General features: G+C 39.4%; 4 protein-coding genes across 4 annotated transcripts; 3 read left to right on the top strand and 1 right to left on the bottom strand.

Moving 5' to 3' along the window:
* Positions 1–10,757: 10,757 nt before the first annotated feature.
* Positions 10,758–146,572, top strand: LOC139708503 (uncharacterized). The gene is made up of 12 exons (XM_071620453.1): positions 10,758–10,874; positions 45,252–46,921; positions 106,973–107,225; positions 127,807–128,559; positions 129,881–131,112; positions 131,944–131,995; positions 135,717–135,763; positions 137,695–137,790; positions 140,700–140,803; positions 141,387–141,465; positions 143,139–143,227; positions 146,232–146,572. The coding sequence occupies exons 2-12, from the start codon at positions 45,262–45,264 to the stop codon at positions 146,469–146,471; spliced, it is 4,605 nt and encodes a 1,534-aa protein (XP_071476554.1). The 5' UTR covers positions 10,758–10,874; positions 45,252–45,261; the 3' UTR covers positions 146,472–146,572.
* Positions 146,573–150,123: 3,551 nt separating this feature from the next.
* On the top strand, positions 150,124–151,398 carry LOC139708270 (uncharacterized; the record flags this gene model as incomplete). The annotated part of the gene is made up of 2 exons (XM_071620244.1): positions 150,124–150,450; positions 151,036–151,398. Coding segments are annotated over 2 exons (690 nt in total), but the record flags the coding sequence as incomplete, so codon positions are not given.
* An 8,363-nt stretch (positions 151,399–159,761) lies between these two features.
* LOC139745247 (dynein axonemal light chain 1-like) lies at positions 159,762–176,133 on the bottom strand. The gene is made up of 9 exons (XM_071655652.1): positions 176,033–176,133; positions 170,222–170,263; positions 166,290–166,426; positions 165,649–165,704; positions 164,927–164,982; positions 164,280–164,369; positions 163,536–163,626; positions 161,041–161,127; positions 159,762–160,278 (listed from the first exon to the last, which is right to left on the bottom strand). Exons 1-9 carry the CDS (start codon positions 176,033–176,035, stop codon positions 160,235–160,237), a joined length of 606 nt encoding a protein of 201 aa, XP_071511753.1. The 5' UTR covers positions 176,036–176,133; the 3' UTR covers positions 159,762–160,234.
* Positions 176,134–176,373: 240 nt separating this feature from the next.
* LOC139708261 (small ribosomal subunit protein uS10m-like) lies at positions 176,374–184,159 on the top strand. Its single transcript, XM_071620236.1, has 8 exons — positions 176,374–176,448; positions 179,479–179,534; positions 180,142–180,194; positions 180,472–180,572; positions 181,152–181,291; positions 181,930–182,038; positions 183,048–183,137; positions 183,783–184,159. Exons 1-8 carry the CDS (start codon positions 176,374–176,376, stop codon positions 183,906–183,908), a joined length of 750 nt encoding a protein of 249 aa, XP_071476337.1. The 3' UTR covers positions 183,909–184,159.
* The last annotated feature ends 17,805 nt before the right edge of the window (positions 184,160–201,964 follow it).

The raw sequence follows: 201,964 nt of genomic DNA, 5'->3' as shown, positions 1-201,964 counted from the left end.
TGTTCATTACATACGTACAGAGGAGGCAAAGATCGAGCAAATTCTTCTCGTCCATGAATAATATAAGCCGTTTTTAGTATGCATTACAATTCATGGATATGCTTATCTTCAAGTCACATACAAAAACAGGCAATCTTGTGATCTAGTTTTCAAAACTGATTTACTTCATCTGCAGGTTACTCATATATACAGATTGCGGTGTTGTTGTTTGTGCAAGCTCCAGTTTGGAAGAAAAACATGCTTGCAATATGTTTTTATATCTACACATCTAAATAGAAAACAAAAATGGTTAGCCTTCTCTTTCTCCGTCAACGAGCTGATTATTCCATGATAATAACCGCTTCATTTTGGAAAGCCTATGATTTATATCTAGAAATATAATGATGCTCTAGAAAATATCATGGAATTATATTTAGAAAGGACTTGATGTGCAAAACACTTCCTAGACATTCATGACCTCATTCGGTCTTGACTGACGGATAACTTGTTCGAATGGACGAGCACACAAACACACACCAAAGAAAAAAAAACACTTTAAAAATGGTATGTTCTTATTTCCATTCAAATAATATATGGACAGTGATCTAAACTGTTATTTCTGTACACAATAATAAAAAAAGAATACTTGCAAAATTTGGATACATTTTCCTTCCTGTGCACTATTTTTTGTTTAGCGTGCAGAAGTAAAATTAAAGGTTGATAATAAAAACACGGAGCATATCTCATTTGAAAATGAAAATGCAGTTTTACAGCAAAAATAGAATGGAATCACATTACCGCACACACACGCGCGCGCGTAAGTAACAGGCATATGGAAGGAAAAAGTATAATGCCCCACATCGGAGAATGAACATGCAATAGGACAAAACTTTACGGACGTTCATAGATCACTGTCCACAAAATCATGTCATGGCATATACCTAAACTTTGAATCTAGCACTAATGTTTACATCTTTACTAAATCGTTTGTCAGTACCGTGTGATATCGTGGGAAGAAGCAAGTGTTTTATAATGCAACAAGAAGAGTCCTGGGTTGTCATCAGTGGATTGTGTGCTTTCAAAATGTCTGCCACCGGATCAGTCAGTCACTCTAGTGTACACTCTAAATGAAATGGTAAATCAACATTTTAAATGATGTCACTCCTCCAACATTTTGCTAAATTTAGCACTCGAAATGTTGAACTACCATTTCAGAAAAGGTAAATCCAATATTTTGAGTGTTAATTTTAACATGTTCAGAACGATCGGAGGAGGAGACAATTTTAATGTTGATTTATCATTTCATTTTTGAGCGTAGTGACTGATCTAATGGACATCCCTGCAGACTATTAAAGGGATAGTACAGTTTTGGTGGAGATGAGAATTGGGTTTTTAACTTTTTGCGAGATACCAAGAAAACACTTATGATAGAGTACAGAACATACCATTTTAAGAGGAATTCAAAGTTTATTTGACGAAGATCGGGCTTGGAATGACTGAAACATCAAAAAACAAAGTAAAACAAAGCGATCGTAATAAAGTGTGGGTCCCACACTTTATTAGAATCGCTCTTTTTTGATATCTCAGCCATTTCAAAACCAATTTTCATCAAATAAACGTTGAATTCCTCATAGAATTACATGCTCTTTCACATTTTATAAGAGGTTTCTCATTATCTCACCAAAAATTGTTAGAAACCTGAAATTAGGTCTCAACCATAACTGTACAATCCCTTTAACCAAAGATTACCCCCAGAACAAAACAAAACAAAAGCAAAACAAACTAAGAAACAAGCGTAAGAACATTTCACATATTACTACCTCTATAACAAAATAATAATCTCCAAAATGTCTCAAAAAGTCAGATATCTTAACTAATATTGCAATTAACACTCTGAGCTGGGGATTCGATTAATAAGATGAATAATTTTACACCCAAAAGGTGAAGAAATATGTGTACGTGGATTCGGAGTCATTGAGAAATAAACATGTAACTGACCCCATGGAGGCTGGTATATTAATGTGTGCTGTAGGACAATTCGCGAAGTTATGAATATCGCAAAACATTTCTGCACTTATAACTGTAGTCGTAAAGAAAAAAAGGAAATCATAAGATTGAATTCATGAAATGAATTTCCTTGATCAGGCTCTCCTTGATTGAAATGAATATTATGCTTTATAATCACGTCCCATTGCGTGTTACATTTTTATGCTGCAGGATTGGCCTTTAATCCAAGTTTTTGTCTTGTTTTGATATGTTTGTTTTTTTTTTATGACTGCGTCATATCCAATAACACAAGTGAGTGAATGCAGCATTATAGAACACATTCGTGAAAGTTTGAGGAAAATTGAATAATCCGTTCAAAAGTTATGAGTTTACAAAGTTTTAGTGCCGCCATTGCTGGATGAAACGATTTCAACAGCCATGTAAGTCACTGCGGGACAGCGATAAATAGAAAATGTAGACAGAATTCAACATGTTTTTACATTTATAGCAAAATGAAAGAGCACTGGACTTATATCTTTCAGAAAGTAGGAAGAGTAACAAGTCGAGGAAATGTGTCGTTTAAAAGAAAATATTTTGTGGAATTCCCATTTTGCTTTATGTATAAATTCATAATCTTGAACGGATTGTCCGATTTTCTTCAAACTTTCACTGATGTGTTCCAACTAATATTGCTGCGTCTACCCAGTCCATACAAATATTTTGGTAAACGTGCCTTTTCAAGGGATTAGTTTGGGTTGAGATGGGGATTCAGGTTTTACCTTTTTGCGAGAAACCCTTTACATGAAACATTTAAGAGTATACAAGAAAATCGGTTTGAAATGGCCGAGATATACAATAAGCAAAGTGGTCCTACGATGAAAGGTGGGTCTCGATCACGACTACTTTATTTTTGGATATCTCGGCCATTTCAAAACTGATTTTCATCAAATAAACTTTTAATTTATCTTAAAATTGTATGCACTTCAACTTAATATTTCATGTAATTGGTTTTAAATGATCTCGCAATAAGTTAGAAGGATAGTACAGTTTCGGTAGCGACAAGGTTTGAGGTTTCCAACGTTTTTTGATGATGATTTTTGAGATAATGAGAAACCTCTTGTGAAATATGAAAAAAAACAAACATGTAATTGTAATATGACTTCAAAGTTTATTTGATGAAAATTGGTTTTAAACGGGCCGAGATATCCAAAAAAAAAAGCAATCCTAATAAAAGGTTATAAAAAATAATATAATAAAAATAAAAGGTTTTTTTTTTGATATCTCAGCCATTTCAAAACCGATTTTTATCAAATAAACTTTGAATTCCTCTAATAATTGTAGACCTGTTAGAATTTCATCAAATGGTTTCTAAATATCTCACAAAAAAATATAAACTGAATTCTCACCTAAACCAATTCTATATCCCCATCTCAACCAAAACTATATCTCACCTTTAAGATTTGCGAGGTGACAACGTCATCACTGGCCAGGGGGACCTGGGAGGTAGATCCCACTTCCCTGGGCGTACGTCATCTATGCATAGTGATATGATGGGAAGTGGATGTTGTTCAGACCTGATTATCTACAGGTCCGCCAGTATCATCTATATAGCTTCATTTTTTTTCTTCCTGATGCTTCGTGCTGTTCTGTTTGCATCTCGCGTCCGATTTCAGCGTTGGGAGGCTCTCTCTCTCTTGTGCTATCTGAGAAGGACCATGTCTGACATGATGATTTATAATACACCTTATGGTCTTCGCAAATACTGGTCGTTGATTGGTCATAATGCAACCACGTGACTAAAACAGCCGGGATTGAAATCGTTATATTGAGAGCAGTGACGTCACGTCCAGTCAGGAAATACATTTTCAGACTTTGACCGGCTACAGATGGGGCTAAAATGAATGAAGCAAGTGTATTCATGTAGACCATTATCATATAACAAATATTGCCTTTATTATTGTTGTGGTATATAATATATATCACTTGATTGACAGTCCCTTGAGAATTTTATTTTGCTGTTGAGACATGACTTCTGCGGGGATGTCAGGTGTTCTGTAACACACATCTAAAAGGGCAATATTTGTATAATGTTGATATTTATAGGATTGGCGGAAGGTAATACTGTTGTTGTTGTTGTTTTATAGAAAGAAAGAAGAGAGAGAAAAGGTAATAATGGCAGGTAAATATTTCTCTACATTTGATAGTAGAGTGAGTGACATGGGGATATATAGCAACGGGATAATTTTGAAGAATGGGGCAAGATCCCTTTGGGCGAGATGGCATGGATGATTGCACTTGCTTATCAGCATGCAGCGCGATTCAATGTTTATTGTTATTTTCATTTCAGTCTATATTATCATTATTATTTTATTATTATTATTATTATTATTATTATTATTATTATTATATTGTCATTATGCCCCATTTGAGGCTTAACTTTGACTTTGATGTGTGTTTCAGATGGGGGAAGTTCAATAGAAAATTAGATGATAATATTAAAAAAAAAAAATCTTTTCTCAGGGTCATCCCCATTGTCACCATCAACGCCGTAACAAGATGATAGGGAATGCCAGAAATATGGAAACGAGCATTATCCTATTCCTCCCTGGCGTATATCCCTGATGTAACCGGACAAGCTTTGATAGTTCAGACTTGATGGAATGGTGATAAAAATTATTACGGTTGCATGTTATTTTGATCAGCCACAACGCATAATCGTTATTACCGTTAAAAAGTATGATGTTACTGGTACTATTATCATCGTTATTATCATCGTACTACTACTACCACTACTACTACTCGTACTACTACTACTACTACTACTACTATAGCTCTCTAAAAAAAATCGAGTGAAAATATTCACTCTTAAAGGAGTGAATACAAAAAAAGAGTGAATTTAGAGTGAAATTGGAGTGAATTTTGAGTGAAAATGTTCATTTTCACTCATTTTGGAGTGACCTCAGGGATCACTCGAAGATTTAGGAGTGATCTCTGAGGTCACTCCAAAATGAGTGAAAATGAACATTTTCACTAAAAATTCACTCCAATTATACTCTAAATTCGCTCTTTTTTGTATTCGCTCCTTTAAGAGTGAATATTTTCACTCGAATTTTTTAGAGAGTACTACACTGCAAAAAGTCCGGTGTTAAATAGTGAACACCGAGCTGGTGTTAAATTTTCGGTGCTCATTTATGGTGTTAAATTAACACCTCCGGGTGTCATTTCCAAATTTTAAACTGTTTTTTGAAGAGTTTCTTAGTAACTGCACTGCTTGTTGATTTTTAATTTAAACAAGACGATCAAGAATTTTACATTGAAATACTAGATTTTTGAAAAAATGTGAAAATAAATTTACGCCAAAGTAACACCAGCTGGTGTGGTCTCTTATTGAAGCTGCACGGGTGTTAAACCATTGATATTAACACCAACAAATATCAAATCAACACCATGTGGTGTCATTTTTGAATTAACACCAGTACAGTGTCAAAATAACACCAGGTACAGTGTCAAATTAACACCACGAAGTGTCAGGTGAACACTTTTCAACACCATCACAGTGCATTTTTAACACCTGTGGGCGTGGTCCTTTATTGAAGTTTGATCGGTGTTAGATTTAACACCCGTGGTGTTAAATCTAACACCGATGTTTTTACAGTGTACTACTACTACTATTATTACTACTACTCATACTACTACTACTACTACTACTACTACTTCTACTATCACCATTATTATTAGCATTACTATACTACTTTACTACTATGCCACCACTACTGTATACTAATGCTATCATCATTATCATTAGTAGTAGCATATAGTTATTATGTAACATTTTTATCAACTTTCATTATTGGTGACAACCGCCGATAAGTGAATATAATGTAATGAAATATCAGGCCAAATTTCGCAACATTCCATTAAACATGCCCTCTGCGCTCTGGTTGTTGGCCGATAATGGTCGTCGGTATTCTGTTGATGTCATCTGTATGGGGTTGTGGGTCTGTCATCATAATGACCTTATGGGCAGAAACCTCTACAAAAACAAAACAAGACAATAAAGCACCCGCTTTTTTATACATTATAGTTCCCGAGCCAGTGACAGCACCATTTCTGGAATTTGAACTGTTTCGAGCAAGTGTGAACATTATTTGCACAAAGGACTTTCCGAAGTCAACGAGCTCAGCTATTGTTAAAACATGACTTAGCTGGGTGAAGCGGTTCCTTTGCGAAAGGAGCTTTATGTTTGAAGTGAGTGCAAAGTTCGTGGCGGTGTGTCATGGGGAGCCCCATTTGCATGTCCGCTTTTTCCTGTTTGTCGATCCGTTTCACTTCCGGCTCCGGTGCATGCAGCGCATCACAGGAGAAGGATTCGTGGTCACGGACTGTGAAGTTTGACCCGGAGAGGCAAATAATAAGCGATGTGATCATTGTGTGCTAGTGTCGAAGATTGCACATCGGCCACGCATGCAGGTGAGAGAGATAGCTGTATATGTGATAGAAGGAAAATTGACACATGGCGTCAGAACCAAATTCGAAAGGATTACGCCTCTTGTACAGTCAGAAGGAGACATCACGCTTTCCATTCATTTTCTTGCGCAACCATCCTCATACTGTCTTCTTCCCGGAAACACTGGACTTTAATAGGATACCTATTTATTAGGACCCTATATCTATTTTAAAAAAAAAGAAGAAGAATTATAAATCAGATAGAAGAATGAAAAAAAAAACACAACAACAACACAGCAGCAGCAACAACTTTTGACCAATAGAACCTACTCCCGTTTTCACGGTCCGTGTGCTTTCGGGTTCTACAAAGTGTATCTACTATATTTCCCTTAATATGTGTAATCCTACATTATGGTTTCCTGTCGTCTTGTAGTCACTTGTAAAGTTTGAAAGGTTTATCGTTGGCATGGTGTGGAAATATGTCATTCATCTATTTACCTGCACATATATCTTTCATACATGCGGTATTACCCTCGTCACTAAAATCATATACCCATACGAACATAAGGAATGCCATTTTGTTGACAATCACCTATGAAATGCAGATATAACGAGCAACAAATATTTTCTTTGATTTTTTACATATTAGTAGCTGCTTCACCTCTGTGACTGACACCACGGTGTTTCAGTAATCTCGCGTATGCCGATGGCTGTCATCTTGCCAGCCAGATTTCAGTCAGACCACGGGCGGAGCCAAGTTTTGTTGAACCATTTCCAGGAATATTGAAGGACCAACGTCCAAATCTATGTACTCCGTCAAAAACCCAACAACAAACAAACAAACAAACAAACAAACAAATAGGCCTACACGTACCAAAACAGTGCGTTAAAGCAGTGTCCTGATTCATGAACTTGTATAAGAACAGTGCCTGAAACTGTCATGGCAACAGTAGCAAAAATAGTGGGCGTGGCGTTGGCAGTTGCAATCAAATTGTGAAGATGCAACCATTGCAGAGTTAACTGGCTCGAGGCAGACCGTGTTCCTATATACTGACACTATGACTATGTACGACTGATGAATAAAATATATTTTCCTTATTTTTTTTCTTTTTTCTTGGATACATCTTTGGAGCAGGTATAAATCCAAGGATAAAAGGTGTCACGCTGAGACACTATAGACCTGTCCAGTGCCCATGTCTTCATTATTCAGTGCATTTGATAAAGATTCGTTGCGGACTTTTGGTTTATAAGATATGCATGGGCAGTGTGTATTCAACTGCTCTATGCACCTCTTATCGGCTGGAAAAAACATCTTCATTTTTTTTTTGACGTAGATTGACCATGGACGATAGACAATGGACAATTTGTTTTTAATTTTGTAATACACCTTCCCCTTGATTTGTAAGATATACCGAGCTTAACTAGCGTGTTTCTTGAATGTCTTTATAAAAATCATATTTGCATGGAGACACAATGTAAGTTATGCTCAATCTAGGGTTAGGTGCAATACAATATCTTTTGCTAATCATGTCATTATATAGCAGTGAATCAAAAGATGATGTCACTGGTAGAATACTGGTTTGGAAGGATTTTTCTCATTTGTGGGCGTATCCAAGTAATCTGAAGAATAGTGAAAAAATATTACAGAATATATATATATATATATATATATATATATATATATATATATATGACAACTATAAGAGGCCTAATTTATGATATTCATTTTGGCCACATAGGGGATGTTGGTATCATGAATCAACACAGGTCAACACGCATTTGCATTACATATTTATCCCGTAATGCTGACTGTGGATATATCTTAAAACGCACACTGTCTGTTAATCATACATTTTCATGAGAGTCAGTTCGCGTAATGTGAGAAGAGTTATTTCATTATATAAGTAACAGCACGCTATTGCGCCACAGCCGATAACAGCACATAAAAATACATTGAAGTTCGCTTGTATACTTCAAAACAACTATATAGGCCCTGCACCGTATAGACCTACCATGATATAGATAGTGGAATTTAGCTTTCGATTTAAGATACGGACATTTAGCTCAATCCCACCAAAAATTGAACTTTGAATTGACGACGGAAGGGAAGTTTGAAAGAAACAAGAGCTAGGAAAGACGGGGGGGGGGGGGAGGAGGCGGGACAGTGCACTTATATATATATACAGATGATATCGAAAGGCTGCTCATGATTGTTTTTAATTCCCTTTAAAAAATGTATGAGCTGTCTCTTTCTTCTCTCCTAATACGAAATAGATTTATCGTGATTGCCGTCACTGTAATTAGCAAGTTTTATCTCATCAATTTATAGTGAAGAGCTTATATTTACGTTATTTCTCTTTCATGATTTTTCCCTATATCATTATAAAGTAGAACGCGACAGACAATGACAGGCAACTATGTATAAGTGAATGTACATGTTGACTGTATGTGAAGAACACAAAAGAGATAGCGGAAATTTCATTCACTTAGGGTAAAAAAAGCTAGTTTTTAAATGTATGAATTGATGAAATTTCACCTTTTCTTTCCAGGCAGTCACAACTGAATCGTTTTGTAAATAAGTGTACAGCGACAGGGCTGTCATAGTTAGTAAATTATAGATGCGATATTATTGTTGCTGTTTAAACGAAGCCCTGCCTCGGTGGATAATTTGCAACAAAAACAAAACAAAAACAAAACAAAACAAAAACAAAAACAAAAACAAAAACAAAAACTGTATATAATAGATCAAGATATCACACATAAAACAAACAAGGAAAAATATTCCATGAAAGATAAACTTCATTTTTGTAGTTGTCTTAGTTGGTTGTATCTTAACAGTACAAAAACCATATAAACTTACTATTCATTGAAATCTAATTAGAGTAGTGTTTAGGAAAGGAGTATAGGCCTATTAGGGAACAAAATGGGAATTCATGAATACATCACCTGCCTATAATATACTCCTATACCACTTCCTTCACCTCCCTGCTTAAAATATACCGAATATCGTCAAAAAAAGAAAAGAGGATGAGGACTGAAGATTGAAGAAAGTATATGAGGACTATAGAAAGTGTCACGCCTCACATTCTCTGCCAGATTATCCTACAGTCGCCGTATGAATGACGATCGAGATAGGGCCTAAGTGATTTCGTATTTCATGTTGAAAAACAAAAAAAGCAACGGGGAAGTTATGACACCATCACATTACTGCCTTGTCATTGCCTCGACCAATAGGCCCTATGTGATTGAAAAAAAAAATCCATAACTTTATTATTATTATTATTTTCGTCGTATTTAGAGAAACTGTTATTGTTCTGTCGTTGCTTTCACTCAGCTGATTGAATTCAGTTTCAACATGAGTGGAATTTTCCGTCAATATTTTTACCGGAGTTAACAGGCTTATATGATATCGATAAGTGGATGTTGTTTTTCGCGTTCAAATCAGCAGACATTTAATTGTATTTCGCGAACGCCTGCTACCCAAAACATCAGCGGAGGTTCTTGCCCACGTGCGATCGCATGAATGAAAGCAAGCAATGCGTGGGTGGTTTGGAGGCAACAGCGCCAATTCAAAGGCTCGACTTCTGCATGTGCACCGCGGGGTAAGATTGTATTCACAGAGGACATATCGGTATTTACTTCCCGGAAAATCGGAAGTACGGCGCAATGCCTTTATTACTTTCGGGGAATTTAACGAACGACCCTCTCCAAGACCTCGCGATTAGAACATTCAGCAGAAATAACTCCAGTCTCGGTAACCGGAAGATCCGTCGATGTTTACTCTGTTCCCGTTAACTCCGTCTTCCGGGAACAAACATGCTACGACTGCTAGAACTTTTGTATTTCAATATAACTGTGATGACCACTAGTAGTGACGGTGAGATGTTCCACCCGACAGACATATTTGATCAGTTCCGCATTTATATGGTTTGTCGAACGATGGGATGTATGTTTGTTAGACGCCTGTTTGTGATGCAATAATATCATCCAGAATTTTTATCTCGAATTTTTATAGAAAACGCATGTTGTACATCATAAGCATAATCAATCATGACGTCATATCACTATCAGCAATTTGCATACAGCGAGCGGGCCTCACGGAGTTAACAGGCTCGGACGCATCACAGCTTTCTAATTGCATATCAGATCGAATGTGGCTGAAAGGATAATAGATTCACTTCACATTTGTAGAATCACCTACAATAAATGGCATATCTTATACAGCTGACATAGGATTTACCACCAGTTAGTTTATTTACGCTTCGAATGTAGAGACTATAGAACTATTTTACTCCACTCACACGAGTCGCGGAAGGATATATGTTTAGCATATCGAAAGGCCATTTGTTGCATAGTAATGAGTTGAGCCACACGCATGAAAAACACACGGTACGTCTGATTTCCGTGCTTTAGATGCATGACGAAGTCTTTGAAAAGGCGAGGAATTTCACATAGTAGCATCGGTAAGCATTGTCATTTCAGCTGTGTGCATAGTGCATATGAATCTTAGAAATTTATGCTATTATTTTTGAGATTTTTGCAGGGTGTCATTGCTGTCTAGGCGTCAAAACGAGGAAGTGGTTGTTAGTGGACATGCGATTCCGTACTCCGTTCGGTTTCACGATTTGTACATCGGCCATGTATTGAGTGAGTGTGTGTGTGTGTATGTGTGTTGTGTGTGTGTGTGTGTGTGAATGTGATAAAGCAACGTGTGTAATGGATTGGCCTTTTACAGAAACCCAGGCTTGCTAGCAGCTGTAAACGCGCACACGCGTGTGTAGCTAGCTGAGCGTGCCTGTGCAGGGAGGGAGGAGGAGGGGCAATCGTCAAGTTCTGTGCTCAGTTCTGTTGTCTGTATTTTCTATGACTATGTGTGCATGTTGTTCGTAACAACAGGGGACCGGACCTGAGGGTCGAATTTTACGCTAGCTAGACTAATTACTGAAATTGAGGTAAATGTTAGATTGTCCTTTCACACATTTTGGCACATTTGTGTGGCAGTAAGTCATCAATTCCCTGGCCATTTTTCTGTGTCAGATTTAAATTCAAAACCTCTGTGGCAGTTGTATAAGCTGAGTTTATGATAAAGGCTGCCTTTCTGATGCGGATGGATTATAAACATCACTCCAAGCCAGAATTTTACTTAACGTTAGGAGATAACTAACGTTAGGATAGACTTTTCTAACGTTAGACCTGTACAAGAAGGGTGCCACAAGAAGGTCTGGACATCTATGTGCTAACTAGACTGTTCAAGCAAGCTTGACATCTAGATTTATCAGACACTTTTTTTTTAATTCCATGGCATGCCATGTGGATGCATTGGAGTGATACAGAAAGAGAACTAAGTTTGGTACGATACATGGGCCCCAATGTGGGCATTCGAGTTACGAGTCATCGATGTTTTACACTTTATCAAAAAGAAGATGGAATTCTATTTTTATCAGCAGTGGAAAATTTCCTTTTTGGAGCAGAGCACTCATAATTATATTGTTATTAGGCCAACCAGGATCTAACGGTTAAAATGAGAAAGTAATTTCTGATCCTCACATGCATCTGATTTTAGTGTTCCATTACAAATACAATTGATTTTTTTTTTTAATACTAAAACTAAACCAGATCTAATGTTAGATCCATTTGTCTACTGTTTTTGAAAATGGTGATTGATTCCATTGAAATATCTAAAACTTTTGTTCCTAGAAATGTAGAATTAAGTCCTTGCCCTCTATCAAATTGCCACAACTTTTTTTTTTTTTTTTTTTTTTTTTTTTTTTGATAGAAAGCTGATCAAGGCTATTCTGGGGCGGCCAAAAAAAAAAGCATTGGAAATTCACATACTGTACTGATCGTGATGTCATGCGCACATTGCATGCCATGAGAATACAGAGCTACCAAGTCTCACGCATTCTGCGTGAGACTCGAGCATTTAGGGGCGATCTCACGCATGATACCCATTTTTCTCACGCATCGGGCGAAGTCTGCTACTTGGGCCTATAATAATGAGCGTAGCTCAAAAGATTAAAGCGATAGTTGCAATGAAAGGTATATTTCCCTTTTGTCTTTCTAAATAAGTAAAAAAATAGTCACTTAAGTATGCACCTGATCGCACCATTAAGAGCTAAAAATTGAAAAAGCTCCCTACTGTGGGAGTCCACAGGGGGGAAAAAAACCCCTCCCACACCCTCGCTCGCGCGCACATTCGCATGCCGAGTCATGAAAATCTCACTCATAAAATTTTTTTGAACTTGGCATCCCTCAGAATATCCCCCAGCAATATTGATAAAGCGCATATAATCCACTACCCAGTACCTCACTAGGTTCTAGGCGAAGAATGATCTACAAACCAACCACCATTTACGGGTCTGCGTGCAGCATGCTATCAAGAAATCATCACAGCATGTGTATGTTTGTACATCGTGAATGCACATGTCTTCATTTGCACATTGTGTATGCTTAACATATAATGAACCGGGCTTGATTTCAAAGGTTACGTATGCACTCGTGCCCGCTATACCGGGCTAGCTAAAATGCTAGTGCAGTCTCATACCACCTCATAAATAATTTTCAAACATGTATAAATTCATTGTAAATATTTCAAACTCTAACATTTTTCCTGCTGAGTCTTTTATAAAGTCTGGTAGAAGACAGGTACACTTTGGTACATTTTGGAATAACTTGATCGCTTGGAATGCTCTGTGCTGTACTCGATCTTCGCAAGCAGTTGGTAGCGCGCAGCTGTCGGTATGATACATACACAGCAGTGCTGTGAAATGTGCAAGAGTGCCAGAATTAATAGCAAATATTTAACCTGAGTGTCTACTGTAAAAGCGGAAATTATTGCACATTTCGCACAACCAGAAACTAAAGTGCAAAAATGAATGCGCATGAATTTTTTTGAAAATTTTTTTAATGTAACTCTATTCAATGTTTTGATTCCATAGAATTAAAACATGCAAAATTCATCTTACCCTGCCGAGAGCAAAAAGATACCCAGGCTGCAAAAATGTCCACTGTTTCAGTAGTTTTTGCATGATCCAAGCAAAGGTTTGTGATAATGCATGACATGTAAAGTAATACACTATGTTGTGCTGTTCAACAGCATGCAGCATCACTGTTTGTTGTACACACAAGTCATGCTTCTGTGAGGAATAGGAAATACCATAATTGTTTGTTGGGTTTTGCTCATGCAGAGTTTAGAATTCTCCCCATCGCATATAAATGTAAACATTTTGTCAGTAACAGTTGGGTATGTATGCTGACTATACGCTGTGTGCGATGAATTCAATTACGCATCCGCGCGCAACACCTGGAGGTCAAGAGAGGTCACACTTTTGGGGTTCACTTGTGCGCTTTGGTTGTAAATGCAGAATTATTGTGCAGCAGGCATGGGCAGAGCTTATACGGTAATCACATATGGGCATTTCCACAGTAAAAGGGTACATTTTAGGGATTTCACTTTATTTTCTGTTTCCAGTGTGAATTACCCCCCCCCCCCCATACATTACCATCTTTTAGAATACTATATGAGAGATTAACTGCCCCAAAATAGACACAATCTATTAGAATTTTTGCCAAAATGAAACATCTTGGGGTAATGCATGCAACGATGGAAAAACATCTACAGATCAAATTGTTTTTCAACTGAATGGCCTAATATTGATCAGAGAAGATAATAATAGCTCAAAAAATTCTATTGAACATTATGTTTTATACTCTAGACGTAGTGTATATCGTATGCAAGATCGACAAAACTGTTGCTTTATTTAAACTGGCACAAAAATAGAAGCACACAAGTATTTTACTTGTTGGAATACTTGTTCATATTTTGATTCTGCGGAATCCATAACATGCGGAATTATCTTACCCGATCGAGGGTGAAAATTACATGTAAATTTCCACTTTTACAGTACATTATATGTTTTTTATTCCATTTCTGTAGTGCTTTCTTGCTTTTTTTTAATGAAATTTCAGAGGACAAGTAAAACAACTGAGGTCGTTTCATGCAGAGCAATAACAATTACAGGTCTGTTAAACTTTCACCATTTGAATTGTCAACTGGATTTACTGTAAAATGGTGGTGTGTTTTGTTCAATAACCCTCACCACAGTGCCTTTAATAGGCATAAATCATAAACATTGCTGTTCGTATAAAGCCCATTATGGTTTATGGAGGCCCTCCTTTGCATTGGCTCCATCCTCAAGAAGCCCCTAACCTTAGCTGAACAACAAGACTCGAGCAGAAATGAATCACACAAGATATTTTTAAGTTGGGAGCTTTGTTTTGTTAGCACACAAACTACAGTTGTACACCGCAGTATCAGCTGAGATGTCATTTACCTAAAACATCTCATTGCAGTGTGAATACGGGAATCAAAGCTTAGCCGTTGAAGGCAGAATGACAACCACTTTGCTACTTCACTAAAGTATGATGTCTAGCTCATCAATTTGTGATATTTTTCTATTGTGAACCATAATGGGTATGGGGATTGCTAACAGTATTCTAGTGCAATTGACTTGTGGAAATGGTATTGATGTAACACCATACATGGTATACAGGTAGAAAGAAAGCTTGCTTCAGGCTTCACTTTTTTGTTTGTGAATCAACCAAGGAATTCTAAGTGACACCAACAAGTGGTCCTGAAAGAACAATCTGTTAAGATTGAATAGCGAATGCATATAATGCCATTCCAGTAATGATATTCATATGAAATTATGCCTTTAACTTGAAAATAAAGCTTTGTCAAGCAAAATTTAACAAAACAGAAAAAAGGTTTTTTTTGACAATGATAATAAAGGCTGTTCGCTCTGTAACAGAAAAAAATTGTGACATTATAAGAATGTGGAATTACGATGAAAGTTGCTAGGCCCATAGTAATAATAACAATATTGACAATGCATATATAGCACATAACACATAGGGATAATGTTCCAATGCACTCAAAAAATGGAGAGATTATACAAAATGTGCCAAAAACCACCAGAGTATAGCCAGAAAATTGTACAAGGTGGGATATTTATTTTCCAGATTTGCATGAATTTTGCTGTCGTGAATTGTGGTATAAACCCTCACTGTAGAAACCTGTGATTTTTGTCATTTGTCATTTGTTTCTGATGCTTGGATTACTCCCTGTGGCCACACACAAAATATGCCAAGAGGTAGTCAAGCTGTTGCGCACGTCATAGCCGTAAGTTGCGTGTAGCAGATTGCTGAGTCAATCATGCATGTGCACTACTGTGGCAAAAACCCAGAAATTTTTCATTGCAGTGTGAATGGCAAGGTCAGGCATCACAAAATTCTAATGCTAACGTATTTCCAAATGATAATACATCTGAGAATAAGCAAACTTGATAGTCAAAGAGAAGCAACAAGATAATGCTATCAACAGGTAAAATCATAATTAGATTACAAAAATAGATAGTGATTTCACAAAACTTAGTTGTCATGGAGAATGCATACTGGTACTTCTCTATTTCATTATTAAAGTAAAATAACTTCAGATTATGAATTACATCATAGAAAGTGGTATGGGGAGTAACATTTGATATTCAGTTTTGGTACGTGAGCAATTATATTGAAAGTGTAGATGGTGTTCACATTAAAAATGGATGAAAATGCATAAAATCCATTTTAATATTTTTCAAATAAAAGTGAATGCTTGAAATCCTAATTACTCCCCCCCCCCCCCCCCCCCCCCCCATTAACTGTGAATGGAGTGTGGACATATTGCACCTGGGTGTTCAAATGATGTGTAGAAAGTTGCTGGCATTAATTTGTTACTGATGGGTGGCACTTGTTTTCAAAATATTTCAATAGAAATTTAACTCTCAAATAAAAGCAAAATATAAATTTTGGAAAATCCTTTTGGGATTTTATTGGATTGACTAGATTGTCATGTGATATCATTCAGGAATGTGTAGACAGGCGAGTATATTTAAAGCAGCCTTTTCTGCAGTGCCTTTGCTGTGTAAGGTTTTAATTGACATTCCCATTTCATCTTTTACTTTAATAGACTAAAATGTGGTTGGTACTTTTTAGACTCCTGAGTCAGTGTGATACGTTGAGAATAGTTGCATTGGTTTTGTTGTTGCTGTTGAGGGATTTCCTCTTCCATGACTGTAGACACATGTTTGTACATATATGAGAAACACATCCAATCTGTAATATACAACTGTACCTATGTACAGTTGTATATATATCTATATCTATTGTTGTGTGAAAATAAAGACAATGTGAGAGAATCAGAGGGCGAACATCCCGCATTATCCTGCCTAGCCACCTGGGTAATGCACATCTATACATGTAGTACCTGTAGTACATGTGTGTAAAATACTCAGAGGAGGAGTGTCCAGAGTACCGGTATGTTCTTCAACTACATTGTGAATATAGCTCAAATGGTTGGATTGGGGGGGGGGGGGGGGGGGGGGGAATTAACTTCGTGACATGGAAGAGCATTCTTATAACTTGCCTTGCTGGAGGCAAATGAATTATGAGTTTAGATCATGAAACAGAGGTGAGGCATTGGATATTTGTTCAAACATCAAACACTGTTCTGTCGCTCGGACTATGAACTGGCTTCAGCTCAGTGGTACTGCCACTGCCTGGTAATCCATAAGCAGTGTAGATAGATGATGTGGGTTCAAATCCCAGGCCAGTTTTTCTTTCTTTCTTTCTTTTATGTGGGGTTCATGATAATACAGATGTAGGATACAATCTTATTCACAGAGGGTAACAGCAATAGAAAAGAAAACCTTTTGGAAGGGTATCAATCTAATACTTTTTTTCTGAAAATATGAGATCGTGAAGCTCTTCATGAATACAAATAATGCTGCCTAATACTTTCCTACACATTTATTACACAACTTCGAAACTTTGTAAAATGGCGTAGACGCACTAACTATGTGATGCTCAATCAAATAAGTATACTGCATACATTACCCTTATGCCTTGCATATACTATACTTCAGAATCTGAAGGGACATCGAAAACCCTGTTTTATTTATTACACACATAAAGCGTACACAATCCTTGGTACTGAGACAAGATGCAATGTATGAAGGTGTGTGGTACGTAGCAGGTTACAATAATTATTTTACTGCTACAGTGAGTGGACACACACAAGGAAAACATGTGCACTGGAGAAGGGAATTTACAGAGTTAATTGTAGGAATGAACTCCGTATTATTAATTAAAGCTCCAGGTACATTGTATAAGATTAATTCCTGTAAATTATAGTGGAAATTGACACGCAGTGAAGAGCATACTTAGAGTACCTCTGAGGTGCTCTTCCATGTCACAAAGTTAATTTTTCAGGGTATTGAAAGCTCTGAGGAAATGAGAGACATTATGTTCTATGGTGCAGTAGTTGCATTTATCTAATTTGTGTGCAGACTGTGGTGTATAAAAGACTAATGTGCTGAGAGTCCACTGGGAGACAGCAGTGACTGTAAAGTGGCAGGTGCTAATCATAGCTCATTTGCACCTTTCATCTAGAATTAGGGATCAGTGGTACTATGTAGCTAGCGCTCTTGAAGCACTAACCATACAAGTAACAAAAATGTGGTTGTTTCAGTGGTTGCTCCTGACTGCAGTGAGAGCTTGATAAATCTTATCGAGTTCATCACTCGTGTAGTCAGTTTGTGCTGTGAATTCTCATAATGGCAGTAGAATTTACTTGCCTACTGTATTTCATTTTTTTTTTTCTTGGGGGGGGGGGGGTCAGCATCTAAACAAATATAATTGTAGTTTTGCTTGGAATGAAGCTTAATGTGTGGCAATATACATGTATGTGGTAAGACACTGATAGGCATACAATAGGACCTGTAAAGACTTTGTAGAATATGTTTAAAAAGAATAAGAGCTACAGACTTGTGTTGTGATAGACTGTGACCCTGACATCAGTCAATTAAGAATTAACTGATAACAGTTTGATGTTAATCCTCATATTCTGGGTTTTCCTGAATGGGGCATTAGCAGTGACTGGGAAAGCTGCATGCAGCCAGAAGCAATGGGTAACCCTATTCAAAAGACTGTTTTGTGAGGGGGTGACTTGGGTCTGTGGTTAGCACCCAGCGGGGCTTTTGTTACCTTATCCAGGAAGACCTGGCGTGCCCTGTCAAGAGCCATTCAAACTGTATTGAAATCTGACACAGATTTTGCTGGCTTCTGTATGACAATTTTGCCATTGCAGGTTATTCTAAAGAAAAGGAGGAAAATACTTTTTTTTTTGGTCTGTTCTAGTTATGATTTATTAGAGGTTTATAATCACGGTGTGTTGGATCTTGGATCAGCTTAGAAATGCAGCTGTTAGAATGATAGGTTTGGGCAAGGATTTTTTTTTTTTTTTTTTTTTGCGTTTGATTGCAGTCTCACATGCAGTATGAAGGTTTGTGTACATCACATTCAAATATGTTTTTGAATTGAAGTTTTGTTAAATTTCACAGGTATAATTACATGCTTTAAACCCCCACAAGATCTGTACATTTGTCTTGGAAGTATACTACATTGTATTACTGAGAAGATGATTGACAGTAGTTGATAAACTAGGAAAAGAACATTGTTGAGTTGGTGTGTAGTGCGTGTAGCCACAAAATGAAAGGGATGTTGCTCACTTATATCTAGCTGTATGTCACTATTTAATGGGGAACTTAGTCATCAAATTAACTCCAAGTTCCCCTCCCCCCACCCCTCACCAATTGACCTGTAGCTTCCTGCCAACTCCTGATGATAGGGTTGTAAGATATATGCACGCACACACACACACACACACACACATAGAGACACGCATATTAAACACCACCTGTATTTTGCAAGTTTTTGACAGAATTGAGGCAGAGTACTGCTCAGCATCTATGAGATGAAAAGTAGCCTCCATATGAATCATTTTTTTCCCCACAACTTAACGAGGTGTAGTCCTATCTTGAATTGTCTCCCTCATCAAAATTGTCACTCCCCTTTCTCCAATTTGATACTGCCAGTAGAGTTATCATACCTAGAGTATGAATTGATGCTGTGATGTTGACGGTCTGCATGCTACCTATACAAAAAGGGAAAAAATGAAATTAGGCGAGAGATGAATTGAAATTCAATGTGCTTATAAAGTTTAAAAGAAAGAGAAAGAGAGAAACAGAATCAGAGTCCTCGTGAAACTTCGCGGGAGCAAGTGCCTTTCACTGAAGCTCTATTCAAATTTGCCATAAGTGCACCAAAATGCAGTAGAGCTGTTAAATGTGCCTCGCAAGCCACACTCATTTTGGGAAAGTGATTTTTTGAAATGCAATGCGAAAACCGTTCATTCTTGTGTGTAGACACAACAAAATGGTTACCGATAAATATCGTATTCCGCATCCTGATACGAAAATTAGTCCCGCATGTCAGTTTGAACATAAATATTGCAATAATTTGCCCTGCACGATATCATTTTTTTTTTAAATCCCATGATGCAACTTGCCACAGTTGGTCCACACACTCGGATGCCCAGGGTCACATTTCGGTCACTGATGATTCTTTTTTTAATCTAATTCTCATGATATTTTGTCCTGCGCAGCATGTGTGAAAGGTGCCAAAATTAAGTCAATTTCTGCATTGCAATGCAGAAACTGATAACTCCTGTGTGTGAATGCAGCTTTAGCTTCTGCACAATTTCATGTGAATGTTCTACTTCAGATCAGGGTAGCACAGGGTGTCAAATTTCAGCTCAAAAACCCCTACTGACAGGTTCGGTGGCTGTGGATGAAAGTCTAGAATTTCCCATCATTTTTCCTAATACAATAGCTGGCTCTGATTAGCTTCAAGTTGCCCAGGGAGTAGTCTATGCTACATGTACATGTAGGTTTTCATACCATTTAGTTTCTCAGTTATCGAGCTTTAATTGGTTGATTTCTGTCGGAAACTCCCTGCCATGATGATTTACAAGTGAAGGGCACTTCCCTGAAGATGATGCACCGTATAGTTTGCTGTCATGTAGCCATCTTTGTATATTATTGTTTTTTGTTTGATTTTTTTTGGGTAGATGCTCTAATGTGGCAGTGCAAGCATAGATTTAAAAAAAAAAAGAGAGAAAAGATAAGATATATTTAAAATCTCTCTTGCAGTAAAGATATTTTCTCCCTTTTTTAAAAAAAAAAGTCCAATTTGATCTGGTAGAAAAGCAAAGACCATTTGTATAACAGTATTGACGACCAAGGCAGGCTGTATTTTTACAGAAGACCTGGAAAAGCAAAACAGTTACAATTTGTCACTAGGGTATACTGTAAAAGTGGTTTCTTTCGCGGTGGTTTTATTTCCGCGCTTTTCAATTCTCGCTTTGAGGTTGAACCACGAATTTAACATCACGCGAAAATGTTTTGAAAAGTCGCGCGAAATTAACCACGCAAGGAAATGTGTTGAACTCGCCGCTTGTTACAACGCTAATGCGCACATGCACGCACGAAGATTCTGCGCATTGAGTGTGTTGATGGTCAACACACACACAGCGATACCGTGCAATGTAGGTACAAGCATGTTACAAAGTACTCAAGAGACGGGATTTCAGGTAAGCCTGCATTTAATTTTAATTTCTATTTAATAGATAAAAGAATAATTGGATTATAGTTTGGGTTTTCATGTGCAAATCTAAAAACAGTTTTTGCCGACAGTGAATTCACAGATTTTGCCGACCGCGAATTTAGACACACACGAGAAAGTCGGCACCGATGGTAACCGCGAAAGTATCTGTACGCGAAAGAAACCACTTTCACAGTTACTTATTTCCAGGAAAGTGACTTGAATGCAGCCGCAGTCTATCATCTGAATGTGCACATGTATCTTTAGCAACTGCAGTGTGTTAAAATTTTCCCAGCAGTTTAGCTAGTAAAAGTCTGTTCATCATGGGCTACACAGGGTGCTCTGCGTAAAGTTGAGTGGGGTATCAGCTCGACTAGACAGCCAGTGTGCAAGCAAGCAAAGTGCGTAGCCCAGATTTTCCGTCAGGCAGGTGGACGCTTACCATCACTCACATTAACTAATGTACATTTTGTAGGTGTGGGACTGTATGATGCATGCTGTAACACACTGACTAATGTGGTGTGGATGCACCCACAAGTAATTTTAAGGTCACTATGAGGTACACATTACTTGGCACCGCAAAACCCCAAGCCCTGCACGGCATCACTGGGCTCTACACCAGGAGCCACAGGGAGCTCGTGCGATTTTTATATTCTCTAATTGATGAGTATACACAGAGACCTTGCATGCTCTATTGAGGTCCTTTGGCAAAATTGCAGTGATGGCAGCTGAGGAACTTTTCTGACGATTAAAGCTTGAAAGCCAAATATTGTTCTATCAAAGGCCCATCACGCAGTCGAATCTGATCAGCGGAACTGAAGTAACATGTGGAGAAGTGTGGCGGGAGGCGAAGGCTTCTTTGAATGCTGACACTGTCCATCCATGTGGAAACCTGAGGATGTATACATCATTATGCTGGTGTCGTTCATATTGAACGATGGTTGATGTGCACATGACTAGTGTGAGGTGATACCATTTCATTGTGACTTTTGCGTGTGCAGGTGTATTATCATTGCCAAGTATTGCTGTGGGATTGTTTTTTTTTTTTAATTCCTACACAGGGATGTTTGCACGCACCTTTGTAAGTATGTGCTTGTTACACACACGTCATGTTAGTTTTACAGAATTGTCTGTTTTGCTTCAGATATCACAGGCAGATATGACTGTATACGTAATGGTACAGGTCAAAGTATTTCCCTTTGCAGCGTGGATTAATTTCATTTCTACAGTACTAATAATGCTTTTGGCCAAATGGATCATTGTGTGATTCCTTTGCGTCTGACACTTGGTTTGAAAGAAAAAGATCGCCAGGTAAAACTAATATCCATGGTTAACTATTTGTGTTGACACAAATTTGACGATGTTAGGCATTATGTATGAAATCATTTGATACCGTAGTATGACTGAGAGCCCTTTTAGACCCCCAAAAGAATAAAACTGACTGTACACATGAGATAGCAATCTGTTTCATGTTGATGGACCTTTTTCCATTTAATGTGAGAGAGCAAACTGAAATTATGTTTTTGTAATCTTGTCTCTGAAATCACCCCTTACCAGTCATTGTCTGGAGGTGTTTTCCAGTTATTTTAAGGTGTATGCCAGCAAAATGCCAATATAATTATCCTGTGAATGGTTTGATATTGAATACATGATTTGACCTTATTCATGTTCACTTCTGCAGGAAGCTACATGCTCTTTGGATATAACAAATATGTATGATGCATGTATGCTCATATCATGCAGGGGCATATCCAGGAATTCCGTAAAGAGGGGGCGGCTTTACAAAAATTAAAGGTGGGGCTCATGCCCCCCCCCCCATTTTGCCTTTTTTGTCCTTTTGTTTTTACAAAAATTAAAGAGGGGGCGCGTGCCTGGTGCGCTCCTGCCTGGATCCACCACTGTCATGGGTACTTGTGCAGGCATACCTACTGGTATTTAGAGCTGCATGTTTGATTGCAACACAGCTATTGTATAGAATGTCATTTGTGGTTTGTAATCTGCCAATATAGTACAGTGTAGTTTAACAAACCGTGCCTGTGATCATGATTTGGAACATGGTTTGAGGTATTCCTACAAATGAGCTACTAGTATTTGGGTTTTTTTTTTTTGCAGTTGGAAGTATTTTGTGCGTGTGTGTGTGTGTGTGAGTGTGGACATTGTTATACTGTAAAAGCTGTTATTTTCCCGAATTTTGCCAATCACAGGTGGACCGCAAATTTAGCAACACATGAAAATGTCATCACGCACTAATATAATAGTGCGCTTATGAAGGCCTCTGTGTAAATTCGCAAAATCAACATCTCGCGAAAATGCCTGTGACCTCCTCATTTACGAAAATATCTGTATGCAAAAATAGCAGCATATACAGTACTTAATGGCTGCTAAGTAAGTGCATAATTTCTGTCAAAACTTGTAATTTGCGAGGGTATACAGTGTATGCTGTGTTTATTGGTTGAGACAAACTCTGACTACAAGTAACTCTTGATGAATACATAAGTGCCAAATGAGGTGATATAAAGCCTGTTAGGGATGTGGGATATTCTATACATGATTCCTAAATGTGATCACAAAGTAGATGACAAACAAGATCTCTCTCCTGTCTGAACACCATCAAAGTTGGAGCCACAGAATAACTTGGTAGGATTAGAGCTCCTAGACTCTTTTAACCTGTTGAGGACAAGCTGATTTTGATTCAACACGCATTTCCCATAGACACTTGCCCGAGTATACTTGAAACTTGTCCTCAATGGGTAAGGTGGTATGCTCTTGCATTTTTCTTTTTCTGTGAGGTCAATAGACAGGACAAATGTACACCCTACATGTACTTGTAGGTCATAGAACATCGCATAGAAATCAGATTTCCAGGAGAAAAAGCTGCCTCTCAGCAATGGTCAAGATGCATGAATAGCACCACAAAGATAATCAGGCCATGGGTTAAAAATATGTAGGAGGTTTTACTATAGGTTTAGCTATATACTCTTTATCATAATCAAGCAATTTCTATTCCCACAACCCATGTGTATGTGCTTGTACAAAGTATCCTGAAATGTGACGCTCAGGTGATATTCAAATTCACAAAAATGAAAGTTATCAGAGTTTCAGTTTCACTTGGCCTGTAAAGGGTAAATTCAAAGGGAAAAACCAGGCTCAGGGCATGTGTGGTCAAGACAATGTCTGGTTTCATTCAGCCATGTTGTGATCATATAACGCAACCTGATGTGGTTTCAGTCGAAGAGATAGTATTTGAATATAGTTCATCTGAATGTGTGATATTAGTGTGCAGTATACTGTTCTTTGGATTTGGCATGACAAATAAAATACAATACTGTAGTTTGAATAGTGGCGTAAAATGGGTGTCGTCACCTTCAGCTTAAAGTACCATGTAGAAGAGCAGTCTGCAGTGGTAGCATATTTTTATACATTGTATTTACATATTTTTATTAGTTTTTTAGGTGCTAGAGGGTGTTGCATTTGGCTTATTGGTACATTTTCCTTATTTAGAGAGAAATGTTATTTTTAGAAGACTGATGAAAAAAGGTGTGTACAGTTAATTTAAATGAAATGAGATACTTAAGTAACCAGTACGAAGTTCAGGTCATTCACATTCATGAATTGCCTTAACGCGTGCAGTGTGTGGTTCTAGCTAGAGCAATAATTTCTGGTGTCCCATTCAATGTCATTCAACACAATACAATATTATTCATGGGGTGTTGCAGTGCAGCAGATGAGATCATGTGTGCACATGTAGGTTGACGAGGGTATACAAGCGAGGGGGATGGGTGGGTACGGAGAGTACCGAGAGTTGATAAACTTTGTGAAAGGCAGTGGACTGTATGAAATTAACTGTGCATAGGCATAGAATCAAGCATAGCTACAAGGTATGAGTATGAGCCATTGCTTTACCGGCCGGATGTGGAGTATTGATCATTGTGTGCATAAATCTTCGGCAAACGGTAAAGAATGTGGGTAAAAGTCTCACAGAGTAGTGTTCAATTCCCAGTCCTGTATGGTCTCTGTGTAGACATCATGTTCTGCATGCATTCTTTTGAATACCTACAACCTGTACTTCTTCATTGTCATCTTATTTGACACTTTATTAATTGCACGTCCTACTGATTGTGCCACAGCTATTCATTCAGGCTTCAAGATCTTATCATTAATATCACAAGTAAGCAATTTGTGGGTTCTGAATGGTATCACTGTATACAGGGCCTAGTTCATGCATTTATTAATCACTACACTGTTCAGAGAAGCCTAAACATATCCTAAAATCCATGAGCTAGGCAGCCAAACATAAATCTTAAAGCATTATTAAATATTGACAAAGATTGTATTGATATATATTTTTTGTGATAGCATGTTAGCACCTTATTCTTGTCATTATAACACTGTAAATGCTCAATTGCATCTGCTGGTTAGATTAAATAGAAGTTTGTAAAACGGCTTAGACCTAGGGTATTGGGTGGCTGTTGGTCAGGCAATCTCTAATATTTCTACAGGAGGCATGCTGTTGATGCGGGGCTTAAGTGGTCTCTGGTTATATTACCCAGTTTAGATATTATCACTATGAGTCATTGGGGAATTTCTAGGACATATCATATCAAAAGCCTTTTCCCCTGTGGGTGACCGTTGAAGGAGAAACATCGAAACAAACACATTCTTGGAAAGGAAATACAACACCTCACCTAATAGCAAATCCAGGACAGTACCTGTGACCATCATGAGTGCTGTAAGATTATAGCTGCATTCACACACTGTTACAAGAGTTATCATTTTTTGTATCACAAATGTGAAAATCAGTTTTATTTGCCACCATTGACACATGATAAATACCCCCCCCTCCCCCCCCCCCAAAAAAAAATAATAATGATAATAATTCTTGACTACAAATGAAGCATTTGGAATCTCCAGACTGTGCATTCCAAAACATTGTCTGTGACCCTTAACGCAAGTATACAGACCTAGTGAGATGAGTTGTATGCGATTTTTAAAAAAAAAAAGTAAAAAAAAAATTTAAACAAACAGTGGTTTCCTGGCATGTTGTTCACACATACCATACAGGGCAAATTATTGCTAGGTGCTATCTAACTTTAAAAAAAAAAAAAAAAAAAAAATCAGTGTGGAACAATTTTCACATTATACCACAAAGAGAGAACAAAATTGTGTCCACACACATTACAAAGAGAGATGTAAAAAAAAATTGTTAACTTTAAATACATGGGCCAGTATGCAGTAGTGCAACTACTATGTTACAGTCAGCCTTTCTTTTGTAAGTGGATTTCATTGGATCACACCATATGTTGAGATATACTTATGAATATATACATTACCTGAATCTTGAATTTTGCCAGAGTTTGTCTGTTTGTAAGGGGAAAATAAAGGATGCCATGGGACCTTTTGAAAGCTTAACGTCCACAGATATTGATCTGTTACTTCATAACTTATAGGGAAATTGATGTTGACCAGAATTCATGCTCAAGAATAATTGAAGTCAAGTTTTCTGCAAAGCAGATGGATTTTAGAATTTTTTTTATTTTTTAGTATGATGAATGGCAGTCTGACTGACTTAAACAAGATTCTTGTTGTTTTTGTGTATTTTGTTTTGTCTCACAGTTCAAGGAGAATGAGCAACCAAGCAAATGTTGATGTTTGGGCTAGGAATGAAAATACTGTCGATCTGAAGGATGATTATGGCATCTAGGGGTGCTTGGACTTACCTGGGTAGTGTAGATGGGATGAGTGTGCATGAGTATAAAAGTGAAATATCACCATTCTTTGATACTAAACAGTAGTCTATTGACCCATGACCTGTGAAAGTGGCATGAAGATATTTGCAGACTGAGGAAAGAAGTTAGCCAGTGGGGGTGGGGGGCGGGGGGGGGGGGGGCGTGGGATGGATCAGAGAAGTCAAGATTTGTGGTCTTGAACTATTTTTTTATGTGAACAGTTTTTTTAAGCTGATGAAATGAACTTAAAAAAAAAATGCCTGTCTATTGTAAATTGAATTATTAAAAAAAAAAATGATATCTACAGAGTGAATTTAGATAGGTATCATTATTCCATAAAAAGCCTATAGCTTAATCCTCATTAGTGAGAAATGAAGGCATGCTCCATTTTAATATGTGGTAATCCCACCTCCTGTGTCAACATTGTGAATGAGGTTTGCAACATCGGGCTCTACCAAACAGTTGTCGAGATTGCTTCTCTTTTTTTTAAATTTCACAATAGCAAGCCTCTGCCTACCAACGGAGAAAGCTTTGAGTGCTGCAGTTCTTATATCAAACACACACATTACCAATGTAAAGTGATGACTTGCTGCTTCATCTGTTTGGTTTGATATTCAAATTTCAAATCCACCTTCTCTTTTCATGCGGTGGGGGCCCCGGGAAGCAAACTTGATCGAGATCGCCTCCTGACAAACTCATAAATGCTGTTTGCAGATTACATTGTTGTGGGATAAGTGGAAGGGCCTGCAAAAACAAATGCTCAGTACATGTCCATGTTGCCTAACAACCTGTCATAGTAGTCCCAATGGGAGTTATAATCTATCTTTCCATGGGTATTGAAAAGCAGTGAAGGTTATTCACCCTTGCTGCTGAAGTAAAGGCTCATGCATGCCAGTTCAGTCGTAGCATGGTCCCTGTGCTACTGTTAAAATGTTAATTGTCGTCTTTTGGGTGTGGTTGTAATGTATGATGCTCTCTGGACTTGCATTTCATATGTTCTGGCTATGAGTGCTACAAAGAAAAATTTATGCTGCTTTTTTTTTTTTTTTTATTATTATTTTTGGCCATCACAAGAAAATTCACTCCTGAGGGAGGAACAAGTTACCGGGTATCTGCAGTCAGTCAGCAGGCATCTGGAGAGGGCTGGCACAATATCTCACCATCTGTTGTCCATCATGCAATATGTATTACTCTGTATTCAAAGGTGAATTCCACAACAGGTCTGAATTGCCTCTGATGAAATCAGATAAGCAGGAATGGAGCATGTTTATCAAATTTCGACAAAGAGTAAGAAAGGTAGAATTCTTACGTGTCCAGTGTATACCAGTTTGTGATTTTGGTCACAATCACACTTGCAAATTAACTCGTGGTGATGGTGTCATCAATTCACGATTCCCAAAAAACATCATACAGATGATTTGTTGTTGCTAATAATTTTGCAATTACAACAATTTTCCTCAGGAGTCATTACAAAGTTATTGCAATACAACAATAACAACAGCAAAATTATGTGAAGGACACAAGTTTTTTCCAATGATTTCATGTTGAAGAAGCGTAGGAAATTTAGTTGAAGAAGCGTAGGAAATTTAGTTGAAGATTTGTGTGTGGGAGATCATCTGAGAGGCTATGAAATCACATCTTACATTTACGTATCGTTATGTAGATTGCCAAAAATATCACTATGTCTTGAGAAAATGTTAAACTATGACAGTCCATCAACTTGCTTATTTGATGTCTGGTTTTTAATGAAATTTCTGCCATTTTGTACACATTTTACTTCTTAAAACAATCGTGAACAAGGTGTTGAATTACATTTCAAACTTTTTTTTTCGTATTTGTTGTCTTCTTGAAAATGCAGCTGTGGATTTAGCCTGATTCTATCTGAAAATTTGTTTGGAATTATCTGTCAGGGAGGGGAATCTGAAGTAGCGCAGTCGGGACAGTGGTCCCCGTGGACACCCTGGACAAAATGGGATAGACGTGAGACAACACGATGGGACGGGATAGGCAAACATGACAGTCCTGGATTGCTGTGGATGCCCTGTCAGAATTTCAAACTGTCAAAAAAATTACCATGGCAGTCCCGGTGCTAATGAGAGACCTTGTAGGCCATAATAAAACGAGGTGAATACAACAAAACATGACAACATGTAATAGATGGTAACAAAACTTGGAGGTGGTCCATAGTGGGATGCGACGGAAAATATTATGTAGTCTAGCCTGATCAGACGCTGTGAGAACATCATCTGATAGCCATATGTTCACCTGAGCGAGGACTGGAATACGAAGGGGGGATAAACAAGAGAATGTCCCATCTATCCCTGGCGCACTACGTTTCGGGCAAATGGCCGCCGAGAACATGGTGTAAACGTAGCATTATGTTTAGATAGAACCACTCCAAACACTAACAAGCACAAATAATGTAGAACCTGGAATGAGCTTGCAGGCAGTAGTTGTGTGTTTCAAGAAGCATGTACAGCCAGCTTGAATAGCCAACATGTATTGTCAGATGGGATTTTCAGATCAGCCAGAAATCTTCTTACCATATTAGACAGCATTACCAAGGAGATCTATGAGCTCTAGGCACTTGAAAGAAGTGTATTAAAACTGTTGAGTATAGAACCATGTCATGAGCTCTGAAATGTTTGTTTCATGAAGGCTTGAGCTTAAGTTGTCTAGCACGCCCTAGATTTAAGAAGCAAAACATGAAGTAGAAGTAAATGCTTCCCAACGATAAAGCTGATCAGATGAAAGCAGTTGTAAAGGTGCCACAGGGAAAATGAATGCAAAATTGCACAAACAGAAAGTTTTGGGCATATGAAATTCTGTTTTCTGTGTAAGAAATGGTTGTTCCATGAATCTGTTGTATGGGACCAAATTTTCCTTTGCTTGTTTGCTTTGAGGAAACACCAACAACAAAGGTAATATTTTCTTGAATTTGCATGATACCACAAACCCCCTTGCTTAATCTTGGGACTGGAAAGCCAATATCTTGAGTCATGGAAAAGTTGTTTTCATTGCCGGTAGATAAAAGTGACAGCAGTGTTGCAAGCATGAGACATTGTATGATACGTGTACATGTAAGTTCTTTGATGTCGAGGTCTAAAGTCTCAGAGCTTCCAAAATGTTGTACTTTGAGATGCTTCTACATTGTAGGATATCATGTTTGTTGATGTGATGATGTTCACAATAGAGTTTTTATGACTTGTTTGCTTGACTTTTGCTGAACATATTCCTTCAACTTTCTTCTTGTGGTATCTCTTGCAAGCTATAAAGTGATTTATATCCAGATGACTCTAAGGCCGTGTTTATGCTTCCCCTTTTCGGGCCAGAATCAGCGTTTTGAAACGTGATTAGTGCAAAACGCTGTTGCGTTCATGCTCACTTCGATAGAAACGCTGATTCAAAATGCCAATCAAAAATGCACAAAAAGGTGCGTTTACGATCGGCTGACTAATCACGTTTGACGGGGAAGCATAAACACAACAGCGTTTCTAAACGCGTTTAGAGTGACGTCATCTAAACGCCTTTCTGGTTCACGTGAAAAAACGCGCGCCCGGCCAGCCAGCTACCCTGGCCTGTGCAATTTTCCCATGTACTGTGTATACGCATGTCTTTCCCAGCTGCTCTCCCAGGCCAGGCTACCAATCGCAGCGCGCGCCCCAATTTGACCTGCCTCTGCTGTGGTCAGCGAAGCAATCGCAAACGCTCTTTCCAAGGCTCGAAGAAAGTGAGCATAAACAGTACTCCCATGAACGGCGTTTTGAATCAGCGTTTTGAATCAGCGTTTGAAAACGCTGATTCTGCCTTCGCAAATTGAGCATAAACACACCCTAAGTTATTTTCTCATACGTGTTATTGCCCATTCAGTGATACTGCTATAGGTTGGGCTGGAGCTAGTAATGCTATTATGCCTCTGAAGAGAAAAGGCACCTACACAACTGTCGTATCACAATTCAAGGAGATCTCAAATGTTTTTTACACGAAATCTGTTTATTTGATCGTAGACTAGGTAAAATAACACCTGCCACATGCCCTCTATTGTAAACTGCTGGGTATCAGTTGTGAAAGATTGATATATACAATATATATGTGAGCTACAACGTAATCAATACACAGCATTTGCTAGAAACATAGCCCAATACTAGTCTACTGTTGGACAGTTCTTCTTAATCTGTTAAATTCAATTCTCCCTATCCAGGGCTGCACATTTACCCATTTTTCTGCTGGTCCGGCCTGTCTGTTGGGCCAGTAGGTACCCAGTTTGTCAATTTTTTTACTGGGCCATTCCTGAAAAAGTTACTTGTCCTACAGTGATTTTTGCTGGTCCTGGACCGTCCGACCTGTGCCAGTGTGCAGCGTTGCCCTATAGCATACCGGTATATATATAAATTTGTTAAAATTTCATCACTAGCAGTCAGGTCTGTGCGCTGGCTGTACCCTGCATGCAAATAATGAGATGATCTGATGCATCCTTGCTCAACACATAGAGGTCAAGTGGGGTCACATTTTCAGTGATTACATGTGCAGTTTTGGTACATGTAAATGCGGAGTTACCGTGCAGCAGGCACGTGCAGAGAGTATCCGTACATTGTATGCCGTAAATGCATCTAATTTTTCCCTTTTTATCATGGCTAAAGCATTTTCACTTTACCATGAAAATGCATTTTCAGAGCTTGCAGTTGATATTTCTTTTCCCAATACGTAACAGAACTGCTGAGAATATGCACCAAACTAAGGTAGTTTCGAGATAGACATAGCGCTCTATGCTTTTTGTGTGCGACCAAATAGAGCTTGCGCTGTGCACTGGGACAGCATTGTCAGCATGCCGATGTTGACGCCACCGCTATTTTTTTTTTCCACATAAGATATATGTGAGCTCTAGTGAGAATTGTGTAGCTTCATCTGAGTTTGATGAACATGCTGCTCATGACAGGAAATGTTATTGATAATTAAAGACATTGTTTATGCATAGAGCTTGTAATCTGTGACTTCCTAGTGCCATCGAACTATGACGATATTGACAGTACATAAGTGTACACTTGGTATCACTTTTTTTTTTTTAATACTCTCAGTGACAGAGAGTCATGAAAAGATAGTTGGCAAGATTTCAGGATGCACTAAGTAGTGGCACATACATGTATACACATTGATTTGTATGCGTATTACCTCCACCAAGGAAGGGAGGTTAAATATTTTCATCAGAGTTTGTTTGTTTATTTTGTCTGTGTGCAAAATAATTCAAAAAGTTGTTAACGGATTTAGATGAAACTTGCAGGAAAGGTTGAGAATGACACAAAGACATGATTAAAGTTTGGTAGTGATCGTGGAATTTTTATGGATTTTATGAAGGATTTTTTATATTTTGGCAGGTAGGGTCAATAAACTTGCAAGTTCAAGCTACGCATTTTTTCAGGTTTGCATATACGCACACTAAAGTGTGTGCTTTGCTCGGGGGAGGCGCCACACAGCTGGAAGTTGATGACATGACAAAAGGCTTCTATATTCGGATATCAGGCGATTTTCAGCATGCATGTGTATGAGTGGAAATCACTGATCTTAATGGAGGAACGAGATCAGTGGTGAAAATGAGCTGCTTGGCAGAGGTCTGCGCTCTCAGAATGCTTCTCTGGTTGGATGTTATGATGATATTCTTATTCCAATTTCAACATGAAAATGGCATTGACAATCTAACATTGATCCTGATGCTGGATTCAGTTCAAGATCCAACGTTTATATGTTCTGCTACAAAAGTACATCTTGATCATGGGGGCCCTGCAGTAGATTCAGTGAAGACTACAATGTTGGTGATCATACACGATGAAATGGTTTGCTGTTATAGTATACAGGTACAGATGTAGGATATCAAAAGTATAATGCCTATAGATGCCCCCAGCTGTTGACCACTTTGCAATTCTGGGCAGAAATTTTGAATGTTGGAGGGAAGAAATACTATTGTGTGTTGATGACAAAAGATGTATTAAAACGACGCATACTAAATTGTAGAGAGCGGACTACGCTGTACATCATCTCACAATGCCATGATGGAAAATGGGACATCAATACCGAGATAGACAACTGACCCCACAATCTGAACCAGGTCATTGAGAAGATATTGTACAAATTTAAACACCAATGTCAGCAGAGAGTGAACTTGTACATCTTGTGTCAAAACAGTAAACACGACAACTTTGTGCATGGTGTTTCATTGCTCTAACAGGTTGCTTTTGTTTTGTAACGGTAATAAATCGAGCAGAAAATTGAGGCAGGCTCTTGCATCACTAGCACAGCTTCAAAGAGGGTATTTGAATATTTACCAGAATAATAATGTAATGGCAGACCACTTTGAATGCATGCACAGTACCTGTGTGGGAGTGTGTTATGGGTTATCTCTTCTTGTTGGTTCTTGTATTTTGCTATAGTGATGGACATAAGGTGCATTTACATTAGAATTGCTGTGATGTTAAATACCACAGTAATTTACTTGTCACCATTCTCATTGGCAAAATACCACAGTAATGGATACCGTAGTACTTCAGTTGGTACCATTCTCATTCAGAAAGTACCATGGTATTTTTGGTCTGAAAGCTCACCTCTCTAAGATAAGTACTGCGCATACGCATCCACAATTGTATCTCATACGAGGAGAAGATGGCAGGGGCTGCCGGGGGGGGGGGGGGGGGGGGGGGCTGCAGCCCCCCACACTTTTGGCTTGTACAAAATGAAATAAAAAAGAAATAAAAATTTGGGGGAAAAATATCACAAGATTCCGCACTCGGATTCTTCCTGTCTAAGCGGAGGGGGGTCTTGACCTTGACACCCCCTCCGGTCCCGCAGCCCCCCCCCTCCCCCCCCCCCCCCCCCACTGAAAAACGTTTCGTGGCCCCTGGACAGGAAGTGTGTCAGGTCACGTGAGAAATACACTGCACTGCAGTGCGGTGAGTGGTATTTCATAACATGATTCACGCTCAAAGCTGGCATGCAAATTTCTAGCATTGCTTGAATTACCACCCTAGATTTCATGGTATCTGGCGGGGTATTTCGCGATATGTTTGCATTCACATTGGAAAATACTGTGCGAAATACTGCACTAGTATTGCACGGTAAGTGTGAATGGGCGTAGAGAAAGATAGATGATCATGTAAAACCAGAAACATTCACGGCATGAAACTTTCGCTATTGGAAATTGACTGCCTTTTTTGTGGCATATTAAATTTTTTGCATATTGGCAGTGGCATTCGATGCATGGGTGATTTCAAGTTCGGTGCTAGTGCTAGTTCATGTGCTATCTCAGCACTAGCACCAGTGATAAAACCGAACTTCAAGTCATGTCGGTGCTAGGAGGTTGACCTCAACATTATGACGTAGTTCCGGTAGTTGATGTTGGGCCCGGTGTTGAATGATGTCTGCTGAACCGAGCTCTGCCGTTTGTGTTGGCAATTTACGCACTTTTTCCCCATTGGCTAACACTAGCCCCTGAGGATTATCATCTTCTGTCATTTCAAGTTCGTTGCTGGTGTTAGCATTGCTGTGAGAGACCCACATTCAGGACCATAAGTATAGATGCAGATGTGCAAAGTCTATGCAACTGCAAATGCAATGGTTGCCCATGTATGGTACAAAAACACTCTAGACATTGCTAGTAATGCTACATAAATCTGAGCCTGGGAGCAAAATTAAGATCGTTGTATTTTGGTGAAGGGAGGAAATTTGTGACATTTTAATCTGTCTTCATCATTACGTAGGTAAATCTAAGCAGTTATGGCTACATCTTTTGATATTTGACTTTAACCATCACCATCACCATCACCATCACCTTTTTCGTCGAGCAATTCCCGCAGACTTTGTGGTGGTTTGTGCCTACACCTAGCGTTGGGATTGATGACTGTGATCAGTATCGTTGTGTTAATATGACTGTCGGTGTTGGAGCTCGATTAAAGGCAGTTGTTTGGGAAATAGCTCTAGCATTAGCACTGAACTTGAAATCACTCATTGTGTAGACAAAACTTTTGCGTGCATATACTACTTTTGTGTGCATATACTACTTTTGTGAATCTTAAAACCCATTTTTCCTCTCTGAGGTGAAGTATTCCAAGTCCCCTGAGACCTTTTGTGTGTGTGTGTGTGTGTGTGTGTGTGTGTGTGTGTGTGTGTGTGTGTGGTCTTTTTGTGATATATAGTATAATACCAAGATAAATTTTTATTTTGTGATGTATCAATGATGATGAATATTGATTGTGTAAACAAGTCCAGAAAGTTGCGGGAAAGTGATTTCAGACAAAATTTTGCTACTTAAACTATAAAGCTCCCCCCCCCCCCCCAAAAAAAAAAGGCACTGAAAAAAAAAAACAGCTTCTTCAATCCCACATCCTTATTTATGTATTTACGAAGTCATAAGTACAGCTTGTATGTCTGGTTTTCAGCACAGTTCGCAAAATTTCTGTATCTACGCACGTCCACACAATCCAAACAATCCAGACTGTGAGTATTCTTCATATTATCAACCCGTTGTAGCTCAAGTGGCTGATTTCTCTCAAAATATTTGTTGAACTTTCCTGTGAAAACCGAGCTAGAGAGTGTTGAGAGGAAATGGATGTTGCTTTTGCAGCCACTATTGATTAAAAAAACACCAGATTTCCAAACTTTTAACAAATAATAGCATGACATGGTACATAGCAGCACAAATATCCCTGCCTCTGGCAGTGAGAAGTATGAATGTGAATAATTTCTCCTTGTTTTTATGGGGGGGGGGGGAGGGAAATATATATTATGATATCTCCTGTCATCACAGGGTCCCTTGATAGTTTTATTTTACATACTATTATAGTGTACACATGCCACGTCGTAGCCATGAGCTAAATTAGGAGGTTTTAGCATTCTTGTACAATATAGCTCTCCATCTCAAGTTCTAAAGAGCACATGTCTTGTGGATAAGCCTTTTGTTTTCTTGCAGTGGTTTCTACCTTCAAAGATAAGCACATTACCAGTAGCATTTTACCATGTTTGAGCATTTTATAGCTATCTTAATCCGTTCCGTACGGGGACCTGGTGGCCTGCGTATTAAGTCTATGGGCATTTCAGAATTAAGTATGGAATGGGTTCAACTGTAAAGTACAGTGTAGCTCGATATACAGTGTAGAGCAATCGATGGTTGGGAATACTAGTACATGAATGCACAATAGTTACACATTTGACATGAAAGTTTTGATCTTGTGATATTGGTAAATAAATCATCTGTACTACCTGGACAACTTGTGGCATTGGTCTTGGCAAACTGAAATTCCTTCGTTAGATCTTCTGTAATTATACCCCCGCCAAACGAAGTTTGAAGGGGGTATATAGGAATCAGCGGACGGTCGGTCGGGCGGTCGGTCGGGCGGTCGGGCGGTCGGGCGGTCGGGCGGTCGGTCGGGCGGTCGGTCGGGCGGTCGGTCCGTTGCAAATCTTGCGTCGCGAACTACTTCCTCAGTTTTCAACCGATTCCCATAAAACTTGGCACAGATGTGTGCCTTGGGTTGTAGATGTGCAAGACGTATTTTTTGACAGTACCCAAAAGTACGTTGCCATGGTAACGGCATATTATGGGCAAAAATGGGTACAAATCTTGCGTCGCGAACTACTTCCTCAGTTTTCAACCGATTCCCATAAAACTTGGCACAGATGTGTGCCTTGGGTTGTAGATGTGCAAGACGTATTTTTTGACAGTACCCAAAAGTATGTTGCCATGGTAACGGCATATTATGGGCAAAAATGGGTACAAATCTTGCGTCGCGAACTCCTCCCACAGTTTTTGATCTATTTTTATGAAATTAGGTACAGATGTTCATCCGAATATGTTAATGTGCAAGACACATATTTCCGCAGTGGCAAAAAGTGCGTTGCCATGGTAACGGCATGTTATTGGTAAAATATAGGGCAAAATGCTTCATGGCAAAACTGCTTCATCAGTGTTCTTCCAATTCTCATGGAATTCATATTGAATGTTTGTCTTAGGATATAGGTCAGCATGACACATTTCTTGACAGTGACAAAAAGTATGTTGCCATGGTAACAGCTCACATATTATGAGCCAAAATGATGGAAAATTTTGTGTTGCAAACTACTTCCTCAGTTTTTGCCCAATTTCCATGAAACTTGGTACAGACGTGTGCCTTTGGTTGTAGATGTGCAAGACGCATTTTTCGACAGTACCCAAAAGTACGTTGCCATGGTAACGGCATATTATGGGCAAAAATGGGTACAAATCTTGCGTCGCGAACTCCTCCCACAGTTTTTGATCAATTTTTATGAAATTAGGTACAGATGTTCATCCGAATATGTTAATGTGCAAGACACATATTTCCACAGTGGCAAAAAGTGCGTTGCCATGGTAACGGCATGTTATTGGTAAAATATAGGGCAAAATGCTTCATGGCAAAACTGCTTCATCAGTGTTCTTCCAATTCTCATGGAATTCATATTGAATGTTTGTCTTAGGATATAGGTCAGCATGACACATTTCTTGACAGTGACAAAAAGTATGTTGCCATGGTAACAGCTCACATATTATGAGCCAAAATGATGGAAAATTTTGTGTTGCAAACTACTTCCTCAGTTTTTGCCCAATTTCCATGAAACTTGGTACAGACATGTGCCTTTGGTTGTAGATGTGCAAGACGCATTTTTCGACAGTACCCGAAAGTACGTTGCCATGGTAACGGCATATTAATGGCAGAAGATCAAGGAAAGATCTTGCGGATTTAACTACTTCCTCAGTTTTTTGACCAAAGCTTATCAAATGTTGTTTTGACCAAAGCTTATGAAATGTTGTTTGACGGGGGTATAACCAGTCGCTGTAGCGACATTTCTAGTTTGTTTGTTTGTTTGTTTTTGTCAGACATTCCTGCCTTGCTTCTTCAAAGCTGTATATATTTGTAATTGCTCTCCTGAAGCCATGACCAAGCAAATGTGTAACAATGCTTCCTCCAAGCCAGTGGTAATAAATTTCTTTTACAAATGTGAAGGAAAATTGATATTTACGAGTCTCTTTGAGTACAAAACAAGTTTGGTGCCTACACAAGAAGACTACATTGTATGACAGCCGTTCCAAAGGACAAACAACATATAATTGAGATAGTAATTGCAAGGTTATAGTCATGTGTATGCTTGACAACCCATTTTCACCAATCTAAAATGTTTGCTTATGAACAGTGATCATACAATTGTAGTACTACCGGAAGCAGAGAGCATTTGGCGTTTTTGGCCGTGGTTTTAGTATGAGATACTGTTTTTCGTGGTCGATTACTGTCAATACAGTGCTCTTTATACTGCATCTGTGATGTCCATTATTTTTGGCTTGTCTGGAGTTATGAAAAGAGTAGCATCTCAACGTGCTTGAATACTGTATACGCTGTTATTTTCGCGTACAGATATTTTCGCGAATGAGGAGGTCACTGACATTTTTGCGAGATGTTGTTTTTGCGAATTGACACAGACGCATCGTTAAGCGCACTACTACCTTAGCATATGGTGACATTTTCGCGAGTTGTTAAATTTCGCGGTCTAAGTGTGATTCGCGAAATTTGCGAAAATTAAACCCTCGTGAAAATAACAGCTTATACAGTAGTTCGAAATGCTTTTCTGCTCTTGTAGTATGAGGCCATCTTCATTTCCCTTACCCTGTTCATTACACTACATTATTCTGTCCTAATTATTGCATCCCCTGCTTCATTGGATATCCACAGGACTCTCGTACTGTACATTAGGAACATGGCCTACATTTTTTATACGGAGGTGTATTACTTGCCGTAGATAAACAGATTATTCAGTTTGAAATGTCGCAAAACAAAAACAAATTATACAAAACAGCAGTAATGATGGGGAGGGGGCTGGAGAGTTAAGTGAACTTCTCAATTATGGCATTGACTCTTTCAAATGATTTCTTATCAAATGTATTTGTTAGATGTATTCTTTGTACATACAATGTATAAGAGTTGAATTGTAAATGTATGAACTTATCCAATCTTTTGGCTCATGTATGTCTATGAGATGTGTGCAAATTATTATTCAGGCATTTTAACTGTTACCATGATTGTCCTGCAGGAGAGAACAAGAGCTTACAAGGCGTACAATCTACCCAGTTGTTATTCTGTTTGTAGTGCTGCTCTTGACATTGTATCGGCTGTTACAGTAAAATAAAGCATTGGGGGTATTTTTATGGATGACAACTATGATTGTTCTCACCCGTACCGATAGTGTGTAATTTGAAACACTATTGTGGTGGCGATGCATTACAAGAATCATGATTCAAATTACACATTTTTGCCGTGTGCATGCAAACTGGAATCGCGGAGGGCGATTTGAATCGTAATTTCAATCGTGATTCAAATGATGGTCCAGAGGTGTTTTCCCATCTCAATTTGCCAGAATTATGGAACGAAACAAATTACGCATTTTTGCCATGTGTATTGTAACTGGAATCGTGGAGGGTGATTTGAATTATGATTACAATCGTGATTCAAATTATATTCCAGAGGTGTTTTACCATCACAATTCGGCAGAATTACAGGATGAAACAGTTGGGTGTATGGGAAGACCTCCAAATAGTGGGCAGACCTTACAGTGACCTTTCAACCACTTCCACAGAAAAACCGCGCTTCTCGTATGCTCATGCTGCAGTCAAATGGTGAGCTACCTACTATTCAAGAGTGGTTGATGGGAACTTGGAAAGAAACAGCAACTCATCTCCTCGCTCTGAAATTCAAAATTGCAGAATTCATGAAGCCTTCTCTCGGTCATGTGTGCGGACGATAATTTGAATCGTAATTGCAATTGTAATTGTAATTCAGCCCTGTAATTATGCTTCTCGACCGATGTGAAAATGTCACTATGTAGACTAGCCCAATTTTACATAGGATTATATCTAGAAGCAATTTTTTTCTTAATATGCTTTTATTTTTTCAGTGTGAACATGCCCCTATTGTATATATAAAATTTTAACTCTATCTTAAGGCAATTATATTATTATCTCCACAGTATTACGCAAAGGTTTGTGTGTGTGTGTGGGGGGGGGGGGGGGGGGAGTGAGAAGGGGGTTACACAAAGGGATGATAAGTTTTACATAATGATCCTGACACTGGCCTACCTGTGTATAACCATGCAACCTTGTAGTAATAACTGAAGGCTAGTGGAGGTACGTAGAGAAAGAGAGTATACACAGAGAAAGAGAGATAGGCAGAGAGGTTGTCTTGTCTGATGGACTTGATGATCGTGATTCATTGCTTGTAATCAGTAACAAACGTGAAGGGCTGTAGCCAAGCATCAGGGCATTCGCCACCGCTGATGTGTGTGCATCTGACGCGTACCAGTATGTGTGTCACTCCACAGCCTGGGCTGGCAGCTTCCGTGGCAGGAAATCCCACCAGTTTTAGCTAAGGCCACAAAAGTTCATTTTTTTCCCTCCCCCTTGCTCCTGTTGCTCTCGCTATGTTTAAGAAAGCATTCTTTCCCCCACATATTGTTTTCCAGGACCTGCTGACCTCCGGCAATGATTATTCCGTAGATTTAGAATTAATTCAACGCAGTACCGGGAGTCTTCACTCCTAAGATTTGCCCCAATTACCTGACCATGATGTCCTGATAATCTTTATCTGTAGATTAGATTTTCCATGAGACTATCCGGAATTTACCCTCTTTTATATGAAGGTGTTACGAAGGAAATTGCAGAATCCAGAGCACAACCATAGTGTAAACTGAGTCTGAGCTAAGTAAAGACAATTGAATTACTGTATACACCATTATTAGTGAGTCTAATTTTTTGCGAATCAGGACTTCCGGACAATTATGCGTGTAGTTGAATTTGCAGTTGTGGAGTACAGTGGAACATATGCACGTTGCATTCATGTCGAGACCAGAATTAATATTTTCACCTGTTTTAAACTTCACAAATAGCACCCGAGTTGCGAAATTTGCAATAATGAAAAAAAAACCAGCAACTGGGAAGCACATGCTGTGTATTGTACATAAAGGGATCGTATAACTTTGGTTGAGACCTAACTTCAGGTGTCTAACAGTTTTGGGTGAGATAATGAGAAACCTTCTATGAGTATGAAATATGAAAGATCATGTAATTCCAAGAGGCATTGAACGTTTATTTGATGAAAATTGGTTTTGAAATAGCTGAGATACCCAAAACAGAGTAACTTAATAAAAGGTGGGACCCAGCTTTTATTACGATCACTTTATTTTACCTTGTTTTTGGATGTCTCAGCCATTCCAAAAGCGATTTTCATCGAATAAACTTTGAACTTGTCTTAGAATGGTGTGCTCTGCACTATTTCGTAAGTGGTTTCTTGGTGTCTCGCAAAAAGTTACAAGCCCAATCCTTGCCTCCACCAATGCTGTACAATCCCTTAAAAGTTGAACAGATCTGCATGAAAGAAAAAAGCTATCATAGCGCAAATAATGATGTTTTTGTTTTTGTTTTTTATTTTCTGTATCGAAAAGCTGCAATTTCATCTTCAGTATCATTTCAAGGTAAAATGTCATCTGAACAAAAGGTATTTATTACTTAATATTTGTTTATAGGGGAGTCAATTATAGTCCCTTGAGGTGATGACATGTTATACTTTGATCTAATCTGTATGTGTGGTTACACCTTCTACCAGTACTTCCTGAAAAGAAATAAAGCTGAGAAATTCCATGAATTTGATTTTCTTGTTCATCCCGCTTCAGTGATAGTTTGAACTGAATATGTAGGGCCCTGAATTGGAGCATCATTGGGCCGGATGCATAAACGCTAGCAATTGCTTGTGCTAGCCTTTTACTCGAATCCGTATGCATAAAAACAAGAAATTGCTTGTGAGCAGAAGCTTTTGCTAACAAGCACAAGCAATTGCTTGCTGCCCGCAAGAAATTGCTTAGAGACCAAGCATTTGCTTAAAAACGCATGCATAAAACATACTTTTTGCTAGTTCTTGCTAGCAATTGCTTACGATTTTCCAAGCTCTGTAAAATGAGCTTGAGCTTTTGCTTATCTGGGACGTTCCCTTTTAAGTATCATTTTCATATTCATGGAAGAAAGACCACACTTGTGAAGGAGTGGTATAAATCTACAAGAAATTACTCATAAGTAGAGTAAGAAATTTTTCATTTCAACAACGGGAATGTCCAGTGGTTGGCACGCAAAATGTGATGAAAAACAGGTAGGATGTCTGACTTCGGTGGAGAGCAAGGAGACATCTCTGTCCATGCACTCATAAACATTCATTATTTGTATACTATTTCGCTCTCTCTAAGTAATCACCTGTAGTCTCTGGTATAGCTAAAAACTTTGAAACTTTTGAAATAGTATACCTCTATAATGGGCATTTTCTGGCAGATAGCTTCTAACTTTGTGCTTGTAAGTACTAATAGTTCATTAGATGTGGGCCCCGTTTCATAACACTAGTTACTGATAACAAGTTATGATAGTTGTTGTAAGCTACTGAAATCTTTGCTTCTTGGCTGAGAGCAAATTTGTCGTGGAAATGTGGCAGTTGTTACTGATAACAAGTTTTATGAAATGGGACCCTTGTAGCTCAGTTCTTGAGAGTTTCTTGAAGCTACAGTGTATCAATACTCTTTATGAAAATTGGTGGGACATGCTCCATGCAGAGCAGTTGACTATTTTGTGGCTGCTTCTTTGCCTCGCCTATTTTGCATGGAGATGACTTTCATAGTAGATCTTTTTACCCTGCATCAGTATGGTTACAAGTGTGAATGACTGTCACTTGTCTGTCATATCATGATGCCCTGTCACCATGGAATTATCCTACATGCAATGTACATTTTTAGATATCCACAGAGCGAGCCTACGTAATACGCCTGGAATGCCTGGATTTTCAGATTCACAGGTTTCCTTGTATAATGCAGGTGGATGATGTACTGTGTACAGCAATTTGGTGTCCTCGTATACGTATGCTACAGTGTACATTATGTGTTGACCTGAGCACCGTTTCATGAAAGTTGTCAGCGCTAACAATGTGTCAGTCTCTGACAATTTCAGTAAAGTCCTTCATTATACCCCCGCCAAACGAAGTTTGAAGGGGGTATATAGGAATCGGCGGACGGTCGGGCGGTCGGTCGGGCGGTCGGTCCGTTGCAAATCTTGCGTCGCGAACTACTTCCTCAGTTTTCGACCGATTCCCATAAAACTTGGCACAGATGTGTGCCTTGGGTTGTAGATGTGCAAGACGTATTTTTTGACAGTACCCAAAAGTACATTGCCATGGTAACGGCATATTATGGGCAAAAATGGGTACAAATCTTGCGTCGCGAACTCCTCCCACAGTTTTTGATCAATTCTTATGAAATTAGGTACAGATGTTCATCTGAATATGTTAATGTTTAAGACACATATTTCCGCAGTGGCAAAAAGTGCATTGCCATGGTAACGGCATGTTATTGGTAAAATATAGGGCAAAATGCTTCATGGCAAAACTGCTTCATCAGTGTTCTTCCAATTCTCATGGAATTCATATTGAATGTTTGTCTTAGGATATAGGTCAGCATGACACATTTCTTGACAGTGACAAAAAGTATGTTGCCATGGTAACAGCTCACATATTATGAGCCAAAATGATGGAAAATTTTGTGTTGCAAACTACTTCCTCAGTTTTTGCCCAATTTCCATGAAACTTGGTACAGATGTGTGCCTTTGGTTGTAGATGTGCAAGACGCATTTTTCGACAGTACCCGAAAGTACGTTGCCATGGTAACGGCATATTAATGGCAGAAGATCAAGGAAAGATCTTGCGGATTTAACTACTTCCTCAGTTTTTTGACCAAAGCTTATGAAATGTTGTTTTGACCAAAGCTTATGAAATGTTGTTTGGCGGGGGTATAACCAGTCGCTGTAGCGACATTTCTAGTTTTGATTGGCTGAGAAGCTCTGGACACTGACTATTACTATGGCAATTGTCAGAGACTGACAACTTGGGTAAAAAGACATGGTGTGTATTGTTATTTAGAATCTGGCAGAGCTTTCAGGTCCCTGTATTGTCTTGGATTCTGAAACTTTATGAACCATTTATTAGCTGTTTATCAATATAAAGCAGCTAGTGCAGTGGCGGATCCAGAGTGGGGTGCACCAGTCGCACGCCCCCTCTTTGTTTGTTGTTAATACAAAAGAAATGAAAAGAAAAAATGAGATGAAACCCAGAAGTAGCACCAGATATAATTTGTTTGCCCCCCCCCCCCCCCCCCCCTTTACGGAATTCCTGGATCCGCCCCTGTAGTGTGTTGTTTTGTCTCAGTGATATAGTTAGGAACTGGTGATTCTACATGTATGCTCAGGATGGTTTCATGAAGTCAAAGACAACATATTGCAGGAGCTTATTTATATCAACCATTTAGCTGTTTAGAAAGTAATTTAAAGCAGCTTTTCGATACAAACATTATACAGAAAGGAAGGCATGTTGCTTGCCTAGTTTAGATTAAAAAAAGAAAATGATGGAAGATTAGAGACCTTGCACTCCAATTTCTAAAGCAATATTCATTTCTCTTCTAGTTAATGGAGATTGATTGCACTGTATTCCAGTAAGCATAGCCTTGCTGGTACTTTGCCCTGTACATGGTCTGCATTGCGTTGATGGTAGATGCAACTCACTTCAGGCATAGAATTTAGATTTCCAAACATTTCTCAGGGAGATTTTGGCAGATAATAAACACAAAGCTGTTTTGGTTATATAGTTAGAAGCGCCCTTTTGAAACACCAAAAATAGTGCGATTGCAAACGCATTTGAGCCAAAAGCGTGTTTCTGTGGAGATGATAAATGCGGAGTTGTTGTGGAACGCGTTTGTAGCTCAGACCTGCCTACGCCAACCACTTCCACCTTGGGTCAAACTGCGCAATGGAGCTGTGCAGTGACAAGGCCTCCTTCTCAACTCACAATGGAGATGATAAATGCAGCAACGTGAGAATTGCAATTCGAAGGCCTTTACAAACTTGTTTGATAGTGGGTATTGAAACATGTTTCAAACATGGGAAAGATGACAAATGCAGCCCATGACATTTCATATTTGCTGGCCCTGGTGATCTATATTAGGATATGGGTATTCATGTTCATGTGGTTGAGCACTGATTCTATAGTGTTTGAATATTTTGATAACTTTTATTAAAAAACAAAACAAAAAACAGACAACTATGTAACAACTTTGTAACCAAATCTAAATCAGGCTGTTAGCATTATACAATACAAGTCTGTGATGTATTTCACTTACTGGTAATTCAATTCAAACCTAAGATTGTGCTGTGCAGCTACATTTTCTTTCAACAGTATGAATCATTATTGATACTCTCCAGCTTTTTGTATATTCTTGGGCAGGTAAGTTGGTGTTTAATCCTTTTGTGCGGTATAAATTGGAGACATGCCAACAGTATACTGGAGAAGATGTGTCTACAGATACTGTTTTGTCTATATTTGGTGGTTTACTATACTTTTTAATGATTTGTGTTGTTGAAACACATGACATGTTTACTTGGCATGATCAGTGCATGATGAACATATTAGTCCTTTGTGAATGCTTAATACATTTTTGTTCTTTTCTTTCTTGCAGTGGTGTCACGATGGCAACAGGCAGCCACCTTGCAGTTAATCTGCAAGAGTTGGAAATGCTGAAACGTGAGATACCCCACCAAATGCCAGCAGGTGTCCAGCGTAGCACATCCCTGGATAGTATGCCTCCACCTGCACAGCCCGCACCTGTGGCTAATAACACTGCCAACAATGACCGCCTTCAGCAGCAGCAACAGCAGCAGCAGTCTATGGTTGGCATGGCTGACATGCACAACTCCCTGTCCTCACCCCCACAGGCTTGTCCCGTACAGCGAAGCCGCAGCCTTCCTCTCCTGGATGCCAATCAGGACATACCACCAGAGATCCTGGCCCAGCTGACAGAGAGGGACAATGATCAGATCATGGTAGCCAGTGTGGGACAACACTCCCTACAACAGCAGCCGCAGGAGCCTCAAGAGCAACCACCGCCCCAGCAGCAACAGCAGCAGCAACACAACAACATCAGTGACAGCATCAGTTCAGTCAATTCGATTAGCATTAGTAATGTAGTGTCCAACACTAGTAGTATCAATAATTTCCCGTACACAGAATATGCATCATCAACTCAGCACAGGCTTCTCACTCAGCCTCAACTCCAGCAAGCAACTCCCCTTTCAGACAGTGCACAGCCGTTGAATCTCAGTCAGACTGCTGAAGTTCGGCAGATCCTAAGCCAGAGCTTTGGCCCGCAGCACATCCAGCGAGCCACCAACTTTGCTGGCCGACAAGTCCCCGTTCCCAGGGATTACCTCACACAGGGATTTGACTGGGCCAACATCCCGCAAGCAAGATATGCCATCCGCCCTACCGAACCCCGCCTAGGGTTTCCATCCATGTTGCCTCATGGTATTGGCCAGATGCCACCTGGGTTCAACACAGCAAACTTTGGGGGCAGAGCCATCGACACTTATGGTGTAGGAGCAACTGCAGAAGGTGTAAGGTATAGTATGCCTGGTGCAATGAACTCCAATTTACAAAAGCACCATATGCCCCTGTCCATGATAGCCCAGCGCCATGCCTTCATCAAGGAAGAAGGTGGTCGCCAGTCCCCCAAAGACATTTCACGTGTACTTAATGTTCCAATGGATCAAGCTGACAACAACAACGACAAGTCATCACCAAACATTCAGGCCTTGTCAAATAGCACAGGGAGTAGCATAGCTGAAAAGAATATGATGCCTCTCTCTGTCAGTGTCTCTGTTGCCTTCTCGGAGCCAAGCCAGGACAGCCCTTCTTTCTCACAGCAGAGCAACAGCCCTGCACTGTGCAAACCAGCAGCTGATCAAACCCTGAGCATGATCAATTACCATGAGGACCACCTCCTGTCAGACAGTGGGCTCATGTCCAATAGTCCGGTGCCGAGCACCCTGGACGAGACCTTCCTCAACAGCACCATGATCATCAACTCCACTTCTGGAGCCCGGCTCGGCGACGCAGCCAACCTGACCGGGTTGGACTCGAACCCACCCAGCGTGAAAATGGAGGGCTTTGACCTCTTTGAAGGGAGTGGAGATGTGGATGAGCAGAACTACATTACAGACTCCATCTCTCCCCAGTCCCTGAGTATGGATGCAGCAGATTCCAATCATGGCTTGCCCAATGCCATTCAGGCAGGTCAAGGCAATCCTCGACCTCTGGCCCATGCTGGGGTGTCTCCTGCGCACCAGAGAGGTAAGAATAGACTCTATTTCACTCTTTCCTTTTGTATGGACTGTAGATTTTGATGTGAAATTCTTTGTTCAATCTGTAACTGTTCTCTATTTTCTAGTGCCTCTCCTACCCTTAAAGTATGTGATGTTAGGAAATAAAGTTATAGTCATTCATACCCCAAAAGGTGCTTTTTAACTGTTTGTCAGCAATTTCATTAGAATTCAATCATATCTATGCAGTATGGACCTGAATGGATAAATGCTCTGTAGGATAACTTCTTGTCATTCATAAAGTGGACTCTAGCCACACACTGGCAAACATAGCTTGAAATGTAAGCACAGGTAAGACAACAGTGTGCCAGCCCAGATGGTGATAATGATTGCACTATGTACCCTGTAGTGTTTGATGACAGGATTTATTCTGACCTATCCCATGGATGTGTCAAGGTCCAGTGGATGGCTCATTGTGCTTCCTGCAAGACTGTTGAGGGTCTGAACTGCATGATGATCCTGGCGCCCTACAGCAAGGCCATTTGTCCACAGCTATCCTCTGTACTCAGACATTACCAATATTTTTGTAGATGGAATTCGTACATTATTTTTATTTAGATTTTTTTTCCACATGTCTGTTAGGAAGCATTGAATGCTTATAAGCAAGCAACCACGGGACCACAGCTTGGAGTCCACTCCAAAGGACTAGGCAATGAGGATAAATTGGCGTGTGTGTTGTTCTAAATTGCTTTGTTTGTATTACTGTGAGTGGATTTAGCATACAGTATGTGTTCCCGAATGGGTTACATGACAATTAATGCTGCCGATGGGAGTGGAGAGAACACACCGTTGATGTGGGTCTGATTCCAGTCACTGGGGTGATAATGTTGCAAAGTGCTTTGAGCGCTGTACTGCGGTGGAAGTGCACGAGATAGAACAAACATTTTACAATTTGTGTTAAATACCCAGTAGCATGGGGAGACTGTACATTGCAAAGGTTTGGTCGACTCGGATATATTCAGGAATCCCCATAACAAATTGTTTTCTACCACTTTAAGTGCAGCACACACACACACACACACACACAGCCAAAGAATCTGACTAGAGTAGAATGTTACTGATACTTGGATGCTTTAGTGCACATATTTGCTGACAGGCCAACTCTGTCCTAGCAGGCCTCCACTAGTCGGGTTTTTCGAATGTACCCTGTTGGGTAGCGAATGAAGATTGATTCAATTGGGCCAACCTTCCTATTACATAGTCTCCAAATGCTACCGGGTTTTTACGACACATGAGTCCTCATAAAAGTTTGTTGCATTATCGCATGTATTCTTTGCACAATAAACATTGTCTTGCCCTTCATTAGCGTGGTGTACCTGTAGGTGTAGTAGCTGTTGGGCTCAGATGACTCAGAATCAAAGTTTATACTCTGAACATAGGGGTATGTTATTGGAGGAGGACAAGATACCGTTGGTGGCCCAAATGCAACAATTTGCAGTCGTGAATCCTGTAATATTGATTTAATGCTCAAGCACTGATCACGAGGATTAACACATTGTAAATTGATCAGTGTTGTATATAGTGAGATGAGCCTGACTCTACATGTACATGAAGTTTAGTGCATCATGGATAAAATCAAAGGATCTCCACTGTAATGGAATATTGATGTTGGTTTATAACAACTCACATCCAAAAAAAAAATGTCAACAAAGAACAACACCTCATCTGCTCCCCCCCCCCCCCCCCCCCCATTGCTGTGAAACCATTGGAAATATCATGGATATAGTTTTGTCATGGAGTTTTCTGAGAAAAATCAAATGCATAAATGTTTCAAAGGAGATTTGGTGTCATGCATGGAGCATTGCAGTGCAGAAGTAGCTGTTTTATGTTTATTTAATGCTACATAACATTATACTTCTATGTGATTCAGACTTAACATCATTTTTGGAAGCAAGTTGTAAAATAGCATAGCAGTGTGAATGCAGATAAGCATTGATTTCATTCGTAAACCTAGCATCAGATAGATGTGTGTGTGTGTGTGTGTGTGTGTGTGTGTGTGTGTGTGTGTGTGTAGGTTTGTAGCATTGAGCAGCTGTAAAAGCCTGGACAACAGGTGTTAGACTCATGCTGAGGTACACTTAAAACTACCACCCCTCTTACAAAATTTGTACACTCACACATACACACATGCACATTGTATACAAACCCTCACAGGCAGGACAGATGTGCTATATGATCATCCTACAGATTCAATGCCTGAATAGTAACATGTTTCAGATTTTAACCACACTGTGTCATTGAATTAGTTCAAGCCCTTGCATTATGTTCATCAATCAAGAATCAAGTTTGTGTTTTGCAATGATGAATAATTTTCATGCAAACTAGACATCCTTGTGTAATCAGCACATTTACAACTTTGCATACTAATGGAACTCTGCGCTGTATACATAATCAACAAAAGTGACTTGTTAGTAGATTGAGACATTGCTCTTCACCTCCCCCACCTTGTCTTTGTGTACTACGTGCTACAGTGTGTGTCTGTGAAATTATCACATATTAAAAGAGTATGAGGTTTTGCAGTCCTGGGCTGGATCCCAGAGGAAATATCCTGAGGCTGATGAGACAGCACTATAAATGCATGTTTCAGTATCACTGCAAAACTCTTATTAGTGTTCTCTGTCTTTGTCTCTCTCTCTCTCTCTTGATGGACAGGAAGGATATGATGCTAGTACTTATAAATGCAAGAGTAATTATGTGTGTGTGTGTGTGTGTGTGTTGTGTGTGTGTGTTTGTTTGGAGTGATGAAATAGCTCTGCCAAACTAGGGATGAAATACAGTGCACTCTCGTTATAACAAACACGGTTATAACGAAATTCCGGTTACAACAAAGTTAAAATCAAGGCCATAACATTAGACGCTCTATGTATTTTTATTGTTTATTTGTTCGGTTAGAACGAAATTTCGATATTACAAAAGAAAACAGCCGGTCCTGGGAACTTCATTATAACGGGAGGCCACTGTATTGGGTCAGCCCATCTCTTTCAGGGATGGAGGTTGGGAGGGGGAAATGTTTGTATCAGGTAAAATATATTCCGGGATCTCAACTGATTATGTCATGCAGCGCACGTTAGCTCACAAAAATTGGAAGGTGTGCAACTCCAGCGATGTTTGACGTTTCCACCAGTTTAGTCGTAGTTGAAAGATCGCTTGTGGGGGGCCACTCTGCTGAGCATGGGATGGGGCATTGAGCATAATGAGTTGATTGGAGGAGCAAGTGTGTGTGTGTGTGTGTGTGTGTGTGTGTGTGTGTGTGTGTGTTGTGTGTATGTGTGTATGTGCAGGAGCGGAAGGCTGCATTTGAATGTACTTGCAATGAACTTGCGAGTAGTGGCCGAGTTACAGTACTCCTGCAATCCTGTGGGCTCTTGAGAAGTCCAGGGCAGTATTGATCCGAAGCGGGAAGAGGGAGGGTGGGGGAGAGAGGGTAGGGGTGGGAAAGGAGGGGGATGGAAGAGTGGGACTGAGGGAGCGATGAAAAGTGAGAGGAGGAGAGATAGCTGCCGATGCAGTCTCACGGATAGAGGTGATGTAATTCATACCCAGTGGCAGTGCGTGCAGTTAGAGGTCTTCATGTTGTTTGGCATTGAGGTTAGGGATAATTTGTGACCGAGTTCAGAGGGGTTTGGGAGGGAATACAGTGGAGACTGTCATCGTCTGGGAACGGAAAAAAAAAAGTGAGATGTGATAATTCAGGGGTAGATAGATTAACAAGTGGACTACCTGAAGAAACAGCAGCAGCAATGGTTAAGATGCATCTCAAACCTGTTCTCAACTTGCAACAACAGTTTAATATGGTATGACACTGAGAACACGTCTTATCCTTATAGCAAGGAATTTTAAATCAACAACACTGAAAATACAGATCTTTAGATGCAGATTTATAGTAAGGCATTTTTAATTTGAAACTTGCTTTGTATTTCCTGAGATTAAAGCCTGTGAAGGCAGTCCAGCTACAGTGTATGGTTGTACCATGCACATTCCCTTCTGCTTCTTGGTGGATTGTGGACAACTTTCTGGCTTTCAAAGTTATTTCATAGCATTGACAGAAAGCTTGCTTGAAGCTTGCCAGATATAGCATTACAATCTAAATGCATTGGGAACTGCATTCCAAGATGAAACATTGTCCTGTCATATCTTGCAGTTTGAACAAATTGAATGTCTTAATTCTTATAATTGTCCTTTGGGAATGTTCTATAACATAGAAATAAATATCAGAGTTGACTGGCCTGTTATATGTTTAGATGCCACTTATAGTATGTATCTAGTAAATACATCACATCTTTCCTTTTGAGAATAGTCCTTGTAATACTGTGAAATGTGTTTGCCTTCGGTGGGGGGGGGGGGGGGGGAGGGGGAATCTGCAGCATATTGCTGAGTGGGACATGATTTGAGTGTCAAATTAATTTCATCTGCAACCAAGGACATTTCCACTGGAAATGTGATATTGCAAACAATTGCATGTTATTTGTAGATGAGGAAGAAAGAGCTCTTTGTAAGAATTTAAAGGTCAGAACTTCTGCTGAAAATTCTTCCAGGCTGCAGTGTATCTGTAATGCCCATGTGGCTGACATGTCATGGCACAAAATACACAGCTGTGACTAATCCTGAGCGGATCTTTAAAAATAGCGTCTGCCTGGTAAATGTGCTTGTACAAGAAGGGTAGTAAACACACAAACAGGAAGCAAATGTAGAATAGGGTTGCAGTTTTCCATTGTACACCGCCCAACCCTCTGCATTTAGTATACGGTAGCAATGTCATCCGGATGAAATTGTACCAAAGATTATGTCATTGGAAGTGCAGTATTTATCTGCAACAGAATTACTTACGTCATTGCTCTTGATGTAGAATGATTTCCAGTCAAATACCCTACAAGCCACAAATTTGCGAGCATGACATTTCACAAATAAGGACTTGTGAGAAGATTTTGTAAGTCATTGAATTTGAGAAAGGGAACTGCATTGGTGGAATAACAAATCAGTATTTTCCCTCAATTAGAAGTAAAGTTAGCAATATTACATCTTTGAGGTGGTATAACTTACATGTGTACAGTTAAGTGTTATCATTGAAAATAATATTTTGACGTATAGTTTACTCTGAGGCACTGTCAACTCCCAAAATTTGCAAAGTCAAACTAGAGCAAAATGTTCAAGAGAAACAATAACAGATGTCTATGGATAGAGCATGCAAAGTATAGCATATCTTATGGAATCTATTATGTACATGTAATATGTATCTTGCCTTTTGATATAATAATCCACTCTATGTTCAAGTAACCTTAACCCATTGAGGGCTAGTCTCGAGTGAATACTTTGGGCAGTTGTCTATGGGAAATGTGTGTTATACCAATATCAGCTCATCCTCCATGGATTTTAGAGTAATAGTAAGACAAACAACTGCAGACAGTTCCACTGAAATTACACTGTAGATGTGAAATGAGAAAGCTGCAAAATTTAATTGTATCGCAAAGGGGAAAACTAGGTATGTAATGATGGTTGAATTGTGACACTATGTCAACCTGCAGTATCATCTGGGCATGTCATAATTGTGTTGTCAGTAACATAATCACTAATGTTGTCAGAGTAAAACCCCTTTTGGACCAACTTTACTTGCTGGATAACGGTGAACTCCCAGTGGTCTAATGCATAGAATGCCAATTGTTATCACTAGGTGTGTCTTTATCAAACTGAAGTTCAAACTAGCATGCTATTTTGTGGTTTAGGAAAATAACCCGACATTACGAATGTGCATCTTCATCAACTAAAAAACAGTTCACTTGGGAAATTAGCCTGAAGTTGATGCATTATACGCACGGTTCGAATGATGGGATCGAAAAAATTTTGGGCCGATGGAGATGCAACCCAAATTCACAAATTAGCGTGTTATTTCACAAACTTAACCAAGATTTTTTGGAAAATTTTTGTAACTTTTATATATGCTGGTCATTACAGTACTTCAGGGAACTTCCTCCAATGTTTTTAGTTTTTCTCTGAATACTCATTCAGTACAATTGCTCCATGATGATTAGAGTTCCCGTACTTGCATCTAAGCCTTGAATCATTGGGTGAATGGCACTTTTTGTAACTTTTATATATGCTGGTCATTACAGTACTTCAGGGAACTTCCTCCAATGTTTTTAGTTTTTCTCTGAATACTCATTCAGTACAATTGCTCCATGATGATTAGAGTTCCCCTACTTGCATCTAAGCCTTGAATCATTGGGTGAATGGCACTTGACATTCTTTCATGCCATTTGTGAATACTCTCAGCAGGTGTTGAATACTCACTCACTGATGAATGGACAATTCTGTCCGTCTTAGTGACAATGTTGCCTCAGGCACAGACCTATCTGCATTACCCTTTGCAACAAATGATACAGATGATTGATATTAATTTGCATTGCCCATCTGTCCTGGGCTGTCAACATTCACAAGCATACACTTGCACTTCAGATTAATACATCACAGGTGTCCCGTAGGTAGGGTGTAGAAGTTTGTTGTCAGTATTGCAAGACATTGATAAAAAGGTGGGCATACTGTAGAAATATTTATTCAAATTCATGGATTTTTTCCCCCTTGAGGACCTAGTGTAGAGATATTCAGCTCTCCAATTTCTGATCCAAATGCCAAGATTTTTTTTGCTCCCGTTCAGATGAACAGAAATATCCTTCTAATTGCAGATGATGATGATTTATTGACCAAACTGCGGATGCGTGAAATCCAGCGAAATGATGACCCTTGCTCCTGTGTTCATGCACTGTTCTGAATGATGGGATAGAAAATCTTGAGATTATTTACTCTAGCATTTGGACACTTGACGCAGTGCAAATTATCACAGCATTTTTCAAATAAAGATTTCTTGGGATTTGGATCACAATGCAGATCGTGCTATTTAGTGAAACAGTTATGTTGACACTGGCAAAAATCTTAAGGTGCGAATCCCACTTTAATTCATGTCAATGTGGATGCCACTCTTGAGATTAAACTTTTGTTTAGTTTATAGATAATTTTGTAAACGTCAATATTTTCGTGTGATTAATTTTTCATGCTTTGTGGCTCAAAAACATATACGTGGGTTCTTGAATTCACACTGCAATTGCTTTATTGTAAACAAGGAATGTTCGCATGCATTTTAATTTCACGAATTTCGCGAGCGCCGAGATTCGCGAAATTAAAATGCACACGAAAGTTCTTGTCTACACTATATGCATTGAATGCCAGTGGCAGTTCGCGAAAATTTCATGCTGCAAAAAGGTCCGTCGGCTCCAATTTGCTACACGCTACAAATTCATGCCGCGAATATATCATGTTTTACAGTATACTGGTATGTTTTCATCCAGTTCATAGAAAATGCATGAAAATTGAATGCTGTGGCCTGCACAGAAACTAAGTACGTAGACACATACTGTGCTCAAATGAATACTACTGATAGTACCAGCTTGGGGGTGTTTCATAAAGCTGCTCGTAAAGTTACGAACAACTTACGAGTGACTGGTGATCAGTTCTTGTGCTGAATTATGGAAATTCTGATAAGTATAGCACATCAGAACTGATCCCCAGTCGCTAGGAAGTTGTTCGTAACTTTACGGACAGCTTTATGAAACACCCCACAGGGCACACATACACATGCACACTCATACCAGAGAGGCATCACTGACAAAGTGCACCATTCAACCCGTTCAAATTGTGCAGAGAAAATTGTCAAAGATATATTCGCAGGTTGTAGAATTGCTTGCCAGAATAGCTTGAAATATGCGAAAATTGATGTATCGCAAATATCTCTGCGTTTACAGTAGCTTGTGCAGGACTGCTTGATTGCAAGCCAGAAGGAATGGAATCTGTTAACAGAGGTAACTTTCAGCACGACAAGTGTGACAGCTTTTGGTGAGCAATTCACACATCTTTGGTGTTTCAACGTATACACGTCTCTGCATACTGCTACGGCATTTCCTGTCATTGTGAGACAGGTGTGGCATACACTTCAAAGTTTCTGAGGAAAGTGTATGTGTTTGTCTGTTTGGCTGTGTGTGAGTGCGTTTGTGTGCTCCTTTCCTCTGTGCTCTGTCTGCTCTGAAGAGTTTTGGCAGGCATAAATATTCGAAAGTAAGTTACCATTTTGAGAATGATTCAGAGTTTCATTAACATTGTACAGTGGTCACCGCTTAATCGGGAGTGGTCTAGAGACAAGATGTTCTCCCGTTTAAGCGATGACTGGCATTAGCCTGTGCAAACCACACAAAATGAAGCCCAACATGTGGGCATTATAAACCATGCACAGGTACTAAACCCATTGATAACCACAGAAGCAAGTACACACGTTATGGCATTCAAACACAAACGGCCAAAAAAAAAAAAAAAGTCCCAGCAGTTTCATAATTTTGGCAAATGCATCATCAGAACAAACCTTCATTTGATCCACAAAATATCCTCACAATGCTTACCACTCAGTCAATGCAGAGAAAGAGGCAGCACTGCTTAAACTTTAATGTGTTAACAACATGCACATTACGACAACATTGATTGCAATGAACACATCTTTTTTTCATATTCATGCCTCCTTGTTACGTGTCTGTCACACACACACACACTACACACATTCTGTGCGCAGGCAGGGAGAGTACGGGAAGATGACTCTCTGTATCGCACTGAAAGGGTGGTGAGTGCATGAGAAGAAGCTGACGATGCTCAATATGACCGCTTACACTACGTCCTACTGTATAACGGCAAATGCTTAGACTGTGCAATCAGCATAATCTATCTGGAAATTGTTAGAAAATAACCTTTCTGGCAAGGAAATGAAATACCTGCAATTATTTCTATGAATTTCCTTCTCATTTTTAGACATTAAAGATGGACAATGGAAGTGTTACAGCCAGAATTTGTCCCAATAAAGCAGTTGGATGGAAATAACACATGCTGGAGTGAGATAATGCACAGTCCTCAGCTAAGATGTCACAGATAGGAAACTTAATTTTCTGGCTCTTGTTTCATATTTAAAGATACAATGATTCAAATCAACGGAAACATCAGAAGTAAGGAAAATCTAAACTGAGGTACTTCATCAGGGAAACAATAAAGCTAGTAATAATAATCAAAACACAAGATTTTTTTCATGGAAATCCACATTGTTTATAAATTCACATTACAACTCTTAGTAGTTTAACATTATATTCCATGTTCCAAGCATGAGCTGGACATCTTTTCTGTGTATTGAGCAGGTATAATGTGTGAGGGATCCATATTTACAGTACTGTCGTGTGTTTGGGAAATTCCCCCTTATCATCAGTTTCGAGATAAGGCATGCAGCGTACTGTATACGCTATATATTTCGCGTGGGTTTTAAATTTCGCGAGTCGGGAGCTATTCGCGAAAAACAACACGCGAAAATATTACCTTCCAAAATGAATCCCTTGCCTTGATGATACGAACATTTCAGTACTAGTATACCATGTCAGGGCTTACCGAACAGACCATACTGGCTCAGCTTGTTTACGTTTACGCACGTCCACGTCTACTTACGAATACTGTAGAGAGCCAATCCATTATCGCAAGGGGACCACTCGTCAGAAATCTAGCGCGATGGACTTAACCACTTCAAAAATGTTGAATTCTAACTTACTAGTTCGCAGAGCTTGGTAAGTTTTTTCATGCAGTGTATAACTAGTATCATTCTTATTTGCTAGTAAGTTGAAAATTCACACTTTCTTTGCCACTTCATATTTTCTCTGGTCCCCCAATCGCGAATTTAACCACTCGCGAAAGTGTGTGACAGCGGCAATTCGCGAAAATTTATGTACGCGAAAATTATAGCGTATACAGTAGCTTGTGAAAGCTGTGAAAAATAACCAAGTTTTGTTTCAACTCACTAGTAGGATTAGGACAAAGTACCGTATTTGAACATTGGGATGTGAAATGGAGACCGACATGAGACATCCAAAACTCTTTTGCCTGAATAGTCACATTACCATGTACTGTCAGATTTTGTAGGTCTCTGATAAGCTTTCACTGAATATTATAAACATAGTTGGGCAAATTAAAAGCCACTGTCAAAACTAGAATCTTACTTGATGACAGTTGGTCTGTTTTTGCAAGTACACTGTACTAACCAGAGGACAGTGTCACAGTCAACCATACAGTTGAAGTTTAAGTAATTCAACCTGCTCCATCTTAAAGCAAAATGTCATACATTTACCCTTTTTTTGCAAAATATGTTTTTCTAATTTTTGTGTAGTACAATTCATATGTAATTCTTTTGAAGAGCCCACATTACTGAGAATCTCCTAAGATAAAAAGATTATTTTTCTTTATCATGACCACAATGCCGTAATCTTCATATTCCACAAATAGACCAATTCCAAAGTACATGTTTTCCTGAATGCTTATGACAACAAACTCTGAAATATCACCGTTAGAATGCTGCTGGATTTGTTTCAGTCAGACTGTGTGATGGTGTTTCATCGGCGTGGTCACTGAGCCGTTAAGTGACTGGCTCCCATGTCCAATATGACAACATCATCTGCGGCAGTGATTATAATTACAGATTGTGTTTCATCGAGGGTTGCGTAGAATCGTGTGTGTAGTAACAGATGCTCGGCCACTTGCCACGATTGGGATATCAAGTGACTCGGCTCTTCCATATTAATGCCAATTATGTGCGCAAAGCAGGTGATCACATAGTTGGGGGTAATTCCATATGATTTAGAGGCAGGAACAGTGGAGCAATGCCATTACCTGAGTGCAAATCCTGGTTCCCATGTCGACATGATGTGTCATGTTTTTCCAGGTAACTGCGTCAACGTGAGTTACGGATTGAATAACTTGCCGTGACTGTCTGCAATTACAGGCATGCATCATGCAGTAACGACTCTTCATTGTATTATAATGCAGACCTGATTATGATGATCCGGAAGAGTGGTAAAATGTAAAGGCATAGTTTATATGATAAAGATTTCATTAATTTTTTTTTTTTTTTTTAGAGTAGGCTTTTTGCCATTTCTTTGAATTCCTCATCTGACTGCCCTGAGTAACAAGTGGTGATTCAGCAGAGTATTTGTTTGTCCACAGTGTATTAGTTTGCTGTTGTTTTTTCAATGTCACACTGACATTTCTTTTTTTTAAAAAGACAGCTCTGGAGTGAACTTCAGCCATTCTGTATATTCTAATTTTAATCTTTTTCTTCTTTTTTTTTTCAAGTTAACTTGAACAAGTAGTGACATTGCACTTAAAGACCTGGCAGCATGGGGATGACATGGATGGCCCGATTCGTTGGTTGCCCACCGGGGCACCCTCGAAAGCCATGAATAGCACTGGTTAGCGAATATGTGCATTGAAGTGTATCCTCATCAGTAACGTTCAAGTCCAGTTGAGATTCTTTGGTTATCAGTGGTAAAGCTGTATACACACAATTTATTAGAGTGATTCTAGAGTACTTCTGAGCCGGGCCAGTTTTCTCACTCTGTGATATGTCCCTACAGTACTGGGTCTTTCATTTTGTACTGAGTTTGGTTGGTATCTTTATCAGCTGAGTTAGGCAGTACCCATGATTGAAACAGAATCATCAAAATATGGACAACTTGCGCACATATCTTTCAGATGTCTTTTGATTCTGAACCATAGAGATATAGCGATTGTACTCTCCCCCCCCCCCCCTCCCTCCATTTTTAGGGGAATTTTTGCTTGAAGAATAGAGCTTGACCATAGTGTACAAATGGTTTATTGTCCCCGCCGAACGAGTTCGAGCAGGGGACTATGAAACGGGCTCCGTACGTGTGTGTGTCCGTGTGTCCGTCCGTCCGTCTGTCCGTCCGTCCGTCCGTGTGTCCGTGTGTCCGTGTGTGCGTCTATGTGTGATCAAAATCTTCAATTTGCTACTTCTCTGTCATTTATGAGCCAATTTTGATTCTGTTTGCTTTATATGATAGCACTACATGGGAGCTTTGAAACTTCTACACAGAATTTCAGTCGTGACCTTTGACCTTGACCTTTGACCTATATTGTACATTTTGCTACAAAATGCTACTCCTTCGCCATTTCTAACCCGATTTCGATTCCGTTTGCTTTATGTGATGGCACTAGGTGAGGGCTTCAAAACTTCTACACAGAATTTTGACCTTTGACTTCTTTGACCTTTGACCTTGATTTTTTGACCTATATTGTACATTTTGCTACAAAATGCTACTCCTTCGCCATTTCTAACCCGATTTCGATTCCGTTTGCTTTATGTGATGGCACTAGGTGAGGGCTTCAAAACTTCTACACAGAATTTTGACCTTTGACTTCTTTGACCTTTGACCTTGATTTTTTACCTATATTGTACATTTTGCTACGAAATGCTACTCCTTCGCCATTTTTAACCCGATTTCGATTCCATTTGCTTTATATGATGGCACTAGTTGAGGGCTTCAAAACTTCTACACAGAATTTTGACCTTTGACTTCTTTGACCTTTGACCTTGATTTTTGACCTATATTGTGCATTTTGCTACAGAATGCTACTCCTGCGCCATTTCTAACCCGATTTCGATTCCGTTTGCTTTATGTGATAGCACTAGGTGAGGGCTTCAAAACTTCTACACAGAATTTTGACCTTTGTCTTCTTTGACCTTTGACCTTGATTTTTGACCTATATTGTACATTGGCTACAAAATGCTACTCCTTCGCCATTTCTAACCCAATTTCGATTCCATTTGCTTTATGTGATGGCACTAGGTGAGGGCTTCAAAACTTCTACACAGAATTTTGACCTTTGACTTCTTTGACCTTTGACCTTGATTTTTTACCTATATTGCACATTTTGTTACAAAATGCTACTTCCGGCGGGGACATATGTTACGCACCGCGTAATTTCTACTTTTCCTTGTTTGATGGGAAATGGTTGCTAGGGAAGTAGACTTTCTGGGGCACTGTTTTTCTTTTCATTTGACAAGAGGGGCATTCCAGAGGTGTGCAAAGCGTGTTGTCTTTCCTGGCATGGCTCAGCATTACAAGTCAACACAGGAATTTATCTTCTATCACAACTGTTTCCAGCAGATTTGGTAAATTGCACTCTGTAACTAATGAAAAAAAAAGAAGAAAAAAATTACGGGCCCTGTTGTATGTTTTCCAGAAATTTGTATCAGTTGGCACAGTCACTCCCAGTTTTTTCATATAATTTTTTTCTTTTTTCCACACGAGCATTCTATGAGTACCAGGATGTCAAACTGCAACTAGGAGGAAATCTACATGTAGGATAGCAATTACAGTACTGTAGTACATTGTAGTTTCACACTTTTAATGCTGCCATTTCAAGCTAACTTTCGGATACTGGAAGATCTTATGGTCTTGTAGAACAATATGCAATAAAAGACCAGCAGCGTTATTTGTCACTGCAAACTCATGACAGTATTGTGTGAAAATCCAGTAGCTCTTATCAGAACAATAATTTGTGGATACAGAGAAACCTGTTAGGTCGAAAGACTGATGGACGTGTATGTGGGCCCTTTCTCCTCATGATGTTCTTTCCATTTGATGTAGATGTAACAGCAAAAATATGAACACAAAAAACGAAGAGAAAATATCACATTTCAGGGAGAAAGAAATTTGCTGGCAAATGTGATCAGCAGTGATTCGGCCTGTCTTCATCAGACCGAAGTTTCAAAGTAGCATGCTATTTTGTGGTTAGAAAACTAGCCCAATTTCAAATTAACCTGCTATTTGACTGGCTTTTTCCTCAGAAATCTTGGTCTGGTTTGTGAAATAGTGCACTGATTTTTTAATTAGCCGAAAATGTTCTTGATCCCATCACTCAAACCGCACACTGAGCCCATAGAACTCTTGGCTGAGCGAGTAGAGCAATCGCGAGCCGAGTAATGTTGCAAAGTACACGTGCCTCAACTTTGGGCTAATTTTCCAGGCGGGCTGTTTTTGAGCTGGTGAAGACGCACATTCGTAATATGTATTGGTCTATATATTTTCCTTAACCGCAAACTGGCCCGCTAGTTTGAATTTCGGTCTGATTCAGACAGGCCTATTGACCAACTATCACTGAAATAACTTAATCCTTCCCAAGCTAAATGCAACTAATTGTTATCCACTAAGTGCTGAGGAGAGAATATAGCCATTGTTGCCTGGAACAGGCATTAAATCACAATAAAATGGGTTTGCCCAGATGGGGAAATACATTGTACTTGATGAAATCTCTGCACATGTTGAATAGCTGTTTTGAGAGTGTATGATAGGCACTTGTCATTGGTTTGCAGTTTTTAGGGTTCACTGTGATCTTGTTTCCGTAGTCAGCTTGATGGCTTCTGCTTGACAGGCTGTATGAAGCGAGATAAAGTCAATATTGTTCAGTTGTGTACAGTGCAGGGTCACAACAATCGCGATCTCTTATACGCTGCCGATCGTGTTGTCACCAAGTATCAAGTGACATGCATGATTGAGTGTATGGAGAAATGATGCATGTGTACGTTAGTTGCGGGCCCCTCTCCTCACCAGTGACATTAATGTGCTTGTTGCAACGTAGCCGTGTGCTGGAAACCCAGAGTCGGGCAGCAGTCCAAAGGTTACTGCCGTGTGTGATTTCACCATCCTAAGTCTGAGAGGCAACGTAATTAGGTGTCCCTATTTATCAACTAAGATCCTTATCATGTAGCAGCTTGACAAGAAGGCTTGCACGATGACCACTGGACATGTACAGTTTCGTTGGCAATGTGTTGTAGTATACATCATCATGTTAGTTCTGTATACCAGGAGAACCGGCATGACTGCTGTATGCGCCATATTTTTAGCAAGTCTAATTTTCGGCGCATCAGGACTTGCCAACAATTACGCAAGTGATTAGGTTCATTATTGTGGAGTGCATTAATGAACAGAAACATGAACATAATATGTGCACAATGCGTTCATTTTAGGATCAGATTCAATATTCTTGTATGTTAAATTCACAAATAGCATGTGACTTGAGAGGGAAATTCACAAAAATAAAAACCTTGCAACATGTATGGTGTAAATGGTATGTGACTTCAGGTATGGACTTAGGCCTCATAGAGAGTTTCATTTTTAGTATCATGTGCTGAAAGGAACATTATTTTTATCTTCCATCTTTGAGGACAGTTTCAGATATACTGGTAGTAGTAGCTAAATTGGATTTTGATTAATTATTAACGAAAATAAAAGGTTGTGATAAACTAATAGCATGGTAACTAGAATAGATTTCATTGAAAAAAAGAAAGATTGTGATATGTGACTCCTGTTATAGCAAAGTCCTCAAGATGGGCAGTTTTCTATCACTTTATCAAAGTTTGACCACATTCTATTGCGCAGACTCATCTGCCAGGACCACTATAAATTTGTACAGCAGCGTGCTCGGTGCAAATTGCTTTTCAAGTCGAGAATGCATCTTCTCAGAAGCCAGGAATGAGAAATCTCCCTGTATAAAGGATGTTCTCTGATAATCATGTTTTCATGCTATCAGCTTTATTTTACTCTGGAGATGATAGAAAAATAAATATTCAGTCTAGAAAATCAGAATTGATACTTGCTAAACTTACAATACTGCAGCTCTTCCATAGACTCACACATAACTTACGTTACACTCGCGAACTACAGCGAGTTGGGGCTTGCAGTGAATTTGAGTGGAAGGAGAGTTTTGTTGACCGAATGAGATCTTCCTGTATAAAAGATGTTCTCTGATAATCATATTTTCACGCTATCAGCTTATTCTACTTAGGAGACGATAGAAAAATATATATTCAGAATTGATACAACCTAACCTTACGATACTGCAGCGCTCCCATTGATTCACACGTATCGCGAATTTAGCGAGTCGGGTGCTATTTGCGGATCTAAAAACACGCAAAAATATTGGATAAGACTTGCACACAGTTTGGTTCTACACTCTGCGCGCGCTGTATTTCACAATCGCAAATTTAACCACTCCCAAAATTGTCGTGAAGTCAGACTCGCTAAATACACTACGCTACACTTGTGAAGCAGTGATGTTGTGTTTTGAGAACTTGTGGAGAGCTTTATTGAAAATTTTCTCAAGAATTTTCAATGGTACTCCCCATCATAACGTGGATGCAGCGAACTAGCGAATGGTGAACTTTCACTGCGCAAGGGCAGCATACAGAGCTTTTATTCACCATCAAAGACAGGCGTGTATTTCGGCGAGGTATTCGCCGTTGGGCTAGAATGTGGCGCGGAGCCCGGCAAGTTAACTCGCCATTGGTCGCGATAGGGTTAACTGAAGGAAATTTTGCACCACGTATGGTACTGTAATGCTTGATAATTTGGGGACCTGAAATTTTATTTTGATGGAGAGAAATGTCATTATATAACCATGCTCATTTCACCAGGAACATCCTGTACTAGTAGAATGGTATGAACTGAAAGAGATTTCACCCCCCCCCCCAAAAAAAAAAAAGATTATGACTAACTTATAAGCCCACAGCATTACTGTAAATGCCATATATATATTTTACAAGGTTTTATTTTTCTATTATATATTTTTTACATGAATGCTTACCAAGTTGGACACAAGATGAAAAACGTGGAAAGCAAAACGCTGTGAACGAAAACGGAAGGAATGATTACGAATGCCTACAAACAAGAAATTGACCAACACGGATGTGACCATGTAGCCTTTAATCAAGTCTATCTAGTCAGTGCTACATGAACACAGTATTGTCATAGTGTGCAGACACGCATTGTTTACCTTCTGGTTTACCAAAGCAAATTTGCTGTCATCTTCATCGATGCTCTGATGCTAAAAGATGAAAGGGGATGCACTGTGCCCAGCATGATGATATTTTTTGGGGTTCCAAGCATTATGGATAGCAGATGATGTAATCGATCACAAGGTAGGGAAAACTTTCATTCCAGAAGAATCAGTGCTTCTACGTCTAATCAAGCATGACTTCAATTGTTTCCAGTGTTCGCTCAGTCTTTTCTCAACAAAAATACTCGCAAGCACAACAAAGCTTGCTTTCATCCAAAAACAACACCATTATTTGAAAGTCATACTTTTCTCATATGATACTCACCATCAAAGGGGTCTTTAAAGAGGAAATCCACACTAAAAATGAATTAACTTCAAAAGAAAGAGAAAAATATTCCCTGCAGAATGATACCAAGTTGACAAAAATCAGATGAGAAATCAGGAAGATATGACATTTTAAAATTTCAACTTTTTTCGGAAAACAATTCTTGACCAGTCCTTATGAATATTCAAATGAGTGCATTGATGATGTCATATCCTCACAATTTTCCATGTATGTTTATATATGAAATTTGGAAAATGTTTGTTTTTAGCTAATACAAGTAAAAGCATGTTCCCATACGAAGATATAACAACAGAGTTAACATTTGTTCTTTTTTATTGTGGGTGGTTTTAAGGCAAGTTTTGGTTTTATAAGGCTGAAATATGAGATTTTTGTCATTTCTGTGTACGAGATGAATAAGAAATTGTGAGAGTATGACATCGTCAACCCGCTGATGTGAATATTTGTACTGGTCAAGAAATGTTTTCTGGAAAAATTGAAATGTCAAATTATCATAGCTTCCTTATTTCATATCTGATTTTTGTCATTTTTTATCGTTCTGCAGGGAATATTTTCATCTTTCTTTTGAAGTTAATCGATTTTTGGGGTGGATTTCCTCTTTAAGTTTTTTATTCTTTAAAATAATATAGAGTAAGTGATCACTCAATGAGCTACTAAGTACCTAATCTGAAAAGCTCATCAGGTTCATTCAGGTGTGAAATATGTTACATACAGAAAAACCAAAGATGTAGATATAGATACATTTAAGGCTGATCTCTCAAAACAGAGCTGGGTGGAAGTTGAAGAGGAGGATTGTATCAATAAATGTACTGGAAAATTTGAAGAGTTATTATTTGAAGTTGTTAAAAAGCTTATGCCCGTAAAAACTAAGAGAGTTTGGAAAACTCAATCACCGTGGTTAAATCAAACAATTTTTAAACTAATGAAGGAAAGAGATTTATTAAAAAGGAAAGCTATAAAAACTAAAGATGAGAGTATTTGGAAAGAATATCGTATATCAAAAAACAAAGTAACATCTTTATTATGAAGTCTAAACACAAATATTTCATTGAACAATTAACTAAATATCAAAGCCATAATAATTCATGGAAAACATTACCATTAGTATTACCCAAGAAATGTTCTTCCTCTCAGCCTCCACCCAGTCAGTGTCAAAGCATGGCAAACGAATTTAATCACCATTTTGCCAATGTTGCAACCAGTTTGATTTCTGATTCAGCTGATAACTGTAGTAGAACCTGTAGACAGAATCTGTACAGATGCTGCCACATGCGAACCATGTGTTCAATATCCATTAACCTTTTCTACTGTAAGTGAAAGTGAAGTTTTAAAGGAAATACAGCAATTAAAAAATAAGAAGTCAGTCGGATTAGATGGAATATCAGTAAAGATCCTAAAAATGTCAAAGGATGTAATTGTTCGACCAATAACTTTTTTGATTAATAAATCTGTAACCCAAGGAAAAGTTCAAAATAAATGGAAAATAGCAAAAATCATTCCACTGCATAAAAAGGGTGATAGATTTATTTCAAATAATTACAGACTAATTTCTATTTTATCGTGTTTATCAGAAATTCTTGAAAAGATTATACAAAAACAATTAGTTCAACATTTAAGTAGAAATGATATACTTAAAATAGAACAATCCGGATTTTGGCCAAAACATTCAACCTCCATGGCACTGATTAAAATTTCCAATGAATGGTTGAAGTCTTTGGATAATGGATTATACACAGGTGCAGTCTTTGTAGATTTGCAAAAAGCTTTTGATATGGTCAACCCTAAATGCCTGCTGCATAAACTTTTTACAATAGGTATTAACGGTCCCACCCTCAAATGGTTTGATAATTATCTATTTGACCGAAAAATAGTAGCTAGTATAGGTAATTGTACCTCTGAAGAACTGGATATTAAGCTCGGTGTGCCACAGGGATTGATATTGGGTCCATTGTTGTTTATTATGTTTATCAACAACTTACCTTCCATATTTAATTCATGTAAAGTGCATTTATATATATATGCGGATGACTCCATTTATTTTTCTCACAAAAAGTACTAACAACTTTGAATAAGGAATTATTTGTCTTAGATAGTTGGATGTGTAAGAACAGACTGAGAGTTAATTATGACAAAACTGTGAGTATGCTTATTGGTAATAGACATGAGTTGAAAAGAGACAACAGATTGGATTTGAGTATAAAAGGTCACAAAATTAATCAGGTGAAAAGTGGATATTTTCGTGCGACTAATTTTTCACGCTTGGCCGGGTAAGAAGAGTTTCGCCTGTTTTTAATTCCGCGGAATCAAGACAGCAACTAGTGGAACATATGGCACGCAAAAATATTTACATGCTTTTATTTTCGTGCTAGCTTCTGGTTGCGCGAAATGCGCGAAAATTTCAACATGGCGAAAATTTCCACTTTTACAGTACCAGTACCTAGGACTGTACATAGATGACGAACTCAGATGGGACGTTCATGTAAATCATCTGTGTGAAAAAGTAGGCGGTATGATTTCCTTCCTTCGTCGTTTGAAACATTTCGTAAACAGGAATTCTTTGAAATTGATATACCGCAATGTTATTCTTCCTCATTGAGATTATGCAGATGTGATTTGGGAGTCCTCGTGTGAAAAACATATAAATCAACTGCAAAACCTCGGACAAACTTTTGCAAACGTGCATTTTCCTACAGGGGAGCCAAACTATATAACAGCCTTCCGCATGCTGTCCGTGACTGCATGTCACTGAAGGATTTTAAATGGTCCCTTTTTGAATTGGTTTAATCTAATCTTTGTAAATCCGTCTATATTTTTTTTTTTCTGATGCACAAGAAATGTATCTACACATCTCAAGAAAGTGTATTTTGCCTTGAGATTTTGTATAATATTGCAATATAAAACAATATTTCATGAGACTATTATAATTTTGTATTAATTTGTATAATATGTAATCTTCTACTCTTTTTTCTTTCTTACCTCTTTATAACTGGTCCCCATGGAAGACCAGCGGCACCAGAAAAGTGCAGCTGATTATGGGCTATCCAGCTGTTATCTTTCTCTAATCCTACATTCTATTCTTTTTCATATATCGTTGATGCGTCGCACTATTCATTTGCTATGTGATGTTTCATTTTATGCATGATGTATCATTTTCCTTGTACCTTATGTTGTCTTTTTTATCTGTATGTATGTTTATGACGGAAAACAAACAAACAAACAAACAAACAAACAAACCAAACACTTCCTGACATCATACATCTTTTTTTTTTCCCCATGAAAATGGCCTCCAGCATGTTTGCACTACAAATCACCTTTGTGGCCTTCGGTATATTAAATGTTATGCATTACTTGTTTGATACAGCTGTAGCTCTGAACTCTTGGTCAAGTTTAGGATTGACAGTTTCTGAGATCTATGCACAGTCAAATAAATGGTAGAGTCCTGTATGTTACTCAAGCTTTGTGTGCGCTCAGATTACTTGCATATTGTATTGTTCCTGTGTAGGTTATGCTTTATACTGTAGAAATGGCTGGAGGCAGCCTCTCATTAGTGCCTATTGTCATGCTACTCATTAATGTTTGTAAGTGGTTACATACCCTGGTAGTTTGAATCATCTTTAAAAGAGCTTGTGGATGTCCTAAAGTCAACATGCACATTGCCATAGAGCAAAAAACAAAAACAAAAACAAAACAAAACAAAACACACACACACACACACACACAAAACAAAACAAAATCAGATTGCGTACTAACATTTCATCTTCCAACAAAGTAGAAGTCATTTTTATTACTGTTATTTGTTTGTGTTTCATCCTGACTATACTCATCGTTGATGGGATTTATATGGGTCCCCTATACCCATGATATATCATAAATTACAAGGTAGAACTAACGGTAGAATTATAAAATGTCATCACAGAATTTTTGTTTCCTCAGCATTGAGTTTTTAATCCAATGAACTTTCATTTTAACATATTACAGCCAAATGTAGATTAGAGCAGTTAAATAATCACAGAAGTCACATTTCCCTGGCATCAAGTTTTACAATGTTGAATTTTGTGAAATAACAGCCAAATGAAGATTAGAGCTGTTAAATAATCACAGAAGTTACATTACATTTCCTTGGCATCAAATGTTTTGTACAATGTTGAATTTTACAAAATAACAACCAAAAGAATATTGGAGCTGTTGAATAATCACAGATGTCTTTTCATACAATATTGAAGGTTATGAAATAACAGCAAATGAAGATTGTGGCAGTTTAAATAATCACATTGCTCATTACCTTGGCATTAAGTTTTTCATCCAGTGTTGCATTTTAAGGAATAACAGCCAAATGAAGATTGGAGCAGTTAGATAAAATGTCTTATTTCCTTGGCATCAAGTTTTTTTTCATACAATGTCGCATTTTACGAAATAAGAGCCAAATGAAGATTGTGGCAATTAGGTAATGACAAAAGTCTCTCCGTGGCGTCGCTTGTTTCATACAATGTCTCCTTTTGAGAAATTGACAGCCAAAGTCAATCTGCACAGATACATTGACAGAGTGCATGGGGGCTGCCAACATTCTTCTCACCTGCCAGTGTCCCCATCTATCTAATGATGTGGCTGCCACGTTAGCGAGCATTTACAATGTACAGTCAAGAGCAGCAGCATTTTTATTTTAAACCGACAATTTTCCCCCCAAGTGATGTACGTACTCTAAAGCTCAGTGCATTGCGACGGCTGTCTTAATGATGCAGAATTATGTATCAACATAGAGCCTGCACTTAACAGTAGTTTTTGTTTGGTATTTGAGTTTGTTTTTGAAGGATGTGCATGGGTGTATTCATGTTAATATTGAACGGGCAACTGTGTTCCATTCAGTGTAGAAGCATAGACCTGCTTGACAGTTCCCAGAGGTTGATTTGCATCACTGAATGCTGGCCCCACATTATTAATGAGCAAGGTCTCTCCATGTTAAAGTTCTCCTCAGTGTATCAAGTAAATTGAAACAAGCAGGAAGACAATGAAAGTTTTATGGAAATGGCAAAATGTCAGTTTAGGTTACATGAAGGAGATGAAATTATCAGCTCTTGTTATACCTCTCTGTAATTGTTGATGTAAAAGTCTTTTAAATATTTGCTGGGGGTGGGGATGGGGGGATGGTAATGGGCAACCATTGGAAATGTGTCTCTCCCATTTAAAAGCCATAAAAACTAGATAGTTGGAGCTGGTAATTTGGTACCAGGAATATTATTTCTTCTCATAGAATTAAAAAGAAATGCATGATATTGAGTAAATGTTCATGTGCAGGCTAGTGACAATTTGCTTGATGTGACTAGTGATGCTTGGTAACATCAAACACTGTTTTTTGGCCTGCCCTTTTCTATCTCTTCCATGTTCACTGAACTTAAACAACGTAGAGCTTTATGTTGGCATCTTTGTACAGAGAAAGTGTTGTAAAGTAGGTGCTTTGCTTTGTATCTCAAAGCGCTTTGAGACTGTATAGAAAAAGTGCTATAAATATTGGTTATTATCAATCGGTTTACCAGTGTCCCGGAGAATGCCTTTGTAAACCTCCTGCTTGATTTTAGTGCTTACAGCTTAGGGTTTTAATTTCATAGCTTTGATGGAATAGGAACATGTGTAGTTGTGCATGTACTGACAGCTTGAATGAGCACTAGGTTCTGCAATAGTAGTCAAAGTTGTCTGTGTTTGATTTGATGTGTGTGTGTGCGTGTGTATGCTTAATGCAGCTGGGATGTACCGTATGTGTTTTGCCAACTGCAAATGTAACGAGGTCATTCGGCTACCAGGAAGGAAATCAATGAGCGTCACCGCACTGCAGAAATACTCTTGTCTTTTTGAATAGCGTGAATATTTCAAACCAGCCCCAATCCTGTTGTTTGTGAGCCAGGTTTACTGCTCAAATTTAATATTACCGTTAGTAGCGTCAGGATAGATTTGTGGCGGGCGTGTCTGAATAGTAGGCTGGTATTGCTCTGATATATGCATTATCCAGGGGCGACCAGAGAAAATAGCCACGCTGAGACGCTTTGTTCTGGGCTATCCACTGGAGAGGCGGTGTTCTCTTAATAGATATTTTCAACCTGTTGCTTCTGCAGTCCTTACTTTTCAAGTTTGGATGATGATGATATGATGCCAGGGCATGCCATGATTTAGTTCATAACACACAATGAGGATGATTGGAAAAGGGGGGAATAATATCAGAAATGCTTGATGGTGTGGTGAAGCCTTAGAGGGATTACAGAGGGAGGGAAGGAAGGAAAGATAGGTAAAGAGAGGGAGAGGGAAGGGGAGAGAGGGGATGGAGGAAGGGAGAAAGGGGAAGAGAGAGAATTAGCTGTGTAAAGTGTTTACTAGAGTATGCTACTGATTTCTGGATCAAAATGACCCTGGGGACAGTCTCCAATGAACTGCTGTGTGAAGTGTGTCATATCTAGGGCTCCATTTCCAGGGTTACGTGGGGACAAAAGTACACTGTACATTTCACTCTTAATCATATTTTTAGTATGCATGTAGAACTTCTTATTCCTGTGGATAATCAAAACAACCCCATTGTAGTGATCTTAAAATTTTCATAGATGATCGACCTAAGGGAAGAAAGTCACTTAAAATTCAACTAGCACTGCAAATTGTCTGGCAGGCATCATACAGGAATTGGTTATTTACATTGTATTGAGAATAATCACTTTCTACCCAAAGGCCCATTTTTCTCTCAGAAATATTGTGACATCAAGATATATATATAGTATCTAAACTTTCTGTTGACACTGCAATGACAAATGCTAATGTTATGGCACGTAAGAAAAACTCGGTTTTTGCCCCTGTAATGTTCAGGCATGCATAACTCACTAATAGCAGCTTGGTGCCTGCAACCACAGTTTTGAAATAAAAACAAGTCTGGCAGGCTAGGAGCATGTTTCATGTGGGACTATGGAAGGAGTCCAAACATTGAGTGGGATCATTTCTGTGGTACAAGCGGTCTCATTGCATATTGTCACAGCAGACATTGCACAAAGTGTAATTTTTCTGGCAATGTTTCAGATGTGTTGTTTTTTTCACAGTTGCCTAGCAACTTTCACCAAAATGTCACAATTTGTGTATTGTCGTGAGTTTTCACTGTTCACAAGATGACCCTTCTGCGTACCATTATGATGCCCCAGCTTTGCTTGTGGGTTTACAAGTACTCTCCTCATGCATCCGTTTTTCTTCCCTTTTAGTGCAACAGGGGAATTCCCTCGCCCCAAATGATGTGCATGGGTCAGTGATGATTAAAAAAAAATGAGAGACCAGTTTCATCCCACTTTTACTTTCCGTCCCGCACAATGCATTGTATATAAAGAATACACCAGTCAAGCTCTCCACAACATAAAACAGAATTCTATGGGGGTTTGATATACTGGACATGCTAGCAAATACAATGAAAGTAAACCTGTGTATTCTTTGATATTCTGTTTATTATTCTGGTGATATCCTTTGTTGTAATTGAAGATTTTCATTCAGAAATGAGCCTGTAGTGACCTAGAGGTAACACATTGTGGAAAAAAAAAATGCACACCTGTTTAAATTGCAAGACTCAAGTCTGTGAGTGTCATGTAAAGATGACCCAAAGAGGAATACTATACATCAAACATGTCACCGAATAGATTTTGTCTGGTGGTTTTCGAACAGTGTGTTTTCTCACTTTGTGATTAAAACTAGAATATTATTGCTTGTTGATTCATTGACCAGAATTTGTGTGAAAGCATGACATTTACATGTTAGAATAATTTCTTTTTTCTGTAACATGAAGTGTTGGAGGTTTTATTGTTGAAAGACTGCTTTCAGCGTTAATGAAGTTTTTAATGAGGTGGAAATCAGTTTGACAGTCACATTAGACAGTGACAAATTTTTGTTCCTTTTTATGTCAAATTTTCATGGCCAAAATGGCAATCTGGCAAATTAGGAGACGATGTCTTCCAGTCACTGTACAGTGAGTGTAGCACACTGCATGGAGAACAATCGATAAAAGAAAACAATGTCTTGAATGGTTAGACTTCATCAGCTCATTACATGTAGCTCCGGCCGGCTGCTTTGCTTCTGATGAGGGAATTCATCGGGAAGTATGTGAGTTCATCTTCATTGCATCAACAAAAATGAGCTGGAAGTGTTGATCTCACTCAGTCTCACTCAGATCTTCCTGACATTGGGCAAAATGGTATGATATTGTTTGTAATCATCCTGCTAGTTTGCATACAAAGAAAGAAACATAATGAACATTTTACTACTTAAGATATTTTCTGATAGAGCTTGTTTTAAAAAATAGTAACTCAGAAAGTTAATGAAATCAAATTAGCATTTAGAGATCAGTATGGTTAATGAGAATTCAACCACAAAAATTATTTCATAATGTTATCACACTTCTGATTGATAAAGTTGAAATATTTTGAAAATGTATACAAAACATTGCAGATTTTTGTTTCATTTTCAACTTTTTTTTTTCTAATAATCTGAGCTGCTCTTTGTTTAAAGCAGAAATTGTCATTCCCAATGTACACTCTATGCATAAAAGATCACAGTGCACAATCAATGTCAGATATAGAACCCCCATTGTATTTGTAAAAATGTTCATTTCAAATCCAGAGCTGAGGATAAGAGCAGAAATTCTCAAGTCTCTATGAAAGCACTTGCCTTACTGTCTGGAGCAAAAAACAAGCAGACAAACCAACAAAAACAAACAAAAATACTTTGTGTAGGAATATGATATGAAATAAAATGAAACACTATCTGCCCAGAATGGACCAGTATGTGGGTATTGATAGTGAGTTTAAAGGAGTGAGGAAAAGCTAATGAATGGATGACATTACCTCGTTAATGGGATACAGCTACAACATAGTACTTTAATATCAGCTGCCTTGCCTGCAACAGTGGGTTGTGCAAGTAACTTGTATGAGAAAGGCAGTAGCTGTATACTGTGCTCCCTCTTCTCATTGCTGCTCATTCACTGGCCAGTGAAAGATGTCTATGATAAATCTGGAACAGCTCTGTGAGAGCCCATAATGCATGCCGCTGCCACTCTATGAGTGCTGGTTTGTGCTGAAGAGATGGATGAATAGACGTGGAGCAGGTTTTAAAGTATTAGAGGGAAGCCTCTTTGCAGCATCGGTTGTGATAGCGATCTGGAATTTTGTTGAACATTAACAAATCTTTTGAAGAGTGTGAGGCATGATTCCTTTCTGATCCACCCCTTCACTAGCTGTGACTCCAGTGGTGAACATGCCTAATAATAGCCGAGTGTGACAGAAGAATAGGCATAGCAAGTTTCGACTCTTGGCAACGTATTGCATTATTTTTTTTTTTTTAATATGAGAATGCATTATTGCACACTTTTTGTTCAATTTACATCAATATTCATGGGGCAGAGCTTGGTTTATTACACAATTGCTGCGTTTGTATGTTACTGAGTAACAACTGTTGCAGTTCTATTCTGTATTCACCTGTAGCATATTTCTCATATGTCTTCTCTTGTAAGATACTGCTGTGTTTTTTAAATAGATGGAGTAGCGTAGCTCACTCTCAGTGCATTTACATATGTACAGCTCTTTTGAGAATTTCAATTTTACAAAGAGATGGCTGTGCTGGTAAGAGTTCAACTCTGAGTCTTAAAGGGACTGTACAGTACTGGTTGAGGTGGGGATTCATGTTTTGAACATTCCTAAGTGAGATAATTAGAAACCTCTTATAAAATATGAAAGAGCATGTAATTCTAAGAAGAATTCAATGTTTATTTGATGAAAAGTGGTTTTTGAATGGCTGAGATATCCAAAAAAGTAATGATGATAGAAGGCGACAGGCCACGCTTTTATTAGGATCTCTTTGTTTCACCTTGTTTTTGGATATCTCTGCCATTTCTAAAACGATTTTCATCAAATAAACTTTTGATACCCCGTAGAATTGCTTGCTCTTTGACATCTCATACAGTGGTTTCTGAATATCTTGCAAAACTTTAAAAGCTAAATCCTCACCTCAACCAGAACTGTACACACCCTTTAATGCAAGAGCAGAGGATTGGGCAAATTTTAACATCACTTTTTTGTTGTTGTTGATGAGTGTGACTGGGGTAAACCAATGCCAATACTCATACTGGAAGGGGGATGTTGCTATTAAAGCTTATTCAAGTCAAGAAGATGGATAAAAAATTCAGACCTGCATTGCTGTATTACCATCTTTGAAGACCCGGTTGTGTATGGATTCGTGGGCGATCCAATTCATTTGCTGCCCACTGGGGTACATACTAAAACCATTTCTAGTACCAGTCAGCAAATACGTACATCAAAGTTTATGCTCATTGGTAACGTTCGATTTCAGTCGAGATTCTGTGGCTGCTTGTGTACTTGAAGCGAGATCACTGATACAGCTGTACATAATTCTTTACAGGGATTCTCAGAAATTAGTCCGAGTCGGGCCAGTCTTCCCACTCTGTGAACCCCCATGCTGCAGGGTCTTGAAATTGTAACATTTTGTTCTTCAGATATCTCTGATGACTGACACACATCAAAAACTACAAGTTGAAGCAAGTCCCTCTTCTGGAACTTCGTCTAGGATATATGGCACAATGTGCCTGGATGATACCATTCGCTGACTATTGCTAGTCACCTGGGGTGAACCACAAGGGGTCGACAGCATTTGACCGTTTTGTGTATGATCATTTTTTTTTAGAAAGCTTGTGGTCTTCAGCTGTCTTCTTCAATTCTATTCATCTTTGTTGCATACTAATCAGACTATTTTACAAAAATCTTTGTAATCAGGTGCTCAGATCAACGATAAGGTAACTATCTGTCCATAAACTAAATGGCATCATCACATCCAAACTCTGAGATTAGATGCAAATCATGTCTGATACCTCCAACTTCCTCATGACAAGAACCCCCCCGTCTTCTCACAGATACTTTGCTTCTATTGTTTGTTTACTGCCATTTTAAATGCCATGTTTATGCTGGTGTTTATACATGCCAATTGCAATGCAACAGAGATAGAACATTATTATGTGGCCTGTGATACTGTGACACATGAGCACATAATAGACAGTTTCTGTTGTATACTTCATTACTACATGTACGTAAAACCTTGTGCATAGTATGCACTTTATTAGCAGTAAACCCCTACAGCTGCTTACTTCCTCAAATACATTTGTGTCACTGACTTAAACAGGAAATGATAATTTTAGACAAACTGGTAGGGGAATTGATTAGCCTTGGTGTACCGTGTGTGATAGTTGCAATGAAATCTATCATGGTATGCAAATCATGGTTCATCCCCCCCCCCCCCCCACCTCTCCCCAAGCCTTGGTTCAATGTAAGGAATTTGAAGTCTCAGTCTCAGAGCTATAATGTTTTTGAAATGTTATAGAAAAGTAACTCTCACTCATGTGAATGTGGGCTGCATCAGTAGAATCTGTGTAAGCTAACAATATTCAAGCTTAATTTATGAGATTGTGTGTCTACCATCACAATTTTTCACCTGAAATAGTTTCACGTTGTTGTTTTTGTTTCTATATGAGACATATGAACTCCTTTTATCGACGTGGGTAGCATAAACTTATACAGACCTAAAACTATCCAGTACCTGTAGCTTGATATCTCCCTACCTGTTATCATGTTTACTGTGCTCAGTGGCAATTTCTGTCCCTGTGTATACCGGTATTTGTTCTCAAAGAAGTAGCTCCGGCCCTAATCAGTATTGATCATCCTTACAGTAATATTCGCAGCTCTATAGCATTGTTTTGGGGAGAAGAACATTCGCCCTGGACAACCAAGGCAGCGTTGATAGAAGATCAGCGATTCTCAGAGACTCGAGTCGAGAGAGTAGCAGATGAAACCTAGTGCTCTCCGTCTCCCCATCTGACGATGACAGAACTGTGTTTGGTGTGAAAACACGTTGCCCGTCCCCTGATCGGCTCTACACTGCTTTGATAGTGTCACTTGCACGCCGCCGAGCTTGTCTCGTGCTGCGCTCTCCCTCTTCTCAAGTTTCTTCGTCTCGCGCAGTAGGGCAACCTGAACAACCACAGCATTGCCGAGAGATGGTCAGGTGGCCTTCGGGGTCTATGATCGCCCCGTAACATACTATTTCCCGATGCTACATGAGACAGTGTTGTTGTGTGAAATTGATAGAAAAGTTGTCATGCACATCCCTCCATTGGAAAAGACAGACAAACAAACAAACAAAAATCTGTCATGACTTCTAGATGATGTTGATATTTAGATTGAGTCAAATCTTTTAAATCTGTCTATAGTTTGACCACGTTTTTGAAGATCAGTCCATTCTGTCTTTCAGCTTTGAAATGAAAGAGCTTCTTTTGGTGAATTATATTATTTTCATCATACATCAGCATACAGTTTACTGGTCTTGATGTAGAAAAAAAAGAGTACATTTCTTTGTTTTACAGACCACTTCAAGCTTTAAGGATTGCTTTTTAAATTGCTCTAAAAAAGTTGTCATAAATATCAAAAGATGTAGGATATTTGCACTTGATTATTGAATATGCTTCAAAATTTCACAAGCAATGCAGTTCTTGGACCACATTATTTGAACTATTTCTGATTTATTTTATTTTTGTCAAATATACGATATAGGTAATCATAAGTAACTGACTCTTGTGCTTAAGCTTTGCTTTCAACAAGTTCATAATTTCACACGTTAATTCATAATGTATTTATGGACGCTATTATGCTGCCACACACCATCACAAATTGTTTGCCTAGATCATCAGTGATGTACAGAGCAAGGCAGAAGTCTGTAAAATTGTACTATAAGCTAACTAAAAGGAAAGCTGCACAGGGGTAGGATAAATCTAATATTGAAGTTGGCTGGATAATATCCATTTTCCTGTCAGATTTCCTTCAACATGGGGGACTTGCGGGATGACTGCTACTCCTTCTCCTTTCCCCCCTTTAGATGGTTTTATGTCGGTCTGATCTTGATAGTTCTGTAATGGAAGTGACAAAGACAGCTGTAGTGTGCATGACATGGTTATGTTAGGCAACTGTTACTGCCAAGGGTATGCATTGTCACATAAAACTTTCGGTATGCTGTTGCTGGATCATGTGCTATTGAGATGGGTATGGTTTCATATCTAGCTCAAATATTTTGCTGTATTTCCGGAGATGAGCAAATGCTGGGATCATATATGTAGAGTTTGGTATGAATTACTGCATTTCAGTGGAAAATTATTGAAACGATATCACCATTAAATTATTTCCTTCTAGTTGTATCATTGTGGCAATAAGAATGTAATGTGATTGATGATGCATATCTTCATAGCTTTATGAATATATAATCATTTCTGAAAACTTTATGGTTTTTCATCTGGCTCAAGGGTAGACTAGTTTTAGTTGTCATAGCAAAACATAGCCATAGACTTTGTTGTGACGCGTGACATCTGATTTGAGGGGAAAACACACACAGATTGGTTGTGAGAATTTCCCTAGATCCTGCCCTTACCTGCAGGGCTTATTCAGAACGGACAAAATAATATGAAGTAACAAAGTGCCCTTCAATTGTCAAGCTGTGGTGTGAACACGATATAGCAGAATATTTCAAAGCAAAATCTAAAATCGACATGTGAACTCAATTACCAAGTGTGTTTTGGGTACATAATAATGAGCCCTTTGCTACGCTTTGAAAAGGCGATGCAAAATAACAGGTTACTGTAAAACCAGTAATTTTTGCTTGCATGATACTTTAGTGAATTTCGCTTGCATGATACTTTTGTGAATTTCGCAAGGAGCCAGGATTCACAAAAGTGATATTCATGCAAAAGTGTTTGTCTACACAATGCATACAGCTGTAGAATGTCAGTGGCAATTTCGCGAAAGTTTCACTCCACCAATGATGTGATGCTGTAGTGTGAAAGGTATCGTGGGTAAACTCCTGGTGTAGAAGCAAAGGTCAGCATACCAACAATGTCTTGCGGACCATTTTGCGCATGCGCCGTAACGTGTACTTCTACTGCAGAAGAGTGGACGAGCAACAATCCAACCGCGAGCTCACTCACTAGTTTGAAAGAAATTTTTTGTGGGTGTTTCACATTTGATTCCCAGTTGAATCTCCCAAGGGATCTCCCAAGTGGCTAGTGTGAAAGGGGATTTAATCTGAAAGGGGTATTAGACTCATCGGGAGGTTAGGCTTCAGTACAACCCCCTCTCTCTCCCTTCATATGTAATGATACACCGCAGCAATGACATATATCTTATCCTTGGGAATAAAAGGTGTTATTACTTCTTCCAGATTTTTTTAGAATCTTGCACTTCATTCGAAATGTCAAAATATCATTGGGTCTGAAAGCAAAACGAGCCAGAGCATTATGAAGGTTAAGTAGTGTGGTATCAAATGTGCTTTTCATTCTTTATTCATGGTCTAAAACCAGTAGCCCTATTTGATTCATCAGGTGGTGGGGCTACTTTCATATAGCTCTCTCCTGTTTAAACCTCACCTATTTCCTGTGGTAAAGCCTAGTCTAGTTTCTGTTCTTTCCATTTTATTTTGGCAATGTGTCCTCTAGTTCCATGGGTTAGTACATGATTTTTCAGCACTGCAGATTGGTGGCAGTGGCACCCTTTTTCTAAAAGGAAGTGTTACAGTGTAAGGCCAGTAGGAGGAGATATGTAATACCAGTAGTCAGTGTTAAGACAGGAAATGCCACAAACAGCTATGACATAGATATGAAGAACAGCTCTCTTGACACGGTTCTTTGTGTGAAATATCAGTGATATTCTTATCCCATCCAATCCAAATAGCAGAGTCCCAAAAAGGGAGAGCAAGGAAAGAGGCTAGAGACCATCTGAGGCAAGGCTTTTTTGCTGTGGCTAACATAGAAAACCAAGCAGAATTGGACAAGTGCTAGGCACCACACTGGAGAACTATCATATCGTCTTCTGAGAACCAGAATGGCGCTATCGTGTTCTAAGAATTGAGTTTGAATCAAAGCGAAACCATCGGTTTTCATGAAATTAAGAATTTATTTAATCAAAAGTGTGTAGATTTATGAGCCTTGTTCCAGATATAGGGTAAAATAGTGCCCGCCTTGGGGTGTTGATATATATTCAACATTTTACTGAAAATCAAAATATGAAATTGACACCATAATGTAGAGGAGAGTGAGCTCTATAACATGATACCAATAACTCAATACTGCCCAAAATTAATCAAAAGTGGGTAGATTTATAAGTATTGTTCCAAATATAGGGTAAAATAGCACCTTCGGGGTTTTTGTATTGAACATTTTACTGAAAATCAAAATATGAAATAGACACCATAATGTAGAGGAGAGTGAGCTCTATAAAATGATACCAATAACTCAATACTGCCCAAAATTAATCAAAAGTGGGTAGATTTATAAGTATTGTTCCAAATATAGGGTAAAATAGCACCTTCGGGGTTTTTATATTTAACATTTTAATGAAAATCAAAATATGAAATTGATACCATAATGTAGAGGAGAGTGAGCTCTATAACATGATACCAATAACTCAATACTGCCCAAAATTGTGATGAAACCATTTTGGTTCTCGGCCAACGATATGTGACCGCCCAGTTTAAAACCCACAAAATGTTGGAGATTGAGATTCTCTGTAATGGACCGAAAATATGTTATTGTTAGGTTGACTCACTTAGATTGTTTGTTTAGTCTTACCTGGGAGAGTAATCTTTTCTCAACCTAGTATCAAAATTTGGCTGAAAACAAAACTGAAATGGAGATATTAGCAGTTTTTCTAAAACATTTGTTTTTTTTCAGACACATGTTACTTTTTCTGGGAAATAAACATTTTTTCATCGATACTTCTGCACAGCACAACTGAGTGACCATAATCTTTAAATCTTCTTTTCTCCTTTTTCTATGAACTGCACCTCCTGACTCTCTTTTATTTCAATCACTTTTGAGTGGGTTAGGATGGTCTAGTTTTTAACCTGTTGAGGACGAGTCCTGAGTATACGGTACTCGAGCAAGCGTCTATGGGAAATGCATGTTGTAGCAAAATCAAACCATCCTCAACGGGTTATTAAAAACGAGTTATCACTTTAGAGCTTATATCTTACCATGGACCTACCTTACTCAGGGTAATAAGCTATGTAGAAAAGTGGAAATTCATTTTGGCCTGCTTTTTATGTATGGGTTTTGAGCTACGTGGTCACATATTCTGTGAGCTGTTGGGCCCACATATTTGTGTTGATGTGAAATTAAGAAGTCAAGTCTGTGTCATTTTGCATGCATAAATCACATAGTGACCCATGCCTCCAGTGAAGCTGTGCTTTGAGTTGTCGACCCAGTTCCTGTGTCTGCGCGGATGACGGAGAAGTGAGCCAGGTGCCCGCTGCATGACCTGTGATATGTTCTCCGCCCGTGATGTCATACTCATTTTGCATGGACACATCACTGAGTACGTTGAAACTTCAGACTTCCAGAAGACGAGATGATAGAGAGAAGAAAACAACAAAAAATGACCTCCTTCCCATTAGCTTCAACCAGGACAAATGATTAATCCCTGTGGTTAGTTTGTCTGTGTCAAGACGGGCAAAAGTGCAGTGTAGTCTCTGCCCTTTCAGACCCCCATTGTTCATGTACATTGGACTAATTTACCGACCCTTTGTTGCTTCCCGTAAAACCTGAAGCAAAGCCAATTCTGCAATTTGGTTGGATGCTCACCAAGGCAGGGATGTTGTCCAGAATAGCAAGGTGTCAAGGAAATGGTTAGAGAGATAATGTTGATGAGCTCTGGGATACATTTCAGTGATGTTTGCAAGTGGATGTGGCATTTCTCTTCACCAGGTTGACTTGGTGAAAGGAGAGGTCAATCTGAACGAGCATAGGACAAGGTGATGTGAAGCTTATTACATAACGTCCAAAGACTAAATTGACTGTGATTGGCAGGTACCGACATTATACAGTGTGCGTGTATGGTTACTGGCCATCCTGCTCATGTGCATTTGTGCAAATTTGCATGTCAAAGCTCACATAATTTTGTACTGACACACACACTCACACACATCTGTTTTCATTGCTAGCTCTCCATTCTTTGGATTTCTTTTTTTTTTTTTTTTTTTTGGGGGGGGAGGATTGATTCTGAGTTTTCAAACCACCATACCATAGACCTCAAAGGTTGGAGATTAAACAAAAGACTACCTTGTACCACATAGAATGTGAGTTCATAACGTTCTGTGGTTGCAACCAATATCACTTCAGTGAAAAGGTGTAACACATTGATATTCTCATGACTATATGATTTTACATCCGATTTTACTGAATCATCTACTGTTCATGTGATATTTATTTAGATATCACAGTCAACATGAACATCATGTGGAACTGCACATTCTTTCTGATGCTCAGCTTTTGTCCTTGCGTCAAATTTCAACACAAATCTTGAAACTCCTTGCCCTCCTGTTTCCTTACAATTATGAATGTACATCTGATTATGGAGCATGTTAAAGTTACCAGTAGCCATTTTATCATCGGGACAGCAGAGCTGTAAATTAAGTCGAATCAACAATGAATCCTCAAACATCTTTCATTGCTCTCAGTGTTTGTACGTGTCTGTTGTGTGTATTTGTTTGTTTCATTATCTGTAAACTAGACTTAGAAGTAGACACTGAATTTTCCTTTAGTATTTTCTATGGTTGGACTTACTCTGATGCAGAAAGTCAGGGGCACTACACTAGTTTATGTTTGAGTATAGACTGACTGGCTGAAGTAGGGGCTTCTTTGAATCAGTTAATATTAACAGAGACCACATAGTCTTCAGGTAGAAGGTCTGCAAGGACGTAGGATTCACTGTACAACATGTAGGGCACCAGGATAGCCATTGGCACTGTGATGCAGAGCGCCATCTTGTGTCCAACTCAAGCAAGAAGGAGTGAGGTGCCAATGTTATGAGGTTTATTTTACCCCATTAAATGGCCATGGAATCTTCTTCTCTTTGGGTAAGCATTTGCAAACGAGGAGACAGCAACCCAGAGCATATTACTCACTTGATGAGTATGTGGCATCTGTAGAGATTCTATTCTTATTATTTTGTTTATTTATTGATTTTTTTTTTTTGGAAAGTTAATCTGACATGAGCAGTATGTCTTCTTTTGTCAGGAATTCATGATTTTAAAAAAAAAGAAGAAAATAAGTAGCTCAGTGGTTGGAAGGAAAAATTATGAACAGATATGGCGCAGACACACATCGGCACACGTGTCGCATGCATGCCTGCATGAAACAATGCAGACACAGTTGTTCGACTTGTGCTGTTTCTTTAGGTGTAGAAGACAATGACATCTGTTGCATTTATTCCAGGTGTACCTGGCACGGGCCTGGAGGAATACATGAAAGTATAAACCCATAAAGATTATCTTTTCCACTGTAGAGAGAGTAAGAGAGATAGAGAAGTCACGGAAACACATGTAAGTTACAGATATCTAGTGATCTAATGATAATATCCAATGAAATGGCAGATTTATCGAAAGCATTTTGCTGATACGCCTGGATGCTATTTTGGCATCACAGAATGATAGATGATATTTTCCCTCTTGACAGATATGTCTGTGAAATGCACAATTTTGCCCGAGTATGATAACTCATGCAAACAAGTTATGCATTGGGTGGAGGGATAAAGGAGGGAAGAGAGGGGGGAGAGATAGAGGGGGGAAAAAAAGGATGGAGCAAGGGGGGTGGGAGGGGGAGGACATATGACATTACAAATTAGATACTCTTTTAGATTCCATCTTGGTTATCGGGCCAATCTGCCCGGCAGCGGAAACAATTCCCACGCGAGTGCATCCCATCAAGATGGGCTCTTAGGAAAATCTCCATACAAATTAGATTTCTGTAGCTGTGTCTTAGCTACCACTAAGTCCCTTCCTGCATCCCGGAGAAAATCCTGCAATATGATGATGTTTTCAGAGAGACGAGTGGAGATGGGGAGTTCAGGAGCAATTCGGCATTCCGCATGATGCCTTCTGATGGATTCCTGTGTTATTTTCATGGAATGGCAATCCTGTCATCAGGGTATCTACCGAATGGACCTCATTATCTGCCAACAAGTTCACTGCCATTTGCTGTCATCTGTATGAATGCCTTGGTTGGCTTCACACAAAAAAATGCCAACATAGGAGGACCGGCACATACCTGGAATATGTAATTCAAGACATCCGAGTTCACACTTTTATGAAATGCAATATGTTCTTCTTGGACTGTAAGTATGAGTGTTTCAGATACAATGAACACTAAAATTTTGTTTAGTGGTTTTATTTTTGCGAATAACCTTTTGATCGTGAAAAGAATAATGTACAAAAATATTGACAAAAAGGGAAACAAGAATTTGCCACGGACGCACTGTCCCAGACCAGCACACTAGTGTTACAATGTCAAGTGTCACGTCAAGGCTAGTGTGGTGCTGGGGTATGTGCACAAGCTGAAACCAAATGCTACTAGCTATCGGGCCTCCTGCTCAACCTTGGAATACTAGTACACATACCTTTCTCTGAGAGATGTAATCTCATTTCTAGCAATATTTTAACAAAATGTTTGTTTGAGAAGTCACACTTTTTTGTGAATGTTTGGGTATTTATTTATTTTTTTAGATGCAATTGTCGTGATAATGAGAAGACTTCAAAGCACAAAATCAACAACCTGCAAAAATGTCTGATCAACTGCCATTTGCAAAAATGTCAGCATTTACAGTAAGAGAAAAAAGATGAAATAAAAAGAAAATTATGGTTAATTATAGTAACATGAATTATGTCTTATATGTGTACATTGTTTGAGAGAAGTGAACTATATTTCAGGGTCTCTGATGATGGGGGGGGGGGGGGGGTAGTGCTCATTGTTGGTTGGGTCAAGGGTCATTGCTCCCTTCCCCCATGACCAGGATGAGTCAGGTGAGAAGCTGGAGTGGTAGAGCTAATACTGGAAGCTTTACCTAGGTTATGTCTTTCATGTGGGGAGTATTTTTGAAGATTTCTGTGCTGAATATCATTAAGTGACAAGCATGTCACAACTATGCAGTGACGACTTATGACTCTATTTGCCGCAAATCAGTCATATTGAAAAAATGTTTTTTTGGGGGGGTTTTTTAACGCTAAAGCATGTCACAACTATGCAGTGACGACTTATGACTCTATTTGCCGCAAATCAGTCATATTGAAAAACGTTTTTTGGGTTTTTTTTTTTAAAGCTAAAGCGTAACCGGGGAAAAGAGTAGCAATGAGTGAAATGCATGCATTGATTGCATTGCATCATGTATGAACGAACATGTGTGCTAGACAACTCTAAGCAGCAATAATACCGAGCTATCCCACAGTGCATTTTTGACAGAGTCCTACAAAATAGAGTATTCAACACAGCAAATTAAAGTGAAAACGTAGTTCTCATGTGCCTGCAGAACTGTCAATTTTTGCTCCAATATAAACACTTATGTACACTGTATAAGGAATGTTTGAAAGAACATCACAACAACACGATTACCAATGGGTTATGACGAAAATGCAAAATATTAGCCAAAAATGTTCACCGGAAGTACTCAGTCTCAGAGTTTACCTGATTGCAGTTGCTATGTGCTGTTTTACATTTGAATTCATCAGTTACTATATACTGGGCCATAAATGAGTGAATTGCACACAGCTTGTTCTGCAAGTGATTCAATACTGCTGCTTTGATACGATTCTATCATTACCATTCTAGCAGCATTCTACGCACCCACTAAAGAGGGAGCAGTAAACTTTTACTATTTCACACTTGGGAACTCAAAATACCTCAAAAAAAAAAAATAATAAAACTGGGTGTTCGGATGTTATGTGAAGATGCTTGCAATGATATTATAAAACACTCAAAGTGCAGCAACAAATTGAGTACGGCTGTTAGCTGATTGGATACTGCCATGGTAGCTGTGATTATTGCAGCTTCCACTAACTCCAGACATTATAACGAAACAGGCCCCTTTGTCTCACATCAATAAGATTATTTGAAGAAGAATTTCAATTTGATTTGTTCGCTGTTGTCATGGAAATCATTGCAGTTGTCGTGGCAATAGCTAAACAACAACCACTCTCAACTGTGAGCATTCAGCTCAAGTCGCTGCATTGGTAATTTCAATAGTTGCAAACCTCTTAATGTGAATCATAGCTCGCAGCCATTCAGCAGCTCACCGTTAAAGTCAAATGCATGACCTCGCCAGAATCAATATTGAAGAAGGCAGAATACTTGTGTAGACATTGAATTTGCAAGCTGTGTTTGAATGAGGCACCTCTTGTGACAGACATTGTGAAGGACATGTTAACTTTGAATGTGTATAGAGCTATGGATTGACTGAAATAACCTGTTGTGCTCTTTCAGAAGGAAAATGTTTGTGTTGGTTGTAGGGCTAATGGAACATTTGAGACTTAGATTCCATCTTAGAAGAAGAAGAAGAGAAAGCATATGAACTGATGAAGACAAGTGAAGAGAAGGAAAAATATTGTCCGTGGAACTGTAAAGCAGTCTGTCATAAGAGGGAGCTATACTCATATTGGGTGAGGGAAGAGTTGAGCACGAGTACAGTATTGTCTAGCCTGTGTGTTTCTGTGTGCCTGGTTGGCTGACCCTGAAACCCAGGGGCCTCTTCGTGAATTATGGCTGACCTAGGTGTCTGAGGCTTCTCCTTGAATAATTCATTGTTGACCTTGCAAGCATACACACTGTACTATGTTGTGATCCAAATGGACAATTTTATTCAGCATACAGCTTGGCTAATGCAGAATGAATGGCAACTTCCAGCGCTTCAGATGATCGTGCCAACCAGAAATCGTAATACCAGCCTGCATGTTGTGTGCATGGCGGGTATGGTAGAAGCTACAATATATGGGTGTGTGTGTGTGTGTGAGTGTGTGTGAATGTGTGTGTAGTGTGTGGTGTATTTGCATTTCATTGGGACGTCACTGTTTCTGGGTTGCACAGCCTATGTGTAATAGACACAGCTAGCCTTGTTTACAGGAGCGCTCACCCATGTCGTCATTGACAGCAGCCAGGCACAATACATTCAATGGGCCCACGCACTTTCCTGTTTTTGTTTTGTTTTTATTACGCACTATCTCTCTGGGGCAAGCCCAGCGAGCTAGAGGTGCAACACAGTGCAGTTTCATTTGTGTTGGCGTACACACACACACACACATACACATACACTCTGACAGGCAAGGACTTTAGCAGACAGGGGCACACTCCCACACAGACACACACACACACACACATACACACACACACACACCAGCACACATGCTTCCAGCCTGTGTCAGGCACAGCATACCTTGGGTGATGTTTACATGACCTGCAAGCAACACTTCCCTGATTTGCATGGAAGTTCACTGTGGATACAATGTGCCTGGTGTTGTCCAGTGGTGGGAAGTTGTGGATAAGAGACTTACCTTGCCTACACTAGGTACCCGGGTTACTGAGGCCGCCTGTAATCCAGGCCTGGTAAATACAGGGGGATTGAGAGCAGTCCAGGAGACAGCGGTGGGGAAGAGCACATGCGATCACTGTAAACACTGACTCTCCCGAACCGCCTTGCATGTGTGTGTTACTGTCGTATTGTGCCTTGTTTCATTTGGATTATATACCGTGTCAGTGGGAGCATACAGACTGAAACTGGAGCCAGTGGACACATAGAGAAACATTTACATGTCTTTCTTTCTTTTGATTTGTGCTGCCCTTTGGATATCTATGCATGGAAGTTTTATATGGAATACAGCCGCGAGGTAAACAAACGAGAAACCTTTGCTTTCCTCACTTTCCCTGGGAGTAGCCCAGTGATTTGAGTAGTGGAGGAAATCCTCTCCCTTGTACTGCTAATTACCCTGATCTTGCGACTGGCGGGGGTTGACATGTAAACTGCATGTGATGCGATGCTCTGTGACATGACAACGTGGTAACATGGCCACTTTGGCATGGCACCATGTCTTTGTTAGCTGCTAGCTTCCATTTTCTGAGATGACTCACGGCGGTGCAATAAACCCACATTCCAGTGCCTTTTGTTGTCTCACTCATTGTGCAAAGCCATTTTGCCCCATTCTGTGCGAGAAGAGTTGGCAGGAAAAATGAAAGCGCTCCCCCGAAAAATTCTCAACTTCAAAGCCCTAGCTTGGTTGTCCTTATTAATCCCTTTATTGTGCTGAGGAATGTGCAGTTTGCTTTGCCCTAATCGCAAACCCATGATAGAGACGGATTCTTGTGTTGCTGATTACATCATGGGTATGGCTAATTATCATTGTAATGATATCTGTCCTTGTTGGCTCTGAGCTCTCGGTGCCTAGGATAGGCCTAATGTGTGTTGGACACTTGTAGAAGACTTTGTTTCTGCAGTGTTTATGTTTTTTTGTAGCAGCAAATGAACTTCAAGGTCACATTCAACATTGCTTGCGATGTACAAATTAAGTTTGTTCTCGTTATTGGGGGGGGGGGGGGGGGCAGAAAACAGACAACTGTGCTTGGTAGCCCAGTGTCTGTTTGCATTCTTTCTATTGTGTCTTGAAGGTGATGACCCTGCACAGTGATCAGAGTGTAACGCCCTGTATCTTGTCGTCACATGCTGAAATACACTCGCTAGAAGAAGCATCTTGGGAGGTGAAGCGTGGGGGGTCACATTCCAGTCATGGGATATGGGCTTTTTTGCTGATTTTCTTAAATGCCAGAAAAGGTGAAGGGATGCAAAGCACGAAAGAAATAACATTTTGGTAAAGTCTTTTTTACTTTGGCCTGGATAGGGAGTGGGGAAGTGTGAAATGTTGCTTCCCTTTGTTTCCTTTCGTTCCCGGATTCCAAGAAATGATGAGTCAGGCTGCAGGCGGCCAATGCATGCCCCACATGCTCCCTCGTCCAGCTCTTTTTTCCTTTTTTTTTCTGAGCGTGCTGCCTCTCTGTGTGTTTTTTGCAGTGTACATAATTCAGAGTATGCCATGTCCCCTTATCCATCATAGTGAACATTGTGCTTGCAAGCTTGCTACCAATATGAGACATGCACACACAATACACACACAACATGCACACTGACAACACACATACACACATACACACACACATACGCATGCATGGTGTATGTACACGTGTGCACACACACACACACAGTGGCAGGCACATGGTAAACTGCACGCAGCAGTACCCTGGGTAATTTTTCCCCTGAATAGTGGCACTCAAGGAGTGTAATTGGAGTAGTGCATGCATAGTTGACATTCATATTTACAGTGAACTTTTTTTCACCGCTAAATGACCCCTTCCTCCCCCTGTGTGGCATGTGCATAATGGCAGTAGGGCTGGGGAAGTGGGGCAGGGGGCATGGAATTATGAACCTATGGGGCCTTCCTCCCTGGGCTTTTGTCCCTGGCATTCCTTTGTGTCAGGTCAAGTCCCTCACTTTCGTTTTGGGGCTTGAAGTCTTTGCTTGAGATCTCAAGCCGTTTTTGCTGTCTCTGAATGCTTTCAACTTTCAGTAGTTGACGATCAAGTTGTTGGTTAAATGAAAATATAGGGTTTTGTTTTATTCGGGTTTTTTTTTGTGTGTGTGTGTTTATGTGGGAGTAGGTTATTCTTATATTTGTTTTGACTGGCTATGCAATACAGATGTGACATACATGTAGTGGTCCTAAACATTATCATTGCAAGCAGACTACAGTTGTAGCATTTGTTTGAGTTGAATTTAACAGTCATGCTTTTATGTCACCTGTTTGCTGAAAGGGAGTTGATCCAGAGCATTTATAATGTTGCTGGCTTCAGCCCACCAGTGCACTGTGATGCGAGAAAACATACTTGCTACTGTGTTTTATCAATTAAAAGTCAGTCTTATATTTTCTACTTTGTTTTATCAATCAAAAAGTCAAAAAGTCTTGTTATGAGTGTTTGTCATGCCTGTAATGCAAAAAAAAAAAAATGTTTCCACTTTATTTTATCAATCAAAATGAATGTTTGTCCAAAGCCAATCCTTCCTCCACACGTTGGGTCACATTTTGTGAAATCTTTGGATCACCTTGTAGGCCTACATTCTATATTATTTGCAAGCAATAAGCAGATAATGCAAAGCATATATATATACAGCGTGTATATATGTAATATGCATTGGCATGCAGATTTGTATATTGTGCTTACTCCAAGATGGGTCAATAAACATGCATCTTAAATGAACTGTGCCGCCCAGTGCACATGTACATGGATACTGGATTCATTTCCTGATTGGCCCATACATGCTGATGAAGATACACCCACGCAGCTGACAGGTTCTAATGCCCAGGTCTCATACTTTATGCAGTCATGATGATAATGCAAAGCTATAGTATTGAGTGCAAGCATTGCATTACAAACAATGCTATTAAGTAATGGCTAGCAAATTGAGACCTCAGCCCTGTTGTTATGCAAAATGATCAGATGATACTGACTTTAATAAGCTTTAAAAAATACAGTAAGAGTGCATTGCTATCTTCTATTGCCATGTGTGTGAACATGCTAACCTTTGACCCTAAAGCTCATGTGCCCACCTGGATCCCGATTGATTAGTACTGAGAGGGAAATCAATACGTTACATTGATTCCATTGTATTGTTGCAAGTGTATACTGCTACATGGTCTGACATCCGTGACACTCATGTGGTATTACAGTAGTTGGTGGTGAAATTGATACCATTTAGATCTCAGGAAGAAACTGCTTGAATGCAAAATTTTCTAGATCATTGCATGCTTTGCCAGGTTACAGGTGATGATCCACCCTGCTGAATGCCCGAATTTACCACCTTTGATGCAGTGAACAAAAGAATGAAGATGGCCCCTTATAGTCAGCTGTTCTTCATTCCTGTTACTGGTGACTTTGATCTAGGTATCTGTCCCATTGGCACTTAATCAATTAAAGGGATTCATTTTGAACTTTTCAGCAGTAAATCCAGCCCCTCTGTCTTAAAGCTAAAACATACATACTATGTAGTACTTGTAGGGGCTCATCAGGGGTTCATCTTTTACCAATTCGAATTTGCTTGCACTATATTGGAAAGCTCTACCATTAATACCAAGAACTTATCCGACTGACACGATTTACTTGGATAACAAGTTATTTTTTGTTGTATCTGGAGTTAAGAAGTGTGAAATGATAAATGTCAGTAAACTGGCCTCTGTTCAGGAATTGTCCTCCCTGTCAGACATTTTTACAGTGTATGTCGGGAGGTAGAATGTTGCATGATGATCTATCGTGCCCGTGTGATTATAATCTGCATGCGATTCTTTCTAGCACTGAAGATCAATGGATATTGCTGTAGTTGATTTGTCGATTATGAAAAATTATGTAGCAATCGTGATTAGGTAAGCTCTGAGATTGTGGACTTCAACGAACCTTTTTGGCTAATATTTTACATTTTTGTTGTTACACAACTGAAATTGTGTTATTACAAAGTAATTTACTAATTTTTATGAGTATGTGTACAATTTTGAGCAATAATCAATAGTTCTGCAGACTTATGAGAGCTATATTTTGGCTTTGTCCACACAAGTTGGCTAGTATATTTATACCCCCTTCACACTTAGTGTGAAGGGGATATAGGAATCACCGTGATGTTGGTCGGGCGGGCGTTCGGGCGGTCGGTCGGGCGGGCGGTTGCAAAATCTTGCGTCGCGAACTCCTCCTACAGTTTTGAAGCAATTTAAATGAAACTTAAGGTAAATGATGATATTGAGGTACAGATGTGCAAGACATGTTTTTTGTGTTTGTTGGACAATGCGTTGCCATGGTAACCGTAATTTTACCAAAACCTTGTGGACTGAATAACTTTCATAGTATTTAACCAAATTTGGTAGGCATTATGGCCCTGCGGCATAGATGTGGAACACATAATTTTTGTGTTTGTCACACAAACTGTTGCCATGGTAACCACAATTTTACCAAAACCTTGCAGATCGAATAACTTTTCCATCATTCAAGCAATTAAAGTCAAATTTAGTAAATACACATTGTATGAAGTGTAGTTTTGCAAGACACCAATGTGTTAGTTTAAGGAAAATGTGTTGCCATGGTAACCACTCATATTTTTTGTATCAAAATAAATCATTCAAGCTATGAAGGTCAAATTTGGTATGTATGATGGTCTTTAAGTGTAGTGATGCTGGGGGAAAGTATGTTTTCCATTTGCTGTAAGTTTTATACTCAGTGTCAACTCTGTAATTGTACAGTAAACTAAAATTATTCTGTTTCCAATTCAACAAGTGGGCAAACTTGGTATTAACGTCATTGCCCTCATGACATCACATACTATAAAGCAACACTAGGGGCGGGGGTATTAGTCACCTTCAGTGATAATTCTAGTTGCAGTCTGATACAAGTTGTAGTGCTGTTGATTTGCATTCTACAACAGAGACCTGCCACTCCAAAATCTGGTTAGAGAGGGAAGAAAGAAAACAACAACAGCAAACACTCATTGAAGGAGATTGATCGGGTAACACAAGATTGCAAACTACACTGTATATCTGGTCTTTCTTATACAATAAAAAGTGTCAAATGACATTTAGATAATGACCCATGTAACATTGTTAATCAGAATAATGCTAACAAAAGTGAAGTTTGTGTCGATCAAGTTGAAATCCATACACTTTTAATTTGTGAGGCTGATACTAAGCATTATGTTTGTAACATGTGAAATTAAGAAAAAACTAGAGATTGTAATTTGTCATCACTGACAAATTAAGGTGATCCGATTTCTTTTTTAATCAATGATTCGAGTCCTGATCGTAATAGGCATGACAATACAAGTTTCATCTGTGTTTAGAGACATTGGCCGTGTGAGGTTTGGATTCTCATTTAGAAAAGGGAGTCATATCTGCCATCTTTGGTACCAATTCTGTATACACTGAATAACGAAGATACAGCAACGAATACATATGACCTTTGACCCACCTTTACACTCCCAAGATGGCATCTGAGGAAAAAGTGGTTATTTTGTGAAATGATTCTTGCGACATCGTCTATATTCGTGTGCAAAATATGGCAAAGATAGGACAGGTATTCACCAAGATGCAAAATGCAAAGTCTTAGGTACAACATAAAATCTGGGAGAAATTCACCGAAGGGTAAGTGAGAGCTAGTGCTCGATAAAGAAAAGCATGTCGATTTTCACATTAAAAAAAAAATCCCTCCCATAGAGATAACACGTCATAACGAAAATACAGAAAGAAGTACATATGACCTTTGACCTCACTTTGCACACCCAAGATGGCGTCTGAGCAAAAAGTGGTTATTTTGTGAAATGATCCTTGTTACATGGTCTTTGTGTGTGCAAAATATGGGAAAGATAGGACATGTATTCACCAAGATACAGGATGAAACATTTATGACCTTTGACCCTAATTTACATACCCAAGATGGTGTCTGATCAAGTAGTTGTTATTTTATGAAATAATGTACGTGACATGAACTAAACATGTGCAAAATATGGGATTGATTGCCATTGTTGTTGTTCATCTATTGCACAGAAAGTAGTAGAAAGAAAGAAAAATAAAGAAAAAAATATGTTATCTTATAGAAATTTGAAGGAGAAGCATAAAAAAATCAGAAAAAGATAAAGTTAGGAAGGGAGATTAAGACTAACTAAAGAAAAAGAAGAAAAAAAGTGTTTAAAAAATGAAAAAAAAAATATTGGCAGGGGTGAGCCTCGAACCAGGGACCTTAGGATTACGAGTCGGATGCGCTATGCAATGACCTATTTCATGCTCCATAGGCCCTGTGTATTAAGCAAAATGACGCTGCATCGAAGCCACGTGCCATTTTCAACCAAGTTTTTCGACGTGATGCCGACGTCGTATGAAAAAATGAAGGGCACACTTACGATAGCCCAAAGTCTCAGCTACAACATACTAAAATCTGGGAAAAATTCACCGAAGCAAAAGTGAGCTAGTGCTCGAAAAAGAGAGTCATGTCAATTTTCACTGCCAGAAAAACTGCTCTCCCATAGAGATAACACGTAAACTGGTCAAATTCTACAAGGATACATTCAATCCATTTTTACGAGGCGATGACGTCATCCAATCAAAATGTTGTTTTTACATTAATGAAAGAACATTTCATAAGCTACAACATACTGAAATATGGGAGAAAATTGGCAGAGGATAAGTGAGATACGCTCGAGTAAACTTGTAATTTGATGACGTCATTTTGAAAACTTACTTTTTTTACTTTATTAAGAAATTTGATATCTTTTAATCATTTTGTCAGCATTGCCTACCCATGAAATGACATGTACAACTCATCAGCTTTCAATATATGTAAAGAAAATGGGGGGTCACCGTCCATCCTGACGAGTAAAATCGGATTTAAAATTGGCAGTTTTTTGGCATAGTTGCACTGTATATCGCCATTGACGCGCGCGCGGAATTTCAACTTTGACGGCCCCGTATGACGTCATATTGAGTCGGATTGACTTGAAACGTGGTATAAATATTCCTTGACATTTCAGACATGCGATCAAAGTGAAAAAACTGGAAATTTCAATTGCATATGAGCTGTGCGTGCGTATATGCGCGCGCGCGTACGCGTCCGTCCGATTTTTTCAATTTTTCAAAAAATGCTCCAAATGGTCTGAAACGTGTGCAAAAAAATTTTGAGCTCGATTGGAGCATACAAATATTTCAACGCGCGCGTACGCGCACGTTTTAAGAGAAAAATATGAATTTTGAGAACATGAGTAGAATGCGCATAACTTTAAATATATGTGACGTAAATTTCATTGAAAAATTCAATTTCATTAATGAGATATGATTGAGAATGTGTTTTCATATAATGACGTCATAGTGACGTCACGGTCGACTGATCACAATGATACATTAGATTTGCCGTCTTTGGGACATGATGCATACATGATATAATTTTGAAATTGACAGGCAGCGGACTTTCTGAGCTAACCTCTGCACAACTTTTGAGGAGAAATAAAGAAGAAGAAGAAAAACAAAGAATCCGTACAGATACAGAAGGTGATCCGAGAGGATACTCGGATCACCTAACTAGAGATTGTAATTTGTCATCACTGACAAATTAAGGTGATCCGATTTTTTTTTTATCAATGATTCGAGTCCTGATCGCAATAGGCATGACCATACAAGTTTCATCTGTGTTTAGAGACATTGGCCGTGTGATGTTTGCATTCTCATTTAGAAAAGGGAGTCATATCTGCCATCTTTGGTACCAAATTCTGTATACACTGAATAACGAAGATACAGCAATGAATACATATGACCTTTGACCCACCTTTGCACTCCCAAGATTGCATCTGATGAAATAGTGGTTATTTTGTGAAATGATTCTCGCGACATCGTCTATACGTGTGGAAAATATGGGAAAGATAGGACAGGTATTCACTAAGATACAAGATGAAACATTTATGACATTTGACCCTAATTTACATACCCAAGATGTTGTCTGATCTAGTAGTTGTTATTTTATGAAATAATGTACGAGACATGAACTAAACATGTGCAAAATATGGGGGTGATAGGGCGTGTTTTTCTTGAGTTATTGCAAAGAGAGTTGCAGAAAGAAAGAAATATCTCAATACATCGAAGATAAGCTTTAATTTCAACCAAGTTTTTTAACATGATTCCGACATTGTATGAAGAAAGGAAGGCACACATTCGATAGCGCACAGTCTCAGCTACAACATATTAAAATCGAGGAGAAATTCACCGAAGGGTAAGTGAGCTAGTGCTCGATAAAGACAATCATGTCAATTTTCACATTAAAGAAAATTCCCTCCCATAGAGATAACACGTCATAACGAAGATACAAAAAGAAGTACATATGACCTTTGACCTCAATTTGCAACAACAAGATGGCATCTGAGTAAAAAGTGGTTATTTTGTGAAATGATCCTTGTAACATGGTCTTTGCGTGTGCAAAATATGGGAAAGATAGGACATGTATTTACTAAGATACAGGGTAAAACACTTATGACCTTTGACCCTACTTTACATACCCAAGATGGTGTCCGATCAAGTAGTTGTTATTTTATGAAATAATGTACGTGACATGAACTAAACATGTGCAAAATATGGAAGTGATAGAGGCCGTTTTTCTTGAGTTATTGCAAAGAAAGTTGCAGAAAGAAAGAAATATCTCAATACATCGAAGATAAGCCTGAATTTCAACCCAATTTTTTGACGTGATTCCGACATCGTATGAAAAAACAAAGGGCACACTTACGGTAGGGTAAAGTCTCAGCTACAACATATTAAAATCTGGGAGAAATTTACCGAAGCTTAAGTGAGCTAGTGCTCGATAAAGATAGTCATGTCAATTTTCATTTCCAGAAAAACTGCACTCCCATAGAGATAACACGTAAACTGGTCAAATTTGACAAGATTACTTTTAATCCATTTTTACGAGGTGATACCGTTATCCAATCAAAATATTGTAATTTTATGTTTGAAAGAACATTAAATAAGCTACATCATACTGAAATCTGGGTGAAAATTGACAAAGGACTAGTGAGATACGCTCGAATGAACTTGAAATTTGATGACGTCATTTTGAAAATTTACTTTTTTTACTTTATTAAGAAATTTGATATCTTTTAATCATTTTGTCAGCATTGCCACCCCATGAAATGACATGTACAACTCATCAGCCTTCAAAATATGTACAGAAAATGGAGGGTCACCGTCCATCCTGACGAGTAAAATCGGATTTAAAATTGACAGTTTTTTGGCATAGTTGTACTGTATATCGCCATTGACGCGCGCGCGGAATTTCAACTTTGACGGGCCCGTATGACCTCATATTGAGTCGGATTGACTTGAAACTTGGTAGAAATATTCCTTGACATTTCAGGCAGCCGATAAATGTGAAAAAACGGGAAATTTCTATTGCATATGAGCTGTGCGTGGGTATATGAGCGCGCGCGTACGCGTCCGTCCAATTTTTTCAATTTTTCAAAAAATGCTCCAAATGGTCTGAAACGTGTGCAAAAAAATTTTGAGGTCGATTTGAGCATACAAATATTTTAACGCGCGCGTACGCGCGCGTTTTGAGATAAAAATGAATTTTGAGAATATGAGTTGAATCCACTTAACTTGAAATATATGTGACGTAAATTTCATTCAAATATTCTATTCCATTAATGAGATATGAATGAAAATGTGTTTTCATATAATGACGTCATAGTGACGTCACGGTCGACTGATCACAATGATGCATTAGATTTGTCGTCTTTAGGACATGATGGATACATGGTATAAGTTTGAACTTCATAGGCATAGCACTTTCTGAGCTAACCTCTGCACAAATTTTGGGGAGAAATAAAGAAAACTAGAGATTGTAATTTGTCATCACTGACAAATTAAGGTGATCCGATTTTTTTTTTATCAATGATTCGAGTCCTGATCGCAATAGGCATGACCATACAAGTTTCATCTGTGTTTAGAGACATTGGCCGTGTGATGTTTGCATTCTCATTTAGAAAAGGGAGTCATATCTGCCATCTTTGGTACCAAATTCTGTATACACTGAATAACGAAGATACAGCAATGAATACATATGACCTTTGACCCACCTTTGCACTCCCAAGATTGCATCTGATGAAATAGTGGTTATTTTGTGAAATGATTCTCGCGACATCGTCTATACGTGTGGAAAATATGGGAAAGATAGGACAGGTATTCACTAAGATACAAGATGAAACATTTATGACCTTTGACCCTAATGTACATACCAAAGATGTTGTCTGATCTAGTAGTTGTTATTTTATGAAATAATGTACGAGACATGAACTAAACATGTGCAAAATATGGGGGTGATAGGGCGCGTTTTTCTTGAGTTATTGCAAAGAGAGTTGCAGAAAGAAAGAAATATCTCAATACATAGAAGATAAGCTTTAATTTCAACCAATTTTTTATCGTAATCCCGACATCGTATGAAAAAACAAAATCAAATTTAACGATAGCGCAAAGTCTCAGCTACAACATATTAAAATCTGGGAGAAATTCACCGAAGGGTAAGTGAGCTAGTGCTCGATAAAGACAATCATGTCAATTTTCACATTAAAGAAAATTCCCTCCCATAGAGATAACACGTCATAACGAAGATACAAAAAGAAGTACATATGACCTTTGACCTCAATTTGCAACGACAAGATGGCATCTGAGTAAAAAGTGGTTATTTTGTGAAATGATCCTTGTAACATGGTCTTTGCGTGTGCAAAATATGGGAAAGATAGGACATGTATTCACTAAGATACAGGGTGAAACACTTATGACCTTTGACCCTACTTTACATACCCAAGATGGTGTCCGATCAAGTAGTTGTTATTTTATGAAATAATGTACGTGACATGAACTAAACATGTGCAAAATATAGAAGTGATAGAGGCCGTTTTTCTTGAGTTATTGCAAAGAAAGTTGCAGAAAGAAAGAAATATCTCAATACATCGAAGATAAGCCTGAATTTCAACCCAATTTTTTGACGTGATTCCGACATCGTATGAAAAAACAAAGGGCACACTTACGGTAGGGTAAAGTCTCAGCTACAACATATTAAAATCTGGGAGAAATTTACAGAAGCTTAAGTGAGCTAGTGCTCGATAAAGATAGTCATGTCAATTTTCATTTCCAGAAAAACTGCACTCCCATAGAGATAACACGTAAACTGGTCAAATTTGACAAGATTACTTTTAATCCATTTTTACGAGGTGATACCGTTATCCAATCAAAATATTGTAATTTTATGTTTGAAAGAACATTAAATAAGCTACATCATACTGAAATCCGGGTGAAAATTGACAAAGTACTAGTGAGATACGCTCGAATGAACTTGAAATTTGATGACGTCATTTTGAAAATTTACTTTTTTTACTTTATTAAGAAATTTGATATCTTTTAATCATTTTGTCAGCATTGCCACCCCATGAAATGACATGTACAACTCATCAGCTTTCAAAATATGTACAGAAAATGGAGGGTCACCGTCCATCCTGACGAGTAAAATCGGATTTAAAATTGACAGTTTTTTGGCATAGTTGTACTGTATATCGCCATTGACGCGCGCGCGGAATTTCAACTTTGACGGGCCCGTATGACCTCATATTGAGTCGGATTGACTTGAAACTTGGTAGAAATATTCCTTGACATTTCAGGAAGCCGATAAGTGTGAAAAAACGGGAAATTTCTATTGCATATGAGCTGTGCGTGCGTATATGAGCGCGCGCGTACGCGTCCGTCCAATTTTTTCAATTTTTCAAAAAATGCTCCAAATGGTCTGAAACGTGTGCAAAAAAAATTTGAGCTCGATTTGAGCATAAAAATATTTCAACGCGCGCGTACGCGCACGTTTTAAAATATAGATGAATTTTGAGAATGTGAGTAGAATGCGCTTGACTTGAACTATATGTGACGTAAATTTGATTGAAAAATTCCTTTCCATTAATGAGATATGAATGAAAATGTGTTTTCATATAATGACGTCATAGTGACGTCACGGTCGACTGATCACAATGATTTTACAAGATTTGTCGTCTTTGGGTCACCATACATATATGCTATAAGTTTGACATTGATAGGCAATGCACTTTCTGAGCTAACCTCTGCACAACTTTTGGGGAGAAATAAAGAAACTAGAGATTGTAATTTGTCATTACTGACAAATTAAGGTGATCCGATTTTTTTTTTTCATCAATGATTCGAGTCCTGATCGCAATAGGCATGACCATACAGGTTTCGTCTGTTGTTAAAAACGTTGGCCGTGTGATGTTTGAATTCTCGTTTAGAAAAGGGAGTCATATCTGCCATCTTTGGTACCAAATTCCGTATACACTAGATAACGAAGATACAACAACAAATACATATGACCTTTGACCCACCTTTACACTCCCAAGATGGCATCTGAGGAAAAAGTGGTTATTTTGTGAAATGATTCTTGCGACATCGTCTATACGTGTGCAAAATATGGGAAAGATAGGACAGGTATTCGCCAAGATACAAGATGAAACATTTATGACCTTTGACCCTAATTTACATACCCAAGATGTTGTCCGATCAAGTAGTTGTTATTTTATGAAATAATGTACGTGATATGAACTAAACATGTGCAGAATATGGGGGTGATAGGGCGTGTTTTTCTTGAGTTATTGCAAAGAAAGTTGCAGAAAGAAAGAAATATCTCAATACATAGAAGATAAGCTTTAATTTCAACCAAGTTTTTTATCGTGATCCCGACATCGTATGAAAAAACAAAATCAAATTTAACGATAGCGCAAAGTCTCAGCTACAACATATTAAAATCTGGGAGAAATTTACCGAAGGGTAAGTGAGCTAGTGCTCGATAAAGACAATCATGTCAATTTTCACATTTAAAAAAATTCCCTCCCATAGAGATAACACGTCATAACGAAGATACAAAAAGAAGTACATATGACCTTTGACCTCAATTTGCACAGACAAGATGGCATCTGAGTAAAAAGTGGTTATTTTGTGAAATGATCCTTGTAACATGGTCTTTGCGTTTGCAAAATATGGGAAAGATAGGATATGTATTCACTAAGATACAGGATGAAACACTTATGACCTTTGACCCTAATTTACATACCCAAGATGGTGTCCGATCAAGTAGTTGTTATTTTATGAAATAATGTACGTGACATGAACTAAACATGTGCAAAATATAGAAGTGATAGGGCGTGTTTTTCTTGAGTTATTGCAAAGAAAGTTGCAGAAAGAAAGAAATATCTCAATACATCGAAGATAAGCCTGAATTTCAACCAAAATTTTTGACGTGATTCCGACATCGTATGAAAAAACGAAGGGCACACTTACGGTAGCGTAAAGTCTCAGCTACAACATATCAAAATCTGGGAGAAATTAACCGAAGGGTAAGTGAGCTAGTGCTCGATAAAGATAGTCATGTCAATTTTCATTTCCAGAAAAACTGCACTCCCATAGAGATAACACGTAAACTGGTCAAATTTGACAAGGTTACTTTCAATCCATTTTTACGAGGTGATACCGTTATCCAATCAAAATTTTGTAGTTTTATGTTTGGAAGAACATTAAATAAGCTACAACATACTGAAATCTGGGTGAAAATTGACAAAGGACTAGTGAGATATCGTCGAATGAACTTGAAATTTGATGACGTCATTTTGAAAATCTACTTTTTTTACTTTATTAAGAAATTTGCTATCTTTTAATCATTTTGTCAGCATTGCCACCCCATGAAATGACATGTACAACTCATCAGGTTTTAAAATATGTAAAGAAAATGGGGGGTCACCGTCCATCCTGACGAGTAAAATCGAATTTAAAATTAGCAGTTTTTTGGCATAGTTGCACTGTATATCGCCATTGACGCGCGCGCGGAATTTCAACTTTGACGGGCCCGTATGACGTCATATTGAGTCGCATTGATTTGAAACATGGTATAAATATTCCTTAACATTTCAGACATCCGATCAAAGTGAAAAAACTGGAAATTTCAATTGCATATGAGCTGTGCGTGCGTATATGCGCGCGCGCGTACGCGTCCGTCCGATTTTTTCAATTTTTCAAAAAATGCTCCAAATGGTCTGAAACGTGTGCAAAAAAATTTTGAGCTCGATTGGAGCATACAAATATTTCAACGCGCGCGTACGCGCACGTTTCAAGAGAAAATATGAATTTTGAGAACATGAGTAGAATGCGCATAATTTGAAATATATGTGACGTAAATTTCATTGAAAAATTTCATTCCATTAATGAGATATGATTGAGAATGTGTTTTCATATAATGACGTCATAGTGACGTCACGGTCGACTGATCACAATGATACATTAGATTTGTCGTCTTTGGGACATGATGCATACATGGTATGATTTTGAAATTGATAGGCAGCGGACTTTCTGAGCTAACCTCTGCACAACTTTTGCGGAGAAATAAAGAAATAAAGAAGAAGAAAGAATCCGTACAGATACAGAAGGTGATCCGAAGGATACTCGGATCACCTAAAAACAAGGGGTGAAAAAAGGTTGTTGTATTGCTGGTGCTGGCCTTCATGAGAGCTTCTGGTGGTCTGGCAAGGAAGTGCGTATAACAAAGTTTCGCAGAAAAGACTGGGAAAGGCAGAAGGCTTGAAGCATCTCTCTTGGCAAGGTTTTAGACAACAATACCTATCTACTTCCTACAAATGGTGGATATATTGTGGTAGGAAGATATTTACCTGGATGTTTTGTGATGCATTATGATGCCTCTGCTCAGCCATGTGATGACGTATGATGTCTCATCTTTCTTCCTCTTCCAGATTTGACTGTTGCTTTTGTTGTTTTTTTCTTGATTTGCACTGAGGTGCTATCAAAAGGATGAAAGGGCAAAGGTCATACAATGTACAGCATAATGTATCTGTAACTACAGTAAGTATTCTCTTGTCTATTCAGTGGGAGAATGCTAAAATACACAGTAGATTCAAGAACCTTATCAACAGTTCATACAGCAGCAAGCACTGATTTTTAGATATAGATTGATGGCAAAGTTACCTATTAATTTTGCTCTTCCATGAATGAAAAAGGATAAGGCTTGCTGCCCATATATTGGGTAAGAAGAGAGGGAAGGCAATCGAAGCTTCTTTGTTTAGGAAAAAATATAGTAAAATGATTGCATTTACTTCGGACAATGCAGCATAATACAAATGTACATCATACTTCATGAGTTTGGACACTGCATAATGGTACGATGTCATGAGATGGGGTAAATCAAATGGCGTACCATAGGTCACCTGACTGCCAATAGTGTGGAAATCATCATGATGAAAACGTGAAAGCCACATGGCCAGACACCATTTTGTGATTTCACAGTAGCATCTGTCTGATATGATCCATGCAGTAGCAATCCTGCAGTGTGGATGTACTCAATATTGATTGGTTTCTTTTTTTTCTCTCTCTCTTTTTTTAATTTTTTTTTTTTTTTTGGGAGGGGGTCTTTGCTGTCATTTAAAATATATCTGTCATATCAAATGCTTCCAGGCAAGACTAGGAATTAGGAAGTTTTAATTGCCTGTGCACAAGTGGATGTCAGCTCAAACAGATGGTGCAATACATGAGGGCATTGAGCAATGACAGTCTGTGTATTCTAGATGAGTCTGCACAAGTGGAGATGCTGTCGTTGTTTCTGTTCCCAGGTCTTATGCTGGCTGATTAAACCATCTAAGTATTCGCCTTATTGCGAAGAATGGGAGCATGTGTAACAATTGTGTGCAGAGATAGAAGTGGCGCTGCAGCCAGAAACGAAAGGGCACGGTGAAGACTGCAAGCTGCATTTCAAGGGCATCAATTTGGCCTGGAGGTCAGGGCCATCGGAGAGCATCACTTTGTGTGAAGGCTTTGCTGGCATGATTCAGCCTCGCTTGAGTGCATTATTACTTGTAGTTTGTGCAGAGATCCTTGCAATTCTGTCGCGTTCAAATTGGAGTGAATGTAGATCTCACAGGCCTGTAGCACATCCAGTTGTGCCATTGGGAGAATATATATGTTACTACAGAGAAACATTGTTCAAAATGGAAGAAAGAGTAGAGTGACACTTTGGCGGGAAGTTTTAGTCAAGTCAAACTTCAATTTGGCAAATGCTGTATCATTAAAGCTGGAATAACATTATGCCATCTGACTCGGCAACTCTTAGGACCTCTGCTGGTTGTATGGATCATCTTGGTCACATGATCGTGGTATTGTACAGTAAAAGAAAAAACCCAATTGCAGTTTTTTTTTTTTTTTTTTTTTTTTGGCAATCTAAACAAACTGTGTATCATATAGGTTCCTAAACATTCATAGAGCATTCTGATGAAAACATCTGTCTAGGAAATTACATTATATTGGCCCTTTTTTGTGGCAAATAAATGAGAACTGTCACATTGCTGAGATGATGGACATTTTTGTTGAGATAATGAAAAATCTTTTATGAAATATAAAAAAGCATGTAATTCTAAGAGGAATTCAACGTTTATTTGATGAAAATTGGTTTTGAAATGGCTCCGATATCCAAAGCAGAGTAATCCTGATAAAAGGTGGGACCCACCTTTTATTATGATCGCTTTGTTTTACTTTGTTTTTAGATGTCTCAGCCATTACAAAACCAATTTTTCATCAAATAAACTTTGAATTCCTCTAAGAATGGTATGGTCAGTACTATTTCATAAGTGTTTTCTTGGTATCTCACAAAAAGTTAAAAGCCTAATTCTCATCTCCACCAATACTGTACTATCCCTTTAAAGATAATATAAAGTTTTGGTAACTCAAAAGTTTCCTTGAGTTTCCTTGTCTTAGTTTGTGTTTCAGGTTAAAGTAACTTTCATATAACTAACACTGTGAGACTTACTCGCCCCAAAGTGCTCTCATGTCTTAGTAATCATGCAATAATGGTTTCGTACCAGAGCAGAGCAGGCTCTGAAAAATTCGAACGAGCCGTTAGTTTGACTCGACGCGGTACCGCGACAATCAATTTACACGTATTGTACGAAACCATTATTGCATGATTACTAAGACATGAGAGCTCTTTGGGGCGAGTAAGTCTCACAGTGTTAGTTATATGAAAGGTACTTTAACCTGAAGCACAAACTAAGACAAGGAAACTCAGGGAAACTTTTGAGGTACCAAAACTTTATATTATCTTTAACTTTTTATGCTTCTGGCCCCAAAGTACTTGAGGTATTACAGTTTTATGTAATTTAGTTCTCTGTCCATACATCCAAGGTCTTTTTAACACAAAGGACAAGTTCACCTTCATAAACATAAAGATTGAGAAAATGTAGCGATATTAGTAGAACACATTGAAAGTTTGAGGAAAATCGGACAATCCGTTCAAAAGTTACGAATGTTTGAAATTTTTGTGCAGTAACCGCTGGATGAGAAGACTACTGCAGTGTACGATGTCACATGCGTACAACAATGTAAGGAAAATGTAAAGAGAATTTCACAAAATTTCATCTTTCCCTTGACTCGTTACCGACATACATGTTGTATGTTATGGGTAATGTTATTCCCCCTGCCTTTAGAAAGAGGCAAGTGAAATGCTCTTTCATTATGTGAAAAAAGTGAAAATATGTTGAATTTCTTTACATTTTCTTTACACTGTTGTACTCATATGACATCACAAGCTGTAGTAGTCTCCTCATCCAGCAGTTCCAACACAAAAATTTTAAAAATTCATAACTTTTGCATCGATTGTCTAATTTCCCTCAAACTTTCACTGATGTGTTCTACGCACTGCATTCTCTCAATCGTTATGTTTATGAAGGTGAACTTGTCCTTTAAAGAGAAACCTTTGTATCATACTTGACCCAGGAAGGCTACATATGGTATATTTCTTGATTAGATTTTCTGGTAACTGTCAAGGTCAAAGGTTAAATGGCACTGTACTGTGACAACATTCTTTTTTCTTCTCCTCGCCCATAATTTGAACTAGTAATGTCCAGTGATGTGAGAAGAATAGGCTATTATATTGAGACTAATAAGACAGCAGTAGTGACCTGTCTAAGGTCAAGGTCAGTGCTTCGTGTGTGGATTGAAGGTTGGCAAAGGGTCAAACATGAAGGTATAGAATTGCTGTACATGGGCTAGTTTCCCAGTTGACTGTGTGGTGCCGTGGAATTACAGTCTAGTTTTACTTGCGTGTTTTTGTGGTTGCATCTATTGAAAGGATTGTGAATAAATCCTTATGGTATTCTCAAAGGAACAAGAACTATACTCATTGAGGAAGTTGCATAAAATGGAAATGTTAGGTGAAAATTTAAATCAGATTTAGATAACAATATGCGTGTTACCAAACAAATTCAAATTAGTATCAAGATTCATGATAGATAACAGACCCAAAATAAAGTTGCATCTAATTTTGCGGCATTTACTCAATTTCACAATCTCTTATTGTCTGCAGTTTTTTTATGTGTTATTTTTAGAATATTTCAAAATATTAAAAAGTGCTTTAAGGATTTTATAAATAATTTTTAGGAAAAAAGTTGTTTTTATACTAGTTTTAATTTGAGGATGGCTCTACAATTCGTCTAGTGAGGAATTATTGCTAAGACGGCAGTGCATTTTTCTTTGATGTTGGAGTTTGTCCATGAGAGGTACCAATCTAAACCTTGAGTTTTTCCGTTAAATTTTACCGGTAATGATATTGGCAGTGCACAGAAAATGTACAGGAAAGTTAGTGATTATGTGGGCCTTCTGATGATAATCCAATCAAAGGGAAGGTCGCGTGCTGTTTGTATGCAAATGAACCCCTTTGAGCCATGCCAATGCAGATATATAATATTTATATACATTGTCCCATATTTGTTTGCAATATTGTGTATTGTTGTCTTTTGACCTTCCTGGGATTTTTAGCAACTTTTGAATTGAGTGAGTTCTGATCCTAGTGAGGTGTGGGTCATATTTCAGTGTGCACATATGTCAGTTGTCATAGTATTGTGTTTTTGATTTGAGCAAATGCAATAGGTACATTTACTACAGTAGGAATTACATTCTCTGCTAGTTGAACAGGCGCCAGGTACCTGCACTATCTGAATTAAGTGAATAAGTGTCAGAAGCCCCGTTTTAACGGAGCGTCGTTACCACAACACCGTGCGGGTACCATCTGGGTAACTCTTTTTACCCTTCCAGTTAAAATGCTCCCGCAAAATGGTGCTCCTACATTGTCATGGTAACTTTTTACTAAATTCTTACTGTAACATCACCCTGACATTATCTGGTAAACTTTTTGTTAGAATGCAACTGCGGTAACATTCCTGTGATACACTCAATACGCATGTGCCACATTGCAGACAGAGAAGGATTGACGTACCGAGCATTGATCACGCGCGTAGATTGTAACCACTGATCTCTGTGAAGTTGAGATGAGTGACTGTAATCACGTTTTGTTTACAGACACACGGTGCTCACTGATGGGCGGGGTAGTCGCATCCGTGGACACACCCCCTTTGTAGAAACCTATCAGGAGAAGGTGTTCAGTATGTGTCTGTTTAAAACGGTATCCCTTGCTCTCTCTCCTGTGGTTTTATTGCCCGAAGCGAGAAATTCTGTTCTCCTGACATTGTCGCAACGTTGTCGCAGTAAGGTCTGTTAAAACGGGGCTTACAACTTGTTTTTTGAGAATGAGGTTATTTGGTTAAATTGTGTGCTACCTGATACAGAATTTTACTGACTGGAAATGCTGATCACAGAAATGGTGCCATTGTATAACTACAGCTGTAGTAAAGACCCAATGAAAGCTGTTTTAATGGTATATGATTAGAAATGATATCATGTATCCACCCCTTCCCCCAATACCACCCCATCTTCTTTCAAAGATTAAGGTCTGAAGTCCATGATATTCAGTGATTGTCAGCTGGGTTTTTGGTTGTGATTTTTATTTCATTTTTTGGTTTATTTCTTTTTCAGTGCTGTATTTATCCATGTTGACATGCTGATAAAGATCAGAATACTGTAAAACCAGAAACATTTGCAACATGAAACTTTCTCAAATTGGAGCTGACAGCCTTTTCTGCAGCATGAAACTTTCGCGGATTGCCACTAGTATTTAGTGCATTGTGTTGACAAGAAACTTTCATGTGCATTGTACTTTTGCCAATCTTGGCTCCTTGCAAAATTTCTTAAAGTTTCATGCACGTGAAAATTTCTGATTTTACAGCGTAACGGGATGAATCTCTATCATCTTTTTGCTTGACATCTGTTACTGTATGAGCTGTTATTTTCACATACAGTCTTCACAGATATGTTTTGCGAATGAGGTGATAGACATTTTCGCGAGATGTTGTTTTCGCGAATTGATACTGAGGCTATTGTACATGTACGCCATTACCCTAGTGCATGGCGACATTTTCGTGTGCTGTTAAACTCGCAGTCCAACTATGATTTGTGAAATTCACAAAAATTAAACCCTCACAAAAATAACGGCTTAACAGTAATTGATGTGCATGATTCAAACCCTACTGTATATGTGCGTTCACTTCCTCTCATTGATTGCTTCCCTAGGGCTTGATGCCGGCGCTCCGCAGCAGCAGGGCGACAATGGGCCGGTTGGCGTGGCGGCTGCGCAACCTCGTCCGAGGAAGGGTCGTCCCAAGGTCGGCGGTGGTCAGGGTCATCGCTACCAGCAGCCGTGCCCAACGTGTGGGAAGGTGTTTGGGAGCTCCAGTGCCCTGGCCAAGCACAAGCTGATTCACAGCAATGAACGCAGGCACAAGTGTCTTCTCTGTGCCAAGAGCTTCAAGCGTCAGGATCACCTGTAAGTAATTGTCTCCTCAAATCATACAGTTTATTATTCTGCTTCGCGATGATTTGATGTACATAGAAGAACACACCTAAATTTACTCTTACATCAAAAAGTGAAGTTCCTGTAGCAAAGTTCTTTTCTTTCTTTTTTTGTGCAAAGGTATTGTGAGCTAAAAAAGCAGCATTTGTAGGTTTAGCAAAAGTCCACAATCATCGGGTTTTAATGGGGGAAAAAACAACAGTTTGGGTTTAACAATAACTGGAAATTATATTTGATATCCACCTAGGCCTAAATGATCACCATTATCAGATGTCATGTCTGATAAAACCTAAGGCACTGAATAAAGTGACTATATTACGATATAAGTCACAAATATCACTGAGCATTTTGAAAGTGTGATGCCACAAATGTTTTCCGTGTTATCTTTTATAACGTATGCAGCAGTTCAGAGGACTTATCTTTTTTTATTTCCTATCATGCCTTTTTATCTACAAGTTTGGTTCTGATTTTGGCCTACACTTTCATTTTTTTTTTCATCCACACAAAGCTATGAGCTGTTTTAATTTGTTTGGATAGCATGCTTTCAGGGAAGTCACTGCACTACTAAACACCAAATGTGTATTGAGAGGTATTTGAAATTGATGAATATTTATGAAAATTTAAAATGCTACTGAGTTGCATGAGAAAAAAAAAAGGATGTTCATCACATGTTTTTCAGTTTGTATTGAAATTTCCAGGTGTTATTCTAACACTGTACAATATGATGTAATTCTCTTTTACGTTAATGCACATGAAACTAGCCTCGTACATATAATACAAACATACTGATGAGCATGTTTGATGCTGTATTCTGTGTCAAAGCCAGTTGGGTATCTAGGATGCAGGTATACAGTTGATCAGCCCACCTCCTTGATTGGCCCCCAGACTGGCTGCCAGGCTTTGTTGCGATTCTTGTGTGTGCGTGCAGCGTGGCAGGACGTGTGCTGTTGCTGCATTTGGGGTTAGAATGTAGGCAAGGTCAAATTTACAGACCATAGTAGCTGTGGTGGAGGAATGCGATCAACCAGGCTAGATGGCCTACAAGTGTGAAAGCCAGTGGTCAGTGATCTACTTAGCCAATCGCCGCTGTGCACCATGATCTACTTGATACACTTCTGTTCCACACTCCAGGGATACTTTTTTTTTATGTTAGCGGGCAGCATTAAGAGAAACAAGGCCAATGAAAGATTGATAGCCTGAAATAAGTGTAGGGTATACATTTATGCCCTCTTTGAAATTTGTGCCCTTTCTGCCCAGAACATTTGTTCCCTCAGGATGAAATGACCACTGTATTGTACTGGCTGCCTGGCTAGAAGTACAGTTTTGTAGTTTCATATGTGTTTGTTTTCATGCTTGGCCAGCTTAATTTGTCTGATATGAACGAACAATAATATGTGAGGTGTATGAAGCTAAGGGGGGGGGGGGGGGATGGGGGTGATATAACTACAATATATGTAGATATTTTTATCAGTAAAAGTGCATTGGTGAAAGAATGCGGCTTAGTCACAGTGAACTATCTAGTGACAGCACAAAGGACCCCCTCCAGGCTCCCAGGGCATTTGCAGCCCTTTGTGTACATCTTGCAAGGAAGCAATGGAGCTAATTAGCATAGAGCAGCTATTGTGAGCCTCCCTGGGAGCTAGACCTGCAAGAGGGATCCAAGACAGCTAATCAGGGTGATATTTCTGTACCCCCCCCCCCCCCAACACACACACACTTTTTTTGCGCAACAGATTCCACTGACAACATGAGCAAGGTGTGGCAGGTCACCCCGATGGAATCCTAAGAAATAGAGGTCAGAAAGTTAAATCCCCAGCAAAAGCGAAGGAAGCGGAGTTTTTGTAGGGATCAAGGCAAGGGATGGTGTGTCTTCCTGCAGCTTTAACACAGGATGAGCTGCTTCGATATGTCCGCATGCATTTTTAAAAGGCAGGCATGCATTGTAGTTCACTTTGCTGTACTTCCCACGGCACTTGGAATATTGATTGATTCCCCCCATTATTGAACAGGGGTTCTGTTTTTGGTTGAGTGCGTTGGAGGGGCTTTTGTCCCTGGGTAGATGATAAGTAAAGGGTCATCAGATGGTCACTGTTTGTTTGAGCCCAGGACTGATGGAAGGCCCTTTCTGCTTGTGTTGGATGGAGCTTCTTGTGCAAGGTATGAAGGTAAAAGCTCTTGTCAGTCACAGGTGGTATCCTATCATTCTTACACGGCAATGCATGTGATAGTAGGTTAGGTGTAATTTTGGCTTGGCTTGAAGGGCAAGTAAGGTCACACTGTTCTGTGCACTTGTATGCATTCCTCCAAGGAAACAGTATGTCATACTTCTGCACACGGAGTTGTAATACTTGTATTGTCACACATTGAAGTTGCTGTAGGGAGGAATGGTTCGAGGAGTTCAGAGCTATACATTGTATTTGCTTCCTGTGTTTGATTCAATATACCTGTTGGTCTTTTATTTGTTTTGTTGAAGAATTAATACACTTGTGAGTATGGACAAAATGGTTGTTTCAGAATTCCCTTTACAGTATGTCTTTCAGGATTTGTGGGAACATTACATATTCTTGCCGATTATTGACTCTGCATGCCATGCATGGGTGTGTTTTGCAAGCCGCAGTGTCATGCAGCTACACTGCATAGTACAGATTGTTTCAAACATGGCTGCTCCTCAATCGAGAGCAAGCTATGTTAAAAACACATACATGTAGCTGGCTGTCTCATGAAAACGATGCATGCAAAAAAGCCTGGCACTGTTAGTGCCTCAGTTGGGTCAGTGGTTTTCATTCCCAGCTGTAGTTTTGTGTGATCTTGCTGCATTTCATATCTCTATAGCAAGCCAGTCAGGTATAAAATCAGTATTTGTATGGAACCCGTAAAGCTTTCTCCTGAATGGTTGAAAACATGATTTCCCACACATTCTGGACTGTAGAATAGTAAGAGAAAAACAAGAAAACAGCAAGAAACTTGCAGAAGATGCATTCAGAGAGAGAGAAGTACTGACGCAGATATGGATATGAAGGACCAGTAATTTTGAGGATGTTTCTTTTGCAATGACACAATGTGTTGATATTATCAATACTCTAAGAAATTCCTCTTTTTCCTTTTTTTTTTTTTTTTGGTTTTTTTTCCACACTTACCATGTTGATGTGTTACATGTTCACTTCAGGATATGAATGTGACACTTTGGCTGTTTGTTTTGCTGATTAGAAATAATATAAGTGGTTTTGAATTCCAGATAATGGCTTTTCCTTGACTAATTAAAGGGATGTTTGTCCTTTCATTAAGTTTGATATGTGATAGATTGATCATTTAAGTTGCATCTTGTATTATTTCTGAGTAGACCAGTCTACTAGTACATTGACATTTTCTGCCTAACTTTGTTCATAGGAAAGGTTGTACCTGACACTAAAAAAAAAAATTGCCTGATAAATAAATTAGTAGTAGTGTCTGCAAACTGGATTCTAAGCAAATAGTCCAATATGTTTTATGTTGAAATAAGTATTTACTGTTATATCTCAAATTACAAGGCAGGGGGGGAGGGGTGGTCGTATTATTCTTAAATTTAATGCATCTATACCACATACAGTGTGTACCAGCTTGTATCTAGGGTCCATAACCATTGCCACAGCATTATTCCAAGAAACAACGACATGTGAAATTTCAATTCGTAAAATAGGGAATAAATGTGATCATGTCCTTTGAGAATACTTTCCTCGCGTCCTATAAGAATATCTTCTTTGATTTGCATGAGCCTGTAGACCTCATTGTACATGCCTATTGCCATCATGTTTGTTGACCAGTTCCTACTCAACAAGTTGGCAGTATAAGGTGCATTCACCCATACAAGATCAGCAGATTCATCCAAGGTATGCCACACGTGAGCTTCTTGTTCAGACACTTGAAGGAAGAGATTCAACAAATTTGTCAATTGCTTGTCCTCCAGCAGTAAAAACAAGGTCATAATGTAGGGAATAGAGTCATCTCCCCTGCTCCTGGGCTAAAAAAGCTGGAGTCCTCCTGACTGCTGCATGACATCGTTAATGCGCCCATGAACGGATCATGGTTTCACCAAGTGACTCATGTGGTGAATCAAAATGCAGATTTGTGACTCATAGCCAAGTCCCTTCTCTGTCATCTTTCCCCCTGCCTCCCCCCCCCCCCCCATCTACCCTTATTGATTGTTTCTTCCTTTTTTGTAGCAGAACATTCACAGAGTCTATGGATGGAGGTAGCCAAATTTGTCAATATTTGTCACCTGGCAAAGCCAAATTTTGTTCCGACATTGCATAATTTCACCCTCTGTTATGAATGCAGTATGACTACATGTTGTATTACTCACTTGGCAGCCCTTCCCGGGATCTCGAGAAACCAATAATTAATTATTCCAGAAAGAATGAACTGCCAATATCAAAATCTTTGTCAACATACGGGTGTCTATATGACTGCATTCATAGTAGGGCTGAACCTGCATGGTAGCATGGCATTCAGCTCACCGATTATACCATAGGATGTTTATTAGCTGTTATGCCAGGCAATTATATATTGAAATCTTTCCGACATTGAAGAAGCCTCTCTCCTGTAGGAGTACAGAGAATGATCATTTTCCCATTCTCGTTTCCATGTTTCCTGAATGGAAAAAAAAAAGAAAAGAAAAGGGAAAATTGTCATCACATGGAGCTTTGTATCATCGAGGTATTGCAATGATTGTGTCGTTGGCGGAAGTGATGCACTTGGGCTTCCGGAGACAGAGTTACTGCTCCTTTTTGTACCCCAAGTACTAATGGGTAAGGATGCATGCCATCGGTGGTTGTCTCATGTTCAGAATACAGCCTTTGGCAAAATGTTATGGTGGTATGTTAGATGGAGTGTGGGACTCATCCTGGAGTGTTGCATTACAGGCAAGTGTTGCAGACTCCATTGCCTAGTATCAGTTACGATACTGATGTGTCTCTTCTGAGATCTCAATTAAGAAGGCTGCGCGGTACATACCACCGCAGCATTCAGTGTATTGGCCTGTTCACACACATCCGAAATAAGCGGTTTTCAAAAATTTGATTTTGCAACCTGATTCGAAAACCATTAGTACATGTGTGTGGAAACAAATGAAAATCAATTCTTATTATTGTAAACTGCTTCACGATGCAAAAATCAGTTATGGCGATTAAAAAAGAAAAGAAAACTGTCACAGTAATTTGCCCTGTGCAGTTTGTGTGACTGGCATGCAAAAACAATACAAAAACAGAAAACATGCTTATTAATCCCACAATGCAACTCATCACACAAGGTCCACACGCCAAGGTACCTGGAGTCCCGGCTACTGTCATTGTTTAGGCATGTAAAGTTTCATGATTTATAGTACTTTGCTTGCAGCTGAAAGAATTCATTATTCTTTTTGTCTATGTGTAAATAGTGGCAAATAAAATCAATTTTTGCTATATATATGATAAAAAAACTGATACCTCTAGTGTGTGAATAGGCCTGTTGATGGTGAACTGAACAAACATCTTCGCATATCCATAGGGTGCGTTTGTCAACTCTTTTTCTCGGCAGAACAGGTTTTCCAAACGTCTTTCAGGCAATTTTTACGAGATGATAAATGCAAAGCTGTTTTGATAATGGGGTTTGGAAAGCCTTTTTGAAAACCGCAAATTTGTGCTTTCCGAAACAGGTTTCCAGAAACCTGTTTCTAGAAGCCCTTTGAAGCGAGATAAACGCAAAGCTGTTTTGAAACGGCTTTGTACTGCGGTTACGAACCATGCATTTCCGGTTTCTGAAAAGACGCGCGCCACGCAAAGGCCAGTTTTCGTGTTCGCGATGTGTTGATAAAGTACATTAACTCTTTTATCCCCCCCCCAGAAAAAAAACAACAACAAACAAACCAAAAACAAAAACAACCAATGCCCAAAGTGGATTTTCAACCTTACCACTAATACCAGAGCCAAAAGCACAGGTGAATTGTCCTGCTCACTCACCACCCAGTGTCTAGCAATCAGGTGTTGAGCCCCATGTACAACATGTCTCGATGTTCTTCTTGAAGGGAGATTGGACTGTCATCAAACTCAGCAAGCATGATCATTCCAGTATTAAGCGAGTGAAGCTTTCAGTTTTTCTGTTGGGAATGGTGACCTTACAGGTGCACATTGTGGGCTGAACATAATATAAGTCTCCTCAGAAATATATTTTTTGGCGTGTTTATGCATGTATAGTCATAGTGTAAGTGCCTGGTTGGTATACAAAAATAAGATTGCTTCGTTAAACAAAATGTACATACATGCATACAAGACTGATTGTTTTAAATTGTTTTCCATATCAAAAACCAATTTTCTTTGTGTATTTTTGCCTTTTTGTGTTTCACAAACGTAAGTTTTGTGTAGGTGTTCACAGTGTGGGGTCAATTTGATAGAAAGTATACGGAGACGCACTCACCATGAACATTGGAAATATTCACCTTCTTTATTTTATTTGACCTGTAACATAGTATTTATTTTGGGGGTCTAAATGCGTACGTGTTAGGGGTCAAAGGGGGGTCACTTTCATCAAGTTCAAACCTCACATCTTTACATTGTATGTAGTCATATGTCGATTGCCAAAAGTCTGCCCAAGATGGAGCGACTCCGTCTCAGTTCAGTCAGGTTAGGACATTGCATCACAATGAGACACAATCACATGATCGAGCAGGGCTCCGGGAGGAGACGAGAGGCTTTGGGCCACTGCCAACCTGGAGGCTGGTTGCGTCGTGCTCGTATTTCTGCCATGACGCTTATGGGGAGACACGTCTTCGAATGTAAAATGCTCGCACATAGGGGCCTATCCGCACTGCTCCTGTGCCCTTGATGGCATTTTGACCACAATGCTACATTGTGAAATGCCATCCAAGGTATTCTTCTCCTGCATGTGATCAGGGCTTTTTGTGTTTACGTGTCTTGTACGGCCCGGAAAGGTTGATAGATGGAGCATGAGCTAATGGAATGATTTTGAAATCTTATAGCCCCATAAAACCTTACAATTAACCCACAAACTGCCATGGCAAAGCCATCTCTAGGTATATCATGAACATATAACAATTTTCCCAGAGAAAAATGGACCAGCCAAAGAGAAAAAAAAAAGGGAGGGGGGAGTGCACATTTTTAAATTCTCTAAAAATACATACAGTAGGTTACAAATGTGAAAATTCAAGATATTAGAAATAAACACATAAAATTAACAGTGATACCAGTTTAGGCACGCAATATATATTATGCCAACAGACAATAAGTTAGATCATCATGATAGTTGCTTTGTTCAGCTGTATATGGTGTGATATGATATCAGCAGAGTCATGTACAGTTTTGTTTTGTTTTGTTTGTTTGTTTGTTTGTTTGTTTGTTTGTTTGTTAGTCTTTTAATGGGACTCTGTTTCATTGTGTGCTGTCAGTCCAGAGATCCTGGCTGTGCTGTATGGCAGCATGGACCTAATACACATGGACATTTATTGTATCGTTAATTAATTCATGCTCCCGTACATCTCAAAGGCGCCACAAAGACATTTTTAGCATGCTTCACTGCTTTGATCCCATGATCGTCACCGCCAGCAAGCTGGGAGAAGAACAAGATGGAGATTCGAGAAAACTAAAACTATATGTGCAGAAGAAAATACCTCAAAAAAATCAAGTAAAGTGAATGTGCAGTTGTGGTGTATGTTAGGAAATCATACCTCAAACAATTTCGCTTGGGAGAAGCAAGCAGTTTTTAAAAGAAAGCTAACATTTTGGCAGAATGATTGTCATTTGTGATCTCAATATGACACTTTTCTCCAGCTTATTCCAGAGCAAAAAGGGACGGTAATGGTAGAGAACAGATACTTGTATATCTTGCCATTAGGCAAGGTCTTGTGCATGTGCGAAAATGTGCGAATCAGCAATTACCCATCTTTTGGCACAAAATTTGTCATGATCTCAGGTTTGCTGCTCCTCATCATCTGTATTTATTCAAAGACATTTCCGTCTGAAAAAGGCACATCAGCGAAACAAGACTGAAATGAGGGAAACGATCCTTTTGTTAGTGAAGATACATGGTCACACAATCGGTATTGTCCAGACACCTGAATGTACTCTTTAAGATGCACATAATCAGGTGTCGGTGACGATCATTACATCAAAGAAAGACTGCCGTGAACAGTCCATGTACGTATATTAGGTCCATGATGGTAGTCACGGCAGTATCATCATGCTTTCAGAGAGATGGGAAAATTATGATTACCTCAATGATTGCTCTTTACATTATGTCTTTTAAAATCAAGTCTACACTGGAAGTCAAAAGAGAGCAATTGCAGTAGGAAATATTTATCTAGTAACCTGTCCTTGTTCTTCTGTCTGTGGACTTTCAGGCCAATGCGACCAGTTGTTGATTCATATAGACCTTTTGTGTATTCCCTGAACTTTTGGCTAATTTTCCACCATAAATTGTTCTCAACTACTGTATGTACATGTGTAGAGAGGTGTTTTGTTTACTGGCCTGATGAGACCAATTTTCTCGTGTTCTGACCTGTGAAAAGGCATAGCATGGATGATTAGTGAAGAAGTGCTTCCCAGACACAAGGTCAGATGCAGGTTGCCAGAAGTGATTAAAAATTTCCTTGTGCAGACAGAGCCTGCTCAAGACAGACATGGTGTAATGCAGCTTGGGGCGCACTCTGTGCCCAGCCGCCGAAGTGAAGTATCAGAGTCGGAATCGCGTGGCCACTTTAGTGATTGTTGTGGTCACCATAATGACCGGGCTGGCCTGTCTCCGATTGAGATGCTCGCATCTGCTGGAGATGCAGAAAAGGGGGAGAGAAATAGATCAGTTCTGTAAGGGAACCCCCGATGAGAGGGTGACATGACGCATCATCATTATGCATAGCCTTTTGACAAGGCCCTCTTGCTGTGTGGTATGGCTATAGGCCTACAGGCGAGTGAAGTGAGTCTGGCCAGGCGCGACAGCACGAGGGCCCTTTGAGATCTGCTTCGCACATTATTATCAATGACCGCAGGAACTCTAATGAATAATCATAATGGGTTCCAGTCGACCAATGGAGTTACACGCTGCCCACATCCATCCTCCATCTTGGCGTTGTCCAGCATGTTCGCTTTTTCATCGTATGCAAATCAGGCTCGGGCAAACAGACACGCAGATTGGTTTTTTTTCTTGCTTCCAAACTCAGGAAGTAAAAGTTGGTAATTCAAAGGGCTAACATAAGGATGCGAAGCAGATCTCAAAACCATACCATCTCACCACCATACACCAAGAGGGCCTTGTCAGAAGGCTACATTATGCATTCATTGGTGGGGAGAGAAATCTCCTACTAGGGTTATCTAGTCAAGCACCACTGTAAAACAAGAGTAAAGAGCAGATCCTCTTGCCCCGGCAGTGGTGCATGAGTGACTGACGGCCTACATCCTCACCCGTGTTGATCGCCTCTCGCACCCTGTGAATGAATGAATGAAGGAGCTGGGACGATGACACGAAACTGCACAATCATGCCAGCAGGGGGCACTGATCACCACTCCCTTCACTGCAAGGAGGAGGCACCTGGAATGTGTGTACCAAAGAGATTGTGCACTTGAAGATCATTTGGCATGCAAGGTGTACATGTACTCTACATTATTTGGCGTGTCATGTCTCACAGGCATGGTTCTACCAATGCAACTGCTAGACCCGCCCATCCTTTTTGTACCTTTTTGTTTTAAATCTACCACAAAGAGCAAAATCATAGTTCTGTGTGTATGGTTGGGATGATAATGTAAAGAGTAAAATTGACTTTATGTATCCCACAGCATGAATGTTGTAGTTAGCCCTTCATCGTGTTAGTTTATATGCAATATACACTGTATAGAGGGGTTTCTTGCCATAAAGCAGTAAGTTTTGTACTGTTGCATACATTGATCATGTGTTCAGAGATTAATATGAAGGGTAGGATAACATTGGAAAGATCATGTCTGCACACATTTTTATCCAGATATACACACAAGCACAAACATATACTTGCACTGTTGCAGGGGCATCTGTGGATGGTTCTCGTGAAAAGGATTGAATCCACAAGCAGTTGCTGTTTCCCTCCCCCCCCCCCCTTTTTTTAACATGTTATAAGCAAAGGTATGCATATATCCAAATGATATTCTAAAATTTCTTTTAGATATTCATATAATTGTAGCACTTTAAAATCTCATTGAAAATCCCCATTATTGCCATGACATTTTCACTTTTCGGTTTGAGTACACTATTCATTTCAAGATAGCTTGAATATTGGGCAGAGTTTGTGTATAAATGATAAGCTATGATAATATGGGCTGCTTTTAACCTCATTTCCTCATGCCTTTCACATTTCAGTTGCAAGCCAGACAGGGGTTGACACAATCAAAAAGTGAACAAATAGGTTATTCATTGCATAGATAGAATGTCCTAATTCTTCCATGCCGATTGTCCGCAATCATTGAAAAAAAAAAGATTGGTGTTGCATTGTCATTGTCTTTCAGTTGATGCCATCCCATCTATGGGACGAATGAATTTATAGATAAAGGCCCTTGCAATGAACAAACTTGTAGACCAGTCATGCCTCTTTGTGAAATGCACTTCAAAATATGAAGTATTGAGGACTAACCCTCAGAAGGTGCATAGGAAGTGTTAATAAGTTGGTGAATCTGGTTCAGATGATAATATCTATGTCAGTGTCACCTGAGTGTGTGTGTGTGTGTGTGGTATGGCCTTGGACATAGACTTGTCTGTCTGGGCATAGATCCAGTCCAAAGAAAGCCATTGAGTTTTGCTTCACGCACTGGAGAAGCTGGTTCATCACGGACACAGACATCCAGATTGTGGTTACTAATACACAGGTATTGTGTGGGCAGCTTTTTTGGAAGGAAGGCAAGGCCAGGGTAGTATAATGTAAACAGGTTGATAGTGACTAGCTCATTTCCTCAGCAGCCAGACCACCTCTAGCTCCGAAACTCCTGTCTCTTTCATTTTCTGCCGGCCGGAATCATTCTTCACCAACTTTGTGATGTCATGCATATGAATCATAAGTTCCAGTAAACATCGTAATGTCAGGGCCCCTCCTCCCTACCCCCCCCCCCCCCACGAGATATTGCAGTATTCAGTGCAATCCCTAGCCATAAGCTGAAACTGAAAGTAACGGCATTTCTCTATTTTGCAAAGTAATTTTCACCCGAAAAGGGTGCTTATAATACATAGTGAGTAGAGGCCAAACACCCCACAGAATTGAATGAGATGACAGATTTTGTTTTAGGTCATCTTGCATCGGGCTTCAGCAATATCTTAATCAAGACACAGAGCTTAAAATGTTCCCCAAAGTTCTGATGTAGGCTGTCTTTATTTCTTTTTTCTGTAAAAAGTTAGCATAGCATGCTAATAGAACAATTTGACTAATTTCGACCATATTTTCACAGGAAGAGATTAAGGAAAACTGGTTATTCACAATACATGTACCACTCGTACAATAATCAACAAAACTTGGTTTGTGCTCTTGTAAGAACAAAAAAGTCTCAATGCAAATCTGTGCATGTGGTGTAAACACATGAAATCATAAGTGTTTTAATATTGATTCAGTATTGGAATTTGATTACAGCTTTACTAATGTAAGTGATTATTCCATCAATAGCTGTAGAAATAGTGTCAGTTTGTAGTAGTCTACAGAAATGTGCTACTGCCAATATAAGAATGTTTTATCTAGACATGGCTGGATAGACATAAAATGTTTGACTTGTATTAGGGCATCAAGTCTGTAGCTTCACATTTTAAAACCCCAGACATGGCATGAAACGAGGTTTCATGTACTACAAAGCCAGAAAGGAGCCAACGGTTTGCTCCAGGGATCATGGTAATGTATGCGGTGAACAGGCAGCATGGTGGCCTGCTCGCTGAGCGTGGGCGGTGCTGGTTTCCAAGAATAGGAAGTGACGGCTTTTGGCGAGGTTGCGCACCAATTTTCTGAGGTCACTTTTCATATTGAGATATGGGGGGGGGGGGTTGTGGGGGAGAGTGACAGAAAGAAGAGATTGCTGACCTTACTGTTATTGCACTGTTTTTCAATGTCCTTTGTTTTCACTCTGATCATGTCTTCTTTCGACATGACTTGGATAGTTGATGTATATAAGTTATTCTTGTATCCCTAAAAAAAGAGTTGTACTACACCAATTATTGGGGGTGGGGGTGGGGATGTGGGGGTGGGGAGGCCAGGAGATCAGTGAGATAGATGCTAATATGATAATTGCCTGTAGGAAAGGAGGAAAGTCTACAACTGCACAAGCCATGCTGGCTCAGCGGACGCTGCGTGGTGCAATGATGAGGTCACAATGACGTCAAACGTAAGCTGGCACAATGAGTAAGGCGTTAGGGGGAGATGGTATGAGGTCATGGGGCTTGGAACGGGAGACTACCGCTGTACTTGGGACTTGCCCGCCTGACCTGGCCTGAATTACCCCACATTTCTGGGTAGGCTGCTGCAACTCGTGTGTTTACGAACGGGTGTCCTATTTGTGGGATACAACAGGGACAACATGCATGTGTTCCTGTTGAATGAATTCACATGTCCTGAATAGCCCAGATGTACTGCAAGTACCATTATACTTGTACATGCCAACTGATGTAATGGTGTTTCTGTTCTTGCAGAAGCTTTTGAAACGCACACACAAAATCTGATGGGCAATAAAGACGTGATACCAGTATCTTCGGTCAAGAGTGATAAATATGCCTTATGTTATTGCATGTTGTTAATTACCATGGTGAGAAAAAGAAAAATGAGCCGTAATATGAGATTGCAGTGCAGAGAGTGCGTTCCTGATGATCTTAAATACTAAAAAGCCCACAGTTGTGCAAAAGCAAACTATTTTATGAGCAGATTATTAGCATGGTAATTTGGATGGAGATATCTTCATAGCAGAAACATAATTTTTGAAACATTCGTCTATTTACATGCTTATTTCCTCCATTCAAATATCACTCTATACCACAGAGTTTGACATTTTGTTTTAAAGATTAAACCACAACAATTTTGAACAATGTCTGTGACCATATAAATACAGCTAGTCTTCGTATTTGCATGTTATATTTGTTTGTAATCCAGTGGTTTAGCCAGTCTGACTGTTATACACTCAGATACATACATAGACTGTGTTTATTGTTTCTCTTGGTTGACCTTTCCGTACAGGTTAGACTGTGTGTGAGATCATTCTGTAACATGGATCCGGGCAATGATTAAAATTTGTGTGCTCTCTGTACACGTCCTTTTGGGCCAGTTCATTCAGTATGCGCTGGTGCCGTGACATTTAGCATGGCAAATATGCGCTGTATAGGTTGCTTGTCTCAAGGGATTGCAGAGACAGTGAGCGTACAATTAATGCCCCGTGTCGCCGTGAACCGTATCCCACCATAATCATATACCAATGAACACACCAATATACATGTTTAGTGTACAATATACAGCTGCATTTAGAAGAGATAGATGTAAAATATGTTCTGTACTATACATCAAGGTCTGTTCATTTACTCTTTCGTATTGTCCCATCATCAATTATTAGTGAGCACACGTCTTCTGCGCTTTTATATTTCACAGCCACAGGCGTTTGTGTAGATCAATATTCAAGGGTAGTGCAAATGTACACTGCTCTCGCAACTTCTTAATAAATGTGGTGTTTCATGTATACATTGCATCGCTGCATTGACGTAAAAGTCAGCAGTTCCATCTTCCAAGTTACAACATGGTCACTCGTGCAGTTATTAAGTGTGTAGCTAGCATCTTTAAGTGGTGGTCTTTCAAAGGGTAATTGATAGTCCGTTGAAAAGTCATCTCATTGCTGAATATTGATGCTGTCGTAGTTTTGTGTTGTTTCTTGAATCTAAATCGAAGATGATGAAATACATGTACTCGAGCTTGTTGCCATACTCGTTGTATGTATGCCTGTAACTAAGACATATGAAGCTATTAAAAATGGAAGCCTGTATTGTATTACAAATATGTAGACATGTTTGCACATATAGTACAGACGTAACATGTGCCTGGGCCCCGTTGCAAGAAAGTTGCAATCAATTGCAAATAATTGCTTATTTTGAAACGACCATTCTGATTGGCTCAGGGTCTGCCTTATTAAGAAAACATGCATGCAACAATGATCTTGATTGGCCAGTGACAATCAGTTGCAAGTTGCGTTTAAACGCAAAGTTTCTAGCAACGGGGCCCTGGTAGGCTACTTGCGTTATAAATTGCTGGAGGTTTTAATTTAGAAGCAAAACCAGATCAAAATGCATGCGGACAAATCAAATATATCTGTTCATTACATTACATGGTAAGTCATTATCTCCTTTCACAGGACCTAGTAGCAGTTTCTCAGAGTGATTCTAGTTTGTTAGAAGATAGTTTCAGTTCAAAAAAAAAAAAAGAATCCCATTTTCTTTGCTCAAATTTTCCACTAAAAAAAATATTGATATGATTGCACTGCTCACCCTGTTTCCTCCAGAATATATGTACTTCTGTTATTTGTACACACCTTTCTCACAACCTTGTGGTTAACATCTACACTGTTCCATAGAGTCCTCAAATTGAGTAATACTGGTCACTTTGCTTTTGCAGTGCAAATAAGTTTGGGCATTATTTTTTTTTTGTACATTCATTTTTGTTATTCTTTTCCTTTTTTTATTTTAGGGGAGAAGGTGTGGTATGCTTTATAAGTAGCTCTTCCCTTGTGTTTGAGATGAGTTGTTTCAGGAGCCAATAACCGGGCAGAGTATCGTCTTACAGCATGCATACAGTTTGTGTAGTTCTTGCACGAGGCCATACTTGCATATGATGAGCATGTGCAGGGGTGGCTTTGTTGATCTCGGTATCGTATCATCTAGCTGCTTGCATTCTCATCATGTCCACTGCTGTAAGTCGTTGCCATTTTAGTGCTTTTTGGGGATATTTGGCAGTATTGATGTCACGCAGCAACACGTCATGGTAATGGGGCATTGTGTCTACTGATAGTCACAGGACAGGAGAAGTTATCTACCTGCAAAGTTTTGAATACAGGTTGTCACAACAGCAGTGGTGATGCAGAATAAGAGTAGGGCCTACGTGTTAGTCTGTACAACCTGTCATGGAAATAATCCCAGAACAAGAATGGGAGAATGGACAAAATATAGATACATGTAACATGTTTATTCCAATTTCAGTATCTAGCCATATGGTGACTTGTTCTGTACACCACACTATACTGGCAGTCAGCATGGATTTCATGCCTAAAATTGAAGAATTTATTCTCTCACTCTTTGTCATTCTCTATTTTACCACTCTCTTTTTCTCTCTTTCCCCTTCTGTACTCTGTCCTTGCTGCTAGTTCCTTATTTAGAATCAAGACCTCAATTTCACCTTGATAACAAGCTATGATATCTCCCTAATGGCTGTGTGAATAATTTGTACTTTTTTATGGGGGTGGGGTGGGGTGTCTTTCCCCTTGTTGAACGCCACATGTGTTTATAAACAGTGCTTATCATTCAGCTCAACCCTCCCATGAGTTGCTAAGTTCAACGAACTTTTAGATTACTGATAGAAGACATGTCTCGCTAGGTAAAACTTGTGATGGCTTTGTATGGTCGATATGGAGTATTCCCTCTAATCGTATCCATTGGGATGTGCTGATAGAGTGTGGGATTGAATTGTGCATGATGATGTGGTAGCCAAACATGAAAATATTCCAAAGATCCTAAACATCCTCACTTCAAAATCAAAAGTCGAGGTTGTCATAAAGTCCTCAAAAGTATGTTGTAAGAACTTTGTAATATATTCATTAATGTATTCCTTTGTCATATAATGACATAAATGTTATCCAGGGGTACCAAATAAAAATCAGCCATTTTGTTGAATTTTTTTTTTTTCAAAGGTTGTACCCTGGGTGGCAAAAAAGTGGGAAATTATTTTGGTGCTGGAGCTAGCGCGCGCTAGCCACTGCACTGCACTGCACTGCACTGCACTGAAGCACGCGCTATATTGCTAGCACAGCATACCATGCATGCTGTATCACATGCAGTAGCATGGGAATGACTGTAGATGCACACACAGTGCATGCATTTCTCTGCCACTGTCCTCGAGTGGACGTGAGGTGGCGCTACACAACGTGGTACCCCGGGGTAATGCGTGATGCATCATATCTTTTGCATCATCTGAGAGAAAAACATGTCAAACATCAGGATCATACTGTCATAACTTCTTTACAATTCCCTATTGAAACATGGCTGTGAGCATACCGTAGATGCAGGTTATTGTAGGCATGTACTGTTACATATGCAGTGTAATTCGCTGTGTTTTTACTACTTAAATGGCAAAGTTTTTTATCAACTGGTATTCAAAAAGTAACAAATTAGCAAACAATTGGCATGCACCATATCATATCATGTGCAAGATTAAAGATCTTTAACTCTCTCTCGAAGAGGAGTACTGCAATCTTTATATTCTGTCAATGTGATTCTCAATCATGAATTCAACTACTCAATTGCAAGTGTCTTGTAAACAACAAGTCTGAGGTCAGGGAATACTGTACTAGTTCATTATAGTGTACACAGTAAGTAGGGCATTCCTTCAGGGTCTAAAGGAGTTTTATCTCGTGTAAGCTTTCATGGTATTTTTAGATCTGATATAATGTATGATATTGAATCTGCAACATTGTGTAGGCCTACATTGTGAAAATGTTATGAGCACCAGATGCATGCTACTGATTTGAGCATCAAGGATAAAGCGTTGCCATTTTCAAAGAAGCAGTTTACGTCTGTTTACTAATTATACCGACTTTGTTACGGCATTTACATTTCTGAATTCCGTTGATAGAAAAAGTGATACATTGGTTAGCAGTGATTACTTATCAGAGGTTATCAGGACTTCAGGAGAAAAGTATGTAGAATGTTTTTTAATTGTTATTTGAACGAAAAGGTACATCCTTTTTTTTTTTTTTTTTTTTGGAAAGGGATGATCATATAGACATTATCAATGAGGAATCATTGAGCTTCAATGATAGAGGATGTGTACAGTGCAGTTCGGAGGATTGCAGTCACATTTTGTACACGTTGTCTAGACTCTGACCTTCCCCCATACTCTGATTTGTTTATTTGGTTCGGCTGGTTAGAAGACTGTAGCTGTAGCTGAGGTCTGTCTCATTGTGATGTGATGTCACTCAGATGCAGGCACCTTGCTGGTCTTTTAGTGGGAGGTTGGGGAGGTAATTTCATTGGCTGATCCATCCGTGTATGGGCCTGTGGCCTGTGTTCAGTACATTTCTCATGGTCAATCATTTCATTTTGGCTTAGTCTTTTTACCTTCGATGTCTTCTGTTTGTTTATATTGCTCACTTTTTGTTACTTTTGTAAGAGATTATAAATATAGGGCCTGCAGTGGAGGTACAGGTAGGTTTGAAAGTGTATATATATGTACTGGTCAGGGTTGACAGCTATGTGCAGTTGAATGTTTGTTTTGATTCTAAAAGTATACAAAGATTGAGTCTCTTGAAGGCTTTTTTCATGTTAGTCACATCACTGATATGGACATTTTTTGCAAAGATAGAAAGTACATGTACCATCAGAACCAATTCAATTCCTCCCCCCCCCCCCCCCCCCCCCCCCCCGAGTACACTCGTAAACAGATGTATCCTATTTCCTACACACATATACCTATTATGCCATTTGTACTTATTACATAAGCATACACTCGAAGAAGGCTAATTGTGCAAAGTATGACAAAATGTAGAGATGATGTGCACAGCTTGCTGGATGGCTGGCTGCCCTCGGGCAGCACCTAGTTTGGACCCTGGGAAAAACCTTTGGGCCTCATTCACTCAGGAATCCTCTTGTTGCATACCATAGCTCTTTCAAATCAACCCATACATGTTTCGTTTCCAATACCAGTACATCGTACCAGTATAAACCTCAAATCAACATAGGCAAATGGTTGGGGGGGGGGGGATATTTATGTACTCCTCAAAAGTTGCCAATGTTGTGGCGTTCTCGTTACCCCATGTGAAGCTTGGCATGGGCCGGGGTTGCTGCCTGCCTGTGGCCCCCGCAGAGGCTGTAGTCCATTGTGTGTAAACAATAACTCTTTGTAGCTCCTTCCCTTAACATTTTCCATAGTTGGACGAGGAAGGTGGCAAGGACAACCCCACCTCCCTGGTTGGACCTCGGAAGAATGGGATGAGATTATGCAGAGCTGATTTCTTAAGGAAACATCTCTCTCTTTCATAGGAAGAATCTAGGGAATAAGTATTGTAATTGCAAATGGAAGTATGAAGGTGACTTTGGTCAACATTTTGACAATTGCAAGTGTATTGTCTCTGGAGATGCATTTTAGTTGGAGAGTAATAGACCCTGAAATGTGTTCCATCACATACAATGTACAGTGTACAACATTTAAGATATGTGCAAAGCCTTTGTTTAATGTATTGCATGTCTGTGAGAAGGATTGCGATTCTCATAACTGTTTTGTTAGTGACGGGGAAGATTGTGCGAGAGGTATGTAGGGTCACCTGCACTTCTGGCTGCAGACCTGCTGAAATCAGCTTCACCTCCTGTCTGTGGTGCTGCACCGACCGTGACTAGCAGAGATAGCATATGTGGATGTGTATTCAGATAATGCAGAGTAGACCCCATTCATTTAGGGAGACGCTGAGGTAATAGGTAACATTGCTTGCACTGATACCAATGTGCAAGTTGGGTTTTGGAAAAGGCCAGGAGTGTGTGTGTGTGTGTGTGTGTGTGTGTGTGTGTGTGTGTGTGTGTGTGTGTGTGTGTGTGTGTGTGTGTGTGTGTGTGTGTGTGTGTGTGTGTGTGTGTGTTTTGTTTTGGGGTTTCATTCATTTTTATGATTCACTTGGAGTTCTGAAAGTATTACTCTTGCAACGTAGACATGTTACAAACTCTGAAAGGGAATTTTCATTTGAAGAGTTCCCACTATGTGATCTGAGTTTCACACCGTCATATGATATCTCATCCTGCATTCCTATTTTAAGATCAAAATAAACATTTGCCTCTGTCCATGTAGACTCTGCGGTGAAAAGGGAGAAGATTTGTGCGACTCAATTTTCCCAACAACGTTTGTTTGTTCAAGACATAGTATTTCAGAGATCAGAGAATCCCAGCCAGGATTACTGTATGCTTTCCTGGCTTCTACTTTACCCAAGCTGAATTTGATCGTGACCTCCAGTTGACTTCTGTTCCTATATTGCTGTCTGCTACATTGATGCCTGTTCATAGGGGGAAAAAAGTGTAACAAGCTCTACATGGAATGCATATCTACCTTATCTCTCCTATGAGACTATTTTTCTTAAATGGTGTATTGGGTATGGGTAGTGTGAAATCCCCTCCCCCTCCATCTTTTTTTTTTTTCTTTCTTTCTTTGTGAGAAGTGTCGTTCACCTGGCCCTGACCCTGGGCAAGTTGCTCAGACTGCATAATTCATGCAGGGCTGCATTCCCAGGTTCCTGCCTGGATGGTTCCACGCTCTGAAAGCGATCGTACGTACGGAATGTGCCGTACCTGCTTTTTGAAGTTCACTTGTCTGGAGTGGAAAGAAGCCTCATCCCCTCCACACGGTGTACTGCCCCAAGTGTTCAGATGTATGCACTCTTGTATGGTGCTACATACATGCAGCTACCGTCTGTTATGTCATGCAGTGTTTTGTTGTGTTTTCATACTATTTTTTTCTCTCTCTCTGAAGTTGATTATGAAATATCTGTAAATATATCATACGGAATATCCTATAATATCTTGTCATGTAGTTAGTGCTACTTGTCTGAGCATGTCTGAGTGTGTCAGTCGAGCTGTAGTTTCCTGTGAATTCAGATGAATCATTTGGAGACCCGATTATCAAGAAATCACTGCCAACAAAAATTGTTAAATCTTGGGCGAATTTTATCAGAGGTTTGTCTGAAGAGTCACTAATAATACAAGTAACCACTCGTGATAAATTGCATGAAATCTCAGCTTTTCTTCCAGTGATTCAGCCAAGAAATATCTGTCTATGAATACCACTTTTCTTCCCCCTCCTGAGAATGAATAGAATAAGACATGGCAAGCTTTGCTTTCAATAGGTACATATTTGCAGACATCCAGGTCACATTGAATTTGGAGGAAAAAATCTTAATTTTTACCATTCTCAGCTCTTGTTTCAATCGAATTTCTTGTTTTTCTTGATAATTTTACTACACACTCCTAAGAAAACTGGGTTTTTTTCCACTACTTTTGAGCCGAAATCATGCCTTCTTTTCAGTCAGACAGTTTGGGAATTCTGTGTTTGGATAGTTTCCTAGTCATCCTAATATCAGCATTATTCTGTGGTATCTGAAAAAACTCTTGGATGTGACATACTTTTAAATCAGGATGCTGAATATCATCATTTTAAGGGTACTAAAGATTTTCATACCACTGTAACCATGCTGGTCATAGATATTGGACGTAGGTCTTTCTTCCCATTTAGTTCCCTGGAACATTTTTGTAGAACGAAGTTGTGCTTCTTAGATGTATAATCCTCTGTGGCTCCCCTCTCTTTTGTTTTCTATGCTAGAACTGGTCATATGTTGACCCATCGCAGCAAGAAGCCATATGAATGTGCTGTGGACAACTGTGGCAAGTCTTACTGTGACATCCGCTCCCTGAGGAGGCATTTCGAGTCGCAGCACCCCGGTCTCGTGATGGAGGACAACATGAACTACACCGGGGACGAAAAGGACCCCGATCTCATGGCGGCGGAAGCTGCCGCAGTCCAGGCCAGTCGGCAGAACCAGGCCCTGATGCGCGGCTCGCCGGGTGCCGACTTTGCCCTGGGACTGGGCAACCCCCAGGACTTGAACCAGTCTGGCTCGAGCCAGGACACGAGCACCGATAGCCAGGGGTCCAGTTCCAGTGCGGCGCTCCAGTCATTGGCGCTCGCTGCTCAGAGGGTGCAGAGCAACCAGGACCAGTCGCCCGTGCAGGGCCAGCTCCCCATCAACTCGCAGGACATGCCGCCCATCTACCGCCTCGACACCTACGCCTCCCAAATGTTTGGCGGCAACCTGCCCAGCAGCGTGGCGCAGTCCATTCTGAGTGGCAGCGGCGGCAGCATGACAACAGCCCTCCCTGGAGGACCACGGGAGCTCTCCATCCAAGTGCCGAATCCCAGAGTACAGGGCTTGAGCCTTTCATCCGGGATGGGACTCAGCGGGAATGGCATGCTGCCCAACCAGTCTGGGAGTGCAGCTCGCTACCATAACCAGGGTGTCAGTGAACTCAGTATGAGCTCCAAGAGCTTGGGTTCTTCAAACAAAATTGCCAGACCGTAAGTGCTGTGACTTATGTAACAATCTTAATGATCATAGTGCGAGATACATCTTTATCATTTCCTAATACGTCTGTCGTAGAGAGAGGAAATGAGTGATACACATTTTTGTTGTCACCGTATTCCAGTCTGCAAACGATGTCCAGCATGTATTCATTTATGTTTTTGTTTGGCTTGAATTCTGACTCCAGTCAAAGGCATTTTTATACAACATTGAAATTACTATTTTGTATCTACTGCCATCTTGACTGATATTGAAAATATGATGCTTTCAGAACATATTCTTTGAAATGTTGACCAGTCAGGTACTCCACGTAACGTTCATGTTCTTGGCCCTGCTAATTCGATCACAATTTGGAAGGACATTTTGCAAATGATATTCAAATTTGGGGGGTATGCTGCTGATCTTTTCATAAAACTCTTACCCAAATATTGAGGATTACAACTATGCCTTCATGTTCTTTATCCTTTAGTTCTGATCTGCCATGTGACTGCAGTGACCATGCTTTTTAAGAGTTTTCTTTTTATAGGTATTGCTCATGACGGAACCTGCCAAATTTTCCTATGGCAGCCTTCACACTACCCTGTACACAAATTATTGAAGTCAACTTTGAGTGACATGAGCTGGCTGAATATGGAATACTTGTACCTCGATACAGTTTTTGTTTGTGTATGCGGCAAATTATGTGTGGAGAAGCCTTATAAAAGCACCAGAACGTGATGAAACACAGTACTAGCATAGTGTTCTCAGTGGTATTTTATGTGGTACAAATCCTGTTTCCTGTGTGCTCTGTCACAAATGCATACTATGTCAACCATTTTTCTAAAATCAGGAATCGTAGAGCTGTCCTTGTGAAGGGAACCATAAACCTGTTGTTTCACAGATGAACGATAACTGCACAGCCTTTATTGTCTTGCTTGATTGAAGCAGTGTTGATGCATTACTTTGTGGTGTGGAATGAACATATGCCTTAGACAATTGGCATGCACCATAGACAATCGTACTAGGTGAATTCACTTTGTCATTGGGTCCGTTCACCAAGGCCCCACCAGAGGTTACATGCCCTGGGGAAACTCTCACACAATATATGCAGCAAGGTATAATGTATCATTCATTGTTGCTAGAGGCTATGGTCATGTAGAAGCTACAGTATTATTCATGTATTTGCATCATGTACAAGTGACAATCATTCTGCTATATACATTCTGTCCACTAATTGTGTGCTCTTGTAATACACATCCCTCTACCTGTCACATGCTTGTATATTTGCATATTTCCACCAGTCTCATTTCTTCCTCGCTTGTCATTTTTTTCCCCCAGGCACGAGAAGGAGAGAATAACTGTGGAATGTTCAGTGTGCAAGAGAACTTTCAAAAGTATGCCAGCATTAAATGGACACATGAGGTTACATGGCGGCTATAACAATACCCGCGGGGATGTGGTGTCCGCTCCAAAGCCGGCTGAGAAGCACACACCGCCCCCAGCAGTAAGCAACAGCCAACCGCGGACTGCAGTGCAACCTAATGCAAACAACAACATGAATGCGCACCCCCAGCTTGTCCATGTACCGGGATCACAAGTTATGGGCCAGCACAGACTGCCTGTAAGAATGGTGGGACCCTCCTCAACACCGCCATCAACCATGCACCTGTCATCAGTCTACACCAACACAACTACCTCACACGTGCCTTCATGGACTGACTACAGGCATCCGAGACCACAGACAGTTACGAGCGGCAAGCCGGCACATTTCCTACCGAACTTGTCTGTCGCCATGCTGCACGAAGACGAACTGACGACACTCGCCCACGCTGCTGTGGGCTTGGCGCAATCGCAGGCCATGCAGAAGCCCCCCGTCCAGATTCCCCAACCCCCATCCCAACCACCTCAGCACGTCCCCATGCATCACACCACACCACTTCCCATGGACAGAATCCAGCCTGTCTTGCCCTTTCCAGCAAGAGCTCCCATAGCCAGCAAGCCTGTGCTGAATCATACCAACCAGCCCTCTTTTTTCCCCCCAAAGGAGGAATTTCTTACCAATTCACCCAGCTTGATGCGCTCTCCGAGCCCTCCCAAACTCGAGGCTGAAAACATCTCACACTTTCCGGAGAAACTGGGGCAGACCAGGCAACCTGAAATCCAGCCAGCAAAGAGCATGTCACTGCCGAAGATTGAGGATGAGAGCAGGTCAAAAGATAACGTCTTCCGGGACCCGCCTCCCGTGCAGCCTAGTCCAACCAAGAAGAAGTCCCGGCCTCCGTCACTCTTCATCCCGTCATGGGCAAGCACCGTCACCCCTGGAGGGATTACGCCCAGCACCTACCAGAGTCAGATGCGGTCACCGAGGGAGATTGGGGTCCTCTACCGCACCAACAGCAACAGCAACACCCCGCCCCCCTATACACCTCCACCCATGCTGAGCCCCATCAGGAGTGGGTCTGGGCTGTACTTTAGCGTGGGAAGCAGCAGTATGCCGGCCGCTCCAGCAGTCACCCCCAAGTCTGCGTTTGCACCCAGTACTCCCAGTATGCTACAGATGCACAGGAGAGGTGAGTTGAGTAATGGGGTCAGTACAGATATTGTAGCGTGATTGCCTGAAAGTCCATGACCGGTCATGAAAATTTGACTTGTCAAGTCTATACAACCGGCACTGGGACCCAGTCGCACGACTGGAAACTGACAAGGCTGGTTGCGTCACACTTACAGTCCTAAGGGTGTGTGACCAGTGAATCGTGGCAAAGATTTGTAGTGTGCACTGGCCTTAATGTGCAACAATCTCTGTAGTTTCTTATCAATTATTGACCACAGCAACCTAAACTTTTTTTTGTTGTCAAAAAACAACACAAAACAAAGGCTACAAAGATATGTCAGGACTCTTGATTACAACATCTAAAGACTGTCAAATGTTCATAGATGTATAGAGACTGAAAGTCATGGAATTCTATCACTATCAACTTGCTCATTTGAATATTCATAAGAACTGGTCAAGAAATGTTTTCTGAAGAAATTTGAAATTTCAAAATGTAATATCTTCCTTTTTTCTTACTGTAAAAGTGGAAATTTTCGCGCATTTCGTGCAACCAGAAACTAGCGCGAAAATAAAAGCACGCGAATATTTTGCTTGCCATATGTTCCTGTACTCGGTGTCTTGATTCCGCGGAATTACAAACACGCGAAACTCTACTTGGCAAAGCTCAAAAAACTAGTCGCGCGAAAATATCCACTTTTACAGTATCCGATTTGTGTCTTTTTTGGAACATTCTGTAGGAAATTATTGGTTTTTTTTCTCTCTTTCTTTTAGAGTTTATTTATTTTGGGGGATTAATTTCCTCTTTAATTGTATCTCTATCCCCTATGCTTTGTTTTTACCCTCTCTGCAGGAAGCATCAGTGCAAGCACAGATGATTCAGACTTTGCCTTTCCATCTGAACCGTAAGTGTTTGGAGTGACAAACTTTCCCTTGCTTGTTTGTGTCCCCTCTCTAGAGCCAGACGCCAACCAGGGGCTTTCTGAACTGGGTTAATCAGCATACATAGTAAATGTTTTGTTTTTGTTGTTTTTTTTTTTTTTAACCACACTTCCCTGCAAAACCTTTGAAAAAAACAACAACAGCAAATGAACCAACATATCACCTGCAAACTTTGCGGCACGACTCACCTGCCGTTGTCATGGATACCGACACATGTTTTATCTAGACTGAGACTAAATTGCATACTTAATGAATTTGTAATCATCATCTCCCAGGCCTTTCACTCTCTCCGTGGCATGGGAGAGTAAATTATGATGCCTTGTGCAACAGGTGTATGGACTGCTCCTGAAGTCCCAGACCCTAGTAGTAGGATTTTAAGGTGTGCTATCTACCTAACACTTGTCAACTCAGGCATAATGTCTAAAATAATCCTGTGCTGTGAATAGAAGCAGTGCAGAGTACCTGTGATCATGGAGCTTTTTGCATATACCAGGGATAGACTCCTGTGTACCACCCCCAGGGTAGTCTTCTGCAGAGGAAACTGGGGGGGGGGGGGGGGGGGGGGATAGGAGTGTCTATGAAATTTCTCATGGTTGGCGAGGTACCTCTCATTTTGCTTTACCTGGCCTGAAAACATTACACCCCCGCACTTTACTTCTTCTTTTTTTTTTCTTATTCTTCATGTGCATGCAGGCTCTTTTCTCAGGTACTTTAGTGTCTAGATTCATTTTGATTTCAAATACCTGAAGATGAGGGGCAAATTTCTCCCCAGACATAGGCCCAGATATCCTATACCCTGGTAATTTCAGCTGCAATCTGTACTGGTATATTACATGTTCATTTCCTCCTTCTGCTCTTTTAGTCACAAACTTGAACTGTGTACTGTGGTCATCTCATTTTGTGGTGGTGGTGATGATGATGTGATGGTGGTGAAGATGTGATGTACCAGTGACTGGAAGTTGCACCAAGTTAATGGCAAATGTATGTGAAGCGTCATGTAGCATTTGTGTCCCAAATGGAGAATCATGCTTGGAAACTGCCAGCCAGTGCAGTGTTATTGATATAGTACAAGTACTTATCCTTTTGTATATACATCAAATGGTTTATTAGCTGTTTATTAGAATATTATGTGAATAAACACAAATATGTCAGTTAACTGAGAAATATGGCAGCAGATTGCATCCACATACACTTTTGTAGTGTAGACATTTTCAGCAGTGAATATTTAAGTTATTTCTCTTCACTCCCAATGCTTTTCAGTAAAAATGTGTACAGTGTACTGCAGTTACCAGCTGAAAACCTGAGCACCTTGGGTGGGATTTGAGATATATATACTATGCAGGTTCGAGGTCTGGGTGTGCTTTTATGCGGTGTGCCGATTCTAGGACAACATTGTAATAGCTTGTCTAATTCACCAGGGTCCTGGAATGCTTATCACATGAACTGTTGTACAGGTGGTGATTTGTGTAGCTGCCAAGAATTCCAAAGGTGTTTGTTCAAGTGATAAGTTGTACTTCTATGTGTGTCTCTGCATATGTGCATGTGTGTGTCTCTGTGTTTATGTCCCTGTGTGTCTGTTAAAGGCATTGTCTTTATGTGTATGCTTTTTGTTACAACAAATTGGTGTGACCCTCGGTACACCTCGGAAGTTGGAGAAACGGCGTTCATGCATCTGGATCGGTCGGTCTAGGTACATTGTAGTGCGTTTTTGTGTGTGGGTGCGAGGAAGTGGATGAGGAAAGAGGAAGGAACCGTGTCATAGGGGAGGTGACATCCTCCCCATCCTATCATCCTGGAAAGTCAGGGTTGTAATGAATGAATCAATCACTTCCTGGTTGACTCTCCTTCCTTGACCACTGTTCCAACAGACTACTTCCTCCCGATTGTGCTCAGTAGCAACCCAAAACTCACAGTTTGTTCAGCTGGCTTCATGCCTAATTCAGACAACCCTGTTGCGTGCCCTGTCATCATATTTTTGATGAAAGGTGTGCTGCTCTCTCTTCCGCTCCAATTCTGTGCGTGTCTGCGAGGGAGAGACTAAACATTCCGTGTATGCATACATTTTTATGAATCCCAGTAAGAGAGGTGAGGTAGTACATTACCTATATACATCATTGAACTGTACAGGGTTATATGTACTTTATAAGGGGGATTTTCACGTGATAACTCTTTGAGAATGATGAATTTTATGTGTTTAACTGTCCCTGACCAGGAATAACATGAGTCCATATGAGCATGAGAAGGTAACAAATGATTGCATGTTTTTGCATTCATGCTGGTATCATATCATGCAAAGACATAAAGATACAATGGTGTTTTGGTGTAATTGGGCCAAGGAAAGTGGGTCCTCTGTCCTGGCAAGGTTACCATGTCATTAATTTGGAGCAGCACTCCTTATAGCACAGTTAATGCATCGCTGCCAAGTACAGCGCCCATTGTGTCCATGTTAGATTCCACTCATGCAGACGATGGACTGTGATCTTTGTCTTTCATTGAAAACTCTGTCAAATTATCATTTGTGATGCACTTTTGTTTAAGATCAGAGGACCAATGGTTAAGGTAGAAGAAGTGATACAAGCACTGATTCAGGATCAGACTTTTTCCTTGTTGTGGTTAAAGATTAAAACAGGATAGTATGTGCATACAAATGCTTTCTCAACATGACCTGTTAAATATGAGCAAACAAACATTTTTATCAAAGAAATAACAATGACCCCAATGTCAAAAGTTTGTGTGGGTTTTTCCCATGAAAAGAAATCATTCTGAATGAGAACTTTGATGACATGGCTACCACAATGGGGAACTGATTAAGTAGAAGAGTTCAATTAGAATGCCTTGGTAGGCAAAAAAAAGAGGGGGGATAAGCAGGAAATGAGCTGTGTCCCAAAGCAGCAAGTAGACAGTTGTACCACAGACTGGCCATGAAAGGAGGTAACCACCGTCCTGCCCCAGTTGTCCCGGTTTGAATTGGTCTGGCAACGAGTGTCTGGCGTGTTGTCTGATGGCAAGAGTCTACTCTCATTTCACAGCCAAAGTCAGGAGCAGCCGTTGTTGCGTTGCTGGAAACGATGGGTTGCTGCGGCAAGGAAGGTGTATGGGTCCAACTCGCTGTGCCAAAGAAGAAGTAGGAAGCATTGAATGTGTGGTAACTGATACATACAGTCGCTGTATGTATGATTGTATGTATGTATGTATGTATGTACATACAATCATACAATGTATGTACATTTGTATGTGTGTACATGCATTCATGTATTGTATGTATGTATGTATGAATATATGTATGTATGTAGGTATATATGTGTGTATGTATACAATATGTGTGTGTGTGTGTGTGTGTGCATGTGTGTCTGTATTCCAAGTTTTTTGAGAGGAGTGACAAGGTATACCGTATAAATGCTTTTGTTGCTCTGAATAGGTGTTAGCAGGTGCAAACATCATTGTGTGTGTGTGTGGGGGGGGGGTGTTACTTCCTAAGAGTTTTGCTAATCGTTTACCTGGTAGATGCTTAATGTTCTTTGGTGTAAATGATGGCCATATTATGACGAGGCATTTTCACCACATGCGTGAATGCTCTTTACAGCAATGATCATCTCCTATCTGTGCCATCTGCTCCCCCACATGATTATGTGTGATCTTCCAACCTGGTAAATGGAATATTCTCCTTGTGTTTCCTCCAAACAGGCACATCAATGTTGGGACAGAATACCAGGCGGCCATCCCAGACATAGGTGAGTGTCTTTAACCGACCTCTGCTCACCAGGATTTCATTCCAGATAGGGGTGGAGGCCCAAGCGGCTTTCTGTCGGCAGCCCTTCCCAACATGCCCAAACATGTTCCCGCTCTAACAACACTCATGTGGGCAAGTTTCGCTCACCTTAAACATGTCATCTTCATCTAATGAGGTTCAGACAAAACCTCCCTATCACTTGCAGCTGAAAAAAAAAATGACAGACAGTAATATACTTCAAGTAGACCATTGTTTGATCAGCAGTGATTCTTTATCACCAAAAAAGGGGAGATGGCTGGAATTTTGTTGTTACTGACAAATATTAGATGCATATTTGCCTGCCATCTTTCGCAGAAAGTAGATAGCAGGCATGACTGGTAGGTATGCGAGGGACAAAGTTAAAACCAAATTTTGTCATGTGATAACTATAAAGGAATGCAGTTATCTATCACAATGCAAATACATGTATATCCTTCTCACCAGGAGAGAGAGAGAGAGAGAAGGAGAAGGGGGTAATAGAGCATATCAATTTATGTGCCACGCACTTGGAAAGCAAATATATTCAGTGCATCTCCATGGCTGGAGCAAATACAATTGGTGGTGGGGGGGGGGATCTTCACACATTTGAGAACAATGGTAATTGTGGTGTTGCTATGTGGCTGCTTTTTGACTGACAGGCACTGTGTGAAGTGGGTTTTCCCCTCCTAAATAAAAACTTTGCCACTGTGCTCTTACGACAGATGTTTTTGCTCACTCGTTGTGGGTTTTTTCAGTTGTGTACAGTTTTTTTTTGTCATATTCCATCATTATTTTGAGTTTTCATTCTTGTCAATAAGAAACAGATTTTCTCCTCATACTTTTTTCCCCCATTTCTGTCCAGTTGTGTTGACTTTGCTTAGATTAACTCATGTGATTTTGCAAAAAGCTAGTAAAAAAAGTATTTGGTCACTGATTATGTCAGATGATATACGGCCAGTGTAACTTGCCCTGTGTAAGTATCAGCTGTTGAGTGGTGTTTGATGTGTGATTCTGCAGGTAGGATCCTCAGGTTGTCATTGGAGACCATTTCCGGAATCTTGACACAAACCATACTCATTCAGAAATCAGAGACTCCAACTCTCCCGTTTTCAACGGGAGATCTCCCGCCAAAAATCCATTTTTGCAAAATCTCCCGTTCTCCCGCTTGAGGTTTAATTTCTCCTGCCCTGGCTCTGTGTCTCCCGTTGGAAAGGATTTCTTACCACGGTACTTATTGCTATTGTATGTTGAAAAAATAAGCCTTAGATAGCACTATAGAGCATCTAGAACCCTAGGAACTTCGCGCTTCGCACACATCAACTTGGAGTCTCCTGTTTGCTAGGGGTTTCAGGCAGGAGAATCTCCAGATCAGAAGGTGCTTTGGGTTGGAGTCTCTGAGAAATGCCTCCAAGAACTGTTACAATTAGTATTGATATCAAAAAGAAGTCAGTGCAAAGAGGGATTCTAATCAAATTTGTATTAGAGCAACAGATTAACAGAGATCTCACAAAATTAAACAGGGAGTTAGAGTAATGTGAAACTGTGCTTTTCAGTAGAACTCAATATTAATTGCTCACACTACTCCAAACGAGTAAAAAAAAAAACACACACACACACAACAAAAGCAGAGAGTCAGTTCTCTCCTTTGGATCAGAGAATCATTCTCGCAATCAGCAAACAATAACAACTACAAAAGGAGCTCACTCATTTCATGACAGAGCTAAACACACTGATTCATATTGTTATCCTTTGTGATTAGATTGTAGCTTGTGTGATGATGTTAATAACCTGTGCAGTGGCCAATGGCCGCGTGTTGCAAGCAACAGTGAATGATGCCAAGATAGCTGTCATGTTTTAGTCTTTTGTATCATTCTACATTTTCTATGTGCCTACCTTTCAACCCTGCATCCACAGTGAAAAACAAAGAGGAGGTTCTAGAGCAGCCGGACAAGAGAGAGGGAAAGATTGTATGGAATCCATCCACCAACAGCAAATACTCTGAGAGTGAATGTAAGTCAGGCTATGATTGCCCTTCATGTTATCTTTCCTTTATCATCAGTCCAAGTTGGCAGGGATAGCTGTTTATGTACGTGGGGTTTTTATCCTCTCTTTAATACTTATAAGGGATAAACCAAATTCCTCCGTGGGCTGACATTTCTTGGAATCAGCTCTTTTTTTGGACATTGCAGAACAAAACAGTCTTGAAACAATGTTTCTAATTTTGTATTCTGTACTTTTTTCTTCTTCTTTTTTTATCAAAGCAAATGCATTTATTGGCAAACTGTTGATATTGATAAGCAACTCCAGGAGGGATGAGGTTAATCCTTGCATACCCATTGTTTCTATACATCAGAGGACAATGGAAATGTGTGAACTTTCGAAACAGGCTCCCAGAAGCCAGTGTACTGTCAGACTTGTTGGGAAGTAATACTGCGTGCATTTTAGCTATGAAAGAACTCATCAGGATCAACTTTGAAAACTTTTGAATTGCACTTACAGTTGTGTCCAAATTCAGGCTGAGAATTTCACACTTTTCGTTCTCCAAATGTAAAATGGGAATCTCTTGTTTATAAAACAAAGCATGTCATGCACAGCTTTATGATGCCAGAGCAAGCCAAATAATGTTGGGTGGGAAGGAATGAAGTTTGTTGTGTGAAGAAGCTCCTTGTAGGGTGTGGGTTGATATGGTCCATCACTCATGTAGTTCAAGGTGGTAGCCTTCAGCAGTGGGTGTTCCAAAAAGATTAATGCTTTCCATAACCCCATATAGCAAGTTATCTCTTTTCGAAATACTTTCTAGCCTCACAGTGGTGCTTTCACACAGAAACATGTAATGAGAAATGCACAGACATGGAACTGAATCTATAGTTGATAATGTATATGACGTGTTTTTATTGCCTGACTTAATTCAGGATATGATTGCTACTCTGATGACCATTTAACATTGATTTTAAACTTATTTTTGTGACTCCTAGGAAGTTGAGAAAAGAAGGTCTACCATGTAAAAGATAGAAACATGTAATGAAAAATGCAACAGGCATGGAACTGAATCTATAGATGAGAACGTATTTGGCATGTTTTCGTTGCCGTGCTTAATCCAAGATGTGATTGCTACTATGATGACCATTTAACGTCAACTTTAAACTACTGTTGCAGACACATAAGTGGTTAGGATAAGAAGGTCTACCATGTAGGATGACCCAACGTGTTGTAGTAGTGGCTTATCGTTGGCTTGGTGATGGGAAAGGGAAGCAGGCAGGGGCATTGCCAGAGGAAGTGTGAAATGACCCGGCAATGAACCCCCTTTGGCAAAGCCAGAGAGTTGCCCAGGCTTTTGTTGTGGTCTCGAAACCTGGTACCCTTACTGCTGTTGGTAGTTCTGTGATATACGACCGTCTGTTGCTGAAGAGTACCCAGCGGAAGAGTTCTTATGTCTGCTACCAAGGCTGTCAGCATTGAAAACTATTAGCAGTGAGGGAAAAGATACAAACGTCCATAGAGCCCAGGGCGCTGCTATATGAGGAGTCTTAGTGGTGATAAGTTTTTGCTAAAATTAAATGTTCTTATCCATATGACGACAATGACATATACTTGTACAGTAGGCTCCCGTTATAACGAAGTCCTCTGGACCAGCAGTTTTCTTTCGTTATATTGAAATTTCGTTATTATTTCATTTCATTTCATTTCATTTCTTTATTGTCCAAATAATGTATAAAAACATGGCATGGAAATTTGATTTTGTCACACATTCATAAACACATATTGACAACAGATAAATAACAAATAATTACATTACATATGAACCATCAAATGAATTACCAAACGAATGAACAATAAAAAACGTGAAGAAGATAATGTTGGGGCCTGAATTTTTACTGCAATGTAACCAGAATTTCGTTATAATTGTGGTTGTTATAAATTGGAGTGCACTGTATATTGTCTCATGCAGTCAGTTTCAGTTCCTTATGACCTTGGCTTGTGGAACAGCATAGTTTCGTAGTGTCATCACAGTGTATCAAAGGTTTAAATTATTGTTGCTTTTTCCCACAATTCAACCCTTCTGTAGCATGTGTGTAATTCCAATTAAGACAGATCTTATTCATTTAAGGTATCAGTGTTTCTGGATTACCTCAGGCAACCAACTCTTTCTACAATCAGTTGCTGATGATGGTATTCATATAAAGGGACTACATTTATGTTACCACGAACATAGGTGAAATCTGGACTTTTGTTGTTGTTTTGGTTCTCAGAAATAATGTAATACAGTATCACTGTATGGAACATGAAGATCACTGCATTTCAGAGCTTGCTTCATGTAATCATACACTTGGTATTTGACATTTTACCAGGAAATCATCCATGCACAAAAGTGGGTGTCGTACAATCAAGCCACACAGCCTTGGGCATTTCAAACAATTCCTACCTCCGTGAATGTGCCATGGCATTTATCTAACTTTTGAAGGTATATCATGAGTGTATGGTATTGTCACCAGCAATGTAGGAATGTTGATAGCCTTCGTGCTGATATTTTGACAGCACTTGTAACTATGTTTGCTTTTGTAACAAGATTCCAGCATACTTTGAACGTAGTGTATGTTCTTAAAGCCCAGTTAAACATCTGCGAAACTGCATTATCTGATTCCAGCACAACTAAATGTGGGGAGTCAATTGTGTAGCCTCACTTCAGTTTGAACTTTTTTTGAACAACTAAATGTGGGAAGTCAATTGTGTAGCCTCACTTCAGTTTGAATAGAGAGCATAGTGTAATTGCTTGTAGACTTTAAAGGTGCAGCATCATTCTTGTGGAGCCTAACCCATCAGCTAGGTGGTTTTTAATTTAGGTGCATGCTGGCAGGCGAATCTTTTTCAATGTTGATTTTTCTAGTTATTTGAATTTTTTTTTTTTACCTGCCTTGCAGTGACAAGTTTCCTCAAGCTTGCAACGACACCAAGCCTACCAGCAGGGGCCAGGAACATTGAATATGCTCACCACTGCCTTCACAGGGCGAAGGGAGATATTGAGGTGAGTGGATCATGTCTTACTGGATCGTGCTGCAGTGTTTTCAACTTGAGTAGAGATGCTGATAGATCCAGATGGGAGAGAAGATTTTAAAAATGTTTCATTTCTTGTAGAATGTGACGTACGCCCAGTACCCAAGATTACCCAGCCAGAGATATTCGATCTCAGAGATGAGAAATTTTAAAGTAACAACGAAAATTTATGTAATAGCTTGTCACCATTCAATGTAATCATGATGGTGGCTACACCAAGTAATACAAGTGATTTTGTATCGCGTAGAAATTTGTTTGATGGAGAAAAAAGTTTGAGCTCTTTTCTGCTTGTTCCAAATGAAATATCTTTGTGCTCAAAAGCAGGATCTTGATAATGCCTTTTATAGATGAATAAATGTGTCATACAAGGGATGGATATGTAGCATTGATGTTCAGCAGGTCATCATGAATGAAAGCAGTTCAGATGGTACATTTGGCATCTCACCGGTCTCTGCTGAAATTCTTATTCTAAATGTGGGGTACAGCAGCATTATTTGTCGTTAGTCTTACCATGCCATATATTTGTGTTCCATCCCCACCCTCTCCAACACTAGATGGCGCTTCTCATGCTGCTGAACCGGGTTCCCGTGGTCCAAGATGAGGACAGACACATGATGGATTACAGATATGACTGTGAGTAGATCTCCTATAGCGAGTATGTGTCTCTGGAGGAGCCATTACCGTAAACCCGGAAACATTCGTGGCATGAAACTTTAGAGCAAATTAGAGCCGATGGCCTTTTTTTGCGGCATAAAACTTTTGCAGATTGCCGCTGACATTCAATGCATTGTGTAGAAGAAAAAAATGGCTTCATTTTACTTTTGTAAATTTTTGCTTCCTCACGAAAGTTTCATGCATGCGAAAATGTCTATTTTGACAGTATTTATATCATTGTGTATTCCTGTGCTCTCACTTGTTGAACATGACTGTGAAGTGCAGTTGTAACAGTAGATAGTGCCATGAAAACGTGTACACACAATTATGATATTTTATTCTGCCATTCATGGGAGATTGCACAGTGTGGTGAAACAATTTCACAGAGTAGCCAACCAATGTAGCCACTCAAGTGACATAGTGACGAGGGGGAAGTACAGAGAATTTTAGGCAGTTCCTGGTAGAGAAAGAGAGAAAAAAACAACAACAAAATCTTGCGGTGACCTCTATTCTGTCATTGACTGTCAAGTGCATAATGTGACCCACTTATCTCAGCAAGCAAGAGGAAGTTCCACCGTTGCACCAACTTCCAGTAGCCTGACCTAATTAAGCCGGCATGTGGCACCTCTGTATGAGTCTTCCACTATAATGCTGGGTACCCGCTGTCGTGTGATCCGCTACGCACACCACAATGGGCCTTTAGTAGCCGATCATGGAATTTTATGTATATATGTCTATCACAATTTGCACCATGATTGAAATCTTGGTCTTGATCGTGGAGTAGTTGTTGTGATCTTATCAGATCTGGAGGTCAGTTGTCGTAATCTTGTTGATCGTAGACAAGTTTTCGATGGTTGAAATGTAGTCCATGATCAATGCAATTGCCACGACTAACCTCGAGATTTGATAAGATATGATAAGGTCTCCACAACTACTCCACAATTAAGACCATGATTTAAAAAATGACGCAAGGTGTATAAGACATGTATACACAAAATATTATGCGATCATCTACTGATGGTCAATCATGATGCAAGTAATGGATTGCATGACAGTTGGAACCCAGCATAACTCAATTGTTGTTACATGCTCTATAAATTTGTATTCATTCTGGGGATGGGAAGGCGGGGGTGGTTGGCAACTCGTGCAAGGCAGCTAATGAATTAATAGTAATTTTGACACCGATCAATTATGAGACCAAAAGAAAAGACAAAATTTTATCACAACTCTGTCCATATTTCTAGTGAAGTAAGTTTATTGCATGACATAATTTGTTATGCATTGTAGTTGTTTGACAAAACTTATGCATTTCGTGTGAGTGCATTAAACTTTGTATTCTGATTCGTGCAGAATAATTGGTATACAGCAAAAAAAGGATATATATATATATAGGTCAGACCAAACCAATTCATAAGAGTGCAGAAGATGGCAAACATCAGAGCTATTGACTAGAATAAGTTCTGTCTCGTTATGTTTTGTACCTCCTGTGATGCCATCCAATCCTTCGAGGGTTTCGTGTGTCATCACACTGTAGTATATAGAATGGCTGTGGTGTGTGCCACATATCACCTGTGCTTTATTATAGCAGCGTGTGAGTGATGTACCTCCTTGTCTGACCCTCTGCACCTGTCTCGTGTCTTTGCCCCTCGTAGTTTCCCAAGAGTGGACCAACGGGGAACGCAAGCTTTTCAGGGACATGTACAAGGCCAAGGGGAAGGACTTCCATGAGATAGCCAAAGGGGTGAGTTGACCAGCATAGGTGGATGGAGCAAGTTTTGCCCCCCCCCCCCCATTTTTTTTTGTTTTTCAATGATATTTTATTGATTTCATTCAAATCAATCATAAATCAACCCATTCTGGATGTAACATGAACATAAAAACGGTACAAATGCCATTCAAAAGACAAATCCATTACCAACTTATACTGCCCATCATCTCCCTTCAAACATAACAACTCGATTATAAATCAATCCTACTGACCATTTCTTCACGAGAAAGTATTGACATGTACAAAAAAAAAAAATGTATATATATATGTATGTTTGACTATGGTATACTTATACTGCCAATCATCTCTCTTCAACATAACAACTCGATTATAAATCGAGTATGTAAGGGTATATATATACAAACAAGGGTATATACATAAAAAAGCAACAAAAATACGTTATACAAAACTAGAATGAAATCATTTCATTGAAAATCAAATCCCCATCCCCACCAACCCCGATGCACTCAAACCTATCCCACACCCCCACCACAACCCCAAACACATACATCCACAACCACCACACACATACACCCCAAACACCAACACACATACACACCAACACCAAAAACGCACATACACACATACACCCCACACACAAAACACACCCGAAGCGATACCACCTTCCTTCCTAATGAAAACGACTTCCAAATGTTGATTGATACATACAACATACAAGCGTGTAATGGCCGTACGCAGAAAAGCATCGTCCGCCCGCACCCAAACACCGCTCCATATACCCATTCAAATTCACCAAACAAAACCCATCAAACTCCTAGCTGCGGACAAAATCCTATAACTTTTACCCCACCAAAAACTTATCCCTCCCCGCGCGCGGCCAATGACACATTATATTGCTTTCACCACTGATAACTACACTGTTACAATAAAAAGAAAAAGAAAACAAAACAATACTTAAGCTCTCGTTTCAGAAACATTTTCCCATTTCAGCAAATGTAATCCCAACTTATTTCTTTTTATAGCAATTTCTTTTTCTTCATCCCGAAAACTTATTATTCTTTTACAAATTTCCTCCAAAGTAGGAATTTTTCCCTCCGACCTAGATCTAAAAATGATATATTTCAAAATGAAAATTATTGTATTATAAAATTTTACTTTTGGATCCCTTCCCGTAACACCAAAATGAACGTCTCTCCACTCTCCATGCACACACACGCTCACACACACACACACACACACATACACACACACACACACCTGGATTGATGTCCAATTTTATTGCAATATTTTAGTAGAGCTTGTACTGGTTATGGCATTTGCTCCTGTCTAGTGAGAGCTGAGAAAGAGAGTTTTGAAAATATGTCACAAACCTGCCTAAAGATAAAGAAAAAAGTTAGCCTGGCCTCCCAGAACACGCTTCTGTCAATTCTTATACACAAATGTACCGTATATGACACGCCCTAGTTTATATCCCCCCCCCCCCCCCCACTTTGCAATAGTACAACATATGTCCACAGAAGTTGTTTCCATAGGACTCAAAACTAGCCAACATCAGTCTCTTTTTTCCCCAGGCACTGGAGAAATAGCTGCTTTTTACCATGCTGTGGTAGCACCGACATTCTGCTCTGATTTGCCGATGTGATATGGCACAAAGTATAACATGTAGTGAACCGCTTCTACAGTAATCATCAACATTATCACCAGTGCATTGAGAGAGAGAGTGATAAGGAGTGGGGCTAAGATAAACTGTATCCTGCTTCCTACTTTCTGTCACATGGAAGTTAAGTGCTTGTCCCTGATCAGACAGGGGAGATATGAAAAGGTGGATTCACTCTGCAGTTGGCAGCAAAAGAGGTCATTACAGGGTAGGTTTGCATGTTTGAGGTCGGGTGGGGGGGGGGGGGGGGGGGGGGGGAGGCTGCTTATGAAAAATGCTGCTGCAGGCACCGAGAACTGTATCTAGAATGGTGGATGCATCATGCAGCATTTCCATTGTGTGAACTCATGATGGGAAGTTTTGAAATGACTTGTTGATTCATTTATGACAGCTTTTAAGCAAGTTTCCTCTATATGAAGCACTGTGTTGCGTAGGTAGATGTCTGTCCAGTTATGGTGTGAGTAAGGTAAGTTAGGAGCTGGCAAGTCTCCCCGATTCTGCGGGAGCCTTCCTGAAAACTTGAGAACCGGTGTCTCTTCAGGTCCGGAGAAGAGAACATAAAAATATCTTTGATTTGAGAATTTCCCTTGCCCATTGAGATGCATGTTACAAATAAGCGTCTTTCCTCTTCACTCTTTAGAATCTCCCCGATTTTAAATCAGTGAATGTTACCAGCCCTGACTGGTTACTGTATACGCCATATATTTAGCGAGTCTAAATTTCTGCGAATCAGAACCTCCCGACAATTTCGCGAGTGGTTAAATATGCGATTGTGGAGTGCAGTACTGAATGGAGAAATATGTGCGTGCACGTCACATTCGTGTAGATATCGGAGTTGATATTATCGTGTGTTATTAAATTTACGAATAGCACCTGACTCACAAGGTTTGCGAAAATATAAATATTGTGAAATATTCTGTGTATACAGTATACTTTGCCTGTGATGTGGCATAATGGATAAGACTCTTGACTGTCAATCAGAGGACTCAAGTTTGAATTCAGTCCAGTGCTTACATCCTTGGACAAGATGTTTTTATCTACCATGTCTCTCTCCACCCAGGTGTATAAATGGGTACCTGGCAACGCTAGGGTAATAATAATGGCAGGGCCCTCAGGTAGAACAGTGTCAACACTGAAAAGGCTACCCTGGATAAGTGAGACCATGTTATCATGGTATATCATTAAGATAATGGCCAAAGTACAGAGGCATTATGAAGTGATGGGAGTTGGAGGGTTAACATGCCTTACTTCTATGTCCTCACTACCGGCAGCTGAGGGCTCATGACCTTGTGGCGGCGGTGTAACTAACCTGAGGTTCCATTCCCCTCTCCCCCCCCCCCCCCCCCCCCCTCGCTGCAGATCCCCACCAAGACAGTGAAGGATTGTGTGGAGTACTACTACTGGTGGAAGAAGCTCTACCCGTACAACCACGACATGCAGAAGTACTGCCACCACAGCGGGGCAAACCCCAATGAGGACATGCGGCGGAATGAGTGTGTAAGTATCGTGGCAGCGCAAGACTCACATCCGTCGTCACAATCGTGGTCTAGAGGGAGAGGCATTCTAAGCCATTGCTTGAATAGAATGATGACGGTTTGAAGATTCAGAAACCAGAAATAGTTGCTTTTTTGTAGGTGCCTGGGCTTCCATGTGGCACAGAATGACAGGTGGAAACTGATTCTGTATGTGCATGTACAAATTTTGCATGTTAAACAAATAAATATATCAGTTCCCATAGGTATATCACCAAAGAGCACTCATTTCCGTAATGCTGACACCAATGTTCAACAATTGTAGTAGCATTTATGGGAAAATATGTAGTGAGGGCAAAATGAAGCGAGATACAAAGTTACATATTAACAGTCTTATTAACCCAAAGTCACCAGACAGGAGATACAACATGTAGGATAGATATTTTATACAGAGTTTCTCTTCTCTAATATGCTAATGAAACCCCCTGCCTAAATAACACTTTTTGGAAATTATGTCAATGTGGATAGGTCAAAGAGACTAGCTGGAGCACAAGCCCCATCCATCCTGCACTCAGAGTTCCAACCGCAGGAGAGATACAATTACTGTCATTTGTTCCGTACATGAAGTGTGTTGGGAAGCAGATATTGTCAAGTACCCTCTTCATGTTATTCTGGCCACAGGGTCATTTTCCTGCAGTGGAATATCAGAACACACGACTACATGGCTGTATGTTTGTCTGAGTGTGTATGTATGCACAGGGATATACTGTAAAACAAGGAATGTTGGCGTGCATTTTAATTTCGCGAATTTCGCGAGAGCCAAGATTCGCGAAATTAAAATGTACATGAAAGTTCTTGTCTATACTATACGCATTCAATGTTAGATTTCATGCCACGAAAAAAGGCAATCGTCTCCAATTGGCGAAAATATCATGTTTTACAGTACTATTTAATACATGTTTTGTTGTCTAAGTACCTTGACAGTAATGGTAAAATGATACATTTCATTATACCTGTAGTATATGCACCAGTAAAGCGTTAACTGCGACCAGCCCGAGAGCACAAGCTTTGGATGTAAGGATCTGGTGTCTCATGTGTGTAAAATTTTGTTCTTCCAATAGTCCCTTTCTGTCCAAACTGATGATTTCTTATGATTCAATCAAACGTAAACCTGTAGTATGACAACTGATCCACTTGGAAGGATTTGGAACCTGTGCGCATGTACTACAGGTTCCAAATCTTTCAGGTGAATCAGTTGTCATACTACGGGTTATGCTTGACCAAAATCTAGAAAAATCTTCAATTTGGACATAAGGGGACTATTGGAGGAACCAAATTTTGCATAGCGTGAGTTTTCAACAATTGAACTACATCTGTATGTATTCAAAATAAAAATGGCTCAGATTTTAAAGTTAAATGTCATGTCGATACCACCACATATGAAACACCAAATCCTTGCATCAGCAGCCTGAACACTTCACGTTTGGGCTGGTCGCAGTTAGTCCAGTGTGTTAATGATATGTATACATCCTTGTAGCATATTAAAGTGCATGACCCTTGTTTCGTGGAGGCTGTTGTGATAACTGCTTGAAAAAACAATTATCTCACATCCACTTCAGATTTTGAAGGTCATGTCTTTCTTTGTGAAGGAGGAGGAAGCATGATCTGACTTTATACTTGAGAATAGACCAGTTCACACTTACTGATGGCTCAAATTACCCCCAACTTTTAAACCATTGAAACAAAACTGTTGAAAAGCTAGATATCAATCACCTGCTTACATAATCCAACTTGCTTTTATGTCAACAAGCTCCTTTGAGTGTTAAATGTCCTATCGCTGCAATGTAAAGAAATTATTCCCGGTGCTGTCCATGACATTGTTCATTACAACTCTGTGTATCACTAAGTAGTGTTTCTCATTTGACCTTTATCTACTCATGCGCAGAATGTAACCTCAAGCTAGCTTATTGCAGATGAGTGAAGTCAAACAGCCCACCCCCTCCCCCCCCCCCCCCCCCCCCCGAAAAAAGAAAGAAACAATGATGTTTAATTTGATATTAGCATAACATATTGACCTGATGATGTAGTTGTCTTGGCATTTGCTGTGTCTCACACAATACACATTTGTGCTGTGCAGTACCATGCATTTGTGCCATGTATTTGTTCTGTGAGTGCACTAACAATGTCACACGCATATTTCACATTCCCTCTCTCAGATAATTCCCTCATTTTTATGCATTTTGATGGCCTAAAGAGTGCTCTTTCATTCATCAAATCCAAATACAGACTCTGCTGAGCAAGTTTGGAGATATGGCAAATGCTTTCCTTTTCTTTTAGAAGAGTATGCTTGAAATATGTGGTGTTAGAGGATTGAGCATTTTCATTTTGTCGTATCATTAGTTTTCGTGCTACAGTAGAAGTAGACTGACTTTTTAAATATGAATTTAGTGCATGATGCAAAAAGGAAGGGGAAGGGAAAAATAGGTAGTGCTGCCCCATTTCCCTCATTCAAACAGATAAAACGGAAGTGTGTAGCTGAATTGGGTAATATTTTGTAGGTCCAAAGGTCAAAGGGACTGGGATTATTACCTCCCAGATCAGATCAGACCTCAGTGTGTGGTTTGGAGCTTTTGACAAGGGAATGATTTTCAAGACTGTGGGTTTTGTATTGTAAATAAAAGATGCCTCAGGCATGTGGATGAGATGTTTAAAACCTTTACAAGAAGGTGATGTCATTTAGGGCAAACTAGTCTGGTCTCTTACTACTTGTCCTACACACCATTCATGGCAAGCTCTGGGAATTTTAATAAAAAGTTGATAGACATCCCTGAAGAAAGAGGGAGGAAAGTTGGGGTCCCATTTCGAGAAGAGATGTTTCGTTATTGTAGGTTGCAATAGACTGCAGCTGTAGTCACAGGAACGGGAATGTTGACAATCGATCTGTGTCTGTGGTAGCAAAGTTGATCTATGGTAGCAAAGTTGCAGTCATGTAATATCCTTGTGCAACTGCACCCTGGCCAGTCCAATTTGAAAATCAATCATTATTGTCAAGACTTTGTGGCGTGAGAGATCACTGTTTACAAGACTTCATTCATATGGTGTTAGTTGGAGGCAGTTTGTCACTTCCTTGGAGTTTAAGAGCCTCTGTTTCTAAAGTGGTATTATGTTTAAAGAGCCATCCAACCTATGGGTCTTCCTTCTAGAGTCAGTTTACATCAGTTATGAATGTAGTTAAAGAACTTGGGATATTTGATATAAACAAACAGATTGGGAAAGAGGAATGGTTCTGCAATACATGTAGTTATCAATGACTTGGATCCCTTGCAAAGGTAAAGTGCTTTCAGTCTGCAGGCTGTGCATATTTAATAAAGGTGATCTAACCCGCAATGTAGTTTGTGTTGTGAAAACACACTTCCTTGGCATCATGTAACAAGGGGATCATTTTCACGTTCTCAAAATTTTCCCACAAATTGGATTGAGCTCCGAGAGAGGCAAGCTTGCCAAGCCAAAACCTGTGTGAGAATATCACACGATGATAAAGTCTCATGTTGGCGCGTTTTTACTTTTGAACAATTTGTACGAGACTTCATTGTCAGTTTCCTGGAGATGGCGAAACTTCATTGCTTAGAGTAGGATGGCTTTGATGTAGATGCTCGTCTCATATTAGTCACATGATCTTTGCCCTCCAATGGGAGGGATGTCTTAACCAGCCTCTGCACTTGTCGTTTTGCAAACTGATATTTGTATGTGGAATTGTCATCTCATTGCACTAACCAAACATTCTGTTGGGTCTCTCTCTTTCTCTTCCTTTCGCTGTTTTTTTTCCTCCATCTATATTCTTCCTCCTTCTTTCCACATGTTTCCTCCCCCCTCCCCCTCCACTTTCTTTGTTTTTTAACCTATCTCTCTGTGCACAGGACCTATTCCCAGGCGAGACTTTCCTAGATTATGTGCCGCTCAAAGAGTACCGGCACGATAAGTACTATAGGGGCGGGCCTCCTAACTCTAGGAACAATAACAGTGTGAAACCTTCCTCTAATAATCAGGAGGACAAGCCGGCACCGCAGCAGGGCCAGTTTGTCTGCAACTACCCACACTGTGAAGCGGTGAGTACACTGTCTCTCTCTCTCTCTCTCTCTCTCTCTACACCTACACATTCATTGACCCATTTTCAGAAAGTTGGTTTTAATCAATATCTTGGTTTAAATTTTAGTCCATGGACTCTAATATGCATAAAATGGTGTATCTTTCACAATGCATGTATAAACGTGCCGTTGTTAGTGGCTGTCTGTTTGCCTATATGCAATCTGTCATGTGCATTTACGCAGAAGAAATTTGCTTAAACCATGGACTAAATTGAAACCACTTTTGTGAATATGGGCCATTGCTTGCCATCATGATTTTATGCCACATTCTTCTTCTTTTTTAATAAAAAAAAGGAATACAAGGAGTAGCATTTAACTGCCAAGCTTTTTGACTGACGAAGATGTAGTCCTTTTAAAAAACTAGAATGCGGAGAGAGAAGAGGAAAATATCCTACCTACCAACGGCACATAACATTTCGGGCAAATGGGGCTGCCTCGACCGTTGGGAACATGACGTAAATGTAGCATTAGCAGGGACTTTTGTAAGAATGTGTAATTGATTTAATGCAAAGTCGACGATTCAAGTCATCTTGTTATATATTGCAGTCCTTCAAGTCGAGGCAAGCATTGAATGGTCACATACGGGTGCATGGGGGAAGCTACAAGCCAGCCAACACCACCAGTACCACCACCTCCAGTGCTGCCAGCAACCAGTCGAGATCAACCACGACGTCGTCTTCGTCTACGACGTCCTCCTCGTACAGGGGAGGTGGGGGCATGGGGCAGAATGCCAAGCGGATGCCGCAAGACTCCTCCGACGAGATGAATGACGACGATGATGAGGAGGACGAGGAGGACAGCGAAGAAGGCTCATCAAGAGAGATGTCCGAGAACGACCAGGACGATGATGACCTCTCCAGTGAAGACGATTCCTCGCCTCGTTTCCCATGCAAGATATGTCATAAGTGAGTTCTCATTCTATTACTGTATAGTATACTCCATATTTTCAGTGAGTCTAATTTGTTATTAATCTGGACTTCCCAATAATTTCGCGAGTATTTAACTACGCGATCGTGGAGTCGCAGTAATGAACGGAGAAATGTACACTTGCATGTCGTATTCATGTCAAGATCACAGTTAACAATTTCGCATGTTGCTGAATTCATGATTAGCACTTGACTTGCAAAATTCATTTATTATCCAAACCTTGCAAAATGTATGGCCTACACAGTTATGAAGAGACTGTTTACGTTGCTCCTGTTTAAGAGCAAAAGCATTGAAGCCATAGGATGTCACATGTAAGTGTTCACATAAGAGCACTACACTGCACACTGAGTGGACGACGTCTATCTTTGTGAAAACTTATTTTAAAAACCTCGCAATATCAGCGACACTGTGAGAAGAGAAACCTAGGCACCGGAAGGTACATGTTTATATCATGCTACAGTGCTGTGACTGATCTACCTTCATTGCTCTCTCGCATGTTGATGTAGTGCATCACCATTTCAATTGTGGTTCAGTGATGCACCCTTCTCCCACCCACCCCCCCCCCCCTTGCCCTTTGAGACCAGTTTGTCAGCTTCCCAATAACTTTTATTCAACCACTACATGAGGCAGGAGAGCCAGAGTGGGACCAGCAGTGAGGAGGAGGAGGATGAGGACGAGGAAGAGGAGGAGGAGGAAGGGATGGAGGACGACGACGACGGTATTGATGAGGAAGATGAAGACATGATGTCCTCAGAGGAGGATATGTCAAACTGAGCCAGAACAAAAAAAAAAAATCTTTGATCGACGACCAAGAGTTGGTGGCGATGAGCAAATCTAGAACAGACTCCGGACATCGCGTGAGCCACTTTGGCAAAGATGAGCAGCGGCCATCAGTGTGATTGGCAAGTGCGAGATTGGGATCACATTTTATCACTTCAGTGAGGATAAGGCCCTTCAAGAACAAAATCTTTAGCTGGCACTCTGTGAAATAATGTTGTGTTTGACATCCATTAGAACACAGTCACACCGGGAAACAAAAGAAAAAAAAATAGATTGACATAAGCCACTAGGAAAAGTGCAATTTTAGTCCAAAAAAAAATAATACTATAAATGAAGTGGAAACTGCTCATGATGCATGGTTCTACCTCAGAAATAAAGTTCATTCTCTTGATGAGATTGTTCCTGGAGAAATTTTAGAAGAGATAAACAGAAATTGCTCTTTGCCTTTCAGCATCTGGTATGCTTTTGGGGTTTTTGTTTTCTTTCTAAGTGAATGAAATGAAATGAAATGAAATGAAATGGCAGTGATTTCTACTCCAAATTAGCTAAGTGATCATCAATATCAGGTGCAAAGGGTCAGTGTTATAGTTACTTTTTACCCCTCCTTCAAAATATCGTTTTGAGATTGTAACCACTCACCTAGTAGTACAGCAGAAATGTGCAAAAGCTGTAGTGTCTTGTTTCAGATTTCAAGGCAGTTAACATTCCCTGAGCGTTTCTATTTGATTTTGTATTAATTTGTTTTGCTTTCTTCTCATACACATCTCAGTATTATGTCCCTGTCCTTGATTTAATTCAAGGCTATTCTAAAATGAAACAAAAGAGAGGAGGGGGATGAGGAAGGTATGGGGTTTGGTAAGAAGAAAATACAGAAGTGCCTAAGTGCTGGGTGGATTATGTTGTAAAGTCTGTTAGACTAATGAGTGCTGCCCTGTCAGCCAATATGTTCATTTGTATAACTAGCTTGTGGTGCAGTATATTGTGTTTGGTAAAGTGTAATGCACAAAGTATGAGTGTGATAACTTTCCTCTCTCTCTCTCTCTCTTTTTCTCTCACTCTTTCTCTCTCTCTCTCTCGTGCTCTCTCATTTTTGTACAGCGTAGGTATTGGGGTGAAATCTTCACAAACTTGATGCTCATGCTAGCTGTCACACAATGAGCTAGCTGTGAATGTAGGCTTCTGTTAATGAGTGTGACACACAGCTTGGTGAAAATCATTGTATCATGCACACTGGGCACCAAACCGTAGACAGTGATCCATGTTCACGTAGAACTCGTTAGTGCGGAAGGAGATCGCATTTAAGTGATCGGGGGAAAATCTCCAGAATTGTGGAACTTGTGTGTGAGTGTTCAGAGGAAAAGACAGGGAGAAGATATATTCAAGATGTTTTTATCGATAAGAGAGCTATAGTAGAGTGACAACAGAGTACATATATGATGTTTCCATTTATTTCCCTGTCAGTGGTATCATTACCACTCATGAGAATGAGCGTAATTTTTGATCAAGGGTCTTTCCAGTACTGTCTAGAGTCACTACCAATGTTTGGCTCAATTACAGGATACCGTTGAAACCGGCACATCATGTGAACTGTGCATGCAATTGTGGGGGCTAACTGCGATTTAGAAGCGTAAATGAGAATATGGGGTGTGAAGACACAGCTTCAGGATCGGGCCAAAGGCTCTATTCCGAAGCATCTTTCCAGTCTGTAGTTTGGTGCAAGTTGCAAACTTCCAGGTATTTTGCTTTTCTGTAAATTTCTTTATCTAATTTTAGAGGGGGTCCAGACCACAGCTCTAAAAGATTCCTAGCAATACTCTGAAGCTACAAGGAGATTTCATCTTGGCTACTCATGCCCCTCAATAGGGATGCATGTCCGTCCAGGAATGTTAAATTGAAGATCAACGAAAAGAGGAAATATGGCGTTTATCAGGGATGTGACACCAGAGAAGTTGGTGCCACAGTAGTGTCTCTGTGTTTTGATCGTGGTCTTACACTCAACAGCAACAAGAAAATACTTGGAGTTTAATCTTGCAGAGAGACAGATCAAGGGTTAGCAGCTTGCACAGACATAAAGCAAGAAACTTTGCTATCAAGTGAATCAAAGATTTTAGGAAAGGTACAGGGAATTTACTGTTGTTACTGTACCTACAGAACTATGGAAAGCAGATATCCTGGAAGTGAAATATGACGTTTCTGTACCTCAAACAGATTTGAAGTCATGGGTGTAGAACTTGTTGACATAGTATGAGCATCTACCAAAAAAGGGATCATGGAAGTCGAGTCCTCTGTTGTCACCAGTGAGCCATGTCATTGGCAGGAATGTGTGAACATACATTTGGGTAAACCAAAATATTGAGGAGCACCACGAATTAACATTTCAGAGCATTGCAGAATTTTAAAGCTACAGGTTCCCTGTGACAAATTGATTATTATAACAACTCTTTAAGTTTTGTAGGTGGGACATATTTTCAGGCAGTCATGAGTATTGAATAACTGGATATTTGGGCAGTTGGATCCTGCCATAGTTTGTTTTTATGATGGATGTTTTTGAGAAAATTTCTGATGGGGGGGGGGGGATGCCATTTTAGCCCATTTCTGTTATTATTTTCAAAAAGAAACTAAGGACACTCTTTTATAATAAGGAGAGCTTTGAGGTAACAATAGAAGGGAAAGGTGCATACTCGAAAAAGAGGTATTTTGGGTCTGTCTGTCTGTCTGTCTGTCTGTCTGGAGCAGAAAGAGCTCACAAAGTGTACTCATGGTTTCTGTAAAGATGTTATTGTGTGTGATGTGTTACTGCACAGCAGAGACGAAAGGAAGTCGAAGGGGAGAACGAGGAAATGAAAGAAATTTTACTTCAGAGCTCAGGGAGGTGTCTTGAAATATGCATCATATGCAGAAAGCCAGGCAGGTAGTGGGGTGGCAGGAGAGTCGTTGGCACGCTGCTTTGTCAAGAACTTTGTATGCATTTCACCAAGCAGTTTGAATGTGTGCCCTTTCACATCGAAGAAGTGACTTATAGAAGTTCTAACAGGTATGTGTGTTATGGGTTTGTCTGTTGTGTGTGTATGGGTGATGGTGTGTATGTATGTGTGTGTGCATTCTGTTTCTTTGTAAAATTGTACATATATATTCTATGATACAAGTTGTAATTTTTAAACTGTTTGTAGATGAGCAGAGGAAGGGGTGAGAGTGGAGAGAGAGAGAGAGGGAACGAGAGAGAGAGAGAGTTGGAGTGACAGAAGAAGGGAGAGAGAACGGGAAGAGCAAAGTGCATCTTTGGGCTGACCAATGTATAGTATTGTGCAATATTTAATGACCAATCAAGTGTGTGGACTGAAAGACAGAATTAAAACAACTTTTTGATCACTGGGGTAATCGTGTGAGAGGGAGAGATTGCTTGGTGAGAGAGGGATAGAGAGAGAGAGAGGAGAGCAAGAGAATGGAAGAGAACTGGAATGCGATTTTCTTAGTTTCTTATTTTTACACGATTTGAGATATCCAGTGGGGAAGATAGAATTATATGGGAGGGGTTTTTCATATTTTTCTATTGAAATGCATGTTGGTGTGTTTCCCCCAAGTGTAGGCTTGTGCTGTATGAAGACATGCGATAGGAAAGTGCTGTGCTAGGTTTAACAGTCTCTTGGCACTCGAGTACTAGTTGTTAAAAAAAATACGAAAAATGAACAATACTCTGCACAGCCTAGATGGAAATGCTAGTCAAGTTTGCCGACACGTGCTTGCGTGACCTTCATGCCAGACATAGTTATCAAAATGCAATCATACATCTGAATCGTCTCTAGTTGTACACACAAGATGAAATTATGTGATATTTTATATTTTATTAAATTTATATTGAAGAAAAAAAAAGTGTCTTGAAATATCTTGAAAGTAATCAGTTTTATGAGTTGTATTTTTTCAGAGCTGTTCATCGCCATGTTCTTATGTGATCTTGATATTATGAATATATATAGTGAGCCTATACAGTGTTTGATGTATTTCTTTTTTCTTGTGTTTGAGCCAAAATTGGTTCATGAATGAACCATCCAGGATTATGTTTGGGGATGTTATCATCAGCGTACTTTGCTTTGCATACCATGACTTTGGAAATGTGATTTTCATGTGCCCATTGCCATTTACACAATCCTCGAAATAGTTCAGACTTCGAAGAATGTTTTTTTACCCTGTCACTAAAATTAATCTGTCAGTGGTCATTCTTTCAGTCCTACCACTCACCAAATGGCACCACATTAAGAAATAATAAAAAAAAAGATGAGTGCCCAGTAAATTGAAAAATGTTCATCCACCAGGCAGTTATTGATAGCATTATGTTTGTCATGTAATTGTATTGAGGGTTTTTGTTTTCCTCATAATCCCTGTCTAATCATTTTAAAATTTCCCAAATTGTAGCAAATCAAACTTTGTGCCAAAGCAGTCAAACATCACGGTGAAGTGTGATGCTGTGTAAACATGAGATATTATGTAACAAACATGTATTACAATTTTTTTTTTTAATGCAATGTTCTGAAAAATGTATCCCTGAGGTGCAGAGATTAATGTTGAGTTTTTCTCAAATGTCAAGAACCATGTTTCGTATGCCTTTTTAAAGTAGCATCACTGACTAAAAAAGAGCTTAATGATACAAGGTCCTGATTTAAATCGCTGCCAGGATTATTTCATTGATAATGAGAGAAACTATAATTCAGGTTTGGGTTATATGTGACAATCTATACGTCGCGTCATTTGATTGGTGTGGCCCATCTACCAGTCAGAACTTTGGTGTAGGTCCTTCCCTGAACACCACGTCTTTATGTGTGTGGCAGGTATTTTTGTAAGCCCCAAGGCATGTGAGTGAATATGACTTTAATGTGATGGCTGACACATCATGGAGTACATTTGAAGAAGAGCACAGTCTGAAATTAAAGACTTACACCCATCCAAGGGTGTAACTGGCTCGCTCTCTCGCGCGTGTCGATGGTAGAGGTAAGGGCAGTTCATCAAAGAAGTAGCAGAGTATCTTATATACATAACTCACAGTGAAAGTAACACAGTGAAGTCTGTGTGACTAAGACGTTTCTGTGAGCTAGTGGACTTGACATGGCATCATGTTGGGCTCCAACCAACGTCGCTTGGTCCCTGTCAGGGCAGGGGATTGAAAGATTAGGGCTGTGCCCTCATAAAGACATAGAATATACAAAAATATATATTCCGTTTTCTGCCCGAGTGTGTTAAATCTTGCAGAATTCTGATCGACTTAACGCTTTCGTAGCTGAACCCTCGGTAATTCTGTGCGAGGGCAAATAGTTATGGATTTATTTGCTGTGTCATACATGTTGAGATCTCTTAGGGTAGACCACCGTCTCTTCATAACTTTCTCATGTTCCTTTCCTGCAGGCATTACAGGCATTATTGCAAATTGAATTATCGAATGATGAGATGAACTGCCTTTTGTAAGTATAACATCTTATGTACAACTGAAGTCAACAATGTTTCCATTTCCGTTTTTTTCCAAAGCGAGAATTATTTTATACTTTTGCAAGTGATTTGATGCGAATGTCAAGCTCTAAGGGAGTTGAAAAACTCCCATCCCGAAATGTATTACCATGTAATGTGATTGTAATGAAGTCAATATAATCAAGTTGTAAAGCAAGTGCTCACTTTTTGCTTCTTAATTCTATATTTGTACCTTGATATACATGCATATTTTAAGAAAAGCAAAGCAGTTATGTATAAGAAATGCATATTATCATTTTAAAATTGAAATAAATGGATGTTTTATTTCAATATATACAAACTATGAGCTTGCAGAGTGGTACTTCCTGTGTGTCTGTTTCCTTCTTTTATGAGGTTGGGTTGTGATCTCATTATTATGGCAAGAGTCAGTATCATATATTTATTCCTTTCTTATGAAACACAAAAGGAGAATGAAACTCAACTCTATATGTGAATTGAGAGAATGTAGCAATATAAGTAGAGCATACCAGTGAATTTAAGGAAAATAGGACAATCCATTCAAAAGGTATGAATTTTTAAAGTTTTGGTGTATCCATGGCTGGATGAAAAGACTACAACACTTAGTGACATCACATATTGAAAATGATAGTGAGCTTTTGATTTGCGACATGGACACTATTGACGATGCAGCCTCCCGGGCTGGACAATGAAAACAGCTGTCTCACGCATGCACAGAACACCATTTTTTTGCTTAATTAGCATTGTCTTGGCGTTCGTGTCGCAGATCTAACACTCGCTTCTATAAAGTACAGGTACCTTTTTTCTAGCAAAATTAAAGAGCACTTGACTTGCTTCTTTCAGAAAGCAGGGGAATAATATTACTCTTATGTCAGTCACAAGTCAAGGGAATGTGTACCTTTAATGATATTTTTTTTCTTTGTCTTGGTATTTTCTTTATATCTTACCTACACGATGTCACGAATTGAAGCTAGTCTTCTTAACCAATGGTGGCTGCACCAAAACAAAGATTAATGACTTTTGAATAGATTTTGCTGTGTTCCAATGATATTGCTGCATTCACTCAGTCCACATGTATATTTGTGTTTCATTCCCTTCTAAATATGGTGACACCAGTTCTAAAAGGTTTAAATGCTAATGATTAGTGATACATGACTAATTATATACTCGATTTGAAAAGGGCATTTGAAATACACAATACCTACGAAGTCTGTATGTGAGATGATAGCTACACAGGCATATATGTACAATATAAAGAAAACACATAAACTGTACATTGGCATCATGTTTTATTTACATAATATGTTTGTTGATACACTGTAAACACTTTATACAAAGATATGGACAGTTTCAGGAGGCAAAATTTCAAATATTAAGTACATGTACAAGAGCATTGCTAGAGACATTACCACATCGTGGTCTTAAATTTAAGATCCAGATAAAGTGGTAAAACTCTCATCTAGGAATGTCCACAAGAGGATCGCATTTATGTTTGTAGCACAATATACCAACTGCTCTGTCAACACAGGTTCTTGTCGAGAAATATTCCTTTTGGGTAAGGCCAGCATAAGGTATTATCTTCATTTTTTTTTTTCATTTAAGCCTAGCCTTGGACAAAAAAAAATAAAAAATTGCATGCTTTTATTTTCGTACCAGATTCTTTTCGCACGAAATGCGCAAAAATCTCCATTTTCATGGTATATGATGCAAAATGAGGAGCTATAACTGACCTCGGAGACAGAGGTTCACTGACAATTAGAGTGGAAATCACAGCTTATTATTCTAAATATCCTGCCAGGGATTCGGGGGATGGGTGGTTGGGTGAGAAAGAAACTGGAAAATGTCTTTTTAATGTAGCGTGAAGATGGATGCAACATAATGCGCACTATTTCATGTGGCACATGTCATCTAATACCGGACCTACACAATAAAGTCGGCATCTAACACTTTCATTGATAACATTTGTTCTCACTGCGTTCATGCAAACTTTGTGGATATGTGTACCTATTCCTGAGAGGTATCTCACTTACTTAGCATGAGGGCCTAGTGTAGACATTAATCTGACTGGTAAAAGAAATGGAATGAGAAAAAAAAAATACTTGTAAAAGCTCTTCTCGTCAAAGACAACCAAACGCTGGCTTTAAAGAACAACAAGCAGAGTACAAAGAAACAATGCCACGTGAATGTGGAATGGCAAAAGCAGGACAGACTGTGGTGTCATCTAAGGGAGTACTGAAGAGGACGTGATTCTCAGCAACTCGTACGGCATGCGGACGTACATCATTGCCGGTGGTACTCCTTGAGGATCCACTAACCAACGCAACATCCACATCGAAAACAGGACGGGAGGCACTTCAGGGCGTGAGGTCATGGTGGCATCTGCAACGATGGGTGCGTGGCATCGGCATACATTGGGCCAACAGAGGCGCCACTTTCCGTGGCACTACAGAGAGACTTTAGAGTTTGGGTAACGAAGATTCCCGGACGGAGACACTCAACGGTTTTATCAAAATCAGTTCAGGATGGTTTTTGTCTTTTTTCTTTTGACAGTCAACCACTGCTGGATCTAGTCCTCTTCTTCCTCCTCATCTTGCTTGATAACAGTCACACCTACACAGAAAAACAGTAGAAAAATGAAGCTTTTGGTGGTAGGAAATATCCAGCAGTAGTGAGTAGCAGCACTGAATCAAAACAAGAATATTACAAAAAAACACATACAGCAGTTTAAATATTGGGAAACATCTTCCTTTCTGATCTTGACTGCTATGTAATTTCTGGTCCCACACTTTGAATACTCATTAGATTATGAACAAAGGGAACTCCTCTGAAAATGAATTGGTCAGAAAATGAATTATTATTTTGTAGATGTGACAGCCCAAAAAGGCTTGGGAGTTAGGACTTCGAACAACGTAGGAGGTACTCATGCATATATCAAGTGGCATTTACCACCTTCTTTGTTTCAGTATTTCCTGCCTACTAAATACTTTCAATCATCTATTTCCACTGTTCTGGCTGAGCCAAATACACAGCAAAATTGAAGATAGGGCACTGTATACGCCATATTTGTAGCGAGTCTAATTTTTCGCGAATCAGGACTTCACGACAATTTCGCTAGTGGTTGAATTTGCAATTGCAGAGTACAGCACTGAATGGAGAAATGTATGCTTGCATGTCACATCCATGATGAGATCAGAGTTGACGTTTTTCACGCGTTTTTACATTTGCGAATAGCACCCATCTCGAAAATTTGCGAAAATCAAAAAACCTCACAAAATATACAGTGGTACATATCAAGATATTAAGAAAATCAGAAAGTGGCACAGAAAATATATGAAAGGGGGAAAATAAGAACAAAACCAAGAAAAAACTGACCATCTAGCTTCTTGAGTCCTGGTAACCTCTTGGTGACCTGATCCCTGAAGTCTCCTTCTGCTGAGTGCTTCTCCTCCAGAGGGTTGCCTGTGAAGACCAACACAAGATGTACTGTTCAGAAATATCCTTTGCGGAATACATATTGGTGATACATTCAAACACAAGCACAAAGAAATACAGACTGCCAGCGTCTGAACATGGGGTCCAATTTCATAAAAAGTGTATATGTTAGCAACTCTTGCTGGAATGGCAATTGTCATGCAGGTAATGACACAAATCCAGCTTTATGATTGGCTTTCGCTATGGGAAGTTGCTTTTCCAGAAAGAGTTGCCATCCTAACATCTTTTATGAAATGGGACCTACGTGTGAAGCATCCCTGCATGAACACCTATTGGGAAGATATCTATAACATGAAAGCAGTGAGCATACAAGACTTGAGAAACCCTGAGCAAACTCTGGTCAAATGTCTCTGGAGAAGCAGACATTGATGGCTTGCACTCATGAAAGTGATGGATGCTGGAAATAGATCTGGAAAGACACGAGACCTTAGCATTGGTGCCAAAAGGGTCAAAGGGCATGCTTTGCATGACAGGTCACAGGGTCATACAAAGGACAACTGTTGATAGCCCCAATAGAATGTGGGGTAAATGAATGTAATCAAAAAGCCTACTTTACAAAGGCTTGTTTACAGGGTCAGGTAATCCCCAAGAGAAATTCATTTGGACTAACAGCAGGGTCAGAGATGACCTAAATTGTGTTTTTCTTTTAAATCTATCTAATACAACACGGCAATGACTTTGTATAACGTCACAATGTAATCTGGTGAGCTGTATGAACCCTCTAGCCTATAATCTAGGCGGAGGATGCAGCTGTTTTTGCCATTATGTAAAACATCTGATGCAGCGAGACAATTGCCTTTGCTAAGCGATATGTCTGATACAGCGAGACTATGAACAGTGGATGTGCACAAAGCATCCCCCGCCAATATCCACTCGTCTTGCCTTAGTTGTTTTCTTATTATCGACTATGAATTGGTGGCCGTTTTTTGTATGAAAACTGCCAACAATTCATAGTCGATAATGAGAAAACAATGACTAAAGGAAGATGAGTGGATATAAGCAGTGGATGCTTCCACTGTTTGTAGTCTCGCCGCATCAGACATTTATTAAGAGCGCAACAGCAAAAACAATTGCTGCATCCTCCACCTAGATTATAGGCTATGAACCCTCTAATCGGCATGCTGTTTAAATTTCCACTATTGCTCCAGGGAACTGCTCTTCATCTGTTTTGTTACTGAGATATTTTTATATTCAGTACTTTGCTCATGAAATCCTTGTACAGTGGAAACTCGATATAACGAGATGGTCGGGACCGAGTCATTTTCCTCGTTATAGCCGATATCTCGTTATATCAGTAGGCATAAAAGAAGGCATAAAATAAAGACATTAATTTGCACATGTGGGACTACCCATTATATTTCAATCAATACTGATAACTTGACATTGTGTGTGAGGGAATTACTCACCTTTATGGGTAAGAAGATGTTTTTCGCCAAGGAAATCCAGTATCAAGAATGTGTTTCTTCTTAATTGTAGATGTTTGAATTTGTAAATTTATATAGCTTGCGATTGTATCAAGATCGTCTGTGGATTGGTATGTGGTTATCGTATGGGTGTGTGTTGTGTGGAAAGCTTGAATAATGGTCTGCACAATGCTGTGTGTGTGTGTGACACATTCTGTATGTACATTGTGACTGCGTGTGTGTGAAGACGGGGTATTCCCTAAGTAGAAGGCCAATCACAGCATCCGATTGCCTCACACCTGCTAAACGTCATGATGTCATGTATACATATGGCCGTCCCACCACATTTTCTGCATGTATCAGTGTGCGTGCACACACACACTTCACACGTACAACATGCAGTGCTAGCTGGAGTACGTGCACTGAAGAAAATGATTATGTGTGTACAAGACAGTTTTTCGCGCATCAAGCTTTACAATCTCGGAAGATGATAGCACAGGCGAAGTAAAGCTTTACCGAAGGCATTTTGCTTTACCTCGCTATACCAGGTTTGATTTACTATGTTTTTCTTTGTTTGGAAGTCACAAAATTTATCTCGTTATAGCAGTTATTTCGTTATAGCCGATCTCGCTATAAGAGTAGCATTTTACATAGACTTGTGTGGAAGGAAATTTGGGACCGAGAAAATTTCCTCGTTATAACCGATATCTCGTTATAGCAGTGTTCGTTATACCGAGTTTCCCCTGTATAATGATTCCGCACAAATTAAGCAATGTCCAGTAAAAATCATATTGCTTCATCACCATCAAGAAGTGTAACCAGTGTTTTAACATAACTTAAGTTTCAACTGGGTATTTATATATTTTTTTAGTGTGTACCTGCAAGCCCTCTCAAAATGTTAGTAATTATGGATTGAAAGATTGAACCTTGACTCAGCTAATAAAAACAGCAACAACAAAACAAAATACTGACCAACAAAAACGAGTTCAACGAGGCAAGGCAGCTGCTGCAGCTTGTCAAACTCTGCCCACTCCTTCACTGAATTGTTGGACATGTACAGGACCTGCAGGGCACCACAAGATAAAGAGACAGAGGGAATGTGAGTGACGTTGCTGATAAACTGGCACTATGGAACTCACAGAACCGATCACCTTCAGCTGCTGATACACTAACATCAGCACTCTCCACCAAATTTGACAAATGACTAGTCTGTATTGTTACTGCATCTTTCCTGCAAAAGAGAATATCAATCATTTACATACATGATCAATCATATCTCTTTCTGATCCATACCTTTACACATATAAGTTGATTAACTTTGTCACTAATATCACATTGTCTAATGCTTGTTTCTCTAAAATAGAGCCAAGGTGTCAGAATTATTACTACAATGCTAGAACAAGACTGCTTTGGTGTTTTTGTGTGTTTGTCCCGTTATTCATTTCAGCTCGTCAAAGGTCCCCCCAAATCCACCTTAACATTTGTCACACATGACAGTGGCTAACTTTGTCACTACTAGTACTCTTTACAGCAGATGGTAACAGTTTAGTAATTCTTGGGCTAAGTCATTATTTGCTTTGAAAGGATGCATTTACTATAAATCTGTAAATGGCATATTTGTGGACAATCAACAACAACAACACAAAAAGGTTGTGCTGCCAAAAGCTTGTCAAAACTGATTTTTCTAATGACATGTGTGCATCCTTGTGACCTCACCTTTAGTTTCTTGAGCACCTGAATCCCCTTCAGCTTTTCAATGTTGTTGTATGAGATCCAGAGCTCCTCCAATGTGTCAGCCACTGCTTCCTGTGGGAATACATCAGAAATGGATCACATTAAACTCACTCACTCACTCACACACACACACACACACACATACAATCAATCAATCAATCACCAGATGAATGAACTTGTTTGTCATAATGTAACACATTTAAACAGGGGTCATGTTGATAGACATTGCAAGTCACAAGTATCAATCGCAAAGCCAGGGCTGAGTTTAAAGACGATGTTTTCTTGTTGAATAACATAGTTAAAGTGTATGTTATCAACAAACACAAATAGCCATACACACTTGAGCATAACTACACGTAAAATGAATCACTTTGACTAAGATATTAAAAAAAGACAACACGCATATGAGAAAGAAAATGATCCATACAATATGTATGGGAAATGCATGAATTCATGTTTTAAGGACACAAATGAAACAAATGTGCTCTCATACGTCTCAAATGATTAATTAATGTCCGAATGACTTGGAAATAGAAAATGTAGATTGAAACACCACTGAGCCAAGCACATAAACACTGACCAACCAAAAACAGTACAGTAAAAATATTACACAGCAATTTAGCACTTACCAAGCCATTGAGATTCTTGATTAGATTCCTTCCTAGTGACAAAATTTTCAGGTTCTCTGAAAATAGATGAAAGTAAAGTAACTTAGAGCATTTATTCAAATACACTCATGCATTTGCATCCCAATTTGAGAGTAACATCCTTTATTTGCATTATCCAATGGGCATTATAATACCTCTGGCACTACCTCTGGCACCCTTGAGGGCAGAAACATATCCACAGAAACATGAAACGAAAACACACATTAAAAGCAACAGATGGTGACTCTTTATCAAACTTTACTGTTTTATTCAGAATCATGATAGTACAGTACCTGTATAAGAAATTTATGAGTCTTTATTGCAGAGTAACTGGTTGTTGTTTAAAGCTCTCTAGTATAATGCACAGAAAATCAGTGGAAGTTTTGCACAGGCGACTCCAGTTAAAAAGAAATACTAAAGACCAGTAGTTTTCTTTAGTTATATCAAAATGTTGTCATAGCTGAATAGTAAAGTATGTAAAAAAATACACATGACAATTTTGGGAGATGAATTTTTAATGGGTTGCTGCAAGAATCTTGTTTTAACTGTGTTCATTGTAACGAGAATGCACTGTACTGCCAAGCCAAATGTGAAAATTCATTTCAATTTATAATTTTGACCAATCTGTTTGCCGAGTACTACCTACACATGAAAATGTAAGGAAATAGAAAAATATGCATGGCAAGGCTACTGTGTGTACTTACTCAGACCATTCAGGTTTGCAATCTTCTCTATCACATTTGTTGACAGTGACAGTTGTCTGAAAGGAAAATCAAGAAACAACATTATTATAGCAGTAAATACCTCAAAATGCACACAAGTTTATTATGACTGTTTCTAAGGCACACAAGAACTACATTACCATAATCCTATGAAAACATTCTCACCACAAACATTGTTTAATCCATTAAAAAACAAACAAACAAACAAACAAACAAAAACTTGGAAGACATAACATCTGATTAAGACTAATGTTTTACTACATCAACGAAAGAGACTTTCGAAATACACATTTGTATGTTAAACCTACATTCATTAAACATATTTCAATACTACTTACAGAAACAGTCTTCGCTTTTAGGCAAATACTTTCAGGTGAACAATGACAATAGACTATGGCATGTACATTAGTATGTCTGTTTGTGTGTGTGTGTGTGTGTGTGTGTGTGTGTGTCTTTTACTTCATTTTGCATTAATTTTTTTTGATTGCATTATTTGTTATAATGAAATTTGTATTATTTTTGCAATTAACTAATCTGTATATTAATGTTTATATGAAAAAGAAGGAAAAATACAAGATTGACAAAAACAAAAATTAAAAGAGACCATGTCTTCAGTGACTCACTCGCAGTTGACCAGAGTTGAGAGAGAGGCGTCCATCTTGTCAATAGGAGGATACTGGAAGGTCAGCTTGACCTGCTTGGCATCAGAGGCCTTGACCTTTGCCTGGCCCTCCTCCAGCTGCTCATTCATACCTGTCTCCTGTTTGCCCAGCAAAAGCAAAGCAAGATTTATCACTCCAGCACAGGAAACAGAAAGACATGCTTGCGAATCACTGTACAACACTTTTGGCATCAAATATTATATACAGAATGATAGGTTGACTCAAAATTGGCTTGAGGGCCATTCTCCGAAATAGTGTGCAATTACCGTTGTACAAATGACAAAAATTCAACATCAGAGATTTCATTCATTTTTTTAACAATTCAGAAACTTCAATCCCTTAGGAATACAAAACAATCAATGGGTGATTTTTGAGAGCCCATATTTTTTCTAGAAACATTATTAAAACGTAGAATCTTTTTTTTGCATGTTAAAACCAAATATCAGATACGTTACCAGAGGTAGCATCTTAGAAAACTGTTGCTTGTCTTATTTCTTCCTATAAAATGGCAATGCTTATGTAAACCTACAAGCTTAAACATCTACAGACATCATGAAAACATTTTGGAGTCAGCCTTGATCTTATCTGTAATAAAAATGATCCTAAGTTATAAAGTGAAGGCTAAATAAAAATCAAGAACATATACATATTTCTGCTTAAAATATGTTACCCTAATCTAACTTTTTTACCTACATTTGAATTATATCAATAATCTCATTGATTATGTCTGAAACTTTATGAACAAGTATTTTACTTCTCATAAATAGCAAATGCCAGGTAACATCTCTGCAAGATTAAATACATTTTGGATCGAAAGAAGAACGGTGTGTGGTAACGTGTCTGACACATCAGACGTTCCATTAGTATACACTCTTAAGCCCAACACCAATCATGCCAATATATTCATTTTAACTTGTAAGAACATCAAAATATGATTATTTTCGTTAAAACACCACACTTCTAAACATAAAGAATGTTCTCGTCATAGATAGATTAGATAACTCTTAAATAAAACTTTGAGATGTACGTGAAATACGAGAGAGAAGCAGGCACAAATCCACAGTACTTCTTTTCTGATATAGTTATAAAATGTTGTTATCATGATACATGGAAGACGGTAAGAATGAAATTAGACACATTTATGCAAATGATGCACATGAATTCAATTTTCCTTTGTTCCTGTCTGTAGTAGATTAGGTCTCAAGAACCAATAAACGATGGTAACGTATCTGACAAATTATTTATGTTCATTGACACAATAAACTACCGATTTACATGAAACCCCGATCACTCAAGCATGTGATTCAAAAACCTGATGCAAAAGTTAGACATCAAATCCTATTGTCATTTTCAGAACATAAACCTGCAAAGAAGGAAGTGCTCTTGACTTTAACAATAATATTAAGCCCATTTTATGTAGATAAGATGCAAAATTACAGTGTATAATGAACAAAGGTAGACCATTCATGTTGTTGCGTTTGCTGTGAAGTTGAAAAAAAAAAAGGTGGGTACCACACTTCAGCCCATAAAGTCCTTCTATGTTATTGTGAAACAAAACACACACACACACACAAACACAACAAAGCAGAAATAAAATGAATTTGTAACGTATATCTGACAGCCCTTTTTGTAAATGCCACAATTCTAAGGGATAGTACAGTTCTGGTTTAGATGAGTATTTACGTTTTAACTTTTTGCAAGATAATCGAAATTCACTTATACGAAATACTTAAGAGCATATACAACTCTAAGAAGAATTAAGTATTTATTTCATGAAATCAGTTTTGAAATGAAAGAGATGTCCAAAATAAAGCACAAGAAACATGTCCAAATAAAAGCAGATGAGCCATCACATTTTGTTAGGACCTCTTTCTTTTACTTTATTTTGGATGTATCTGCTATTTCAAAACCGATTTTCATCAAATAAACTTTTAATTCCTCTTAGAACTATATGTCCTCTTAGCAAGTCATATAGAGCATGTTGTCAGCCGGTTAAATCCGCGCGCAAAAGCGTGTCGCGGTTAACCTTGCTGCATGATACATTTTATTGGTAACGTATCTGACATGTTTGATGGTAACGTATCTGATGTGCTGTTACTGTTCTCACACTATTATCTACAAAAATATTCATTTTCTCAAACAATTTCTGTTGTGTGAATAATCATTACCTTAAAGGACAAGTTCACCTTCATATACATAAGGATTTAGAGAATGCAGCAATATTAGTAGAACACATCAGTGAAAGTTTGAGAAAAATTGACCAATCCGTTCAAAAGTTATGAATATTTCAAGCATCTGCGCAGTCACTGCTGGAAGAGAAGACTTCTACAGTGTATGATGACACATGCGTACAACTATTTAAGGAAAATAAAAAGAGAATTTCACAAAACTTTTCTTTCTGAATAAAGTGCACATTTCTTCAACTTGCTACTGATGTATGTTAAGGGTAATATCATTCCCCCTGCCTTCTGAAAGAGAGAAGTCGAGTGTTCTTTTGTCATGCGAAAAAATGGAAATATGTTAAATTTTCTTTATTCTTTCTTTACATCGTTGTACTCAAGTGACATCACAAGATATAGTAGTCTTTTCATCCAGCCGTGACTGAGCAGAAACTGCACAAATTCGTAACTTTTTAACGGATTGTCCGATTTTGCTCAAACTCTCATTGATGTGTTCTACTAATATTGCTGCATTCACTCAACCCACATGTCTATGAAGGTGAACTTGTTCTTTAAGTATTCAAAAGTATCTGAGCTTTGTTTTTATTTACAGCATACTTTTTTTCTAAATGAAGCAAAGTTTAAGTAACGTATCTGATTTCAGCTCATCGTAACATTAGGCTTCCGCGGCTTCGGATCAGTACATTTTTTAATAACAAGAGATTCAATGATTAAATCATGGTTCCATGTATGCGTTACGAAATTTTAGGTTGACTTTGTTTAACACATGAAATTACATTGCCATGTGGCATTTCTTTGATCTCCTCTCAAGAGTCTGAAAAAGGGTAACGTATCTGACCGTGATTTGGCGACATGATATAAATGATCTCTTAGACAAATAGCAAAACATCATGTTTTTACGTAATATAATTTTTCACTCAGGCACTCAAGGGGCAATGGAATGAGGTACAAAAGATTTGATTTGAATGATATGCTAACTAGTAACAACTTTTTATATGAGCATTTCCTTGTCTGGCGACATGGGGTATTTAGAGTTACATCAAACTTCGGATCGTATTTCCAATATTATCCTGGATGTCCCAGTAGCTTTATTGATATGTATTTTACAGGTCTAACCTCTCGGATGAATTTAACTAAAAAAAATTGATTTCTGAGGAACAAAATATCAATTGAAACTGTATGAACATGCTGGCGACACAAAAAATCACAGTTTTGCACACTTTTTGGGAGAATAGCCCTTATGTTGGAGCAATTTTCATCAAGATATTGTGAATATCAATTATGGTGCTGAGTTCAGAACTATGATCATTCTTACAAGGGCATCACTTTTACACAATAGGGTCTCTAATATAAACTACAGACATGATACTTTGATGATGTGAATTTTGGTGACAATGACATTAAAGACAATATGCCTTTTTTTGTTCAAAAATCAATAATGCAATAATGAAACCTAGAATTATATATACTGTAATGTTGTCATTTTGCAAATTCTTGGTATGGCTGGTCATTCAAGTTCTACACTACAGTCTATGCAGAACTCTTTATACAAATACAGCACAACTGATTTAGAACATTTTCTGAAGAGTTAGAGCTACTCTTAGAATGAATGAAAATAAACTGTACACTGTATATCGATCTCAAAACTATGTACATCTCGTATACTCAAGGGACATTGCAGACTATTAAATGCCCGACCTTCTCTGAACTTACCCATTTTGCCAGTGCTTCTTTTATTGTAGTTCCTTTACTTCCCTAAAAAAGATGAAGAAAAAGAAAAAAAAGACGTTGAGGTGATATTTCAGCAAGACAAAAAATTTAGATCACATCACCTTATATCTTTCTGGTCTTCTTTTCACATTTGTTTCTGCTAATCAAGCAAATGACAGTGTAACACACTGTTTTTAGTGGCAAAGAGAGTCTCTAACTCCATACATGGTTGTATATTCAAGACAAACTCAAACATATTAATTCAAGTATTTGAAGTGAGCTTACTATCTGGTTGAACTATGAAAGCACATAAACTTGTTGAGTGCAGATATGAATCTTCTTTCATGAAAGTGCTGCTTCAGTCTTCATAAGACCACAAATACTGCAAAATGTTTTGACACCTAACATTCTTTATCTAATAAAACTTAAGAGGTGGAATCCATGAAAATAATAATGTCTAAATGCAGAAAGGAAGTTTAATCAAACTTTATTCTAAATTTTGTTAACTGACAGAAGAACCAGTCTGAAAATATAATGCATTCCTTCCTGGATATCTGATGGCATACACGTGCACAATGTGGTGCACACAAATGATCAAAACTTGCATATCAAAACCATTAACAAAAATTTAACCACCTTCCTAAAGTCTGGGCACAGAATCTATTCAACATCATATGATTCATCTAGATATTGAGCAACACAGAAAAGTCTGAGCATATTGCTAAATCCCTTGGCAGTGTTAATATCAGCACAAGTAGATCTTGATCATAAATACTGTAACCATATTGTTGTTACTTCTTTGAACTTTTTTAATCGAGGAATATAATATGGGTGTTGCATATATTTTGCTCATTTCTATGTGAAATCCTGAACTCTGTTTACTCTTGACCAACAGAAAGTGATGAGTGTATTTCTACACTATTTTCAGGTTACTTAGGCCAAGTAAAAAAAGAAACCAGTTTCTCGTCCTCGCGCGCATCGATTTTGGCCGCCGCATCGATTTTTTTACTATTTACTATTTTCAAAATGGCGCTGAAAATACCAAGAAATTCATAATTCTCGTCCCAGCCCGCTCCCCGCCCGCATCGATTTTCAGTTGCCGCATCGTCGACTTTTTTTGATATTTACTATTTTTCGACAATTCACCTACCAATCGTGATGTCTCATTTCTAATTACGCCTTGCGTCCTCTACTTAGCTGTAGTATAGCTGTAACTTCCGTAATGCGTATGTATTATAAAATGGGTTCAAGAATGTAGCCAATTGGAAGCGCTGAAATGAGTCACGTGTGCGTGCATTATTTTCTTCAGGTAAGCACTAAGAAGAGTCTCTCTTCCACCTCCCTGGCCTGACGTACGTCACAATGTTTTACACTAGCAGTGCGCACTCAATCAGTTGTTACAAGTGCGTCACGCGCTACTATACGCGCTGTCAATCCTGTAAACAACTTCTAGTTCGGGCCGCGGGCTGCCACAACAGCCGGCGGCCTTTCTTGTGCATAACAGTACGTGGCGTACGTATACTCTTATACGTACGTACAGTAGTGCGGGATTTCCGAGTGCGACGTGCGTAAATGTTTGGGACGAACATCTTCGGACATCTTGACTTTTGAGCGAGTGCTACATGTAGCTGACTGGTATTGACCCACAAAGGTACGTGAATAATGCTGTTAGTTTTCGACCCATTTTATAAAACTAATGATGCACAGGATTATTTCGTGGCGTTAGTGAAGGTGCGGCTCACTCTCGAGTATTGACAACGGTTGCAAACATGCACTCGGCTGCGCCTCGTGCATGTCGCACCATTGTCAATACTCTCGAGCGCGCCGCACCTTCACTAACACACTCTATCCTGTGCATCATTAGTATATTATAAAATGGGTTCAAGAATGTAGCCAATAGGAAGCGCTGAAATGAGACACACCTCCTTCCTTTACTTCAGTACAACTGCACTGCCTGTAATCCTATGGTAGATTGCCGATCGTCTGTGCGCGCGGCGGCTCCTTTGATGAATTGCATGCATACGCGTACGCGCTGTCAATCCTGTAAACAACTTCTACTTCGGGCTGCCGGCCGGCCTGCCTTTCTTCCCTTGTGCATAACATAATACGTGGCGTACGTACGTATACTGTACTATACGTACACTTTGTACAGTACAGTAGACCAAGCGTTTTGGGACCGGACGCGTACATGGAGTCACTTTGAAGAGCAAATCCAACGATTTAGCAGGTTAATTCTCACGCCGTTTTCAGAGTATGTTGTCTAGTAGGCCTATATGAGGAGTCTATATCAAGTCTTTAAGGTAAAGGGTGCATATTCTATGTAAAATAAGTAAGTTTTCATGCGGGTGTCCGGAAACCCAACCCCCCATTATACTTATACTGTATGTGCGGGACTTCCGCGAGTGCGGCGTGCGTAAAAGTTTGGGACGAACATCTTCGGACGTCTTGACCCACAAAGGTACGTGAAAAACGCTGAAAAATGATGTTAGTTTTCGAATTTTCGACCCATTTTATAAAACAAATGATGCACAGGATTATTTCTTGGCGTTAGTGTAGGCGTAGCTCACTCTCGGGTATTTACAATGTAGTGCAACACACTAACGCACTCTATCCTGTGCATCATTTGTATATTATAAAATGGGTTCAAGAATGTAGCCAATAGGAAGCGCTGAAATGAGACACACCTCCTTCCTTTACTTCAGTACAACTGCACTGCCTGTAATCCTATGGTAGATTGCCGATCGTCTGTGCGCGCGGCGGCTCCTTTGATGAAGTGCATGCATACGCGTACGCGCTGTCAATCCTGTAAACAACTTCTAGTTCGGGCTGCCGGCCGGCCGGCCTGTCTTCCCTTGTGCATAACGTGGCGTACGTACGTATACTGTACTATACGTACACTTTGTACAGTACAGTAGACCAAGCGTTATGGGACCGGACGCGTACATGGAGTCACTTTGAAGAGCAAATCCAACGATTTAGCAGGTTAATTCTCACGCCGTTTTCAGAGTATGTTGTCTAGTAGGCCTATATGAGGAGTCTATATCAAGTCTTTAAGGTAAAGGGTGCATATTCTACGTAAAATAAGTAAGTTTTCATGCGGGTGTCCGGAAACCCAACCCCCCATTATACTTATACTGTATGTGCGGGACTTCCGCGAGTGCGACGTGCGTAAAAGTTTGGGACGAACATCTTCGGACGTCTTGACCCACAAAGGTACGTGAAAAACGCTGAAAAATGATGTTAGTTTTCGAATTTTCGACCCATTTTATAAAACAAATGATGCACAGGATTATTTCGTGGCGTTAGTGTAGGCGTAGCTCACTCTCGGGTATTTACAATGTAGTGCAACATGCACTCGGCTTTGCCTCGTGCATGTTTCACAATTGTAAATACCCTCGAGTGCACTACGCCTACACTAACGCACTCTATCCTGTGCATCATTTGTATAATAACGCATGCATTTCACACTGCGAGCTCGGCAAGAAGGAATGACTGATCAGTTAAGCAGTCGAACTGTAGTTGGTTGGGCGCGCGCGGGCGAGTGTGGGCTGTATGTACAGCGTACTCGGTACGTCGTGAACGCAATAGCGGCAACAGTTTTGCGAACAATCGCTGATATCATATTCCACGCATATTTCGCGCATTGTTCGTATTTTCCCCCGTTTCTCATATTTTAAGCGGATGAATTGTACTGTACAAATGCTTGTGAGGATTGTATCGAGTTTGTATACATTTTCATGTCATTGTGACTATGTGCATGTGTGTGCAGTGTCGGAAGGTACGGTGCCAGTGCAGTGGCCGTGCCGGCCGCGTATGCGTGTCTAGCTGTAGCTGTCAGGGTCCCCATCCCCTGGTCTGTCGGCTGTCTGCACGCACGCATGAACACATTCGAATGTGTAGAGGCCCGTACACTCTGCTCTGTAACGTTGCATCTGCCGGCGATGTATTGTTCTATTTTGAAGAGAAAATGAATGCGCTTTTCCAGCAAATGTAGAATTATTAAATGGGTGTATCTACAAAATAAATAACTTTTCCACGGATTCTGGTTTGTCTCGTATTTCTGCGGGATACTTTTCTTTACGATGTAAATTCACGGACACGGCCGTGAGTCGTATCACCTGTCATAGTGTGGTATACAATCATTCATCGTCCAAATGATTCAATTCAATTCAATTCAAAGTTTATTTCATTTTCGACATAACATATATTTCACTTCTTTTGATAACAGAGAACAAGGTAAATAGAACATAGTGAAATGAAAAGACTGTACAATAATTGTACTGTACAATGATGAGTGATTATCAAATGTCTTTTTAGAACATGAAGAAATCTTTAAATGTTTAATGCTATAATGTCATATCAGTATCATTTTTACATCCATCTGCAATTGTACAAGCCAGTTTCCAGTTGAATGTGCTACAATTGTACTGTGAAGAGATGCAGATACATTACCAGCTGTGTGGACACAAAAAGTCACAAACACCAATGATAAATAAAGCAGTGTTTTGAATATCATGGAATTTATTTCAGTCGTACATTTGTTAAAGACATGTTTTATACCTGTTTCTATTAATAGCACAATACATCAGAATTGCAAGTACACTGGTATCAGAAATGCCATTACAACACTAAATACCAGTATTAAGATGGTCATTTTCCCTTGACATCTGTAGTGGAAAGAAAAAGCAAATGTATTTCTGCATGCATGAAGTTTCATTTCAAGTATGGTACATAATTGTTTGAAAATGCACAGAGTGCAGGCAAGACATACACTTTGGACCTGGTCTCTCATAACACAGCTAACAGAGTGATATTTCATTTCATAAATTGGATATAGAAAACAGTAAAGCCCTCTCTCATTAACTTTCTCAGAATTACCGGACGAGAAACACATATTACTTTCATTTTGACAATCCTCGAAAAAATAGTAAGATATCAAATAGTAAGGACCTCCCTCATCGCCTTGCTCAAAACAACCGGACGAGAAACTGCTTTCTTTTTTTACTTGGCCTTACATGTAGATGAAAAAGGTTCTATCAAATTTGGCCTTTTTTAGTCCTAAATTACAATAAATATGACGGTCATGAAATGTTAAAAGTTGCTCCATTTAATTTGATTAATAAAAATGTTGTCACCACATTGATGATTTGCAAATTGGCTGAAAAGAATTGATGGCATTTAATTTTCTATACCAACTAACAAATCTGTCAGTTGGTAAACATTATTGAAATGCCTGAGAGAGGCGAGATAGACAAAATGTGTCTAGGTAAATTACTAAAATAAAAGAAAGTAGACTCTCTACGACATGGGTGTTGCGTGTGATTGAGTAACACGTTGACAGTCTGTCGAGTGTCAGTGTCACTTATCCAGTTTGGTAATAGAATTTGCTATCACTCACGACAAGGTCAAGGGTGATGTCTAGAAGATTTGGCTCAGTCGGTAGCACATCTGCCTCCTACTCTATAATTTAAATTATGACTATGAGGGTGAAGACTTCACGCCTATCAAATCCATATGAGGGTGAAGACTTGACACAAAATCATGTTATAGACGACGTATGTGCCCTGACCGTAGACAAGGGCAACAAAAGTTACACAGAGCAGCGGGTGCTTTAGCCAGGCGCAGCCGCAGCCAGCGGCAGACCTCCCCCATCATACTTAGCTTGTAATGCTGCCTCAGCTTCGGCCTGCCTTCCCTTCTGCTGCACTGAGATGAGACAGTAACAACAGTCGACGGTTTACGTGACAACTTTAAGTATCGTATAACCCCTTAATGTTCACTTTAAATTAATGCAAACGGTAGATGTATAATTACCATTTCGTCAGATCTGTTTTTGGTACTCTCCTAGTTGTTGACAGCGTATAAAAAGCCTATACGGTGCGTTTATAGAAGAAGATTTCTTAGGCTCTCGCAGCTCTCCTGGAACAAGACGCCTATATGTGTGACCATAGAAACTGCCTACTAGGCTCGTTCACATACAATATTTTGTTTGGATTATAAAATTATGTATAAACAATTATGAATGCCACAATATTTAAAAATTATACATTAATGAATAAATTTTATTTAATTTTATGAAATATTTTGAGATTCTTTTCAATAAATACAATATCTAAATTCAGATACACAAACCTTACTAAGTTGCTCGTCTAAGCATGGCAGCTCCTGTAGTCCGAAACATCGCTCGACTTTGCAGGTTTCATAGGTCCTATTCGGCCAAGGTTTGGTTGGTAAGCCGTATTTAGTAACTAAATTACTGAACATACTGTATGTTTTATGTTTTGTTCGAATGTAGCCGTAGTTATGGCTGTAACAACTTGAGAATTAACCATGCTAACTTGTAATTGCATGTCTGATTTCAGTCCCATATATTGCCCTTCATGTAAGCTGAGCACATGCAACTACAATCATTCGATGTCGAATGTGTTTTTACCCGAGTAGGTTATCTAGATATCTAAACGGTGATGGATGTGAGGAAAGAATGCAATGCACTCTAAATGAAGAATGATCGATATTTGTGGCATTATCGCGAAATAGGTCCCCACTCCATTCACCACCGTTCATTTCGTCATAGCCGGGCGCGGGCCCGGGGATCGGACCGGGGAGCGTGTTTTTTTTAGACGGCACAGATTGGGGAAACTAAAAATCTATCGGGGACACTATCCCTAAACCTAACCCTAATCCTAATCCTAACCCTAACCATCAAACCCTAACCCTAACCCTAACCCTAACCCCAACCCTAACCCTAACCTTGACCGAAAGATCGGTCTGTATCTGTCCGTCGGGGAATGTTCCGCGGAGACTGCGTCTGGCTTCACGGATCCCCTCCGTATACAGACCAAAGTCAATGATGCCAGCTCCTGTGTGGCAGTAGCGCACAGATCAAATGTTACGATAAACCAAATTTCAGACAGCTTTTTTACATTCAAACAAGTTTGACATGACATGACACATTATGCAGCAATATTTGGGGTTAATTTTTTACATTTTGCAATCGAAATACTCACAGTAACGCGGTTATAATGCAGAAATTTTATCCATATTGCAACATCGCCGTTCGCTAGCTGACGGTCGCCATTTTGAATCTGTAAACCAATCACATGCGAGGTACTTTATTAAGTGAAAAAAACACGTAGAAACTACCTCGCATGTGATTGGCTAATTGATTCAGACTGTATGTTTCTGCAGTTTGAATGCGACGACGCGACGGGCTGGTTGATGTGTGTTTTGCGTTGAAAATTCGACCGAAATATTGGATTATTCATTAATCTGGTGAGTGTAGTCTATTCTTGAATAGTTGATTTAACTATTCAAGCTTAAATTTGCCAACCTAGGGCCGTGCATTAGACGCAATCGAGAAGGGTGAGGTACCTCACCCAGTTTTCCATAGAGACAGTGGTTAAGAACATCCACACAGCAATGGGTACTACAACCTTCCGTCTGTCTACGGAGGACGGCGTTAATGGCAAAATACAAAAGAGTCCTCCGGACAGACGGATCTTTCTGTCTAACCCTAACCCTAACCATAACCATAACCAAAAACCCTAACCCAACGTTTTTCCCATAGGTTTAACACGCGCCATGCCCCAATCTGTGCCGTCTTTAAAAAAAACGCGACCGGGGACGTACTTCTTTCAACCTCCATAGACTTTGCACATGCATAGTGGAGACGCATACGCAGAACGAGAGGGGACCGATTGCCGATATCACGATTTGTCCATATTTACAATACTTTAGAGAATATACAGCGACGCAAATGTACTTTCGAGCAGTCACTCTGACACTTCATGGTTTCCAAGGGTGGCAAAATCGAGAAATCAGCCCCACCTACCACAGTGCGCGTGCATTCGTGCGTTAGCAAGCACACTAGGCCCTAGCCCTCTAGGCTCTAGGTTGAGTTTAGAGTAAGGCCAAGGGTTAGATTTTAGGGTTAGTTTAGGGCTAGGGTTAACCGGGTTGTAGTTATGGTTAAATTGAAAGAGGGATATTAGGAAGTCTTTCCGGGAATAATAAAGAGAAAGAAAAGAAAGAACAAAGGAAAAAAGGGGAAAGGAAGGACGAAAGATGCTATATTTGCTATGCTGTGGAAATCGGCCCCACCGCTGACGCTGTATCAATCACGAGTAAACGCCGTTGGTGGGGCTGCATTCCTGAGTATGATATTGTGGAAGAGAGCCCTACCGACATGCCTATGTACCACTGAATGCCACATGGTGGGGCTGAATTCACGAGTATAATTTAAACAGGCATTGAGGCAAGCCGCCGTAGTATTAAGTACGCACCTGCAGTGGAGGTGGGGCCTATTTCACGAGTGCCCCATGGGTTATGTCGCCCTGTTAGGCATAGATCTATATTCATTGTCGGCTAAATCTACTGAGACTAGCTCTAGAGTAATGTTAGAGGTCTAGATGTCTGCAGTCTAGTCTCGACCTGATTGCCTCTGCCAACATTGCCAAGGAATTTTGTTTTGTTTTAATCGCCGTTTCTTTGTTTGTTTGTCTGTGTGCGATGTAGCTCAAAAAGTTGAATGGATTTCAATGAAACTTGCAAAAATCGATAATGACACAAGGAACAGATCATAGATTTTGGTAAAAATTAGGGATCTGGGAATTTTTAATGAATTTTTGAAGGATTTATTTTGGCAGATAAGGTCAATGAACTTGGGAGTTTAAGCTAAAGTTTAAGAATCAGGATATAATGAGAAAAATCCACCAACGATCTCGTTATAATGGGATTCCCCTGTACTAGCCTAGTCCTAGAAGACTTCCATTAGAGTCTAGATGAGTCTAGTTATGCCCAGTCTGTATTCGTGTATAGGAGGGGATTCAGTGAAACCAGATATAGTCTACACAGAACATATCCCTGATGATAAAATTCAAAACCAAATTGCACCAAAATCACAGAAAAAATACTCTTGATCTAGATCTAGATCTAATTTGATTTATATAAACTATTTTTAAACACTCAGTTAAATTTGAACCAAATTGGTTGGATACACTGATGAGGCCTTCAAATTTTGTAATATTATTATTGCCTTTTAAAAAAGAATGTACTTGGACGATTCAAATGATGGTTTGGATTGGTCAGTTCAGCATGCATCATTTTCTGTGTCATATTTCAGCTGGAATATAATCATTTAGACTAGAGTACAATTATTGCCAATGCATTTAGAATGTTAATTATCATTGTCATGTGTTGATTATTAATGTCATATCTTCAGACCATTGACAAGCTTTTTGTTGTGATTCATTCAATTTCAGTCCAAGAACAATGCTGAGCAGTTGCTGAATGCCACAGCAAGACTGCATCATTCAAGGTTAGCAATTTATGTTACTCTGTCTGTGTGTGTTTTCTAGTGTTTCAATTAAATTTTATTTAAGTTGTGGCTTTTAGTGAAGCGAAGCAAAGGATATCCAAAGGCATGAAGTCATGCATACATAGATATACATATGCGCTTGCTTTATGTTGTCTTGGCAGTCCTATTGCCAGGGTTTCTTTACTACCAAGATGAAGAGTTCTGAGTAGCTAGCAAGTAGCAAGCCATAAATATGTTGTATTCATGTGAATCCATCAATAATTATGGCTATAATTCCATGATTGATTGCCAGAGTTAGACCATAATGACAATATAGACGAACTGAAGCAAATGAGAATTAGCATACTATTATGTAACTTTCAATATATATTTATATTTTTTTTAAATCATTATAACCTTTGTGGTCCCTGAACCCGAGGAATGCTATCTTTTTTAGGATATTTACTGCACAAAGAAAATCATTTTGCATTTAACAATGATGTATCTGAAATCATTAGATCAGTGTAATTTTTGAAAAGAGAATGCTACAGTGATCCAAACTAAAAAATGTGATGTCATAGTGATTTCTTGCCTTTACCAGTTTCTTGTCTTTACCAATTTCTTTCAGATCAATATTTTCAGCATGCATACCAAGTAGCTCTCATACATTCGACAATGCAGGTGAGTAGTGTAGGGGTAGTGAAACATTTTTCATTTGAGTTTTACACTATGCTGTTAGAGAGCAATTTTGTGTATTTGATACTGAGCAAATTTAAGCACTGTGATTTTGCTCTTCACAAACACATGTTCCAAGGAAGATTCATCAATGTAGTTTTAGTATGGATGGAAAGAATCAATGTCAGTTTTGCTTCATGTCAGATTATCGGAAAAGGAGTAGTTTTACCGTCAGTCTGCATTGTTAACTTGCAAACATTTATGTTTTGATTGTTAATCTTAGGCACATTGTGTGGTACACCGTCACTATTGCGACACTGTCAGACTAGATATGGCCTGCCCTTTAGCTCAGCCACAAATTCAGCAGGAAGTGCAGAAATTCAGGTAAGATTTCTTAGTCATAAGGCTCAAAGCAGCTTCACAAGTTACATACAGTACCTGCATGTACGGACCATTAGTAACATCTTTGCTTTTATCGTGATCTTCAAAATCTATGTACTCTTGTTGATGTGTGTGTCTTATGTTTGGTGTGTGTGTATTGCCTGTTGATAATGAATATTTTCCCTATTTTTCTTGGCTTTTGTTGTGTCAAGTTTCTCTACACATTTGCAACAACAACACAAAAAATGCTTTGAAACATCAATTTCTCAACCCTATGTCTGTATACTTTGAGACCAGTTTGAAATGGTCAGTGGAGGTAATTTTGCTCTAGATGATTGTGCCAGCTTTTCTGACATAAGTGGACTTGAAGACATCATTCTTGTAAATAATTATGATATCCATATGATTATTTCACACAATGACTCGTTCAGATATGCAGTTGCTTCTTGGTAGCTGGCAGATCAATATATTTGTTCATCTTTGCAAATTGATGTAGATTTGCATGTGTGCATTTTTTAGGGAGGAAAGAGATGTCTCCTGGATTGCTTTGACATGGCATTTACGTAATTGAATATGATACAGAAAACTGAGGAGATGGCTGATGATGCTCTCTACAAGTGGATTGAGCTGAGGGTGAAAGGTCATGATGATGCAGTGCTGGAGAGCTATAGCCGCTATGTCAGCATGGCAGCAGATGAGCTGGACGTAACCATAGAGTCGATGTGAGTGCCATGGAGCAATTGAGTAATGTCCAGTGCCACAGTATATAGCGTGTCGTGTAAATGGTATTTCACAGAATACCTGGTATATTCATGATAAGAAGCATGGAATCTGTTCTGATGATTTATGGTGCACTACAATGTTGATAGTCAGGATTCTTTCGTCAGATTGTAGAAGGAGTGGGTTACACTGTACACATGGTATGTTTTGCTGTAATTGTACTTCTGGGTGTTATGCAAATAGACTGGTTGTCATGAAATGAACAATATCAACATGTGATGTTATTGCCTTCTGTAACAGTAGTGTGCTTTATAATAATTATCTTCTCCAAGTTGAGAAATCTCTATATTTTCCGTGAAAAGAGATAACACTTCATTCATCGCTTTGGTTCTCAATTGCAAATTAAAGATTGGCAATTTTTTTTCCAAACCAGCGCTCATCTTAGCAGAAAGACTATTAATGTGGTGCTACAAAAATCGATGGAGCACAAATAATTTTGTTTCCCTTTTGTTTTGCACAAGCCCTTGCTAGATTACCTGCACCTGAGTGATATATTTTTAAAGAAAGCTTTTAGGGCAAATTTACAATTGTGTTCTTTTTCCTCCACCATGCCTTATTTCATTTTGCATTGTTTTGTCAGAACCAAGCCATTCAGACACATCAAGAGGTTGACCCTGCTGAAGTCACGGCACGTCTACAAGAAACACAGGGTCCAGTATGAGATGAGGACATACTATCGAGTTATTAAGGTAACTTGCTATAGTGTTGGGTGAGGACTTATGCTATTCTTGGCGGAGTAATTTCTCTACCTGCAAAATATTGAGTGTTAGTCTTGGGGGACAAGACCACATCAGGGAGTATGTGCATCACTTCAACGTTGGAATCTCGTTATAGCAAGGTCAGATATAGGGAGAGACCTGATACATGGCATAACAAAGTGATTTTGCAGGTCCCATTCTTTTTATATTCTTTTGTTTTTATCACTGATATAGTGAGGAAATTTGATAGTCCCAATCAGCTTATTATAACAAGGTTACCCTTTATCATTCTTGTGTGTGTGTGTTTAGCAGTGCCTCCTGCTGTGAACATCTGAATTGATCAAGTCAAAATTGGAAGCCTTCTATCATGTATCGTTAGATGTTTCAAGCAGAAACATTCCCACTGCAGCCTGTAATGGCCATGTGATGACTGCATAGCAGCATGAAATCAAAGGTGATACTGCCATCTTTGATTTCCTCAATATTTTTTTTTTTCATTTAGGTTAGGAGCTTCAGTAGGCAGGGGAGGGGGGATCAAACATTACTGAAGGGCCAGGTACTCATAACTGACTGTCAGATGTTAGAGTTTAAATGTCAGATTGACCTTTTCCATGCCAAAAGCTATACCTGCAACCGTATTCTGATAGATAGTAGAAGGAGTGCCACCACTGTGACTGTGCGTTTAACCCGTAGAGGACGAGTCCCGAGTATACTCTGGCAAGTGTCTATGGGAAATGCGTGTTGTAGCAAAATCAAACTGTCTTCAACGGGTTAAACAAGATAGGAATCAATACCTGCAATGTTCCAGTAGTTGTTTTCTCTCTTACTGTCACTCAACAATTCGGAGTTTCATAGAAGCAAGAACTTATTTGAATGACCTTTTATCTTTAGGAAAATTACTTTTGTTCCTTCCCCACATAATCTTGGAGCATATATGCTTGTATACATCTGTTTGTTACACAATGTTTTTCTTTTCCCCGTGTCATACTTGCATGAATAGCTCAAACATCTCACAGGATCGACGGCTGATGTCTTTTTGGAATACATTGAGAGAAATCTGCCTGAAGGTGTTGCAATGCAAGTCAAGAAGGTATGTCTTGGAGTAAAAACTGATGCAATCATGCAAGTGTTTCTAGTTTCATCAAACCTCGCAGTGCAAGGTGAAAGACAGCTGAGCTTGCCTTGGAATGTGAAGAGCTATGATTGATTGTAGTTGTAAGATATCACATTTTGTTTTTATTGTTAAATATTGTGATACACTCAAAACAGACCTTGCTGCATTATAGAAGTGTATTGCATTGCACTTTGAAGAGATGTTATTTCTTGCAGATAATTATGAAGTTTGGCAATGCATCTATCTCTTTTCAAACAAATGTACAAACATTGTACACTTCACATCACTGCAGGCTATATAAATTTGTCTTGAGAAAATGTATATATTTTCATCAATGTCATTATGAGTATTATCCATTCCACAACCTAAAACCATGTGCATTTAATGATGGATGGAAATTTGTATGAATTATGTGCTTGCTTCATTTAACAGAACTCTCAAATGAGATCTGTTCAAGACATTGGTTTTTGTGCAAGTTGGTATTTGGTTCTTATTAAGAGCAGAGATTTGTGGTAGTTTTCACAAAGGGTGGGAGAAAAGAGTAGCATGAACAAAAGATAAACAGTATAATAAACAAATGAAATCTGGCTTCTTTGTCACTTCGTTTATCTACATCTCCAGTGCTCACTTGAGCAACTGCCAGAGCACTTACGATCTCCTCCAGAACAACTGGAAGATGACCTTGAGATGACCTCATCATCTTCATCATCGGAATCGGAGTCGGATGCAGAAGCTGGTAGCAAGTAGCCATTGGGGACTGCCAGTGACTGGCTTACTCCCATGAACTATGCTGTAAACAGTAGTCAAGCCTGAACGAGAGCTTTGATCTTATAATGTGATCACATGGTCAGTTTCCAGTGTGAGAGCACCTACGTCATCCTCATGTTTTTTTGCAATGGATATGGGGTCGTAACTGGAGATTTCAGCATCATTTTGCTCTCAGCACTGATTGGAAATATCACATTCGTATTTTGTTTTCTGATTATGTGTGAATCTTCTTCTGACTATTCAGCAATAGAGCATTACTACACATGAAGACTTGGACATCATCACTGATTTGCAGTGCATATGGATGCACACCAGGAAAAGTTTGAATGGACAGCACATTCCCCTGTTAGGTAATGTGGTTCTAGAGTGTATGTGGCTCTTATTCATCTCTTAGGTTTGTATCAATGTATTGTTTATTCATAGCATGGCAGGCCTTCAATAGCATCCAGAGAAACTGAATATAAGTATAATTCCTGGACCAGTCACCCAGTGTAGCTTTTGATGCCATCATCAGTATGACATTATGTGAGAAGCAGCTTTTTGCTTTTAATTTTCAGGAGCTTGTGAACATGTAAACAAGATTTTTACTAATTGGCCTTATCTTACATTAGTAAGCCTCTATGGGATCAGCAAACACAAATAACATTATTCCTTATTCCACAAGACTATCGACCGGCAAAGGAAACTTGTTAAACACAGGTCACCATTGCATATTGTATATTAGACAGAAAAATCTGTGTGTGCAGAGGAGTTTTTTTTAATCATTTTTTAAACTTTTATGGCTCTCCTTGGATTCCGTGAAGCCAGACAAAGTCTCCTCAGAACATATCCCTGACGACCAGCTACAGATCAATCTTTCGGTCAAATTGTACATGTACTTTATTTGAAGCATGTAAATGTTATTGTAAACTCTTTTTGCCTAGTCAGAGCAAATTCAAATACAATGTATATCAAGATATGTGTGAAATAAACCAATTGAACAATACCTCCTCCTGTATAATAGAAAAGAGTGTGACAATGTGGATTCTATTGCTGTACAGTGGGCATGCAGTATATTATCTTTATTCAACTCCAGTGCAAATGTCCATAGGCCTTAAGGAAACATATATATACATTTTTATGGGTTTTTTTTTTCTCTCTCTCTCTGGGTGTGTATTTGTGTGTGCGTTTGTGTCTGTGTATGTGTGCTGTCTGTGTGTCTGTGTGTGTGTGTGTGTGTGTGTGTGTGTGTGTATGTGTCTTTGTGGCTTACAAATGCACAACAGTGCACCAAACACAGATGAAGGTCTTTGTTCTTTCATATATACATACATTTCATTGTAGTTTATTGTAGAGGGAGACAAATGGAAGAAAGTCACACCTGAACCTTCACCCCTCTGAATAGTATCTTGCTTTCATTTAGTTTATTCTTTTTCAAACAAAAGGCACAGAATGTATGGTCTTTTTAGATAGTTAAAGAAGTCATCAATTTTACATTTACTCAATATACATTTTACAATTTTCTCAAAACATGAGTTGGAACATTTCCATTGCAGACGAATGATATCCTTTTGCTGGAATGTATGGGAGAGCTGTTGACTGTCATGCACCAGGAATGAAAATGTGAACATCATTTGACACTATTCAACAAAATGTGTGCACTAAAACGTTTAACTGCAATCAGAAAATTAAACAGAATCTCCTTCCACAGACTTGCTACACTTCTCTTCTGATTGACAAATTTCCAGATATTCCAACAAAAGTGTGCGCCAGATTGTTGAATTACTAAAACTGAAAAAAAGCTCCCTTGAATATGGGAGAGGTATCTTACCACCCTTCCATTGCTTGGTACCCACTACAGTGTATAGACTTAGCACACTTTGGGAATGACAGCTTCCGAATTTTCCACAAAAAGTGTGCTCCAGATTGCTTTATTTCAATTCTAAAAACGCAAAAGCTCAGTCGAGCGGGAGGGGGAATACCCCTCTCCCACCCTCCCCCTAAGCTCTACCTCACTAGACTTTGTACATACACAGAGATGATGCACATTCGGAATAAGAGCTAAATTCCATGATTTTAACACTTCCCTGAAAAAGTATTGCACCAAAAGTTTGCACCAGATCGCTGAATTTCAGGTCTGAAAATGCAAAATCACCTTCGTGTGGGAGAAGAAATGCCCCTTATCTACAATCTTAAGATTTTGACATTTTACAGTCCCCAAACTGCCGTTTGTAGCTATATTTTTCACTTTGAAAATTAAGTTGGGGGGGGGGGGGCGCACCGGGCGCAACTGCTGGCAATTACTGGCAGCAACATCAGGAGAATGGCATAACGATTAAATGCGAGCGAGCGAAGCGAACGACCTTGAAAATTTTGACATTTTACAGTCCCCAAACTGCCATTTGTAGCTATATTTTTTTCGCTTTGGAAATATAAGGGGGCGCACCGGGCGCAACTGCTGGCAATTGCTGACAGCAACATCAGGAGAATGGCATAACGATTAAATGCGAGCGAGCTTGAAAATTTTGACATTTTACAGTCCAAAAACTGCCGTTTGTAGCTAGGGCCTATATTTTTTTCGCTTTGGAAATTGAGGGGGCGCACTGGGCGCAACTGCTGGCAATTACTGGCAGCAACATCAGGAGAATGGCATAACGATTAAATGCGAGCGAGCTTGAAAATTTTGACATTTTACAGTCCCCAAACTGCCGTTTGTAGCTATATTTTTTCGCTTTGGAAATTAAGGGGGCGCACCGGGCGCAACTGCTGGCAGTTACTGGCAGCAACATCAGGAGAATGGCTTAACGATTAAATGCGAGCGAGCGAAGCGAGCGAGCGTGAAAATTTTGACATTTTACAGTCCAAAAACTGCCGTTTTTAGCTATACTTTTTTTGCTTTGGAAATCAATCGGGGGGGGGGGGGGAGGCGCACCGGGCGCAACTGCTGGCAATTACTGGCAGCAACATCAGAAGAATGGCAAAGCGATTAAATGCGAACGAGCGGAGCGAGCGAGCTTGAAAGTTTGGACATTTTACAGTCCAAAAAGTGTCGTTTGTAGCTATATTTTTTCGCTTTGGAAATTAAGGGGGGGGGGCGCCCGGTGCACTCCCTGGATCCGCCACTGGTAGTCGAGGGTGTCGGCTATGTTCATGATTTGGGGAGGTGTGACCAGCGAGGGGGCGTCGAAGTGACCAAGCGGGGGAAGGATGTCCAAAATCTGCACTTTAGTGCATCCTCTAATTGTTTGTGTTTGTGTGTGTGTGTGTGTGTTTTATATACAACATTGTACATGGAAAAGTTAGGAAATAGCCCAGGTCAAATCTTATGATTGGCAATGCAAGGCATTTTAATATAGACCATAGTATGTAAAGCAACACTGCAAAATCAATGATCAAGCTTTGATATAACGAAGCGTGAGGTACAAAGGTGTATATTCTACATCACATTGCGCAACATTGCAGCGACTCTGTTTTGCCGTTCGGATGTTCTGAGTACACTACGCACATTCTGCTTATATTCAGAATGCCAACCAGGAATCACGCTGAATCACAATCTTTTGTCGGCTCCGGGCTTTTTGAACAATGTGTCACACTATATACCTCTTTAATTATGGTTAAAAGAAATCTTAGAAAAATATCTTATTTATTTTCTTGATCACCCTTTCATGTCGATTTCAAAAGCAGTTTACTAACCCTTGAATTTCCTTCTTTTTTTTCCTTTTTTTTTTTACCAGCGGATGGGGGGGGGGGCACGTGACCCCCTCGCTCGCTCCGCTCGCAGACTAACCGCCCCCTATTAATCCTGGCTACGCCGTTGGCTAGCTATGCCATGCATCGGTAATAATTGGACTCATGATTTGAAAAACATATATGTTATATTTGACAAACTTTGTCCACCATACCACAAAAACAGATGATGAACAGTCATCTTTAAGTGCACGATAGCATGTCTACAGTGGCGGCTATCAGTGGTGGAATGTCTGATCAGTAAAAATCAAGGCACAGCTCTCGACTAATGAAATTGCAGAGTTTTCTTGATCCGTTCTATAACATGACGTATTGCATTACAGACAATATAAGAAAGAGGTGGCATTTCTTGAAGCAACGAGTAGTAGTATATATTATCTACATTCTCTAACTCTTTTGGTGGACCTACAAGTATTCTAAAGGACAAGTAATGAGAGAACTGATTCGGTATAATGTGACTTCATACAACATGTATAACATGAAATTGCGCATAAAAGGTAATTGTAAACTGATGAGGCGATATAAGCAGAGGAAGGCACGAAATTATGCTTTCAACCAGTCGTATACTCGGATATCCGACAAATTACTCTCGCTGCCGTTCGCTGACGCCATGTACATGTAGGCACTCATCTCACATACTCCTAACAACGTCCCATCACCATGGGGAGCGAATGGCCTCTTTGTTCTGCCGTCGTAACCTAACGTGTCCAAACTCCCTGTCGTTAGTCGCCTCTTTCTATTACGCTTGCTTATGGTGGGTATGCTTGCGAACGAATCAGTCTTTCCATTCCGCGAGCTTTCCCCTAGGCCCGTCATCAAAGCGGGGACATGCGCGCTCGGAGAGCACGTCGTCTGCGCCTCGTCAACATGCGAGCGCATCTGCGCTGAAGTGACAATGCCCTCTTCACCGTCTGTTCCAACGATGCGAAAGCTAGGCTGTCCGCCCTGTACTTGCGCCGAGCATTCCGCCACGGTCTGTGCGCGTTTTCTCCCCCATCCTAGTTCCCAGAGAATCCTTTTCGGAAAACTAGACGGGGGTTCAGAGGTGCATTCTTTCCTTCCGCTCTCAGCATCGTCGTCGTCTTCGAAGTTGGCGAGGACGTCCGGCGGTAGGAGCGACGCGGAATGTCTGTCAATGCGAGACCGTTTTTTCCAAAAGGACAGCAAGTTGTCGAAAATCATTGTTGAGCATGTCGTCACGGTAGCAACAAATGTGTCTGTTAAGACAGCGGGAGAGAGAGAGAGAGAGAGAGAGAGAGTATATGAGAAGATGATCCACTTAAGAAAGTCGATATTTTAGTTCAAGGAAATTGTAACACTAGGGCCCGTTGCATAAAAGTTACTATTATGGTAACTTTGCCATCCAATGGTAACTACCATGGCAACAATACTCAACAGCCAATCATAATCAAGAATTCCATGGAAGTTACCACTGGATGGCAAAGTTACCATAATAGTAACTTTTATGCAATGGGTCCTAAGAAGCATCGTAGATAGAACATGCAATGTACTGTAGGTTTCCCGTCCAATTTTGTGCCGGGTTTTGTGCATGCAAAACTATGAATACGTAGGTCATTCAATTTTGCACAAAGTGCATGAAAGAGCATAAATCGGTCATTGGATTTCGCGGACAGGGCATATTCTTACTGACTTCATTGATTCAGTTTATCCGGTCACTATTTTGAAGTGTCAAAGAGGCAAATGAAATTGATCGTTTCGAGTTTGTGCAATATACTCTTAGACGTGTGGCATATGGAAAATTGAATTGAAAGGAAAAAAAGCTGGAAATTTACGATCATAGTATCCAGTTAGGAAGCAAAAAGCATACAAATCAACAAACGCTTAACATGCGCTTTAGTTGGGGTGGGGGGGGGGGAGGCATGGGCTCTCATCTTTTTATCGTCCTTAAACTGCCCATTCAAAGATATTAAACATGAATAACATTTCATGAAATTACAAATACAGTTTAAGCCAGTCCCAGTTATTGCAATTCCCGTCCTCACAAAAAAAAAAAGATTTGTGTAACATAAAGCGAGTTCCCCTTTCCTTTTCTATTTCGACTTGTTCGAAAACCTACCGAAACTCGCCGAACACGCCTGATATTTGTGTCGTCACTGCATGGAATCAGCAAGCACAAGCAGATTACGTTCTATAGACAATACACAGGTTCAAAGGTGTAATTGTTTTCTTTAGTGAGCGTCTTGTTGGTATTTAGCCGGGACAAATGCCATACCGATGCAAAGTGACACTTTCTCCGTGTTATTTGAATAATCTGCTTTAAAAACGTCAAAAGTACGGACAATCTTTCAAATAGAAGATAAAAATTCCATGCACTTGCTCGCCCCGAAAACTTTGGCAAAAGTCATTGTCGGCATTCACTTGGTCTTGCTACTGTTTGAGTTATGCATTAAGCCTTACTGAAGTCCCGAGTGGTGGTTTGCTGTTCATTCACTTTCAGTATTGTTAGACGGACTCGAAAATGCGATGGCCCTTGCATTCTAAAACCTTAAATACGCCTTTCCAGTGATGGAGTCTAAGCTGCCGCACTGGTATAGTATCATTCTGTGCCACTCTTTCTTTCGTATGAACTTTCTCTTTGCGCTTGTTGAACTCCCCGTTGTGGAATAAGCAAAATTCTTAAACTAAGGTCTGTCCTTTCCAAGATTCTAGCATAAGCACAACATATAAATTTGTGCCAATTAAAGGTAACTTTTTCTAAATGCTGACTTTAATTTGACGCTTTGCTGAGCAATGGGATTCCCTATCCTACACCACCCCGTTTTATCACCGAATTCTACGATTCACCCCCCCCCCCCCCCCCCCCCTCTGTTAAGCTCCCAACAATATTACGTACGATTATGAGCCCGACAATCGAAATGCACTGAAGCGTGCAGCCTTTGGCCATTATGGGCTAGCTTGACCGGCCGCCTCCCATTTCCAAAGTTAAGTACATTCAGTGTCCAAACACATTGAAAAAAGCGTCAAGGGAGACGGACAATAGACCTGGGCGATGAATATATAGGTCTTCAATTATCTCCAGCGACAGGTCGTACATACCTTGATGCTATACACAGTGCATTGTAATAAAACATATATTTTGAACGGGTTGTACGTACGCCTTTCATAATTTACTTGCGGCTAGAATGTTCTCGTCTTTGATATACAAACTTTATGGTATACTCTCACATTTGCGGATCGACCTCAACATAATGATAATTACCCAGAAGAACTTTCTGTTTATGAGTTAAGTGAATATCCTCTGACAACGAGTAAAGTGTGCAGAGGCTGGAAGAATATTGCAAAGATCGTGGTATCTCTGACAAAAAATGTATCTGTCGGAAATACACAGAAAGACCGTGAAGCTAATGATTTCATACCAGTCGAGATGTTGGGCTTGGGCGTCGGCACTCGGACGTCGCATTCAGAATGGTGCTGCGTTGGGTGGAAATACAGCTCCTGACAAACGTTTCCTCTGAAAATGAAAAACAACAGCGTGGAAGTGATTGGTGTGCGATGTTTATTCTGCATTAGATGAATAAGTATACATCCGTGTTTATTGTTGCATTCGTTCAAAAACAATCTAGATAATCTAATTTCCATCAATCAAGTGAACGTCGATGCCAAAAGAAATGTCCAAAGAACTGAATGCATCAAGACATACTGGACAAAAAGGAATATCGAATCTGCATTCGCTGTGAAGCTCTTCTATACATGATCTTCAACTATTTTTATTTTTGGTAATTCTAAGGAGAAAATATAGTGATTTCTTGTAATGATTGTTATTACAACATGAAGTGTAATGTGATGTCTCATTAGGATGGCAAGGACACATGATCGACACTCAATGACATTCGTGTAGTCACTGTTCAAATTGGCTCTCCTTGTAGCCCGTCATTACTAATTTTGTACAAGTCATCAACGAGTTGCCATAGCGTTTCGACGACCGAATCGCCCTGATTCACTCAAGTAAAAGAGCGTTACGTAATCACCTTTCAAGGTGTAGCCGTCCAAGAACTGAAGTATATAGTTGAACACATGGCGCATAATAATAATAAGTACATGCTTGTGTTAACAGAAACCATGAACTTCTCAATATGATCACCCTCAAAAAAAGAAAGAAATCTCAAATAAGAACACTCACCCAGACACCGTTTTCCTGAGTTTACCGTCGAGATATCGCTAATGGTTATAAACTTCGAGATCACCAAAGCGAAGTGATCTTTCTGGGACGGCCAGTGAGGCCGGTATTATACACAAGTTCGAAAGTTGTTTCAGACGCGGAACTAAACAGAGTTCAGTGACAACAGCAAGCCGTCTCTGCTAAGTTATGCTGCCGACACTTTACAACGCCGTGCATCTGTTTGAAGAGTGAGTTCTACAGGGATAACAGAACGGTGTTTCGTGTGCCTCCAGTGAAGCGAGGAGGGCAATGCTGCACCCATTACTCCGTAACTTCTTCATGACCACGTAAAGCTGTGCAACAGGGCTGATAGTCTAAATTAGGCGATAAATAACTGAGCTCACAATGTCAACACAGTCTGTCCTCGCACCTCGGATTTAATTTACCTGTGTTAATCATTGATTCGCCAAAGTGACAGAACAAAACATTTGTGTTTCAGATATTTCACGATAGAAGGATTAATGCCACTGTTCCTTCTTTTTGTATATGTTTGCACTTCTTCTTTTTTTTTACTTTTTTTTGTATTACTCTATTCTCAATACCAAAGGCAAATATTAACCCGTTTCTTCATGTTACAGTCAAACCTGCCTTAGCGGCCACCTGTCTATAGCGGCCACTGAAAAGTCCTGTTAAAGACCCTGTGTATAGCGGCCACCTGTTTCCCGCGGTAGATTTAAACCTTTCTATAGCGGCCACAGACCCAACGGAGCCGTAGCCGACCAGATAATTCAACGTGTTTTTCTGCTTTGTAGCCGTGCCAGTCATTCATGGGCAACGTTCAGTGAGCTCCACCGCTGCATTCATCACTCACTCAGTCATGATAATGCACCAGTGTTTAAAGCTTTCGTCACGACTGTGCTACTGTGCAACAGTTTCATAAACACCGGCATTGTTCAATGCATGAAACACACGTGTGCATGCATATACACATACATGTACATGTCAGTACTTATAGACGTATACAAAGATGGTACATGTACATACAGGGATTGCACACAAAGTTGGTTAACCTGTCTATAGCGGCCACCTGTTTATAACGACCACTCTTTTCGTCTCCCTTGGGTGGCCGCTATAGACAGGTTTGACTGAAATTCAAAATGGTCACATCCGAGCTGAAACAGATGGACGTGATACTTTTTTTTTTTCAAATGCATTTTAATTTAATACACGCATCTTTGGAAACAAATCATAAGACACATACGTTGTCAACTTCTTTTATACGGATACGGCTGTCACTATCTGTTCAGGTAGGTGCCACCTCCCTGATATATTGTAAGAAATGGTCGTCGTCTAAACTCATCTCACAAAGAAGGCGCAACGACAATTGCCTTCCTCATGCACTTCTGGTGTGTCAAATATGAATTTCGGATTGTCTGCCGTCAGCTCTTCAAATTGGTTTTGTTTGTCTGTTTGTTTGATGTTAGTTTGTCTGTTAATGAATTATTGTCAGGAAAAATGTCATTCGAATGGCCCTGGGCCTATACTACGTTGGCATCAGCTCAACATGGGAGTTTCTGAAACTGTGATTTAAACACATTTAATGTACAGGAGCACATGCCGATGTTTGGAAACCTCTCTTCATAGTACAGTCGTCGAATACAAGACAGCGTATGGGAAAACTAGTATTGATTCCTTTAAAGTGAATATGTAGTCTTTTTCATTATGGGGGAAATTGATACGACTGTGTTCCTTTAATCTGTTATGTTGATAAATAGATTGTTGGTATGAGCATGTTACAATGTATTTGCAACAATTTAAACAATTGAGACAAAATGACAAGATGATCACTCAAGTGTGGAAACCATGAGCATCAGACGCAGGTAATTGAGCCAGGGCTTCTTATACACGCATTGTCTCCGCATTGTCTGGCGGGCTTGGGATGATTGATTATTGTTAGAACGAAGTGATAATCATTATGATGACAAAATAAAGGTTTATGATTTCAGATTCATGGTGCAGTATAAAATATTCCCGCCCTGTGAAGATCTTGAACACAGTCAATATTAGATATGCGTACTGTTTTATAAATATTTTATAAATATATGATACTAGTATGAGATTTCAACACCGTATATCGCGCGCGCACACACACACACACACAGTCACACTCACTGACACACAAAAATACCCCACGAAGACGATCAAGTAAATATAAATGAGGTTTTAATACACAAAATCTCTAGATATAATTATTGTTTTCATCACTATAATCTGCTCAGAGAAAAAAAGAAAGAAAGATAGGAACAGTCAGGTGATCGCAAGAATGCTTGATGGATAATAATTTCATTAATGTATTCATTGAATATCCACGATTTCACGGGTGTTCTATACGGTACTTGTAGATAGCGGGCTATCTATTTGACGCAGACGCGCAGTGTATAATTATGACGAGGGGTATGATACAAGCTGCATCAACTGTGACCCATACAGTTCAACACACACAGACAATAATTGAACAATACTGCGACTAATTTTCTCAGATATTTCTTGAAAGCCATCCAGCTGCCTCTACAAATCAGCCTTCCATGTTAAGAAATGTGGCGTTCCATACATAACTCTTAAGTGTCGCTCCGCCGACCGCTAATAATCTGTGTTTGTTCTCTGTGAGGATTTACATTCTTGGTTAATTTCTTTGTTGTTGTTGTTGTTGTTGTTGTTGTTGTTGGAGCAGTAACTTGAGGCCAAAGCTCTTTTCACAAATGGCAGCAGCTAAGGAAGTCAAATTCAAAGAAACCTTGTACACAAGTCTAGTTTCGTCCTATTCTTCCTTAGTGACTATACTTGAGAACATGGTACCTTTTCATAGCTGACTTTACTGCATGCAGTCAAAAATTCCATTTATATGCCACTGTTCAAACACAGCCACATGTCCAACATCAGGCTTCTTATTCGTCATCCATGTTGTCACTATTCTCTACGCTTCAGTGATCTCATGTTTACCCATTTTATATGCTCGCCTATGCTTGGAATGCTCAGTTATGAGCACTGACACAAAGTACGACCGTTACCATGGAATCATCCCCAGTTGATTTGACGTCATGAATAGCAAATCTTAACTTACACTTGTTCTTTATTCACAATGTCACTTGCCAGTCGCAATACAGTGCTATGTGAGATAAATGCCTTTAGAATGAGTTTACTTCATGTGTACAGACACGCTAGAAAATGTAAAATAGGCCTATGTCAAGCATCAGAGAAATAGGAAAGGGAAATATAACTTGCTTTATTCCCCGTTTGAATAGCTCTATTACCAAAACAAACAAACAAAACAAAACAAAACAAAAAAGGAGGGGTAATCTGAGAAGACTTTATCGGGACATTCAAATCTAACCCAGATCATTCGCCCCTGATTAGTCATGTTGAGATATACGGCGATTGAATACATTTTTTACATGGGTTTCCCTAAAATAGCAAAAACTTTCGTGGGGTAAACTTTGTCCCGTGGCCGTCACCTCCTTATACACAAGATTAATTTGCACAGATATACCTACCATGACGGTCTCATGCATGCAGAGGCAATTTTCCACACTTGGCTACCTATAGCAGTTACGACTTCTGTGGGGAAAATGAAATAATGTGGCATTAACGCTACTGATCTCTATGTAACTTTATAGATCAGTGATTGACGCACACAGCGCGCACACACGTACACACTCTTACATACAAACACACGCGCAAACTCAAAAGTGTTGGTAAACCCCAATTTTCCATACACAAAATGGCGGAAGGAAGACGCCTCATCAGGTCTTATGCGTTAAAGTAAACGGCACCAACGCTGATAAATATTTCTCAGCTCAAAATCATGCGGGCCCGCTTCATGAAGGCGTTCTTGATAATCGTCTGTTGCGAAAATTGCAGTTACTACTTACTATGGTAGCAGAGAGGAAACAACCAATTATCTTTGAGTATTTCATTTGTTTTTGTTTTGTTCTGTTTTGCGGCAACTGCTTCAAAAATGACAGCAACTTACAATAACTGCAAGTACATGTATCTTTATGATGATGGGTCCCTCTGCACCCCGTACATAATTACACGTATTGAAAACATATTGAAAACATGATAATGATTATAAGAAAAATCTGATAAGAGGATCTTTTGTAACAACAACCAAGACTCGCATTTCTGCACTCTTCATGGTCCTCACTATCATTTGCAGTTATGATTTTAATAAGTCTCTTCACAAAGGGGTCTATCAGTGGCGTATCATGTTCATAAATAGGCCCTATAGATGGGTGAAATGCTAATACATTAGTAGTATTCACATTACGTGTGGCAGTTCATGGAAAATTCAAGATGGCGAGAAAAAAAAAGGGCTATTGGGGTTTCGTTCTTTTTAAAAGTCATAAACATAATGACAAAGTGAATACTATAAGTGCCACATCGTCTTCTATGGTCATGATTTGGCCATATGATAACATACTGGTGAGTAGTGAATAAGATTTCTTGGTTAAAAAAAACCACAATATAATATGACGCGACAATGCACTATTACTACATTGGAATATTTTCTCGGGCAATGAATAGTCACTGTAATTTATACATTCATAGCCGTATTTATTATCCGTCTGCAAGTCTGTTGATATATACGCATTTTGATTATCTCATACGAAAAAGAAAACAAAAAGCGCTACCAAACGCAACCAAACGAAACGAAACCACACCATAATTATGATACGACAGAAGATAAATCATATTTGGCGCCAATGGAACTTCGTCACAACGTCGAAGACAAACGAGTCTTTACCCGGCTCTGACTTGCTAAAGCAGTTTGGCGAGAATAACAGAAAATATAAGACGGGAGAGGTGAAAAGGGGAAGAGTGAGAAACAAATACGGGAGGATGAAGAAAGATATATCAAGATAAGAAACAGGAGAGAGATAACAGAGGACTCTTTGTGTGGAGGGCAAGAGTGGAAATGATATTTATGCGCTGTTGTCACTTTACATAACCTGCAAGTCCTGTCGTATGGACTAATTTTCGACGACCTCCTTGCTCTTTTATTTTTGTCTTGCTTTAATTACCCACGCCGATGAAAATCGGCAGGGGGTTATGTAAAGGGTTCCGTATGTTTGTTTGTTTGTTTGTTTGTTTGTTTGTTTTTTTGGTTTTTTTTTGTTTGTTTGTTTGTTTGTTTGTTTGTTTGTTTGTTTGTATGTTTGTTTGTTTGTTTGTTTGTTTGTTTGTTTGTTTGTGTACAAGATAACAAGAGAACGGGTAAACGGATTTGCACGAAATGTTCAGGGAATGTTTGGATAATGACAGGAAAGAATCGATTAGATTTTGGTGATAATCGGTTGACCCTTGCAAATTCTGTGTGACCTTGAAGTTTTGACCCCATGGTATAGTGACCATTCCGAAAATTTCCCGTTTCTCACTTTGCGATTTTCCGCTACCATACGAACACATAAACTCCCCAACGATCCGACTTCGCTGCTCAAATGTTCGTAAGAATTCCGAAATTTACGTTTAGGCCTATTTGAGGGACTATGTCCTTCTAGATTTATGAAAGTTCGTTCTCCGTCATCACAAACTGGCCCGTATTTTGATGATTTTTCAAATTAACATTGATTGTTTTTTTCGTTAGAGGAGCATTTTGCTCGGTCGCAGTCACACTGCACGATATGCGTGCTCAATGTCAATGCGTGTGCAAGGCCGCTGAAAATGCATCGCGCTCTACACTGTTGGTGCAAAATTGCACCGGGGACGTTGCGGCGCTCGTTGGTAGCCGAATACTGGTGCAGTAGACATTTGCATTCAACCCTTGCATTGAATAATTCCCGTAGACACTAATCATAGGGGTAATTGCCTAGGGGGTACGTAAATTTTGTTTTTCTTTTTTGCTTTTGTGGATACCATCAAAGATCGTACACTCATACGACCTTTGATATTTGATGATTTTTCAAATTAACATTGATTGTTTTTTTCGTTGGAGGAGCATTTTGCTCGGTCGCAGTCACACTGCACGATATGCGTGCTCAATGTCAATGCGTGTGCAAGGCCGCTGAAAATGCATCGCGCTCTACACTGTTGGTGCAAAATTGCACCGGGGACGTTGCGGCGCTCGTTGGTGGCCGAATACTGGTGCAGTAGACATTTGCATTCAACCCTTGCATTGAATAATTCCCGTAGACACTAATCATAGGGGTAATTGCCTAGGGGGTACGTAAATTTTGTTTTTCTTTTTTGCTTTTGTGGATACCATCAAAGATCGTACACTCATACGACCTTTGATATTTGATGATTTTTCAAATTAACATTGATTGTTTTTTTTTTTTCGTTGGAGGAGCATTTTGCTCGGTCGCAGTCACACAGCACGATATGCGTGCTCAATGTCAATGCGTGTGCAAGGCCGCTGAAAATGCATCGCGCTCTACACTGTTGGTGCAAAATTGCACCGGGGACGTTGCGGCGCTCGTTGGTGGCCGAATACTGGTGCAGTAGATATTTGCATTCAACCCTTGCATTGAATAATTCCCGTAGACACTAATCATAAGGGTAATTGCCTAGGGGGTACGTAAATTTTGTTTTTCTTTTTTGCTTTTGTGGATACCATCAAAGATCGTACACTCATACGACCTTTGATATCATCACACTCTCGGCTTGCTATAATCAAAATATCCCGCAAGAAAACGGCGTATTTCTCGATTTTTAGCGCTTTTTCCGCGACCCGTCGCGTAGACAATACTCTTAAAACTGGACTTAATTCGCGCGCGCTTGGAAAAGTTCCGATTCTGCACTTTTGACGGTGGAATTTGGGATTTTCGATGGATTTTTGGAGGAGACTTAAGGACTTTCCTGTACGTGAATGAGTGTTAATACCGTATGTGTAATGATGTGATTTGCGTGTGATGTGACTGTAGAACCAAAGATCGTACACTTCAGTGTACGATCTTTGGTAGAATCACTGGCTGGTGATAAAGCACACTGGCAATTAAGTGGCCGAATTCTGGTAGATGACCGAATGCACATTATGTTTACCCCGACTTTGTACTTAGGCGTGGGTCTGCCGCCTTTGACGGCCCCTCTCTAGTTTGCTTTGTGTTTGAACAGAGGTGTATAATACGATGAGAAAGCAATCTTCGCATAAATGAATTCTCTCTAATAGTAAATGCACGTAGATGTTAGACTTAGCATAACAAAAGTTGGAACATATTAAAAAGGACAAGTTCACCTTCATAAACATAAGGATTGAGAGAATGCAATAATATTAGTAGAACACATCTGTGAAAGTTTGAGGAAAATTGGACAATCGATGCAAAAGTTATGAATTTTTAAAATTTCTGTTTTGGAACCGCTGGATGAGGAGACTACTACAGCTTGTGAGTCATATGCGTACAACAGTATAAAGAAAATATAAAGAAAATTCAACATATTTTCACTTTTTTCGCATAATAAAAGAGCACTTGACTTGCCTCTTTCTAAAGGCAGGGGGAATAATATTACCCATAACATTTGTCGGTAACGAGTCGGGGGAATGTGTACTTTTTTCATAAGATTAAATTTTGTGAAATTCTCTTTATATTTTCCCTATATTGTTGTACGCATGTGACATCTAAGTTATTCACACACTGCAGTAGTCTTCTCATCCAGCGGTTACTGCACAAAAACTTCAAAAATTCATAACTTTTGAACGGATTGTCCGATTTTCCTCAAACTTTCAATGATGTGTTCTACTAATATTGCTACATTCTCTCAATCCTTATGTTTACGAAGGTGAACTTGTCCTTTGAGTTGGAATCATAAGATGGCTTAAGCGCGTTTCTGTCGAAGAGGTGAAGTACACATTCTGCTTGACAACGCTGTGTGACAGCACCACGATTGCCGCAGAATTGATAATAAAAATACCCCGAGGACCTTGGATGAAACTACACCCATTCTGAAATATTATAAAATATAGGAGAAGACATCAACTCTCCTGCCAAATTATCACACTTTGTCTGCAAAACAATGTTCGTATTTTCCTACACTGCACGACGAATACTATCTACTGCAGATAAGGGACCACTTGCGCGAAGCGTGTCACGGTTTTGTGCACAAGTTTCTAAAGATATTGTGTTCCTTTCCACCCTGATACACAAAACACCACATATAATATGCGCTAATAGCAATGCAAAGTCGCTTTGGAGGCTTTTGTACTGTCGTGAATGATTTTCCCCATATCACATGTATACAGTTAACACAGTCATGCTGTATTTGCCATGCAGGGCCCTACTGTTTGAGTTTCTCAACGCCCCAAGTAACCCTTTCTCTAAGAAACTCTAAAATCTCCATGCACTTGATACAGATATCACTTACCACATGTTCTCATTCGCATTGGAAATTGGGTTATAAAGCGCAAAGTTTTTTTTTTGCAAGCCCATTAGAGCGATGAAATAGCGACTCATACAAAACATGCCTTCGCATTTGTATAGCAGTAAAAATGGAAGTCAGATTTAAGGCAATGATATGGTGGGCTGGTGCTAAATCCCCCTAACACCGTCATAGAAGGGAAAGTCTGGGAACACTTTTTACATTTTTAATCCTTGACCCACTGAGCGGTCTATCTACGAATCTGACCAGTGTTGAGAGTTCCGACTGACCTGTTTTGAATTCCGGCTTCATGTTGCGAGTGGACGAGACCCTATAACGACATAAGACGAGGTGGAGAAAAAAAAACCACAATAGCAAAAACAGACAACAGGCACGCTGATGACAGTCACCACAGAGGTGGAAGGGCATCCCCATAAAGTGAAAACCTACGGGAAATGGCAGCGACGAGATGTGGGACTATGACCAAAGAGTATGATGGCTGTAGATAGTCGGCAGAACAGGGGCTTTGACCAAAATTTTACAGTGTGGAATTCGATCAAACTATCACTGTAACGTTCATTGCTGAATTAGGAATAGCTGATTCAAGCACTCGTCGCCAAATTTCTACTCATGGGTCACAAACCGAACCAACTGAAGTATTGGCTCTTAACAACCTGGGTTGGAGACAAGACGCAATGGCTGACATAAACAGTTCACTCTGCCCAACACTTTTTAAGCAAGGATTTCCCTCAAGCAACTTGCACACATCAAATATCACGTAATAAATATTTCCTTAAATAAATACATATTTCCGCTGAGCAACTCCAACGTCGCTCATCATAGCTATATGCCTTAGCTATATAATGCATCGTATCCAGTCATCATATGGATTTCATTAAAGTTATTATTGCAAGCATATATCAATGAGCCGTATGATATTAATTGTGTTGATCTTCATGTATATAGACCGTGTTCACTTGATATAAAGACAGATTTATGCTGTCCTCTCATTAACACTATACAATCCATTCGAAAACTCATTTTGCAATACCCGCTACTTCCAAATTCAATTCTGATTTAAGAAGACATACTGAAACCGTTGGTTGTCACTTAACTATGATCGAGATCTATGTAACAGAAGAGAAGTTTTAATATTCTGTTGCAAACAATAGCCACACTTAAAACCACTTTCCAGAATATGGGCCAAATACTGCTAAAGGATATATACCCAGGGATGTTATGATTATCTATATGAAACAGGCTCATACCACAGTTCCACTTTAGAGAAATGCGGTAAACTGGAAAAGATGGGAGCAAACATCACCTGAAATGTCAACTTGCTGAAAGAGATAAACATGTCTTGTTTTGCCTCCATGTTATCTTCTACAAACGCTCAATTTTTGACAAGATACATTCGCAAATCATACTCAATATTGTCCATAAAACAAATGCATCGCATTAATTGGGCACAGCAAATATATTTTATCAGTGAAACCGTGACTTGCTTTACGCTCGTTGCCGAGGGTGATAATCTTGACGACATTAGGTCCATGACACTCTTTTAATTCAATCCATAGACATTGGCTAATAGTAATCTCAGTAAAAGTTAAAAAGAAATGAGCTGAATGACGCTCAATGCTACCAGTGTCTTTGATACTGCGTAAAAATGAAGCTTGGATAATTTTGATGGAAAATTAATGCTAGATAGAGAAAAAACATCAACTGACAAGTCGGGTGACCAGTCCGTATTTACTTCACTCGATTTTCCCCATAGACAATAATTACACCGTTTAGTAGACAGTATCATGGTGAATTTGGTCATTGATATCTGATGAGTTAC

Source organism: Diadema antillarum, unplaced genomic scaffold, assembly GCF_040938485.1.
Source record: "Diadema antillarum isolate AM-2024a unplaced genomic scaffold, OU_Dant_1.0 scf00000036, whole genome shotgun sequence".
NCBI classification, from domain to species: Eukaryota; Metazoa; Echinodermata; class Echinoidea; order Diadematoida; family Diadematidae; genus Diadema; species Diadema antillarum.
This window is presented reverse-complemented; position numbering and strand designations above follow the sequence as displayed.

Excerpts from the sequence above, each read along its gene's own strand:
- LOC139708503 (XM_071620453.1), top strand. The coding sequence starts at position 45,262 with ATGGCAACAGGCAGCCACCTTGCAGTTAATCTGCAAGAGTTGGAAATG. Across the intron at positions 131,996-135,716 it reads TTTGCCTTTCCATCTGAACC|GCACATCAATGTTGGGACAG; the intron begins GTAAGTGTTTGG and ends TCCTCCAAACAG. Across the intron at positions 137,791-140,699 it reads CAAATACTCTGAGAGTGAAT|TGACAAGTTTCCTCAAGCTT; the intron begins GTAAGTCAGGCT and ends CCTGCCTTGCAG.
- LOC139708261 (XM_071620236.1), top strand. The coding sequence starts at position 176,374 with ATGGCAGCTCCTGTAGTCCGAAACATCGCTCGACTTTGCAGGTTTCAT. Across the intron at positions 182,039-183,047 it reads CATACTATCGAGTTATTAAG|CTCAAACATCTCACAGGATC; the intron begins GTAACTTGCTAT and ends TTGCATGAATAG. Across the intron at positions 183,138-183,782 it reads TTGCAATGCAAGTCAAGAAG|TGCTCACTTGAGCAACTGCC; the intron begins GTATGTCTTGGA and ends CTACATCTCCAG.
- LOC139745247 (XM_071655652.1), bottom strand. Across the intron at positions 165,705-166,289 it reads TCAACTCTGGTCAACTGCGA|ACAACTGTCACTGTCAACAA; the intron begins GTGAGTCACTGA and ends TTTTCCTTTCAG. Across the intron at positions 160,279-161,040 it reads AGGACTCAAGAAGCTAGATG|GTGTGACTGTTATCAAGCAA; the intron begins GTCAGTTTTTTC and ends TTTTCTGTGTAG.